Below are 288,358 nucleotides of genomic sequence, written 5' to 3'. Positions count from 1 at the left end.
AGAAGAGGTTTATAGCTTCCTGCTGTGGACTGGTTTGGAAAGCGCAAGCAGTCGCTGGCAAGGAGCTTTCTCAGCAGGCAGACATGTGCATGGCATTAGAGTAGGCTAAAGCCATCAGCACACAGGCCTTTGCCTTTGCCAGGGTCTTGGGACTTTTTGCAAGGTTTGGCTCACTCATCCATAACACATGTAAAAGTTTTGATTGTTGTTTCTCTTCTGCTTCCATCCCCTTGCTCACCCTCTGCTCCCCTTAATGCTCGCTTCCCCTTCCAAATCATAGTGATCTATGGATGCTCGGAGCCGTAGCTACAGCAATGGTGAAGACCCTGCAGCAACAAAGCTCGAGTTTGGTGGAACTTCTGCCCATTTAATTAAGAAACGCTACTCATACAGAACTGAATGCACTAACATAATTTACTGCCATGTCTGTCTGTCTGTCTAGCCTTTTGTCTCTCTCTGCATCCTATGCACTGACATTGTATCCTATTACTCGAGGTAGGTAGATTCTTGCTTGGCTGAGCTGAGATCAAAAAGTAATTTTTCTTTTTGCAACAGCTGATTAGAAATTCATTTATTTTCACATTAGACGTCTGACCAATATCTCCCTCCCCCAAGCAAACAGATCCCCCTCCAGTTCAGCAATTTAGCTCCATTTGTGTAGTCTGCATAATGGAAGACAGTGAGCCTGTTAGAAAAACGTGGCCCAGGGCAAAAATTAAATGCAGAATCGTGTATCAGAAATGAGATGTATTTACTATTGTTTTTGAAAATTAATGGTGCATTTTTAGTTTTTATAATGTAATTTAATGATGCAATTCATCTAATAAAAACCCACATTTGAACTCAGTCACACGGACCCACTGGGGCAGGACAAGATGTACCTTTCAGATGTAAGATCTTAAAAATGCTTCGGGCTCTTGTTTTGAATGCAGAGAAAGGGAGCTCTCTGCATGCTTTGGCTCACAGCTGGGCTGTCAGCGGGAGCCCAATAAAAAGGACATTTTTCTTTCTAAATATTGGTGTTTGTGCAGCATACAATAATACTATAAATGCAGCAGTGGGTTTGAAGTACAATGCTGCAGCTGATTATAGAATGCCATATGGTGCTGGCATGTTAAACTGATACAGACTGAACATGGACTGTAGCTTTAAATGCTGTGGACCAGCGACTGTGCTAAACCGGAGTAAGTGTACTATAGAGTGTCACTGTATGGAGCGGTCATGTTAGGCAGAAAAAGCAAACTGTGTCAAAATGATATGAACTCATTTAAGAAAACCCCATGAAAGACAGCCCCAAGCACGTGCTCCTTTGCGAGAGCAGCTCTCGATGGGTTGTGAGTAGGGGAAGGTCCTTACCCACCTTCTCAGAGCACTTTTTGGGATCAGTAACTGAGGAGCAAGGGCTGGGAGATGCCCCGGAGCTGTGCTTTACTGAGCCCTGACAGACTGCCCAGGTTCTGCTATGGATCTGTTGCAGGCAAATGCCCATTCCTCCAGTTTTTTGCATTTAGAGCACTAAACCCATCTTTGACCATTTTGCACCATGATTTTCATCTGCTTTTTGAGGTTCCTGTATTACAGTGCTCTTGTAAAGGGAAAATTTGTCACAGGTTTTAAAACCTTCTAAAAGTGCATCTCTGCAATAGAACAGAGCAGCTGAAAGGGTGCTCCCGTTCCCCCCACTGCCGGCCACAAGCTCCCACCAGCACTGCCAGCTCCCTTGGCATTGGTCTGATGTTGGAAGTGGGCCTGGCCAGGACACAAAAAGTGAGATTTCAGCTTAGCACTGAGCTGGAGGTGAGGGGAGTGCAGAGGCCAGAGGATGGGGCTGGAACAGCAGCAACAGGGGTTTGTGGTCTACTCCAACTGATCACAACAATTCCCACTTACTTTTCTAAAGGTGCTCCTAGGAAATAAATTCAGGTTTGGTTGCCAGCATTAAAATACACCCTCATCTGCTTTTGCAAAACCTTCTTTACAAGCAAAACTTGAAGTTGTAGCTAACATAGTATCTAGCATAAGATAACCTCCTTCCTATAGATATTAAAAGTGTACATTTGCCAGGAAGGGATGAACTTAACTACATCAAAACTACCAGTTTGACACCGACGTAGATTTTGGTACAGAGCTGCGTAAGGAGAAGTCTATTCATTTGTGGGTAACTTAAACGTCTTTTTCCTTTGTTTCCTAACTGTAGTGCATGATTTCCCAGAGGGCACAGGGAGATGGCTCCTGTGACAAGTAAGAGAGCAGCTCTCATAAACTCTGGCATGGTGCCTCTTGCAGGACACGCTTTGTGGTTTTCATGAGGTTTACTAAGGTATCCCAGGCTTTTTCCCTTCCCCTTCTGGCCCATCCACGTTCCCACATGTTATTCAGACTGAGCTTTTGGCCCAGTGGATGGAGTTTTGAATGGTTCCAACCAGCACATCCTCACCCTCAGTCCTGCTCTCCCCAACCAGCCTCAAGCAGACAATCTCTGTGTTGTTCTTATCCTTTCCAGTTTACGGGCACAAGATGCAACTTCAGAGAGAGAGCACAGCAGGAACAAGGTATCAAGCCAAAGATCAAGCCATCTAGGAGGTTTCTGCTGGCTTACTGTGTGCTGAAACTCAACCTACAGTGCAGGCAAGTGAGCAAAGATGAGGATTATGATGGCTTTTCAATACTAAGACTGTGTTTGAGCAGTGGGGGAGGTGAGAAAATCTGACCTCGTGCATGGTTTTCCTGTGCCCCATAAGTTCAAAAACACAAAGAAATATGCCCAGGTGAGAAATGTAAGGGATTTTTAAAATTATGTTTTAAATGGAGCTAGCCAGATCACTTTATGACCATCACCATGTTTATAGCTTGATGCATGGGGGCTGGATTGATCCCAGCACTGGATTTACAACTGGACAACGAGGTCACTGGCTCCTCAGCACTGGTGTCCTGTGCTGTCCGGTGGCCTTTCAGCACTTGAGTTTTACTCTGCCTCCTTGATGCTGGGTGCCAGATGCAATTGGGATCAATCCAGTCTCAGCTGGCTGGCAGCAGAGCCTTGGCTTTGAAGGCCTTTTGAGTATTGTGGATTTATTTTTTTGTTATTAGCTGCATTAGATTTAAAAGCTGGTGGGACAGAAGTGAGATTTGATGTCGCAAATGCTATATAGGTCTTGATATTGGCAAATCAGTAGTGATTGTGAACTTAATCTGGGAATAACGCTTGTGTCTTACAACTGAATGGTCCCTGACTCAAAAAGGCTGCAGATTAGACAAAGTAAAACACTCGAAGTAAGGGGTATCTTGATCTATACTATAAAGAGGTTGTTCACTGCTAGGCTCTGACATCTAGGTGTATTTTATATTGTGAAAGAAACTAAAAAGAGTTTATTGAGTGTTAGTTTTTCATTACTAAGTCTTGGTGTAGGGTTTAGCAAATAAAACTGCTCAGGATAGAGATCTGAAAGTGAGCAGGCTAGAGTCATGAGAATGATACACAGAGAGCAAATTACTTACATGGGGAGACAGAGGTAGACGATAAAATAAACACATTTCTTACAGCTGAAGGATTCCTTGACCTTTAACATGGTGTCCTGGTTTTGGCTGTTCCTAGTAGCTGGTACAGTGCTGTGTTTTGGTGTTAGGATGAGAACAATGTTGATAGCACAGGGTTGTTCCAGTTGTAGCTGAGCAGTGCTTACACCAAGGCGAGGACTTTCCAGCTCCTCATGCTCTGCCAGAGAGCAGGCGGGGGGGCACAAGGAGTCTGGGGGTCACAGTGGGGACAGCTGACCCCGACTGACCCCAGGGGATCCCGTACCATGTGGGTGCTGCTGAACAGTCAGACCAGCGAGTTGGCTGGGGACTGGCTGGGCATCACCCAGTGGATGGTGAGCGATTGCATTGTGCATCACTTGTTCTGCAGGTTCCTTTCATCATTATTATTATTATTTTCCCTTCTTTTCTGTCGTATTCAACTGTCTTTAACTTAACCTGAAAGTTTTCCTTTTTTTTTCTGATTCTATTCCCCATCCCATTGGGGTGGTGAGCAAATGGCTGCGTGGGGCTTAGCTGCCTGCCAGGTCAAACCACGACACGTGGTGAATGCAGGAATAGATACACACCTTACATGATGAAAAAATCAGAAATGAAGCTGATTTTGTGGAGGCCTCATGACTTGGTGCAGACTGCACATCCATACAGTGGCACTGGATTGGCAGAAAAGCATCACAGCATTTTTCAATGAGAAATCAGAGTGCCTGATGTTATGGTGTGAATTACACTGCAGAGCGGTTGTCAGCTGTCCCTGTCAGCACTTTCACAGATGCCATAACGCGCAGTAAATGCTGTGGCTGCAGCTATTTAGGTTTACTGTGGTGGTGGTTTTAGGGGAAGCACCACAAATTAACAGCTACAGAAAAAGATCCCTTTTTCTTGAGCTGCCCTTTCCCTAAAGCTGAAGCTGTCACTGCTGTACCTGTGGCTATTGCTTCTCACTTTTTAAAATGAAGAATGCACATCCTTTTCTATTTTTGCAGGCTTACCAGAAGAGCAGTGCTTTGGCTGACTTTCCTGTTAGTGTGCTGATAGTAGCACAAAGGATGGTGAAAATATCACCCTTCTTGAGGTTACAATTACATGCTCCGATTGCCATCTAACTGCACACAGCCTGCTCTCAGACCCCACCTGAGCTCTGGATGCTGTTACCACGAACTGCAAGAAGTAGTGTCCCTGCTGGACAAACTGCAGGTTAAATCAGCAAGGCAAAACAAAGTGTTTATTGTGTTTTTCAGGTCAGGAACTGAGATGCAGGAAGACTGAAGGACTTGACATAGGGATCTCTTGCAGGGCTGTTTTCCCAGTGACTCATATAGCAGTTTCTTGGCGTACCAAATAGCACCAATAGCAAACATCCCAGCTGGGATCCAGGATAAACTACCTGGGTTCCCTGGACACCTGACAACCGTTCAGTAAGTGACCCTGCTGTTAAAATGTTAGTTAGAGGTAGTCTCTTTTGCCAAACTACGGAAAAGCTGACAATGCTCAGTGTTCCTCCTCCTGGAAAGAAGCTTTCCTGGTCTCTTGTAGATGTTGTACACACCAGGCAGAGTGTCTGTGGCCTTAAAAAGGGGATTGCCCTGAAACCTGCCATGACCATGTGTGCACCATCAGTGAGATGTCAGTGTTGCATGTGGTTTTCTGAAGTTTACTGAGGAGTCCCGTCCTGACCTGTCAGGACCCTTGGTAAGTGGGGGAGCTGATCTTTCTGCCAACGGGTTTGGCTCTGCTTGCTTCCTGCTTCTTCTTATGTATTATGCCATGAGAGGAAATGAACCAGGTGAGCAACTGATTCATCTTTTGGGTGACCTGTGGTCACCCTGCCACAATTGAGGTTGATGAAAGTGCCTTGATGTCTTAAACAGTGCAGCTTTCAAACACATTTCATTAGTGGTTCTGAAATAGTTTATTGATGGCACAAATCTCATAGCTTGTAATGATCTATCTTATTATAGCTGTTTCAATACTACAGAGAAATTCTCTATCCAGGTTATATCATTTACCAGGAAATATGTAAATGGGTAGCAAACAAATCTAAGAGACCTTTGCCACTGGTCTGCAGTCCAGTTGCACAGTTCACAGCTATAACAGTCTTTCAATACTTAAGGGGCCTACAAGGAACCTGGAGAGGGATTTTGGGCAAGGGCCTGTAGGGACAGGCCAAGGGGAATGGCTTTAACCTGGGAGAGGGGAGACTGAGATGAGCTCTTAGGCAGAAGCTCTTCCCTGTGAGGGTGCTGAGGCGCTGGCACAGGGTGCCCAGAGAAGCTGTGGCTGCCCCATCCCTGGCAGTGTTCAAGGCCAGGTTGGACACAGGGGCTTGGAGCAAGCTGCTCCAGTGGAAGGGGTCCCTGCCCGTGGCAGGGGTTGGAACTGGGGAAACTTCAAGGTCCTTTCCAACACAAACCATTCTAGGATAATATTAAGCGAAAGCTCTCTTTTCTCACAGTCAGCAAGGGAACGAGACTCGATCCTGTGCTTGTGTCTACTTAGTCCTCCTGTTCTGAGCTCCTTCCACCGAATCCCTGCCCAGCTTTATTCTTGTCTATGTCTCCCAAGAGCACACTGGGCATCTGTGGAACTCTGGGCTGAGGTCTGCAGGTCGAGCTCTCAGCTAGTGACACCCTGCTCACCACCCTGCTGCACACGTCTGGGCCTCCCATCCTCGGGGAGCTCTAAAGACTGCTTTGTCGTTACGTTCCTTTTTAGAAGTGCTCTCATTAAGCTCTTTTCAATGAGCAAAGGCCGTTGGTGACTCAGCCGTGTGAGCTGGAGCCCACTCCGGCTTTAGTAACAGTGCTCCGGCCGCCAGGTACCTGGTGCAACGTCTCCTCTCCCCTGCAGATGGTACTGTTCGACCATCCTGCAGCCACCCGGGTCAGGGAACAGCAGGTACTGAGGTGCAGTTTATAGGCGTGTGCAGGCACATGGACAGGCCCGGCAGCAGCACCGCAGCGCTCAGCATTTGCCTGCTCCCAGGTGGGTGCAAGGGCAAAAGTCTTCACCCGAGGGATACCCAGATTCTGGATGGGTTTGGGAAGATGAGGCACTGCGTGTGGGTGGGAGCCCAGCACCCCCCTGAGACACTGACAGCGTGCTGTGCAAGAGAGATTTTGCAGGTAGAACCTTCAGCAGTGCGGTGATGCGCAGCATTAGGGTAGGCAGCCTGGGGTGGTGGGCAATAACTTGATGATGGAATTTAACAGCTTTATCTGGGCCGGAGCTTTTGTGGGCTACAAGGATGCTGGAGAGGGATTCTTTGTCAGGGACTGTAGTGATAGGACAGGGGGAAATGGGTTCAGACTGAAACAGGGGAAGTTCAGGTTAGATATAAGGCAGAAGCTCTTCCCTGTGAGGGTGCAGAGGCGCTGGCCCAGGGTGCCCAGAGGAGCTGTGGCTGCCCCGTCCCTGGCAGTGTTCAAGGCCAGGTTGGACACAGGGGCTTGGAGCAACCTGCTCTAGTGGAAGGTGACCCTGCCCATGGCAGGGGGTTGGAACTGGATGTCTTAAAGTCCTTTCCAACCCAAACCATTCTATGATATGATTCTATGATTCTGCTTAGGTTTTTGTGATAAGTAACTTGATGTTTTGCTTGTTCACGAGCCTGCATTAGAGGCCCTCTTCTAGCCCTGGAGTCACTTCCGCCTTACAAAGCTGTGGGAAGAACGTATTGTCTTTCCTGTGTTTAAATACCTGTATACCCATATCAGCAGTCTGCTGTGTCCTCTGCAGTTTCCCTCTGCTCTTGGAATGATGCTGTACAGAGTCAGCAATGCTTAGGTCTGCTGGGAGACACTCAGTTGTGTTTCCTCTTTTCTCTGCAAATACCCACGTTTCAGTCCTGAAATCACAGTGCTCCTTTAAATTCAATGATGTGGGAAGTCACAATGAAGCGGGACGGCATCAAGTACAGCTGTTTGCCCCACACCGAAGAGACAGGGCAGTGAGCGCTGGTGGAACAATGTGTGCAGTACATGTGTACAGAGTGTGCATGCTCATAAGGAGATGTCTGTGTGAAAAGGGCCAGAAACAGGCACCCCTGTACCTGGCTGAGATTTATTTGGCTTTTGATTTCCTTACAGGCTTGCCCTGTGGATGAGGTGTCAGGAGCTTTGAACTTCTCCAAGCTGGAGGCTTTGGGTCTTTGTTAGTGGCTCATCTTGTTTGGTTCAGAGGCTGTGCCATTGCGCCCCACTTCAACCGCACCACTGAGAATAGCTCCCATAAGGCTGCATGGAGCAGAGCAGCTACTTCGGGCTGGATTCTCAGAATCGTCTCCTGGTAGACCTATTGCTATTTCTGTCTTGTTGCCAGGCTCTTCATGCTTCAGCTTTCATCAGATCAATTTGCTTCTTTTGAAAGAAAAGTAGCAGGTTAACCTGTGTGCGAGGGAAACAGGAACCACTCCTCTGCCTCTCCCCAACGTGCTGTGCAGGTGTATAGGGGCTTAAAAAAGTGGTAAAAGCAATTAGTCATCTGTGGAATCGGGGGAGAAATAGCATCCAGCTCAGAGGTTCGTCTGGGTTCACTGCAAGCCTGTTACGATTGGCTCAGTCTTTGGATGGAGGCTTGTGAAGGGTGGACAGACAATGCAGTGTTGTTTTCTTGTGGGTGGATTTTACATTTCCACTCTTTTCTAGAACTTTGTGTCTTCTATATGTACTTCTATCTCCAAACCCCCTGCTTCAATGAGGTGAAGATAGGGAAGGAGGGTTAGAGAAATGAGGATAGATCTTTTTGTCTGTGGGAATTCACTGGGTCTTTGGACTCTGGAAAGGGAAACTGTTGGGCATGGCTCTGGAAGCAGGACCAAACCCAGATGGTGCGTTCCCCCCCCCAGCAGTGCTCCTGCAGCATTTGCCAGTGTGTCCATTGCTCCAAAGTCCTCCCTGCACATAGGTCTCAATTTCTCTCTTCTGACCACTCACTGCTCTGAAATCTCAATGGAATAGAGCACTTCAAAGACAATGGAGGCACCAGGTAAATGATTTCTTCCCTTCCTTTTTCCTCGTTCCCCCAACCCAAACAGCTAAAGTGTCTTTATTATTTAACACCCCCCCCACCCCCCCAAGAAAAGCCCTAGTGAGAGAGACAGACACAAAGCAAAGGAAAAGGGGAGGTTTAGGCAGCAAGCCACAAATAAGCACCATCAATCATAGTGTAGTCAAAAATGTACATGTGTTGGTACCTGCGAGTTATTGGCAGTGTTCAGGAAGTCTCCTGAGTACAATCTTCAGGGCTCCTCAGATAAATAAATAAATAAAGTTCCATGTTCCTCTGAAAAACTGCTTGTCAGCACCGCAATGGCAGGTGCATTCATTGCCTAAGAACCAGATTATGCCCTGCACGGCACAAAAATGCAAACACAGAGAAATAAGATGTCAGTCAACGCCTGTATCTTCTCAAGTTCTTCTGATGGGAAGTATTTTGAAATATACATACAGCCTGTTTTATAAATGGAGAAGGAAGATGTGAATATATGTGTGGTTTAGTTATCCTATTTGCATGTTTGTCCCAGATTTGCATGCCTGACATTGGATGTTCCCTTCTCTTCGTGCTCCACAGGGGTAGCTGAAACATTCAGCTTTCTTTAGTACCACAGCCCTCGCTGCGGTTGTTCCCTCTTTGCACTGAGGCAGTTGCCTTGAGAAGTCAGCCCAGCACTACCCAACCTCCTTGCAGCTGTGGGACACCCAACACAGGTCCCCCTACACCTCCTCTTCCTGCTGCTCCCACGCTGAGCCCCTCCTGCATGGCCTCCTCTCCCTCTGGACGTTCCCAAGCCTTGGCAGATGCCATCCTGGTGGCACCTGGCTGCCTGCTTCCCCCTGCTCCTCGGCATTGCCCCTCTGAAATGTGCCCTCTGAAAAGAAAATCGCTCTCTGAGCACTGCTGTCTTTTCCCTTAGATCCGTACTGTACTCTCCCTTCTCTTGGCTCTGCTTTAATTCTCCTTCATTGTAGACTTCAAGGTGCTGGTGATGTGGCCTTGGCTATTGGCTATTCTGCAGAGGTGCTCTCACCTCTCCGGAGCTGCACCCCATCCTTCTGCTCCTCCCTGCTCCTTTTCATACTTCATTTTCTTTCCAGTTCAGGGGAGTGACGTTATTGCCAGTGGAAGCCCTGAAGGAGCAGAGTCCTGTCCCAGGATGAGTAAAGGTTGCATGATGCGGTGCCAGAAGACAAATGGATCTGGGGAAATGGCCATTAGCCCTTCCCTGAACCTGACAATGTGTTTCCTAAGATTCCCATCACATAGAGGAAGACGCTGCTTATTTTTAGCTGTGGGTGAGCCAGTTCCTGGGCCGACCTCCAGCCCTCCCAAGGACAGCAGAGACGTCTGCCCAGCTCTGTGCAGCCCTCGGGATTGCAGCGAGTGGCGGCCGGGCTCTGCTGGGTGCAGGAGCGGAGGGAGCAAGCTCCTGCTGTGCCTGCCTGCGGGGAAGCGCTGCTCATCCCTGCGCTGCTCTGCTCCAGACCCCACAGGGTGGCTTCTTTTGCTCCAGCACCTTGATCTTGAGGGATTGCGATCTCAAACTGGAGGGAATTGAGAGTAGCCCTGAGGAGAGAGACTGGGGGTGCTGGTGGATGAAAGATGGGACGTGAGCCAGCAGTGTACGCTTGCAGCCCAGAATGTATCTTGGGCTTCATCAAAAGGTCAAGGGAGGTGATTCTGCCGCTCTGCTCTGCTCTGGTGAGACCCCCACAGCGGTCCTGCATCCAGCTCTGGAATCCTCACTACAGGAAAGAGATGGGCCTGTTGAAGAAGGTCCAGAGGAGGGCCACAGAAAAGACCAGAGGGCTGGAGCACCTCTCCTGTGGGGAAGGGCTGAGAGTGCTGGAGTTGTTCAGCCTGGAGATGAGAAGATGGTGAGAGACTTTCCAGCAGGGCCTGTTGTGATAGGATGAGGGGGGATGGTTTGAAACTGAAAGAGGGAGATTCAGGCTTGTTGTGAGGAACAAATTTTGTACAAAGAGGGTGGTAAAACACTGGCACAAGGTGCCCGGAGAGGTGGTGGATGCACCATCCCTGGAGACATTCCAGGCCAGGCTGGATGTGGTTCTGGGCAACCTGATCTAGTTGAAGATGTCCCTGTGCTCATTGCAGGGGGTTGGATAAGATGAGCTTTGAAGGTCCCTTCCAACCCAAAAGCTTCTATGATTCTGTGATCTTACTCAGCAGTCCCTCATATAAGATCTGGCTGACTGTCAGGGTGTTGGTTTCAGGATAACCAATGCAAGCAATAAAGTATTAGGGGATAGGCTTCACTGCTGACTGACTCCTTGCAGTTCATTACTACCTTTGGTCCCCTAGTTTCACTGCAGTCTGTCCCCTGTTTAGCTCAATTCAGATCAGATTCAAATCCATGCCTAACACAGTCCTGTCCTGGTGTTTGAATGAGCTGTGGCTGGAGTGGGGCTGACTTCGCACCTCTTGCCCATGACACTGACTCTCGGTGGCAATCAGGCCAGTCAAACGGGTCAACTGGAGGCAATAGACACTTTGCTTCATTGCAAATTCATAGAGCCATTTCTTTCTCCATGGGGGGGAGGTGTTTTGATAAGATGCGCAGTGCTTTACAGGCCTGATGCTGCCCATTCCGTCAAATCATGGGGATGTTTCCTAAAGAATTCACTTGTTTTTTTTCCTGGCTTGGTTTTGAATTAAAGAGGCTCAAATATTTATGAGCTTCCCCAAAATATATCTTCAGAGATGCCCTTGGTTGGACTGAACACAGTATGGAGAGCTGAATTTTGAGCATGTTTTACTGTGAGAAGCAGATCAATAGCCTCCTAAGGGGGATCCCGTTTCGGAGTGGGGCAACAGCAATTAGGTTGGGATTTATCTGTTACTGATTCAGGATTAAAAAAAACCCCATACCTGTTACAAAAGCCTACAGGACCAGACTTGTGTGCTTCATCTGTGCTTGAGTGAAGTCTGAGCAGAGTCTTGCTCCTCCAAATGCAGCAAAACTGGATGTCGCAATATTGAAACAACACCATTTTACGGCAGAGCGAGAAGCTTTTCTCTCCATCAGATAAGCAAGTTGTGCTTTCTTCATTTTTATTTGTCTTTTATCATCTCTCCTCTCCCCCATAGCACCTACAGACTCACCCTTGAGCTCCTCATGGGCAGCAGAGCATGACTGTGTGCAGGTTGCAGGTTGGAGGCAGAGGAGCGAGCAGAGCTGGAGTCATTCTTGTTGCCGGTGCAGCTCTCTTGCAAGGCAAGAAAATTGAGTTCAGAAACACTCTGGTAAATAACAAAAGCAGAACATAACTGTCAGGCCCAGCATAGAGGTATCTGTCCTAATATCTCTCTTTTTGGGCGGATTAAAGAGAGCACTTGTGGGGAGAGAAGAATTACTTCACACAACTGCAACCTGGTTTCAGCTGAGAGTTGTGTGGCTGCTCTGCTCCATGCTGTGCCCTTCTCCAGCCCTGCAACTTTCTCTTCCAGACCACAGATTTATTGAATTTAGGTCCTAATGTTGGCAATGGTTTTGCAATGGGCTGTGGATTAGGAAAAAACAGAGAATTTTTCCTTAAGCAAAAAAGGAGATGACATTGCACAGCAAAATAGGGCAAAAAATAGTTTGTTGGTTGTTTTTCTTCTCTGCCTTGCTTCTACGTGTGATGCCAGCAAAAGAAATTGCATTTTAGAGTGATTTAATAACAAAATTACTTTTCTTTTTAATTCTTCTCCTTTCCCCCAAACAGAAAAGCCACAAGATGGAGCTCTGGGGCTTTCCACCGGAGCGGGGCTTGATTCACGAGGAAAAAGCCGTTCGGAGACCTTGAAATTATGGTTTTTATTAATTTTTCAGTCAGTTTAATTTTTACATTCATTTTTAAATGGTAAATGTTACAGATGTTGTAATTATAAAGTGTGATCTATCGTTGCTAGTCGAAGGTATTTACTTTTCATTTTTAAGCTCAGAACTTTTCTTTTTACATTTACGATGGCAAAAGGGTAACATTTTCCAATCTTTTGAGGGGCTGGTGTGAGACCAGATCATTCTTCTAAATGACACCTAGCTATGTTGCAGAAGCTCTCGACCCTACCCAGGCCTATATGCAAATATTAAGCACTGGCCTTCCTGCGTGTGCAAGGGATTAAAGGATGTTTTGAAGTGCCTCTCTTCCCTTGTAATCAATGAACACTTAGCTGGTAAAATTTAAACCAGAGCAGTGAATTAGAAGTAGATTCTTCAATTAAAACAAAAGCATTTTACGTCCTAAATTATATAGAAATTATAAAGAAATTAAAGAATTCAATATTTTGCTGGGCAAAATAACAGCTTGTCTTCCCTCTTTTCTTTCTCTCCTTTTTCTCTCCATCTTTCTTTTTCTCTTCAAACGGGGTGCGCTCTCTTCTGCAAAGTGCTCTTTTCCAAGTGAGCTGGTGCTAAGGATGTCAGATCTTTTCAGCTCTGACTGCTGTTATGACAGGTCTTGAGTGTTTAATTATGATTGTATTGCATAGACAGGATGATTCTTTTGACTCGCCGGAGGTTGGATGTAATAGCTGTGCTCACACGCAGCTTCAAGTGACAAGAAATGCATTTTTTTATGTATTTATACACTCAGCTCACATGCAGAGGGGACAATGAGGTTCTGGTGGCTGAATCCAGAATATTGTGAATATTGTGAATAAGTTAGTTAAGTGACACAAGCAAATGTTTTATCAAAGGTGTATGACATTTGTTCTGGCTGGGTGCACGATCCCGGTTACTGAAAATGCACTTTCCTCCTTTATGGAAGTTAACATTGTTATTAGGAATTTGAACCACTAGACAGAGGCTTCCAGGGAAATTAGTCTCCAGTGTAATGCTCTGAGAGCGGCCGAGGAGTGCCGCAGTAAACCTCCTCTTACAAGTGCCATGAACTTTATGAGGAGTTGCATTTGCTCGCATGGAAGATAAATTCGGCCCAAAGCAGAGCTGACCACATCCTGAATAATGAATCAAGAGAATTTATTCCCGTTCTGTTCACAAATTGCCCGGGCAGTCTGGGTTTTGTATGTTCCTCTGCTTGTTACTTGCTGGATGCTTAGTGACTAGCCCTTTTTCTGTGAGTTTCTGACCTGTTCCTTCAATCTGACTGAGAGATAGATCACCCCATGTTCCTTTTCTGCCTTGACAAGACAGAAGCAATGTGGATTTTTATGTTCAAATCCATATTCCTCGAACTGGTGATTCTTATAAATATTCATGCATGGAGGCTCCTGTGCTAGAAGTTGTCACAAACAGCAAAAAGAAAGAGTGAGAGCACTGCTTGTTTCACTTCAATTTGCTAACTCAAGGAAATGATGGATTAATTTTTTTACTGGGCACTTAGTTGTGGGCAGTATTTATTTTGTAACTCAAATAGTGTCTGAAAGGACTTGGAAACACACCTTTTCTTCCTTTTGTTCTTTGAAATGTTAGAAAAAGAACAATTTGAAGGTCTGCCTGTGCTTTGGGTTGTTAATAGATAATTGCCTGAGGTGGAAAAGCCTACAGCTTCCTGAGCGGTGGTGACCAAAAGAAAAACGAGGTGACACTTTATTCAAACTTTTTCAGTTCCTTTGTAAAACATCACTTCTCCTTAGCAGAACTGAACTGCTCTTACACCCTCCTCTGCTTCCATTGCAACCTATTCATAAGAAACTTCAACGTGGCCACATACACGAAGTGCAGTAGGGGCAACTCCTGAATTGCCCAGCGCACCCTCGGTGATGCCCAGGTCCCTCTTACTTCTCTTTAAGACTGTCAGCGTAATTCTGACTCACGGCGTCTGTTCTTTGACTTCCTCCCGATGGATCAGAGCCTCTTTCTCTCTCTCCGCCATCCCTGCAGCGCCCCAGGAACCCGTTTTTCACCGTGGTGATCCCCGGCTGCTGCTGCTGCTGCCGGCAGCCGGAACTGCGCCATCCGCTGGTTCTCCTGCATCCGCCGTGGATGCTTCCCGGTGGGCGCAAGGGCTGACACCACCGACACAAATAACTCCTGAGCTCTTGAGCAGCAGGAGGAAGCGCGGTGGGACTCAGCCCAGCCCCGGGGATGGGAATAACAGACGCGTTCCAACTTTACAGAAAGTGTCAGTGCGGACAGAAAACTGATGGATGTCTTAATGCATTTATTTGTGGCATTTTGATCAAGTGCCGTGCTGATAGGAAGGGATATGCTTGCAATTAAAGCGATGAGTTAACCATAATATCTCCCCCCCATCTTTTAGAAGAATACATGAGTTTAAAAGGAATCAAAAAGAAAAAAGAACTTTGGCGTTTTCAATTATTTTGGAAAGGAAAATCTGTCAAACCAAGAGCAGCTACTTTGCAAGTTGTTGCAAGGAAATGAGGAAATTCAGAGATCCACATTCTTTTTCTTCTCTCAGTCATCAAAAAATTCGATAAAAAAAATAAATTAGAATTATTAAAACCCAGTAAAAAAAATCCTAGTAAATATAGGAATTATTGTGTAGAATTTTTCATCTGCTCTGAGGAATAGTTTTTTCTTCTTTCTACTTATTCTACTTATTTTTCTTATTCAGAAGTCTTAGTAAAGCTTTAAGTTAATATTTCCTAATAGGCATTTAATTCTGATCTAATAAGATGATTATTGTATTATAAACAAATAGCAATTGATTATTAAACACATTTATTTTGGATTAACAGCAATTCCATTAAACATCAATGAAGAGACTTTCATTAACAAACTGATTTATTTACTGTGGCATAAGTGTCCTGTTCAATCTAAATGAAATATCTATTTGGGCTCCTCAGCCTGTAGTGTTACCAAAGGCATCTTCATGTTTGAACACTGCATAAAAAGCATTTCTGGTTCAGATTTGCAAGATGCAATCTCAAAAATAATCAATCCGTGTAAAAAAGACTTTGGTTACTGCTAGATAAGTAATTATACAGAGACAGCCCTTGTGCACATCTGTATGAGAGATTCTTTGTTATTCTCTTTCTTCTGAACTTTGATGCTATGTAAAAATAAATTTAATTACTCAGTGGTTATTTACACTGCATTTATTTCTTCCATCTCGAATTCTTTTCAAATTTAAAACCTGAAGGTCACTATCACTTTCGAGCAGTTTATTATTCATGGATATTGCAACATTTCCAGGGAGAAAAATGGCTGTATTTTAAAATTGGAATGTAAGAAAAGAATTGCGAGATTGGCTGCAGCCTGCATCGTCCTGCACTGTGTTATAGCAGCTGGGTTGCTAAATAAAAACTGCAATGTTTTTCTCCATTAATAACAGTAATTTAAATGCTACCTTTTAAAAATGTGTGTAGCTATTTATGAGAAGATGACAGGGAATCTGTCTTCTTCTAAGGGTTTCCCCACAGGATTTTATGGGCCTTATCTGGTAAATTCGCATGAGTAAAATTACCCATGTGTACAAATGTTAGCAGGGATGAGCTTTGTGTCTGGTTTTCTTCGTTTGTTTTCTTAAAGGCCAGATGTTGCATGCAGCTGTAGACTCCTTAACCTAATAAAGCAATTCCTAGGAGCTTATATTTGCCACATCACTGATTTTTTTAAATAAGGTATTTTTTGAAGAAGGTTTAAAGGTTTTTGTCTATTGCAATAACCCAGTTGGATGCACAGATGACCTCAGAAAGAGCAACTAGGTTTTGCTATGCAGCAGTCCCCAGACAAGGTTGTTGAGGCCAGAACCTTGCTGCCACAATCAGTTTTAGGTGTTTAAAGAGAGATGGGAGAAACTGGTATTTGCCTGCTGTAGAGGACACTTAATTTGGCTCTGTGGGTTAGAAATCTCCTCCACAGTGAAATACAGCAGTGGAGGGATGGGGGGAAATGTTGTAAAGTGTTGAAGGGCAGCAGAGGAATGAGTTCCTCCTGGCGCAGGGCAGAGAAGTAAGGAGCATTGCTGAGCGTTAAAATGAGAACAGCAGAAGGAAATGCTCCCATGAACAAGTGCAGCTGCCTCGTAAACCCCACTGCTGGGGCTGACAGAGGGGCTGTTGGAGCTCAGCAAAGAGCAGGGAAGGTGATGGTGATGGATGATGTGGAGTCAAATAAAGGGTGATCTTGGTCCTGCTTTATAAGGGACAGATTTATCACTCTCTGGGTCAGGAAGAATGCCTGGTTCATGATTCTATGCTCAGAACCCAGCAGAGCACCCAGATGTTTTGGTATGAGTGGACATCAGAAATGATGCACTTCAGCTGTCCCTACTGCAACGGTCATCTTCAGGTTGCACAGCTTCATGTCCAGCTGCTGTCACTTCCAGAGGTGGTAGCAGAGGGCAGCCCTATCTGGGTGATGTGGAGATTTCTATCCCAGCTGGATGAAAATGCAGAAGGAGATTTTCTTTCTTTAAAGCAATAAAGGTGGCTGAGACTGGAAAGTAGCAGAGGTTAAATGAGCTGTGCTAGTATTTGTTTACTATGGCTTTTTGTTTCCTGAGGTCGCATATGGACATGGTGGTTCCTATCTCTGGTCTCCTTCCCCTACAGCACCGAAAAAAGTTACTCTGGGAAAAAGGCATGGTCAAAGGATGCTCATGTGGGGATTCTGCTGGCCTGCACTGGGGCTGAGGGGCAGGAGGTAATGAAAGAAGTGGGATATTTTCTCTGGGACAGGACAGAATTTGACAAAGATGAAATTAAACGTGTGAAGGGGGGTTGGTGGTGCATTACTCCTCTGTTCCTCACTTGTGCTAAGACTCAGCCAAGCCAGTGACCTATGTGCTCAGGAGCAGAAAGTGGAGGTGAGTTCCTGATTTAATAATTTCTCCCCCCTTCCCAGGATATTTATGTTTTTTGTGCATTAATATTTGCTGAAGGCCTTTGAATCAAACTGCAGTATTTGTAACAGTGCTTTACATGGGATTTCTTAGGGGTAATGACTTGAGACCCCAACAGCAACAAGTCTTAGGGTCTCAAGTCATTTACCCCAAGAAATCAGATCTGACCTACAGCCACAGGTTTGGCAGACTGCTGTTTGCTAGGTGAGATGTCTCCTCCTATAACTGTCCAATGATGGGCCTCCTCTGCCCTCAATAAGAGGAGATTTTAAGATGTTCTTAAAACTGAGAGAGAGGTGATGGGATTAAAATGAGAATTAATCAGGTGCAAGCTCCCTTTCTCCTTCTCCAAAGTTGCTGAAGATACATGGTACATAGAGCTCCTTGCTCTATTTGTCTCTGCTTTTAGTTAAGATTTAATTTTAAGTCAGATGATCAACTTAGAAATGAGGCCAAAAAGTAGTCAAACCTAAGTTGTGATGGGAAACACTGATTTGGAGAAGTTGCTGTGGATGGTATAATCAGGGACTGGATTTTCAGAGGTTTTCATTTGCATGGAAAAGCTGGAATTAGCCAGAAACACTTTCCTTGCAGTATGGCTCTGCAGTGTGACTCCTACACGGCCGTGAGTTGTTACTGACAGGGATTTTGTGCTGACACCACCATCTGACAGCTCTGCTTTTCGTGGGGCATCTGAATTTCTTTCCCACACATTTTCCGTGTCTATTCCCGTGTACTATTGTTTTTAAATCACTCTTCCTCTAATTGGCTCAGGAGAAAGGGCTCACTCCTCTGCCTCTAACTTTCCTTTTTCCCATGAAGTATTCAGTAAAAAGCCTTGCCGAGTGTGTGGAGCAGGGATCATTAGAGGCTGCGGGGTTTGTTGCTGCTCTGTATTTTTAATTATGTTTTAAGACTAGAATCAGCAAAATATTGTTTCCTCACAGGCTCCGGGTCTCTATTTCGATGACTTTTAGCTCTGTTTTTTATTTATATATTTATTCATTAGATAGGCGCACAGTCAAGGAGAAGGGGAACTCGGGGTTATTAATCTTCCCTGTCATCCATTCACAGATGTGAAGCTCACACCACAGCAAATGTGAAGTCAGCAGTACGCACCCACAAGGTGGAAACTTCAAGCAAAACAGGCAGGGAGGAACAGGGCTGGGAGAAGGAGAACAGAGGGGACGAGGGGGGGAAAAGGGAGATGGGAAAAAAAAGGACAAGGGAGTGATGAATGACAAAAGGAAGGGGAGAAAGATGGATGAACAGGGGAAATGGAAAGAGAAATGGAAAAAAAAGAGAAATGGAAAGAGAAATCAGATGGATGGAAAAGGCTAAAGAGGAAAGGCAGATAAGAGAGAAGAAAGTCAGAGAAAGACTAGGGAAAAAAAGAGAGATACTGAGCCAGAATATTTCACATAGGCCTGTCTGGGTGCTTGGATATCCTGAAGATGTAAAGTGTAATCACTGGCTCAGCATGTATATGCTATTGATATGTTAATATCATTTTCTTTTTCATCTGAAAGCAACGAAGTTTTCAAACTGGCTGATTAACTGGGTCTGGCTGGTGCTGGGTATGTACATGTATTCATGAACATGTAATGGATAAATATTTATACTCTACACACAATAGTGTCTGAAAATTCCCATAAAACAGCAGCCAGCATTAGAAGTCCTATTAGTATTGATGTGACATCGGACAGACATGTTTGTGCTGATGCAACCTAAAGCAATATCAATCCCAACAGAGCTTTTTGGGAACAGAAAATGTAAACAGGCAACATCTGTAGGAACATGGAGTGTATTATTAAGAACAAGCCTGTGATAATGCAATATGAGGGCTCTCAGATCACGTTTGACTACAGGTCATAGAATATGGACAGTCTCAGTCATCTTTACAAATACGTAGTTCATGTCATAGGGGTTTTAAATGTGAGTAATTTCCCTGTTGCGTTGTGAGGCTTAACTCCTAATATGTGCTTATATATTCACGTCCTGCAAATTACTTGTGAAATCATTGTTTTAGTGCATTTACAGAGACAGCCGTCGAGAAATGACTCAGTAAGGAAGTTAAATGGTCTTGTTGGTCAGCTCAGGAGTGGCAGTGACAGATGCCCCGGATCTGAACCCGAGCCGTCTCTTCCACCTCTGGTTCTTTCATGAGCTCTGCAAGTTCATCAGCAGCTTTAAACCAGTTTAGTGGGGGGCTCTGAAGCCAGCTGCAGAGTCAGGGTCTGTGCAGCTGGGGAAGAGATGAGGAGGGGCAGGAAGAAGAGCCTCAGCTTCTCTGTGAAAGTGAGCAGAAGCAGCCTGGCAATAGAGCTTTCTTTTTAGCCTTGAAAAGCTGTTAAGAGCTCCTCTTGCTTCTGCTGGACAGAGAGCTTGGGTCTGGCTGACTCTAAAGTGAAAACCTACCCCTAAAAAGTACCTTCAGAGTATTTACCCCTTAACTGCAGGTAGGGAAAAACATCTAGCGCAGTTTACAGAGATCTCACTGACGATCCCTGGAATGTTGCTGTGAAACATCACTGAAAGGGTAATTTTATTTATTATTAATTAATTAATTTTTACCTAAATAGGCTGCATCCTACACCCAGATACTCATGGCATAACTTGTACGTGGGACTTGCACTTCTGTTGATGCATTTGCTCACCTACTGCATGCGCTTGTTTACCGGACTTCCTGTGAGCTACTGTGTATCTGTTATTTTTGTACAATGTATCTGGGATCACTGGCTTCAGGACTTCAATGTATCTGCTTTGTTCTTGCATCGGTTCATACCGTTAGCGTGCTTGGGCAAACCAAGGAAATGACCGTGCAATTTATACCTTATGTTAATATTTACTGTATGGGCCCCTGCTACAAAGTGACAGAATCTTTCTGCTGCTGAGCTCACACTGGTATTTGGGCTGTGTAATCGGACTTTTCATTTGCTTTATGCACAATGGGCAAGTATGGAAGCTGTGCCTGTGGGACTGTGTGGGTTAGAGCCTGTTTTACGGTCTATTAAAAATCTATGTAGTATTAACATTGCTTATTAGGAACTGAGGAATGTCAGCTCTCTTCTGCCGGGATCCTTACAAAATGGGAATTTCATAGAATAATAGAATGGGTTCAGTTGTGTTCCAGCCCCCTGCCACAGGCAGGGACCCCTTCCACTGGAGCAGCTTGCTCCAAGCCCCTGTGTCCAACCTGGCCTTGAACACTGCCAGGGATGGGGCAGCCACAGCTTCTCTGGGCACCCTGGGCCAGCGCCTCAGCACCCTCACAGGGAAGAGCTTCTGCCTAAGAGCTCATCTCAGTCTCCCCTCTCCCAGGTTAAAGCCATTCCCCTTGGCCTGTCCCTACAGGCCCTTGTCCAAAGCCCCTCTCCAGGTTTCCTGCAGCCCCTTTAGGCACTGGAGCTGCTCTGAGGTTTCCCCTTCAGGAGCCTTCTCTTGTCCAGGCTGCCCCAGCCCAGCTCTCTCAGCCTGAATTTGTTGCTCCTACTTAAAGTTATGCACTCAGAGTGGATGTTCTCAGTGCTGCGGGTTGTGAATGGGCCAGAAATAAGCCAGGAGATTTTGGGGTAAATTAGTGAAATTAATTTGTCTTTGGTTATTTTGCTTTCATTTACAGAACCTAGGAAGTTGGCCCGTTTCACTTGAATACTGAGTTTCGGCAGATTAATTCAGAAGCCTCCACAACCCAGAACACTCATCTCCAACTCTTCATTGCCTGGTTCTCAAATTCCTGATCGAATGCCACTTTCTTGTGAATTTCTGGCTTTGGCATGTGTATGTCATGAAATTGATTTTCTTTTTTCCAAGCAGGGAGAAACACCACCCCTGCTTCCTCCCCCTTCCCTCCCCACTCCAGGATTCAAGATAGAAAAGAATAAAAAAAAAGGAAAAAAAGAATAAAAATACGGCTGTATTCTTCCCTCGCCACCCCCTCCCCTTTGGAAGGACCTCCCACTGGCTATATCATTATCCGCCTCATGTAGGATATTGGATTCTAGATCTACAGCAGCGAGCTCTCTTAGTATTGAATCTCATTTGATTTAATAAACCTCCCTTCTCCCTTGCCTGCTCAGCCTTTCCAGACTTAGCATTAGCAGCTCCCCTATAGTTTTGGCTGTATAGGGACACATAATGCATTGCTGTCTTTGTACAGCAGTGAGGGGACTTTCATCCTCTATTGGAAATGAAGATTTTGCTTTTGCAAATATAGCCCCTTTCTCTTTCCCTCCCTTCACGCATACCTGGCATGTGGCCCACAATATACGTATACTGTTCAGTTGGTTTTGTTCTCTGTAGTTGGATCCATTATCAGTGAACTTGGTCATAACGAAATATTCATATTTAGCAGACTGAAGATCTCGAATTATTTTATGTTTCTCCAGTGTATAAAGTATAGGTCTGGAGACAGAGCATTTTGAGGGAGGGAAGAGAACAAGGAACAAGATTCAATTTAAAGTGAAAAGGAACACCAAAAATGTTGTCAATGGACACTTTCAATGTATTAGAAAAAGTGGGACATATAGAGTAAAAGTTCAAATCTTACAAAGCTAACTGCGTAGCAAAATCCGTGCTTCGGGAAGAGAGAGTTTTGGAACCTGTCTTTAATTTTCAAATGGGAGTTCTTTTGCTGGATGTGATGAGGCTTGGCATTTCTTTTGGCATCTATATGGATATACAAGCTCCGTGTCTATGAGCTCTAATTTCCCTAGAAGAATTTAAGTAAACTTTTCTCAAGCCAATAGGAGTTAACTGTATAGTGAGAAATTGTTCTCTATGTCTATATTAAACTTGGAAAAAACGAAACACTGTTCTCTGCTTTAATATGTCAGGCAAAGTTGGCTTCAGAGAACGTGCAGAGGCAAGATTTCATTTTGAGAACTGGAGAAGGCTGAAGCTTGATTACAGGGAGGAAAACTGGCAATTCTTTTTAGCTTGTTTTGAGCATATACTGAGAGTCAGTCTGAAAGAGATCGTTTCAATGAGTTTCACTAAAATAAGGTGCCCACCATTAGAGGATTCTAGTTACAGAAAAAAACCTGTAGGTATGAGTACAAAACCTTACTAGACTCCAGAGAATCCACAAGAGCTAGTGCATATCAAAACCTAATTAGAGACTCATCACATCCAGCAAAAAAATCCCATTTGAAAATATTTAAATATAATATTTAAGTTAGTATTTAATATTTATATTTTAAAATTACAGGGGGAATCCAAGATGAGCTGTTAATCTGTAGGGTATGATGACGGATGGAATAACTTGCTTTCAAGATAGGATGCTGTGGCTTTGGAAGTCAAAGAAGTCCTGTATGTCCTTGCTGGATTACCAGGTGTATTTCTTGTTCCTCTTGTAGGTTACTAACTCAGAATAAGCAGTGAAACCACAGGTCCCAGTGATTTCCAACATACTTTTTTAGACCACTCAAATACTAGAAGTGATTCTTGGACAAGAGGCCCAAATCCCTGCCCTGAACACATTAGGGATGCCTTGAACAGACTCATCAGTTCTTTTGCCTCCATAATGGATGGTGTGTTTGTCAATCTCAAAAGCTTCTGCATTTCCTAAAATATCACCCAGCCATGCCAGGCAATGGGAAAGGTGAGAACTGTTGCTTTGCACTGTAATATCACCACATCCATAAAACATGAAGGGACCTGTGCCATAGCACGGTGTTTTAGTCCTCCTGCAGCTCAGGAAAATTGAACAACTTTATAGTCTTTTATGAAAATATAATGTACCTTTGCTGCCTTTTGAGTAGTAAATTATGAATTTGAAAGTGACAAATATTAGCAACCTGTCTTTATTGATAACAAAACTTGGCAAGGGAGAAAAGGAGTCTGCAGAGCCTTTGACGGAATGTTTAATAACTTTGATGATTACTGTTTCCCAGAGGTGATGTGTATAATGTGTATTTTCCTTTTTTCATTTTATCATAATACTTACACTGGAGACTGTTTTTTTTGTCCCTGCATTCCTAAACTTTTTCCTCAGTCAAAGGTTAGAGTGATTTGAGCAACCACACTCGAAGCAAATTTGTGAATCTTTCTGCTTGCTTTAGTGGCAAAATTGCACTGCTTTAGCTTGGTGCAACAGCATGAAAATGGACCATATCCATATGATAAGCAGGCAGTGAAGTATTACAAGTCTGCAGTACTGGGACAGCTGAGACTGAAACTGTGGCAGTCGTTCTGCAGGTGGATGGAGACAAAGCACAAAAAAATTAACAAATGGACAAAAGCAGACACTACCCTGGGTGCATTCTGCTAGAAGGGATTTAATTTTCGTTGTGGGTCCCTCCCTGTTCCAGAAACTTAACATTTCAGATGTCTGTGGTACCTCGGCATAGAAATGTTCACAAATTTGTATGTGAAAACTGATCACCAGGTAAAATTTCAAGAGGGAACATTCTTGTCTTCTATTGAAAATTGGTGTTTGGATGTGGCAGCTAGAGCACACTTTATGTTAGTGTGAAAGAAGAACGGAAGATGACAAAGGCGTATGTGCCCCTCAAGAGAGATACAGCCCAGGAGGGGCAGTGTCAGGGAAGTTTTCAAGGGCATGGTTCAAGAATTAGGTGCCAACAGATTGAGGTGGCAAGGTATATTGAGGAAGATTTTATGAGTAATGGGTGGCACTTCTCCTTCTGAATGAAAACACAGGAGATGCAGTGAAGGCTGAGTTCCCACTGCACTATGAGAATTGTTTCCACAGCTTCTAGACTGGGAGAGAGGATCTCATCTGTTCCTTTGCTTCTGTTATTGTAAGTGCAGAAGGGACTTCTTAGACTGGTTTAATTTCAAGTGAATCATGCTTGGATGAAAGCTGGTATCGCAACAGGGCAAGGATGTAGGCCAAACCATCAGGAGCCATCTCTTATGTAACGCCAAAGCACTGGAGAGCCAGCCATAAAGACTAGTCATGTTACAGGAAATGATGGAGAAGTTTTCATCATTTCACTGATCTATCAGCTGTAGAACACAAGGGCAATTCAATCAAGTATAAGAGTGCATGGGTGAATATCCCGTTAAAGTAGTGCATATCTGCTGCTGTTCCCTCTGTCTTTTGCTGGGTGGCTTCCAAATAGGAGTTGGATCCAAAGCTGAACTCCCCCTCTGAAATCATGGCTGGTTTCTTGTAACAAGCTCAAGCTACAGCCAGACAAATATGCTGAAATTTACTATGAGCTTTTACTGCCGCCAGTTTAGAATGGGCTGTCCTTAGCTTCACTTCACTATAGAAAACTATTCAAACTCTGACTGGTGCCTTGGGTGTGATCTTTATCATTTGTACAGTGTTCTCAAGCACACTGATATATGCTCTCTTATTGCTGTTCAACTTGCTCGCTCTTTACTCTCTTCTTAGTTTCTTTCCAGACATGGCTTTGCGGTGTACTTCATGCCACCTTCAGGTGAGAAAAAATATTCTAGATTCCATCCCCAAGTGTTTCATTTCCTTCAAACCAGACTTCAGCACCTTTCCCCCTAATCTTCTGTATCTTGTCCTTTGATATTTTTTTTGATTCCCTTAAGTGGTTACTGAGATGAGGGGAATGTGGTGTTACCACAAATGTTTTCTGGTTTCAGGTAGAGTGGGATGATACTATTTTGATGCTTAGCAATTTGCCGATAATCTTGTATTCAATATTATCAGAAAGCAAATTATTTATAAGTTTCACTGCCTAAAAAATGAGAAAAAAGTCACAGAAAGGGTGATGGTGTCTTGAACTGTATTTGTTGCTGGCTGTAAAAAGTCCAAGAAGTGTCCACGTTTGGAGGTGACCTAAGAATGGGAAGTCAGAGCACAGGATGATATTTTTGTTTGGCTGCTGCCCTGAGAAAGGAACAACCAGTGCGTAAGTGTTCTTATGTCATCGGAAGTCACTGGAACCTGGGATTCTCAGTCCTTAAATCAGCTTGAAAATAGGATTATGGACTCAAAACTGCATAGGCTCATCTGAAAAGTTTACTTTGAGGGAAATCCTTGGGATTTTCTCCCATGAAGCAGACCCCAAAACTTCTCCTAGGTTAAGGGTGAGGAATCCTCATAGTTCCCAACAGCACAGATTGGAGCTAGTTATAAGATACAAATAGCTTTTTCACTGTGAAATATTTGATATTTTAAAAATTGAGACAGGTTATTTACTCTCTTCCCCTGTCCACCCCCCCATGGCTGGTGTTGCTTATATGCTGTTGGCAGATGGGATGTGGATCATTTTAATTAGATTTTATTGGACTGTTATACAGCCCATAATTGTGATCATTACTCATTTTCACTGTGGTTCAGACAGGTCCTCTATTTAGACATGATGATATTTTGATGAGACAAGTCCCATGTAACTTGTTATGTTAGGGGCCAGTAGCCAAAGTAGTGGAATTAGGTCTTTTACAGCATAAAAACTGGAGCATATTAATAAAGGATGTAATGGTCAATTTGTGTTCCTAATGTACCCAGACTGTGGATGCTATGGGCAGAATGTCTCTTTAGGTTGCTAGGTCCTGCTGAAAGCCACAGAAAACAAAGATTCCCTTGCTGCTGAAGCCCAGGTAGCAAGACATGGCACGGAGAGGGAGCACTCCCCTATTTCACCTATGAGAAGAGGGGCAAACCCATTGTTGCTATCAAGTGACCTTTTGCCAAATGAAAGCTGTTGTGTCATTCACACCAGCAGTGTGCTCTGTCCCACATGGTTTTATGGCTGCTCTTGAAAGTCAATGCAGGAGACTGGGAGTGGAGGATGAGTCAGAACTGAGAATGGATCTGTTGTAACTCTGTACAACTGGAGGCATCTTTTCTTCTGCTGATGGTCCTCTGCTGCTTTTTGAGCAGCTGTGCTCAGGCACTCAAATGTAGCCTTTACTTCTTACACAGCATCTCTTTGGGAGGCTGCGCATCCAGTCATGTAACAGTAATGACAGCGTTCTGGCAATACCTATTCAAGGAGCTGTGTTCTGTTGTCAGACAGAGCCATCTTCTTACCTGTACCTCCTTATTTAGTGATTCAGTAACTATGCGCTTGAGAGCTCTGGGTGAGGGTCTCCGTGCTGGACCTGTGCTGAACCGTGCCCGTGAGTCCTGCAGGGACCCGTCTGTCCTGGCTCCCCGCGGAAGGGGACAGGAGGATCCCCCTGCCACTGCTGCCCCGCTGCCGGTGACTCTGCCCTGGGGCCAGCTCAGTGCCCCTTGAGGCTGGGCAGCTCTGATGTGAGGCTCAGTGGTGCCATTTCCCAGTGCCCCTCCCTGCTCCCTCCCCTCCCGCACAGGCATGGAGCGGTGCTGGAGAAATGGATTTTAATGGAAAAATAAGAAAAAAGGACTCATTAAGTCAATCAGCAGGAGCTGCACTCGCTGTGTTGCTTGGGCGAGGTTCTCAGTCCCTACTTTGTCCCCCACTGTTCTGCACCATCAGGCTGGGATGGTTCCAGGTCCATCCCCACATCAGCCCAGAAGTCATGGGGGTACATTCCCGTGTTGATGATGTCTTCAGGGCTCTGGATGACTTTGGCTATCTCATTGATATCGTAGTCACAGGTGAGCAGCTCATCTGGCAGTGAGAGTGAAGTGAAGTCGTAGAGGGGGATGCCTGCGTCTGTGCCAACAGGGTCCTCAGGCATGCAGCTGCTGCTGGGACCGTCCTGGATGACCTTCTCACTGTCCTCGTAGCAACTGAAGAACCTCAGGGCCTCCTCAAGAGGCACCTCTTTGCATTGCGCAAGGCTGTCTTTCAGGTCTCCAAAGCCTTGATGGTGGGGGTCACAAGATGGGCTTGGAGGGACATCGTTTCCTGGGGGGATGTTAACTCCCAGGGCTGTCCCCACGGAGGTGTCTGTGCTGGGGATGTTGGGCTGTGCAGACACCCCCTCGATGTTTTTGTTGCTGGTCATGGAATTCAGCAAGTCTGGAGCAGCTGGGGTCAGTGTTCTGCCCTTTCCAATGGTGTCACCACGGTCCTCAGGCATGGTGACGCTGCTGGAACCATGCTGGATGACTGCCTCCATCTCCTTGGACATACCAAAGAGCCTTAGAGCCTCTCTGAGGAGCATCTCCTCGGTGACTTCAATGTCCCCATCTGGCTCCCCAAGGCCTGGATTCTGGTGGTTAGAAGAGGGGTCGAGGAGGACGTTGCTGCCCGTGGGGATGTTGTCACCATGGGCTATCCCCATGGCGGTGTTAGTGCTGGAGATGTTGTTCCCTGCAGGCACCCCCTCGATGTGCTGGTTCCCGGCGCTGGGCTCTGGCGGCACGGGGCCCGCTGGTCCTGTCCCCTGATGGTTCTGGGAGGTGCCGGGGGCCGCCCAGAGCGGGAGGGACCCGTAGCCCCCAGGGCCCAGCAGGGCAGCACCTGGCTGAGCAGCAGCGCTGAAGCCCAGCGTGGAGGTGTCCACTGGAGGCGGGTTGGGCAGAGTCCACTGCATAGAGAAGAGGTGGGGGTTGAAGAAGCAGCCACACGGAGCCCTCTGCAGCCCTGTGAGGGAGAGAGGAGCCATGCTGAGCCGTGGGGACGTCCAGGGCCCGCCGCCGTGCCAGCCGCATTGCCTACAGCCGCCAGCTCTGCGCCGGGCCCGGGGGAGCTGGTGGCCAGGGCGCCCCCTACAGGTGAGCTGCGGTGCTGGCAGGAAGCGCTGGGAAATGGGGAGGAGGCTGGCTCCTGGGAGGTGGAACGGGAGAGATGGCCCTGAGCCTTTGGGAGCGTCCCTGCAGATGGGGTTCACTGGGCACACCGCAGCCAGGCGAGGGCAGGGGCGCTCGGCCGGGCTTGCAGAGCCCCTGTGCCGTCTCCGCCGGGGGACAGGGGGTGGGATCCCGCAGCACCCGGCCCTGGGGATGCTGCAGGTGCGGAAGGTGCTGGGGTGCCAGAGCAGACAGGGGTGCCAGACCTGCTGGTGGTGCCTGTGGGGCCGGGGGTGCCCCGGCTGTCCAGGAGATCCATGAGGCAGGGAAGGGCTGCTCCTGGCTGGGCAGTTGGCACAGGTTGGCTGAGCCTGAAAGAGAGACAGGAGCCATGGCCGCGGTCACCTCCGCTCTTGCCCCCAGCAGCGTCCGCGGCTGCAGGGTCGGTTCCCACCTTGAGTGTAGAAGCCTTTGGGGAGCACAGAGTTTGGAAGGAGCTGAAGCACCAGCGGGGCCTGGGGGCCGTGCGGTGGGAGCTGCTGTGGTGGCAGCGCCATGGTCTGTACCGACTGGTGGCTGTTGCTAAGGACTCTTTGACATCTCCCCAGTGGAATGTTGGGGCTCCCCGTGTTCCACCACTCTGAGTAAGGGTGAGGGGGCTGTAAAACCAAGTGGCTTCTGTGGGTGTCTCGGCCTGTCCTGAGGAGCTGGTCTGCATGTTAGAAGAAATCACTGGGTTGGCATCTCCTGTTTTTATGGGGGACATCAACTTCCCAGACACCAGCTGGGAACCGTACTGCTGCGAGGAGCAGGCCTGGGCAATTCCTCAAGTTGGTGGGAAAAGAACTTCTTTTCCCGAGTTTTGAGGGAGCGGTGTGTGTCCACCATCTGAATAGGCTGTGAGGTTTTTTTCTTCTTAAGTGCATTTTTTAATAGAATAGTGTGATAAATGGCAGTAAAGGTGATCAAATGTGTAATATAATTATTCACTTTGGATTCGTCAGCTATAAGAAAGAAACCTGTCTGTTGACACAGCTGTCACAGAGATGCACAAAAATTTGAGCTTCCAGGAGAAAGTGAGTAAGGAATGGCTGATCTGTGTTTCTCTTAAGAAAAAACAAGGGATGTCTAAACAGTTATCATGTCACAGATTCAATGTAAACAAAAGAATTTACTTTATCATATTATACATAGTTATAGTGTGGGATAAAGGGATATATGTGAAATTTATCTGGGTTCAGATAGCCTAATTCATGGAAAAAACCAAACCACTATATACTGCATGTATTTTTATATATTCCTCATTGCTAAGTCTACTCATGCCCATGTTTTGTTTTTCAAAGCAGGATGCTACTAGAGGAGGGTTACAGGAGCAGATAGACTTTTAACCTGCCCCTGTTCTGTGATAATGTTGTAATGATTTCAGGAGGGATGTGAAAAGGATCCCAAAGTCCTGACATCTCAATTAATTCCTCTTCAGGACATCAAAAGCGGGTCAGAGCAGCACTTAACTTGTAAGTTAACATTTTTAGGCCTCTACTGGTTGTCACCTGGATGACTTTATTTCAGCAAAACCCTCTCAGAAATACTTGCATGCAAGTAGCTGCAAAATCTGAGTCTATTTCTGTGCTGCCCTGGACAGGAATGAAATGAGTAGTGTAACATTAGGATGGCAGAAAGGGGAGGAAGGAGAAAGGGAAAATCAGCAAGAAGAAAAGACCAGTTTTAGCTACTGAGGGCGAATGAAATAAGGAAATATCTGACGATGTTCACAATAATTCAGGCATTGTCCCAGACCTTAATTACTTGCATAGGTAACTGTGGACCTGGTAGGAAGGATGCAGATCATGTCTGTGTGCTCCATCTGCTGCCTGCAGAGATGGGAATGTTCCAGACCAGGTGTTGCTGAGCATTGGTCTTGTCTAGCAGCAATAGAAGTTTAATTAAAGGGCTAATTATTCCCACTCTGGAGCAGTCCTATCATACATGCAATCACATTCTAAGTCTTTTTTCTCTGGCGTTCATGCCTTATACATTTATCCTCCATTATCATGTTACTGACTTGTTTTGCTTAAGTAAGGAGAAGTCTTTGGTGCATGTGAAAACTGGAAAAAAAGAGAATTGGCCAAGCTTGAGACTAGGTGATACTTCATTGTAATGGTGTTTGTCAGCACAAAAAGGCATTTCATGCTGGCTTTCTAACTTTCTTGTGAAATAGGTATTTTACAGCTGTGGTAACTAAGGGCTCTGATCAGTGGGGAATTGGACCCAGATGTTTGTGTTCCGCTACAACTATAAAGAGCATCAGGCAAAACTTCTCTTTCAGTTAAACCAGGAGTAACCAATTTCTGATTTTCAAAGAGCTGCTGGATTTACTTCAGAATAACAGACAATGGGATTATGTCTATTAAAGTTTTATCCTCTTCTGCATTCAGTTTGAAAGCTGTGGTGTAACCTGTGCTTTCTTTCTCTGGCTTTGTGGACTACGGACAATTCTGCATCTTCTCACTGCTAACAGCAGAGAGTCTTCAGGCTTTCAGTACTAGCAACTTGCTCTTCAAGATGTGATCTTACCTTTCTTCTGAGACTTTTTAACCTTACTTAAAAGCAACCTATTTAGGTAAAACCTTAGTTTTGAGCCAGGTTTTTTTCCTCAAGCTCCTTGAATTTACTGTCCTTTCAGAGTGTCCTGAGTTCAGCAGTAGCAGTTATTTTTCTCCTGTTTAGTAGCTGGTGCAGTGCTGTGTTTTTGACTTTCAGCCTGGGAACAGCGCTGATAACACCGATGTTTTTAGTTGTTGCTCAGTAATGTTTACTCTGACCAAGGACTTTCTGAGTCTCATGCTCTGCCAGGGAGGAGGGGAAGCTGGGAGGAAGCAGAGACAGGACACCTGACCCAAACTAACTAAAGAGGTATTCCATACCACAGCACGTCATGCCCAGTGTATAAACTGGGGGCAGTTACCCGGAAGGGCTCGATCTCTGCTCTGGTCAGGCTGGGTGTCGGTCGGCTGGTGGTGAGCAGCTGTATTCTCTTCCCTTGTTATTTGGTGGTAGCAGTATTGGTTTTGTGTTATACCTTAGTTACTGGACTGTTCTTATCTCAACCTGTGGGAGTTACATTCTCTCCATTCTCATCCCCATCCCTCTGGGAGCGGGGAGGAGTGAATGAGGGGCTGTGTGGTTCTGAGTTACTGGCTGGGCTTAAACCATGACCCATAGACCAAAGGCTGATGCCCTGTTTTCATAGGGTCCACAGAACAGACAGACATGGATCACCCCACTGTCAGGCAGTAGAGTGCTACTTGTTGAAACAAGAACACTTCAAGGAAATCCTGTCTTTAAAAAGAAACAGCTTAATTGTATTTTTTTTCTTCTGGTTTCTACCAGTGAGGACTTAGGCTCTGCATATTTCCTCGTAGAGTGGGAAGAGAGAGGGAATGCTCCTCTGCCTAGTTTTGTGCCTATCAGGTTTTAAATGCAAGTGACCATATTCTTCAGGCTAAGACCTTTATTTTATGCCATTTCAGACCTTTTGTTAGTTAAATTTGACCTGGAGATTTCCCCCTGCTACTCCTCCTCTTGTGGGCAATCTTCTAAAGACTCACCCCACTTTAGCATCTAAGGCTTGCATTAATTACCCACCAATGGCTTCATTTTTTTGCAGGAAGCACTTTATATCTTACTCATATAGCCAGGAGAACAATCACCAGGATGCACCACAACGTACACATAGTTTTTGTAACTTTAATATAATCTCTGAATATTCCATGATTCTGTAATGTCTGTCATGCTGGGCTTGAGCCCTGTTGTTGATGAACTGCCTGGGGCACTGTGTAGCAAATGCATTCTTTCACAGCCTAAAACAAAGCAGAGAAAACTATATAATGAATTCCAGTTGTGTAACATTAGGGGCTAAGTAGAAGTGCCACTCCTTTACTATGATAGTTGTCAGAAGACATTTTTGAAACCAGATAGCTTAAGTGATAGCAGCCACCAGCCAAAACCCAAACATGTGTTTGTGTATGAAACAGGCACATGTGGAACATATGCTAAAGCTTTGGAGGTGTTTTTGTAAAACACATTCGTAGAAAGGGCATGAAACCTCGGAGATAGCAGTGCAAGATACATGGTGGAAATAACCTCAGGAAAACCTAGAGAGAGATTTTTGGGTTGGGTGCTGGTCAGACAGGCGATGGTGTGCACAGCTCTGTAGAACAGTCCTTTCTCACAATTTATGCCATGGAAGGAGGAATGGGACTTTTAGTGTCCTTTGTAAACAGGATCTGCTCATTGACTCCACCTTCAGTTATTTTCCCTTATGCTAAAACAACCATGCAAGTATCAAAATTTTTTGGTGGTCAGGGTCAAAAAGTGATAATAATAATCTACAATTTCTTGAAGCCTATGCAAACTATATAGGATTTATTATATTATACTTTGATAGGGAATAATTAGGCTATGAGAACCCTTACCGAAGTTTCCAGTATAAACATGTCTAACTTGTATGCCATAAGCATGACTGAAGGACAGGAAAGCCCCTAAACCACAATCAGAAATTTTCATTCCACAGGGAGACCTGAAAATGCAAACCAGTGGCAGTGGGACTCAGACTTGCCGACGTTCATTGTTTTAACTTAAATCTTGAAAATACAGTGTTTCGGCAGGAGTATGTTGTGAAACCAAAGGTACATGATGTTCTTGTCAAAATCAACATGGGAAGGAAAAGGGCAGCCAGCAGTGAAGCAACTACTCAGGGACTTCTCAGAGAAACTGGATGTATTTGAATTTATGGGGTTAAACGGATTTCACCTGAAGGTGACAAAAAAGTCAGCCAATATGATTGCGAGGCTGCTGTCTATGGGACATAGTAGTGATCTAGGAAAGGTCCCTGATGACTGTAAAATGGCTGATGGTACTCCAGTCTGCTAGAAAGGCAATGAGCAGGACCTAGGCAGCAGTTTGCCCAGTCAGTCAGCCTACAGGTCATGGAGCATGTCTTCTTGCAACCCATTTTCAAACATGGGCTTGAAAGGACAAGATGACAGTCAGAAAGGTCAGCATGAGTTTATGAAAGGCAAATCATACTTGAGCAACATGACCACCTTTGATTAAGGAATATCTGCTTGTATAGCACAGGACATTGAGTGTTTGTGGAACCGCAGCCACGGCTGATCTGGACTAGGGCTGGCAACAGTCCCTCTCCAAGCAGGAATGTGAGGTCTGGGATATCCTAAGGGCATTTCTACCTACTGCTTCTATGGTTTTGTGGACTGCAGTAAACCAGATGCTGGACTGAAGCAAATGAGGAGCTGTCAAAACAGATGGAATACATTTGTGTAAGAAGAGGGGCTATCCCCTAACATTCAGAGCATAAGTCAACCTTCTGTAATTGACTGTGGTCAGACAGAGAGTTCACAATCAATAAAAGGTGCCTGGTCTGTAACTGGTCAGCAATGTCCAAATCTGGGGACCTGAGAAAAATTTATATTTCCAATGTCTTAAAATAATTGAAACTTCAATCAGTTTTCAAAACCTCAAACAGCCACAGCAGTGCAGACCTCAGAAAACATCCCACTGATTTTAACCTTTCTACCCTGCGTTGCCCAGTCCGGAGCCTACCTTTTGTGCTGAGCAGCTGCACCAGACTGACCATGGCTGTGTGCCGCACTGATGTGTTTTGCTTGCGGTGGATGACAGAAGCCATACGTTACTGTTCTGGCATTGTCTGATATGGGAGTCTGAAGCTGGGAAGCCCAGATCCTACACTGATGTTTTCAGACTGTAATTCAGGAAGGACTGATGCATCCAGCTGGCTACAGAGCAGACCAAATCTGCACTATGCCTGGACAACCCTCACTTTGTTTCAAACTTTTTCAGGATATCAAAGAAACTTGCAGAGTACCATGAATTTTACAGCATCCAGGAAAGCCAAGCACCTTGCACCAGCTTCAGGGACTGAGGAGCCATTTAAACCAGGCTTGTGCTACCAAAGGGTTCGTCTGTGTCATTCTTCAAATGCTTTTTGGGTTGGATAGCTTTCCTGAACTGTTAACATGTACACCTAAGTGAGTACTGCACAACAAATACAACTGCAAAGCCCTTTAAAAGCGGCCTCTGGCATTGAGTAAACACTGCCCTGATCGGTCTGTCAGATCCTGCATGTGGAAGTCTTTTGTGTTCATTATTAATGAATATAGTATGGTGTGAGGATCTGCGAGCTTTATGGACAATGAATTCTAAACTCCCAAGAGACAATATTTGCTATAGAAACCTGAGGCTAGGAGCTGAACGCACCCAGTAGGGGAAAGCACACACAGAAATAGTCTCTCATTTCTGGCTGCAGCTTATACACGCGGAGAGCTTGTTTACCTAATCTGAATATTTGACTTTTACGCTTTTTGGAAACAATTTTTTTTCCTCTTAATTATGTGGCAGAAACACTTCCTTTCAGAGCTCTGATGGACTTCTCTATAAATAGCTACTCACATCCCAGAACCTCAAACTGGAGCCTTAAGCAAAGTCAGCATCCCTAGGACTTTTTAAGCCTGAGGTAGGAACCTCCTGAAGTTTAATCATTAATCACCAGTCTTTAATTAACAGCTCTGGGCTTTGAACAAAAGGCACTTACTGCAAGGCTGCTGAGGGGCCCTGAGCTCTTCAGTGCACTTTCATTTGAGGGACCTAGTGGCCTTCCAAAGGGGGCTGGTGGAGCAACCTTCTCCTCGTGGGAAGGGTCATGCTTCCCAAGAAGAGCAGATGTTTGTAGCCTGATCTGCATTTTCACAACTGTCCTGTTGGCTGGCTGCAGGCTTGAGTGGTCTCAACACAGGGATGCTGCCAGCCTCCTGAGCTGGGCAAAGAAGCAGAGCGCCTCCAGAGCCCTGTTGCCTCCATCAGGTGAGGTGAGTTTTAACAGGAAGAAGGAGGAAAGTTGCTCCAGGCTTGGAAAATTTTATAGGGGAGTGTTCAAAATTGAGCACTCAAGAGAGAAAGAAAACATTGCTATAAAAGTTGACTCAGCCAATATTTTTTCTGCATTCCTGCTGCTGTGATTGAAGATATTTGTTTTTAATATAGGTTTCTCCCATTTGTAGTCTTGCTTTCCTGTAGTAAAAACTAAAGGGCAGATCCTCAGATGATATAAATTGGCTCCACTGAAGTTAATGGAGCCATGCTGGTTTGTACCAGCTGAGGGATCTGGCTCATGCTGCAGTGTTCAATACCCCCATTATATTGCCATGATTATGATACTAATTCAGTAAAATGGCTTCACAGCATAATAAAACCAACCCAGAGCATGGAAGATGAAAGGGCTTCCTCTCAACCGACCTGGAGTTGTTCAACAAAATGTTTTATTTTATTTTCTCTTTTGTCAGAAAATACTCTCAAACAGAACTTTTTACAGCAAATACACCCGCTCTGCCAAAACATTCCCTGGGAAAGGCTTCAGCGTCCTGCCTGTCTGGATGCAGAAAACATGTATGGCAAACTCAGTGGCTGTGGATCAGCGCTTGTCGAGGCTTGTGCAAGAAAATGAATTGGATCTTTGAAGGGCAAGAGTGTTACTGCAGAGCAGTTAAGGCCTGGAGGTAACCTTGACTTCTGAAAAATAGGAGTTATCATACTAGTAGGTAGAACATTGATCATTTTGCTCATGCTCTGCCCTGTCTGGTTTTTCTTGCGCTGTCTGCACTGGGAGAGAGAGCCAGTGGAGTTGTATAAAGCTGTATCCTTCCCTGTCGCAGGGGGAAATGTTGTGTTGGTGGTTTTCCTCCTTCTGAGTGCCTCTTCAGCAAGTGACAGAGATGCTGGGCTTGAGGTGCGGGGAGTATGATAACCTATGCTACCTTATTGCTTGGAGCTGTTGAGCACCGAAGGGAATAAAAAGACACCAAAGACCTAAGTAAAGGCAGATAGATGCATAGCTAGATCTCTAGAATGAAATATTTTGTTTGCCATAGCACTACTGAACTGCACACTGCTTTGTTCTGTGCCAGAAGGGGTTTTTACAGGGACACTGCTAAATGGAGGCAGTAAATTTAACTTTAAAGGACCATGAATTGAAGCTTTTGGCTAAAATCTGAAATGCTGTTACTCTTTACTGGGCCCTTTTAACTTCACTTGGAACAAGACAGTATATTTTACTTCTAAGGCCCTCGAAAGTTGAAGGCCCTGCCTGTGGCGGGTCTCATTCTGTTCCTTGGAAGCTGGGGCCTTGTGGAGCAGCAGTCCAACACTGCGGTGGACCTTTCAAGGTGAATATGAACGAGCCCAGCTTTTCTGGGTAAAGGTGAAATACAAACAGATCCCACCAGCGGGTTAAGGAGAGCTGTGTGTTACACTTGTACCAGCAGCGAGGAGCACTGTGCCGTTGCAAAATTAAATATCAGTACAATTTTAAGTGCCAGAAAAGCTAAGGGACACATGTGCATTCCAGAGGCAGAAAAGACATGTCCCGTGTCCTAAATTAGCATGTTTTGTTGAATCCTTCTTCTACACCTGAGCTGGTCCCCTAGCAGCAGTCATAAAAATGCTGATTCAAAGAAGTAGTTTTCCTACATACTCAACACTTTGAAACAACCTAAAACTATTCCTGGTTTTGACCCTTCTGGTGACACGATCCAATTTTATCCTACTTATACTCTCTGCTTCTTTTCAGGAAAAAACTTAGGTTTGCACTAAACTCTGTCCAGAGTAAGCAAAATTTTCCTTGCTAATATCTAGTTACAACTTACTGCAACTGCTTCTAATATGTGTCCCGGATGTTAGAATTATTCCTGAGATAATAACTGGTATATTCAGTGTGTGGATGATAGACTGTAAGTCCCAGTAAAGGTGGAATTTGGCTGCCTTTGGCATCCACTTTCTCCTCTTCCAGGTCTTGATGAAATACCAGAAACGTCTGCAACTCATCGTAGGCAGACAGTGGAAGCTATCCTGGCTGTCTGCTCAGAGGCAAGGCTCTTGGACCAAGAGAAGTCTCTCTCTCATCATGAGCATTTTATGCTGGGGTCTGAGTGCCTTGGCAGTGGGAGGCTCTGGCTACCCGAAGGGACCAGGAGTCTTGCACTAGCAGCTGGTATTTAATAGAAGAGTTTGAAAGAAGGACACAAGCTGGCAGTCTGAGGAGTCAGGAGGATGAACATGGATCTTGCTTTTGGGATAGATGTGCCCATTTTTTCCATTAGTTAGAGAAAAGGATGATTGATCTGGAAACCTTTGCGGAACCCATGTGTCTCTGCTTCCTTAGCCAGACGTTTATGGCCAAGTATCTACTTGGAGCCCAAAGAGCCTCAGTGCTCCCGCTCCTGAAGAGGAGGCATTGCCTATCACCACAGCTGGAGAGGTGAGTGAAGAAAGTTGTTGCTAGATCTAATCGGGCAAAGAAAAGCTTTGGAGCATATGGACCCCAATGTGTGGTCCAAGTACAACAGCTTGGTGAGTGTCCTGCAGGGAGACTTTTACTAGCGCTGCAACAACAATTCATCATTGCCTGAAGGTTTGATGGGTCTGGTACTCCTTGTCTTAATTGACCTCGGCTGGAGACCTGCATTTCAGTCCAGCTTGGTCACAAAGGACTTGGTCTGTGCTTGAGCCTTAAAGAGGATATTTATCAGAAAATCACAAGATTAATGGAACTGAGTGATCCCTGTTTGAGAGTGGCCAGGGACTGAATTAACAGAGCAGGGATTTTGGCAGGTGTGGAGTGCTGGCAAAGCCGAGACCTGAGTCTGGGCAGGCAACACCCCCCCGGCCTTGGTGGGTACAGCCACTGCTGCGGGGGGACGCTTTGGGGGTACAGAGAGGAAATGATCTGCTGGCAGAGATGGAGGCACAAAAGTCTGGGCTTGTGTTTGGATAAAAACACTGGTTGTGATTATTAACCCTTCCCACAGCAGCATTAGAGCCAGGACTGCCCACAGTCCTCTGGCTGAAAGGGCAAAAGTAAATAGGATGTTAACGGAAGTTGATATCCCCAAGTAAATGGTGATGGAGAGTGAGGAATAAATGAACAAATAAGCAGAAATAATCAAATGCTTTCTTTCTTGCCTGCTTTTTTCCCCCAGTCTTATTTCTTTTCCCTCCATGTCAACACCAAACAAGACAGACGAAAATTAATGGGGGAAGCAGCAATTAGCAAATTAGGTTAGCGGCGTGTTGCAGTGTGCCATGGCTGCCAGGTGTGAGGGGCTCTGGCAGTATATTTATTAATGGCTGTCAGAAAAGTGACACTTTGATGAATGAAGCTGGGTAATCAGCACCCTCCGACAGTGAGCACTGAGAGGCCTCAACATGCTAAACTGCAAAATCAAACCTTTTTTAACCCCCTTACAAAAACACAGCAACAAAGATTACTGCAGGAGGAGTGTGCTTTTCCATCAGGAATTGGAGTTCACATTCTCCTTTTAATACCCTTTTTTTTTTTTCCCCCTGTAACTTGCTGGGAAGGAGTTGTCAGGTTTTAAGGTTTTTTCATTCCTTGGAATATGGGACTCAAGAACTTATAAACGTAGGTAGCTTAAAACTGTATGGATTGCTCTGTGTTATGGGTAGATCCCATTAGCATTGTCAAAGCTACACTCACACCTTCTGGGCTTTGCCCTTTAAACATAATGGCATTAATAATCCATAAATCGTAGAATCATAGAATAGTTAGGGTTGGAAAGGATCATAAGATCCATGTTACCCACAAAAATGTTAAACAAAATCAGTCTGAACACTGACCCCTGAGGGACACCACTGGTCTCCAATTGGACATGGAGCCATTGACCACAACTCTTTGCGTGCGGCCATCCAGCGAGTTCTTTATCCACCAAGTGGGCCACCCATCAAATTGATGTCTCTCCAATTTAGAGACAAGGATGTCGTGTGGGACAGTGTCAAAGGCTTTGCACAAGTCCAGGTAGATGACGTCAACTGCTCTGCCCCTGTCCATCAGTTCCGTAGCCCCATCATAGAAGGCCACCAAATTGGTCAGGCAGGATTTCCTTTCAGTGAAGCCATGCTGGCTGTCACCAGCCACCTCCTTGTTTTTCATGTGCCTTAGCATGCCTTCCAGGAGAATCTGCTCCAAGATTTTGCCAGGCACGGAGGTGAGGCTGACTGGTCTGTAATTCCCCGGGTCATCCATTTTCCCCTTCTTGAAAATGAGGGTTATATTTCCCTTCTTCCAGTCCTTGGGAACTTCACCTGACTGCCATGATTTTTCAAATATGATGGCCAGTGGCTTAGCAACTTAATTCGCCAGCTCCTTCAGGACCCATGGATGGCTTTCATCACTCCCATGGACTTGTGTACATTCAGGTTCTTAAGATGGTCTCGAACCAGATCCTCTCCTACAGTGGGCCTAAGGTCTTCATTCTCACAGTCCCTGCGTCTGCCTTCCAAGACCTGGGCGGTGTGGTCAGAGCATTTTTCAGTGAAGACTGAGGCAAAGAAGTCATTAAGAACCTCAGCCTTCTCCAAATCCAGGGTAGCCAGTTCTCCTGATAGCTTCCTGATAGGAAAGGGAACAGGTAAACTGTAAGAATCTATCAGGTGAAACACCTCTGACACAAAGTTTTACCAGTGGTGTTGTGGCATCCTGATGTTTGCACTCTTGATAAGTTTAGCTCTGAGTCTCTCTGATGAATATGTTGTTACTGTTGGAAATCAGTTAGGTTAGGGATTGTTTAGCAGCATCACTATACAGTATTGTGACAGGCATTGGGCACATGGTGGGGTGTGGATCTGAAGTGGAATGCGAGTGCTGCAGTTGCTGTGTGAGTTCACAGGACTGAACCCCTAGCCAAGTGTTAAGGTAAGTCGTCTTCTAAATTTTTATATATATATATATTTTTTTTTCATAAAAAAGCTCTTGATGAGGTTAACCTTGCTGATGGGTAAAAGATCACTGCAAAATGCTGGGGACATGGAATATTTTCCCCAGGTTTTCGGACCTTGTGTTGCACAATTGAGGTAGAGTTTGTGCAGGATTTCAATTGCTGGACTTCAATAGCTCAGCACGGAGCTGCTCAAATCCCCCAGTTCCGAGGAGAAATTGAATACATTTTTATAAAACCCTAGTTCTGGTTTTGGCCAGCTAAACAGACTGTAAGTTTTGATTAAAAACACAAGAATAAATGTAAGTCATATTCCAGACATTCATCTGTTCTAGTTTGAAATGAAGCTGAGGGATCTTTCTGGAATTATCCGTCAGGATCTGTGGGCTTGTTAAATTTGGATTGGCACTTGAAGCAACTCTGAAATTGTTCTCTTATGCTTTAATAATTGTATTTAGTTTCCTAATTTGGCTGGTAAGTTTATCAGAAAATAACTGAACTTTAAAAGCGTAATCTGACCAGATGGTAGGAAGTACTTTAAAATAAACTTTCTGAAACATTGCTCTATTTTCACGCTCTCTCATGAAAACAGTCTGTCTGCAGAGCCCTGACCTGTAGAGGTGCACGTTCTTAAAGCAAAAACCTCCTGAACGAAACCAGGTTATTCCCTCAAAGCTGCAGAAGTCAACACATCTGTGCCAAGAAAAACTATGTGAGCCACCAAGTGCAGCTGGCCACCTGTACACCAGCCTGCTGCCCCGTGCACGCCCAGCCACACTGTGTTTGGGTGTTCTCATGGATGTGGACTCCATCAGTACCATTGCTCCTGTTTGTGCCCTCCCCAGCGCGCAGCAGCAGCTCTGTTGGCAGAAGCCCAGGTCTACCCTCCCTGTAAGGGTGATGCTTCCAGCACCCCAAGGGTTGCTGGTGGGTTGTGCTTCCAGGTAAAGGGGATCTGGTTTAAACATGGTATTGCTCTGAGCTGTTCTTAAAAAAAAAAAAAGGGAAGAAGAGCAAAAAAACTTTAAAATGATTCCAGGGAAGAGCAGAAACTGTTCCCAAGTTGCTTTTGTTTCTTAATGTAACTCTTATTCTTGTTACCAAAGGATGCGTGAAGGTCTTGCATGCAGGAGAACTGAACAGCCAGAAGCAGACTCGTTGTTGGTTGTCACTGCATTACACCAGCAGCATGCACAGCACGCTCCAGGCTCGGCAGCGGCTCTGGTAGCTGCTCCAGGCCACACTTCCTCTTTCCTCCTCTTTGCAGGCAGATGGGCAGATGTAGCCTCTGCTCGAGCAGCACCTTGCCAGCTCCATCCACTGGGTATCTCATATTCCAAGCTGGTTCACAAACAATGTTGACTCAGGGGATAGTTCCAACAAAGCGACTGCGTTTTCCCATTTCACTGAGATTTAACATGACTGCTCAAGTTCTTGTAAGTGATTCCTGAGTTTCGAGGTAAGTGCAGTTCTCCAGTTTCACTGGTGGTGTGTAGAAGTTTATGGGTACATTGCAGACCAGTAAACCCAGTCCTTCATTAGCATGTGAACTATCAAGCTGTTTTCCCACCCTGCCACTCATCCTAGCCAGTTTCTTTCCTGTTATAAGGAGTCAGCAAGGGGAAGACTCCTGACTTTACTCTTAGTCATGATGGGGAGGTCTCCCAGCTTCAATAATCAATCATGCTACACTGATGGCAGCTTAAAGAGTAAGCAAAGATAAATGACTTGGCCAGGCTGAGCTTGTCTTGCCTTTACAAGGGAAGATGCTGCTGGAAGTTCCCTCTGTGTGTCAGCTGCATGTGATGGGAGGGTGCCTTTACCTATTGCTTGCTGTGGCTCCAGTGCAGAAATGGTCTGCTAACATCACTGTTGCTCCTGCTCCTTGCTGGGCTCTGGCATCCTCCCCTGCATGAAGACAAGTATTTTTTCATGACAGTGTGTTTGGTATCCACCTGCCCAAGCTATTTTCAGTTTTCTTGTTGCTGTCTGCTAGGCAGTGCTGTCGTTTTCTAGGTACATGGTGTGTAATTAATGAGAATGTCACTTCCAGGTTGTTTTCAAAGACTAGTCTGAGAGTCTGAGAAATTATTTCAGTCAATGCCTTGGGATTTTTTTAAAATTATTTTTTTAATTAAGAAAAATATCATCTTGGGTGCTTGGCTTGGGAGTGCAACTGGAGGGAAATCACTACGCTTTTATCTTTGAGGACAGCCAGACTTGATCTCTTGGTAAAGATGCAGAACTCTGGTTCACATGCCACCTACCAGGGTGGCTGGGTGTATTGAGTGCCTGGCTCTTCATCAAATTGTGGCAGCAGTGGCACTGCCAGCCTCCTTCCTATGTGCGCTATGGAGGGTGTTCTCCTTGTGATGGTCTCAAGAGGCGGTGATTGGTTGTGTTATGGGTCAGATCCTGCCCTGAGGAGCTGGAGGCATAGAAGGAAGTGCTGTGAAGAAGATGATGCCTGTGTCCGGAGCTCCTCACTGCTCCTTGGGGCTGGCTGGGCTGGGCAGAGGTGTTGGCCAGGATATAAGTATTTTATTATACCTGTTACTTCTTTCACAGGAGTAATAAGTCTGCTTTATGGGAGACACCAAGTGACTCCATAAGGAGCACAGAGATTGGTTTTAGCCACCTTTGCTCCCCAGGACATTGCTGTTCTGAAAACTGGATCAGAGTGCCCAGGCACAAGCTTTGATGATGCACAGCGTACGTCGTAAAGCACTGACCTTTGTGCTCATTTGGGGATATCCTCTGCCGCTCTCCTCTTGAGCAACTATCCTTAAGTCTCTGCTGAGCCTTGTATTGCTGGATGATTTTAGTTTGTTATATGCAGAAGGGAGGAGGTGAAGGAGTCCCAGGTAGCAGATACTTCTCTTTACCTCCTTTCTGCCTCAGTTTTCTGAAGAGAGGTTAGCCTGTTTCTCCTCACTGCTCATTCCTCCAAGCCCTACAGCTAATTTGGAGTAAGGCTCCCTACAGAGCTCATGGCTTATGGGTTGGCCAGGGGAACGGGTGGCTTTTCTTCATGGCTGTGTCATGGTCCATGTTTCTAGGCTGCCCCTTTCATCACAGACTGTGGCACACTCTGCCTCCACACACTGGACAGGTTTACATTTTGATTCTGTTGTGTGTTGTTGTTGTTGTTTTTTAAAGGGTGCACATGTGAAAACATGAAGTTACTGTTCACCTCAGTGGATTTTCTGAGCATTGTGAATGTTTTATTCCTGATATTCTGCAGGTGTCTCTTGGTGGGTGAGAAACAAGCAAAGCTTTGCATGTGCATGTGTATATGTCTCCTCTGATGTATGGAGATCCAGTGCTGCAGCTGCCATTAGTGTTAATGGGCTAAAACCCTTCACATCAAGCAGAGAATATACTCCTGCTAATTGTGTACCAGCTACCCCCAGGGACCGTTGTGAGAATGGTTCATCTGAGAAGAGGTGCTTTCAGCAATACAATGCCTTGGGTTAAAAAAGTAAGGAGTTAAAGTTAGACGCTGATTCAGGAAGGCTGACTCAGTGCCAGCACTATAGCATTGGGAAATCAGATAACAGTGATGCCAACCTTTATCCTCTTGGTCCTGGCCTAGTCCATTGCTGCACGGTACCATGTTCAGAGCCATACATCACCACCCAGCCTCACCTTGATGATGTATGATGCCATAGATCCTTATTGCAGGAGTGCACTCTGATGTATTGCGCCAATACATCATGGACAGGGATCGCCTGGGTGATGTATTAGTGCCCTGAGAATGTATTACTCAAATGCTGGTATTGTTCAGGGATAAAGCCAAGCCAAGGAGTGGATTCAATTTAATTACAGTGCAAATGATAGCCTGGCGCCAGCAGCACTTTGGTGCTGAGATGTTGGCACCCTGTGGAAATACGAGCTGTGGCTTTGGTGCTGTTGGGTCACATCACAGCGTGCCTTGAGGAGAGGTGCCAGATTTTAAAGGAATGGTCATTTTTTCAGAGAAATGTTGGAGGACAATTCTGAGAAGTCCATGGAAAGCAGTAGTGCAGTGTGCGGGAAGCTCTGGACAGGCAGTGCTGGCACACTGGGCCCTCCTGCCCCCCAGAAGCTGGGACCTCTCAGGGTGTCCATGGTGGCTCAGCATTTTGGGAAACGGTGAAGCAAGGTGATATTTAAATGTGTTTTGGTCTCCTGTGACACTGACAAAGGCTGGGCCTCTCTGAGCAGTGTGAAGCACACGCTGTCTTCCCCCCCGGGGAGATGGGCTTTGAATCCAAACTTGTTATTGGCAGGATGCTTTGACAGCAAATTTGAGATGATTCTATAATTTTCTTGGGCTTGCTTACATAGGTGTCATCAAAAACCTGAGGAGAAAGCACTTAGATCATTAGAAGACACCCTTGACTATCATCAGTGGGAACCTGTCATGTGGTAGAGTCCAATGAAAAGCAGCTTTGTAAAGAAACCAGAAATGACATAGTAATTCCCATGACAACCTACACTGGACAGTTGTCTCTGGTTAACTCTCCCTTTCTTTTTGCTTCTCTTTTTCACAACTCTGCTGCTCAGTATTAAAACAAAATTGTAGATGAATTTTACTTTAAAATCAGTTTTACTTCCAAATAAGCCCTTGTAAGGTTGTCTCATTGCCAGGGATATTTTGTTTTTCATAAGGAAAAGACTTTCATGTATATGATCTGATTGTCAAAGGATGGCATACCTCAAACCATCTGCGTTTTGTGACATCCTTTTTTGTAATGGGAGGAGGTCCTCTGGGAACACAGACACTTGAGAATTAAGATGAAATTTCAGAAATTATTGGCATCACACCTATTATGTTCTTCTGAAGGTGAAAATACGTTATTTTAACTGCAGCAAGACATGACAATGCCTTGATTTTGGATACAAAAGATAAAATCCTGCTTCCACCGAAGTCAAGAGTGCCATGCTCTGTGTAGTCAAGACTTGACTCAGCCTCTTCTGGAAGAGTTTCTGACCATTAACTATCAGGGATATTTGGTAATTCTTTTAGAGCAATGTTGATACCGAGCAAGGCGGCAGCAATGCTTGGCTCCTGTTTGGTGTTTTATATCTAGAAATGCCGACGTTCTCCAAGCAAGGTAAATAGAGGTTTGTAGATGAGAAATTTGCAGCATAAACAAAGGGATGTGTGCAAGGTCACGTAGTGAACTGGTGGCTGGGCTTGGAAGAGCAGCCTGTTGGTCTGACTCCCTACCCCTCTGACATCCCTGCCATTATTCCACTATTATTATCTTGACTAATTTGCTCCATTGTTTTGAATCAGATCTGCTCCTACCTTCCTAGTGTTCATGTTTCTAAGGCTGCAATTTTCAGTGGTTCTATTATTATGAGAGGAAAAACTTTCTTATTCTTTTTCCCATTTATTTTTTTATTCCATCGGTTTCCCTGTTGATAACTTGGAAATTCTGCTTATTCTTTGAGTGTAGAATGAGGGGGGCTCAGCCTGATAGTCATGAACAGTGGAAGCTCCTGAGAAAATACCTTCTTTGCACAGCACTATAAAGGTTCCTTTCCTGCTCCTTGACTATCCTACCCATCACAGCCATGCCAGCAAGCAGAACAGCACAGATACACTTCTGTTCATTGCTGCTTAAAATGCAAGAAAGGCGGTGTGGCTGGGGACAGAGGGAATTTACACTGCCTCTTGTAGATCCTGGCTGTGCTGTCTTTGAAGAAGAGCATGCCATGCTCCCCAGTGTGCTCCTTCAGGTCTGGTCCTCTCCCATGCCACACAAAGCACACTGGTGCATGACCCTAGAAGCTGTTTGTCTCTCCTGTGTTGCCTCCTCCTGTGACTGGTTCATAACCATGGTACCCCTTGGTGGAGTCTGTGGTTCACAGTGATCCTTATCATCTTGTGATAACCATTGTAAAAGTTTCTATAAATAGAATTTCTTCCTGCCCAAGTCTTCTTGCTAGCTCAGCTGTTTTATTTTTAGCAGAAAGGCATGTTGACGCTAAGCAGAAATAATTATTCTTTATTTTTTTTTAAATCTCTCTATTAAACATAAAAAGATGCTGTGTCTGAGTAAAAAGGAAAGGTGCCCCTTCAGATATTTTTAAAGTTTCCAAAAATAGTCTCAAGTCTGTGAGAAAACTTACTGAGCAGGAATAGCTGTGGACAGCAATTCTACTACAGAAAGGTTCATGTCTCCTCGTGGTTCTGGCTGGGATCTGCAAGAAGGGAGCCTGATTGAACAAAGACCTCTAAAAGGAATTGAGGGCTGCTCTTTAGAAGGCCTGATAGCAGCACTGCCCAAATAGTTTTGGTGGTGATCTCATATGTGTTTTCCTTTCTGGGCTTGCAACTGCCCTTGATGTTGGGAACCCGCTTCTGCAATGGAGTCTCTGTTGGAGACCTGCAGCCCCACTGTGAGAGCCTCTGCTGTGTTCACTGCCTGGTATTTTTCAGTATAAAGAGAGGAAAAGAAGGATTGTTGATTTTTGCCTTGTATGCACAACTGATACTGGACTTGAAAAAAAGTAAGACTTGGTTATTGTTTCTGCTGCTACAGCCCTGCACCGCCCGAGTCGGAGCACAACCATATATGCAGTTGATTCAGCCTCCAGCACAACTGAAGAGGAAGAAAATCTGAGAGGGAGAGAACCAGATGGGGGTGGGACTCTCCAAGGAGATATGTTTTACAAGGTTCACAACTGTTTTTCTTGTCCCCCATAGTGGAGGCTTTTGTCTCCTTACACATGGCCAACGCCAAGTCAAGCGTTTGTGTGTTCACGCCTAGTGAACAGTCTCTAGAGAGCTTCTGAAAACTATGAGAGATAAAGTGATTATTATTAAAACTGTAAAGTAGTCGACTGGTGACTGCTGAACAGCTTATATGGAGAAGAAAAGACATAAAAGACACAGCCTTTTATGACAGAGGGAGATCTGCTATTGTTTGCAGTTAGGAAAAAGAATTATCTTGTTTCAATCCCGAAGTGACTGGTTGGATCTGCAGAACCAGCCTGCATTTGTGTTCCAGGTCACTGCTCACTGCAGGTAAATTTCTGCCCCTGTGAATAGGGGATTTTTGGAGGGATGTAGATAGATTTTCTCTCCCATGTGGCAGAGATCGAGAGGTTGGCTTCTCCTGGACTTTATCAGTTCTCTTCAAGAAAAGGGGTTGGGCAGTAGGCTAAGATTTGAGGCTTAGTTCTTTTTTCTCATGTAAATATCGTGCATCCCCTCAAGGAAACTGATTTATTGCTTTCAGCCTTGTTTCTTCACCTATAAAATTGGGGAAAATACTTCCCTTGTGTGCCACTTATTTATATGGGCATCTCTTTCACAATGGACGCTCTTCCTGTTTGAAACTGTGCTTAGCACAGTGAGGTCTCATTCCTTCCTTGGCACTCTGGAGAGCAGTTTATATTGCAGCCATCCTGATAACTATCACTAAAATAAAATTACTGCAGACAGAGCTAGCCTGCCTGAAATGCTGATGCTTTAGATAGAATTTGAACATAAAGCTCACCACGGTTTGGTGGCTGTACTCTGTCCATAGCTGTCAAAGCGTACAACCGACTGTCAGGATGAATGATGGATTAACAAACATGTAATGATTCAGTCCTTCTCCAGGAACAAGCAATACTGAGTGACACTCACTCCAGATATGTGGAGGAGAGGGATGTGTGGCATTGTCTCACTCAGTAACATGCGATCTGGCAGCTGGGGAAAGCAATGTTTTCCACCCTTTACAATGGGCATATATATGTGGACCATATATATGTGTTCGTCATATTTGAAAAATCATGGCAGTTGGGTGAAGTTCTCAATGATTGGAAAAAGGGAAATATAACCCCCATTTTCAAGAAGGGGAAAATGGAAGACCCAGAAAACTATAGACCAGCCTGCCAAAGTCTTGGAGCTGATTCTGCTGGAAAGCATGCTCCATCTCTGGCAGTGTTCAAGGCCAGGTTGGACAAAGCCTTGGGCAACATGGTCTAATGTGAAGTGTCCCTGCCCATGGCAGGGGGGGTGCAACTAGATGATCTTAAGGTTCTTTCCAACTCAAACTGTTCTACGATTCTATGACCCTAGAAAATACAGATTGAGGACATTAGGTTCTGATTTAATTTCTCTTTTTTTTTTTAATCCAAGGGTATGATTTGGCAGCAGAATACGAAACTTCCAAGCTGGGAGGCTTTGTGCTCTGGCTTTTTTTTCCAGATGATATTAGTGAGGGACTGGCTGGGTTCACTGTACTCCACAAGGTACTTTTGTTTATAGATGAAGCCATGCAGATGGGGATCAAAGGTTGTGTATAGCTGCTGTAGAGCACGCTGGGGCTGAAAGAGGTCGGGCACCAGAGATTAATTCCTTGGCTGGTTAGAGCCAAGGTTTAATAGCAGACTTGGAAAGGACAGTGATTGAGTTTACTGCTAGGAGAACCTATAGTTCAGGTCAAGTAAAAGGAAGGAGCTAAGGGGCTCTGTGTGTTGGTTGCAAGAGAAAGTCTAACGGCTTAACAATATGTGGCCTCAACAAGACATATGATAGTTGCTGCCACTGGTGAGCTCTGTGCTGGGGCAGGGGAGTGAGAAGAGATGCACCCTGAGTGTCTGGAGCATCATCTCCAAGAGAGCCAGCATTCTGAGGCTGGGCTGATGCTCACAGCCAGGCAGAGCAAACACAAAGGAGGCCTGGTAATTCTGAGAGTGAAGAAAGACAAAAGGAAAACGTTGTGTCCTTTACTGTATTCAATTGCACCTCAGTGCATGGTGACTGTTCCTTTCCCTGCTTTCAAATGCGCTCTTAGGTATCTATATTTTTTTCCTTGTAGAGCATGTGTTACAAAACCCTGTCCAGAATAACTTGCTCTGAGCACCTGAGCGGGGCTGTTTGCTGTTACCAGTTACAAGTTAAGGTGAAGTATTTTTGCAGATCATTTTGTACTGTTACCATTTTGGTGGAAGCAGGCTGGCTGCCTGCAGGACAGACTTAGTGCAGGTGGTACCCTGCCAGCTTGCTGCTACAGACCTCAGACCGCAGTCTGCAGGAAGAAAATGTGTCTTTCATTGGTGACTTGTCTTGGAGTTCCATAGGAACAGAAAATTGGGATAACATCGCAGGCAGGATGTGGCCACGATAGATGTAGTGCTATCAGGGTATATCTTGACCATGCAAAAAGCGTCAGTTTGACCTCAAGCTGAAGATTCTTCATTCCATGGCTCTGAGTCAAGTGTTCATTGGATTTCCTATTAAAACATTTCCTAACTTGTCCTCCCTTAAATTCTTTCCTGGAAGTCTCCTGGATCATGTAAAGTTTTCCTTTTTTTTTTTTTTTTTTTTTAATCTAAGCGTGCTTTTTATCTCAGGAAGGTGAAAGAAGCTGCACCAAATGTGAGCTGAATGCCAAGGGTTTGCTGATGAGGCACAGGGATTCCTCTCCCAAAGTGCTCTTATGTTATCTCCACGCAGTAAACTTGCTACAAAAGCTATTGACACAATGCTGGAGTCTCCTGTTAGAGTTCTACTCTTTTAGAAGTAAACGCTTGTTGAGTTGCAAAGAATGACCTGGTCATGTAGTGATTGGGATTCTTGCCAGAGATTTGGACCTCTGCTTCAGATCAATTGTAGAGAGGTTTTTCTTCTCTCAGGTGGTTCTTGGTTCTGGATTCATGGTGACTTGCAGACCTCTTAAGCCATTCTTCTGAAAAGTTTCTGGTTTTGCTGTCATCTAAAGTGAGAAAAACTTTAAAGTGGGTATTTTAAATTTGTCTGAATGTTGTTTTCTTTTCCAGTTCAAATTATCAACACATAAGAAGGAGCTTGGATACTTCTCCGGAAGCCTTTCAGTTTTGCCTTTCACCAAAAGAGATTTCAGGGAGGACTTGTGAATTAAAGCTTCAATCGGTCTCTAGATCTGAGCCTGATTCATAGCAGTGGAAGGGAGAGATTATACCAGGTTTGCCTGCTGCAGGCCTTGTTCCTTCTCCTGCAGAGCATCCTGTAGTAGCTGCTATCAAAGGCAGCACAGAAGAGTCAATGGAACCATGTCTGCTCTGTGCAAGCTCTGATTTTGGTGGTTTTCAATATGATGTCATCTTTTTTTCTTTTCCTCTAGAACCTGTGTTTCAGATGGGTTTCTCCAACAGAGATGCCAACATGCTTTTGCACCAGAATTGCGTGAAACACCTGAGCTCGTAGGAACTAAAGGAAAACTGTCACAAAGAGGTACATAACTCCTCTGGCCTTGCTGACTGTATGCCAGATTCACAATCTGTGGTAAGTTACTCTTCCTTGTTCACCTTGTTTAGCCATTACTAAATCATTTCTGCTTTATCTTCTGCATTTTCTTTCATATTTGGTGGTCGTTTCTTTTTCCCTATGGGGGAAAAAATACCCAAGGCAGATGAAAGCATCTCCATTCCAGACACTGAAAGTCCCTGACCTGACCCGCCCAAACCCAACCCACACCCTGTGCCCTTTAGCTGCTCTTCAAACACTCTGTCTCTCTGTAGGGTAATGCAGTTATGATGGTATTAAAGAAAGTCAGATCATACCATATTAGAAAAGGAATTCAGTATATCCATAATTTTACCATGCAAAGAATGGCACTGCTGTGGAAAGTCAGAGCCCTGCCTGAGGGTGGGTCTGATTTTGCTGCTACACTGCCTCTTCTCAAACGAAAATCAGCCCTGTTTCATCAGCCTTTTAGTCCCATCTCAGGTTTCTATTTAATCAGAAATCTGTACCAAACCATGTGTAACCAAAGCAAGACAGCATTGTATGTGGTAGAAATGGTGCTTTTAAAAAGACAACTTGCTCTCATTGCCCTTCTGGTTGCCCTGCATGTTCTCCCTCTGCTTGTATCACCCAGTTCCATGAGCAGGACTCAAAGTTTGGGATTCAGACCCTCAGTTGAAGTTTTTGGCCATGTGAGCAGATGCAGGAAGATGCTCTCCTGAAAATTCTCCTCTAATTGCTCCAAGTGCCGTGGCCATCAAGCAGAAATCCAGTTGGTAAACTCTGCAGCTTGTGGACAACTTTTCTTGCCAACCATGCATTACGAAGGGCTAATTGTAAAAGTGGTGCACCTGCTGGCTCCCTTGGTGGCTGGAGCCAACAGGAAAAAGTAGCAATTTATTAATGATTGAGTCACAAATAGTAATGAAAACAATAGGAGCATCTGAAGGAAGCTCTGCCGGGGGCAGAGGTGCAGGTGCTCTGTGCCCTGAACAGGCTTGTCGGCATTTTTATAAAGCTACTTTACAGCCCTTATCAATTTCCTACTGCTTTCTGTGTACCCCCTGCCCCTTTGCAAATGTTTTGCCTGCAAAACAGGCTCAGCATTTCTTGTTGTAGGTGATAAAATAGCTGTCACCCTGCGGAGGGAGGAAAAGAGGCGAAAAATAAAAATGTTAGGTCCAGAGAAACAAAGCAGAGGAATGCATTTCAGAGCAAACAAACGAGTGCTAATGGAGCCGCTGAGTCGGCACAGGGAGAGCAATGGTGTGATCTTAGCTGAGGAATGCGAAAAGATTTGGGGTAACAAATGCTGGGGGCAAGAGGGACTCATTCTTTAAAGTGGGGCAGTGCTTTGTGTGTAGCCTTGGATTTCAAAGGTGACTGGCAAAGGTACACACCTCAGCCAACAGCATCCATAAGGAGTTTTGGATCTAGTGTGTGTCTGAAAATCTCAGCCATAATTTAAATAACTACATTGCACTGGGAGAACCAAGACTTTATTTTTTTTTTCTTAAGAAGGCAAAGCAGAAAGCACTGATTGCTGATTTTGGCAACCTCCTTGTACCATTTGAAAGCTGAAGTGGTCATAAGACATAAACACGTTGTCTGTCCACATGAGAGCTGATGGCAAGTTGCAGAAGGACCAAAAAGACAATCAGGTCATGGTAGGCTCTCTTTTGTCATGGCCAGGAACAAGGCCAGAGATAACGTGATGTGTGTAACCTTAACATTTACCTTTCCACTGTTTTGACAGTCACACGTGGCTTTAACATGTTACTTTCCCCTGATAGAAAGCATTCACACAGACCTCTGCTTGACATGCTTCGTCCTGTGAGCAGTGGGTAATGTCTGCAGAGCTCTTCAGGGCTACATCTGTTAATATTGCAACCTAATTCACCTTGCAATGAAGGAAAGCTGCAGTTAGTGGAAAATTCTTGCACTGTCACGGTTTAAGTGCTCATACGTGGCCTTATGTGGGATTTGGAAGCTTCTTAGACTGTGGGAACTTGCTGGCGTGTCTGAGCCCATAAACTGCTAACCCACGTCTGCTGGTCTAAAAATCATCATTTCTCATGATGTTGAGGTATAGATGCCTCAGCAGAAAGGAGTCAAAATGAGAAGTCAGCCTGGGCCTGTACAAACCCCACAAGGGTCCCATGTCCTGCATTTACCAATATTCCAGGGTTTATAAGGTAGTGAGCATACCACAGTCATCATGGAGCAGCTGCAACTGCCTAATCAGTTGCACGATGGGCAGTGCTTCCTAATTTTTCACTGCCTATCCACTCAAGGAGCCGAAGAGATGCTCTGCCTTTAACTTAGTGGAGAGAGGGAAAAGACCCAAAATATCTGTTCAGAGAGAGACCAATGCGTCTCCCCTTCAGTAGGCAGATGCAGTTCTTCCTATAGGTGAGTCGCTATCCCTGCTATTAAATCAAAGGTCCAAAAGCACCATTGGTGCTCTGCATCAGATGGGGCATTCTTTTGTCTGCTTTTTATTGTTAGTATTTGTTCTTAGTACTGTTGCTCTTCCTTTGTTCAGGAGCTATTACTTCTTTCAAGTACTAAAATATACTCCTTTTATTTGTTTTATCTTCTCTCCTTCCCTCCTTCCCCCTTTGCTCAACAAAACCCCAAACCCTCGGACAAATGCCAGGGATTTTCAGGACTACTTTAAAGCACCCAGGTATTTGCCTTAGGGTTGAAGCTTCACCTTTTCAAGTTGTGGGTTTGTTTTGTTGTTGGTTTTTTTTTTCTTGTAAAGATAGCTGAAATCCTTGTGAATTACGCTTGTGAAACACCGAATATCTAGTAACTTACAGTCACCATTTGCTGTGTGCAAAAATAACCCCTTGTCTCCTCCAGCCTGTAGATTGGGTGCATAGTAGAGGATTTTCAGCTTCTCTATTGAAAAATAGCCCTGCAAAGCTGTCCACCAGAGCTCTTGCTGATTTCTGGAGACTATTATTAATAAAGTTCTCCATAGAAGAAATGGGACCCTTTTAGAGCTCGGAGAAGGTATTTTCCCTGTTAACCAGCTGGGCTGTTCGGCTGTGGACAAATGCAGTGATGAATGACGGGTCAAGGATGGAGCAAGCTGATTTCTCTCCAAGCTTGACCTTGTTTCTGGTCTGACATCCAAAATGACAGACGCATTACAAAGTTATTTATTTCAGGGAGCTGCAGCGCATCGTGCCCTTAACAAGGTAGCACCTAGTTCTGTGAGCATGTTAGAATAGAGGCTGCCTGAGCCATCCCCTTGGTGTCCTTCCTATGAGCAGCTGGTGTAGTAGTGAGCAGGGGATCCTGTGCCTATGTGGTACTCTGTGAACTGAAGGGCAAAAAGAGGAGCTGGGGCCCTCCATAGTGGCAGGCTGCTCCCAAGGAGAGAACTGTGCATCTTCAAATCAATCTCAATCTGCAGCACAACCATGGAAATGCACCTGAAGGTTTCTGGGCTGTTAAAGGCCCAATGTTCTGGATAAAATGCAGCGCTGAGAATTAAACTTCTGCTGTTCAGCTGCTTCTGGCCTCAGTGCGCTTGGGAGACTTCCTTTTTTGTGACTTCGGGATTCTTTGTAACCTGTTGCAGCATGGCCCAGTTCAGCCTTCGCTGTAGTTGAAACTAAAGGAACAGTTTTGCTTTTTACCTTCACACTGTGGGGGACACGGGTGGAGGGGTAGCCGAGCTGCATCCCACGAGCATCACACTTCAGTTTTGGGAAACTGATTATTGCTGAAAGGTGGGGGAACTCAGCCTAAACCTACAGCAGAACGCATGAATAACCCATCATGCTTCTACATTTGTCTGGCTAATCTTTTACTGTAAGTTGTTTGCTGTTCTTTCAAACTAAACCTTCATTTAAGAAACATAAGCTGGCCTACAAGTCCAGAGAAGGGCCACGAGGATGATCAGGGGCTGGAGCACCTCCTGTATGGAGACAGGCTGAGAAAGTTGGGGCTGTTCAGCCTGGAGAAGAGAAGCTGCGTGGAGACCTCAGAACAGCTTCCAGTGTCTGAAGGGGGCCTACAAGGATGCTGGGGATGGACTCTTCATGAGGGACTGCAGTGACAGGACAAGGGGTAACGGGTTCAAACTGAAACAGGGGAAGTTTAGATTGGATCTAAGGAAGAAATTCTTTACTGAGAGGGTGGTGAGGCACTGGAATGGGTTCCCAGGGAGGTTGTGAATGCTCCATCCTTGGCGGTGTTCAAGGCCAGGTTGGATGAGGCCTTGGGTGCCATGGTTTAGTGTGAGGTGTCCATGCCCATGGCAGGGGGGTTGGAACTGGATGATCTTAAGGTCCTTTCCAACCCTAACTATTCTATGATTCTATGAGTCTATACAGAACTGCTGGGCATGTTATATCCTCCTGACAAGAGCTATGGTATGGACTGATTAATAGAGCAAAACTCAGGAAAGAGGCCCTGTGCTGTGGTTCTGCATCCTTCTGGAGTACTGGTAGACCTTAGGTTAGGAAACACCATAGAAAACCAAAGAGCTGTCACTGAGAAACTTTGTAAGTCTGTTGACCTCAATAGAATACAGCAGTTGATACCAGCTCTGAGTATTGCACTTTGCTCTTTGTCATCTCCTGGCCTCCTCCCTTCCCCCAGATAAAACCCCATTTGAAACAACATGCAAAAGCCCTTTTTTTTTTTTGGCATTTTTTGCAATTTGAAACAGTTGCAGCAGGAATCGTGCAAAAAACCACTTTGCACGACAGGACTGCTTGAAGAGCTGGGTGTTGGTTTGCCTCCCCCTCACACTCACTCAGGTATTGGACTATAGCCATACCCGGGTGACTTCACAAGTCCTTTCTGTGATTGCCCAGCTCAAATTGACATGAGCAGTACATCTGCATTACCTTTGCAGTATTTCATATGCCTGTTCCTTTCAGAATTCTAATGGCTGGGCCTAGTATGTGGATTAAGTTTGTCTGAAGGCAGCATCTGCAAGGTTTTTCCAGAAGAAAAATTAAGTTCTGGTATGAAGAATTATTTTGTGTAATACCAAAGGAAGAGAGTATCAGCTGAGCATTTCATATACAGTGCTGATCACAAGTACACTTGTTAATTTGCAAGATACAGGAAATTCCAGTTAAGGTTAGGAGGGCTTGAGTACACTGGTCCCTAATGTCACTGTGACTCCTGTTGCCTTCAGAAAGGTTTGGATCAAGTTGAAAATAGCCAAAATTCAAACCTGCATTCCCTACCTATGGAAGCGTGCTGTCCCAGACTCTCCTTCTTTCCCTGGTGTAATACGGGTGTGTTGAACAACAGAAAAGTTGCGACCACATCAGTATTTCTGCACTTACCCGGAGTGGCCTCAGGGGTGAGGGCTCACGAGCAGTTCAGAAAGGAAAGATGGAGATGTCCTGTTCCTGTTTTGCTTCTGTTTAAAGGTCTGATCTTTAGAGTTCTGGGTGGTCTGGGGGAATGCAGGGTGCACGCTAGGCCTGGGCACCACTCTCAGCTTAGCACAACAAAGAACAGAGTTGAGGCAAGGGGAGGGGAAGGATAAGGTATGTTTTCCACAATGGCCTGTTTAAAACATTGCAAGCAACCTCTTTTCCATCATGAGTCTTGGTTTAAAACTACTGCCCTGGGGCATAAAAATCAACTCCTAACAACTTCCAGTGAGACCACTATTCCATCAGTGTTCCCATCAAACATTGACTCAATGATTAATATTCACCCTCTTCCTTCGTTAATCATCAGTCTTCATTCATTTTTTTGTAACTTCCCGCTGACAGGGGTAGTGTTCCTCGAGCAGCTGGCAGGGAAAACAGAATGAGCTGAAGCGCTGTACACAAGCTGCAAAGGGAAAAAGCCACCTCGGTGCAGTGTGTCAGCTCAAAAGGAATCCTAAACATGCAATTTTTTGCCTACTCCTAGCAGCAGTGGGGCTGTGTTTTCAATAGTCTTTGTGAGATGGGACCTTAGAGCGACCTGTGATTACTAATGTACTGTTTTACCTGGAGTGTCGTAGCACCCAGTAATTTACAGCAGGAGCTACAGTAATGCAGAACAAACTGTGAGAATCTGGCTCATCAGATTAAATCTGTGCATGATCTTGGAATGGAGTTTTGCAATTAACACTTGCACTGTAATTTGTGAATTGAAAGTCTCACTTCCACCTTTGCCACAGGCTTCCTGAATGATGTTGCACATGAGACTGAATCTCTTCCTCACTGTCCAGCCTATGATTTGAGAATAGCTATGGCTTTTTCCCTTGCTCTGTCTCTCTGGACACTTGAAACTGTCCATCCTGCAGAGGAAGGACTCCCTGACTCTTGTCCAAGACACTGTGTAAGCATATGAGTGCAGTAAGCACAGAGGTAGATGTGCACTCCTAAAATAGATGTTGCATGTTAATCTGCATTTAGAAAGCATTACAGCACTTGCTGTGATTGCTCTCAACTCTGGTAACTTCATACAGAGGTCTGCAGGTTGCATTCCCCAGACTTAGAATTTATCGTTTGAGATGCTTTGCAATGTGCTTTGATTTGTTTGGTAAAAATAAGAAAAAGCTGCCTTACCATTGTGATCGTGATAATATAAGCAATAAAGAAGCATCAGAAAAAGAAATATTTGAGTGATGAAATCAAGAGTTCGGTTTGCTCTTTGCAGACACATCAGAAATTCTGTACATTTAGGGCAATGAATTGGACATTGAGTAAACAAAGGAAAAATGTGCAGGACAATCTTGCCAGTCATTTGCGTGTTCTGCCTTTTTTAACCAGTGAGCTGGTGGCAGGTGCGTAAACAGCTCCATCCATGTAGGTTGGCCGGATGCACAACTGATGGCCAGCTCCCATCAGCAGGATGGTGATGGCTGGCAGGACTTTGCTGGAGTCTGTCTTCCCCTTCTCCATGACGGAAGGACCACCTTCAATCTCAGCTTTGCTTTATTGTTTCCTTGCAGGGATAATTTTATTGCACTGGTGTTTTCTGACTTTTCCCATATATAGCACACTTCTCACAAGGGTATCATGCGCAGGCTCAGGAGCTATGCTGGAGGACCCTGCCTTATTAGAGCATGTTTCGCTTCTACTTCAGGCAATCATGGACTTACGGTTTGAGTAATACATTTATTCAGCCTCCACACTAAAACCAATCTTGCCCTGCGTAGCTGTAGTATTCACTGACTAGCGGTAATAGTGGTTATTGTTTCCTTGTCAAGAACAATATTGCCTTGAGTGCAGGGCTTGTACTTGTTTGCTTGTTTTCTGGCATTTTTTTTAGGATGAATCTTTATTATTAAAGATTATGAGAAATAAAAACTTGCTCAGTGTAAGCACCACAGATAAAGGGATGATTGAACATGGTAGTGATCTGGTATCATTTGTGGCAGCATGACAGATCTGAGAAAGGTCAATAGATAGACAGCAAAATGACACTGTTGCAGTGCAGGGCTGAATAAGTGCCCACTATAGCTTTTGCCGCTTCAGTCAAACTGAAACAAACTTTGCGGCAGAAATAATTTGAAAATGCAGATCCTAACAAATTTTAGATTTAAAACATTTTAAGTTAATGCTTTTTTAAGTTGTTATAAAAATGTTTGCATTTCTATAAGCCAGAATTATGCTATGCCTCCACTGATATTTTCCCCCTGCTTTTCTAGGGAGAATGCTGCAAAACAGCTGAAGTCACCACTGTGTTTAGAAGCTTTCTCTCCTCATATTCCCAATATTTTCCCCTACGACTTAAGTAATATTGTGCAGGTATTGCTTTTTCCTCTCTCCTTTTGTTTCCCAATTTGTTGCTTCACCAATATCTTTTCAAAACTTTTTCTTCATTTTGAAACCTCATTTGCCATTAAGAGAAATGGAGCATTAAAAAAAGAATAGAAACATTTGGATATGATTCTGCCTGGGAAAGAAAGCAGCAGGAGCTGTGACACCCTTCACTGCAGAGCGCTGATGAAGTGAACAAAAGGATACAAGCCACATTCAGTGTTCACAGAAAGGATTTAAAATTGGTGGCAGAATATTTATTGAAAGCATTGCACAGTTTGGAGTTTGGGGTTTGGAAATTTTTTGCTTATGAAAATAGGGGGAGGTTAATAGGGGGAAAATAGGTTTTTCCCTCCTTTTTAACCAATTCCAGCTTAAATGTCAGTATGGGAAGGTTTTTCCCTGACAGCCTTTGCTTTGCTATCAGTTTTGTGTCTTGATAGTTCCCGTTTTCGGATCTCAGACAATTTATCTGATATCAGACAGACACTAGTCTTTTACTTCTTTTTATTTACTGATTGTGGAGATGGAGTATCAGGATATACTGCTGCTGTAGCTGCACGCACAGATTGATTACACACCAGCTTGGTACCTAATTTATATATTCCTTTCTGGCTAAATTAGTGTGAACAACTGCAGAAGCCTGCTAGGAATGTACAAGTGGCTCCATGTAAGTATTCTCTTTTTTTACACAAACTTCAACCCATGTTTTAAAAATGTTTTCCAAAATGTAGATTCTCAGGGGGTGGAGGTTCAATAGCTCCGATGATTGTCATACGTCGAACACTGATGTAAAGGAGACACAAGGTTCGTCCCATTGGTTTAGAAGAAGAAAAATAATCACCAGAAAATCTGTACAATCCAGCATCAATGTCCTTGTTACCAGCTGAGTTTTGCTTTTTATTCCTTAAGCGATGTTTTGGGTGAGAATGATCTTCTTTTCTCTTCTTTTCAGCCTAACAATAGAAAGCTGCTTGGGCATCAGCTTCCTAAATCTGCTTCTATCCTTGTTCGAGGGGTTCCTTCTGTCCTGGCATGTAACCATTCCAGTGTGTGATCCTGACAAAACCCCTTTGCTTTCTCTTATCTTTGCCTCAGTTTCCCCATGTAGAAAACCATCAGGGCTTTATCTCCACTATGCAAAGTGACTAAGGCCTAAATGAGAAAAAAGTTGAAGGTGTTGATGCCTCCTCATCTGGGCAATGATACACTCCTTTCCTATAGGAATAGTGTAGCGGCATTTTAAAGGCCTTGAGCTCTTTTGTCTTTCAAAGATATTTATGACAGGGTTTTTTTACACTCAGAAAGATCAACAGGTAAATAACTCCACTTATTTGTGTGAGGGGTCCAATATTGTATAAAATACCACATTATCCCTTTAATTATTGCAGTTGTAGATAATATTTAATATTATTTTTGCACAGGAAATAATAGTGGGAGCCTGGAGGGAAATTTTGTTTGATTGCCTTCCTCCATTACCCCACAGATTGCTTGCTGTACCGTTAACGGTGTGAGCAGGAAAGGTCTCCAAAGCACAGTTCATCGGCTCGCTCGATACCCGACTGCAGCAGCCGCTGCAAAAATAAGGCAAACATCAGCCGTTCTTAGCCGTGCAAGGGGAAGAGCTGCATCAGCTGAAGTGAAGTTACACTCTGGTATAACACAAGTGTCTGGACCTTGGAGACTGCCCTTGGCTGGGTCTATCCACTGACCTTTCCTTGAAGGAACTGCAGTAGAGCACAGGAATCCATTCGTCACACATGGCAGTGCAGTAGCGGATGATCCCAGGGGTTTGGGGTCCCCAGCACCGTGTGTGTTCCCGAGAAGGCAGGGCACCAGCTACAGCGTTACCAGGGAGGAAACATGTTCAAGTGAATAAGAGAATAAAGGAATTAGTAATGATTTGGGATTTTTTTTGCAGGGTGTTTATTTTTTAAGCACTGGCTGTTCCCCTCTAGGCATCTTAAGGAGGAAAATGAAATCACCCTGTAAATACTTCCCTATCATCAAGAACTGTGAATACAGAAAACAGCACATCAATGCTCATCAGCAAGGGCAAGACCTTTGTGTCAATGTTCATTTGTGAACAAATGTGCCAGTATCCTCCCTGGGTTTGTAAACAGCTCCATTGTGCTCCTGCAGGAAGGGCCCTTGCCCGAGGTGGCTGGGGTTCTGGATCCATGTAAATACAGCCAACCCATTCCTTCCTCCTCACCAATCCTACTTGTCCAGAAAACCCGAATACTGCCTAAGCATCACCACGGCAGAGGTAGGGAGGTTCCTGGCTCTTTCTATGGTGTTGCTTTTCTCTGTGTGGGGCAGCAGGACTGGAGCTCTTACACTGCCACACATCCAGAAGCCAAAGGGCGGCAATCAGACCAGAGCCCACCTCTGCAACTGCAGGGCCTGGGCACAGCAGCAGGCACTGTGCAGCTAGCCCGGGTATGAGCCCACAGCACATCAGCGATGTGTGTGCTGCTGCTCAGCGGCTTACCAAAGGAGTGATAGACCCCTTAGTAAATGCCACACAGCCTGAAGCAACTTGCAGTCACTGTGGCAAACCAGTGCTTCTCCATCTCTCTGTGGGCAGGTCATAAAGTTCCTATTTTATTTTCCTTCTAAGCTGCTTTTTAACCCAGGTTGCTGTGGGAATGCAGAGCTCTTGCATTTATCAGCATTAAATAAGAAGTTGCAATGTGAAGAGCTTTCCTTTTCCAGGTAGTAAATCTGCAGTAACTCTCTCTTCCAGTTTTATTGAGGGTTATCAAGTGTTTATTCAAAAGGCATTTCCATGCATTCAATGTTCTTCTAATTGGGCAATGAGGGGTGATGTTCTCTCTGGACAGACTGTTACTGCTGGTAAGATTTGCTCTGTTTAGTCAATAGACTGACCGTATTGCTAATTTACTGTGTAGAGACATCTGGCAACCTGGAATGGGGGCTGGGAGGAAGTGTGTGTTGGGTGGGTGAGGTTGGAGGTTGGCTTGGTTAATTCAGAGAAAGTAGTTTAATTTTGCATTTGCTCTGCTTCTTCTTTTAGTTACTGGTTATTGGGATGAAGAAACCAGAAATGAGGCGGTCAGATTAAGTGGACTGAAAAGGAGTCACCCAAACTTGCCATGGAGCAGTAAGTTTATTTAGACAGTAAAAGCAGGCTCAGATTTGGGTGAGGTGTGGCCTACATGTGGCTGTGCCCCTGCCCATGTCTGTTGGGCTCTTGTGTCTCTACAGCCATCAAAGCCTTCTTCCTGCAAAGGATGAGCTCCGACTCCTTCCTCAGAGAGAGGAGATGGAGGAGGAGGGGTGGTTCACCATGCTTATCCAGTGTGCACCTGGACAGCTGGTATTATTTGCAGTGCCTTCATGTTAAAGCTATCCATCATGCTCAGGGGATCACATCCAGGCGCTGAATTGCAGAACTGGCACCTTGGGAAGTGTTCAGCTGTGAAAACTGACTTGGCAGGACAGCTTTGCCATAGGAAACAAAAATGCTTTGACATTCTCACTTCAAAAGGCAAGGTGAGTGGAAGCGGCTGAACTGACTCACCAGCACTTTCAGCGGACACATGGTTCTCCTTATGCCCTGCTGTTGGATAGGTAAGAGCAAGTCTGACCCAGGTGAATAGACTTGATACAGTCAGGAATGGGCAGACTTGCATCTGCAAACTGTCACGTCTTTAGAGTTGGCCACTGGTGTCGTGTTGAACTTCTGACTCCAGCAACGTGTGCGTCTCTGCTGCAGAATGGAGCAGTGAAAAGAAATGCAGGCTCTTAGGTCAGAGCTGCAAATGTCAGGGCTGATGTTTTGATCGTGATGGGATGCCACAATGCTCTTTGGTGAGAAGTTTGGGCTGTTGTGATATTGGACACAATGGGTCTGACTTCAGAGTTATCTGAGGGTTGCGATTTGGGATCTGTACTGCCATTCAGGTGAGGACAGGTACCAGCTGACCTCACCCTGATGATCTGGAAGTGAAACGAAGTTATAACAATGAACAGCTGATGAATTTTCATTGCTTTTATTCCTGGTATTGTAGGTTGGTTTAGTAATTTTCAGGAGGGGTGGATTGCACAGGTAAATTGGAGGCTTAATTAGTGTGCAAAGTGCTTTGAGATATTCAGTGGATCTCAAATTTAGCCTCAGTTCAGAAGCTGAATTTCAGTAATGGATGAAGTGACCCCTAAAATATAATATTAGGTTTGCAAAGCACTTGGGAGTTCTTCTGAATCAAAGGTGCTGTGCAAATAAGTATTCTCACTTTCCTTTACCAGTCCCTTTGAGCAGCCAGTCCACCATTAGTGGTGATTCTTATTTAATCAGAATTCAGCCTTCACATTTTCTGCAAGTCCATAGATAAATAAAGCAGCAGCCATCGTTGATCATTTATTTATAAATCTATTTATAATCTATGTTTTGCATATTAATCAGAACCACTCCATGTGGCAATTCCTTATTAAGAACCATTTTTTTTGTCTCGTATCTCTTCCCCCTATATAATATGCAAAGAATTAGATTAGAAATAGTTTGCATAAATAAATTATGATAAAGTCTTGCTTTATTTATATACTCAGACAATGGTGCCACTCTTCCAAACACTGGATTTCTCCCTCCTCCTCCTATTTTTATCTTCCTGCCATGTTGCAAGCTGTGTCAGTTGTGGCACTTGGAGTGCTCCTTTAAATGGGAAATAATTGATTTTTAGGTGGAAAACTGCTGCTTCCCAACTCCGGCGAGGCAGCCTGAGGTCTACCCAAAGCAGCATTGTCAGAAGAAGTTGAGGAGTTCGAGTTACTTCTTGTGCACACAAAAACTAAAGGGGGAAAGTGTATGAATTCAGAAAGCATCTTGCAAAGTCTGGGGCTGCAGAGTGTGACCTGAGGGGTGGTTAGGAGACAGCAGGAGAAGCATGAGAAACAAGGGAACAGGGAAAAGCACTTCTGAGAAAGCAGGAGCTCTCTGCATCTTCACCTGTAGGAAAGAACAAAGTGCAAACTGGTTTTGTTCAGGTTAGTTGGATGAAGACGATAGCTGTAGAAAGCAGGTAGCTCAGGTCTCGATGATGGGAAACCCTTCCCACCATTTCCCATGGTGAGAATACTCAAATGTTTAAATAGTCTTAATTTAATCTAGGGGTTTTGATTATGTGCATATTACCTGTTGTATAAGCATTTTAGATCATTATGGAGTACACGTGTAGGATCTTGCACTTGTTAACCTTGTTTAACTGTTTAACCTTGTTAACTGTTTAACCTTGCATGGTTAAACTTCATCAGGTTGGCATCAGCCCACCTCACAAGCGTGTCGAGGTCCCTCTGGATGGCATCCCTTCCCTCCGGCGTATCAACCGAAGCACACAGCTTGGTGTCATCGGCAAACTTGCTGAGGGCGCACTCAATCCCACTGTCCGTGTCACCAACAAAGATGTTGAACAAGACCGGTCCCAACACCGATCCCTGAGGGACACCACTCGTTACCGGTCTCCAGCTGGACATTGAGCCATTGATCACAACTCTGCATGCAGCCATCCAGCCTGTCCTTTATCCACCCAGTGGTCCATCCATCAAATTGATGTCTCTCCAATTTAGAGACAAGGATGTCGTATGGGACAGTGTCGAACGCTTTGCACAAGTCCAGGTAGATGACATCAACTGCTCTGCCCCTGTCCATCAGTTCCGTAGCCCCATCATAGAAGGCCACCACATTGGTCAGGCAGGATTTCCCCTTAGTGAAGCCATGCTGGCTGTCACCAACCACCTCCTTGTTTTTCATGTGCCTTAGCATGCCTTCCAGGAGAATCTGCCCCAAGATTTTGCCAGGCACAGAGGAGAGACTGACTGGTCTGTAATTCCCCGGGGTATCCATTTTCCCCTTCTTGAAAATGAGGGTTATATTGCCCTTTTTCCAGTCCTCGGGAACTTCACCTGACTGCCATGATTTTTCAAATATTATGGACAGTGTCAAATCATGTTGAGGAGCAAGTTTAGGCTAAGAATGTTGGGACTCATTTGTTCAGTCCACTGCAGAGCTTTAAACAAGGGCTGATTTGGAGCAGCAGTGAGATACTGCAGCTTGGGCTTTCCACTCACTAGTACTTCGTTCCCTCAGCTCCCAGTCTGCAGCCTTACGCTACAGTGTTAGCCCTTCAGTACCTGATGTTGCTTAAGACACAGGGCAACACAGGGCTGGGAATGCATGCCCTGCTGTGCTTTATCTTGCTTAATGAATACTATTCTTTCAATAACTTTATTGCCCTCTGTGTGTTCCAAGTTCCTTAATTACTTTCTGCTTCACAAACAGGATCTTTTTATTTTCTTTTAGTTTTGCTAAGTATTACCAGATTCCCCGACCATCACTATCTGTAGGGGGAATGTCACAGTGATTGAACCACAAACAGGCTATATGAAAAAAAAAAAAAGACAAAAGAGACATATTTAAAGTCAGCCATCAAATTATTTCAAAAATTCTTTCACCATCAAAAAAAAGCAAAGTTGAACTGGAGGCTCCACTATATTTTTCTGTTACCTTCTGAAGAGAAACATGAGACATTTCCGCATGTGCCAACTATGTACACAAAGCCTGTAGACAGAGAAAAAAGGCCAAACCTGGAGGCCAAATCAAGACCTGGTCAACAATTAAAGTGCTTGGTTATAATTATGCCCTTTGGCAGCAAGATTTCTACTAAATCATCCTCTCTTTGTGAGATCTATCTCTTTGTATATTGTATCTAACACTGACTAAATACAGCCAGGTTCAGTGAACTGAAGTAAGGTTTGTGGGTAGAAGGTAAAGAACTTAGAGACTGACAGAGTTTCAATACTTGCATGATGTTAGTAAACAACCCTGGTGCTGTGGCTCTGTCACTCCTAGGCTTTTATCCACCAACCTGTCTGCCTGCGTAAACTTGTCTTTTCTATTCTTAACTTTTGGGGAGGAATAAGAGAGTTTTGGAACTGATGTGTGTGAGTCAATATAACAGTCCTGCTTAGGTACTTCCTCAAGGGTGTTGAGTGTTAAAAAGTCCAAAACAAGTGAAAAAAATCAGTAGTGATTGCCACAGAGATGTGATCTCAAGATACTGCAGAACAGGCAAGAACATCAGAAGTAGTGGGAAACAGAAGGAAAGAGATCAAGATGTGCCCTTGTGTGAGCATGCAGGGATTTGACTCTGGAACGTGCGCGCTTTCCTCTGACAGAGGATGTTGTGATTGCAGGGGGACTTGCCTCTGAGGTGCTGATGATTTATTGCTATGCTTCACTTGATAATTGGCAAATGGAGAAAACCAGGTGCAGGGCCAGGGGGGGAGGAAAACTCCTGTTCATCAGGACACCTCTGACTTCACAGTTAACCAGAAGAGGCCTCATCCTGTGCTACCTTCTGCAGAAGTCATGTGCTGGCTTTGGGCGACTCTCCCGAGGCTGTGGAGACCTGTGGAGAGACAGCCTTCCCTCGGCAGCCTGGGGAGCCCAAGGTCCTTGGCTTGTCCTCTGGTGTCCTGGAGTGACCTGTCCTGCAGGAAAGCTGTTCTTCAGGTGTAGAGGTGCTATTGCCTGTCTGCATGGGAACAAAACGCTGGAAACAGCCATAGTCTTTCTGACAGATCTTGGGTGCAATACTGCAGGGACACAAATCTGGCCTTGGTGAACTGACCTGACAATTTGGGTGCTCAGACAGGACTTCTCAAGGTGTTGCGTGGTCAGATCTTCAATGCGAAGGCCGGTTCGTGTGCCCTCAGGCAGCAACCACTTTTTTCCTACTAGCAACGATGCACTGTTTGGGACACAGAAGTGGAGAGGATGCATTTCCCTTTGGGTCAGCCTTGTAGCTAAACCCACTGCTAGGTGAAATCATAAGTGATTCTGGGTTGAAGCAAACACAAGTTTTGCAAATGATGGCTGAAATTTCAGCTACTTGTGGTGGTTTCCAAGGATCCCTGTCATTTTGTTGTGTGCTCGCACACGGCTGAGAAATGCAGTGGAAATTCCTGCAGATGCTACATTTTGTGTGTAAAGGGATAATCAGAAGATTGCTGCCTGGTAACACAGCTGTAGGAAATAGAGGAGATGACCCTAAGAAGTGAGTATCTCCTGGATCTTTGCAGAAGATCCATGCTTTTCTGGCACATCATAACCAGCAAGGATCCAGTTCTCAGAACCATCACCTGAATCAAGCCAAAATGAGCCCCTTTCAGATAGAGATGACACTAATTTCTGATCCTCCCATGCCATTACAGAGATCTGAGAAAATGGAAGACAGCAAAACATGTTTTCATGAAAAATTCCAAACATTTAAGTTTTTTCTTACAGTGTCAAAGTTTCAGCATTTCTGATGGAAGCAAGAAGAGGTAGGACCTGTTCTGCCTAGAACTAAGCCAGCCTGGGCGGAACTCAATGCCGCTCGCTGTGCTTCTCTCTGTGGCTAAGAAGGTGCTGGGAAAGTGTTGCAGAAGGCCCAGGAACCTTGATTTTTGCATCAGTTTTGGTAGGCTGCCCCTCGCACACAGGTAAGACGGAAACTCAACTGAAAGCTATTGCAGGTGTGGGGTTTTTTAAGCTATGACCAGAGATTCTTGCAGTGAAAGAGAAAGGCAATCCAACAGGCTGCCTGCTGCTTACTTCCAACAGCTCCTGATTACTTCAGCTAATTTCAGGGCCTGGAAGCGTTGACAATGTGACTTCTGAAACATGGGAAGTGTTATTCGGTCGTGCAATCTGTACCATATCTGTGTCAGGAGTTTTACTGCTGTCACTTGCAGCAACTTTCACCGCTCTATCATCCTCTCCCAGAACTAATTACCTTAAACTGATGAAGGCAGTTTTTTAACAGTATAATGCTCTCAGTTACTTGCTTCTCAGGTTGTTTATGAAGTTGCTTTATCATGCTCTGTTGAGCTATATGCTTACCTACATCAGAAAGAGGAACAGAGCTGTAGTAAGGCATTTTGGAGTCTGGTGCCAGCTGAGGGAAAGATTAAATAGGCAGCAAAATGTGTGGCCCTGCCTTGCTCTGTTTCATACAGCTCTCTGCTGCCTTTGCATCTCCCTTCCATCTGCTCCCTGTGACCTGCTGCGAGCCACATCCCCTCTGCTCCCTGCTCCCCCTGCCTGGCCACAGCACCCCTTGCTGATCCTCTTTAATATACGTATATATATATATATGTGGTGGGGTTTCCCCTTGATGGGAAACATGTGAGTCTGCATCTATGCTTGTCTTTCATATCCAAATGGAATGATGCTACAGAGCATCTCTGTTCTTAAGGCAAAACCATAAATAGGCTCTGGTCTTACTTTAACATCTCCTACTTCTACATTTCCATTACTGTAGTGAGTGCTGTAGCTTATAAGTCCTGATGCAGGACTGAGAACTTGGAGGATGCCTGTATTACTAGTGGGTGAACAAATTCCTTAAATTCTAGAGCATTACACACAATGAACTGCAGCTCGCCTCCAATTTCAGAAGAAAAGAATTCATAAGTGCAATTTTGGTAAGAGGCTCACTAGTAAGTATGAATGCCATTTTGCATCAGTACTTGGCATGTGCCGCTTGCTGGGACAAACCTTAGGGTGAGCTGACAGTGCCGCTCACTAAAGCAGCTTCTGTAGAACCTGGAGCTTCGTTGCTGCAGAACTTGTGTGTTTGGGTTGCTTGTATCTCAACTTCTGAAGTTACAGAATATAAAGTGAAGAAGCTTGTGCCCCATGATCACATTTGTTTCAGTGATTTATTTCTTGGTAAAATGATTCACAAGGTTCACTGTTCTTTGCTTTCGCTTGAATTTGAATACCGTGGGAAAGCATCCTTTCTTCCTCCTCTAGTTTTCAACTAGGGTTGAAAATATTACATTCTATTATCAGCCTTAAAACTATTCTGATTTAGTACTGAAATATTTCTAATGATAGTTTTATGAAAGATGCAACTAAACCATAGATAGGCTCAGTGTGTTTATTACTATCTCAGGTGACCAGTGATAATAGTACTTACAGTAAAAACTAGTTTAACTCATATAAAACCTTCTTCTAAGTAGTCACTGACAAAATACTAATGTTTGCTACCCATTCAGAACTTCTGGCCTAACAGTGGCCACATCATCTCTGTTTTCTGGGATCAGGCGATAATTTCCTGCTGTCCTGGGCTTGTCTCCTTTGCCCTGGGTCTTCAGTGCAAATTCTCACCCTTTCCTCCCCTCTTTTGCATCAGGTTCTTGCACTTTGATACCTGCAATATCCATCCACCCAGCCAGTGCTTTAAAAGCCACCCTTGGTACCAAAACGAACTTTACATGTGGAGAACAGATCTCTGAGTTATCTTACAATAGGAATCTTCTGGCTGGCTTTTGTCCTCCTTTTTGTGTGTGTGTGTTAATGTATCACTTAGAAAATAAGTGGCACTTTTAGTGTCAATTAACTCTCATTTAACTAATGCTAAATTGCACTTGAGCACCTATGGACACACTTGGGAGAGGCATGTTAATACCGGATGAATTCATTGGAAGTGGGACTATTACTTCCAATGTAAAAAGAATTCATAATCATGGGAAATCTGAAATAAAGGCTTACCAAAAAGTACTTGGTAGCATGTTAAGTATCCATTAACGCCAAGGAACGACACTCAGAATTTTACAAATACAAATGAAATCCCCGTGAAGGAGGGTGGCACAAGGGAGTTTCTAACATAAAACATGGAAATTTGTCCCCTACCTGTGACCTTCAGTGTGTTTAGGAGGGAAGAAATTAATACAACACTTCCCTGATAACAGGCTTTTATAAATAGTATAATTCACATTAGAAGTTTCTTCTGAATTTCAGGATTTCCCTTTCTCCATTAAGAGAAGAAGGCTTCTTTTTGTTTCTGCCTTTTTCAAACAGTACAATTACAAAGAACCAGGATCTGAGTGGAGCAGGGTTCAGAAGTGACTCTGGCTTTGTTAGTGCCTGTCCCCTGCTGTTCTCACTCCCTCCTGGGTCCCACTTGAAGCGGGTGGTCTTTGCACAGCATCACTGCAGTCACTGCAAGGAACTCTGCTTGGCAGCTCTGCTTTTCAAGAGCCACAGACCTGTATGCAGCCAAACCTTTTGCTGGCTTGACAGGACACTTGTCCCCATTATGTCAGCCTGCCACTAACTGAAGAGAAATGTTCAAAACACCCAGAATAGCAAAATGCAACAAGTAGTGCTAAAGGAGTTCTGCAGACATGGTCACTCCTGCTGGTTGCAGCAGGAAGGTGATTATTTTATTCCTGTTTCTATACTGCTATTTGGTCCAGCTGAGAACTTACATGTAAATACAGAGTGTCCCTGCCCTGCAGGGCTTGCAAACTATCAGAAACCGGTAAAACAGATGTTCCAAGAGATGAAGAACTTATTCAGTGGTGTAGGGTGCAATGCGAGCACTCCTCATCTCTTGAATACTCCAGCATATGGAGGCAAACCCGTCCTGTGGTTCTGTGCTGCGTCTTTTCTCTGTCAGACCTTCTGCTGACCCTGAACAGCTTCTGTTCTTTGAGGGCTCTTTTTAGTTTTTTTTTTCCTTTTTCTGTTGTTGCTCATATTTTCCCCTCACATTAATTATAGAGATGTACTGGGGGCCATGTGCTTTGCCACATCACAAAGGAAACCACAGGACTTCAGATCAGAAGAGCTGCCAGATGTCCTTGCCTGGCAGAATATCACACAAGGGTCACAGCTCAGGCTGCCAGACTGGGCTGGCTGCCTCTGCAAAACAGGATGGGGACATTACCTGCTCCCAGAAAAAGGGACCACAGAAAAGATAAGCTCCCTGCAGACACCCAGCCACTCTGGGGATTGATTTTGTGGTTGGATATTACTTCTTTCTTTTTCCCTTTAGCAGATGCACTAACTAAGCCACAAACTACCATGATTCTTTCAGGTCAGAGCTCCCTGTCTACACTTAGGGTGGTCAGTATCTTATTTTCTACAAGCCCTTTGCCTTGGTGCCTTTGCAATTTCAAGCCCACGCGACCTCCAGGACTGTGCCTGCTTGGGAAGAAGGGTCTTGTTTGTATACGGCTCACATTGTTCTTATCTATATATTTCATTTTTGGTATGCCAGTGAAAGTCATTAAAGACAACGGCTTTGAAGTGATGGTTTTCTTCAAGTAGCAACTCAGGACACGGTTGTACTTCGTCTCTTTAGGCAAACTTGCAGCTACATCTCTCCCAGCAGTGCCAGGGATGCTTTTTCTTTTGAGCTTGTAGAAATGGCAGGCAGAAATGCGCAGTTTCACCCCTGTGCCTCTGCAGAATTCTCTTCTTCTTTGGAAATGGGACTTACAGTTCCACTGCCTTCCCTCAGCATGCGGGATACCCTGTTCTTAGATGTCATGTCTAACATACTCCATTCCACATACCTGGAGGGACAGGGAGAGAGATGAAAACTACTATAGTATTTCTATTTCTCTCAAGAGAAATTCCAAAGGGAAAGGCACCATTACAGACATCCAGCTGTCAGCTCTGAATCCTGCTCCCAAGTGTCTATTTTCTTTCATGAAATAGGGGTTTGTGACTGGGAGACACATGACCACCTATGACTGGTCTATGAATCTGGCTTTCTGCTATGGCAAAATCTCTCACTTGAAATAACCTCTGAAGCAAAATCTTCAGAACCACGTAAGTGACTCCAGAACTTAAGCCCAGGGGTTTGGTTTGTTTGTTTTCAAGAGTGAGCTATACATGTTTGGTACCTGAACTTGCTCATTGCAGAGCCTGTTTAGACTCCTGGGATACTGCTGAGTGGGCTGGAACACAGAATATATCAGTGGCACTACAGAGGTATCAGCTCTCAGGAATGTGCATAGGTGAAGTGCTGTACCTTATCAGCGTGGCTGTAGCTTAGTGCTGGCCTTTCCTCTGGCTCAGGACCCAGCTTGTCCAGCCCTGTATGTAAATGTCGCTGGCAGATGCTGAGTGTGTAGGAAGCCTTTGGAATGGAACTAAAGGCTCCACGGTACTTTAGGCATCCTAGAAAATTGAACTGCTCCTCCTCTTATACCTGGTGACTTTGTCTTTCATTATTATCAACTGAGGTTTCCATTAAACAGGTTATAATTCCAAATTTTCCAGTCGAAAAGTAAATGGAAACTCCTGGTAGCAAATCTATTTGCCAATCTATCTGATGCATGTAAATACAGGATATCAATTTCAATTATTTGGTAAATGCAGTCCATCCAAAACAAGCAATAATCAATGTAATATTTCTCTAGTCAGAAAAGTGAGGACCAAATACATGACTTTAATATAGTTTACAAGTCTTTCATATTTTAAGGTAAGTGAAATATTGGCAGTTGGGGATTGGGTTTGTATCTTGCCTGTTCTAGGAAAATTCCACTGGTGTCTGTTCTACAGGACATGGGATAAATAAAGATCAATTCTCTGTTGCCCCTCACAGTCATGTAATCTGTGATCCACGGAGTTTTCCTCACTTAAAAGGAGAAGGAAGGCAAGAGAGAGAATCCTCTGCAAGACACAGTAAGGAAAAATTATTTCCCTCTCTTGCTGAAAATGGTGCCTGTGGGAATTCTATGGCTTGTGTTGTATCTTTGTGTGATTTCACTTGAGCCTTTGTATGAAGCAAGGATGAAGCATTTTGTCTTTCATTCAGAGCCCGTAACTTTGTGTAGTCTTAAAGAATAAACTCCTCTTCACTCTCTCTTCCATGCGTATGCCTTGAAGAATGCTGCAACCTCACTGTGGAGGAGCACACCTCACCCCTTCCTGCTGATTGCATCAGTCCTATACGTGTTCTCATGCAAAATGTTGTTGTAAACCTGTGGTCTCCTTGGGCCTCTCTGGCCACCTCCTGCCAGTGTAGGTGTAGCTGTGTGTGCCAGCCTCAGAACCAGGAGGACATCTTGGTGCTTTGTCTTCAGGTGCTGCTGGTGCAAAAGGACTGAACAAAACAGCCATGTTAGTGGTGTCAAAAAGTTTAAATACATTGAAAACCAAGAAATAATCCAGTCTGGCAATACCTAAAGAGGCTGACAAGCTCTCTGGAAAGGGGCTTTGGACAAGGACCTGTAGGGACAGAACAAGGGGAATGGCTTTAACCTGGGAGAGGGGAGACTGAGATGAGCTCTTAGGCAGAAGCTCTTCCCTGTGAGGGTGCTGAGGCGCTGGCCCAGGGTGCCCAGAGAAGCTGTGGCTGCCCCATCCCTGGCAGTGTTCAAGGCCAGGTTGGATACAGGGGCTTGGAGCAAGCTGCTCCAGTGGAAGGTTGGAATTGGATGGGCTTTAAGGTCCCTTCCAAAAAGGGTCCCTATGCACAAACCAGTCTGGAGTTCTGTGATTCTCTTTGCCTTTTTAACTCCTTCTTTTCTTCTGTGAATGCACAGCTAGCAGGAAGCTGTATGGCAACTCTGTCCTGATCCACATGGCACATGGGCTTGGACCTGGTTGCAAGAGGTAATTGTGAGCTGAATGTAAACTTTTTTCAGTTATTTCTCTTTCAAATGCTTCTGGCTGAATTTCATTTGTTTGCCAGTACAATTTGTCTGCAAAGAAGCATTCGTTTGTGAACTCACTCAGCCTCTCCCCTGGTAGGAGAAAAGGCTGGGGTTGTCACTCGTTTGGGGTTTCCTTTGAGAGTTTTGGCATGTAGGAGATTTAATTACTTAGTTAAGAGAGTTTCTTGAGTTCGCCAATGCAGCCTAGAAACTGTAAATGATAGAGAAAGTGAGACAAGGGGTGTGAGAGAGTGAATAAAGAGGAATGAAACTGTTATCTCTCCCAGATGTTAAAGAAATTTCTGTGCAGCTGAACAAAGGTGCTGTCTGTCCAATATCATTTTTATTCCAAACCTTCAATATTGCATCTGACGGCAGAAAATGTGCAGTAAAACATGGGGAGGCCACTGGGTAATATCCACTGTAAAGTGTTAATTGCCTATTGAGGCTGTAAACTATGTCAATATGCCTGGATCTGAGTTATTGACAGTCTCCCATTTATTCCAGCCTCACAAAGCTGGGCTCTTTAGAACTGGGCTCTAATCAGTCATGCTTTACTGAACCCACCATGAAGCACCAGTCAATAAATGCGCTTGCTGTCTTAACCCTTTGAAGTTTGCAAAATTACAAGCGGGATTGATACCATCGATTTGGGGAGAACTCCTGACAGAGGAAACCCTTTGGAAATGAAAGCTGCCTGCTGTAAATGACACCTACTTTAGCCTGATGGTTGTTCTGGGTTTGTGGGTCTGAATCTTGCCTCAGTTCTATCAGGACTCGAGGTCTTAGTTAGACGGAGGGGTTACTTCTCAGTTTTAAGTATTTGTAATGATAGAGCATAGGCAGTGAATGCTGTCTGTATTGCATTTATCACTGTCAGAATTTCTGAGATGGGTGGCATATCGCTTCTGATCACTTAGCTGGCAAAAAAGCATGGGACTAAAGCATCCCAAGCATCCCATAGGATTATTTGCAAGAGATGGAGTGCTGTCTATGCCATTTATCCACCAACTAAAACAACCCCAAACCGTTCTACCTTTCCAGTATCTATGAGAACCTGTATTTGAACACCCTTGTCTTGAGCTGTTATTGAATGTTGATGCACAGCAGTTGAGGCAGGGTTTGAGGTGTGAACAAAGCATCAAAACAAAAGGCCAAATCCTGCTCTCTGAAGGCTAAGGGACAGGAATGCCTTTACCTGCAAAGGGAAGGTTTTGAATGCTTCCGAGACGTGGTCTGGCTTGTGGAATGCTTGGAGATGAAAGACTTGTGACATGAGGGTAAGAATTTATTCGTGGACTTGGTGGGATTCACCTTACTTGGTTACTCAAGAGTAATGGAGCTAATACAGTTGTATTGATTTACTTCATGTGGGTTGTTTTGCTTCATTTTGTTTTGTTTTTAAATGAAGTGACTCAAGCCTGGGGATCAAAATCCAAATAAATACAGAGGAATATTATCTGTGAAAGAGAAACAAGACCAAGATGCTGCTACTGCTTGACATAATCTGTAACCGATAAAGGTCTCAGAAACATTGTAAAGAATTGGAACTGGGGCAGAAACCCCTTCCTGTTGCATTTGCTTATAAAAATACCTATTTGCCCTGTCAAAGAATCTTAGTTAAGTGTTTTTTCCTCAATTTTTTTCTAACCAGATATAAAGAATATTTATTTCTGCTTTCTTTTTCCAGACTGATGAGGTTTTCTACCTAAGTACATTTGGTTCATGTTTAGACCTCAGCACTACCTGGAAAAAGAGGTGGGTTTTGCAAACTCTTAACATGTAGATCCAGCAAAGACATAAAGTGTTAGCTGATCCAGGCCGTGTGAGACATGGTGATTATGATGACCAGCTAATGTGCATTTTAAATACTAGCAGTCTGCCTGTACTTGGTGCTAAGTGGTATTTTAATAATACTAATTAATTTGTACTGGCTAAATTAAGTGCATCTAGGTTTCAAGCAGGGAGGTTAGACTCAGGTTAACTATTTATTCTGCTCTTTTCCATGTAACAGTGCAAATCTTCTTCCTGTCAGAATAAAGCCAGACATCTTGCCATTTATTAAGGGGTATATGCAACTAAAATCCATACTTTGAGCCTGAAAACATACACGTGCTGGGCAGCTTTTGTATCTTTTCTGTAAATGATACTGACTGGCTATTTCTTACAGCACCGGCAGCTTTCTATGCTGCAGTCTCTGCGGTAAGTAGGTGCACTGCAAATGCTGATATTAGCTATATAATCTGAAAGAACTTGTGACTTTTAAGCAGATCGGAGTTGGGTGTAGTTTATTGTTTGTGTGAAAGGAGCAGCTGTTTTAAATACATACATTTTGCTTTTGCACTCTTCAGACTAATGTTTGAAATAACCACTCCCAAGCTGCAAAAGGAAATAAAGATTTTTTTCCTTCATTTTTTTCCAGCCTCTTTTTCTTTTAGTTAATGAATTTATTTATTTATAATCCATCTGTACAGATTTTAATGTAACTTCAACTTTTTCAGCCTGGGTGAAAATAAGGTGGATTTCAGAGGACTTTAGCTGGATAATTCTGCTAAGATCTAGGTACTCAAACTTGGGACTGGAAGAACCGCAGTTCCTGGATTTGGGATGAAGCGAGTTATTGCTGTGCAGCAGCATCTGTCGATAGAAGTGTTAACTGTTTTGTGGGAGAACCTGCTCGGCTCTTGCACAGCCCTGGCGCAGTGAACATGTGCTGTTCTGGGGAGGGAATGGGAACAGAACAGGTTCTTTTCAGGAAGTTGTGAAACAGCAATGCTGCTTGATTGAGAGATTGCTGACTGATAAAAGGCTTCTGTTTCAGCATTGCTTTGGTGAATCTTCTTTACTTTAAGAGGGTGGGAGCAATATTGCTGGAATACGGAGTTTCTTTATCCTGCTCGTATTGTAATTCAAAATCGTGTGACCGCCTTCATTGCCAGAGAGAAAGGTGCAGGTTCAACTCAGCTAAATAAAAAGCTTTACATGTAATGGGAGCAAAATGCACAGAACTTCGCAGGCTTACCAGCAACTGGCTGCAGCTCAAAATACTCCTGGACAATGCCTTGGGCAGAAGGTAGTCATTTGTGGTTCGCGGTTATGGGCAGCAGGGTGTAGAGGGTGTATGTATGTCCTCCATCACTCAGAACCGGTCACGCTGGTAGGAGCAAAGTGTGTTTGATTTTAAATAGTTGCAGTTCATGGCACTATCTTCTTGTGCCAAAACTGAAAGCACCAATAAAAGTACACAGCGTTCTGGTATGGGGGAAGAAAACAAAGCACAGGAAAACAAGGGGAAAGAAATGCTGAAAGCAGAGGTAAGCCTGATGTATATTGCATATATTTTTCTCATATATGATGGAGAACTCATCTGCAGTTTACGGTACCATTTTCCGCACTCTTTTTGTATGTGACCACTAGAGAGCAGGCTTAACCTAGTAACAAAAGCTAATTAGCTCTTGGCCTCTTCATTTCCTCCTTTTCCCCAACCCCCTTCCACCTTTATATCCAGACAGAGGGGACTTCGATGGTTCTTAGCTTTGCCTCCAACGCTGTGCAATCTTCGGGCTAATTAAAACACCACAGACGGCCTGAACCCCACATTAAAATTTGATGAGGAATTGATCAGCCAAGCAAACAGGAAATTTAGCTGTGTGAGTGAAGGTAATGTTTGCTCAAATGTGTAATGAGGTCCATGGGGAATATTTATGGGGACCTTAGTGACGGTTTCAGCAGTTCCTTCTCCTTGAAGTCATCTGACCTACCCACCCTCTCCTGCATAAGAGCGCAGGCACAAGGAAATCCAAAGCTGCACCAGTCAAAAGGGAACATGTTCTGTAAAATGAGGTATGTTTGGCTAAACTGGTGCTGTGAAAAGCTCTGCAGGAGCAGTCATGGGGCTGCCCATTGACTCTGCTGCAGGTTTGCCTTTGCACTGGAAAAAGAAATAAAAAATTCCCATAATCCAGAGAACTCTGTAGTAAAATTGCTATGGAACTCCTTGCGCTATGTTAGCAAACTAAATAGCTTGCTCAAAAAGGATCAGGCACGGTCTTACAGCAGATGTTAACCTTATCTGCACAGACTTTAGGATAAGCTATAAAAGCTGTCAACACACAGGTATTTGGAGGAAAGGCAGTGTGCTGTCAGAAAGAGCTCTCCTCAGCACATTTTATCTATTTCTAATAATTGCCCAATATAAAGTATAAATGCTTTCCATGTGCAGCAAACAGATTTTACCCACTTCTTATTTATCTCTACTCTGTATAAGATAAATCAGCACCTGTAAGTCTGAAATTTTAGAGTGGGCTTTTCTTGATAGATATCACCTTCAAACCTGTATCTGCAAACCACTTCCACTGAAAGCTCCCCTCAGCCTCTGGCTGCAGTTCAGTCTGACCCTGGAAGCATTTCCTTTTGCAAACCATTGCCACCCAGGCTTGGGCCTCAAGCAAAGCACCTCTACTGGCTCCAGCAACCGTTTCCTTCCAGTGCCCCTCAGGGCTACTTCCGATTCTGACTGCCTATAATTAGAGGTGAGGCTGACGCCTAGAAAGATGGATGACTGGTCCAAGCCACGTGGCATAAAACAGGCAAGGACATTCAATCCAGGCTGGATGTGGTTCTGAACAACCTGATACAGTGAAGGTGTTCCTGCCCTTGGTAGGGGATTGGACTAGATGAGCTTTGAACTTCCCAACCTAAACCAGACTATGATTCTGTGATAAGGAGAGGCAGCCCACTTGGTGCCAGTGGGGCAAGGGCAGCTCCCAGCATGAGCTGAGTAGGCATTAGTGGAAACCCATGACTGCAGACCCACTGGTGTGCACACCATTGCTTTGTTATACTATGGGAATACAAGACCAAAACCTGCTGTGAATTGTTGTGACTGAATATAACATGAGAGATTAGCACAGCAGTAGTGTTTCCTACTTGCAGTAAAATGCAGGGAAGTTTAGTCAGTTTAACGTATGTGTAGAATAGCACTGAATTTGGGCAATGTTATGTCTTTCAAGTGTTATAGCAAGAGTAGTGATAAGATTTGTCTAAAAGGAAGCCAATTATTCTTACTTTCTAGAGGGAAATATTGAGAGGAGACATTTGGAAATACTAAGTTATATTCTTACTGATCACAGAAAGCTGTGGTGGTGTAATTATCTAATTATTTTTTACTTCTGTTTTTAATATGCCACGGAAACTAGATTCCTGCTCTTGTGCTCAGTGCATTGGAATAGAAAGTTGATCTTTTACGTCTAGGTTACAGTTTGCAGTAGCATCTCAGTCCATTTTCTAGGATGAGGAGGAGCAGCAGTATAAAAGCAGTGTCAGCACACTCCTAACTGATCTGGCTGTCTTGCTGCCAGGGGCTAGTGTCTGCATGCTGCTACACAAAGCCATGGGGACACGTAACTTGGTATATCTTAAATACGGTACTCCATTAGACCATTTAAACATTCATTTACGAGTCTAAGACTCACCAGAAGAGCAGCTGTATTTAATTCCTGTCTGCACTGGATCAGAAAATGTTTAACTGAAGGACCTGGCAGGACACACCAAGCAGCATGCAGCCTGCTCCCCGCGGAGACTCGGGCCACTCAGCCTGGTTTGGTTGCATAGGAAAAGTGTTGTGCAAAACCCCTAAAATGTGAACTTGAAGCAGAATCTGATTACCCATATTGTTGTCGTCAGCTTCTTGTTTACATCCAGCTTTATGTCTATTACTAAACATGCTGCTTTCAGCCTCGCTGACACTTCATTCAACTTGTGAGATGTGATTTGAACCAAATATTAAAACTCAGGGACTCTCAATAAATCTCACTTTGCATTACTTCTATCTTGCTAATTAAGAATGCTATTCAGAGAATGTGGGAGAGGACATAGGATTGTACAAGAATACATTAAATGAGCAAGCAGTGAATGCGTTAGTCCTCAAAACCAGGATAACTCATAGGGTTGTCTGCTGGGGTGCTTTTCTTTGGTGTTAACTCATTTTGCCCTTGTTCGCTGGGAGTACTGCTGGAAAGTGCCAGCAGTTCTGCCTTGGCTGGAGAGATACTCGCAACCCAAAACCAAGAAGTGTAAGATCTACATGCAGCAATATCTGGGTGCAGGCTGAATGGCTGCATGGGAGGTGAGCCTGGATGAGGAATAATATTCTTTAGAAGTGTTTTGCCCTGAATAACTCAAACTTTGTTTTAATGATAACTGTCTTATCACCACTGATAGCCTTTAAAGAAACAGAACTTTCCAGTACTCTAGCCTTTGTCATCTGTTAACCTTTCTGACAACAAGTTTCATTACGATCCTGATCTAGTACAAAATACTAAACAGGTTTGGACCTAAAACCAGCTTCAGTACAATTGCTGTACTCCCCGGTAGCTCTCCATTTAAAGCTATAGTCTGAGGTCAGTCAGTGAATCACTTATTTAATTCATTTGGTGACTAGAATATGGGGCTTTAAGTATGAATTTCGGTACGATTGAGTCAGAAATCTTGGAGAAGCCCAAGTTCACTTTATTATCACTGCTGCCTCTATCAATCAGAGTTGTAATACTGCCAAAAAAAGATAAGTGTGCTTTGTCTAAACCAGTTTTCCATGAACCATTGCAATTGTAGCTCCAGTCTGCAATTCTCTGCTGATAGTTCACAAATAAATCTTTTGTTATTTTTCCAACTAGTAAGACTAGATTAGCTGGTCCACAGCTCTCTGGTGTCATCCCTAACTCTCTTCAAATGGGAAGGATATTGGCAATCCTGCAGCTTTTGGCATTTACGAGCTTTTTTGCCATGATGTATTTAAAAAGTGAAAAGTCCACACATTCCTTTTGAACTCTTTGGTCCCTGTTCTCTTGACCTGTTGGTTTAATTTTTTATTATTTGTTTTACCTTTGGCAGACAACCGAAGATCAGACCAGACAACTTAGTTGCTTGATGGTAAGTCATCAGATCAAACCAAGTAAAGCCATGACTGTTGAACTCTCTAGTCTAGCTATAGCATATAAGAGATATTTATATACACTGGTGTCTTTTGTTTCCACTTTCGACACAATATTCCTGCATTTTCAGTGTCTTTGTGTGTAGCTTCCCTGTCTGTGTTTAGCAGTGAACGTATGCTTGCATATAGGGGGTTTGGTGTTGACCTTTTTTTTTAATACATTGCTTAGTCATTGTCGGTTGATGTTCTGTTCATTCTGTTGTGGCCTCTTGTTAGTTTTTTTAACTTTTTAACTATGTTTAAAAATCTTTAAAGCAGGAATATTTCTTGGCCATTGCATCATTCTTTTAAATTATTGCTTGTGGACTTACAGCTTTTTCAGCATCCCCTGAAAGTCCCTAAACAATTTACAATTGTAAAGGATGCTTTCATCGTTAAACTTGATGCTCCAGGTCAGTTATTAGCCTGAGCCTTTAAGGCATAGAGAATTGGACTTTCTAAAGACCGTAGCATTAGAGGTGTGGAAAAAATACTAAATATATTTGTTATACTAATGACTGAGTTCTCCTGGCTTTAATCTTGCAGTCCTCTGTGTGATGCAGACCTCTTAACATCGGTAACTTCTTCTTCTCGAAAAGTTCCTGTTGGTTTTAAGATACTTCTGGCTATGCAAGTATATTTGAAGGATCTGCCTCTAAGAAAGAACCTGTGTCAAAGAGAAGGTGTAAAAGGAAAATAATGTGATCAAGCTCTAAGTTGTCTTCTGCAGCAATTAAGTGTAACAGCACCTAATAGCAGGCTAGGAAGGATCAGCCTGAAGGCAATTTCTACCGCTGCTTCTCTGCGGCATCGCTGTCTAACTTAATAAACTTTTCATGCACAAAGTTTCAATTAAGGGAATGTGCTTTGGAGTTCAAATCAAAGCAGGCGTGTGTTCTCGACAGTCATGTGGGAGCGGAGATGCCATGGAAAGCACTCTGCCTCTGTTGAGGCCCATTAGAAAGGACCAGTGCCATGATACTGGTCAAAACCATGCCTAATGCAGCAAAACGTCCAGGGTGGGTTTGAATGGCACCGAGCAAGGTTGAGTGACACCTGCCTCACAGTGCCTGAGACAAGGTGTTTCTGCCTGAAGCCCCGGTGTTTCTGTCAGAGTGAGAGGGAAAAGGGAGCGTGTTAATTACGGAACGTTCTGGAAACTCAGAAAATGACAGCCCTCGGTTTTACTGTCATTCCCAGGGCTAATATTGAGGCACCTACTGTTATCGTAAAGGTGAGGGGTTTTTTGTTCCCTGTAAGGGCAGAGAGCTACCTTGCTTTCCATGCTGTATTTTTTCCCTTCAGAAGCATTCTCTCATTGCCTCCCTCCCACTGCTCAGGTCTGAGTCCCCTGTGGGTGTTGCTCTGCTTCAGCTGCTCCGGGGCACAGTGGAAATACATCCATTTGAGATGTCTCTTTGTTTTCTCATTGTAGCCTCTCACCCAAACTGTAATTGCTCTAGGAACACTAACGAGCATGTCATCAGACCTCCCTGTGATAGAAGCAAATGTTACATTCATTGTCTAGACAGGGAATAGATCTGAGTGGCCTCACATGGATCTCATCAGTGGAACCAGGAACAGCTTTCATTTTTGCTATTTTGTTTTTTAAACAGGGTCTTTCTTACAAGGTCCTACTTGGCTTATTTTTATAACAAACCCATTTTCAAGAAAAGGGGGTCCTGTGCAGCAAGCACAGCTCCAACTGTGCGTGTTCCAACAAGATCAGTGATAGGCAAATCTGGCACTAGGGATGGTGTCTGTCCGGCTCCCTGGGAGCCACAAGAGCCCAATCACAGTTTAATAAAAAATGTAATAAAAATCTTAGTAAAGCAAAAAATCCTCAAGTGACTTTTGGAGACAACAGACTGAGAGGTGAATAGCAGTTAATGTCACTGGGTAGGTTGGAGCTGGCTAATCTGAGCCAAAGCCTCTGCAAGGATAAATTCTCTGTCTGCTGTTGCCAGGTGCTCTGTTCCAACACCCAGACCGAGGGCAAAGTGAATGCTTTTCATACTTTTTCATGCTTTTGTACTTTTTGATTTGACAATGTTTCCACCTGTGACCATATTTCTGGTAAACTGGAATTTCAGGCTCTTTTTATGTACTAAGTTGGTAGCAAAGTTCTTTTACAGACACATTACAGATGCTTACCAGCACTTTGGGGCAGTGTGACCCGAGCCTGCAGACTGGCCAGTCACCCACCCTGTATGCTTCTCTCCTGTAACTCTGGGATATGCAGGAGTTCAAACCGAGCAGTTCATCACTTTCAGTATGTCTGAGGGTGTCTGTCTCTGTTGCTCCTTACCAAAAACCTTCAGCATTTTTTGGAAGGACTCCTCTTGACTGAAGGCCTCAGGAGCCCAATCTTCAAGATGATTCCTTATGGAAGTCCTTCAGCATCTCAGGAAAGGCTTCTTACAAATGTCCTGTCATCACTTCAGATTCAGTTCTGACAAGAAGCCACAAGGGTCTCATTCATAAAAGCCTTGCACATCATATTATATGTCCACAGTTACTGTAGACATTTCTGGGCTGCAATAAACTTCTGTGACAGAAACCATTCTTTCTTTTTACAGGTGACATCCTCAAATTGCTGGGTGCTGTTCTCCATTGCTTTGCACCTTATCTGATCTTATCCAGTTATGCGAACTCCTACCAGATTGGAACAGAAGCATTTAATCCTGCTCGGGAGAGTTAATGTTGGCAGAAATGAAAGGCAGTGGATAATTGAGCTTTCCTCTTCTGCCCAAGTGAGCATTTCAAAGTTGTTCATTGCAGACATAAATGAAGGTGTGGGTTATGCAGATGGCTTGGATAAATGCTTTACATTGTGTATGACCTCTAAAAGTGAAGGGACACACTTGGTGCACTGTCACAAGTTGCAGAACAGTAATTAGCAGGGGAAGGGTCAACCTGTTTGTCAAAAGCACAAAATTAGATTAGAGAAGGCATTTTGGCCATGGGGCCTTCCTTAGGCTAAAGAAGAACAGGATGTTGTTTAGTTCTGCTGTGTCCTAGTTTCACCATGCCCCGCGGAAGATCCCCAAGGCTGAAATCTTATTTCTAATTGTTCTATAAATGACTTTTTCTTCCCTTTTTGGCATTCAAGATGACACCAATTTTGAACAGGAGAGTTTCTGTTAGACAGACTTCCTGAACAAAGGAAGAATTTTATTCAATATCTAAATAGTCACTAATTTGTTGACACTTCCTTAGTTTTTCTCTGTATTCTCTTTTCTTGCTAGGCTAAGTGCATAGCTTATCTCACATCTTAAGAGGTTTGTATGGATATGTCACCCAGAAAGATTAAAAATTCCAAAGAAATATAAGAATAAATATTAAACATCTTTCAGGATGTGATTTGTTCAGATATCTCACTCCAGAAACTTACAGGGAAATGTTTAAGTCTCAATCAATGCTGTGCAGGAGGTGAGCCCTTTTATCCTTATTCCAGAAATATGATGATCAAGGCAAACCTAACTACGGCCAGAGTCTTAGCTTTGGATGCTCTATCTAATACTCTAGTGGTTGGCTCATTAGCAGTCTTCCCATCAGAAAGCACGAGCACCCTTTGTGCCTGCTGGGTAAATTAATTATTTGGAAAACTAATCTTGTTACTAGCATCTATGTGACTTTTGGTGATTTTTTAAGATGCCTACACAATAGGCACTGACTATATGAGGCTGACTAGACTGATAGGTAAGGTGAGATTTACTTCTAGCTATTATCATTAAACCATGACTGGAAAGTGTTGTTGTGCAGTAAATTGATTTTGTAGTAGAGTCTGAGTCACATGAGGAACTGAGTAGCTTGAGAAGCTGAAACATCCAGGATTTCAAAATTTCTAAACCTCTGAAATAAAAACCACTATCTCCAGAATCTGGTGATAGGCAAAAAATCACAGAATCACAGAATTGTTAGGGTTGGAAGGGACCTCTGGAGATCATCCAGTCCAAGTCCCAGTCCCAGACTGAGGTCTCTAGATCCCAAGATTTAGAAATTCTGAATATGGGGGGGACAATTGTGTTGTTTCTTGTGATGAAGTTGAGAATAAATGCAACCTTGTGAGTGGGAAAAGACAGAGGTGTAGCTGCATGGATAACTCTTTATCAAAACCAAACTTTATTTGCGCTTCAAGTGAGATAATTGTTGAGTGTTGTGGAGCCTCCTTCCCTGGAGATAGTCAAGACACATTCCTTGAGTATTTTGCTCTAGGTGACCTTGCTTGAGCAGGGTGGTTGAACTAGATGGCCTCCAGTCATCCCCTCCAACCTCAACCATTCTGTGTTTCTGTAACGTGGATTAACACTCCTAACACACTTTGACATACATTTATGAAATTTTTGTTCGTAGTATGAAACATGGAGCACACAAATGTACAGGAAAGCTGGTTTTATTTGACACCTTCCTAAGATGAGAAAAATGGATAATTTAGAAACATCACTGTTGATGACTGGAAAAAAAAAAAAAAAGAAGAGTTAGATTGCAACTGTAAGGTTTTTAAGTTGTCCATAGAAAGACCTGGTTTTGCTATCATTATAAAACCTGTAGTTTCAACATATGTAATAAAAGGAGTAATCTAAACCATCTAAATTAATTCCATAGAATGATAGAATCGTAGAACAGTTAGGGTTGGAAAGGACCTTAAGATCATCCATTTCCAACCCCCCTGCCATGGGCAGGGACGCCTCACACTAAACCATGGCACCCAAGGCTCTGTCCAACCTGGCCTTGAACACTGCCAGGGATGGAGCATTCACAACTTCCCTGGGCAACCCATTCCAGTGCCTCACCACCCTTACAGTAAAGAACTTCTTCCTTATATCCAATCTGAACTTCCCCTGTTTAAGTTTTCTAACAAACTGTTAGGCAGTAGCTTAGTATTTTAAATAGTATGTGTTTTTGAAAGATCTAGAACTCCTGAGTGTGAATTTTGTGTTTTTCATACACTTTGATCTTTTTCCTGAAAGGAAAAATAGCTTCTAAATAGTTAAGGCCTCAGTAACTCTCATGATTTGAATTGTCACCTGATTAATGGTTACTAAAATGTCTTACTTTTTTTCATCCAGCCTTTACAAACTGCTTTGTGGGAATTTGACAGTTTTATTAGTTCTTAGCTGTATTTTCTAACTCACCTGTGCTGCTGCTTGACCTACAGCTAATGTCAGGTCACTATGATATTCTCTGTGTGCCTGACATCTGTGACATGGGCTGTGTGAGGTAGCCCACCAATACAACACCACCAGTATAACACCCAGGAAAGTGAAATTTTGGGGGGGAACGTTTACCATGACCACCTTTTTCTTCTTGCCCTGTAACTGGCCATATGGAAAGGAAACTCCTTTTCTCAAGCTGGAACTTTTATAGCTGGATGTCGCATGGCCATAGCAATGTAAAATCTTTGTAAGCAGCTACTGGCTTTAGGCGACTATTTCTGACTACCAGATGATAATCCTTTTAGAGATTAAGGTAAGCACCTTTCCAAAAGCACAGATCACTGGTTTTGGGTAGGCACAACTTCAGTGGGGCAGCATGAACAGACCCCTTTGTGAAAGCTATTAAGCAACATGCAAAAATTGCTGCCACGATTACAAGCCGAAATCCAAAATAAGGCGAAGTAAAAGCCAAACCCAACATGAAGTGATGATAAATCAAATAAAAATGTCTTGTGCATTGCCCAGAATGTCAGGCTGTCCTTTGCGAAGAATGACTTCCACAGAGGCAAGAGGCCTGCGGGTGGAAGCTGTCCTGCCAGCCCTCTGTATACTTACAGCAGATATTTATAGAATGCTTAGAAATGTAAATAGAGGGCATATGAAAACGCTGAGTATAAAACATTACTGAAGATGACATGGATCCTGGTGCTTAATGAATCTAAGCAACCAGCTTTGCAGCTCTTTTCCAAAGAGTATTTTATCATATGCACAGCTCCCTAATAACTGGGAAGAAACTCAAAATGTTGCCTCAAGCTATCGTGGCAGATCTGGACTGATGCAGACCAGAAGCACAAGAGGGTTTGGAGGTGAGGGATAGGGTTTTTCATGGGTTTTGCATTTTATTTAGAAACATACCCAAAGGCATCCCTGACTTTCAGACTCGGAGGGGTCATTAAACTGTATTATCTGATTCCTGTGTAACTAGGAGAATATAAAAGCATCTAATTCCTTCATTTTGAAGAGATAGAGAGGTTTGAAAGTTAGATGTCAGGATCACCCAGCCCTTCGCTACATGGCTCAGAGGGATGGGGGTCTGGCTTTGTCCCAGCATGCAAAATGTCAAGTACAATTATACAATTTATTATTAGGTTTCTCTTCTGGCTCTTACTGGTTAGGGATGACTTGGAAAGGTTTTATTCAAAGTGATAGCAAAAGGTGATAACACAAATAATAGATTTAAATCAGAGGGAAAACCTAGTCAGTGAAGCTGCTGGCACTGCGCCTTACTAGCTGGGCAAAGAGTCTCCACGAGGATGACACAGTCCCCATTTCGTGAGATACTGATAAGCAGAGTAGACAAGCCGAGCCAAACTGAGAGAGGTGGGCTGGGTCAGCCTGAAGAAGAGAAGGCTCCTTAAAGGGTGACCTTAGAGCAGCTCCAGTGCCTAAAGGGGCTGCAGGAAACCTGGAGAGGGGCTTGGGACAAGGGCCTGTAGGGACAGGCCAAGGGAATGGCTTGAACCTGCCAGAGGGGAGACTGAGATGAGCTCTTAGGCAGAAGCTCTTCCCTGTGAGGGTGCTGAGGCGCTGGCACAGGGTGCCCAGAGAAGCTTGGGCTTGCCAGTGCTAACCTGCCCCTGGGGAGCAGTAGGGAGATGGGGATGTGGAGACCGGGTGTACTGGGGACTTCTCTTGGGAGGAAGGAGCTGTCAGTTGGTGTGGCACCAGGAGCTGGCAGCTCCCCAAGAGGAAGGATCCATCCACCTCCCTGTGTGCTTGCCTTGACTGCAGCACCTGTGGTTTGCACCCATGTTCATCCCAAAATGTTTTATATCTTTGAAAATACAGTACTTGGTGATATTTGTGATTAACTGAGCAATGTCAGCACAGCTCAGAGGTGAGTGCTGCTGCGGTCAAGCAGATTGTCACTAACACACACTAACACCAGATTTGAGCCCAACACTTGTTCGCATCAAGTGTGAGAAATCAAGACTAAGCTGTGCACCAAACTGTCCATAGCCCATGCATAGGGTCTGTGTGTGCTACAGGTGTGTAGAGGGAAATAATAACTTTCTAACTTTTGAGATAAGATTGAATCTTATGGGGGGAAAAGAAAGCCAGTTCAGTAATTCTAAGGCACACATAAATTGTGCCTAGTGGAGAAAGGCACTGCAACGCATGGTGGGAAAAGTAGTTTCATTGAGGACTGAAGACTTTAGGGGAAAAAAGTGGGGATTTGGGCACCTGAGCTACTGTTCTTGGGAAGCCACGTAGCATTGGAGGAGGTGTAGTTCAGTAATGAACTGACTCCATAGCAATTGACTCTGCTTCACTAGAACCTACTGAAATGTTTAAACTTGCATCAAACTGAGGGGGAAACAAAATGCCTCCTCTGCCCTCCATGCACAGGGAAATCTTCAATTTGGCTGAAATTGCTGGAAGGGATGTAGAAAAAATGCTTTTTAATGCAAGATTCCTAAGGTCTAAATTGTTCTAGCCAAATATGCCAACTATGGCAAAGGAAATAGAGGCTAGATCTGCGTATCTGCTTGGCTAATCTCAGTAAGAAGAGCAGGTTTTGTTTTGAAGGCTGAAGGGAAGATGTTTGGGCCACTGGCCAAAAATAGTAGAAAAGTTTGTATTTTACAGATTTGTGAAAAATGAAAAATTTTATGCTTCTGCCTCAATGTATTTTTGTTGCTATTCATCACTAAAGCAAAATGTGCTATTTATTGCCTAAGAGTGGTTTTCCCACCAAAATGGCAAAATGTCTTTACCAAAAAACTTTAGCATCTGTGAGTTAAAAATGCATATGAGGATTTACTTTTGTTGCTTCAGTGAATGCTACTGCTGTTCTTATCTGAAAAACTGCTTTTTGCATTGACAGAAATGATGAAAAATGACCCAATTTCAGATTATTTACATAAACCAGCTTTAGTTCCACAGTTCACTTACAAACATAGATCATAGACCCGCAGTATTTGAGCTCGGGCTTAACTTTACACTTGTGAATAGCTTTACTGACTTCAGTGGAGCTATTCATGTATGTCATTACATGTTTAGCAGATTGGGTTACGGAAAGGGAGAGTGGTCTTGCCTAGAAAGCCCTGGACTAGCTGCAAAGTCACAGTCTGGATCTGCAACAGGCTTCCTTTATAATCTAATTTAAGATTAAATATTTAAGATTATAATCTAAATTAATTTGTGACTTTGTTCCATTTCCACCTTGGTCCTCAGTTTCTTCTTGCCCATTTCTGGTCTTTCAGCTATTGTCATCATAAATTCTTTGATATGGGAATTTTCTTGGTGACTATTATTTGGCACTTCAGGTATTGAGTGTATGTAGATGCACCAGTATGAGAAGTGGTCCATCTCTGTGTATCCCGGTTTTATTTAATTCCTTTTCCATGTGGAATGTGTGTGTCTCTGCTTTGAAGACCTGGTGAGGCTTGATGGGCTTGTTCTCTCTTTCAGATATAACTATGATGCACTGCCTGGTGCAATGGAACCCTACGTCCCTCTGGAACACAGATACGCATTTAATTTCCCCCCTGTGAACGTCATTAATGGAACTCTGTTTTTATTTTTATTAATTACCAAATTTTGAATATTAAAGATTTAATAAAATCATAAATCTAGGTCAAATTGGGCTTGAAATACTGAAGTGCCTCTAATGCATTCATCCACATGATCTTTTCTATTAATCCAGCAAATGTCTTCCCTTCAGTAAGCAATTCTGTTTCCTGTTTTTCACTCTCGTCCACAATAAGCACCTACATTTGTTTCTTCTGTTTCTTCTAGCCTAAAGATAATTCATTAAAGTAGCTCTTTCCTCTCTCCCCCTTTTTTTGATCCACCTCTCCACCTCTGAACACCCCCCTAAAAAACACCATCAATATTTCATAAACTTACAGTGACAAATGTATTTTAATGTGGTCCACAGAGAACCCGAGATTGATTGGCCTCTCAGAAATATGACACGTTTCAAAGCAGGATATTCATGGAGTGTTTTAGTGCCTACATTAGTCAGAGAGAAGCAGCGCCTAAATTTATCATAGTTATGGCTTTCTCGGTATCCATTTTCTTTTAGCCGCTGACAGCAAGTATCTGAATGGTCCCTATTGATTGGCTTTGTGGTTCTGCCTTTAGAAATCATTGGCTGTGGGGGTTTTCAGATCAAATTAAGTCTTGGCTTCCTGGAGTTTGTGCGTATCTACCGCGCAAGTGCGGACAAAGCTGGCTTCATTCACGCTGATTTTCATTCACAAGGGCACACATGTACAGGAAGGGAAAATTCACATCTCCACTGATACTGTGGGTGAACTGAGCCCTCTTCTTTGAAAGCAAACATTTCATAATCCCAGAAGGAAGCAGTGAGGAATGATGGAAGATAGGAAGCACCTATTGCTGCTGCTTGGGTGTGAATGAACCAGGCACTGATGGTTTGTGGCCTGGGGAACAAGAGCTGGGGCTTGGAGAAAACTGAGACATCTTCATATCTTCAGCACTGCTCAGAGTCCCTAATCACATGGAGCACTATCTGATGGGCTGTGCAAATAGTCTAAGCTGTTCTTGTCATGCTCTGAACAGGAGACTTGTGTGCCATTTGATATCCTGTCTGCAGTGTTACATCCTTGGTGTGGACAATCTCAGTACCACATAGAGGTGTGAGTGAGTTTTCAGTGTGGCTGCCAAACGTTAAGATGACAAACAAGACGGTTTAATGACAAAGTAGGTTATTACAGTATTTTAAATGCTGAGCCAAAGAAAATACTTGGTATATGCAGTTTTAATTTAACTATGTAAATTTCAATTTAGTTCAAGTGTGTTATTTCTGTTGTGTAATGTATCTAAAAAGTTTTAAAAGTTATGCCCTATATCTCCTCTCCCCATTGTATTGAACATATGAAAAGTGTTGAATATTTCAGAGAGGAGTTCTATGAATCTACTCTGGTAAATGCACAGTTCCTCACTAGTACACATTTTTTGGGACTGAACAAAGGTGTATGATGAAGTGCATTTTTTTATTTACAGAACAGTCCTTCAGGCATCTTGTTGGATGAGGCGCTTTGTGTGCTTGAACCATTTTAAAGTCCTACTTTCAAAAGTCGTACCCCCCTGCCTTCTCTACTGTTTATGAGTGCTATCAATTGAATACTGCTCATAAGTGCAAACTGCATTTTTAAAAAGCAAGAAAAATAAATTAACTCCTATATTATGGTTCAGCTTGGCTTCAGATTTTACTCTAATCCTTTGTACATTCCTGTTATAAAATATGGGAGTTTGACCAGTGACTAATGTAGGTAGAAAAACAGAATGATTGAGTTTATTAGGAGGGCAGAGAGATGGCTTTTTCAGGAGTTCGTAGACTCATGGAGTTTGAGGCTAAGAGGAATGCCTAGACTGTCCCTCTGGCTTATTGTGTATCATAGGCCATTGCATTTCACCTGGCTACCACAGTATTGACTCCAGTAACTTTTGTGCGTAACTACAGTTTAACTTGTGTCCATCTAAAACATGTATTCCAGAAGCGTCCATTTCTTGATTTAAACATATCAAAAGCTGGAGAATACCTCACAATGTAAAAAAACAACCAAACAAAACACACCACACACCAAAAGAAAAAAAGTGCCTGGGTTTTAATTGAAATCTCTCTGGCTTCAGTTTCCAGCCATTAGTTTTTTTATGCCTTTCTCTGATAGATTAATGAGCCATTTAATACCCTTTGTTTTCTCCCCATGAAGGTACTTACACACTAATAAAGTTACCTCTCAGTCTTTGTTGATAGGCTAAATAGATCGAGCTCTTTCAGCTCTCATTGAGACCTCAGCTATTCTTCCCCCAGTTGCTCAGATCTTCGTTTTTTCTCAACACCCTTTAAAAAGTTGCCACACTGCAGCTGAGTTTTTTACGCCTCTTACTGGTCTCACCAGTGTCATAAATTAAATAATCACTTCATCAATCCTGCTTACTACCCCTCTCGTTTAATCCTCTAAACCCAACATTAGCCATTTCTGTCACAACATTGTGCTAAGCTTATGTTGAGTTGCTTATTGAGTAAATCTTTCTCAAAGTAATTTATTTGCAGGGTAGAGGTCCTCTGTTAGCATGGAAGAATGGCATTTCTTTCTTTTTCATTTTACAAAGTTTCCACTTCTGGGTTGTATTAGGAGTGTATGAGGCTCTACATACCCATATACAAAGTTTACACCATCCTGACCTGTCTACCACCATCTTCGACTCAGAACAGAAGAAACCAAAAGCCTTCGGACAGGTACACAGACGTGCTCTCGCTGGACTTGACAGATAGAACATGTTCCCTGGAGTTCTCAGAACTCCTAGCAGTTGGTAGAGGACAGTACTCTCACCTATTCTGTGCTATAATCCAGCCTTTTTGGTTTAAAAACAAAACAAAACGCTACCACAACAAACCATCAAAGCAAAACAAACCAAACAAACCCCCAAACAACCCCAAAAGCCAGAGACATGAGGGTAGAGCAGCTGTAACCAGCAACCCGTTATGGGGCCATATGGACCGCTCTTTGTCCAGTTGACTTTGACTTGACTTGATGACAATTCAGTGGGGAGAGCTGCATTTTGTGTAGTCAAATTATTTATATACACTACACTTAGTATTTAAAGAGAGAAAATGAAAGAGTAGGCCTGAGTTACAGTAATGCTGAATGTGATAATTATGCTTCCCTCCTAACGTAATCCACGCCGAGACTAACATATGCTTTCATCCTCCAGGACAGACTCTTCTGTTAGTCTCTTTTTAAATAAATGATTAGAGCTGGCTGAGAGGATCTGCAAGAAGAATTCTGCAGACAGTCTCGCAGGCTCCAGGAGACTGTGCAGTTGGACTGTGATTTGTTGCTCTGTATTTATTCTTTACAAATTAATTTTATTTGTATTGGGGATTCACCCAGAAGTCTTAATTAGGATGAAAATTATTGTGTGAAGACAGATCCAACCACACACACCAAATCACGACCAAATAGTTGACGAGTGATATTTAACATCTAATTTTTTAAGCTTTGAGGATGACCGAAGGTGGGGGTTTTGATGGACAGAAGATGCATGGTGGTGTCTGATAGCTGGACTCTGGAGAAAATCTGAGGTTGGACATTCCCATATCTTCCTCTTCCCCCTCCTTCCCTTTCCCCCAGAAAAGAAGCATCCAAAATGCAAAACTGCTTCTTTTAATGCCATTTAATCTTCTGGTAAAAATTAAAATAGAATTTTGTTGATGCTGCTTCTTAGGTGGCTCTGTAACACACAAATACTTGTTCATGCGTGCCACCAGTGGCTACTGATGTACAAATAAATCAATTTGTGTTGTGTGTGTTTTTGCTCAACAGACGCTAGTTGTAATTGCCCGGCTGACCAGGTTCCAGTTGAGGCAGGGAGGATGGAAGCTGCGTGACATGTGTAACACTAGGAACAGATAACAAAAACTGTTCCCAAACAAGAAATGACCTGACAAAGATTGCTCCGGATACCTGTGAATTGTGAAATGAGAGCTGAGGAGCAGGGGGAGATGTCTGCAGGTTACTTGTCAGCAGAAGGTAGGTCCACATTTGGATTCGTGCCCCTTCAGTTATTCAAGTTCATCCACAAACTACTACAAATACTTCCTTTTCCTGGAAATTACATCAAAGTAATACTTTCTGATGGTACAGTACTTGCTGCAGAATTCAAACCAGTGAAATACCATAGACCACTGCAAATATCAACCAAACTAAAACTGGACTGCTTAGTAGCTAGATAAATAACACAGTAATGCACAACATCACATGCGGGTGGTTTTATGCAAATAAAGGGGGGGATCTGGGGAAGCAGCAGGCATGCCACATTGTTGTGGTGTTTTCTTTCCTTTTCTTTTTTTTGCTATTGTGCTCCCATGAATGAACCTTTGGTGTATTCTGTTTCAGAGACTGTTCATTTTTTCCCTCCCCATTGAAGGCAATAGCCTTGGGAAGATTTTGCTGTGTTTTAGAAGAGAAACTGTGGCAGGGAATTGGTCTGTAATGAAAACACTTTACTTGAGCTGGCTGGGAAAAATAACACACTCTGTCTGCTGAAGCATTCTGGGTTTGTGAGCTCTGTCTAGCGTTTATGAGAGGTGATAGAAGATGGCTGGAGGAGAGACAGGCATCAGACCCCACTCCTCTGTTGGTGAATTCTTTTCCAGGTATTGCCTGCTGTGTCTGATGGAATTGCTTGTGTCCTTACAGGCAGAATGGTGCCAGTTTGCTTTTCACCCTGTGTCCAGGTTTTTGCAAGTAGCTTGTGCATTCTCATGTATGAGTTCTCTTCAAGAGAAGACAAAAAGCACAGTAAATGACACGGCACCTCATCTCAGATGAGGACCTGCCCTGTCACCACACTGTTCCATGCTGACAATTTGCATGAGATGGCCAGGGTATGGTTACACAAGAAACTGATTTTAGCCAAACTCAACTGGCTGACATTGGCACCGGGATGCTTATTTTTTGTTACATGCTTTAAGCGTGTAAATTGATGTGCCTAACTTTTGGTGAGATTTAGGTCATTACAGAAGGCCTGTATGTGACCTACTACCCTGTTTTTAAGGAAGTTCAGATCATTTCTCAGTTATTTAATCCATTTACTTGTAACTGCTCTTTGCTTTCCAAGCTATATCATTTGAGGTAAACAGAAAATAATTTGCTTACACTAATAATTCAGAATACTTTAGGTTTTCTTTCCCTTTCTGCATCTGAATGAGCAGTTAGATTGGAAAAGATGGTTTTGTTTAGGTTTAGTTTATTTTTGAAAGAAGTTCAATCAACTGATCAGGTCAGCTTGTGTTTGATAAAGTTGAAAGATGTAACTCTATGTGCACTTCAGAATTAAAGCCCCTGCTTTTATAAAGTGACATCCACTTTAAGCTATAATGCAGTGCTTTGGTTGGTTTGTTTTCAGCTTCTTCTGTTCTTTTATAAGTGGGAATTATAAAAGAACTCATCAGGGAGTTGTTGACATTCAGTAGTAACAAAGTGGCTACTCTGAAAATAATTGTTATTGTAAATACAGTTGGTTCTTCCAGATTTTGCTTTGTGATGGAAAAAATTGGGATTGAAAATTCTTGATCGACGATATCAATTTACAGGCTATGTTGGATAAGAAAAAACATCCATCTCTTCTGCACCTCTCTTCTGGAACTACTGAAAATGTACCTGATTCATTTGGGGGTCTGTGCTGCTTCCAGAAATATATTTTGCCCAGATTGTAAAGTTAAGGAGGATTAAATAGTTCTTCCTTCTTGCTGGCCTGGCCAAGCTTTACTTACATGTTTGGCAGCTGCTTTGTCTCTCATTTGTATGCTCTTTACAATTCGTAGAGCACAGCAGAGTAGATTTAAAGAGGTAGCTTATTAATAAACATAGGAAAATAAAAGCTTTCTGTCAGCAGTTTAAACTTGCATAAGAATAGTGGCAGATGTTGTTGTCTGAAAAACAATGCTCTTAATAAGGGGTAAAATGAACCAAATTAAAAGAACACTTAAATGTAATATTTTTGGGGGACACTGGAAAGACATTCACATAGGAATACCTGGTAATCTCAAATACGAAGCCCATCTTTTTCATACAAACATGTTCTCTGTTAAACCTCTCTTGTGAACAATTAAAAAGTTGCATTTAAGCAATGAACATATACACATATGTTCACACATACACGTTTTCATTAAAACCATGGCAGACTTTTTCCTGTTTGTTATTTGCAATGTGTACGTGTTTTATTCTAGTGTTGTTTGCCACAGATAATTTGGTGATAAAGTGTGTTTGCGTACAGAAATGGATTTGTTGATGAAGGGATGGGGCAGCCACAGCTTCTCTGGGCACCCTGGGCCAGCGCCTCAGCATCCTCACAGGGAAGAGCTTCTGCCTAAGAGCTCCTCTCAGTCTCCCCTCTGGCAGGTTCAAGCCATTCCCCTTGGCCTGTCCCTACAGGCCCTTGTCCAAAGCCCCTCTCCAGGTTTCCTGCAGCCCCTTCAGGCACTGGAGCTGCTCTCAGGTCTCCCCTTCAGGAGCCTTCTCTTCTCCAGGCTGACCCAGCCCAGCTCTCTCAGCCTGGCTCCAGAGCAGAGCTGCTCCAGCCCTCGCAGCAGCTCCGTGGCCTCCTCTGCACTTGCTAGATGTCTCCAGTGACTTTTACAGGCTCTGGTGGCAACCTGTGCACTAGGAAGCAGTCACACTGCGTGTGCACACTGGGTGTATGGTGAAATGGTTGACATGAAGGTTTATCAGCTTCGCATCACTGGCACATTAACTGGGGATGTGCTAATGTACAAGAGTAGTCCAATGTTGTCCAGCTTTCTGCAGATTATTTTTTGTTGCTTGTAACTCCTCAATGTCTCAAATACTCTGAATTAGTTTCAAAATCTTAAACCTATTAAATCACTTTTTTGGAAAATTATATTGTTGCTAGAAGTGCTGCTGTTGTGGGTTTCTTATCTTCTGTTCTGTGCCATTTAGAGCAAGCAAGCTCCATTGGGGAAGGTGATATCTTATTCCTAGAGTGTCTGATGTAGTGGGTGTTGAGCATAAAGAGCTGTAGTTTTGAATAGAATGTCTCAAACTTGACTGATTTCCATTTTTGCTTACATCAGTTGCTCCACCTGGAACCATGTGTAGTGTTTATGCTCAAACCATTATTGCTATAATAATGCTGCTGGTAGTGAATTGGTTCAAAATTCTACATATGAGGGTGGTTAATTCTCGGCTAGATCTTTGTTGTTCTTTCCTGGGAAAATATGAAATAGGTTTTAAATTGCAGCTGATGTTGTAAATGTCCAGGTAATAATGGAGTAGCAGACCCTGACAGCCTGTGCTCTGTGGGGATCACTTAGTTTGTGAGCTAAAGACTAGTATGTGATGTGATGCTCAGATAGTTCCAGGTTGCATATCTATAAAGTTTTATTCTTAAATATATCCCCCTGCATCTTTTTTTTTCTCAAAAATAAAATAGTATCATGAGTGAAAGCACGTTGCTTTACCACCAAAGCCTATACAAAACATAGATACTACTTAAAAAAAAACACCAAAACTTTGTTAATTCCTAATATCTGTTAGTTACAAGGTGTGAAATGGTTCTTATTCACATAACAGATGAAGAGATGATATTGGGACACTCTTCCAGATGGCAATGTTTCTCTCTCCTCTTTGCAAGAAACTCGGTTCAAGGAATGTGATAGGTGAGGGAAAATGAAATTGGTTAGAGCATTTGTAATCTGCATATGCTTCTGTGTACGTATGGGTTTTCTTTCTCCCCACGTCAGGCATTCAGTGGGTAAGGAAGCATGACAGAGGTGTGTTAAATGTCAGTCATTCCCAGAGCCTCCAACAATGAACTAGGATTAAACAAGAAGCTGTGGAAGAGGAAAAGAAATCTTTGTGCAGGTTTTAATAATTCATAAATGTTGCATCTATTTTACTATTCTCTGCATTTAAAAACAAGGCCCAAACTATGCCTGCAAGCATAACTTTCCCTATACAGTAAAAGGAATTGAATTCATTATGGTGGATTCTGGTTTTATCAGTTATTTACTTGTTTGTGCTCTTTTTGGGGTGATGGCTATCTTCCATTTATCAATGGACCAAACAGAGAGTGTTATGTCCAAATCAGTCTAAACTTAAAGGCTTTCATAAAATTGAAGTTTAGAAAACATCTGCCTTTAACCTAAAATGATGACAATTTGAAAGTCTTCAGTATTCTGTAGCTTTGCCAATCTTTGTTTTAATATGTGGAACGAACTATAATTACATATCAGCCAAATTGTATAGAACAGTGTCTCCTTCTCTGGCTTCCAGAAATGGGACTGTATCATAGAATCCCAGACTGGTTTGGATTGGAAGGAACCTTAAAGCGCCTCCAACCCCTACCTTCCACTGGAGCAGCTTGCTCCAAGCCCCTGTGTCCAACCTGGCCTTGAGCACTGCCAGGGATGGGGCAGCCACAGCTTCTCTGGGCACCCTGGGCCAGTGCCTCAGCACCCTCACAGGGAAGAGCTTCTGCCTAAGAGCTCATCTCAGTCTCCCCTCTCTCAGCTCAAAGCCATCACCTTGAAGTAGGACTTGAGCTGTCACTGCTTTGACTTTTCTTCCATGGCTTTTCACTGTGACTCCTCCATTGTGGTATTTGTGCCCAGTGTGCCCTGAGCCACCCATTGCCAGGAAGGTCTTTTGAAGAAGACAGATCTGAGCATGCAAGCTGATAGCTATGCCTGCTAACTGCTCTCTCGTTTAGGTAAGAGCAGCTTTCCACATAGGGTTCAACACTAGGAAGTGGTGCGGTTTGGATCTCCAAATATTCCTGTACTGGAAAACCATTTGCAAAAAAGAAAAAGTGGATAACTGAATAGGAGTGGGAATTTCTCAACCAGCTTCTCCTCTCTCTGTCCGCAATGTATGGATCCCTTACCCCTGCACTGCTCACCCCCACCCCAACGCCTTCGGACCCCCAAGCAGTACATCTCTAACCTGGTGTGACCCTTCTTGGTGGAAGGAGAGAAGGTGGGTGTGAAGTTCATCAAGTTTTCAGCCCATCCTTCTCCTTCCCCTACAAAAGTAGCAGAGCTATGTGGATGAAACTGCTCAGGCACTGGGAAGATGAACGAGCTTCAGGCTGGGAGGTGTGGAGCAGGGCTGGGTTGGACCACCCAGGCCAGCATGGAGCAGGGCACAATGGCACTATTCTGGCTGGCTGGTAGCAAGGGTATTGTTTAGAATCATGCTGCTGCTGTGGTGTTGGTAAGTCACCCCATCAGTCATGTTCAGCACCTCATCAGATCAGCCTTGTGAAAGGTAACATTTCTGGTTGCACACTGGTACAGGTGGTGTTCTCATGCTGCAGAGTTCATTATGGGAATTTCATGGTTCCCAAATATGCTTCAGTGCAGAAATAGGTGCTTGGCAGGGATCACAGTGCTGGGATTTATGCATATACAAGGATTTAATATATAACTTTGTGAATCTGATCCTTAAAGTGAGGGATTGATGGCATTGGTTATAACTAGGCCTGGTAAAAGCTTTGTTTCTCCATTCTTACTTTTCTTTAAGTCTACTTAATACCTTGCTGTAGTAGCTCCTATGTTATACCTCTGCAAAAAGGGGTTTGACAGGCTGAATTGCATGACTGCCAAGTGAACGTGGCTTTGGCCAAACATCCACTAAACATTAGGGCAAAATTGCTAATCTTGGTCTTGCTTTTATGACCTGTACAAGTTTGTGGGTCTAACTCAAAACTCAGCAGTAGAAAATAGTGTGGCAGATCATGGAGCCACTCATTTTTCTCTTTAGAAAGCTTTTATTGGTTAAGAAGTGTCTGCGCCGAATGACCAGCTTGAGATGGTCTTTGTGCTGTTTGATACTTGGGTCAACTTCCACTTACTTTTGCTACCTGCATGTTGATCTTTAACTAAATTATTTCTTTTCCTTGAAGTCTGTCAAATCAGTTTTTCTATCTAGTATTGCATGCCAGTTCTGGTATCAAGGGGAACTATTCTGCTGGAATGGGAGAAGGAAATTCAGAATCTGTATGTTAGGTTAAACAAAGGACTTTTAGCAAATATGAAACTGCAGATGGAAGGAATTGACAAGATTACTGCCTGAGTTAAGAACAAGGCAGGTTCTTAAGAATAAGGAGAGCACTGGGGTGCCTTTCTTCTGAGGATATCCAGTCTTGTGCTTTCAGGTGAGTCTTTCCTGGGATCTTAATGCTTAGTGCAGGGTTCTATTTTGTAACTTGCAACATGTCTTATTAAAATATATATTCTGCTTTTATAAATATTTAAAAACAAGCGCCTAGTAAAGATTTCATAATAGCACGTAGTAAGCTTTTATGAACCATTAACAATGGTATGATGAACTAATTTGTGTGGTTTCTATGCAGAGCCAAAAATGGAAGATGGGAGGGTGCAGAATCCTTGTGAGATAAGAAAACAATTAATCAATTATTAATTGCCAGCAGAATTGTCTTCTTCAGCTCTGCTTGATTTAGCCAGCATGTAAACTGGGGAGGGAGGACTCACACGGCAAACCCTTGCTGCTTAACCCATGGGAAGACAATTGGACCTTTGGGTATTTTTAGGGCAAAGCTTAGTGTTATTAGTTGGCTGTGAAGGCAGGCCCATGGAGTGTGCTGACTCGTGCACAGACAGACAGGTCCTCCTTGCCTGGCTAGAGTCCTGCTTTTGTACAGTGAGGTACAGAATAAGAAATAAGGTGGCAAAAAGTGACTTTAACACCTTCTGCAGAGAGGCAAAAAAGACTTTCAGGGTAATATAGGCCCCAAAATTGAAGGCATTATTTTGTTGCTTAACAAATAGATTCTTTGTAAAAGCTTGGGGTCAGGAAGGGATAAGCTTGAACTGAAGCAGCTATCCACATTTTGCACTCTGCGTGTAATGTGTAGCCTATTTTCTGTATTAAAAGAGAATAAGGTTTTGGCAATTATTTTGAAGCAATTTATATACAAATATTTGCAAAAGAGCAAATCTGTTTCTGAAAGTGCTGTGGATGACAAAGAAGACCAATCTGACCTGCAGAATATTTGGCAACATGGTTTGTATCTTTAAACAAAATTGTTAACAATTCCTAAGAGCATTTAAAGAAATCTCTACCGCTTTTCTTTCTTCCAAAGAATTTTCTGGTAAAGCCTTTTTGGGTTGGTTGGTTTGTCTCTTCCTTGAAGAAATCCAGTTGAGTGTATCTAGGGATCATCTGCAGAAGGTGGAACTCTCCTTTGAAAGCAAATCAAGTGGGATAGACTTGTAAGTCTTCCAGAGAGTCCATCTGCATCATTTTTACAGTGTAAGAAAAAGCCAAGATGTGCAACATTGGATACCTACATCAGATCATGCTTTGACAAGCCAATGGGAATTTCAGACTATTTAATATGCATTCTTATAAAAGCTAATGTAAGTACTTGTGGGTTTTTGGGTGTGTTTCAGACACACACATGTACACCCCCCCCCCCCCAGCTCCATTCTTGCTTTCTTCAGATTTCTGGAGCAAGGTGTCCAGCACCAAAGCTGTGAAGAAATGGCTGTAAGCAGGATTATCCCTACCTCCTTCTGAAAAACCTGCTGTGTGCATTTACTGCCCCTTTCCACCACATCAGCCACTTCAGATGGTCACAAACCAGTGACTGATAGGTGAGCATAGAAGAAAATGTTCCAGGCATCAGTTTTTCTTTAAGTGGTTATTGCAGGGGAGTTCTTAGCTCCTCACTGACATGCAGCTGGTGAGTAGCAACGTGGAGGGAGGGAGAGTGGAAAGAGGTAACGGAGGGAAAAGAAATCTTACCTTGGCTTCACCAGTGGCAACATGAGCATATGCAATTATAAGATAGCTGGCAGATGACAGAGTTAGTTAATGTAACAAGCCCTGTAAAACATTTAGCCACATTCTAGTGTTTAATCAGCTGTGTAAAGTGCAATATCTATCTTTCAATTTTATGCCATTAAGGGAGACAAGATTTTGATTAGGTACTTAATCTGGGCAAGAGGAAAACAGGCCCAGAGCAAGCCCACAATAGGCAGCAGAAGGGACATTCGACGAAGGATTCGATAAAGGAGAAGGACAGAAATTTAACATAAAAGAGAATTAGTGCAGCTCCTTTCAATTTAGTGCACAGATTTTTATGGACTAATCAATTAGAGGCTGTGGCGGTGCTGCTGGGAAGTGGTGCCGTGTTAGAGGCTTTGCCATATTAATTCTATTCATTACCCTGAGGTCAGATGGAGTGCTTCGGAGAAGCCCCTGCTGCTGAGCAGGTCACGTCGTGTGTGTCATCCCTTTGTTCAAAGGGGTGAATGCGTAAAGCAAGCACCGAAGTTGTGGGGCAGTTGTTCGTACAGCATCTTGCTCTGTGTGAGTGCATGCAGGTTCATAGAATCACAGAATGGTTTGGGTTGGAAAGGACCTTAAGATCATCCAGTTCCAACCCCCCTGCCATGGGCAGGGACACCACACACTAGACCATGTCTCCCAAGACTGTCCAACCTGGCCTTGGACACTGCCAGGGATATGTGTTCTTCTGCTTTTCTTCATTCTCTCTTGCTTTCTGAGGGTCTCTCCTTTGAAAGCCGTTTTCCTGATATTTTCCTCTATTGAGGAAACAGTCTTCCTGGAGAGAAAGAGGTCCAGAGGTACAATGCTAGATAGAGCACTGGGAGGTCTGGGTGCAGCTTGCAGATCTACTTGAGACTTCCTTCTGACCTTCAACAAATTGTCCCATTTCAACATTACTTCACATGAGAGCAATGAAGTTAGCTACCTTACCCTGTGGAGATGAGCAGTGAAAGCACTTGTGAGTTACAGGTAACCTAGAGCTGTGTACCCATTCTCCCATGCAAATAAGATTCATTCAGGTGTGCCAGAGGCATTGTTATATATTACAGTCTGTATCTTATGTAGTGTCTAGGGCTGGGCATCTATAGACATCACAATATATGAAAGAGTTTGAAGTATTTGAGGGATCTGCCATGCTTGTGCTTGGGTCAGGAGGGTAGCAGTATGGGCTTCCTTTAAAAGAATGGGATCTTGAATGGGAAAAGACTTTACTTTTCTCTGAGAAAGATTCTGTGCAGGGTAGGGACAGCAGAGATTTGTTGTTCATGGAGTGGAAAGAGTGTAAGGTCACAAAACCCTGGTACAAAGGAAGTGAAGAGAAACCTTCAGAAGATGAACTGAAGAGGATGAAGATCTGGACAGGGAAAAGGATAGCTTTCAGCTTCTCTGAAGTAGGTGTCCAAAGGCCTGACTGTTCTTAACTGCAGTGAGGGACATCACCAGGAACTTAACTGGGAAGGGTGCTTGGGCAAGAACCATAAAGAAGGATATATATTTGGGCTTCTTGGATCTCTTGAGGGCCTGGAATATCTGTAGTGATTTGAGACTTGAACTTGAACCAAGCTCTCAAGCTTGGAACACATCCTGAGAAGGGGTATTTGTCTCGTAGAAGCATGGGAAGAGCAAAATGAGTCAATTGGGCAATGAGAAGATCTGGCAGCTATGACTTTCTGGGGGTTTCCCAATAAAGACCTTCTTTCTATATGGGAGAACTTTTCGTAGTGTAGTATAGTGGAGAAACTACGGAGGAGTATTTTTGGACTGAGAGTATGTAACATGCCTCCTGCCACCATTTAGAGGGGCTTCAGTGTTTTCTTCTTAGCCTGTCCTTTACCAGGCAAGAGTGGCCGATTCATAATCCAGCTTGTGTCCCTGACAGAGCTTATGTTTTGGTTCTGACCCATGAGCAGTTCAGAGAACAAGTAGTTCTCTTCTTTCTTTTCCATTGGGGTGGATTGCAGTATTTAGGATTGTATCTACTCACAGTATATGTATGGTCCTGAAGAGGCTGGAGGGCAGAGAATATCTTTGGAAAAACATCTATTTTTTCATCTGTGTCTTGTTTGTGGAGTAGCTTCTAGGACCTGCACCACAGTGTGCTTCGTGCATTGATTTTAGACCTGAGTAAACCTGTAAAGATCAAGGGAGAAGAGACTGCAGATGTAAAGGTTAGAAGAAAATCTTGCTTGTTTGTCGTGGAATGGACTCAGAGATCAATGTGATCAGACAAAGCCATTTATTCTAGAAAACTAACTCTTTATATACTATTTCTTAAAGTTGCTTACAATAACTTGGCCCATTGTGATTGGATACATATCTTTGAGGCCCTTAACAACTAACATGTAATTGGTTAAGCACAGGTGTGAGAACCTGACCTTCAAAGTTTTCCAACAGTCCTCAATTTAGCAACTCAGTAAATTCCAGCTCCTTCTTATCTTGCTGGGATTCTCACTCCCAGTGCCTCGCTCCCATCCTCCTTCACCTTTTGCTCTTCCTTGGTTCATGTCGAACTCCACATAGGCACTTGCTGAGCTGGGTACATGGCCGTTCTTTGCCAGAAAATCATCCACACTTGTTCTTTTCAATGCTGATTTAAAAGTAGTTAATTTCTTCCTCGATTGTTTTGCTTTTTCTTAGCACTGTTATTCTAGCTTTCAGAAAGTACTTTGTGCTCTGGGGCAGTACTTTGTGCTCTGGTCTACAGCAGCCACTGAGGCTGACCCACTGCATTGTAAGACTCACAGTAGAATGCTCTCTGTTTTAAGTGGCAATTTGTCGGTCATTCTGGGTTTATGTATGTAAGGCAGTGGAATTCTTGTATAATATGAACTGATAAGTCCATAGTCTCTAGAAAAGCTTAAAATAGAATTGCCACTTAACTCCTCTGTCTTTGGTGTGGGGTGCGGGCCGGGATTTTTGTCACCTTCCATATATAGTCTCCATTTTGCACTGGGTTGTGTTGGGCTTCTTATAGTCCCCTCTAATTCTATTAAACCACAGAATCACTTTTATTTGTCCTAAATACAGTGGCTCCTTCAAATCCTTGTCTCCTGAGGATGATATGACGAAGCAGATTAGTTTATGGTAAGCTGCAGAAAACTTGAACTCCCTGACTGTTCAATTCATGCAGAGTTATGACAGGTTATGCCTGGAGGCTACAAGTTAGGGAAATTATTTTCTGTTCAAACATTTCATTTCCCTGCAACTCAATAATTCTCCTTCTCTTCTTATCTTTTTTGTCTCCTTGCAAGGGAAATGCTGTGATATAAAATACTTTGGGTCTGGTTGCTCCTTCTCTGCATCTATACATGGGACTAGGAAAATGAGATGCATTTTTTTCTTTAATCATCTAGCCATCTTGTTTGCTAACCAAAATAATCTTATGGAAGTCACAGCTGAAAGCATCTAAAGCAAAGGGAAAAGAGCATGTTTTTTTAATCTCATTAAGTCTGTAAAAATGTGACATTTGGAAAACACTGCTAAAGGCTGATGTGAAATGGGATAACCAAGGGTGAATTCCAAATTGCTAGGAGCCTCCAGTTAAGATTTGGTCCTGTACAATTGGAGACAATAATTGTGTTTTCAGGGAGTACACTTTACTTGAAAAAAGGGGGAAGGAAGGAGTCTTTCTGGGCTGTGCCTTTAGAATAGAAGTGGAGAGACCAGGTGTACCTACCTGCTTAAATTTGTTCTTATGCAGACAAATTTTTGGCTCTTCTAAAACTGTGTGTGAGGACTTTGAGTGATGTTTAAAAGTCTGCTTTTGGACCAGCAGCCCAAATAGTGTGGCCATGCACTGGGATTGGTTCCCTGATAGGGGAACCCTTAGCTGAAAGACAAAGCTGTCCTGGGAGTAAGGGACAAGTCAAACAAAGGCACAGCTACCTGCAGTGAGGCTCTGAGCATCCCATCACGATTATAACTTTTTTTGTCCTTGGAGCTGCAGGTTTCCTGGCTTAACCTTTTTGTGTCCGTGAACTAAGCCAGGATCTGATTTGAAGAGGGATATAAATGTACTTCAGGCACAAAAATCCCTGTTGGCAGTTCCCATGAAACAATAAAATCATGTCAAATTTGACTAATTCTTGGGATGCATTGCCAGCAGAAAGCTGACAGTCTGAATTTGTCATCACTGGAGGGAAAAATGTGTGTATTTCTCTGTGTCTGTGCACGGGAGTGGGGAATGGACTGGAGGAGAATAAAACAACTATTAACAAAATGGAGACGGCATGGCACTCCATTAATGTTATTAATAACCCTATCAGACTTTATTGAAAAGATGCTCTCTGTATCTGAATTTGCCCCTATTTCAGCCCATTTATTAAAGCTGAAATAGCTGGAGTCACTTCAGACCATATTTATTATTATTATTTGCTGAAAGAATGCTGTGATTATGGATCCCATTGGAATTAGAAGAGACAAAGTGTCATCTTTCAGTCTCTTCTCACCTTCCCCAGGGAGCAGTGCAGAGAATGTCTTCCTCTCTGTCTTTTTCTATTAGACTTCATTCTAATTTCTATTAATAGGGTTCTGAGACCTTCTGTAACACTTGAAAATTTATCTCTTAGGTTTGGAATGGTGATATTAACAATAACGGTATGCAGAGGGGAGTATTTTTTTTAATGCTTCCTCCTCTGCCTTCCTGAGTGGCCATTGATTCCTGGCACTTTACTGACAGTCCAGGGATGTCTCCAAAATATCCTGTGGGCTCATTCTAACCTAGTTTTAATGGGACATGAAAAGCTGTTTCTGTTTTTAGCTGTAAAGCTGTGTTACATATGGGGGGGGGGGGGGGGGGGGAGGTGGCCGGGTGGGAAGAGGGGGGAAAGGCCCCAAATCAATATAGGCTACCAGTCATATGAATTACCTTGTGGTCTTAGGCTTGAGGTTACTCATGCTCAAACCTGACTCTGACCATATGGCATTAGGTATGGAAATTGTATCACCGCGGAAAACAGAACTGGTCTAAGATGAGGTCATCCTTTGTAAGAGCAAAGAATATAGATGATACTGAGTGAAATGACTGTGTTGGGGTGTGCTGGTCCTATGAGGAGAACCCCAGGTGTACCATTAATGCAACTGGGACATCAAGCAGTTCCGTGAAAGGGGCAAGGGGAGGTGATGAATGACGCCAACTCTCTCCTTGAGGGGAAACTGGGAGAGTAAAGGCCTCTTGTCCTTCTCTGTGAAGAAATTAAGTGCATTTGCTTGAAGGATGAAGCTTCAAGCCTTACACTGGAAAGGGGTGATGTGGGAGGCAACCATTTGTGAGGAGTAAAAGGCTTTAGATTATTTATTCTATTCCCATTTTTATGTGCATCCAAACTTTCTTGTTTGCTTAAAAAAAAGAAAGAAGAGGGAAAGACTTCTCCCAGGTTATCCAGAAAAGCTGATTTGTTCTGTGTCTTGCTGGCTGGAAGCTGCAAAATTCTTTTATTTGTTCATATACCTCATCCAAACTCATGTTACTTAGCATACCCCTCTTCTCAGACTCTTCATACCTTGGCTTATGCAAATATCCCCCAGCATTTGCATATAGAGATTATTGTGTCAACAAGTAAATACTTGAAATGTGGGAAAAAAGACGGCTGAGTATATACAGACATACAAATACGTACACAAGCAGCTATTTTCACGCACAGATAAGTCTATCCCTTGCAAACAGCTGCTTTCAACAACCTGCAGGAATTCATTTTTTAAGTAATTTTGACTCTTAGAGGGTGGTGAATTAGGAATTCCCTGATTCTTCTCAGGTTTGAGGTGCACATTTGAGCTAGGCCTGAGCAGCAGTCACGTGAAACCAACTGAACGACTCCTGAACAAAGCTATTCTGATGGTGATTTAATGACTGACTCCTCTGAACCACATCTGTTCTCTCATTCGCTACTATAAAAATAGTATAAAACCAAAACATTTGGTTGTAGTCCAAAAGTGCACGTTACACCTACAACTTGTTTGGACATCTTGGGGTCAAGGTTGACTCTGCAAGAAAACATCACTGGAAACCAAGTCTGTGTTTTGCTTCATTACTCTGTCTGACCTTGTATTTTCCACTCCATGCAATCTTTCTCCTTCTATTAGAAGAGAGTTTAAATTTCATCATCAAAGATGAAGAAAAACAACCACTGTGTAAACAGACTGAACAACAATAAGGGAAAACAAACATATATTAGGAGCCTGGAAACATATTTTCCTGCCTTCCTGTGCAGGAACAATACCAAAAGGAATAAGAACAGCAACCTTATGCCAAAGCAGGGTTGAAAAACAAGCGTACAGTCAACTGGATGTCCTGAGAAGATATCAGCTACTTAACCTAGCAGAGAAAACTGAACTGAAACAAGAGACAGCATGGAGAAACACTGGAGCAACACCTTGTTTTATCTTGCAAAAAGGGAAAGGTTGTCTCCTTCTCAATCTGAAGTTTCTAATCCTTAGCAGCTTTGCTGTTTGCAGCAGTGTATTTCATGCCTGCAAAGTAGAGAATGTCCTCTGAAGACGCTAATGATGTTGAACACTTAGCTGGTAGATCTTCGTGAGGCCTGCTTTTCCCAAAGTCATCCAGTGAGACAGGGTGAGGAAAAGCACTTTAAATGTACTTTTCTTTTCCTTCTTAAAAACCTTGGTTTGATTAACTTTTGGCATTACATTTGTTTCATGAGAGACAGGAACTCCTCTGATTATTTGGATCGTAGAGTCAGGTAAATCAAAGGAACAGATCAAAAGAAGAGGAAATATTAATGAAAATCTATATTCTTTGGTCAGCATTTTTAATAGCTCTTGTAGAAAATCAAAAAGGAGAATCAGCTGTACCTCGGAAACTTGTCTGATAAGGATGATATAATGCAGTGCATTAACTCAAACTTCAGTACTACATACAGCTGGAAACAAAACCAAAAAATGATGTTCTAAATAATAAAGCAATATTTGACTGTTTAAAAGCCTCACAGTATGAAATTTGTCAAAAGTTGACTCTTACAGTTGGCCTGGGGTGGCAGAGCATAGTAATAAAGGCCAAATCTGAGAGGCTGGTACTCCTGCATCAGAAATGTAAGTGGAAGAATTAATCGCTCCCCTTGCATTTCCTTTATGACAGCTGCTGGGTGGAATATGGGGTAAGTGGTTTTTAATTTTTTGGATTCTTTTGGCTTCTTTGCTTTAAGCTATGTCTAATATTGCATAGCTAAGTGGAGAACTGGGATCAACAGTGCTGGCTAGATTTGACTGCAAAGGTTTATCTGGAAACGGCTGTTGAGCATAAACCAAGTTCCTTTGTGCAAATTGACGTGGAGCTTTTTGAGCCAGGTGGAGCTCTCATCTTGAGGATGATCACGAGCGGAGTGACCACACAAACGGAGTCTGAGGGTGAAAACTGAATTATTGTCAGGTCTCACGTCTTGGGAGAAGTCAGCGTCAGCTCTGCATCCTTCTTCCGAAACTGTAAGTGGAAATGGCGCTGATTGTTCATGCCAAGCTTAAGGAATTACTTGTGTGGAAATGTAAACCAAGTATCGTGGCACTGACAGAAGTGTAATGCAATCTGAGCATCATTCACTCTGTTTGGAACTCAGACTAACCAGTCCCAGCTCATTGCCCCATTCTAGTCCTCAGGCTTTTTATTTTTTTTCCTTTTACCTTCTTCAACTGCAAGAATTGGAAAACTCGAAGCGGGAACGCTGAGCTCTGTGGCTGTCAGCAGCGCGGTCCCAGGCGCGGGCCTGTTTTGCTTTTATGAGGCAAAGCTGGAATGAAGGAACAACAAAAACAAAGTGCAAGAATGCTTTTATTTCCCCCCGAGGCCCTGGCTTGTGTAGGCTGGATTAGGCAGTGGTGTTACTTGTTACCTTCTACACCAGCTCTCTGCTCATTGTGGAGAGCAGTTTCTAACCTACTGGAACTGACTGATATTTTTGCAAACAAATTTGATTGTCCACCCAACCTCCGGCTAACCCTGACTGCTCTCTAGTAGCAATGCATGAGCAAGTTCTATCTCCATTCCTCAGCTGCCACTATATACAACTTCCTATGTTGATGTAAATGAAAGATGGCTCTGGTTCATACCTCACACTCACACTGAAACTGTATGGGACAAGGGGCAGGTAAAATCCTGGTTACAGGCATCTCTCTGCAAAGTTGGTACCTTCTGTCTGAAGGGCAGGGTGTTTGACCGGTGGTAGCAAAAACTGCTTTTGCCCTTGTTAGTGCTCTGACTTGGGATTACGATCAGATTTGTTTGCTTAAAAATTGCTGCTGTAGCCTTTAATGCAGCAATGGAAAGATGTTTGCAGCAATAGTATTTTCTACTGGATCTATGCAAGTGCTGCATTTACCACAGGAATAGAAAATGAGTGTGTTAAAAGATTGAGCTCTCTGTGGGGCTGTAGGCTCCACCCTTCTGCAAGAGCCAATATAAACACTTTTATAGGGTAGAGAGTATTTCTCCAATTTTGGTTTATAACAGTGATCAGACGTGGAGGTGCCAGAAATCTCTGAGTATTTCCGTGCCAGCTCTGCAGCTGTTAAAGGACACAGACGTGGGATAAGGCTCAAATAAACATCCTAGGGTTTCTTCTGTTGAATGTTTAAATGAATGAAAGTTGAGCTTCTACCCTTCTGAGATTTCCACATTCTTATTAACCTGAGGAAATGCAATAGAGCTCACCACTCAATGTTTTTCAGTGTTTTGTGTCCCAAACTTCCCTGAATTATCACGATCCTTTCCAAGCCGTGATGTGTGATCCTGCCTGACTAATACCATTGGAGACAAACTGGAGAAAGAAACTTACTTCATAAGTGAGCCCAATATTAAACATATAAATAATGTATCCTTCAGCATTATTTATAATGCAGCAGCATCCTTGTGCTATATCATATGCAATTTCACATTGCCTGTTTTAACTGCTTTCCTGCCAGGCGCACCCTTTGGTGAGTTCTGAAGTAACATTAGCTGCATCTCTGATTTTTCCCCCTTCTGGTATAACTACTAGTTATGCTGAGAATTTTTCATACACAAAGCATAGACAAGGTTTAAATTACAATACTAGTATCATACTACATATAATACAATACAAATTACAACACCAATTGGATCTGAAAGTGGACAATTTTCTGTCTGAGAAAAATTACCACTATGTTTGTAGAAGGAGGAGATAAATAACCATTTTAGGCTTGCTTTTTGGTGTTAATGCAGTGCTCAAACTGTGACTTTTAAGTTGTTCCAGAGTAACCACAGCAGAATATACTGTTCCCCTTATCAATTGCCCCATGTAAACCAGTCTGGGTTGTTTTTGTGTCCTTCACACACCAAATCTGGAATAACAATACAAAGGCTTATCTGTGTAAGATCAAATGAAAGCCGTAGCTGAATGTTCCATTTGTTTCTTAATGAGTAGTGTCAGGCTGTGCCCTATGCTTAACAAAAGCATATGTGCAGATATTGTTCCGTTATGATTACAGTACAATTATATCATGTCTGTAACAGATTACTGTATCTGGCCTTTTCTTGGTTTAGGAAATCGAGACGGAGATTAGTTGATAACTTCTGAGAATGCACCTAAACAATAAAAACCAATCCTTTCTGTTAGCCAAATTCCCTCCAATCAGGTTTGGAAGAGCAGTTCTTTTGAGTTCTGGGTGGAAAATTGTGGTATTTTTTTGTTTGTTTGTGTTTCTAACTCAAGAGAACACTCTTAATTACTCCTCTCCCTAACCCAGGTTTTATTTTAAAACAAAACCCAACAACTAGAAAAAGGTGAAATGGAAATTTAAAAAAGTTTCAGCTGGGAAACGAAGTCCTTCAATTCCTATGTTCCAGTTCGCTATGTTACAATGATTTGATGTTTCACTGTTACCTCTGTGCATGCCACCTTCTTGTTCCATTCTACCCCTGGTTATGGACAGCAGTGCATGGTTGAGAGATGTAGTGTAATGCAGGAGCTTTCTTTTGAGAGGAAAATGGGCATGTGAAGTACAACAGTGGCTTTTCAGATTTAAATTTGCCTTTATTTAATATTGCAAAGCCTCAAAGGCTCATGCAGGTAGGAGCAATCAACTTTATTTGTCGACCAGCTCACTTCACAACATACTTCTGTTTTACATAATTGCTGCCTGTTCCACTAGGAACCATCCATTTTGCAAGTGATAGCGTAGTAAGAATCAAAATGATGATTAAGAATGAATGGGTGCTCCCAGTCTGTGCTGGGTGAGTGCTGGGGTCTGGGGGACTTGCAGGTGTTTGAACTGAAAAGGTGGAAGGAATTTATCTGGTATACTAATCACTAATCTCCATCTAGACAGAGTCTGAGTGTTAATTTTCTGTTTCACGTTCATTTAATACCAGAAGCTGATATTTGTTTATCCCTGGTGTTTAACTTTGGCAGGAGATAATAATCTTGAGAGTATGCTGGATCTTGGATTTGCTGTGTAGGGTCTGTTATGGGTGAAGGTGCAGTTCTCAACACATCTATGCCTCAGTTTCTCAGAGCAAGGGAATAGTGTTGGTATAACTTTTAATGAAACATGTAAAGCTTGGGCCAGTTTAACAAACACGACTGAAGAACTTCCCTACCTATCTTGAAATTATTTTTAAATATCATAAATCAAAGGAAGGAACCTGGAAAGGATCTTCCAAGAGTTCTCTTGATCCATAACTTGCCTCAAACTGTACCTGACTGCTCAGTGTTGTCTTCATGGCCTCTTTTCTACAATAGTTGCCCTCTTTGTTCCACAGCTCCTCCTCGGGTTTGGTTTCCAATATGCTGAACACTTGAGGGGTGGTGCCAGTCTTCACCCAACCTCTCTTAAATCATTTCCTCCCCTGGGATGTGTACAGGTAATTTCATGGTGGGGGACACGCTGTGTCTGCTGCCTGTCCTGCTGATTGAAGCTGCCACCGTGCTTCCCACACTGTTGCACTCCTTTATTTCCGTGCAGTTTCTTGCCCTTTTATTTTTTTCTCTCCCCCTGAATTTTGACTTTGGGCAGCCCATGTTCTGGCAGTGTTTGCTGAACGATGCCTTGATGTGTGATTAATGCCCTTAGGTGCTATGGTAATACAAATAATTAATGAAGGGCTCTTTAATTCTCCTTCATAATAAATGTTATGTGGCATGTTTGAAATACAGCTAAGATGGAGCCATGTGCACCAAAATAGGCATATCTACTCACAGTAACTCTGGTATATTAAAATGCACAGTTTTATTATCAGTAACGTTCTATGCCCTGCAGGCATTTAAAATCCTACTATCCTGAGCAGGAATGAGAAAATAAGACTTGTCAAACAGGAGCCTCCTTCATGCCAAAAGCCTGAGTTGTAATATCGGGAGGCCTCTTCACTGTACCTCTCTGTTCTTACGCTCGCTGGTCTTCAGTTAACATGCTTGTTTTTCCAACTTCTTCAAAAGTTAAGGATGTACCTATGTTCATTTGCCTGTGCTGAAAGCAGCACGTAGGGATTCTGTTAATTGCTCTGGTTTCGAGTTGTTTCAGCAGCCTCATTACTGAAGCAGCAAAGCACCTGAGGTCATAACGGAATGCAGAGCAAGTAAGTTGAGGTGATATTTTCTTTGTGCATTCAAGCTCTCATGATAAAAGCAGATGTAGGTACAGTTCCAAGGCAGGGCTTAGAGGGAAGGCTGTGGAGTGCCAAACCTAGTAAGGATACTTGATTTATTTATTTTGAGGGGGAAGGCTTTTACAGTTACAGGTTTCTGGAGTCTCCCTCCTCTGCCTGTGAGCAGGCAATGCCAAACTGTTACAGAGTGCATAGATAAGGGATATTATTTCCCTCCCTCCATTAAATAACATTGCAATTACAGCATTGCCACTAAGGTGTGGTACCCTGCATTTTTCACGCAAGCTCATGTTCAACGTGAACATGTGGCTATTTCAGTGTGTGTTAGAGCAGGGTAAGTGCTGGGGTATAATTTGAGGCAATAATTGGAGTGAGGAAGTGTACGTAGGATCACATCGCAAGATCGTATTACCTTTGTGAGAGAGGTTGGACTGAGAGTGGTGGCTGAAGGGTACCCTCAGAGACAGGGACAAAAAGCAAGAGTTGTCCTTTGAACAACCCGCTCCAGTGGAAGGCCTCCCTGCCCGTGGCAGGGGGTTGGAACTGAAAGAGCTTTAAGGTCCTTTCCAACCCAAACCATTCTATGGTTTTTGACTCACTTGTGAGTTGTCTCAGGCCCTGTTTCTCCTTCAATGTTCCCCATGTTTTTGTTGCTTTTGTCTGTTATCTTTTAAAAAAAGCAGACACATCAGAGTGCTGTAGCTCTTGGCTCGTGTATCCCACAACTGCCCCGTGCTGTACTGGGGAGTGGGACTGGCCTTGTTCCTGAGGAGTGCAAAGACATCACCCTGGGTAAGCAGCACTAGTTGCAGCAGGTTTCTTCTGAGCCCTTTCTTCCCTTGTCCACCAGCTGAGGTATATAGCATGCATGTATTTTTCTTTGGCTCCTGGAGAAAACAAACAGTGGCGTCCAAGAAAGACAGGATTTTCTAATCTCCCATAAAAAGGCTATGGAAATTTGAAAGGAAAGGAAGATGATAGTATCGCCTGCACTGAGATGGCAATTATGAGTCCTGGGAGGAAGTGTATAAAGCCTTATTGAGTGGAGATAGCAGGGATAGCTGCGGGGGCCTGCATGGTGCGAGGAAAAGGCTGGAGGAAACCCTTATCAGACCTGTTATCCTGTCTCTGTCATTCCCATACAGATTAATGAGCTCCAGGATGCCCTCAGCCATGTTCAGACCAGGGTCTGTTTATCCCAAAATAGAAGGTGCTGTCTTGTGCCAGAGTGTCATATTCCCAGGCCAGCAGCACCATTGTGTTTTATTACCCCATTGTATTCACTGTTAAGTTCAAACTTTTCCTCTTAGCTCCTTAATCACTGTTTTGATGGATGAGCTGCATGAGAAAAGCTGCTTTGGCCAGTGCTGTGGAGGACTCAGTATAGATCAAAATGGTTGCTTGGCACTTGCTAGGGCCTGGTTTCCTAATTGTTCTTGCACCAGCTCTAGGCAAAGCAAGGATGGGTGGTGTCTTACCCTTCCCTGCGCTAAATATGGAGGAAGGAGTAGGAAAGAGTGGGATGGAGGGAGGGGAGCAGCTGCGTTTGTTCTGCTCTTGTGAGCAGTGTGAGGCTGCTCTACCCTGTGAGACTGTCCCGAAGGACATCTGCGGGATGGCACTGAGGAGGGTGAAAGCCAGATTTAAGTCGTGTGTTGCGAACATCCCCTGCACTCTGGAACCCCCCCATAGCTGGCTGTCCTTTCCACCCTGGTGCGATGCTGCTCCGAGCCTGACAGCAGCACCATGAATCTGCCGTCATTACTGCTGCAGGACGTGCGGTTCCCTCTGAAGGCTCCTGACTGTTCTGCCATTTCCCTGGTGCAATTCGGGGGAATTATCCATATCTCTGACAAGAGAATAGGCTACTAATGCACCAACACAGCTGTTTTGACACTTTTGATGAATAACATTCAATACTATTAATTGGAACAATTGCTTTTCATTTAACTAAATCACTAGAATTGCTAAACTAAATTGAAATGGAATGTAATTTTGCCTCGCTCTCCTTTAATATGGGCCTCTAAATGTCTTCTCCCCGAAGAATTAGTAACTTAATCACCTAACAGTGATAACTGTTTCATAGCCCTCAGCTGGAAGGCTTTCCTGCTAAGCAGTATTGCATGGGAGTAGAGTGTTATAACAGGGAACAAATCCCATCTCTTTCCTTTCTCCCCCTCTCTGCTGCAGTATTAATCATATTAAAAATGATTCTCTTCCTCTTTCTCTGTTCCAGCAAGATCTTTATAGATCATCATAATTTCACCCCACTCCTTTTTGCATTGTATCAATCACTTGGTGTGTCTAACAGGGTGCACAACAATTATATCTGTCCATTACGTTAAAGATGGATTTTTGCTGTCGGTGACTGGGAGATGGGCTCTTGTTCATTTTCCAATGAACTCATCACCCAGTGCAAACACCACAGCATAACATGGTCACCACATTGACCAGAAAGCTTTAGAGATTTGACTGTATGGCAAATGTTTGGCTGCCTTCATTTATTCATCAAAAAAAGATAGGATGGCACAACTAAAAAAAAGCCTCCAATGTATTTGCATTGCATTACCTTAAATTTATGTGGCTTTGTAATTCAGCTAAAGAGCATGTCCTCTGGTCAGGAATTTTTGCAATTTCAAGACAAAACTTATTAGACACAAGAGAGTAGGAATTCAGAAGTTCTGCTAACAGGTAGCACTTTTATGGTTCTTATTTTACTGCATTAATAGATTGAGCCTCCTGTCCATTTTACAGCTGGGAAAATGGAAATCCAGAAATTAAATGCTTACCTGAGTTATGTAGAAAAAATTTGGCAAAGATTTGTTTGCTGATGACTTGTTTGTGCTCTTCCCTCTCCAATTGCACTTGCTGGTTTTCCCTGTCAGTGATTATTTTAAGTTTTACAGACCAACTTCTTGAGTTTGCTCAGAGACAGGAAAAAATACGAAGCTGAATGTGACTGTTATTTAAATTTACTGAGCTCTCATTAGTAATAATGTTTTTCCTTTGAAATAGTTCTAAGTAAGTTTGTAACTGCTACAAAAAAGCCCAGAGCCTGGAGGCTTCCGTTTATGTACAAGGCAGGTAGATGCCAAGCTGCGTTGCGTTGTCTTATGCTGCTGAGCTGTGTTCCATAGGTCTGGAATATCCTCTCTCAACATAAGCAGACTGACTGCTGACCTTTGGTTACTACCAGTGCGAGTCCTCTGAGCCTTTTGTCACAGAGCCTCCTTCCTGGGCCCAACACTACATCCTCCATAGATCCATCATTTTGCAGCCCTTTTGGTTAGCTTAGTATATACAGGATTTATTTGTTTTAATCTTTCTGAGCCCAGGGGAAAGCTAACGCAAGTTCAGTAAAATTCAAACAGATATAATTTGGAGTGTGCTAGATCCTCATTTAGACTTTGCTTTTTTGGATGGAAAGAAGTGGTCTTCATTGCAGATTAATATGGCCACCTGTTTTCTGGGCTACAATTAATTAATTCAAGTCTGCTGCTGGGATTTTGCCAACTCTTCCCTGCCACACTTTGAACTGTTGACTGAAAACTCTCCAGAAGGTGAGGGTACAATGAGCAGAAGAGAGATCTCTTTATGAACTGTTTTACTTCTGGCCCGTCTCACCCAGTCACTTCAAGTCTTCTTTATTTATGAAGTTAAGTGAGGGACTTGGGTTAACAGTTGGACTTGATGATCTTAAATGACTTTTCCAATCTAAACGCTAAACGATTCTGTGGTTCTATTGATGACAAAAGGCCTTTCCTAAAAGGCAGGACTCAAGGCTGTTTATGTCTAAGGATGAGATTCTGTGTGCTACCACTGCAACTGAACCTGTACCGATGTATATCCCAGTCACATTCTACTGAATCCAGGAGCTGATTTTAGTTAATAGGTCCAGCAAGTTTATCTCTCTTTAATGAATGATGCACAAAACTGGGAAGTTTCTGAAGTGTTTGAACACTCTGTTTCTCTCTCAATAACTTCAGGGTATTATAGCCAAATGGCTTGGTGTAAGTAGTTGTTATTAATTCATATTTTTCCATTTACATATCTGAAAATAATCTGAATTTGTAGTGTGTCAGTTTTATGTCATGTATGTGGTTGATTTACTTCACTAGGTACTGGTTCCATTCCCAATCTGAATCACTTCCTATTAAATTGACTAACATGGGTTCATCAATTAACTCTGTTCACAAATAGCTGGTGAATATATTGCTGTATTATCACTGAATAATTAAAAAGGGTGCTTCAAAGTGGATTTCATGTAAATACTAATTGATGTTAAAGAATGAATCATAGAATAGTTAGATTAAGTATCCTAACTGAGAAAAATGTGGAGACACAGCTACAATATCAGGTGCTTACATTAATCAAATTGTTGGGACTTTCTGCTGCTGCTGCTGTTTTCCTCTTAGTGGAGTTGGACGGACAGATCATTGCTGCTGTGGAGTAGAGACTGTTACACTGCTTTACCGTTTCTGGGACAAAACTGGGCACCCAATTCATCTAAAATAGTGGTTTTGTTCAGTTTTTATCATTCTGTTTCTTATGCCCCACTTTGTAATCTCGTTATACATGTGCTGCGCAATCCTACCATGCTATACAATATGCCATAGTCCTAACCATTATTTTAGAGAGGGAATCATAGTTAGAGATGGCGTAAAGAGAAAGCTCTGTAAACCCTGAAATTCTTCTGCATATGGCAGTGATTTACAGAGATTCATTGACTCACAGTCTGGCTACTCATAAGGTGTTTCTAAACATAACTTAGTTTAGACCGGTATCTGGGAAGGGAAGGGGAAGTGTGATAAAGCACATGATGGAAACTTGCAGCTAGAAGTGTTTTGGCAGCTGAGGCCTGGAGTGGTGCTGCTTGAAAGATGAGCACTCTGTGAATTGAGGGCATCTCAGGAGAAGTAAATCTGCCTTTTCCAACACAGTCTGAGCACTGGCCCAAAGACCCCGGGTAAATAAGAATCAAACTTCACTACAGGACATTTATGTGGTCGTGATTTATTGGTGCTCTCAACGCCTTTGAACCTTTACAGCCCTTTGGGGGAAATGGTGTGTTACAGGGGCTTAAATAAATAAATAAAAAATAAGAAGAAATACATGCCTATAGCTACAGGAAGAACCTCTCGTGCCATTTGTTCCAAAAGCCTTGACACACTCAGGGCTTTTTCCCGAATTTGACTTCTTTTTTTTGATAGGATTTTGGTCAGTCAGCCAGTGCTGTAGGAAATAAAACAACTCTCTGACAGATTCTTGTTTCTCAGTCCCATTCCTAGCAACTTCCCTCTCTGGTAAAGCGAACTGAGCTGCAGGGTTCTGATGGAAAAATCAAACAAACCTGCCGAGCGTGGCTGAGAAGTAATAGAAAACTACTTGGATCTCAACGCCCTGCCTGTGTAAGTTTAACACAGTGTTGTTCCTTTACCAGATGTCAAATATCCCTTTCCATTTTCTGCCATGCATTGTGTCCTTGGTTCATCCTCCTGTGAACAGTCTTTGGTGCTGGTTGCTTGGGATGCAGCAGCTAGCTCTTTGCGAAGGCTTCCTAACCCTCTGTACAATCCACTGTGCTGCCCAGCATGCATTTTTATGGCATATCTTATAATACAAATGACACAAACATAGCCTGTGCTCAAACTACAATTTCTCAGTTATAGTGAAGGAAAACAGTAACAAAAGAAAAGAAATAACCATGGTTTCTTCTATGGAAACCTTGGCTGTACTGTGGTTGATTGGGATTTGACATTAGTTTGTTTTACTGGAAGGCAGTTTGCATCTCCCTTGTAATATATTGCAGCCAGTTGTACTACACTCACTGTGAGGGGCTGCTGTATTTGGGGCTTTCCATGCGGAAAGCCATAATGCAGGGAAAATAAAAGGTAAGTTACGTGTGCCATCAGCAGGTGATTTGCGTTATGGCTTGTAGGGACCAGAACGGAACACGCGTGTTCTGGTGTGTGTGACAAATATCTGGTTGGAAATGGTTACTTGTGGATCATTGTTAAGAAAAACTAACTTCTACGTTATGAAGTGTTGGGATTCTTGATGGATTTTGGCAATGATTTCTATGTCATGTAATATTGAGAAGAAGCATAATTTTCTCTCATTCTATCCCTCTCCCTTCTTACATTGAAAAAGTATGAGAGAATAAGATTTGAATTTGGTGGAAAGAAATTAAATGGAAAACACAGAGACCCTTTGGAAATAGTTACTTGTTCCTTGGTGGTCTTCCTTTCACCTATCAGAGGGAATTTAAGCTGTACCAGAACAAATCCACTATTTCAGGATATCATGTGGGTATAAAGCTTGTATTAAGACGAAGCTGTGAGGGAGCTAAGTTGTTCTGAGTAAAAAAAGTTGTCCATTGCAACTACATCTCTCCTCTGGAACTGTTAGTCTGAGGTCTCTAAAAGCCTGAGCATGCCTGAGAATAGTTTTCTGCCTGAAGTCTAGAGGAAATGAAGGATGAGCCAAGGCTCATAGTATTTTATAATAGTAAGGCTGTGTGCCTTACAGATGGGATGCAGTTGACTTGCAGGATGGGAAGTAGTGGTGGTGAGGCTGGCCAGGCACGGCTGTAAGCTCTGTTATTAGCCTTCAATGTCTGAGCCTGTGAGTCCCTCTCCAGCGCATTGTCCCGGAGCACATCCCCTGCCTCAGAGGAGGGATGTGTGATGGCAGTTAATGAGAAACGCTGGAAGCTGGGTCCCAAGAGATGGTTAAACCCCACGAGCCAATTAAAAGCAGTGTAATTACACAGCAGGGACGAGTTGTTAAACAAGCTAGAGGTTATTGTCCTTCAAGTCAACGTACTGGAACAGAGAAAAGCCTAGGCAGTTTTCCTTGGCCTAAGGCTTCTTTCAGAGATGCTCAGGAGTGGGCTGATGTGGCATTTTGCCTTTTGTCTGTGTTAATATGTGTTAAGTGCTTAGAGCTGAGAGATCTGGAAAGCAACTGCCAGGTCAGTAAGCTGAGCTGCCTCTAGATTGGTGTATGGGAAGTGTAAGCTGAAGTTCTTTCCTAGGCATTCCTTCCCTGTGTTGGGAGAGGGATATGAACGCATCACCCACTCTTGGAAGTCCAGTATGTGGCTGGCACAAGCAGGTATGTGTCTGAGGGTATCATGTTGGGCTCAGCCAAGCTTGGAGAGGAATTCCATCCACAAAGCAGACACAGGGATAATTTACAGTGACTGATGAATTCTATGCTTTTATTATCTGCTGTTGGGTGCCTGCAGACTTGCAACATGATGATACCACTGTTGTTGAAAAGGCTTGATGTAGCTTTTTTGGCTTGACTTGAGCACAGGGAATAAGGAGTTTGGTATTAGCATTCTTAGTCTCCGGTGTTGGAGGAAATGAATTGCATCCCACTGTTTGTTCCTTGTGTATTCCATTACAGGTGTGTGTGTAAACCTAAATCCGTCTCATCCTAATTGTAGTGGTCTTAATTTGATACAGATCCCGGGAAGCTTTAGCACGCACCTTCAGCTCGTGGAGGAATTAGCTGAAACAGGAATGACTGTCAGTCCCGTGTGTCCTGACCACTAGGTGCCATCACACGCTCAGCCTATCCTGTGAGGACTTCCAGGGGAATGTTCTACACCCGACCTGCAAACCTGATTTGCTCATGCAGTGCACAAGTCCATTCTTCAGCCATGTTTGTGCTTGAACTCCATGCGATGATGAAAGAACTAAAGAATGTGGATTTTAGCACAGAACAAATGAATTTTCTGAAAATGAGAAGGTTTTGCTCTGGCAGAAGCTGAATCAGTTCTGTTCCAGTATCAGTCAGACTGTTCATTTGGTGCAAAAACTCAGAAATGCTGCATGGATTTGGCAATGTTCTGTTTCCAGATGCTCTCCTGTGTAACTCGTGACAACTAAAATCCTCTCTTTGTCAGGATGGCTGTAAGCATTTCCAATGCCCATTGGAGGGCAAGTGTGAGGCCAAGCCTTGCAGCTCTTTTTACGAACTCATTGCTATGGGATTTCGGAATGATTTTTCACTGTGCCACCCAGCCCACCTGCTTGCCTGAGTGTGTTCAGGATTCAGTCTCGAGTTAGGAAAATGAACGCAAAAATGCAAACTTACCTTTAAAGAAACTGTCTCTGGAGGGCAGAGGATTACTCATCTGTGAAAAGTGACAGCTCAGGGCCCAAATTCAGCCTGGGAAAGCACATGTCACACCCAGGCATAGACGGGGGCCAGTGGATTTGTTATCTTTTTCCCCCCAGAATCCTGGGTGAATAAATAGCTCCCCTGTTGGAAAATCCCCATGGATCAGCTCAGCCAAGGTCAAATCCCCATCTTTTGTACTTTTCTTGGCCATTACTTCAGGTGATAGATGCGCTATTGACTGGCAGCAATGACAGAGCTTGGAATGATGGGGGAACTGAGGCATATTCAACACACTGGCACACAGCTAACTCATGCTAATGTTCAATAATCCTATCCTGCTGCTACACTCTAATGGCTGTGGGCTTGATAGAGCCCCCTCATTGAACTGGTGTATTTCTTATGGGCCTGCCCGCCCATCCTTCATGAATTTTTATTAAACAAAACTGTAAGCGGATTGATTTTGTACTCCTTTATTGCATTTTTATTTAATTCCTTTCAATGGTGGAGGCTCCATCATGTTATCTCGACGTAAATCATGCTGGGGCAGCATGCCAAAAAAATAAAAAGACTACAGGATCATACTTGCATCCAGCGTAAATTTTACTCCTATAACCTTTATTAGCGTAGATTCATTGATTTTTCTCAAGTCCCCCCTTCCCCTCCCCATCCCTCCTGTTGGTTAGACTTAGGTCAGAACCTGACAGCTCTCCTGTTCAATAGAGGAGGACAGACTCTTATTTTTCTTATTTTTCCTGTTTAATAATAAAAAAATAAAAGTAGTTTTGGTTGATTAAACAAGACCTTCCCCCCCCCCCATAATGCACAGCCGAGAAAACACTGGCATTGCCAGTGGCATTGTGGACAGTGATCACTGCACTGGGATTGCAGTGGGAGCAATGTTCTGCAGAGCAGTGAGCAGAGGTTTGCTTTCACGCCATCTCTCAGTGTGTGTATGTGGGGTTGTTTGGTTTCCCTTCCCTTCCCTTCCCACAGGAAATCTGCATTAGCACTGGGCAACATTTTCTGTCCTGAATACCTTTGTGTTGCTTCGCGCCATCTTGGTGAGGTCTTGGGTAATGACTGAAGTTGTCAGCAGTAATAGTTAATCACCTTTTAAGGCACCTGAACAGGGACCTCCTGTCTCTTGAACTGACCCTCATGCCTTCCCATTAGAGTCCATTAAAAACTGAGTTTGAACATTATTCATAAAGGCACCACGTCTGTGTCTTTCTATGAAATACAGTTGGTAGATAAACAAGGCACCAGTAGGTGGCATGTGAGAATATACAGAGTAGTTCAGTTGTACTCTAGGTGCTAACTTTTAATTTTTAAACAGACGACAATGTCTTCCATAATGCCTTCTTAAATCACTGGCACTCCAGCGCACTGCAGGATGTGGCTTTACCATCCATTGACTTCATCCTGTGGTGTGACTACGGATAACAAAGCACAGGGTTTAGAGCTGGTCCCAAAGCAGCTTGTGCTGCAGTGTAACATCTTGTGATGTCCCTTGTTTCCGGTTGGTTGTCGTAATGCATGTTCCTAATCTAAAAGCAGTATTAGGCAGGATTCATATTGCTTCTTTAAGTTGTATGTGTTTGGCACAGTTGCACAACATAAAATAGGGTAAAAACAAGAGTAAAAAGCAGCAAAAATATTTTTCTCCCAACTGATGTATGTCCTGACCCTGCCCTGGATGTGCTCTGGACATGTTAAAAGCAAAGTCTTGTGCTCTTTCAAATTGCCTTTGCTGTTGATGGAGATCTGGGAGTTAGGATTGTCTTGCAGAACTGGAGGTCTTGATTTCCAGAGTGGCTACTTTGTGTGGCAAAAGGGCAGCATCTCCACTGAACCACGGAGCTCTAATACAACTCCTGAATTTCTGTGTTTGTGCAGAGAGCAGGGCCAGGCTCTGTTCTGGCAAATGCTGCTCTGTGAGGCTGTTAGAGCAGAGCTGCAGCATCCCCAGTGAGGAATCCTGGCCTTAGCAAGCAGGTGCCAGTGTCCTGTGGGAGAGGGAAAGATGCTGATGTGACAACTGAGGCGGTCCCTCTCCTGTGCTCTTCATGCAGGACAAGACCCTCACCTCCTTGTTCAGCCCTGATCTCCCTGCCTGTTACTGCAGCCCCGCTGACCCGCCAGTGAGCAGCAAGGGTAAGGGATGCTCTTCAGTGCTCATGGTTTTCTGTTCACTAACTGAATATGATGGCTGGCCAAAGTGGACTTTAATGCCTAAGAATGAAACCTGGGTGAAGTAAGCCAGTGAGGAATTTTTAATTGAAGATAAGACGTGGCAGTGTTACAGCAAACGCAGATAACTGTTTTTAACTGCAGATGATAACAGAAACATTCTGATTTCTGTGCTTTTACGGAACTGGTTTTCTCTCTCTTCCTCAAGAAATTATGTTTTGTTTCAAAATTCGTAATGAGTTTGTTTTTTTAAATCACTGTCGTAATGCACTGACGCTGAGGGTAGGACAGTGAAGAGCTGCCACTGATGGCTTACAGCAAGAAGCATTTTGACATGTATTTCTGGATTACTTACGATGATCTCCCAGAGAAAAAGCAATTCAAATGGAAGCAGCAGGGCCTTGGCTTACCAGTGTTAACATCGCTTGGCTGTTTTGAGTTAAGGTTAGTTAACATAGAGATGGGCTTCTGGCCCAAACTATATTGTAGCTAACAGGGTTTGTCTGTGAAAACAAAGTACAATCAACAGAGAAGCATTTTATTGCTTAATTTCTTCCCCCTGAGATTAAACTAAGAAATGAAATATTTGAAAACTAGTAATTTGTATGTCTTAGTTCTTCTCTAGTGCTTCTTAGTTTACTTTATCAGTCTGCTGGTAGTTGCTAGACATGGTTCCTGCTGGGCTTGTTCAGAAACAAAAGAAGAAGTCCGTCCTGCTTCAAATACAAGCAGTGTAAGTGTAGGGTAAGAAGAAGGAGGTGATTCACTGGGGAAGAAATTGTGAATAAGAACAATTCAGTGATGTTATGTTGAGACACCTGATTTTCAGAATTTGCTAAACATTTGCTGAACAGGCAGCTCTGTAACATAGCTGAAACAGAATCTAAAGGTGTAACCACTTTCTTAATTCAGTTAGATAGTAGTCCCTTGCTGTTTAGCTCTTGGTGCTACCAATTTATTTCTTCATATGAAGTGGATATGAGCATTTCGGTTAAAGGGATGTGAAATGGATTAGCAGGGCAGCTTACTCTGTATAAGGGATGTATAAACGAAAAATACTCAGAAGCAAGCAAGGGGTTCTTCCGTTGCTGCTGGTTTGTCTTGTCATATCTCATCTTTGCAACATTACATTCTGGATCCTTGTGCAAACAGATCAATTCGTGGCTGAATTCTGTAGGGGGCTCTTCATTTTAAAATATAAAATGACCAATAGTTTTCAGATGTTTCTGGGTCAATTTATTGATGGGAAGAAACAGGTAAAAAGCTTTTTGAGAGGGAGAAATGGTGAGGCTTATCCTTTGGCTAGTAATTGGTCCAAGGGCAAATATAGTCCATCTGAGTGGGGTTAATGTACTACTTGTTTATCGGGGCTAAGAAAAGAGTGTTTCTTACAGGAACTACAGTATTAATCAGAAAACAAAAATGGCAATCTCAGAAGCTAATGACATTCCAGTTGATTTGATTAGAACATAATGATTGTTTAAAACTGTCATTTCTAATTTTGTTAAAAGAAATAACATGAATTAGATCCATAGCTTAGTGATCGAGAAAGAATATTTGAAACGTCAAGGAGAAAACTCCTGGGCCATTAGATATGTTCTGCGCTTAGTGGATGTTTGGGAAGGGGAAATGGATTGCCTCCTTCATGCTAAAGTAGCATAGAGGGACTCAGAGTGTCTTGACCTTTCCTTAACCTTGTATGCTCAAGTTCTAGAATGAATTTGCTGGTTTTACCCTGTGCAGGGGAACAATAAATGGCTGGCTTAGGAGGGGAAAGGGAATATTTATGATAGCCAAAGTGGTGGCTGGAGAATGAGGTGTGATGTGGCTGTCTGCTGCTGATGGCTTGGTTCACCTTTGCTAAGTCACATCACGTGTTCAAACACTATTTCATTAAAAAGCCCACAAATGGAACTGTTTTGTCCCTCAGTCTTGTGAGATTTAGGTATGTTTTCTAGCACTGAAGATATTATGTGAAAACAAAGCTACTGCTATCCAAAATGTTAAGGTTTAACATTTTTTGGTCTAAATGGCTTGTTTAATGATGCTACGTTTTCACTTTCCTTTGTCTCTTTTCCAAGCCAGCAGAAGTACCTACAGCGACTACTGTTCGTCTAATCTGAGCCATCTAATTGGCATTGAAGTCTGTGACTACTCTGGGATGCAGACCCACGCAGGCATGCTGATAGGAGTTTGCAACTCTGGAAAAGTTTGTGGGCACGTCACATCCTTCTGTGGAGGTGGAACTGTCACCTTGGCAGCAGGTTGGAAAGAGGCAGGAAGGTGAAGGTACAGCTGTTTTAGCTGTAAAGGAAAAGCAGTACTTTGCAATACCCAAGGTGGCACACATCTCCCAGCCTTTGTGAGCGTTCCTGCTATGTGTGAGGTTCAGCCCTCCCAGACCCCAGTCCCTCATTGTAATAAGGAAATCTCAGTGAATTGGCATGAATTTGGAAGCTCTTTGCCTGTATATCTTGTGTCTCTCTTCGTCCTAGAGTCTTACTTGCCATATAATCCAAGTCTGGCAAGCTCCATAATAAGTGCAGATAGATGAGCGTGTGTACATCTCCATTAACATGACTGTGCAGGCTAATGACGGGACCTCCTGCTGCTCTCCGCTTGTTTTCTGTTGATTGTTATGTAATGTTCGGCAGCAGGAGGTAAATTCCTCTCCAATTTTGAGGCCCGTTGCAGCATGCAAACCCCACTGTGAGGAGTCACGGTGATTGAGCTTTCGAATCAAGTCCCATGCTGATAACTATAAATCAGGCCTATTATACACTCCGACCGACAGCCGGAAACCTTCCGTACAGCATGTGGCACAGCAGAGTCTTGGAGCTGCACCGGAGTTTGTTTTGTAACTGTGAACACTTGTGTCTTTGAAAGGCTGTGATTTAAATTTGGTGGGATGTTTGTGTTCTTTCAGATAAAGGCCCGAGGCTGCTCTGGAAGAAGAAGGTCAAGCTGATGCTCAGGGTATGCCTTTGAAGACTTGCTCTTGCTCCGCATGCTGTGCTGCGGGATCAGAGGGGCTGAAGTGAAGGAGCTGTTTCAGTGATGGAGCTTGTTCTGGCTACTCTTCGGTTACCTTCTTCAGGCAGGACTCTGGCTTGTGGCTTAGGAAGATGCCCTGAATAAACTCTGTTCTGCATTTTGACAAGGCCTTTGAAAAGGGCCCATAGGGATAGGGCAAGAGGAATGGCTTTAACCTGCCAGAGGGAAGATTGAGATGAGCTTTTAGGAAAATATTCTTCTCTATGAGGGTGGTGATACCTGGCTGCCCAGAGAAGCTGTGGCTGCCCCATCCCTGGCAGTCGAGGGGACTCCCCTCCCTTAGGAGTTTAAGAGGAGTTTCATCTGAGGAAGGACAAAACATACATTTAAAAAGAAAAGCAGTCAGGATATTTGTCCTTTGGGAAGTAGCATTTCCTGTGTGCCATTGGCTTGGAGTTCTTGCGCTTTTCCCACTGCTGTGCTGCTAAACCTTGCAAGGTTGCTATAAAGCTTAATTAATTTATAGAGTACCTTGAAAATGTATGGCCAGTTCCTCAGCTGGTGTAATGTGGCATGACTCCATTGAACTAAGCAGACCCACACTGATGGTAATAACCTGGAAACTTGGCTTGTGAATGCTCTTGCATGTTATGGGCACAGGACAAGTCCTACATGAAGGTTATACTCAGCTCTCTTACAGAAGGAGCTGGCCAAAAAGTAGATCCAAGTAGTTGAGCGACAGGCTCCCCAGTATAAAATCTGTGGTTTATCCGTTTAATAGTCAAAGATTAGCAAGCATTCAGGTAGAGATATATGGTCTAGACAGCATCTGATGGGCTAATGATGAATGGGAGCCTCAGAGAGGCTTCACATTAGCCTCACATGCATAAATAACATATGTGGGTGACAAGGACACTGGAGGTGAGTGGATTGTATTTGTGCTCACTCATGGCCTTTATAAGTTCTGTACTACTTGAGCATGTTCCCTCTGGGATAAAACAAAGCATGGCCAGATGTCTTTATAGTCAGAAACCTTTTCCTCATGACATTTGTTTTGTAAACCTGGTGTAATATGTGTTATTTCTGTGGAGTACATGGTATACGAATAGGAATTTAAAACATTTATGTGTTCCCATTATTCCTTTTTCTTTTCTCTTTTCATGTTCCTTTCAACTCTTTCCCTACCTCACACCATCTTTAGTAAATTCTCACTTCTGGAAGTTCAGAGGAAAAAGTTCTCAGATAATTTTGACTTCCTCTTTACAAATGCTAATAAACTCACTTTATAGCGCATTTTCTGGTCTACTTGAGGGTTACACACCCAAGCCTTACTTAAGAAGACTTGTAAAATGAAGCTTGAGTGTATTTTAACTTCCAGTAGTATCAGCTAATGAAAACAACAGACAAGCAATGACAGAAGCTATTAGAAAGCCCAAACCTGCAAAATGAAGGCATCTCAGATATGGTAAACAGATTTATCTTAAGTGAATCTCTTTAGTTTCTAATGTTCGCTGTAAAGGCTGGGATGATGTTATAATTGTTAGTGATAATTAACTTCGGGGTATTGGGAGAGAATCTCGTAGATAGGCCCAGGGTATACTTACTCCTAGCCTTGACCTTAGCTTCGGAAGGGTGGATAATTAAAACCTTTCCACTCTGATCTCGAGCTCTGTTCACTTGGCTGCCATATTGTAAGCTGTTGTCAATTAAGCATTATTTCTTTCCATGCTGTTTATTTCAGAAGCATAAGAATAACAACATAAGCAAGTGCTGGCCTGTGAAGCATTTGAAAGTGTTTGAAACAGCCCCAGCTGTCCTATTCTGTTTTTCTTTGATGTTAAAAGAAATAGAGAGCATGCACATTTACTGTTGTTCCAGACAGAGCAGACTGAGTTTGTGCTGCTTCTGCCCTAGTCCCCAGAAACTGGGCATTGCGTGTTTTATCTTAGGGGGTTTGGAGCCTTGGCACTGACAGGTTGTGTGATGGAGCCCACAGCCTCTGTGTGAGCCAACGAAGGGTCCAAAAGCTTCTGGAAAATTAATCAACCCTGTCCCCAACAAATGGGGCAATGTCAAACCTTGGGGAAGAACTCCAACAGGAGACCTCCATTGAGTTGAGGATGATTGAGATGGGAAGGGGACCTTCAGTTCCCTCTGTGGGAATGTGGCCTGGGAAGGGGCCAGTAAAAGGAGTAAGCTGCTGCCTGTTCTCTGAGTAGGGAGGCTGGGTTGGCAAAAAGCAGCTGCCCAATCTGGCTGACCTCAACCAACCTCGGCTTGCCTGAGGCCATCTGTGACCGAAATACTCGCTTTGTCAGCACTCCTATGGAACTGCAGAAGGGCAAAGGATTAGGTAAGGAGACACTGAAGATGTAGAACTTGTGAAATGGTGAATTTTTGTGTTCCTAGCCAGCAGTTATTTGGAATTTCTGATAACTTGTAAGTGGAGGCAATATTGACTAGGCTTTGGTCAAATAAGTAATGAGGAATTGGAGGCTGAAAGGAGCTGATGCAGCACTGGGTGAGCAAGGAGGCTCTGACAGACATAGCACTGAGGGGGAGATGCCATCCCCTCTGTGATGCAGGGTGAGCAAAGCTCGGCGCTAGTGGAACCCATCGCAGTGCTGGGATCATCCCTCCTCCTCCTCCTGGAGGTGCAAATCTGGAGGTCTGGGTGGTGCAAATCTTTCCCAGTATGGTTGCTCTGTCTCAGCCCCTCAGGCTTCAGCAAGTCTGTCTGAATCTAATAGATTACCACAGTACAAATTGCATTGGCATTAGGCCTAGTTAGTGTTGGGTGCAATGTGTGTGCTGAAAAGGCTTGTACAGTGCATGTTGAATTGCTCTAATAAACCCATTGCATATTTCTATGGAAATAGGCATACACTGTTGTTCTTCAAGGAGAGAAATCTGTTAATATTTTACTGCATTGACATCTTGTAAATATTACAAGCATTTCTCATGGGTTTTTTGAGCACGATTTGCAGCAGTAGGAAGAAAATATTTCAATGAAAATACACTTTTGGAAATGGTTGTGTATTAAAACCCAGGCTTTTCTGATATCTTGGGGGAAGGCAGGTTGGGGTGGGCATGTGCGTATGTTTTTCCTTGCATCAATTTGTGGTTTACTATCTCTCTTGCAAAATTGTTTGCAGTGCCAACAGTGGTCTGCAAAGAAGCAATGCTTATTAACTGAGCAGGATTACAATATCAATGGAAAGCTATCATGCAATAACCTTTTATTGATCTGTTTATCATTGGTAATGAAATAAACAAACATATTATTTATTAAATATTGATTAGTGTAAGGGGGGATAAGACCCAACTTTTTCAATAAAAGAATGGTGTTTTCAGTAGTACCTGGAAATCTTTTGGGGTTTTTTTATTTTCTTTCTACTTTGTCCAGGATCAGACACCTGAAGCTCTTCATGCTAAGACATATGAAAGCTGAAAAGGAGATACTATGAATATACATAGTCTAATTCTGGCTGTATCAACATGGTTACACCCACAGATTGGGGAAAGAGAGGCTGGGGAGCAGCTCCACAGAAAGAGATCTGTGGGTTTGGTTTGATGGCAGGTTGAATAGGAGGGTTTTATGTAGACTGCATTGCAGGAAGTAACAAAATAGCTTATTCTGAAAATGGGAACCCCTTTCCCTAATTCTGCCTGGTAGACAGGGCAATCAAAAAGGCAAATCTTCCATCAAATAAGTTAAACATCATCCAGTTACTGCTGCGGGTTAGCAGACTCTTAATCATGAACGTGCCTTAGTTTGGAAAGGTACCTTGATGTTACACAGATAAGCATCTTAGAAGGAACTTGATAGACATTTTACCTTAATTCAGTGGGTGTTAATACAGAAAAAATGCCGGATTGCAATTGCCTGTGCAGAGTTATGTGTCTCCTTAACACCGCTAATGCAGTGTGAGTGTACAAACAGTGTCTTCATTTCAAATGCACATGTGAATTAAGAGCACTTGAATAGCATCAGGCCATTTTAAAGGCTGGAATGCTTTTTCACAATATATAGTAATCACTTAAAAGCTAAAAAACCAGTAAGACCAGTAGCAAATATCTAATACTTGCCTGCAGATTATTCAGTGTTCGTAGAAACAAATATATCTGGATATTGATATCTCTGTATAAGATCAAAGTAATGGGACTTTATGACTTTATTGTGACTCCTCAGACAAGGCAAAGGAATTATTGAGATGATACTACAGCAGACTGGCAAGCTTCTAAATTCAGAGGCATTTTTATTGGGCAGAATAAGGAGATGCATGGCTTGATTCCTATCTTAACTGTAACTGCTGAGAACAACTCCTGTGGTTTTCAGTGGTTTAAAGATCTGGACGATGCTTTAAAGCTCAAAATAAAATACACGCTTGTTGCAAACTTTGGTAGATCTCCATCTGAATTCAGTTCTCTGAAATCAGGATAAATTGCTAAACTTCTTTATTCTGATGATATCTCAGTTTGAAAGAAGAGCACTAAAGACTTGTTTGTGATTTTGATTTTGAGTGAAACTATTTTGATTTTTCTTTGGAAATTTCATCCTTGTTTTACCTTCACTATTTTCTTTAACTATTAAAATCGAATGCATTGAGATCACAACCAACTGAGGCTTGGGTTTGTTTTAAATACACAGATAACTGACAGCCATTGTATTTATCTATTTTAGCTATTCTCTAACTGAAGCAAAGCCAGGATTGGGCATTTTGAAATTGAGCTTCATTTTGTTTGATACAATTGTTGAGTTGATCAGTTCCATGATAGTTTAAATATTGGTGTAATGCATTTTCTACACCATCTAACATACAGAATAATGCTATTATGTTATGGGCTCAAGGCCATTAATGCTGCTGAACTTGAGGTATAACAGTTTCCTTCAGCAGCTGAAATGAACTTGGCATCAAACCAGATCCTGCGGAAATTATAAGAATGTGCAGGACCATTCTGCTCCAGACCTTTGGATCAGAACATAAGGTCATCACTCATTCACATTGTGGGTGAAAAGGCATTTCAGGAAGCATGAAACCTGTCAGAAGTAGCCATCTCCACCCTTCTAGCTGAAAAAACCCCACCTTTTTTGAAAGGTCTCCATGCTGAATGTTCTCTGGCCATATTTCAAATGCAGGAAAGCAGTCCTGTTCCTAAGGGAAACCCCCAAATAATACAGATTTTGTCAGCAAACTGATACAAGCCAGAGGGAAGCTAAAGGTGAATCAAAAGTGAAAAATATCATGACTCATACAGGGGAAAGAGTATGTTTTTATATCCATAAAAGAGATTATATTTGGTTCCTTAAACTATAATTAACCCAGAATATGGCTTATGCTTCTAATTGCTAGACTTAGTCTTAGTATCCGTGTGCAGAATGATCTTTGATAAAAACTTTTTGAGTTCAGATCTTTTTCTCAGCTCTAACTATTAGGACTCAAATTGTGCACGTGTACATTGCAGGATCAGTTCCTAATTATCCACAACAGACCTCTAAGCCTAGATAAATAAGGAAATTCCCTTTATGGTAGTAAAAATAAATAGCAGGAAGATGCAAATCCATTGCCCCAGCAGGGCAATGCTGTTAACATTCTACATATCTTCATGGTCAGTCAACACCTGAGATGGTTGTTTGAAACCCAGTATTGTCTCAAAACTGTTCAGGTACATTAAACAGGGTGCAACCAAGCCAAATCCTCCCTGTCCTGGCTTCAGAGCAGGATGGGTTTGCATGTCATTAGCTTGGAGCCCAGACAGCTACAGCTACAGCTGGCTGTGTCTCGCTATTATATGTATGTGAGACTAAGCCGAAGTTTGGCACTCGCTTATAACTGGACCTGTGTCTAAATCTCTGGCCCACACACGTGTACTGAGCAGCTGTAGGAATGTGCCTGCTCAATTCAAAGCTGGGTTTATCTTTGTTATTTTGGGAGCATCGGTTTTCTCTTGCTCTAACAAGTGAGGGGTTTTGATTTTTTTTCCCCAAGTGAAACAGGCATAGATAAGTTCTGTCTCATTTATCTGAATAGTTCTGTCTCATTTATCTGAATTCAAACTATGCATTCTCTAATGAAAATATGTTGCATTTCCCAAAGTTACTCCAAACAGTTATAACAGAGTCGTCGTAATACCTGAGGAGGTAAGAGGTGACAGTAGGAGCGAACTCTAGAAAAGCAAAACATAGCAGGTTCTGTTCTGTACTGATGTGAGATGGGAGCAACGTCTTTTAAAGTCAGCCTGGCTCAGAGCTTCCCAAGCCTGCAGCATGGAACTGGCCTCCTGACTCTGAACTGCCTTGGCAGGGGGAATCATTAAACTGCTAAAAGCAATTGAAAATAAGCCGAAAGCCAAACCAACACCAAAACTGCAAAACAAACATCAATACCCCCAGGTTACCAGGTATGCTGGATGCCTGTTTTGGTGCCTACTGAAATGAATGTGAATTTCCAACTTGCCCTCATTAGGCCCAGCCCAACGCTGCAGGAGTGGGATTCATCTAAATGCATGTGCTTTGGAGCTCTTGTCTGACTCCCATGAGCAATCCATGTGAAGCACTGTGAAATAGGCACTCCTGGAACAGGATTTGTTATTACTTGTCCCCTTTAGAAGGAAATAACTGCTCTGGAAACACCAATTTTCCCTGCTGATCATGGGAATCTCAATGATGCACTTGCCTGTAGATGTCCCTATTTTATTTGTCTCAGGTAAGATGAATCCTACTCTCAGCAACTGGTCCAAGATTTTGATAGCAAGTAGGAATAGGACATAGCAAAGAGCCTAGAGATCCTTGTGGGCTGGGCACCAGGTTGTATGTGCATCTCCTGTCTTCTTTCATGCATTTTATGTGTATACTGTTTATAAGGAGTAATATAGAATAAAGCCTACGGTAGCCTATGTGCTGCCATAAAGCACATGGTAGCCATATACGGAATGCCTAAATGCATTTGACCTGTGACTTGTACCTAAGACTGCTCACTTATTTGAGCTGTATGTGCATAAACTGTGGTTTAGGACTTGCCCCCGGTGCAGAGGCAGGGATCAGTATTTCAGGTTGAAGCTTCCTTTGAAATCCCTGCAGGAAGGACGCATGCAATCAAGGGAAAGAGCAGCCAAGCCAAGAGAGATCACAAACCTGTGCACTAACTTTGAATTACCTTTGTTTTATCCAACTCCTCCAGGCAGTGCAACCAAAGCCTTTCAAAATATCAGCAGACAACTCTTTAAATAGCCTGATTTTGCAACCCCCCAACAAAAGGAAAAGCGATAACTTTGAAATGCGGAGTTTGAGATTCGTGTCTTCCCTTCTTCTTTCAAAGGACAAAAGGGGGGAGCAGTCAGCCTTTTCCCAGTTGCCCCTTGTTGTTCACTCATTGCCATTTTATAGGGCACATGAAAGTACAGTCCAACCAATTCTGCAGATAGAGACACTGTGCTCAAAGTATTAACAGTTTAAATACAAGGGTTAATCTCTTCCTGGTTACAAACTAGAGATGGTGCTCAATTACTTGCTAAGAGGGGAAAACTGCTTGAAAGGAAATAATATCAAGCAAGTATCTTTCTAGGAAGTTTGAGCTTCATTCTGAAGATGTTCATTAGTGCCTCCCTCATTTCACTGATGCTGGTGCAGGTTCTCTTGTGAGCCAGTGTTGCAGGATCATGTTGCTCTTGGGTGTCATAAAGCTGAAAGGAAGATAGACATCTTCTCTTGTGTGTATCTCTGGCAAGGTGATGGTCAATGTAGGCACAGATCTGGGAGTAATGCCTGCACTAGAGGAAGGCTATTTATTGCCATCGCTGGAACTAGAACCAAGCCTTTCTAGAGGTGACTAATCTCTTTTTTTAATACGTGATACTTTGATTGTAATGTTCAGTGTGTGCTTTGCTGAACTGGGACCTTGACTCTGCAGAGGGAACTATTCTTGAGCTCTTGGTACGTGAAGAACATTTCCCATTAGATCATAAATTATTTACATTCAGGTCTAGTGAAATCCCTCCTGAGTTAGTGATGTATGGGAAAGTCAGACCTATAAACTTACTTAGTTTGAATAATTCTTCTGGTAGATCTGGAAATATTTAAGCTCATTCATTTTTCATAGTACTGTAAATTTAAAGAATTAATTTTCTAAAAACTTGTTTCTTCTGCTCTGTCATATAAATTGACTGTCACAGAATGAACTCATAAGCACCATTGTAACATTTCTAACATAGGTAAGTGTTTGCACAGCATTTGTCACCATCTGAAATACTTCAGATTGGTGTGGATCCTATGTCTGCATCAACCCACAGAGAAATTGCAGGAGGACAGAGGCAAGTGATGGCTTTCATTTGGCTCCATCCAGCTCCAAGGGCTGGAGCAGCTCTGCTCTGGAGCCAGGCTGAGAGAGCTGGGCTGGGGCAGCCTGGAGAAGAGAAGGCTCCTGAAGGGGAGACCTGAGAGCAGCTCCAGTGCCTAAAGGGGCTGCAGGAAACCTGGAGAGGGGCTTTGGACAAGGGCCTGTAGGGACAGGCCAAGGGGAATGGCTTGAACCTGCCAGAGGGGAGACTGAGATGAGCTCTTAGGCAGAAGCTCTTCCCTGTGAGGGTGCTGAGGCGCTGGCCCAGGGTGCCCAGAGAAGCTGTGGCTGCCCCATCCCTGGCAGTGTTCAAGGCCAGGTTGGACACAGGGGCTTGGAGCAAGCTGCTCCAGTGGAAGGTGTCCCTGCCTGTGGCAGGGGGCTGGAGCTGGATGGGCCTTAAGGTCCCTCCCAACACAAACCTGTCTGTAATGCCAGAAAACAGCCCTGTCTCTCCATGCTATTGGATTCCTGTGCCAGCAGCAGCAGCTCAGTGCATCTGCTCTGTGCAACCCTGCTGTGCCTGTGGCCCCAGGCAGGGAGCAGCTTGGTGCTGTGCATAGTGGAGACCCATGCTCTGCACTCACAGATGCCTGACTGGTATGGACGTTTCCCCTGTAGGAGCATGCAGCTGTGCCTGTTCTCTCCTTGTATGAACCACAGAGCAGACATAGAGGATGGGAGGCGTCAGGTTGGAAGAACATGAAAAGAAGTGGAAATGAGAGGTATTGTGGTTTGCTCCAGCATGTGTATATACGTGGATCAGTCTCGGTATGTCTCTTGGATTTTGAGGACATGAAGTGCTCCATAGCTTACAGATTATTAGTGGTGAAGGGCTTTGCCAAGAGTTGAAATGCATTTTTCTGCTTGTAAAACATCCCAACATGTGGCAATACCATCATAAGGAGAGGAACAATATAGTAATTCTTTATCTTGAAGGCTTAAAGGGAATTGTAAATGAAGACCAAAATGGGAATTCATAAAGACATACCAAATCTAACTCACTGGCGTGTCAGTATCTCAACTGTAGAACAAGGTGGTGACTTTGTTGGTGACATGGACAGTGGGATTGAGTGCGCCCTCAGCAAGTTTGCCGATGACACCAAGCTGTGTGGTTCGGTTGATACGCCAGAGGGAAGGGATGCCATCCAGAGGGACCTCGACACGCTTGTGAGGTGGGCTGATGCCAACCTGATGAAGTTTAACCATGCCAAGTGCAAGGTCCTACACCTGGGTCGGAGCAATCCCAGGCACAGCTACAGGTTGGGCAGAGAAGAGATTCAGAGCAGCCCTGCAGAGAAGGACTTGGGGGTCTTGGTCAATGAGAAACTGAACATGAGCCGGCTGCAGTGTGCGCTCGCAGCCCAGAAAGCAACCGTATCCTGGGCTGCATCAAGAGGAGCGTGACCAGCAGGTCGAAGGAGGTGATCCTGCCCCTCTGCTCTGCTCTTGTGAGACCTCACTTGGAGCATTGTGTGCAGTTCTGGTGTCCTCAACATAAAAAGGACATGGAACTGTTGGAACAAGTCCAGAGGAGGCCACGAGGATGATCAGGGGACTGGAGCACCTCCTGTATGGAGATAGGCTGAGAAAGTTGGGGCTGTTCAGCCTGGAGAAGAGAAGGCTGCGTGGAGACCTCATAGCAGCCTTCCAGTATCTGAAGGGGGCCTACAAGGATGCTGGGGAGGGACTCTTCATTAGGGACTGTAGTGACAGGACAAGGGGTAACGGGTTCAAACTGAAACAGGGGAAGTTTAGATTGGATCTAAGGAAGAAATTCTTTACTGAGAGGGTGGTGAGGCACTGGAATGGGTTGCCCAAGGAAGTTGTGAATGCTCCATCCCTGGCGGTGTTCAAGGCCAGGTTGGACAGAGCCTTGGGTGCCATGGTTTAGTGTGGGGTGTCCCTGCCCATGGCAGGGGGGTTGGAACTAGGTGATCTTAAGGTCCTTTCCAACCCTAACTATTCTATGATGATTCTATGAAACAAAGACGTTCTTTACAGACAGTAGGTTTCTTTAATCAATGACTATTACAGCAGAAGTTAAGGAACGAAAGGGGTTTTTTAAATGTTAAAAAGAATTGTTTTGTGCATCTGTCTATTTAATTCAAAAGCAGCAGATAAGCAAACCCTGACTGAATTGTGAACACTGGCAAGTGACCTTCGATGTGATTTGGATGTTTTGACACAGTGACTTAGCTTGTAGATCACTCAAATGGCTTTGAAATCTGCTCCTTCTCTGTAGAGCTAAATGAGACATCACCTGCACAGTCCTCTTCTTCTGGGGACTTCAGAGGCTTTTTGCATCTTACAACATTTACTGTGGCATCATGAAGAAAGACAGAAGGGCTGCAGGAGCTTCAGAAGAGCCAGGTAATTTGCAGTCGCTTGTTTGGAAGCAGGGTTTTGCTAGGATCTATCACCAGGTTTTGTATAGCTGATCAATAAATGGCATTCCCTGTTTGCCTCAGGAGGAAAGCTCCCTTCCCCAGTCCCTGGCAAACTGCTCTCCATCCTGGCCCTTCTTGCTCCAATGGCAGCAGGAAGGCAGGTGCACTGGACTTGTTCAGTGAAGAACCAGAGGATGCTGCAGCATAACGTTTCCCCTTGACCCACCTTTCAGATGCCCAAGTTCGGACCTATGCTACTTCACATCCTCCAAATGACACAGATGGCAGGATAGAGCCAATCGGAAGCACTTGATAACAAAATGGCAATTCATTTTGCAATTCCTTCAGCATTCATGCTAACAATACCGGTCCTGATGGGCTCCTTGGGTATGAATGTAGCTTTCAATATGCAATTCCATAGGAATTACACCACTGCTCAGCTCTCATTAAGTCTGCTTTATTGTAAAGTGTTGCTGAGAAATCCTCCTATTACTGATACAGGACAACTGCTTTGCTTCAAAGAACTGCCTGATTTCCAAAAGCCCCTGCGTGTGTATCTGCAGGGTTTTTTTAAATGCTCTCTTTACAGCACATTATCTCACTTTGTTTATATTTTGGACACTAATGTGATGTGTTTAAGTATGTAAATTGCCATAATGTGAGGAAATTAGATGTTAAAAATAGCTGTGGAGTACTGAAGAGAGAGTGGAATGGGATAAGGTGGCCAGGGTGGGAGGAGGTGCTCTTAGAGCCACAATTTCTCTATCTTTTTAGGGAGATAAATCCCTCCCTAAAGTCAAGCCCCCAAAGAAATATGATTACAAGGCACTGCCTTCTACAGGTGAACCAGTAAGCAGGTAAACCCCTCACGTTTATACAAACACCTCTTGTCTGCAGGTCTGGACATGGGAATTCAAGGCTACCCCCAGCAGAACTGAATCCACTTTCTAGAGAAGCAACTGGCATCCATTAAATTTAACCTCATGATCTAAGTATGAAGTTAGCAATCCCAATCTGAGCCATGCAGGAGGTGATGATTTAGCTGCCAGGTACCTACATTTTGCCCACTATTAGCAGTGTCAGGTCTTGAGAGCCCTGGGACTACCACTGGCACCATGGCTGAACTGCATGCAGTGTAGCTTGGAGGGGGGCTGGAGTACAAAGTCAGCTCCAAACTACATTAACCCCTGATCTTAGGGTTTATTTACACTCTTTCTATTTACTCTTTACAAAAGCTCTGGGCAAAAGGAGTGATGAAGTGGTCCTTGTAGAAGAAATTCTGTGGAGGTTCTGGAGGTTTTCAGTTGTGAATTCAGCTTCAGCTTCTCCTCAAAGGCCTAAAGTTCATTCACCTGTGTTTGGGTGGATGGGCCAGCCATTCCATAAACAGCTTGAAAAAGTGTGAAAACAAAGTAGTGAAAACAAATATCGGTTCCCCAGCTCATGTTTTTTGGCAATCTGTCCCTGATACTGTACTTTTTATGTCCATCCAGCCATCATTTCCACTGCCTAAAATCCCAGGTCTGTTAACTTGAATCTCTCATTAATAAGTTTCCTGCAGTTGCCTGTGAAGGTCCAAAATTTACTGTCTTCTGTCATGTGCTGAAAGCCATCTTCACTTGCGCAATCTCAAACACCGGTGCAGTAAGGGCCAACACCTGCACCCCCACAGCTCCTTTCCTTCTTTTCTGCAGCAGCATCATCAGGAACATAAAGTGCTCAACAGGAGGGTCGGTCATTGCTACCAGATGCTTGTACAGAGGCAGCCCTTTCCAGGCCCTAAGATCACGCAATCCCAGGCTGGTTTGGGTTGGAAGGGACCTTAAAGCTCCTCCAGCTCCAACCCCTGCCACGGGCAGGGACCCCTTCCACTGGAGCAGCTTGCTCCAAGCCCCTGTGTCCAACCTGGCCTTGAACACTGCCAGGGATGGGGCAGCCACAGCTTCTCTGGGCACCCTGTGCCAACCTAACATCACCTTCACCAATAGAGAAGTGCTGGTGGTGGCTGCAGGACTGGGTATCCCTTAGTGCTTCCTAGCTGTGGTGTTCCTCTCTCTGCTGTAACCTCCCATTATTTCACACATGAGGAGTGAAGATGTTCCCATAAGAAACAGTCTCAAAGTTACAGCCCTTGTGGGATGATGTTAGGGTGATTGATGGATATTCAAGCCATTCGTACACTTGTTTGTATAGTGCTGAGAAGAATCTGTACCTGGCCTCCAGTCCCAGAGCATCTGTGTGAAAGCCTTGATAATCAAAACATGTTGCATACTGGCAGTGTGGCATTAAAATCAGTTCTAATGAAGGGTTCTCTGTCGTCTCTAGTGATTTGCCTGTCATACCAAACCCTCCTTCCCCTAGCTGGGAAGAAGCCTGGGGATGAATGTGGCAGAGACAATGAAGCCCCATGACCTGCTGCTGTGTTGCTGATTTCCATATTAATGTGCAGCGTCCCAACTGAATGCTGGGCAAAGGACAGTACATCTTTAATTGGAAATATAAAGGACTGCTCATGGCCTGGCTTGAACTGGGGGGATTTATGTCTCTCCCTCTAGATGGGATTGAAGGGAATGGTATGATTCACTGCGCAGCGTGCATGTCGTCTGATTTACTGCCCATCATTTACATTCCACTAAAGTCAATCAGTGCAGAAGGTCACTCCCAACCTGAATTTTTTCATGTTAAAGCTTTTCTGTCCCAGACTCAGTCAGGCCGGGCGAGACGCTTGGCAACCCATGCAGGGTTTGGGGTTGTTAATTTTATCTCCATTTAGGAGCAAGGAGACTGTAAAAAACAAGGAAAACCAGAAAATACTTGCGCGTCCATTGACAGAGCCAATACACCGCCTAAGTTCAGCAGACTCAACAAATGGCTGCTTCCCTTCTATTAAATCTGTACTTGCATACTTGTCATGAGGCTGATGAATTCCTTATGCTCTGGGTCAGCAAGGGTAGTTCTGCCAACCCTGCCCAAATAATGTATTTGTTTGTTTGCCTAAAATTTTGGCCTGTACCTATCAACATTTGCTGGGCAAAGACTTGAAAGATGACATGGTTTAGATACTTTTTTTCCTCCTGAATGATGCTTTTGAACACAAGTAACACATTGAAACTATTTTAACATTTTTATAATGAATCTTCCAATAAGTTAAGACTCGCCTTGCAGTATACTGGCAATTCATAATAGAAAATTAGGACCAGATTTCTGTAGTAGATGTGTGGTCTGATTCCCTAATCACATGTGCAATTCAACCTGCAACCTTGGAAATGGCTTTCCAATGGTCTGACACAACTAAATATGAAGCCTGTTGATTCACCTGTGCAATTTTGTGATGTTACATAGGACCACGTGCTTTGACAAGCTTATGTTTAACCCTGAATTGGTACTTAATTTATTATTGAATGATGATAATAGAGGGTGTTTGGTTTTCACAGTATCACAGTATCACAGTATGTTAGAGATTGGAAGGGACCTCAAAAGATCATCCAGTCCAATCCCCCTGCCAGAGCAGGAACACCTAGATAAGGTTACACAGGAATGTGTCCAGGCGGGTTTTGAATGTCTCCAGAGAAGGAGACTCCACAACCTCCCTGGGCAGCCTGTTCCAGTGTTCTGTCACCCTCACTGAGAAGAAGTTTCTTCTCAAGTTTAAGTGGAACCTCTTGTGTTCCAGTTTATACCCATTACCCCTTGTCTTATCATTGTTTGCCATTGAGAAGAGCCTGGCTCCATCCTCATGACACTCCCCCTTTATATATTTATATACACTAATAAGGTCCCCCCACAGTCTCCTCTTCTCCAAACTATAGAGACCCAGCTCCCTCAGCCTTTCCTCATAAGGGAGATGCTCCACTCCCTTCATCATCTTAGTTGCCCTGCGCTGGACTCTCTCCAGCAAGATTTTGCTTGGTTTTGCAAGATTTTAAGTAAGTAGCAGCTGAATTCATAGAGTCAGAGATTCATCTAGGTTGGAAAAATCTCTATGTTCATCAAGTCCAACTGTTAACCCAGCATTGCCAAGTCCACCACTAAGACATGTCCCAAAGCACCATATCTGCATGTCTTTTAAATAACTCCAGGGATGGTGACTCCCACCACTGCCATGGGCAGCCTGTTACAGTGCTTGAATTGTGATCTATTGGCTTGACTTTTCTTGTTGTCTGACTGAACAAATAACAGAAAGTAAATATGAACATCATTCTGAATGAAAAAGTGAAATTTCAAATGTAATTTTGAACAATATATACTTAATAGGACTCTTGTGGTGTCAGTAATGACTCTTAAGACCACTGTGTTTGTTAGAGTAGAAGAGCAAGTAATTTGAAATGTCTATTTTATTGGGTATTTTTCTATATGTAAAGAGAGTAGCTTCAGAAAATAAGGGAGCTCAGCTGCTTCAGGTGCTCTTTGCTCTTTTCTCTCTTCACATTTTAAAGTTTTGAGGAAATGTTGAAAACTCTTTTGCTGGTGATTTTTTCATAAGAGGAAACACTCAGGCCGGGCACCCCTCAGCACGTAACTGGCCAGGGTGGTGGTGCAGAAAGTGTGTTCTGCAAAACATAGCTGATGAAGTCATGCAACCACCACACAAAATAAGATCAATACTTGCATGTAAAACACAGAGCTAGGAACAGTTAAACACGAGCTACATCAGATTTGTGCCGGTTTGTGTATGTGTGTGTTTTATTTAGGGAATGCTTAAACAAGTTGTTTGACTTTCAGGGGATCACAGGTATGTAACTTCTAAGAGTATAATTGGCTTTATTCATTGGGATGTACTGGTGAATAGCTTGTTGTCCTAATTAGCTAGCCTACTGATTAACTCACAAGAGCCGCTTATTGGTGGCCTAAGCCACTTAAAAACTTCAGGAGATTATCGCATCTTAACTGGTTCAGGGGCATCTTAAAGTGTTTACAGACACTGCTAAACTGGTCAGAGCTACAGGGCTCACTTGCTTGTTACAACTGTAAGAGGGGCAATAAATAGTTATCAGTAGATGGAGCAATGTGAGCACATCAAGTAGTGTGCTGTCACCTACGACAATACCTGTTTCTTCTCCATACATGCTTTACTAAGGACCATCCTGATAGAGCTTTCTTCAGTTTCTTTGCAGAAGACATAAATATTGTTCTGTAATTACATACAGCTGTGATGGCAAAGTTGTTGGTGTGTTGGATAATGACTGTAATCTGTGCCAAACTACCCTTCAGATGATTTTCAGCATCTTTGTCTGTGAAAGGTGACAGTAATATAAAATAAATATTATAGAAAATCAAACCTGGAAGGTGAAACAGTAAAGGGAATCTCAAACTTTTATCTCAGTGAAACTTACGCTTATTCGTTTTTCAACCTGTTTTATTAAGCTTATACAAAGAACCAGAAGGCAATAGAAGATTGGCAGAGTAGCTCTCTGTAATTTACCTAAACTCAGGTATGCAGAGTCTATAAATCCTGTAGCGGCTTTGAAAGCAGTAACATTATTTAAAAGTATGCTAGTTTTTCCTGTCAAAATGAAGTAATTCTGTGTTGCAGTTTCTATTTTTACTCCTGTGCTGTGCTGCTTCTTGAATCTGTGCCAATGGGCTTCCAAAAATCTGGAAGTGTTGTAGTGATCTTTATTATTTGGTATTTTCTCCTGCATAAATACACTCTCATCTTTCACCCCTATTAAATTAATACAGCTGGAGGACTGAAAAGACAAATTAGGGAAGAGATTTTCAACAGGATGAATGTCAAGGTGCTGATGGAATTTATAAGCTAATTTCTTTTCATGGGTATGATACTGGGAGGATTGCATGGCCACTTTGCTAAGGTATTGGAGAAGCTGAAGGTGCCTGATGTCAAATAGGAGTGGCCACATCAGGCACCAGAGGACTGTGCCCGAATGCTCTTGACTTCTTGGCTCTGAGCGTGCGATGACCAGCTTCACACACCCTTCAGGGCAAATGCCATCCCTTGGATGTGATCCTAAGATCAGCCCATTAATGTTAAGGGATTTATCATAGGTTGTTCTAGAAACTTGTTTTGCCCATGATTTGAGTTTAGAGTGCAAGTTAAATAGGAAAAGTCTCTAAAACATGCATTCACATGAGAACTGTTTTTGTGTTTTGAGCCTGAATTTTTGCAAAAGAGGAAAGTGCAATCCTTAAGAATCAGTGTTAATTCACAGTTATTAATATGTTTCCCCTTTAAAGGTGATTCTTTAATTAAGCACCTCCTTTTCTCCTCATCAGAAGTATGACGTCTATATGAAGTGAGCTATTTTGGGGTTGGCTATGGATTAAAATTCAGGTGGTTATTAGCTTTTGCTATTTTCTTGGAAGTTGATGCTCTTCTTCCCCATTCCCCTTCCCTGAAGGTTGCAGAGAATGCTGTGCTTAGCAGAATAATAAAAATAAAACAAACACCTGCCCTCAGATTGGTTCTGTGATAGGTGCCACAGAAAACGAGGGAAAAAACCTATCAAAATGCTCTTTGTGTCAGATGTGCATGTTTAAGACGAAAAGCAGAAATGTGTCTGTATGGTCATCTTTGACAGGGTTCTGTTATGAAACTTGAGTTCTTTTTGGAAAGCACTGGAAGACCATGACTTCTCAAAGCATTTGGCAGCTTTTCATCTGGATGCAAACTTGCAGAGGGCATTCTGTGGAGTTGTCAGACATATGAAAATACAGACCTGCAACCCTGCGGACCTGTAGATATTGTCTTCAATTCTGTGAAGTGGGAACAATGACATATTCCTGTTCCACATCCTGGTAGTTATTTTTGAGACCCTTATAAGTATGTAAGGACACACAAATTCTCACTACATGGAGCAAAACAAAGTCAAAATAATCTTAAAATTTAATGAGACCAAATGTATAACACTTTAAAAGTATTAACTAAGAAAGTGCAAATATTTTGCTATGGAGTGGTTGGGCCCTGGAATTACTGTGTAAAAGAGTATTTGCTGTGCCTTTCATTTATGGCTCAAGACCACCCAGTCAGCTATTAAATGGGGAATGAGTTGCAGAAGTTTAATTTCTAAAGGCTGTATTATATCTTGCCTTGTCTCTGTGTGGTCACCTATACTTGTGTAAATAGAGCAATGAACTGCATCACCTTTGCAGAGAAAAAATCGGACAGGAGGCACGCACTAAAGAATTGGTCCCTCTATGTCCTGTTCCAGGAATATTCCAGTGTCTTTCTGGCCATGTTCACTAAACAAGGGCAATGTTTTCCTTTGTTTGCATTTCCTTATGTCAGTCTCTTGTGTTTCTCCCTTTTCTTCATACTGCAGTAGACCAGTGTGAGCAGCTGTAACCGCAGGAGAGTATAAAGCCAGCTCTTATGGGTCAGCTGAAAACTCAGATCTTACCACATCACTTCACAGGTATGTGAGGAAATCAAGCTTAAGCTTAAATGGAGATTTAGGGTCAGCATGAAGATGTTGCTCAAGGCATGGAAATTGTGTGAGAAGAGCACATGCTGCATTGAATGCAGTAGACAATGCCAAAAAAAAGGCAATTAGACCACCTTACTGGCACAGAAAGTAATTGCAGTTTGAGTAATGGTTTCTCTTATTGACTTTGAAAGACACTATTATGGATGCATCTAATCAGGGGTAAAAACAAAGGCAAATTATCTTAAACCCATGTATTTATTTCTTTCTTTGGAATCTGTTTCATTTCTGTTTAGATACAAGATTGCTTGAGATTATCTTAATCCTTTGCTTGTGTATCATGCACCTATCAAGTTATATAGAAAAAAAAGAGTCACATTTCCTCCCTTAAGTAGGCTCGTATCTCTCCCCATTTACAGGTTTCTGAGCAGTCTTTCTCAATGCAGGCTCCACTCTAACAGTAAGGGAGTTTACTAGTCTATTCCTTTTTTTTTGTCTAACAACTTAGCATCATAGAATCACAGAATACTTTGGGTTGGAAAGGATCTTAAGATCATCTAGTTCCAACTCCCCTGCCATAGGCAGGGATGCCTCACACTAGACTGTGTTGCTCAAGGCTTTGTCCAAGCTGGTCTTGAACACTGCCAGGGATGGAGCATTTACCATTCCTCTGGGCAGCCTGTTCCAGCACCTTACCACCTTCACAGTGCTTCTCCCAGTGTTATATCCATTCTCTCTACTGCTCCTCATTTTTACATCCTCACTAAACTTGACTTCTTATATTTGGCTATGCCAAAGGGTAAGTTTCATTTGTGCTGTGCTCCTGTGTGTGCCAATTAGTGATCAAACTCCAAAAGCAGAGTTGTGCTAACAATATGTTTCAACTAAGCATTCAGATAAAGTCACATGCTCATGAATAAGCAGCACTGACTCTGCATTACAGCCTTGTTCCTGTTTTCCTCTCTCTTTTTTTTGCTTCTTTTTTTCTATGATGCAGAGTTGTGGTGCAGACACACAGAAATAGTTCACTAATCCTCTGATTTGTGGGCTGTTTTCCTGTGCTCCATCTTGATTCTTTATATTCTTAGTGCAAACATGTCAGGTGGAAGTCCTTTCAGTCCTTAACACTGAAAAATCACTGTTCTGATTGGACCTGAATCATATAGATCAGCTGTCAGTATTCAATGAGGATGAGGTGTTGCAGTTCAATAAGCAGTGGAGGTACGAATGACCCTGGTATGGGATGTCTGTCTATCACAGGGTGGTTGATACTAGATCCAGAGGTGCAATGTAGAGTAAAAGACCCCCAAGTAAAAAGGTTTGAATTCTTTAGTGGATAGTTTGAAAGGTAAGGGTTGTCTCTGCTCTCTGCACACAGTATTATATTCTGGTATTGACATACGATAGAAGAACAAGCCAGGCAGGAGGAATCTCTGTACAAGCCTTCTTAGACAGCAGCTTTAAGCCATGTATTTCTCAACCTTTATTTTAATTTGTCTTTGACTAATGAGAATTTGGTAAAATACACAAATCATGAAAGTCCAAAAGCAGCACAATGTTTTCTTGGTATGAGGAAAGCAGAAACTGGTGTGATTCGTTATGAAGAAACTAACTGAAATCCAGTAAGAACATGAGAGATGAATCGCCTTTACAGGAGTGCATGTCTCAGCCTAGCATTTCTCCTCTTGGCCAGACGGACAGGCATTTTCTCTACAAAACACACATAATAATTCATTTCTTTAGACTTTATCCCTTCCTGGATTGCAGATTTTAACACAATCAGATTCTTTGGGAGGCAATATTTGAGCAGCTCTGCTATCTTTCCAATGTGATTTGAGTCAAAATTGCATTGTTTTGCTTCATGTTGCATTGTATCTCTAACTACAATTATACAGTAACTACGAAATTCCAGGACCTAGAAGAGGCATATGTACCCCAATGTCTCTTGACCATTCCAAGACCTCTTCTTGATCTTGTAATTTTCTTCTTGGAATTGTTTGGCCAATGTAATGGTTTTGCCAAATATTCCATGTCCTGTGTTACCAAAGCTGTGGGCGGCCCAAGTGGTTTACTGTGAACCTCAGAGAGGTGCATTGCCAGAAGAGACATCATGGGAGGTTACTAGGTGTGGTAGTTAAGGCACATTTCAGCAGCTGGGGTCAGAGGGCTGACTTCAAGGTCTTGTCTTGTTCTGTTGGCCACAATATCATGGCTTTGGGCACTCTCCTTGGAGATAATAACTAGCAATTATAAACCTTTAAACATTGTGGTCATGAGACATTTGTCTTCTTTCTCCTTTCCTTTATAATTTACCTACCCAGAAAAGCTTAGCTCAAATCTTACTGACCATCTGGAATCTGTGTGGTCCATCTCTTCATTGCATTATTGTATCCAAGAATGCATATGGTAAAAATATAAGTTCCTTGTGAATGGTATAGACAACACGCAGGCAGGGTTACAGTCTGCTGGTACCCATATAAAATGATTTGCAAAATTTTGTTTGGGTGATGTGGCAACATCTCTGTGGTCCTACCTCAAGGAAATTTATTTTCTTTCTCTTGACAGTTCAGAGAATTCTAAATTGTAAAATGATAGAATAATTTTGTAAGGATTTTGATGCTGCGAGGGCTGGAGCAGCTCTGCTCTGGAGCCAGGCTGAGAGAGCTGGGCTGGGGCAGCCTGGAGAAGAGAAGGCTCCTGAAGGGGAGACCTGAGAGCAGCTCCAGTGCCTAAAGGGGCTGCAGGAAACCTGGAGAGGGGCTTTGGACAAGGGCCTGTAGGGACAGGCCAAGGGGAATGGCTTGAACCTGCCAGAGGGGAGACTGAGATGAGCTCTTAGGCAGAAGCTCTTCCCTGTGAGGGTGCTGAGGCGCTGGCCCAGGGTGCCCAGAGAAGCTGTGGCTGCCCCATCCCTGGCAGTGCTCAAGGCCAGGTTGGACACAGGGGCTTGGAGCAAGCTGCTCCAGTGGAAGGGGTCCCTGCCCGTGGCAGGGGTTGGAGCTGGATGAACTTTAAGGTCCCTTCCAACACAAACCAGGCTGGGATTCTGTGTTTCTGTGAAGAAATAAGTATGAACTTCATGACTCTAGTCTGAACTTCAAGACTTCTCACAACCTGTCCTTTTCTGTCCCCTGGGGGCAACAAAACATGCTGGAAACCATTGCTTTCCTGGGGAAAAACTGGAGTTCAATGTCCTGCCTGCTCTTGTGAAACTCCACAGGTTGCACAGTGAGGGGAGGAAGGGAGTTGCAGTGAGACTGGCTCTATTTCTCTGCACATGTGCCCATATTGATGAGTGGCCAGGTCAGCCTGGGTGTGAAGTTCATCCTGCTACTTGGTGTAACAGGATTTACCTTCTAGACAGATTTACCTTCTAGACTCTTCCAGTTTTCTTGGTAAAATTGGGGATAAATTTGGCCGATGTTTTTCCCCTCTGTCATCATGGCCTTGTACATCGCTGGAAGCTGGAGAAGTTAAAAAGCGTGAGTTGATATTTTATTTATTTGCTTAGTCTTAAAAAGTCAGACCAGGAGAGAGGATGTCCTTCTGCAGCTTTGAAAAAACCCTAGTGATTAGCAACCCTGACCCGTGTTGACTGTGGATGGGAAATTCACCTGTCAGCCAAGTATGAAGACTGCTTTAGGAACCAATACACTTGCAGAATACAAAGGAAAAACCTCAGCTTTTTATCATGCTGCTGGGATGAAGGCTGAACTGTAACAGTCCTTCTGCTCCCTTCTCCCCTCAGTTTGTCACCCTTCACAACCACAGAGTTCATTGCTTAAAAAAAGCCCAAGACAAACTCTTCTGTGTGCTGCGTGTGGAGTAATGCTTTAGTGACAGAGAGCTATGGAGCTGCTTCTGGGTAAAGATCCATCACCAGCTGACTGATATGTGACCCACAGGTACCACATCTGTTACCTAATGACCAGTCACTTAATTATAGACTAGGTGACATGTTTATAAGGGTGAACTTTAGAATGCTATTAGGAAATGGACAGATGAACTATACTGGTGCCTTCCAGGTAGATTTCACCCAGGCTCTTCTGCCTCTGTGGACCCATTACACAGTAATTAGGGTGATTTTTAAGAAGGATGCAAGGAGTTAAATGACTAACCTTATTATTGCTTCATTTGTCACTGTGGTAAGTGCTGCTTTGGGGGAGGTGGCTTGGAAGAAAGTGAGAGAAAGAAAGAAAAGAGACTATGAGGTGTAAAAGTCTCTTCTTCCCTAAGACCATATGTGAAGAGTGAGAAGATGAAGAAAAGTGAGTGGTGTGGGATCTGGGGGCACAAGGGCTGTTCAGTAGGTTTCTGTGGCATGGGAGGGATCTCACCTGCCAGCCCCGTAGTGAATCCTTGGATGCCTCTGTAGCAGTGGAGTAAGGTAAATCCAAAACCCAATCCCCAAAGTCATTTGATTTCCCTCAGTTCACACCTGTGTAGGGTTTCCAGGCTTCAGAGGTTCCCTTTAAGCTATGTATGGGATGGAGTGCTCTGCTCTCCTCTGGCAGGTGGGAATCAGCTCTCATGAGATTTCTGATAAATACCCTGCCACATGAAATGATTGATTTCAACTGTCTGCGATGAGATGACTCTTGAGAGTTTTTATGTAAGAGGTGCTTCAGGCTTAGGTGTACGACAGCCCCTTGTTTAAGGGCTATAGTGTAACCGTGGAACCAAAGTACTCCACGAGCAGATCATAGTAATTTACTCACAGGGAATACTGAAGTTGCAATAATTGAGAAGTTCATGGGAAATCTCCACTTTCTGGTTACAAACATAAAAACTGTTTTCAGTCACCGCAAAATACCAGGAAATAAAATTTTAAATATTGGTCTGATCTTGCAAAACCTTTCTATTCCCTCACTTCGAAATAACAGTTCGTTCTCCATCAATTTATAGGTGGAAAGTTTTCCAAAGCTCTTACAAGCTTTTGAGGGAAACTGTATCACTGAGCCTTTTTTCCCAAAAAGCCAATTACAGCATTTTTGGAAGAGCATCCATCTGCAAATGAGAAACACGTTCAAGTTAATGTCACAATTCATTTAACATGAACAAATAATTTTAAGAAAAGATGATTTTGCCTGAAAAAAAAATTGGACCATTGAAACAAGCTATAACCTCTCTTACAGTTGAAACTTGTTTTGATACACTTAACAAAACAACAAGGGAATTCCAAATTTCTCCCATCAGATTGGACTCTTTACAGACACACAAAATAAAATTCAAGGTTTTTTGCAGCAGAAGGATTTAATTTTACATTTGAAACCTTTGAAACAATTTTCATTTTTCCCACAGCACTGATGTTAGAGATGGTACCCAAAGCCCAGGTGAAGTCATAGAATCCCAGCCTGGTTTGGGTTGGAAGGGACCTTAAAGCTCCTCCAGCTCCGACCCCTGCCATGGGCAGGGACCCCTTCCACTGGAGCAGCTTGCTCCAAGCCCCTGTGTCCAACCTGGCCTTGAACACTGCCAGGGATGGGGCAGCCACAGCTTCTCTGGGCACCCTGGGCCAGCGCCTCAGCACCCTCACAGGGAAGAGCTTCTGCCTAAGAGCTCATCTCAGTCTCCCCTCTGGCAGGTTCAAGCCATTCCCCTTGGCCTGTCCCTACAGGCCCTTGTCCAAAGCCCCTTTTCAGTCACCAGGTGTAACTCATATTGCTAAAAAATATGTTTCTGTACATAAAGGGCAGCTATTGTCAGTTACTGTACTTGGCATAATAATTAATAACAACTTTCCAGGCTGAGTTTTTTGTGAAGTGCTGTGCTCCCTTCAGCTATTGAGAACACCTCCCCACCCCAGGACGTGCTCTGACGTTAAGAGTGACACAGTCTGCTTTATTACTAATGCCTACAAATTAATTAAGGTAGGTTTGATTTTTCTGTTGAAAAGGTCAGTCAGGAGTAACAGAAGCAAGAGGCAGTGGTGGGGCGGCCCACTGGAGGTGCGGAGAAACCTGAGCCACGCAGCACCACCAGGAAATTCCATGGCTGGATTGGAAGCTGGTACCCAGGAACTTCGGGTTTGGGAAATTAATTTCAGATGACTGTGAAATTTGCCTCCTAGATAAATAGTCTGCATATTCTGAGCCGAGGATGTAATTTAAAACAGTGTGGGGTATTCAGAGCATTAGAAGCCAAAAGGAAAAAAGAGGGATGGGGGTGGAGTAAAGAGAGTCATTTGAAACTGTGATTTAATTAAGACAATCAGGAATCAGAGTGTTGACAGGAAAATTCAGGCAGTTATCAAGTCCAAGGGTGTCAGTGAAATAATTAAAAGCACACAGTATGAAATGGCTCTGGCTGCTGCGACAGACAGGGTTGCCCTACATACTCTGTGGTATTTTCATATAATAACATCAACATTAGGGTTTGGACCGAGCCAGGACTCACAGGAACTCTACACTGGCCCTTGTTTTGTTATTTTAGCCAGAGCACTTCATTTAGTGAGACCTGGGAAGGAAAGCAGTGTGGAACTTGCTGCTGCTGCCACCTCCTAATCAGAGGAGAGATGCCGTGGAAAAAGGAGATGAGGGTGGGTGGGAAGGTGCAATTGTAAAGGGACAAGCCCATTGATCACAGGGAGGTCTGTTACTGCCTGTAGTCTTTTCCATTGGTTTTCATGAGACCTTCTCTTCCACTCGGCCAGACTGGCAGTAGTGCACATCCCTAACCCTATGTGAAGTTGATGGCTACTGTTTTCCTTGTTATTTTTGTATACTTCATGGTTGGTGAGACCCTCCCTGCAGACCTGCGTCCAGCTCTGGAGTCCTCACTGAGAGAAAGACATGGACCTGTTGGAGAGGGACCAGAGGAGGGCAACAAAAACAATCAGAGGGATGGAATACCTCTCCTGTGAGGAAGGGCTGAGAGTGTTGGGCTTGTTCAGCTTGGAGAACAGAAAACCCCAGGGAGACTTTATTGCAGCCTTTCAGGACTTAAAAAGGGCCCATAAGAAAGACGAGTAGAGACTTTTTAGCAGGGCTTGTTCTGATAGGACGAGGGGTGATGGGCTTAAACTAAAAGAGGGAGATTCAGGCTGGATGTGAGGGAGAAATTTTGTACAATGAGGGTGGTAAAACACTGGCCCAGGGTGCCCAGAGAAGCTGTGGCTGCCCCATCCCTGGCAGTGTTCAAGGCCAGGTTGGACACAGGGGCTTGGAGCAAGCTGCTCCAGTGGAAGGGGTCCCTGCCTGTGGCAGGGGTTGGAGCTGGGTGAGCTTTAAGGTCCCTTCCACCACAAACCAATGTGAGTGCCAGTGCATGATGGTGCCAGCCAGCAATAAGTGGAATAGGACAGGTTGGTGCTGATAGATGCGAGCCCTCAGCAGACTTGATTTCTACTCTATGATTTCTAAGAAAGAAAATGAATTTGTTTTAAAATTTAAAGAAAAAAAAAAGTCTGGAAACATCTGGAAACCCCTTGCTTTTGAGAGAAGCAGAATGCACAGCTTTAACCTTTGCTGTAAATCATCTAACCCCGCTGGGGTTTGAACTTTTATCAATTTCTGAAAATGAGCTTCCAGTCTGTTCTGTATTGATCATTTACCCCATGTCAATAATAGCTGTTGTGAAGGTGAGCCCTGCTTGAAATTCACGTTAATACTATTCATGGAGGAAGGAGCGGGGGAATGTGTGAAAGTAGTTAGAGATTTATTTCAAATTCTGAAACTGAAATCTCTACAGAATAAGTAGGTTGAACAGTCCGGGCATGGAGCAAGCAGCGCAGCTCCCTCCCTGCCCCCGGCATCCTTCAGATTACCGATAGCCCCCGCAGCTCAGCCCTGCCGCAGGACCTCCACCAGCTCGCACCGAGTGCAGCCCCTGCCCATCGTGCACCCTCGCCTCAAGGGACGAGCCCAGGCGCTCTCTACACCCCGAGCTCTGCGCTGCAGCCTCCCCTCTCATCTGCTCGGTCTGGTGCCGCCGCTGAGCACCGCCGGGGAACGCGCTCACCATGCCCCTACCCGCACGCTCAGCCCCGCAGGCACCAACTGCCCCGGTGTGCCCCGGTCCCTGCGATCCCTGTGTTTTACCCGCCCAGGGCGGTGCCGTCCCTCCTGACACCGCCCCTATAAGTCAGCGGCTCCTGGGCAAGTCCCGTCGAGCACTCGAGGCTCCCGCGGTGGCTGTCCCCGTTCAGGGCTGAGGCTCATGGGCGCTTCTTTTCCCCTCGCTCAGGTGCTGAAGCATCCTCTCCAGAGCTGCTCACCGCAGCAGGTGACCGTCCTTGCAGTAGCATTTAACTTCCTGCGATGGAGGGGCTGCGATACTGGGTTGAGGTGCTCCTGGGCCCAGGAGAGGTGAGAATAAACCCACGTGGTAATGGGAGGTGTAAGGGTCCATGCGCCTCTGCCATAGGGTGCACGTGTATAGTGGGACTGTGTGTGCCTATTGTTCTTTTGAACAACTTTGCAGTTGCTTTTCCCCCTATCTTCTGGAAACCCCAAATGCTTCTTGTTTCACATGTGGTTTAGGTCTCCATTCCCATAGAAGAGGAACTGCTACTATTCTAATGGGGAGACAAGAGTGCCATTCTCCTTCCTGCGCCTGAGAATACCCACTGAAGTGGTGGTCAGGTGACAAATGCTAGGGTACTGGTTTATATTAACTTCTGGTGAGGAGCAGATGGGTGGGTTAGGGTTTGTCCTCAAGTGTTGAGAGTTTGCTGAGTTCTCCCATGGAAGCACTGAGCTGATGACAGAAAACTGTGTGTACTTACAGCAGTGCAATTATGTGGCTATGAACACATACATTATATATTGTTTATTTATGTATTATATATAATGCATTCTATGTTTGCATGTGTATACATGCATAGAAAAGTTTGGAATGAATGTTTTTATACATACATGATGTTTGTTTATATATACACATATATATTGATGGGTCTGTATATTACAAACAAAATGAACATTACCAGGAAGGGGGGTTGAGCCCGAGTTAGATTTCAGATAATCTGTGGAAGGAGTTAATTAATTGTGAATCGTTGCTCCTGGAAGTCCAAGGAGGAGAGCCCTGTGGTAACAGACGTCACCCCAGCAGATCAATGTTTCATTAGCATGTCTGTGGGAGATGTCTGTTCTGTTTTGCACATAAAATGAAACAGGAGCTTTCATCTCCCTCTGTATCACTCTGCCTTTGAGAGGGAATAAGTGTCTTTGTTCATTAGACTCCAAACTTCCACTGGTGTACATCCTCCTGTGTTTTGGTTTTGGTTTTTTTTTTTAACTTTTACTCTAAAGCTCTCAGCCAGTTTAAAAAGAGAGAACCTCCTTTAAGGACAGCTGCCAAGTAAATGTTGGTTTTCATAATGCATTTATTAAGGTGTAAAGGAGAGGGAAACACTGCTGCAAGGACTGGAATGTACTTTCCATATCTGTGTCCGTGAACTTCTGCATTGAAGCTTTTGCAGAAAAGTCAGATTATTTGCAGCACTGGTTTTCATCATCAAGCAGGCTACTGAAGGCACAATTATTTGCATCTTTTAGTCTGAAGCCTGAATTTTGGCAGTGCTGTTTCCTACGCTTTCCAAGTTTGATCATTGAATCATAGCCTGGTTTGTGTTGGAAAGGACCTTAAAGCTCCTCCAGTCCCAACCTCCTGCCATGGCCAGGGACCCCTTCCACTGGAGCAGCTTGCTCCAAGCCCCTGTGTCCAACCTGGCCTTGAACACTGCCAGGGATGGGGCAGCCACAGCTTCTCTGGGCACCCTGGGCCAGCGCCTCAGCACCCTCACAGGGAAGAGCTTCTTTACAGGGAGGAGCTTCTTCATAGAATCAGTGAGGTTGGAAAAGCCCTTTAAGCTCATCCAGTCCAACCATTCCCCAGCACTGCCAAGGCCACCACTAATCCATGTCACCTACGGCCTTGTCTACATGGTGTGTGAACACTTGCAGGAACAGTGGCTCCAGCACTGCCCTGGGCAGCCCCTTCCAATGCCTGAGCACCCTCTGGGGTAGGAATTGTCCCCAGTCTCCAGTCTAAACCTCCCCTGGTGCAGCCGGAGCTCTAACACCACTAAGATCTTGTATGTGATGAAACCATAATTATCAGTAGCATTATTTAGAATCATCCTAATAAACAGTTAAAGGTGTTAAGGTTTACAATCTTAAGGCCAAATCATATTTTCCTTATCTACAGAACTATTCTGTTCGGGCTCATTTTTCCCTGGTTATATAGATGCAAATCAATGTATATCACCAAGCATTTGCCTACTTTAGAGGAACTGCTTGTGACATTAGAATTAGTTGCAGTCTACCATCACTTAAGGAAGCAATGTAATTCTGGGTAACTTGGTATAATTCTTAGAAGCCATGTTATAAAAAAAACATTTCTTCTGATCTCTTTTTTTCCATTATTGTTGTCTGCTTCAGCTCATTAACCAGTAATCATTCTGGGTCCATTAGCTAGATGTTGATATTGTATGCCCTGTTGCAAGTTGTCATGACTTTAAATTTAGCATTACCTGTATATTTCCTTTAAAACCCAGTTCCTGCATTCATGTTATTAATGAGATTCTTAGCTGCATCTTAAATAAATAAATTCCTAGCCCGCAGGCTCTCAAATGTAGAAATATAACTCAAAATCACCCTGGAAGATTAAAATATAGAAAGCAAAGAGAGGGAGTCCCAAACCTCTTGATTTCCAAGGCATAACTCTGTTATTCTTGAAGCCGTTGATTTGGCAATATTTTTCTTCTAACTGAACAAACTTTAAATACCTGGTTTTGTGTCTTGCATTGCTTGCTTTGTGCAGCACGTGTTCTCTGTGCTGATAAGGAAGATGAGTGCTGTGAAAAGCTAAGAAACTTCGTTTGTTTGTTTTTCTCCCTTTCCTTTATTTTGTTTTTGGGAAATAACCAAAACTCTCAGCCCGAGCTGGAAATCTGGCCAATAAACCAGGTTTTTTATAACTAGTTTTCAGAATCGTATGCTTCCAAAAACAATTGCAAAAGGGCTTTACTCTTCCAAGGCTCCTTCAGCCTTTCCATAGAAGTTTTATTTTAGGTTCTCTCAGCTGGGCCCAGGTAAACCTTAGGGGCAGCATGGAAAGGTGATGTTAATGGGTGCAGAGGCACATTTTATAAGCAGCCAGTTGAAATGACCTGGCTTTGTTTCTTCAGATGGTGAGGAACCTCAGACCCTTTTATGTCTCCTTTGCCTTGAAATTTTTGCAGCAACAAACAGGGAAAATACCCTGTTACAATGCTGTCTTTGGAAATGCCCTCTTCTTCTCCTCTTAGAGCATGTCTATTAAAAGAATATGGACCAGATACTCACTAAATCTGGATATCCATCTAGGTTTAAATTGAGAAATAGGAATCTCAATTCACTTGGTGGTATTTGTCTTCTATTTGCATGTAGGAATTTCATAGACTGGTTTCTTGACTGCCTTTTATCACTGGTTTTATATTAGTGTGACCGTGGTTTTGAGTAGTTGGTCCTGATTTTGCACGTATGAATTGACTCCAAGGACTTCTTGAAGTTGAGCCTGTTTGTGATCTAGGAGCAATTTTTCCAGGGGATTTTCCAGGCTGGGAAATTATAATAAGTTTCTTCCCATCCCCAACGGGCACCAGGGACCTGATGATGAGATGGAGAATTGAAGATCTTTGACAAGGCTGCTAATCAAAACCTCAGTGCCAGGTTCTCCTCTGCCAAAAAAAGGACATGTGCTTATTGACTCAGCTTGATCATAACCATGTAAGTTCAGAAACAAGTGCTATAATTAACTATGACTGTATTATTTGATCTGTGCATGTGTAATTAACAAAGCAGGTATTTTTGTGTTTGTGGCTTTACTTACTTGTTCAGGAAAACCCCCCACCATTTCCATCAGCATATTAAGGTTAATTAAAATTAATTCTGTTTGTATTGACTGCCTTTTCACGTATGCAGAGTTTGTGCAAATCAAGTGTGTGGCCAGGGCCTTCTTCCCTATAAAATCCATAATGTTTGCTTTCAGAGCTGGGGGAAAAAGGAATCAAAATTGCAGGCTGTTTGAAATTTAAATCAGAGCAATGCTGGTCAATAGTATCAAGGTTACGGTGCCCTGGAAAGTTCTGATTGGGTGCTACCAGGCCCATTCTGGGTGACAATGATATTGAAGGTCAGTTGAACGAAAGTTTAGGATTTCTTTTTGGTTAATGCTGGGATTCCTGGCTGAAAAAATCATGGAAAGCCATGATCTCTTTTCATGCAATAGAACTGTACAGGTTTGGGGATGATGTTCAGCCTGTGCAGAAGGAGAGCACAAGACCAGTGTTTGCATTCTGCTAAGGTAAGCATCACCCGGCTAAGAGCTGTCTTGTGCTAAGCCCTGAGCAAATACATAACAAGACACAAATGTTGTCCTGGAGAGTTTGAAACTGTAATGAATGGGACTGACACATATGTGAGGAAGGAGCGTTGGGGGAACCCCCTTGCAGGCTGCCCAGCCCCAGCCGTGTCAGAGGAACATCAGGTAGAGCCAGCTGTACACAAACAACACTAACACTGTCCATCACGTTGACATTTAGCTTGTCAGGTTTTAAGCGTCATGGTTAGCCCATGGAGAGGCTGTGGCTAATCACAGTTCTTGCGGCTATTGTTACAGACTATCTGCAGGCTTAGAATATACTTCTGTATGGCCTTACTCTGGATTTATGCTCCTCTGGTTTATTTCCCAAGGAGGGGAATCTCTACAGGATGTTAATCCATTTTTTTTTTCCCCTTCCTTTTTTTTTCTTTCAGAGACTGGCTCATGATTCTTTCAAATGTAAATCGGCACATAATTCTGCAACGACAATAGATTCTATGGCTAATCATGTGGCTTCGGGCTCAGGCTTTATATCTCTGTAAAGCTTCAGGCTATTTCTGTTGAAATACACAGAACATCTTCCAAAGAATAAAATAGTGATGTCCTATACTATCCAATTGCTTTTCCATAAGCCCTTGTAAAGGTGAACGTGTTCTGCTTTGTTTGTAGACCAGTTCTATCATCTAAAAAGTAGCAAAGCAAAATGTGGGGAGAATTTTTTCCCATTAAAGCTGCCTTTTAATCTGCTTCCTTGACAAATGTACTTGATGCTGATGGTATTTTTCCATTCCTATCTACTCCCAGTAAGACTGACGGTTTGCTTCTGTCTCTCTCTTGGCTCTGATAATGTTTTTGTACTAACATAACATAATGCCATACAATTAGAAATTATATGTTAGCTGTTAGTCATAGCCCAGTGAGTTTACATTAGACAAAAGAAATTAAATGGGAACCAGAGGAGACCTAGTAAGCGCAGTTTATGGGTTTTTTATATTCAGAAATATCACATTTCTATTGATGAGCATCATTTATGCCTGTATGGGGGAAACTAACTGTGCTACAGGCAAAAGAATTCCTGGTCATTTCTTCACATTCAAATTATGCATAGTTTGTAAATGCAAAGTTAAGAGAGTTTTTCCTCTGTCTTGGAATTGATGGGTTGCTTTGAGATTTTTATCCACTCCCTGAAAGCAAATAGAATTATTTTTAGTCTTGATTCTCTGTAGCACCAAATGATGCCTTGTAAATGGTTTTCTTGTAAGGCATGAGAATTCAGACCCTCCTGAGGCACTCGAGTCCTCGTATGGTTGTCCCTGTAGGTGCCTCTCTTTAACAGGCTTTGCTCAGCTGGACCATTGCTGGACCACTGCTTGTCTGCATGGTGTGTAGACACTGTGTGTCTGGTGGTGATGGTACCTTGTACTTCAGAGGAGTTTGAGGGAACCTGTCTTCTGGAAAGTTTCCCTCTATCTCATCACAGACTGTCTTAGGCCCTCACAATCCCAGGTGGGGACATTTGCAGTTCTTCTGGTACCTTTCTTGTTCCTGCCTTTAATGTTTGCTTCTAAAATCTTCCTTCATCCATCTGATGCTCTGACATGAAAACACTTGTAATCTACAGAGCTGCTTGTGCTACTGTTTTGCTTCGTGTTTCAGTAACAGTTCTAGGTTACACTTCTTGATGCTTTCTTTTGCAGCTTCCCAGCTATTCCAGGCTGGGCCTATCTTACGGCTCATTCACTTCAGCCTCTTTGAAACAGAAAGCAGTAACTCAAGTGTGTCAAAGGCCATCTTACAGCTTTTGTACTCGTCTCAGCCACAGCACCTGGTAGGAGCAGTGCTGCTGTTCCACTGCTGAGACGAAGGAGTCAAACTGGGCTGGTTCCCTGTGGGAGTGAATCTGAAGCCACTGAACTCACTTCAAAGCCGTGTCCCTCAGGTTCAAGTGTGAGCAGTAACACTTTGGCTATCCTCTCTGCTTTTGCTGCTTCATGCTGCAGGTTGGTTCAAACCAGCCCTATTGTGATATGCTTCTCCTTCTGTATTTCTGTGCAGAATAGAGAAATGAGACATTTTAGGTAAAAAGGGTGCAGCAACTTATTGTAGGATATTCTACTAATTCTGGCAGAATTTGACCAGGTGTCACAAGTGGTATTGACTAACATGAGTCAGGCCTCCTGCTCTATTTTTTCCGTAACTTTCAAGCCAGTTTCTCCCAGTGAATCCACAAGACTGCAGGATCTCTCTGTTATGCCTGGTACTCAGTCCTCATCATGAACTGGAGGGTATTCTCACTTTCAGAGGTGGCACGAGAATCTGTCTCACTGCTATGAGAATTATAAGCTCAGCCCCTTTATGGTGTGACTCTTTGTCCCGTAGTTAGTTGAATTACTCTGTTTTATAAATGTATAAATTTCTGCCTTCCTTCTACCTGGATGTCTTCATTATATACTTGTCTCTATAAGGCCTGGAAGATTAGATTTCATTGATCATTAAATGTATTCATGATGGCTTAAAGTAAAATAAATTGTGCTGTCTTTCTGGCTGAGGTTTGCAAAGTTACCACGAAGCCTTAGATTGGATTCACCTGTTACAACAGGGCACAAGAACTGTCTGAGTGGTTTGGAGACTCTTTGCCCTGGTGTTTATCTTGTGTTTCATCCCTCAGTGATATTTGTGTAATACTAATTTGGATTCCTAGTAATTGCTGATGGAGCTTTCTTAGACTGAGATTGCAAAAGGAAGTGAGAAATCTGCCTTTTTCCTTCTCTTGACTTATGCCTACCTTTATTTTTTTCTGGTGTGCTTGCAATTTGGATTGAACTGATTTCTGAGTGGGTTTTCTGCAGGTGTATGTGGTCATTTACATCTGTGATTGTCTAAGTGCATATATGGGCTTTTGTGCAGGAATCATTTTCTTTGAAGAAATGGAGCAAGGAAGATGTTCTGTTATTGATTGGTAGTTGCCTACTTCTGTTTCTCATTCTTGTATATGTGCAGCAGTGTGTGCCTAAAATGCAGAAAATCCTCACAAGAAAAAGCCACTGATCTAGGAAAGGAGGGATGGAAGGAACTGGGAAAAAGTAAAAAGTTTTAGGGCAAAGAATGAACTTTTTCCAGGTCCTCTGGAGGACTCCAGAGATGGAGTTAGCTACAGAAACTGATGGGTTTGACCTAGAAAAGGTTCACCTTGAGGAAGAAAGCCTGAGAAAGAGGAAGCAGGAGGAACTCCAGACCTGGGTGTAAGGGGAAGAAATGTTTCACATTTAGACCTCACATACAGGAATGTATTAGTCATTTCCATTTTCTTTCCTCATAATGTCTTTCAAAGATAAACATTTTTGGATGCTGTAAATAAATATCTGTAAACACTACATATCTTTATCCTAATGTGGCTTTAGTTCAGGATGTTTTTGAGATGAAGTGAACAGCAAATCAATTCTCACTCAACAGAATGGCAGATCTATAAAATGGGATGTTGGGACCCTTTAACAATGCTCCAGGTGACTGGATATACTTTAAAAATATCCCAAGAGGATAGGGATGTGCCTCTGCAGCAGTAGCCACAGGGATGAGTGCTCATCTTTCAGGAGCCAGAAAAAGAATCAGGTTTTTTCTGGGGCAGGTGATAACGGAGTCTTTTCCGTATGGGGCACACGAGGATCTATAGGTCTCGAGCCACACACTGCCAGAAATCTGGGCTGAAATCCTGGAAAGGATTTTCAACCTGTCTGATGGTGAGATTCTTTATTCTGATAGAAGGAGAGTGCAGTAAATAGATGGACTAAGTGACCTGAACATTTTCCCTAAGAGATGTCTCGAGAACTTCTCATCATGAAGAGAAAATCAGTAGGGCTTCAGAGCTAATGAATGGCAGCTCTGCTGCATGGTCTTCAGGTGGCTGATACTAATGAATGATCCCTGTGACATCCAGTGAAAGGATTTGAGCCAGGGAATGGCTTCAGAAGTTACTATTTGAATCCAGCAAAGAATATAGACCAAAGAGAATGGATCCTCTCGACCATAATTGTTCTTCTTAGGCTCTGAAGCTTATAGTCTGACTCGCAAACACTTGCTCTCTGTGTCTCAGTCCTCTGAGCTTACAAGTCAGCAAACAGCACCAGTTGGACAGTGAAGACCAATTAGCTCCAAAGCAAAATCACAGAACAGCCATTCAGAAACATCAGGAGCATTACAGAGATGTAGTTTGAAAACCACTGTCAAGAGTATCAAATATAACTTGTTCTTGTAATAATTTAATGGGGTGTTAGGTTGTTATTTTTAGGTGTATAAAACTCCTCCATTTAAATACTGGCTTAGGTTTTTTTCATAATCTGAAAAAAGGAATATCAGATGACAGAGAAAATGGGGATTAAGTGTAAAATTGGGGTCATTAATAACATTAATTTACTTATTGTAAACTCCTTTTGGAAACCCTTTGAAAGGTTGCCTAGAAAACATGATTTTTTTTTTCTCTAAGAATTTGATTAAGATTGTTTTAATTTTGCCCGTAAGTAAGTTTATTCACAAAATAGGCTTCACCAGATCTACCTGTGCATGTTTCTCATCTCCCTCTGATGTAGTACAAAAGATTGTGTGACTGAGTTGGTGAAAAGCTCATGCTTTGATCTTGCCTTGCAGTGTGCTCTGATGAGGCTCGCTCTTTTTGTGTCATGCTTACTGAAGGCAGTAGTCACTGCTGGGCGTTGGGTTGCTACTTCCCAACTTTCTTTAGTCACTTTGGTTCTCAAGTTCCATGCAGGCAGGGGGGAAACTTGAAATACCTTCAGAGGGTGGGGGTTTATGGTAGGTGAATTTTGAATGGCTCAAATATTCTTATCTTGTGCTTCTCTGATGTTCAGCCACTGGCCTTTTGCAAAACTTCTGTTCCTGGATGGGTGTGATAGATCAGCACTCAGTTCCTTCTGTTAGTGCGTAAGTAGAGGTTTAAAATGCAAAGAAAAGGGGTGGGTGGGAACCCTACATTTGCTGCCCTAGATTTTGGAGCATGTGTCAGTGCTCTGAACACTGAAGCTGCTCCATGGTGTTGGTGCAGACTCCACTGAGCTCCATGGAACACAAAGCAGCTTCATCTTAGAAAACAATTTTACCTTAGGAAGAAAGCCAACACAACAAGCAACCAACTTCCGTTTTCAGGGGTTAATGGTGTTACTCACACAGCCTTAGTCCATTACGCATTAAGGCTGCCACCTGTAGCCTCTGAGTGCAAGGTGAAGAGACTTTGTCCGCTCTGATCTTTTCCCGAAGTTGTTTTCTGTTTGCAGCTTTCAGGTTGGTAGCTGAGGAAGAGTGTGGTGGTGTCATTTAAAATCGATTTTTATATGGATCTTTTATCAAAAGATATGGATTTTTCTTAGCTATAAAAATAATATTTGAGAGTTGATTCCTCCAGAGATTCTGCTTGCTTACTTGTTTCACTGGCCAGGTAAATGGAGGTGGCAGCTGCAGCCAGAGGTATAGAAAAGCATAGGTGCTACCTGGAGCTGCAAAAGGGTAGGCAGACAATAACCAAATCTCTCTAATAGTAAGTTCACTATGGCTTCTTGCTTCTGATATTCGATGGTACATGGATTGAATACCTCTAATTTCTAAGCTTCATTAAAGATTGATTCCAGGTTTGATTTCAGCTCTGGGTGAGGATTCAGATTTGTTGTTTTCATCCAAAAATATGTTGTGGTCCATGTTTTAGAGTAAAAGTTTCCTCTTAAATCTGAACTCCAGTTTGACTCCTGACCTGAAGGAAATCCTTTGGGATCCGCCACATCTTCCTTGCTTTTGTTTTCCATTTGTAAAACTCTTCCTCACTTTTTGCATAGATTTCAGCATGGTGGGGTAGGAACAGGCTGTTCCATCATGCACTTGGAATGCCAAAAAGGTGCATGAAATTTTCTCTTGCAGAGGAATGCTTACCCGGAACATTTCTCCTACATTTGCTCCAGAATCCTGCTATGCCCAATGTCTCTTGCAGTTTGCATCCGTGAATGTTATAAATTTACAGGCATAACAGTACTATCTTATTCTTTCAGATGACTCATATTTGATTTGGTATTGCAGCAAGTATTGTTTTCTAGATATCTAAGGCTTTTATAGCTATCTAAGAGGGAATCTAAGCCCTGAAACTTTCCTTGTCCTTGCATCCTAATCCCGTCAGTGTTCAGTGTAATTCTGGGGTAGCCGTTGAACTGAAGTGGGGGTTCTTGCAGTGTTCAAAGTTGCATTGCTGCACTGCTGTTTGGACACAACTTCTATGTTGTGCAAATGCAAACCTTGTGGCAAGGTGGTTGAGACACACCTTTATTGATCTGTTTTTTGCAAGTCTGAATCTTGGTCTGAGCTTCAGTTAAAGGCTTTGTTCACTTGACAGCAGTTATGGTGGCTTAGAAGTGCCATTGGTACCACGCTTTTTGGGCTACAGAAGCTGTTGTTGCAGGCAAGGCTGATGTCCTCTTGGTGTTCCTTACCAATATGCCGCGCATGGCAGCCTTGGAAGAAAAGATCTTGCACCAATTTGTGCAACATGAATAGGATGAAATCCAATGATTGGCAAGTTGTGACTGGGACGAGTGTTCCGGTATTGTGTCTGTCTGAGGTCTATAAGAAATAGCACCTGAAGATTTTGTATTTTCTTTTAAATATCCCTATCCCTAAGTTTTTGTGCCTTTCAAATGACTCCCTTCTATTTCCCTGTATGGCTCCCTCATGGTTCCCAATCATCAGCACGTTTCACTGTTGTTTGAAGTTTTTCTTTTGTAATATGTATTTATCAGTTTTTCAGCTACCTCCAGGGTCAGAAACCTTAGGAATAAGATCATTTGCATTCTTATTTCTATCATGTGTAAATGCGTGTCCTTATTTTGATGGGTTGATGAGATACTAAAATGTCAAGGTTGTAAATTTTGCACCAGTGTTCTGCTCCTGTACCAGCCACAGTTCTAGCACCCAGATTGCCTAATGGCAAGCCTTTAGTGGGTGGTGATTGCAGACTCACTTGCCTTCACACCTATGCATGTATTCTTTGACCCCAAATGCTCTCTGGTTCCTGGTGAAGCACTGGGCCATTAGGTACTGCTTTGCAAGTTTTGTGTATTTGCTAGAATATCAAGCTGAATTCTAAGCTTTCTAGCTGGCAAATCAAAGCACGAACAGAACAACCCCTTCCCACACTTTCATGATGAATGGAAGGCTGCTGTGGATGTGCTTTTAAGAGGACTTAGGAAAACAGGCTCCTGATCTGAGTTTTTAAGAAGGGCTTTATGCTTGAAGTGGCAAATGACACTCTGACAAAGCATTAGTCAAACTTTGAAGGTCAAAGTGCTGTCTGAAGCTCCTTTTTCAATCTTGAAAAAGGGGCTTTCAAAGGCAAATTTCAATACTTGGCATGTGGCTTTCCCCCCCTCTGTTCCAGCCTTGCAAACAACAAAACAACCCATGACAACAGAGTGAAGGAAGGAAAGCAAAGCATGTAAACCAGCTTGCAGTCCTTCCATCCAGTGCTCAGCTCCTCCTCAGGGGTGGGGCTTTCTTCTGTTTATTGTTGTTTTATTTCTTTTGCATAGTTTTTTGTTTTCTGCCAGTTAAATACTGGTGTTTTCTACAGAGAGAAGCTTGAAAGGGGGAAATCTGATACAGGAGCCTCACAAACCTGTGTATGTTAACAACTGAGAGCCAGGTTTTGGAAATGCTTTGCACTGAGCAGTCTGAATTCCCTCCCTACCCACCCAGGTGCCACACAGAAATAACTGAACCAGGCTGGTGTAGTTTCTCTTTCTGTAAGAGCAACATGAGAAGGAACCAGGAACGGGTGGAGTGAAATTGCCAAATTATTTAGAAGTCTTTTCTGGCTCTGATCTCTTTGCAGGTTGAGTATTTCTGGACACGCGGCCAACGCTGCTCTGCTGCTGGCCAAGAACATGTCAGATTTCACTAGCTAAGCAATGTGGGGTATGGTCAGTGCTGGGTTGGGAGACTTCCAAGGAAAACTCAGGTGCTGTAGGATGTGGTAATTACTAATTCAGTAAATAGACTTCTCAGAGTCAGTGCAGCATCTGTGTCCGATCTAGGAGGATGTTGGAGCACTGCTAGCAAAAAGCACTGGGTAGAGGTTGGCAGGACAAGTTATGACCCCATAAAACATTATGGAATTATAAAGAAATATATATTCATAGAATCCTAGAACTGTTTGGGTTGGAAGGGACCTTAAAGCTCATCCAGCTCCAACCCCTGCCACAGGCAGGGACCCCTTCCACTGGAGCAGCTTGCTCCAAGCCCCTGTGTCCAACCTGGCCTTGAACACTGCCAGGGATGGGGCAGCCACAGCTTCTCTGGGCACCCTGTGCCAGCGCCTCAGCACCCTCACAGGGAAGAGCTTCTGCCTAAGAGCTCATCTCAGTCTCCCCTCTGGCAGGTTAAAGCCATTCCCCTTGTCCTGTCCCTACAGGCCCTTGTCCAAAGCCCTTCTCCAGGTTTCCTGCAGCCCCTTTAGGCACTGGAGCTGCTCTCAGGTCTCCCCTTCAGGAGCCTTCTCCTCTCCAGGCTGAACAAGTGTATTATATGTGGTATCAATATGTGTATTGTGGTATCAAGGCCTTGTAGTGATGAGGTACGCTTCTTGCCTTTGAGAGATCCAAATTCACATAGCTCCCCTGGCATTATTCCCTGTCCAAAGTACGTGTTCTGCCTGCCACAGTGCATGCCACTGTGGCACCGGGCTGTTTCTTTCTTTCTTTGACCAGTGATTTTGAGACAAGCCTTGGCACATAGGAATGGCAAAGCCATTTTACCAGCATTGTCAGCTATAGCTGAACCATTCTGGGACCTTTGTGGGTTTTAATTTTCAGAGTTCCTTGGCTTTCAGTATGCAAAACATTAACTTCTGACAAGGTAACGCTTCCTGTCCTGCCTTTAACCATGCAGGGTTTCCCTGTAAAATATGTGAGCTTTGTCTGTCCCAGGCCTTCCCAGCTCCTGTGGATAGTTGGTGAAGTAGATCAGGCTTCTTGAGGATGAAAGTTCTGTCTGGTAGATAGTAAATAGTATTTTCCTGTGCAGTGGTAAAGAATTGTCTCTTTACCTGGGGGAAATTGTTTCTGATGTGTCTGAACACCTGCTTAAACAGTTCTGTAATCAAGAGGGCCTTAATAAGAGATATGACATCATTTAAACTTCAGAATAATCAACTTTGCACAGGTACTGTGATGTAAAATCTAATGGTTTCAACAGGAGAGGGTTTTACTTGAATTAAATTGTGGGAAGGTCAAGACTTAATGCTCACCTTGTTGAGCTAAATCAGGATAAACTTGATCTGCAGCTGGATATTCCCCCTTCCCTGCAAGCCAGCTTATACATTTGTAAAATGTACTTTTTTTTTGCAGTAAAGATATAGACAAAGTGATGACGAGTCCTGAAAAAGAGAGAAGTTAAATGTCTGCATTAACTTAATCCATCTGTGTAAGTTTCTTATACTCTTAGTACTGCAGCTTGGGCTAAAAAACCAAAACCAAACCCAAACCCAACAAAGCAGAATTTCTTAACAGATAATCTTTGCTGGATGTAGCCTTCAATATCACTCCCTGAATCAAAGCCATAGGCTGAAATAACCCCCTCTTCTGACCAGCTTTTGACAGGTTTTCAGCTGCTTTGTGTCTGAAGAAAAAGCAGAGCTTTCCTCATTATGAATGGGAGAAATCCTTGAATTGCTTATAGATGTTTAAGTCCTGACTTAACAGTGGTCTGTATAAGGAGGAGAAATTTCCTTAAATATTCTTAAGGAAAATGTAAATTTTCCTGCTGATTTCCAAACCATGTAGTATCTCAACAACCTGTTGAGTCCAAGTAGGTGGGAATTACCTTTCTTGTCACAGGTTTTATTTTTTTTCTTTCATTGAAGGTGCTCAGGAAGTTATGCAAATTGGAAATAGGCTGCTGGGATATCATGGCAGTCAGGTGAAGTTCCCGATGACTGGAAGAAGGGAAATATAACCCCCATTTTCAAGAAGGGGAAAATGGATACCCCGGGGAATTACAGACCAGTCAGTCTCGCCTCTGTGCCTGGCAAACTCTTGGAGCAGATTCTCCTGGAAGGCATGCTAAGGCACATGAAAAACAAGGAGGTGGTTGGTGACAGCCAGCATGGCTTCACTAAGGGGAAATCCTGCCTGACCAATTTGGTGGCCTTCTAGGATGGGGCTACGGAACTGATGGACAGGGGCAGAGCAGTTGACGTCATCTACCTGGACTTGTGCAAAGTGTTCGACACTGTCCCATACGACATCCTTGTTTCTAAATTGGAGAGACATCAATTTGATGGGTGGACCACTCGGTGGATAAAGGACAGGCTGGATGGCCGCACACAAATAGTTGTGGTCAATGGCTCGATGTCCGGCTGGAGACCGGTAATGAGTGGTGTCCCTCAGGGATGGGTGTTGGGACCGGTCTTGTTCAACATCTTTGTTGGTGACACGGACAGTGGGATTGAGTGCGCCCTCAGCAAGTTTGCCGATGACACCAAGCTGTGTGCTTCGGTTGATACGCCAGAGGGAAGGGATGCCATCCAGAGGGACCTCGACACGCTTGTGAGGTGGGCTGATGCCAACCTGATGAAGTTTAACCATGCCAAGTGCAAGGTCCTACACCTGGGTCGGAGCAATCCCAGGCACAGCTACAGGTTGGGCAGAGAAGAGATTCGGAGCAGCCCTGCAGAGAAGGACTTGGGGGTGTTGGTTGATGAGAAAATGAACATGAGCCGGCTGCAGTGTGCGCTCGCAGCCCAGAAAGCAACCGTATCCTGGGCTGCATCAAGAGGAGCGTGACCAGCAGGTCGAAGGAGGTGATCCTGCCCCTCTACTCTGCTCTCGTGAGACCTCACTTGGAGCATTGTGTGCAGTTCTGGTGTCCTCAACATAAAAAGGACATGAAACTGTTGGAACAAGTCCAGAGGAGGCCACGAGGATGATCAGGGGCTGGAGCACCTCCTGTATGGAGACAGGCTGAGAAAGTTGGGGCTGTTCAGCCTGGAGAAGAGAAGCTGCGTGAAGACCTCAGAGCAGCCTTCCAGTATCTGAAGGGGGCCTACAAGGATGCTGGCGATGGACTATTCATCAGGGACTGCAGTGACAGGACAAGGGGTAACGGGTTCAGACTGAAACAGGGGAAGTTTAGATTGGATCTAAGGAAGAAATTCTTTACTGAGAGGTTGGTGAGGCACTGGAATGGGTTGCCCAGGGAGGTTGTGAATGCTCCATCCCTGGCGGTGTTCAAGGCCAGGTTGGATGAGGCCTTGGGTGCCATGGTTTAGTGTGGGGTGTCCCTGCCCATGGCAGGGGGGTTGGAACTAGGTGATCTTAAGGTCCTTTCCAACCCTAACTATTCTATGATTCTATATGCTGAAATGAATTTCTGGCCATGACCATTTACCTGTTTCATCCTTGAACTTTGTGCATCCAAGACTGTTTTTATTTTAAACCAAAAGCATGTAAGAATAGAGTTTCTGTGGGTATGAAAGTTCATATTCAGAGTAAAGTAAAGCAATCCCTTCCTTTTTGGAATGTATGTATTGCCACGTAGGCTGAGAGAACATCTGGGTTTCTGCTGTATAAGATGGTCTTCAGTAGATTCCTGTTCTTTCCACAAAAGTAGTTGCCTCTTGGAGTATGTGAAAGAGCATGGAAGAGCTTGATCTGTGTTCCCTTTGCAACCCAAAACTGCGCTTTCAGATAGGTTTAGGGAGGGAGTCACAGTAAAATCTTTGGTACTTCCTTCCTCATCTGTGTATTTAGGCTAAGTCCCCATCCCCTTCCTTTGGGTAGTATCTAGCTGAGGGAGGCAGAGGGAGTTGGGTGGGAGTAGGATGAGGAAAAGGGATGAGGTTCAGGAAGGAAAGAGGAGTAAAAGTATCGGAAGCTTTTTGGAAATCTCATTCATTCAGGGGGACTCTATAGCGGCATTAATTTATTGATGAGGGATGAGTGAGTGAGAGGATGATGGTTTTTTATTCAGGCTGCTTAAAGTAACGCTTGTGTCCAACTCAAAGATGGAGTGAGCAGTTACATATGCGTGACTGAGCTGATGCCACTCATGTCCATTTTCAGGTTCATAAACCACTACTGATTCTAATGAAAAATCTTTGTTCAGGATTTTCAGACTTTTGGCTTTTCCACCCAATGTCTCTTATGTATTTAGTTCTGGTGTTTGGCTTTTCTTTGGATGTGGTACAGCAATGGCTGCATAAGTTGCATGTTACTGTTTCAGCTCTCCACTAAGATGTTTGACGTGTATATTTTCCTTTCTGTCTTGAAATACCCCTTCTCTTTTCTATAAATGTGTGATAGTTTGGCTTCTAGGGACATTGTGTTGGAGGCTTTGTGCTTTGCATGGCTCACACAAAGAAGAAAAAGTACTATGAATGCTTGCAAAATCTTTTTGGGAAGTAGTTGAAATGAAGTTATGTTTGTAGCTAAAAGCCACTTTTATTTCTTCCAAGGCCTGTTCTTGGAGATTCCTAGCACTAAGATTGAAGGATTTTAGTAGTGGAACTGGTTTGCATGAGAAAGTTTAAGAATCATTTCTATATTTTATATATTCTACCAGTGAAATGGGCAAAACCCCTCAGTTTCTAAAGCCCTCTGTGGTATTCCAGCATGTTGTGCCTCCAGGATGTGTTTCTGCAGTCTTCCCTTGGTCCCTTATATATCTTCTGTGCATTAATAAAATAAATCCCTAATGTTATAGGTTGCCTTTTTGGCTCAGTTCTTCAGGAGCTTTGACTGGGATTTCAATCCCTGTAGTCACTTCATAGAAACACAGCAGGATCTTTCTGGGATGGCCTCCAAGATGTTCCTTTGAAAGATGAAATATAGCCACTAATAAGCCATACCATTTCTTTCTGCCTCTTGCATTGGGCAGGATGCTCTTTGCTGTCATATTTGCACTCCTATAAAACAGAGATGTACTGGCTCTTTTATTAGAAATTAATAAATAAAACCATGTAATGGAAAGGACTTGACCTGTGAAGATCCTTCCTTCCTTCCCTTTTCCTTGGCTCTGTTGGGCATGCTCATGTAACTTCAGGCTCTAAAAATGGTGACCAGAAAAGAGGAAGAAGATGGGTGGGGGATGTTTTTGGTGATTTCTTTTTTTTCTTCCTTGCCTAACACCTGGACCTCCCGGGGGATTTCCCATCAGCTGCAGCCTTTGAGGTTGACCTTGGTTGTTGGCTGGGTTTGCTTTGCCTTGGATCAGAGCTGCACCATTTGGACATGTAGCTCACGTGTCCCAGGAGCAATTCACCTTCACCCCTCCCTCCTTCCCTCTTCCCAATGTCTTGATGTCTGCTAAAACAAATCTTTGTGCAGCCCAGCTGGGGAGACGTTGGAGGTGGGGAACCATAAGTCTTCCTGTGTGAAGGGATGGGAATGCCAGGCATTCCTCTCTGGGCTTCCATGTGAGCTCTGAGCTGGCCCTAAGCGGAGCCCAGAGAGACTGTCTCTAGCTCAGTCCTGTCCCTGCATCGCTCCCATCACTGAGCCCCTGCTGCTGCCTCTGCTGGAAGTGCAACAACAAAGCTCATAAGAATACCCGGGCGGCCAAAAATAACAGCAATAAAAATAAAGGCGTTATTAAAGCCAGATATGACTGATCTGAAGTCACAGCGAGTGTAACATGACTCAGTCAAATCCCCAGGACAGTTGGAGACAGAATGGGAAGGAGAGGGGAAAATCTCTATCTGCTTCAAGTTCTGGGCCCCAAACTCCTTACAAGTCGGCTTTGATAATTCATCAGACGACCACAAAAAAGAATGCCTCCCCCGCTCCAGATGCACCCGTGTCTTCTCCCAGCCTCTTTTTCCACAGCCTGTGAATCTCACCACATCAAGGGGGAGAGAAAATACAGTTAAAAGTTCTCCTTACTTAGGTTGGGTAGGTTTGAAATATTCTCTGAAGACAAACGTGTGTGTGTGACTGAAGGCAAACATGCGTGAGTGTATACACATGTAGAGCTGTACTTGGGAAAAAGGGAAAATTACTGGAAAAGCAGCATTTGCTGTTCATGCCCAATGCAATTAGAGAAAAAGGCAGCTGTAAGGCTCTTTGGTGTGGCATGGTTAAGCTAAACAGAGAAAAAAATATCCCTAAAAGCCTACATGAAAGAATAGAGAGTGGCCCAGTGCCTGACTCCAGCCTGGGGTGGGTAACTACACCCTCACTCCATCAGCTCCAAGAGGGGGATAACTCTGAGCACAGGCAGTGCTGCACAGAGCAGTCGGCTCTCACAGTGCATTCATTTGGCTGCTGGTGGGACGCTTGCTAGAGAAGCAGATTGATGTACCGGGGTGCAACAGGAAGGGAAGAGAAACGTAGGCATGAGCACTGCTTGTGATGCTTCTCTGCTGTCAAGATGAGAGATGAATTTTAAAGGCCTGTTGTCATTTTAGAGATCTGAAGCAGTTGCCCTGCAAGAGGATCTCCCCCCATCACCTATGGAGAGGGGCTTTGACTAATGGACCCAAAGCAAATGGTAGAGAAGGGGCCAACCAAGAAGACTTGGATCTGTTTTCAGTATCACACAGTGTGTGTGTTTTGTTCTCAGGTTTTAGCTGAGGCCAACTCTGGTATAAACAGATGGACTTCAAAGTAGTTGGTCTGAATAAAAGCTTACATGATATTTTAATGATTCAAGTCTTCTGGGACTGTAAAGCTAGATTGGAAATCTCAGAGGGTATTTATTTTTGCTTTTTGGGCCAGGCTGAAATACAAGAAATAGATGTGGTTCCATTTTTTTGTTGATTTTTGTTTTTGTTTTTCAGCACTCTGTGACTCTGAGATGCTTTTGCACATCTTATAAGGGAAAATAACCTGCTTTTGACTGCAGTTGTTACCCAATGTTTCTTCAATTTTTGATAGTTTTTTTCACAATGTGAAACTTTTCAGTCTTTCAGGGCTTGAGCTTCAGTGGCTCAATGTCCAGCTGGAGATGGGTAACAAGAGTGGTGTCCCTCAGGGCTCAGTGTTGGGACCGATCCTGTACAACTTCTGTGTTGGCGACATGGACAGTGGGATTGAGCACCCTTGGCAAGGTTGCTGATGACACCAAGCTGTGTGGTTCGATTCATACACTGGAAGGAAGGGATGAGATGCAGAGGGACCTTGACACACTTGAGAGGTGGCCAATGCCAACCTCATGAAGATCAGCCAAAACAAGTGCAAGGCTTTATGCCTGGGTCAGGGCAATCCCAGGCACAACTACAGATTGGGTAGAGCAGCCTGAGAAGGACTTTGGGGTGTTCATTGATGAGAAACTGAACATGAGCTGGCTTCAGTGTGCGCTCGCAGCCCAGAAAGCCAACTGTGTGCTTTTTTAGGACAAGTTAATGAGACTTGCCCTAGGCCAGTTCTGAGCGCAAGACATTAACTTGTGGTAACCCTGCAGCTCTGCTTCTGGCTGGAATCAGGCAGTGCCAAATGTGAATGGGGCATGGAGATTTCATTGCTCTTCTCCCAAGCCTGAAAAGCCTTGAATGATCTTTTGAGGGATCTGCCACTGAATATTTAGACCTCAATTTTGGTTATTTCATGTCATCTTAGTCCTCCAGCTTTGTAGAAAACCTGTTCCTACTGTGCAAATCCCAAGGGATTTCAGTCCCGGCACAGATGGAACAGTTCAACATTGTCCTGGGTTTTCAAGAGTGAACTGCAAAGTCAGAGTTTGCAATCCGTGTTCGGATAAACAGCAAACTGTGTGATTTGCCCAAGTTCTGCCCTCGAGACAGAAGCTGGGGCCTAGTCTGAAGGATTTCCTCTGTTTGGGAATCTAACCCGGGAAGACTCGACTGCAAGATGTGGCACAACTGAAGCACTTTATTTCCTAGTGCTTGTTACACAAGTTCCAGACAGGCAATATGTTACTTGACTAATACCACAAACACTATAACCACAGTCTTTCAAAATGTATTTGATGTCCCTAACAGAGCCCTGTAAGCTCTGCACTGTATGCCCAAGCTATATGCAGAAGTTTTAATTTAGAAATGCTACTACTTGCACTTGTGTCAATATTGCGTTCAAGTGGAGGTGACTGGGAGATGAGAGAGCAGTTTTGGACCAGATTTCTGGGAGCCAGTATGTCAATACATAAAGTAAAATTTTGTATGGAGGATTATATACAAAATGGAAAATGAATTGGTCTGAAGATATTTTTTGTGTGAAATATTACCTGGCACAGAAATTCCCTGTTTTCTGTGGCCCTCATTGCTGTCAGAGCTGAACACTGATAACTGACATGACTTGCATCTGTACCACACATTTAATAGAATCATAGAATAGTTTGGGCTGGAAGGGACCTTCAAAGCTCATCTAGTCTGACCCCCTGCAATGAGCAGGGACAGCTTCAGCTAGATCAGGTCATCCGGAACACATCCAGCCTGGCCTGGAATGTCTCCAGGGATGGAGCATCCATCATTTCTCTTTTCTATTCCTCCAGTGGAGCACTATGTTGATTTTTAAATACATGCATTCTGCTGGTGCCTATAGTAGCAGAAGTCAGGCCATGTTGGTCTGCTGTTGGTGTGGAAGGCAGGCAGGCTGCAACGGTCCATAACTGTTGCATTTATTCCCCGGATGCTGGGAAAGGTGAGTCCAGGACTAAACCTCTTGAGAAGAGGAATAGTCATCAGCAACTCTTCCTGTATTCGAGGTAATCTGGATCTAGGTGGCTGTATTTAAAAAACGAATAGTCTTAAATGCTTTTGTTTAAGACTTGTTTTTTGTTTGTTTTAAGTTAGAGCTGGGATTCTTATAGGGAGTGAAAGGAGTTACACACCCAGTTTCTATGTTATGCAGCATATATGGATGTGCAACTGCCTCAGGTTATTCTGGTCATTCCCACCTATCTGTTAATTACTGCTAAAAAAAAAAAAACCCAACCCAAAAAGCGTTGATTAAAATACTTAAAGCATTTCCAGAATGTGGTGTTTTGTTGCAGTGCTTCTGTGCCCAGTGAGCTATTGAAATAGCTCACACTTAGAATCTGCAGAGGGGCAGTTTGGTGCATGTGCATGCCTGGTCCCTGCTTTGGTCTCCATCTGAGATAAATTGATTCACAGTCTCAGATGAGCCTGGAACTTAGGATTGATTTCCACGAGGTGTCTCACTTCTATAAAGCTGTTTATAGCTCAGGATTTAACATTGAACTGAACTTCCTGATTTCTAAAATATGTTAATGAATCTGATAATAATGGGTGTCTTGTCCATGTGCTCTGTAATTTAAGTGCGTATTTGGAACTGTATCCAAACATAGAGCCATACCTCTGACCTTGGAGCTACTTTTTGTGCTATTTTTCCTTTCTCAAAGGTCATTTTCAGCTGTGATCTCTTAGGTACAACTGGCCACTGTGCCTGGACGTGGATGTTCACAGGATAAGAGGCTCTCAGGATGTGTTTCAGTGGCTTTCTTGGACACCTGGATTACTCTGAGAGATGTTTGTCCTCCTGTATTTTTCATAAGCGCAGTTCTGGCTGTGTCCTCCCCATCCTTCAAATGGCAACAGACACCAGCAGTGAAGCCTCATTTTTGTTTTGCTCTCAGTGCGAGGGCATTTTCAGGGCACTGAGTTTGAGCGTGAGCCTGTAACCAAACAGGAGACACATGAGGGCAAAAAAAATGGTGTTTGACTGAACCTACCAAAGTTTAAGATTTAATTGGAAGGATATTGTTGGATTGTTGCAACATATTGCTTTGCCATATTTCCATATGTGATCCTAGCTTGAGGTCATTTGAGAGCAGTCCAAGTGATGACTTCAGCAAGTATCTTAAATAAATTAGGATCAGGCAGTGACGGAAGAATTCTGGTTGTGGTTGCTCTGTCTTTTGGAAACTAGAGCGTATTAGCAGAAACCAACAACAAATTTAGTAGCATGAATCTACTGGGAAAGGAGAAAAACTTCCACGTTGCAGCATCTCCTACCTCAAAGTCAAGGATGTGAAATATCTCAGTCGGCCACCACATCATGAAGGGCAATTTATTGTGTCTGTTTAACAACAGTTCTGTATTCTCTGGGGGCTCTGTGCTTCACCAGCAGTGTTTCAGACTCAGTGATCTAATAGATCTTTTTCCATCCGTAACTTTTGTGGCTTGCCATATGTAGAGATAAACATCTTTCTTTCCGATCAGCATTGACGGACAGACTTTCAGGCATGGAAACAGTATTGTGTGTGTGGGATAGGGGGAGGGGAGGTAAGGCCATTTGCTGAGTGTTATTGTCTCCAGGGCATAGGATTATTGGAAAATGATAAATAGCTGGGCAGGCAAAGGAAATATGAAAACCCTGTTGCGGAACAGAGCTGCCCAAGATTTCTGTTCATATTGCAGTGACCAAAAGAAATTTACATTGGAAAAACCCTCTTGCCTTCAGGGCTGAATGTTATGAACCTTCAAAGTGATTCTTGAGAAGAAAAGGGGCTGGGAATGAAAGGAGTGGGAGGGATTGCCATGCTGTGTCTGTGGAGCAGGGGGTCACTGCAGAATAACATTCATCATCTTGTTGGTGCCGTTCCGAGAATGGGAACAAGGTGGGAGAGATAAAAGCAACGTTGAGCCGCAATCTGGCTTTTGCTGCTTGTTCTCTAGTCCCATGGGAGCTGTGAATGGACTAAATCCAAACTTTTTTCTCCTGGATTTCATTCAAGGGTTGTTCAGCTGGCCTGTGGACTGGGTGCCTGTACAGTAATAACTTGTTTTTCCCTCAGCTTGCTTGGACTTCAGCAGTCTGTTCAAGTGTATTAGTCACAGGCATGTATATAATGGACAAATCTTCTGCCAGTGTAAGTCAGCATGGACCTGTGAGTTTATAGCAGTTGAAGATAAAACACTGGCCATAATTTCTGCCTCAAGAAAGTAAGGACAGAGATGAGTCCATCACTGACAGAGAATTATTTCAATTTGGGGAATATCCTATTCTAAAAACATCACCAGATTTATTTTTGTTTATTTCGATTCCTCCTCCAGCTTCTCCACCCAACCTAAAACCAAACTCCCGTCAATCAACAGAACACCTATGACTGGGTAGGACAAAGTGTTAATGAGGCCAAACTGAGACTCCCTCTGCTTCTTCTGAAACTGGCCATGGTGGATGATTCTCTGTGTTCTTTATACATGCCATAGGGCAAAAGGGGTAAGTAACGGGGTGCTTCATATGCAAAATGGCCATCAGAGGAACCTGAAAAACATGGTATTTTTCAACAACAGTTGATGTAAAATCAAAGTAACTTTTTTTGATTGGCAAGCTTAATTTGCAGTTGGAAAACAGGAAACTGCATCTTTGGTTTAGTTATTGACAAAGTAATTGAATGCAAACCGGGGGCCTAATTTTCAGAGTAATCAAGCACCCTGTCATTGCATGTGAGGTTTCCAAATGGGGGAAAAGAGGTATTACATTTCATCATGTCCTCTGCCTTCACTGTCCCTGAGAACTGCTGCCATGAATTGCATTGTGTTTTGCATAGGGGTGATGGGAACGGTGCGTCAAGACTAGCAGCACAGATTAAGCTGCTGTATTTAAGTGTGTGATGTTTGCTTTTAGTGTATGTATAGACTCAGGAGCCATCTGAGGCATTGGCTTAGCATCTCTGTGGCTCTTTGGCCAGGCTGGAAGGCCATTGCTGCTGTGCAGCACTTACCAGGTTTTTGTGCTTGGCAAAACACTGATTTAAATTATCCCATTTGGTAGATCTGTCAAGGAGAGATGAGCACACTCCTCTTATATCTTCTAATCCCTTTTCAGCTGTTTTATGTTGCTTTCTACCCAAGTGACATGACACTTTGGTAGTATAGGCTGAAGGATAGCTGTAATGAGGTTGAGGTTCATATGAGAAGTGGGCTTGTTTGCAGGTTCCCATTAGAATGATGGAGAGATGGATTGTCACTTGAGAGGCTGAGGCTCAGTGGTTGTGCTGGGTGATCTCAATGGCTGGTTTGAACTTAACGTACGCTACTATGCCCCTACATGGTGCATTCCCTTCTCCTTTCTTGTGGTCCAGCCTGGCTTCAGACTGTCTTTAAAGAGTATTCAATGCCACTGCTGTCTTAGGGAAAGCCCTGACCACGTTATCCACCCAGTGCTTGTTTTGTAGCAACATCTCAAAGGCTGATGAGAGATCAGTTTTGCTGCACTAGGCACACACCTCCAACACCAGTTGCTATGGCAGGACTTCATAGACTTGAGTGTGCTGAAAGCATGAGCGAAGTTTGGCTGTTTAAAGGGCTGTGTAGATGCTTCCAGAGAATGCAGTGGCAGTGTAAAGTATGTAGCTGGGCAGTGAACTGGATTGGGAGCCTGGTTCTGAAGCAGGTCAGACACTGCAGAATTGACTCATCTCTGGAGACATTCCAGGCCAGGCTGGATGTGGTTCTGGGCAACCTGATCTAGGTGAAGATGCTCATTGCAGGAGGATTGGGTTAGATGAGCTTCGAAGGTCCCTTCCAACCCAAGCTGTTCTATGATTATCAACAAAGCCTTTTTCCGAAAGATGCTGAAGTATTTTAAAAGCTGTGGAAAGAGCATTTGTGTCTTTAAAATAATTCTGAAATACAGTTCTAAATGAGAAAAAGAAACAAGGTGGATGGCTATTGTGTGTACTTGCTGGCCAGGCCATTATTCAAAAATCTCAGTGGCATGCTGCATGATTTTTTGAAGTTGATTTTTCATTCCCTACATATGGCTTGCACTTGAATGGGGAAGTGCCTTGCTCCAACTGATATTTCTGCTGGGCACTCGCCAGAGCCATAGGAATTGGTGTCACCAGCACAGGATGCTGGTTCATTCAGCCCAGTGTCTTGTTCGAGCCAGTAGCCAGAACCAGATGCTACTTCAGCAGGAAGTGTAAGTGTTCTTGGAAAGGACAGTTACCAGATAACTTGGTGTTAAGGGAGACTTCTTTGTTTTCCAGTGCAGACTGGCTTATGCCTTGCAGCGCTATATCCTAATGCTGGGATTTGCATATCATACAAAGCAGTTTTTCTAGGATCTGTAGGGAATCTGTTTAAACCTGTCCAGATAAACCCTTAAAGGAGATTGGGGACCTGTGGATTTTGTACTGTGGTACAGAGGGCTTATCTCTTGGGACTGTTTTCCTTCCTTGGTACTTCTCAACCTATGTTTTCCATCTGACAACTGATCTGTGCGCTGGCTGCGTGTTCAAACCAAATAAACAAACAAACCCCACAGTTTCTTCTTTCCCTATAATTTCTGACCTGAGATGACATGAGCTTTCCCTGGATCTGGTTACACAGCATCCTGCTGCATATAATGCCATAGTTTTCCCAAAGATGCTGTTATGCCAGCAGACTGAGCTTATGTAACTGTGCTGGCTGTGGGCTCTGGCACACTGGCATGCTCTAGGATGCATCATAGAATCATCATCATAGAATAGTTTGGGTTGGAAGGGACCTTCAAAGCTCATCTAGTCCAACTCCCTGCAAGGAGCAGGGGGCAATGAGCAATCTTCAACTAGACCAGGTTGCTCAGTCCTGTCCAATCTGGCATTGAAATTAGAATTGCCCAGAACCACATCCAGCCTGGCCTGGAATGTCTCCAGGGATGGGGCATCCACCACCTCTTTGAACAACCTGTGCCAGGGTTTTACCACCCTCATTGTAATATTTTTTCATAAGATCCAGCCTGAATCTCCCTCTATTAGCTTAAAACCATCACCCCTCATCCTATCACAACAGGCCCTGCTAAAGTCTCTCCCCACCTCTCTTAAAGGTCCCTTGTAAGAACTGGAAGGCCACAATAATATCTCTCTGGAGTTGTCTCTTCTCCAGGCTGAGCAACCCCAACCCTCTCAGCCTTTCCTCATAGGAGAGTGTTCCATTCCCCTGATCATCGTTGATGATGGTTTTGATCATGGCTCTGGCAGTGTGGCAGCAGTGGTACCTCTGCACCACTGAGGCCAGAGGCTTAGCAGGACAAGCCATTCCTTTTTCCTTTGTATGCCCTGGTTATTCTGTCATGAGAGCCCTCCCAGTAATTGCACCTCTCCGGACAGTCTGCTTGAACTTGCAAAGTGTATTTCTGATCGCCTGCTAGCAAAAAACACAGGGGTCCGATGAAAAGGGTAGGGCATGTTGAAATGATAGAGGCTGGACCAGTCAGGTCACAGTCTAACTGTTGCCAACTCATCTGCTTCGGATGTTGCATAAACACATGTTGCATAAACACACGCTTCTCACACAACTAGAATGATTTACAGTGTTTTGCTTACCTTTATTTCCCCCCCTTATCCATAATCCCTTAATACATTTCTCCCCAGTTGAACTGTCTCTCAGCCCCTGAATCCTGGTTGTCCCAGACATGGAGGCACGCAGGCATTGTCATATCAGATTCAAACCTCACTGACCACAAAAAGCTTGGAAACTGTACCTCCTGGTTCTCTCTTCTTTTTTAGATCATGTAGAAACTTCATCAGCATTTCAGTTATTAATGAATTATTTTGCCTTTCTCAATATTTAAGGCCTTGTATGACCCTACTAATAATTTACAAGAATTTTTGTATGTCTGTGTTTTAATTCCACTGCTTTCTGTGTCAGCTGATGTGCTTTGGTTGGTTAGGTTTACCTAATATATACCCAAACAGAGACAGTAACTGCATGTGGTTTACTCAGATATGTAGTTTCTTTCTAGGCATATGATTCATCGTCTGAGAGAGGGACTGCAGCTGGACAGCAGGAACTGCAGGAATGGGGATGAAGGGCTCTCTCTTTTTATATATTCTCCTTGATACTTCTCCCTAACTTTAGCCTTTTCAAGTGTGTTCATAAAATTCAGAATATCAAGCTTGCCAGGATCACAAACCCCTACAAAAACCTCTATGATCTATAAGAAAACCAAGAAAAATTCCTGTTGGCTGAAGAGTCTCTAATCAGGACATGTCACAGCCTATATGTAAACTTGTACATAAGCATACATTTAAATGTTATAAGCAGTGGCCAGCCTTCTAATAGTTATAATGTAAAATATGCAGCAATAACGGATGAATCACACATATATATGTAATTCTGTGCCTAAAAATGTAGAGAATATATTCACCTTTTGTAACTCCTCATTTTCTAATGGAAATCCTAGTGTTGGCTGTCAGTTTGCTTTTGTTTAAATGTCCCCTGCCTTAAGAAGCCTGACTGAGTATTGAACTGGAATCTTTTGTCATGCAGCTAGATATCAGTCTAGCAGCAGTTCCACATTAAAATCCAGTGTCTGGTAATGATATACTGTTGCATCTCTAGAAAACGAACCCATCTTTAGGAATTAAAGTGGGATTATTTTAAACAAGTATGCGTGTGGGTGCACACACACAAACACATGCATATAGATACTCGCTGTAGAAAAGATATTATGAGGCCTTCAGCAGTTATTTTTAAACTGGAAATGAGACGTGACTTAAATAGTAAGGATAATTAACTATAGGACTGGTTTACCCAGGGAAGTGATAAATCCATCATCACTTGGGTTCTAACTTGAGATTCGGTCTTTTTAGAAAAAGGCTGTAGGTCAGCCTCAAGGTAAAAAAATCGTATTAGTTGTGTAGGAGGGACGCAGAACCTTCCTGCACTGGGGGTGGATTCTGTAGCCTATTTTATATGGTGGTTGTAATAGGTGTTCCTAGTGCTCCTTTGGTTTTGAAACTTATTTCCCCCCCACTTCCAGTTTTAAAGAGTTCACTTTGTTAGCAAAATGGAGAAAGGAGAGAAATACTCTGTGTGAGAGGGCTGATTTCTGTGTATGTGCTGCGCTAGGCACCTACATGGTTTTGCCTTTAGACTCACTACAGCAATCAGGTGTGCATGCTGATGTTAGCACTGACCAATATTTGATGTTTCAGAGGGAAGTGAAAGCTTTCTGTATGGGAAGTTTCCTCAAGGTGATTTCCCATAACAGTAAACGTGGTAGAGGAGCCCTCCAGTGATTACTTTGTGTATGGTGAAATCCAGTCAGCTTTAACTTCTATAGATACACCTCCTATTACTGCTCACAGCATTAGGTTGATTTTCTGGCAGTTCAGCTACAATATTTAACTCAAAATTTGTACAGCCATGAACAGAAGAGCTTAGCTGCACATGGGGTGAAGACAGTTCTTCCTTGTGTTTTATTTCCTCATAGTGATCTTTTGGTCTGGACCATTGAGAGACATTTCTGACACCATTTGATAAATTTCAGTCACTATTCTGCACCATTTTCTCAGTCCCAGTTGAACTGAGCATGGACTTTGGTGTTTCCTGTACAATTTCAACCATTCTTGCAAAAATCCATTGCTATTTCTGATCTTCTGTATTGGGCTGCAAAACTAAATACCTGGTAAGTCTATTTGGTACCATTGAAGTGATAGTGAAGGACCAACTTAAAGAGAGGTTTCAGATTCCTTAGGCAAGGCTGGGAGCTGGAATTAATACTTAAGCTTAATGACATCTGAGTATCTTCTTGTGTGAGCCTGAATTTGGTGATCTTTGGTGAAATAGACTGTGCCTGTTGTTTGTGCTGAGGACAGTGTGGGGTTGGAACCTTTCCTTGGTCCATAGGGGAGGTAAGGTGCTTTGCTTCCCTCCCTTTACTCTTGCCCTATCCTACAAAAGGCAGGCTTAGACTTTTATTTCAAAGCCTGATGGTTTCAAAGCATGGGTCAGGAATATGAGATAGTAATTTATAAAGTAGGATTATATTGTTTGCTTTCAGGATTTCTAAGAAAGATCTAAAGTTGGTCATTCCCTTCATCATGCTGAATATTTTCCCTTCTCTGCCTCCTTGTTTTGGTAAGAATAGAGCTTTACACCCCTTTTAAGGTAAAATAATGTTAATAAGTCGTTGTGCCAAGTAAAGCTTTCTGGAATGCTTTTGCTGACAGATGCTATTGTATCACAACTGAATCATTTTTGAGAAGTCTGTTTCTGCAAATCTCTAGTTTTGTGAGATGATTTTACAACAAAGCATTCATTTTGTCTCTAGAACTACAAGACAGTCAGTCAGGACAGCTCCTGCAGTCAAACCCAGCCTGAAAGATGAACCACTTTACATTTTTTCAGTGAAAGGGAAGCATATATAAGGAAGAAGATAAGTTTTCTCACCTGGGAAGTAGTAGCCACTCTTTAGGACCACTAATTATAGTCACATATGTTTGGTCTCTGGAGAAAGCGTGTGTTTGTTTCACATCAAAGTTCTTTGTTTGCAATGATAATAGAAACTTACAGAAGTAATAGGTTGCCCAGAGAAGCTGTGGCTGCCCCATCCCTGGCCAGATTGGACAGGGCTTGGAGCAACCTGCTCTAGTGGAAGGTGTCCCTGCCCATGGCAGGGGGTTTGGAACTGGATGAGCTTTCCCAACCTAAACCGTCCTACGATTCATTCTATAATGTACTGTAGGAGTAAAGAGCTTTCTTCAGCATGGAAGAATGGTTATATGTCTTATCCTTCTGGCCTGAGACCTTCAGAGAAGTGTTGTCATGCTTAAGCACCTTGGTCTTGGGTTTCTCAAATTAATGCTTTCAAGTAATCAGATTTCCAGAGAGCAGGAGCACTGTAATTTCAGAGACTAGTGTTCCTTCAAGTCCAGTTAGGAGCAGGGAATTGGACTCCATGATCCTTATGGGTCTCTTCCAGCTTGAGATATTCTGTCATTCTAAAATGTCTCAAGTCAGGTTCCCCAAATAACTTGAAAGAGAGATCCCTGTGTATTTGGCAGTGACATGTCTCTCCATTGTGTTTTACTGAAGGAAAAAGCATTTACTTAGTGAGGAAGATACAGGCTGTTTTGTGCTTGGGAAAGGGCAAGCATGTGGAATACTGCTGGCTTCAATATTTTATGCTTCTATTGAAGAGCTTGGTCTGTTTTGCTTTTACTGCATTTTCAGCTTTGCAAGTATGTGATTGGGGAGGGTATTTTTTTATTTTTATTTTTTGGCTTTGAATTAATAAAATTAATTTGAATTAGTAAAACTTGATACGTGGGAATGCATTGGCCCTTTTAAAAGGCAACAGGACAAATGTTGGTGCCCTTGAGTCAACCTCCTCCTTGCGTTCATCATCCCCTCCAGTACCTTGACACTTCTGCTTAATACAGCTCAATTCCTGGGCTTGGATTGCTCCTCCATTTGGGCTAGGAGCATGCTTTAGGCCTGATCATTTACTGCAAGTCTGTAATTAAGGTCTTGTATATGTTCAAGTAGATCACAGGCAACAGGGGCAGGAGATGTCACCATCATCATTTCCATAACCTAAAGATTTTCTTTTTTTTTTTGGTTATACCATAAATTCTTTTTCTTATTATTTTGTGACTTGGCAGAAATAGCCTTTTAAAGGTAGGCCACCATGTCCTTTCCTGTGGTCATCATAAGTGGGCTGCTAGGAAAGCCCCAGGCTGCCAAGGCCTCTATTTTTGGTTTCCTTTTGCAGTATGAGGACAAAGTTTCCTTCAGACACAGCTCTAGCCAGGGAAGTAATCTGATGGACAGCACCATATAATTTTACTTAAAAAGAGGGGAAAAAAGATCATCTGTAATCTATAGTGCCCCTCTTCGCTATGTATATTGCTGAAGGTCCGTGTAATAGAGCAGGCACCAGGAGCAACCACTCTGCAGTTAAGGTTGCAAACATCTTCCATTATGACACTGTTCAGTGCTTGGGGCCTTTGGGGAGGAATTACCTGTTAGGCTGAAAGGTTTGTTTCTTGGTGACTGTCAAAAATTATGCTCTCTTCAAAACAGTGAGCGAAGTCGATCCAGTCATTTATTTTGTGTTACTGAGGAGAAAAAAACCTCTGAACCCCCAGCTGTAGAATGAAAACCCCACACACGGACAATCCGGTGTTTTCCAAGTGGCAAGAAAACGTTTCTAGCATTTCAAACATTAATGATTTCAAAGCTAGACTCTGAAATTCTGCCCGGCTCAGGTTCACACAGCACTGCAGCTTCTGCTTGGGAAAAGAGGCTGGCTAATTTTTCCTGACTTCTTTAAAGATATGAATGCATTGATGATACTTGAGATGGGATCTGTATTGAAGTTATGCCCCATTTATGCCCTTAATGATATCTCATTGCACAGTTTGTGCTACTTAGGGGATTACTTCTTCCGAGTTGATGCTGGAAGATATTTCCAAAGGAGCTGCTAATTGCAGACCTGTGTTTCCCATGTTTTTTGGTATATTTTTTGGTATATTTGCTATGTTTTGCCTTATGTTCTAAGTATGAAGCTTTACTTTTGACAGGAAAAAAAGTATTGCTTTTGTGAAGATAGGTACCAGAATACAAGCAGATATACTCTTGTGCTGCCAGTCCAGTTTTGCAGGATGCTGTGTTCAGGCTCAAAATTGCACCTGCTCTAAAGGAAGGTGTCCCTGCCTGTGGGAACTATATGTAATATTACAGAATCCCAGACTGGTTTGTGTTGAAGGGACCTTAAAGCTCACCCAGTTCCAACCCCTGCCACGGGCAGGGACCCCTTCCACTGGAGCAGCTTGCTCCAAGCCCCTGTGTCCAACCTGGCCTTGAACACTGCCAGGGATGGGGCAGCCACAGCTTCTCTGGGCACCCTGGGCCAGCGCCTCAGCACCCTCACAGGGAAGAGCTTCTGCCTAAGAGCTCATCTCAGTCTCCCCTCTGGCAGGTTAAAGCCATTCCCCTTGGCCTGTCCCTGCAGGCCCAGTCTGTGAAGAGCAGACTGACAATGCTTGGTGTCAGCTCTGATCCCTGTTGGAGCTTCAGGAAAACCTGGGATATTCTCTGAGGTGCTTCAGCAGTGGGGTGAGTTATGAGCCATCCGTGGACAAGCAGGCATTGAGCGATGCCCTGATGCCATCTCCTCTCATGTGAATTAGGTTCATGGCTCCAATGGGTGCAAATCAGCCTTCAAAATAGGGTAGTGGCTCTCCTTTTCTCCCCTCAGTCCCTAATGATGTGTTTTGAATTTAGAGCCGAGCAGAGCTGCTATTGCACGGGTTGGTTGCATAAATACAAATGCAACCTTAGGGCCGCAATGCACCTTGACTTCATACCCTGATGGACTTCATAGCCCTTGTGTCAGGCTCACTCTGCTGTGAGAGAGCTCACTGACTGGCTGTCTTTGCCTGCTTCCCACGTACTATGGCTTGTGTTGAGGCTTTTTCATGGCTTTGTTACAATTCAAATGTTTTTGTACCAGCAAAAGGTATTATTACACAGCATCTTTGATAATGTCCCAAATTGAGGTAATAGCTGGGTTTCCATACAGACCACACGTGATGTGGTGATCTGGAAGCCTGATTTGGCTCTTGAAGGACATTGGTTTCCTCACTTTGTCAGTGTAGTAACTGGAGCCTAAATGTTGGAGAGTCTACTGCCTGTGCTAGAGTGAACAGTTCTCTTGTGATCACAAGAAATGAGTCTGTTCCTAGTTCCAAATATTTTTAAAAATTTGATTCTTTTAGTGGCCTGATTGGTACACGATGGAGCAGAAAAGCCCATTATGTTATTGATTCGTTCAGTTTTCAGTGCATATTTTCAGCAGTTTTGCAACTGTAGGTGATTCACTGGCATCTGGTTGTGCTGCCATCATTTGTGTTTGCACAATTTAATGTATTTATCTCTTCAACAACAGGATACTTGAAATTGTATGTTAGACTTGCGTTTGACGATTCCTCTATAAAATCTGAACGCCACGTGTAATTGCCTGTGTTCTGAATTCACCAGGGAGACTACTGGTGTCATAGACATTGGGAAAGAAGCTCTTCTCTGTGAGGGTGTTGAGGCACTGGCCCAGGGTGCCCAGAGAAGCTGTGGCTGCCCCATCCCTGGCAGTGTTCAAGGCCAGGTTGGACACAGGGGCTTGGAGCAAGCTGCTCCAGTGGAAGGGGTCCCTGCCCATGGCAGGGGTTGGAGCTGGAGGAGCTTTAAGGTCTCTTCCAACCCAAACCATTCCATGATTCTGTGATTATAGTCCTGTAATTCACACAAGTTGCACGTGCCCACACTAGGTGGGTAGTTTATAAGGGGGGTAAATTTGATTACAATTACCTGCTAAACCAGTAATTTCTTTTGCTTTCATCTGAGAGACAGAAAGCTCTGGGTAGCAGAGCTCGGTCCCTAACGGCAACCCACCAGGCAGGCAGCACACACTGCACGTAACTCAAAGAGTAGTGACCTTGGGGTGCCACATAAAGAGGATTATCTTTTTCTACCATAATGAATATACAGTTTTGGGGGCTGATGAGCATCACACCATGCTTATCCGAGTGAGGATGTGTTTGAAAATGGCTTTCCACTGGTTTACAAGTGAGGACTGGGGAGTAGGGGAGCAGAGATTGTGATCCCACCTTTCTTCCCTGTGCACATTTCTCCCAGTGTCTTGCAGCAATACAAGGACTTGTGTTGAAGCTGGCGGGGAGTCCAGGCTCCATCCACACGTCAGGCACATTCCATGGTGAGCCTGGATACCTCTGGAGTTACTCAGCTGGGGTTGTCCCAGGCAGGGGAAGGAGCAGTGGGGGGGGGCGAGAGGTGTCTTGGGTAGCTGAAAGGGGATCATTGAACAGCAGCTCACTCAGGAGTTGTCAGTTCAGTGCTCAGCAAGCAGCAGGGCAGGGGTGTGTACAGGTTCTGGCACTGGTGGTGGCTCTATAAATTAATGCAGGTTATAAGTAGGGCCATCTTGTTTGTAGAGAAGCAGTAGCCAACCCACAGAAGAGCTGCCTTTGGATTTTGGACAGTGAACAAAGTTTTAATCTCCAGCAGGGCTCGTAGTTTTCCTTTTAAACACCTTCCTTTATTCATTTCTTTTTTTCTTTTAATTTGCTTCTGTCTCATTCTTAGATCTCTAATAGCTCAAAAATGGCTGAGCTTTGGTCCAGGCTTCTGGCATGTGATGCCAGGCTTCACCAGCCTCGAAGTGACTGCAGCAGGCCATGGTTGCTGTTCTGACCAGCCTATAGTGAGGAGAGCCACGTCTTTCTCCCATTCAGAGGGTGATGTATCCCCATGCAGGAGCTTCACGTAAGAGGCCCTTTGGGTTTAAAAAAAGATGACCAAAAAATGGTGGGTTTTTTTCACTAAGCAGTCTGGCAACCTATTCTGTATGAACAAGTATGTTAATAAAACAGGTTGCAGTAACAAATTATAATAATAAATGGAGAAATTGACTTGGGATTGTCACTGATATCTAAGCCTGTTTGCTGAAAAAAACATAGTCAAAACTCTGCATTTCATCAGTGTTTTGACAGAGGGTGTCTTGTCTGTGATGCGCAGTGTGACAGCCCCAGGGAGCTTCCGTTCCATCCGTAAAATAGAAAAAAGGTATTTTGGATGGAGAGATGCAGGAATGGGAAAGAAAAGTAATCGCCATTCTGCTGCTTAACGAACTGATGAGCAAATTAGCTGGTCTGGCACCATCTGGGAGGTCTGTGGCAAACTGAAAATAGAAAACATTCCGATTCCCAGTAAAGCCCTTCAGCCGTTAAACCTTCTTTCTTTTCAGTCCTGTTCCTTATATATCCCTCATTAGTGTAGTTCAGTGTCTTACTATAGTGCAGTGAGAGATGTGACTAATGGGTAGTGGGTTTATTAATTTTCTCCTTTGTTTGGCAGGGGCTGGTGTCTCGCTGCAGTCTCTGCCGCTCAAAAGCCTCTTTTGCTTACGTTTGAGAAGGAAGGTGGGAAGATGCTATGCATGTGGGACTGAAGGCAGTAAGGATTGTGGTGTGCTTGATTCCTGGTGGGATTTGTAGCCTTCATTTCAAATAGTTAGATTTGTCGGGATCCAGGCATTGAGTGTCTTTAAGATGAGGACAGAGAGAGAGATTGATTAGATCTTATACAGGGAACGTGTTTGATGTGCTTGTTTGTACCGATGAGGTACCCTCTCTGGCATCCTTCTATCCACACACATATGCTAGTAAAAGTGCCCCTGCAGATGCAAGTACACAAAGTCCTTTTTGGCAGAATTTAGGGGAATGGAGAAGAAAAGGCACATACAAACCATCCTGGCTTAACTCTGGTGCTGTGAGGTCCTGTGGTGGCAGGCAGGTCTGTGCTCCCATGGAAATGACAGCACAGAGGATTTCAGGATGGCCTTGGAAACATGTAGCCTAATTAGTAAAAAGTAAACCTCCAAATGCTACAGAATCACACCCCAGAAGGAGGGGCTTGCTGTGTGCTGGGAGGAAAGGTTTGGGAATTGCTGCGGAGGATGCCTGTGGTGGGACCCAGGAGGCCATCAGGGGATGCTCCTTGAGTTACCATCCATGTGATGCTTAAATGTGTTCCAATAAATAGCCATAAAAGTAGGCTGGCTTGCCTTTTCATGGGTTTTCCGGAAGAAATGGTTGGCTTAACTTTCAAACTTTTTCCTTTTTGATGTTTCTGTGCACTGCAAAAATGCATTTCGTCTTTGCCAAACACTGGCCATGTTAGCCTTTTCCCAAACTCCCAAATTGCTCAGTCTATCCAAGCCTGAGTTCCCTGCCCTTCTCTCTCCTTCCTTTAAGATTATCAGGCAGAAAGTGTCTTATTATGTTTATATAGATCTGTTGAAGCCTTCAGCTGCTATTGTGATAGCAACATGAAGAGTTGATGCTGTAAGTACTGTAAGGGTGGCTGAGGTTAGAGTTTGGATCACTGCTTGTGATCCTGTTAAGCCTAAGTGCACATCAGTGCTATCCATGCAAGTGAGCCAGCAGGGTTAACGCACCAGGAAGACAGACTTTCTACTGATACAGCTTTATGTGCTGCCTGTAACATGGCACCCTCCGCTATAGCCAATTCACCTTCTGTACGACATCTCACACAATCAGGACTTAGGCAGGGCAATTAAATGGGATTTCTTAAATGGCAGCGAAAGAATGTTAATTGAGGTGTGAAATATAATTATCCTCCTGGGCTCCTTGGCTTGCTTTTGTTCGTGACAGCTTTTGATTAAACAGCTCTTACTTTCTGGGCCTATTATAGACATTCACCCACTCTTTTCTTCCTACAAGCAGGCAACGTCTAAAAAAGGTTGCCTGCTTGTGCATCCCAAATATTTCCCAAGGCAGGAAAAAAAGGGGAGGGGAAGTGCAGGCAAAATCAGTCATCCTCCTTGGTATGTGGGTTCTTTCTGAATGCTGTTTTTGGGTTGGAGCCCTGCATCTGGACTCCAGCTCGTGCCAACTGAAAAGGAAACTTCTATTTTGTTTGCTTAAAAGGCAACAAGTCAACGTTTAAAAAGGCAACCTGAGGGGATTTTTCAGGGACTTGACCTGATTGATCCGGAAAATAAGTTAAATGAGGTGTGGCCAAGAACTTCTTAAAGCAATCAAGCAAATGCTTTCTTACCAGGATGGTCAGGAAGCAAGAGGGTGGGATAGTGTATGTGCTGCTCAGCATTGCCTTTAAATAATTCTTCTTATTTTTGTCCTGGTGGGCTCTGATAATGCCCTCCATATGGACTGTTGTAGCCATCGGGATATGCAAGAAGTCGATTATTTGGGGAGAATTGTTTCTTCTGTGTGAACAAATGGCATCATGAGAGAGGGAAGAAACGAGAACTAAACCTTTGTGATTGTTTTCTTCATCCCGGGTCCTTCAATTATTGGAGTTTAATATAAACTTTACAAGGTATTAAGGTAATAATGAAATACCTGTCCTTTTTCTTTCCAAGTACCAACAAAATTGGGTTCGTGTCAGAGTCAGGGTAGACATTTTAAAGATTTATACTGTATTTTCATTTCTGAAATAGCAAATTTGGATAGATTTATATAAAAGCTTCTGTTAAAAGTCTACTATGGTGGTGGTGTTGGTTCGCAGTTTGGCTTTTGAGGTACCATGTCATACGTGTCCAAGAAATATACAGCTCCAGAAAGTCTTTATGCTGAGTGAGGGAAGGCTCTGGCATTCCCAGATGAAGGTGGAAGTGCGGGAAGTTACAGGCTAAAACCTGTGAGCAGCTCCAGCTTGGGTGTCCTACAGTTGACTGACTTCCCCCTGCACATCCCAGGGTGCCTGCCTGCGTTCAGGAAGGCAAATGGGGAGTTTGTGGTCTGTTTGGTTACTTTGGCCCTGCTATTACACCAAACTTTGCTGCAAAAGCGTGAGACATCCAAGATACGTGCTCCCTGTCCAGCAGCAAGACCACCATTGCACATGTTGATGTAACCCCGGCTCCCAGCAAATACTTGCTGTTGTCCATGTCAGCCAACCTCTCTCCTCATGAAACTCTCTGATTTTTCTTTTAGTGCTCATATTTTTTGTACTTCAAAACATCCCTTGGCAACAACTGCCAGTTTAAATATGTATAGCATGAAAAGATCCTTTCTTTTGTAGCTTGAGGCCTTGTTTCATTGAGTAATCCGTAGTTCTTGCTTGATTAGAACCAGTGAATGTGTTTCCTAATAACTGTTCTCATATGGTTGGTGGTCTTGTAGTTGTTCTCTGTACTGATGTCCGTTTTTGCAGACCTCTATTGTAATCCCTCCTTAGTCATCCCTCCTTTTCAGAAGCCTGTTTAGTCTGTATAGTCCTTCCTATACATCTCTGTTCAACCTTGTTGCTTTTTCTGTTGTACTTTTAGTAATGTTAGTGTTAGATTTCTCAGAGGTAACTAGAACCACACGTGATGATCAAGATCTTGGAGTCAGTGGTGGTAAAATGAAGCTTATTTTTCAGCATTCTCAATTGCTAACTTCCTATTGCTCTTCATCTATAGCTAAGCACTGGTTAGATCTTGACAAAACCACAATGAATTCTCTGAGTTAATACTGAGCTGATCATTCTGTAGGTCTAGTTCAGATTGTGTTTCTTTATTGCATGTGGTTTTGTCAGTGCCTCTGTTTCCTAATGCAGACAACAGTGTGATTGTTAAAGTGACGTTTTCATAAAACTGATCAGAATTCAGCAGCTATCAGACCCCGTCATGGACTGCCCTGAAAACCAAAGGTTGAAGTTGCATCTTTAGTTTCCAAAAGGAACTTTTATCCACATTTAATACATTTAAAATGTACCATCTTCTGGTTTTTATTCTAAAATTCCATCTCATTTCTTCTTCCCATTGAAACATTTTGATTTTTTGCCCCAGTGTGACACAAAAACATGGTTTGAAATGTTCGAATGTCTGGCAAATGATTAGGGTTTGGATTTTTGCCCACCTGTATTCCTGCATGGCCCACGTGCCTGTGCTAAACTGGCTCTTCATCTTCTACAGCATGAAAATGGTACAGCGGTGGCCTGGACTGGGGCTGTGGCTGTTAAAGGTGATACAACATGAAAATAAATCTATTTAAAATACTGAAAAGTCAAGAGGCAACTGAAGGACAATGAGGGAGAGATGGGATGGAAGTTGGTTCCAGAAGCGGCTGAGAATGCTGGGGGGCAGCAGCAGCTCTTAGGGTTACAATGCAGCCCATGTGTTGAAAGGATGCATGCAGGTATTTCTGCTTTTTCAAGGAAAGCTGCCATGTGGCCTGTTCATCCAGAAATATTTGGTATGGAACATTTGGTATGGAATTGCAGATGTTCTGCTTCCCTGCAAAGGAGAGGCTAACACAGTAAGAGAGAAGTGACAAAACTGCATGTTAGTGGCGACTAAGTGATGCCTTTCCCAGAGCCTGGAATGCAGAATCCAGAACCAGAAACTTGGGGTATGCATAAATCACTTGCAGGAGTTGGGGTGTGTGTATGAGTGTTTGACTCCTTTCCTGGCACAATCCTAAGCAAGGAAGAGGGAAACAGAGAAATCCTCAGTTAGTGGAGCTGCTTGGTGGAGACAGTCACTCGATCCCCTGGTACTGCAGCTCTTGTTCTAGCTCATTTAGCACCACAACCCTCCATAAACCAAAGGGAGTACAACATGCCTAATGTAGCGTGAGAAGCAAGGCAGGGTGCGCCCGACAGTGGAGATTTACTGCTACCTGATGGGCCTCGGTGAGCAGCAGCATCCCTCATCCCCTCGAGAGCCATCCCTGCCTTCTCCCCTCTTACACACACACTCACATGCACACGTCAGCTCTTGAGGATGCACTTGGAGTCTTTTGTTTTCCCTCATTAAAAGTGCCAAGATGCATGTCAAATGCCTGGAGCAGTCTCCTGCTTTAGAGTTTTATTATAGTACTATTATGAGTTATCTAATTTATTTTTTCCTCTTTGTGTGTGTGTCTTACTACTTCCACTGAATGTTGATGTCAAGCGGAGATAATCTCTTTGTGTTTCTGTCTACATACATATCTTTATTTGTGGAGGGGCTCTTAAAGGGACATGAATATTTCCTTTTCTCCTCTTTTTCAGGTATGTAATAGGATTATTAAAAGGGCAGAACCAGCTCCCATTTTGCATACCATGCTGCTACTTTAATAATTATGGGTCTGTAGGATCACAGCAGCATCACTGCTTGCTCTCCAGTTTACACAGCTGTATATTGCAGGTACAAATTAGTTTAATATATATTGACGTGTTTTAATGTCATTGAAGTTAGGACCATTCTTTAGAAAGAAATATTTACTGAGATAGTAAATAGTAGTAGAGATGATCCATTTTAAAATAATATCCATTGGGGGTTTTCTCACATAACTAGAATCATAAATCCTCTACAGTAGTGTGTATATAGACTAGGTTGCAGTTGGTAGAGTGTTGTAGGACAATCTGTTATGCAATGGCAGCAAGGATTCAGTAGACATGAACTGTTTGCAGAAGATTGCTCTACATGGTGAGCTGTAACACATTGTACTGTATTTCCTCCCGTACAGCAACGCCAAATTGGTCTGGTAGCTTGCACTTCCTTTGTAGCAGCTCTCACTGCTTTGCACTAATTGTCAGCGCCAGACTGAAAACTGTAGCAAGGAAATCTAGAGTGAACATTGCTGTGGGGCCAGGACCTTGGTTTCATGACTCATCCCTTTGGCGAAACACAGCCCTAAGAGGATTCATTCTGAGATGGTTCCATGTAAATGACTCTTAGCCAAAATACAAATCCTGTTTCCACTTGTTGTAGGAACAGGGGAAGTGGATCTGCCCCCAGGCAGACCGTGAAACTGGGGCAGGACGTTGCAGTATCCTTTTTCCTCTACGTTTGCCTCTGCTCCTACACTTGCCCTTCCTTTAGGACCCTTCTAACCTTTCAAATGGTAAAGGCAAGTGGCTTCCTGTCCTGTATGTTTATGGAGTGAACTGGTACAGGCTGGGTTTGAGGGGGGCTGTAGATTTCCTGGCACTCCTTCAGCCCTTGGTGTCCTGGACTTCTGTGCAAACAATCCAAGTGTTTGCTGTGTCTCTTGTAACCCACCAGTGTCCATTTACCGTGCAATGATTTCATATATTTTCTTCAAATCTTAGAGAACTGAATTTCTATCTTCTTAACAGGTGATGTCTTAGATGCTGAGACATAAAACAAGTTATACCTCAGGATCAGAGGTTATTTGTGGTCACAAAGAATAAATTGGGACCCTCTTACCATTTTGGCTGTTGGGGGTAAGTTTATGGCCTAATTTTGCTCCCTCTAGATAAGTACAAATACTTTGCAGTGGAAAAGCAGTGAGACCTGCCTTGCTGACACTGTTACTAACCTGACAGTGTGTTATGGGTTTTGTTATGGGATTGAAATCTTGTGGGAACAGCCCTATGTCTCACAGTAGAGCTGACACACTACCCAGTGCAGCTGATTTGCCATGGACAGTCTTCAGATGTTGAAATCTCAGACTTTCTAAGCACAGGGCTGCTATGCATGGGCACACTTCCTGCTAATCCTGAGGCATAAACACTCAGTGGCTCCAGACGCTTGAAGAAATAAACACACTGACTTGGTATTAATATTTCATCACAACACACTAAAGTTAAACCTCACTGATCCACAGTGACCTGCAACCACTCAAGAAAATGGTTCTTTTTTTTAAATAATTTAACTTTTTATGGGGGGAAAATAAGAGGAAATGGTCTCCTGCATGGCAGGCTTAGCATGGATAAACAGAGCTGTCTCAGCTGGGGCAAAGCTCCTCATGTGCACAGAAGTTGCTTTGGAAAAGTTTGTAAGTTCAAGGAGGACAATTGAACAGCTTTGCTTGTTGTCTGCCATGTCAGGTGAACCAGACATACTTCTAGTGCTCTGGAGTAAGAGAGTTCACAATCCCTGCGCATTTAGAGCAGCAGCTCCTGTAAATATTACCTGATGGTCACTGTTGGAATGTAGTGTAGCAATGAAAAGACGCATGCTTCACACTGCTGCCACCAGAAAACCCTGCAATCTACTCTGTGTGCGGCAGCCTTATCTCTGAAGTCTCCTGTAAGCTAAGGCAGTTGTAACCAGAAGAAAGCTTTTCCCAACTGATTCCCAGGTAGTTTCCAAGCAGCATTATTTGAACTGCATGTTAATGACCTGATCTTAAACACACTGCATGTGGTAGGTGATTGTGGAACGCTGATGATGGTCAAGTCAGGATTTACCACGAGGCCAGCAGGAAATCCATCCTGAGCAATTTCTGCAGAAGAGGCTCACAGCCTGTGCAGAGAAGTATAGTCCATAGCCAGGGTTAGGAGGTTGGTAGCTGATCTTAGGCGCTCGCTTCAGAGTTTCTAGGCAGTTGTTAACATGGTTCCTAAAGCTCAGGACTAAAACTTGTCATCTTGTCCGCAAATGAAGCTGGAGGCTTATGACTTGAAACTATTCCACGTGACTCAGTGTGTTACTTTATCTGCTCTCTAGCTAGGCTGGGCTTCACCCCCTTTTTCTTTATTTCTTTGGTAATATAAAGCAGTTTAATTAACAGTGGCCTCCCCCGCCCCCTTGTTTTGGGTTGCTGGGTGTGTTTAAGTCAAGTCTTTTTAATTACTTAATTTGCCTTCCTTTGCAATATCTGTTCTCTTATTTGATTTGAATTAGTGCTAAGCACTCTGGGATCAAGTGACGGGTGTTACCTGTGGTGCTGTCTGTTCCTTTGAAACGTGGAAAAAACCAAGATAAATGATTCCTTTGCGGCTGAGTTGGAGGCAGTCAACCCCAATGACCACACGAGGCAGTGGAGAGCATCAATAAAAGGATGTGAAGGGGAACATTAGCAACACTTTAGCAGCTATAGCTGCTCCAGTGTTTTATCAGGTTTACAAGGGCGCCTATAAAATATACTAGGGGAAAATGTAAAGACTCAAGTGCAATTTAGACAGTAGCATTCTGATATACTCGGGATCAGCTGGTTTTGATCACAGCACAGTTTGGTGCAGGAGCACCACTTGCGCATTGTGAGCAAGGATTGGAGGAAGCGTAAAGCAGCTGTGCTTCTATATTTGCTCACTCTCCATATTCAAACCTTGGCTTGAGAGCTCAAAGGAAATGAAATATGTTTTGCATACCCCAGTTGCAATTAATGGAAGCACCTACTAATCTGCTGGTACTACTGCTGACCTTTACAGGATCCGATTCTTTCATCAGAAAATGAAAACATTTTTAAAAGAGGCATGGATTTGTTTATTGTGTGTGTGTTGTGAAAATTCAAAAGGCATCAGTGAAAAGGCAGATTTACACAAAAATTCGCATGAGAATTCTGTTCTCCTGGCCCGAAGAACCTGATGTTATCCATAAAGTGCCTTTTACAAACTGATCTCTGAGATTATTTTGTAGACTTATTTGCTTTCAATATTTTTGGAAATGCCTATAACAGCACATATCCTGATGGCTTTCAAAGTAAAAGGCATTCCATTGTATCAGTAGTGATAGGTTTGTTAAAGTGTGGTTCTTTGTCTGAGAATTGAAATGTAAAACTATGTCAATGGTCCTGAATAACAGAGGAAGGGGAAGACTTTGAAATGTGAGGTTTTGGTGTTGAGAACTTGGAATAAATCAGGGTCATTCATGGAAATCACTACTAAATCCCAAACTATCCCGCCTCTTCTGATCCAAATGTTTGTTTAGTAAGGCTGCAGTACAAGAAATAAATCCTGAATTGCACTGACTTAGTCTGTATGCCCCCTCCTCCCTCCCAGTTTTAGCATCCATCTGGGAATCAGATCTTCATTTTCCTCTCTCATTTTCTGGCTGCTTATTTCAGGGCTTAAATAATCAGGCAGATCCGCAGAAATCAGAGTTCAGTATATGCCGATTAATAATTTGATGTGAAAAATGGGCATCAAATGTTAAGCAAAAAATCTGCAGGGGATTTGCAAGCCTGTTCTGTGTTAGGGAAGCAGGTGCTGAATGCTTCCTGAGATCTTCTGGAAGAGCCTGGTCCTTTCCACACCACCCAAGAGCTCAGAAACATTTGGCCTTCTCTCATCTACCAGAATGGGGAGCACTGCTTTGTGCTGTTGAGCTGAATGCAGTTCAAGTGGCTGTGAGGAGAGCTTTTCTCTCTTCATCCTGGGCCACACGCTCCTTCCATCACGGCTAAACAGAAGGTTTGCTCACATATGCTCACTCTCCTTTGTAAACACAAACCCCCTTACATAAATAGTGGACAGGTCTTTTTTTCACCCTTCTCTTTATTAGAAGGGCTTGGCTAATCCCTGTGTTTACCAGTAGTGGGGTGTGTCAGCCTACAAGCCAAGGGAGTTAATGAAACTCATCTGTTCTCTGTTTTCCAGCAGGATTGAAGGGAGGGGGAAAGCCCAACCACCCATCAGTGTGACCCAGAAATATGACTAAGAGTGGTGTTTGCAGGCAGAGGCTCAGAAAGGAGCAGCGGGTGGGAGGAGGTGAAGTGGCTAAATGGGAGAAATGAAGGGAAATATTCCCCCTTCAATTAGAGTAATTAAAAAGTAGTAAAAATAAACCACCCAAAAGAGAGTCTGGCCAAAACAAAGTTTTAATGTACACTTATGGTTTAAAGAGTCTGCCGGAGGCCACCACCATGTGTTGCCACAGCTCTCTTTTGTCTACCTCTGACATGAACTGAATACCAGGCCAGAGATGAGGATGGGGGCATGCCAGCAGGCTGAGCATGGCGCTCACCAGAGCAGGCCTGCCAAACACCAGCACTGTGGCTTTCAGGGGTCCAGCCTTCTGTGTGCAGCCGAAGTTTAGCACAGCGAGAAGCTGCTGTAGCACCGAGTTGGTCCATGAAGGGAATTAAAACCCGTCTGAGAAAGTGATAAATGTGGACTTGTTGGGGAGGGTTCAGAGAAGGGCCACAAAAATGATTGGATGGATCGAGCACCTTTCTCTGGGGAAGGGCTGAGAGAGCTGGGCTGGTTCAGCCTGGAGAAGAGAAGTCTTCAGGGAGACCTTATTGCAGCCTTTCAGTTCTTACAAGGGGTCCATAAAAAAGATGGGCAGAGACTTTTCAACAGGGCCTGTTGTGATAGGACAGAGAAGTGATGGGTTTAAACTAAAAGAAGGAGATTCAGGCTGGATGTAAGGAAGAAATTTTATGCAATGAGGGTGGTAAAACACTGGCACAGGCTGCCCAGAGAGGTGGTGGATGCTGCATCCCTGGAGATATTCCAGGCCAGGCTGGATGCGGTTCTGAGCAACCTGGTCTAGTTGGAGATGTCCCTGCTCATTGCAGGGGGTTGAGCTAGATGAGTTTTGAAGGTCCCTTCCAATCTAAACTATTCCATGATTCTCTGACAAAGTGTCTGCCACTGTCTGTTTTACTACCACATGCTTGTATTCTCTGGCTTCGTTATCTGTACTTGTTCTTGTTTGGGGTTTTGCAGTTTAGTGTTTTCTGTTTATCTTCTTGGTCTTTAACTCCCTGCAAGGGAAGAATTGGCAGGGTGAAATGCCTGTTTCATTGGTGATTTCTCCCTAGTAATTTGTTTGTCAGTACAGATGTATTTTGTCCCATGAACTTCATTGAAGGGCAGTAGGAGCCAGTGTGTTGAACTTCTTATTGTGGTACATTTCCTAGAAGCCTTGGTCCTGACCCTGCATGCATCTTGATTAAATGTGGACAAGTACTTCTGTCAGATTGCATTGTGTTTTAATGATGTGGAAGGAGAAAGCGGCTGAAGAATGAGTTAAGTGTCTTCAAATCTGTAACTGGAGATTTAAAATCATGCGGGGAAATATGGCAATTTGAACTTCTGGAGATGCACCAATCCCATCTGCAACCCTGAGACTCCATGGAAAACTGGCTTAGTGGCAGGAATTGTTGGCATTTCCAGTACTGGGGTCAGTAGTTGTAGTTCTTGGTTATAATCTCCAAAACACGTAATAATAAGCATGTCTTTTTGACAGCTTCTGAACAAAAGAGAACAAAACTGTGGCATTTGACCTTTGCAATTTCTAAGGACTAAGATCTAGAATTTTAGAGATATTAAAAGCTTTTTGCACTATAAACCGTTGTAAACTCAGATGATCAAATCTTTAGCGCTTGGCGCAGTGATTGGTTTCAGTGTGTGGATTGGCGTAGTGCTGGTTTTGCATCTTGTACCATCCCTTTACTTTGATTTTTGGTGATTACCTCTGAATCTGTAGTCCTCTGTAATAGGAAAACTCAGATGCTGGGGGAAAAACTGTCTTGGGGGTTATAGAGCTGGCAGGATCTCTGCTGTGTACAGTGAATGCTACATCGCTGTTCAGAGTTTGGCTTCAGTGTGCCAGAGAGGTATTGTTGCTCTGCACATGCCAGGATAATAACTCCAAGATAATAACTCCCAAGTTTGGGACTGATACTAATAGGAAACCCAAATCAGCTTAAGTGTTAAATAAACTCACAGTAATTGTCAGATTCATATTTCCTTGTTTCTTCTTTTTCTCCTTTTGTCTATTCGCTGTCCTGCTTAGCCTGTGTATTCATCAGGGCAGGAGCTGCTTGTTTGCAACCCACTGTATAATTCATTTGTAACATGGCTGCATCTGCAGCCACACAGATTCATGGCAGCTGCGTTGTGGTAACTGAACCAAAATACAAGTGAGTAATGAGAAATAAATCTGTTCTACACTGGCTGCTTGAGAATCACTGCTTTAGATTTAGATGTGTGTGTTTTACAAATAATTAATAAGACACAGCATGCACATACTCCCCTTTCAGGCCAAGTGTTCTGCTCTCAAGTGTGTGAAGTGAGGAAGCAGAATGTGCCAGGAAATAAAATATCTAGATACACCACTGTTTCCAGAAGCAGTATCAGAGATGGACCTTGAGTCTGCCTTTCCTTAGCTGAGATTAGACAAGTGTTACAAGTCCTGATCTTCACAAAGCTCTGCTGTATCATCCCTTAGTAAGACGAGTCAGTGGGGAACTGCAGTGTCAGGTTTTGATTAAACCTAAATCAGTCCCAGTTGCTGTTCCTGTTTGCCGGGTGAGCTTGTGCTGTCTCCTGCTGCAACCAGAGCTTGAAAACAGCAGCTTTCATTTCTGTGTTGTGTATGAATATGAATAAACTTCTGTAGGACTTCACACAGAAGCATCCAGGTGATCTGCCATACAACCAAACCATCCGTTTTCTGTAGCTCTAGCTGAGAGCCATTTCAGCAGCGAAGGCCAGTGTTGTGTGGGGCAGAACTAGGTTCTTCATGCCCATTATGAAGGAGCTGAAGCCCTTTTGTTTATGTTCTGAGAAAGCAGGTCACATTTCACACTGCGGGATGGACTGAGAAGGCAATACCATGGCAGAGTCCATGATGTTCTGTGCTGAGCCAGCTGCAAAAGGTAAAATGTGAGCATGAGATCCATCTCAGTTCTGAAAAATGCAGATTGAGGCTCTCAAGGAAAACTTTTCTAAAGGTTGTCAGTTTAATACAGTGTCAGTGATAGCCTAATTGCTGGTCATTTAAGTAGGAATACAAGTTACTGCAAGATATATTGTTAGTATGATAGCGGTAGGTAAACTGGTGAAATCCACAGAATGAATAAACTTGTGCTGGCTTTTGCTTTCTATTCAGAGGTGACATCTTGCAGCAGGGATGAAGTTGTGTTCAGCTTATAACATCAGTGTTGGGTTTTGAGCTATCTTTCAAGCCTGTGAGTAGTCTGGTACATTCCCTGGCATAGAATAGAGGCAAGGATCGGTTACTGTGAGGGAAGAGTGGTGCTAGTGCAGATGATAAGGAATCTAAATTAAACCATAAGAGAAGAGAGAAGAGGACGCTATAATATTTAAAAATGGCAAACTAAATAATATATAATTTACAGAAAATGACAGGGTACTGCTGGGACTATTTTTAAATCAACAGCAAATTAGAATTCAGACCTCTGATAGGTTTAACAGATGGTCTGGATCTCAGAATCCAAAACCCACACACTTCATTTCCCAGTATGTTAAGAACAAAATAATGTTGTGCAGCCTTTGTGGAATGTTTCTTGCGCTTCAGCTATGTTGAAGATAACTTTTGACCAAGGAGGACTGAACTGGGAGTGGAAAAATGGGGTAAGCTGGTTCAGTAAGAAAAAACACTACTCTGTAGTGGTGACTATACAGGCAGTTCTGTTACAGGTTCTGGGCGAGGAAGCCAAGAGAATTTGGGAAGTCAAAAGAGTGTGGTTTCTGACTGGTTCCGTGTAGTCTAGTTCACTGTTGTGTAGTGAAAACAAGTGGATGCATCCCTGCCCCTCGTCCTTCATAGACTGTAGAAAATGTTCTCTCATGTCAGCAGTAAACGAAAGTGTTCTAATGTCAACGCAGTCATCCTGGAAACATTGCTGAGGACACCCTCACCACTTCTCATAGAGGTGGAGAGAAGGAAGGTTGGGGCCTCCTGAGGAACATCTCTAATTACAAGAGAGATATTGAGGTACTGGAGTGAGTCCAGAGAGGGGCAACAGAGCTAGTGAAGGGCCTGGAGCACAAGTGTGATGAGGAATGGCTGAGGGACCTGGGGGGCAACCTGGTCTAGTGGAAGGTGTCCCTGCCCATGGGACACCCAACCAACCACTCTGTGATTCTATGATTCTACACTGTGAGGTGCCTCCATAACTAGAAAACTAGAAAGGACTTCTGTCATTTCATAAATACAAATCTGCAAATGAGTTCTGTGAGGTGTTTTTGGTGGTGCTTGCACTGGCTACTTAGTTCTGTTGTTGTTGATCATGTCCTATAGCCCATAGTAATCTGGACAGCGCACCATTGAAGATGAATAACCTATTAAGCTAAGTGAAGGTTGTCACACTGAAGAGTCAGGGTGTTCTGGTGAATCTGGATTTGGTTTCAGAGCTTTTGTCCTTGCTGAAGCTGTGTGTCTGAAGGAAAGCCTTGCAACTGAAATAACGTTCTTGAGTTTCAAACTTTTCCCAAGGGCTGAACAGTTTTGATGACATTTTTTTTTCTCAGGAAAGATTTCTAGGGAAAGGTGGGATATTTAACTGGGATGAGAGCCTAGCTGATCAGATATTGAATCAGGAAGAACACAGACGTGACCCTAAGTTTCTGGATCTATGGAAAATGGTGTGACCACCAAGCTGTACATTTTGAGGAAATATGTGAAGCGTCCTTTTCTACACTGTATAACTAGCTTTAAAATAATGTATATGTGTGTGTATATGTATATGTGTATATGTATACACACACATATACATGTGTGTATATATATATATGCATGTATATATACATGTATATATATGCACACATGCATGTATTTCTTTTAATCTGAGTTTTCTGTAGGACAGGGAGACCTTGCAGCCCATCTCTTCATTTTTCCTTCTTCTGGCAGCCTGACACCATTTTTCTGGACATGAAATTGGGAAGCAGATACATACATTTGCTATGGAGGAGCGGGGGGTTTGTGTGTTTAGACTTTATGCACTCAGTAGTTGAACAGCTGTAAATTCTCTTTGAATTCTAGTGTACACAAGAGGTGCAGGAAGCAGAGGTGCTGTGTTGGTCTGGGTGCTGCACACAGTGTAAGCAGCAGCAGCAGCACAGCACACACTTTTCTCAGCTTCCTCCGTTACATGACTTTTTTCTTCATCAAAAAACAATGTTTTATTCTCAGGTCTCTCATCCTTATCCACTGACATCTCTGCTCAAAATGCTCCTCGTACCCACTGCAGTAACTCCGTTTATGGCACCTCCACAGTACTTTACCTATTGCCCTGTGAAGCACTAAGAAATTATGAGTTCCTCAGCAAATTGTATCCATAAGCCTTCTCGTCCAATATCCCGCCTCCATCAGTAGCCAGCCAAGACACTTCAGAAGAAACCCTACATGATACCCTGTAACTGTGGAATCGCATCTTGCACGAGGTATTTTTATCTTTTTTATCCTTTCCAACCCTACCTTAACTATTCTATGATTCTATTCCCTGCCCATGGCAGGGGGGTTGGAACTAGATGATCTTAAGGTCCTTTCCAACCCTAATTATTCTATGATTCTATCTTGAGCAGTTAGTACCTGACACGTTCCCAACCATATTTTTATCTCTTTGTTGTAACTTATTGTTTTTATTATCAATGCCAATGACTATTGCTCTTTGGATCTTTATAAATACTTAATGCTATTAAGTATTTATAGTATTAAGTATTAATAAATACTATTTTGTATGAAACACCAGCTCCATAACTTGGTTGTTGGCTGCGTAAAGAAAAGGAAATTCTGTTTTCTAAATTGGTTTTGAATTTGTTTTCATTCATCTTTACCTGATGTTCCCTTGTTTCTGTGTTATAAGGATAAACCAGAACACATGTGCCATGCTCTCTGCTGCTCACTCTTCCTGATTTTCTCACTAAATCAAGTCTTCTCACCAATATCATATGGAAGTCTTACCCTGAATCTAAAACCTTTCCTTGTCCATTCTTGGGCTGTTTATTTCTGCTGCATCTGGTTTTGAAATGAAGTGAGGAGCAAAAACAGGCATCCAAGGAAGGGTGTGCCATCAATTTACTGAATGTTATTAATATCACTGTTTGCAGATTGTTCCAAAAATGGATTTATTTTCAGAATTCTGCTGCAGTGGGTGTGTGGGGACAGAATGTGAGTTTGAAATATTCTGAAATTAATTACAGACATGTTTCATTTCTATATTAACCACCTCTGCTTTGATTGGCACCTTCTCCTGATATCACCAGAGACTTTAATCTACTTTTTCCCAGGGGTGTGCTGGATGCAGAGGTGGAATGGTAGGAATTAGTCAGAAAATAATTGCAGAGACAAAATAATCCCATCTCTGCCTGTTATGATGCAAAACCCCATGGACTGGATCCTTAGCTGGTATGTCACGATTGGCATGAAGCCACTCTACACTAGTGAGTACCTCAGTAATCCTCACTGGCCTGTCACACGAGGGCTGGTGGCTTGGGTTAGTGACAGAAACCTGGCTGCTTTTCCAGCTGGAGGCAATGTGGGATTCGTGAAACTCGAGGAGGGTTGTGGCAAGAGTTGCCCTGAGATTGCTGAGTCCATTCCTGCTCTTTGTTGTGTTTTCATTGGCGTGCTGGGATTGTTTTCCCTCTTTGCCAGGTGCAGAGTTGAATGACGGGTCACGCTCAAAAGCTCTTCTTTCCCAAATCCACCCACGCTATAGATTTCTGTGTTCCTCACATTCAGTGACATGTAGCTCTTGGAAATGTGCAACTTGGAAATCATATCTTTGAATCTGAGTGCTTGGACTCGTCAAAGATAGATTTTAAACTGGCCAGAAAGAGCAGGAAGAGAAAACTATAGAAAAATAACTGGAACCTTAGATTCCCTTAGAGTAGGACTGAACTAGAATAGTTGATCCAAACCCTACCAATTATGAAGATACAGACCCAAACAGGAGAGACCATGCTCATGTGGAAAATAAAGATGGGCCATAGTGCCAAATGAAGATATCTGCTGGGACTTCAATAAGATTTTGAATTCCCTACAACTATGCATCTTGGTCCTGGCATCCAGTTGTGTGTGCTTGCTCTTGTCTAGCTGCCTTATCCTCCCACATTTAAGGTTTCTTATACAGAATCATAGAATTGTTAAAGTTGGATGTATCTGCTGCAAGTGATGCTTTTTTGTCTGCAGTCCACAATCAAACCCAGTTCATCATATCCAGTGAAGTTCCCATCTGAATGCAGCAAACATGTACACAGTGAGCTGAAGCATGAAGATTCGATTCTCTACCAATAAATACTTTGGGAATAGAGGAAACAAAAGAAGAGCTGAATGTGTTCTATTTGGATTATTAAAAATCTGACTTGACTATCCAAATGTGGGATAGTTCTTTGGTCCCCTACGGGAGCTGATCTTCTCTTTGTAGTGACTTTATACCAGATTGAGTTTGCTGATTTTTCAGTATCTTGCCTAGAGTTTGCATTGAAAATATGTTAGAGAAGAAAAGGAGCAACAATTTCCAAGCTAATGTGGAGAAAATAAAGACAAAATCCAGAAAATTATGGGGGTAAAAGGAAGACTGGTAGTTTGGGGAATTTCTTAATGTTTGGAACAAGGTTCAGGGCTGTGATGATTGTAAATTACTACCACATAGTTGCTACTACCATTAGTACTGAAGAGGAGAAAAATCAGCAGACATGTAACTGAAAACTGGATCAAATCCAGTGTGTCCTTATCAAAAAATAAAATGAAATGCAGAAACCACAATTTAAATGATCCTCCCTGTGTTGATGTTTTGGCACATGTACTGGTGCCTCCTTTACTTCTGCTTTATCTTCATGGTGACTATCTCTAAATACCAGAAGATGGGAGACAGACTAGGCAGGCTATACTTTATTCAGCAGCATTTATTTATAGCATTAACTATATATCTTAAACTGCTTGAGATTGTCCTATTTCAGCCTTTTTTCTTATAATCTAGTAGAAATTAGTCTAGTGGGAGTCATTTAATATTACCCTTTTGCCTGTAGCTCTCTGATTTTGATTATGCATTGCATTGCGGGTGAAATTTGGGTTAAAGATAATTGTAAATATGGTATTGATATTAAATGATGTTTTCCCAACATTGCAATAATGCTTGTTTTGTTTGCTGGAGAGTTTATTACTTTTTGATCAATAGCATGTGAGATTTGTGAGGGAAATTAGCATAGTGAATAACAATTAGGAGAAAAATCAATGGCATTCAGACAAATAAGTGACTTGAAAAAATCCCATAGGCACACATGCACACTCACACAGATTCTTTAAAGTGTAATACATCTCATTTTGAATTCCAGAAGAGGAGAGAGCTATTTGGACCAGAACTGAAACTGATGGCAGTATAATTGAAGTACTATGGGGCTATTTGTTGCTATTTAGTGTTTCTAATCGCTTCAGTGTATGACTGCTTCATTCACTGGCTCTATGAACTTCCTTTGAGTTCTGACAGGGTTTTTTCTGTAGTCCCTACAGTCCTACTTTCTTGATGTTACCCACACCGTGTATATGTTGTGTCACTTTACCATGTGGAAGAGAAAAGCAAATGTATTATGTTACAACTGCCTTACAAGAGCCAGGAGGGCTTCAAGTGAGATAAGCCATTGGGAAAGTTCAAAATAAATACAAGTTGTTCTTCCAAACCTGAAGATTTAAGCTCTGCAGCTCTGCCACAGCCTGTCACACATCCTGAAATGTTCACATGGGCTTCTGGGTTGTTTTGTGGAAGAAAAATCTAGATAGGGCTGTTAAACAGAGCAAAATCCTTCTGGCTCAGGAAGCCTGTGTTCTGGACACACTCAGGAGTTTAGAGAGTACTTTGGTTCTCTGTATGCCTTCTCCTACTTGTCATGCTCTTCCCTGAACCTCTTCCTGACAGACCCATGGCCCAGTGAGTGTTTTTATGTCTTTATTTTGAACATATAGCTAGACTCTTCCTCTTCTGTTCTAGGACTGGTTACAGCAAGACTGATGTGAGAAGGGAAATTCATTCTGTTTGGTGCTGTGAGTTAGTGTGTCTCACTCTTCTGTCTTCTTCTACCTTATGCCAACCATACCATTAGTTGCTTGAATGTTCTCTTTGAAAGAGTTTAGTGTGTAGCTGTGGGAGATGTCTGGGTATCTCTCCAGTAAGAAGGTAGGTCTTTTCTGGTTGTCAGGGCCCTGGGACCTTTCAGAGTACAACTTGCATGCCAAATCTTGGTGAGGCCCCTAGAGAAGCCAGTGGGAATTACAACCCAGTTGGACTGGACTTTCTTGTGGGGAACTGGGGGATAGGTGGAAGGTTCTCAGAGGTGAAGCATAGCCCTGAGAAGGAAAAGTTGTTTCTATCCTGTCTATAATGGGAAGAATCCTTGAGCTCAGAAAGAAGCAGGATGGCAGGAGCCTCAAGGCAGCATCTGTGGGAAGCAGAAGTGCTTGTGACCACATGATGATCACCTTGTGGTCATCACCACATGATGGTGACGTGTGGCATGAAATCCTGCAGAAAGCAGCTGAGAAATGAGGCTGAAGGCAGTATGAGGGATCTGACAGGCATTTTTGGATCACAAAAGAAGCTGGAAGAATGCGTGCAAAAGAATAAGGGGCAAGCCTGTGAACAGTAATCCTGGTGTTTAGTTGGGTGTTCTAAGAGGCCAAGTGTCTTTGTGTTTGGATGTGCTGAAGTGGACTAACTGAGGCTCTTGGAGAGATGCAGCTGTGCTGGATGTGTTCATTACTAGAAGAGTCAGACATGAGAAATAGGTGAAGCTCCCCTTTTCTAAGGGGAAACTGATTCTGAGATTGGGAGCCTCCACTTTTTTTGGATTGAGATTTGTTTGCATGCATGCTACATCTGTCTGAGCACACTCCTGTCCTGCAGTCCTGTTCAGGAATCAATGTTTAGAATAATGGCTCTGCTTTCCTCTGAATTGAGCTGGTTAATAACTATTGCTGGGGAAATCAATCAGCTCTATGATATCTTATTACTTACGCTAATTTAATCACAAGGAATGGGTCATTGCTTCAGTTCAGAGGGCAAAACGAGTTTGTGTGGCTATGAGAGTGTATAGAGAAAGAAGCAGAGGAGGGGAACGTTCATGAGCTGGCACACAAGTGGTAAAAATGGCATGGACTCTCTCAAGGCTGTACGATGGATGATAGAAAACTCCCATCCACTCTCTATAGTTCCTGATAACCAACAGGTTATAAATCCATTTTTAATGTTGTTTTCATGTTCTGAATAATCTGATAGGTGGAGATAAATGAGAGTTTGTCCTTTTTCACCCTTGTCCCTTTTTCTCTGTGCCTACCCAGCCTAAAAGAGGAGGATCATCAAGAGGGACGGACAGACAGAAAAGATGGGTGACTTCCATCAAGGACCTCTGAGCCCATTTCAAGTTCTTGCACACCCAAGAAAAAGGTAAGTGCAAAGGAACCATCAGTGCATTGACTGTGTAATAATTGAAAAGAAGGAAACAGCATGCAATTTAGAAATAAATTAATTAAAAACCTTAAATAAATAAACTTAATTTATAAAATGTGCAAATTCAGCCTCGCAAAGATTGCCATAACATTTTAAAGCTCTTGTCTAAATTCTGTTTCCTTTCCTATATACCTGATGATGATATGTAGAGCCTTTCCTATATTCTCTGGTTCCTAGTGGAGAGTACTAGTTTTGTCATTACAGAAAGTAGATACAAATCAATTTCCACACCCTGAGCTATCTCCCTGCTGTAAAAATGGTTCTCAAAATAAACTTTTAATTTAGAAACAACAACAACAAAAAGGCAGTATGTGTTCTGTAGTATAACCAAATGCTGAGTTCCAGAAGCTAGGCAAAAGACCAGTATACTAAGAGTAGCTGCGTAGAAATCCATGCATCCCTGTGGTTTTTTGTTTAGGTACTACCTTGGGTAACCCAAGTTACTAAAACATTAGATTTTACTCAGATCCTGCTGGTTTTGCATGGTTTTCCCCTCCAGTATGGGAGTGTAGGTAAGACCATTTACAAACTCGCAGAAAGATAACACATGTTCTGGCTCAAAACCTTTGCAATGTTTGTATATAGCGTAGTCCAGCAGGGCCAGGGCAGTGACTGTCCACCTGCACTGGGCACTGGTGAGGCCGCACTCACTACAAGAGAGACATTGAGGTGCTGGAGCGGGGCCAGAGAAGGGCAACAGAGCTGGTGCAGGACCTGGAGCACAGTGTGATGGGGAAGGGCTGATGGACCTGGGGGGTTCAGTCTGGAGAAGAGAAGGCTCAAGGAGGACCTCATCGCTCTGTAAATGATTCTGTGATTCTGTATTGTAAAAAACAGTCCATGTTGGAAGAAAGGCATTTAGCAAAGTCTTAGATAGAATATTATTTTCTGTAGACAAAACCATTTAAAAGTACTGGCTGTTCATGGTTATTCCTGAAGGAATTACTTTGAAATGCTGGGATTGCTTTTAGAATTGGTCGCTTTCTAGGGTGTGGAAGAAAAGAATCAAGAATTGACCTGTCGCATTATAAACATATATCAGACTGTTACTGAGTCTCTCCATGCAAACAGCACCGCTTTCCTGACAAATAGATCTTGGACACTCAACAAAATAGAAAGCACTCGTGCTAACTCCTGCTCTAACATTAGGTACTTCACTTTATTAACTAGGTAATGGGCTAAAGCTATCATGGTCTAATTGAAGTAAATAAAGCCATTAAAACTGTGAATTAAATTGAAGGCATTTTGATGGTTTGGGTTATTCATATTGCTTCAAAATGTTATTTTTAATCCGAACACGGCTGAACACATCTCCTTGTGCCCCAGGGATAGTACAAAGTAGGTTATTGGCCTTTATTTTTGTACCCCATTTACTTCTCATTCATACCGCTTCCAGTTGATTTTTCCTAGCACGATCTTATACTTTAAAAGAAAAATTAATAAAAGAATGAGGGAAGTGTCAAATGACTTTACAATGAGAACCAAGATGTAGATATCTAGTGTTAGGTATCTCTTAAAATCCTTTGATGAATGTCAAAGGGTTTTCAGAACTGCTCACGTTCAACCAAACTCAGGTTCTAAGGAATTTGATGGGGATTCTGCCACAGACTTAGAAACATCTGGCTGATGCAAAGCTATTTTGAAATGTCTGCCCTAAGCTTATTTTTCATCAGCTGCATCATTGGATGCAATAATACTGAATGCATTTTAATGAAGGTTTATTCTTATCGTGCAAGACTCTTCAATAGAACAGTTGCCTTGTTTTGTCCATCCAACAAGCTGGTTGTCTTTCTGCGCTCCGTTACTGTTGTGGTTCTGCATCCTCTTGCATCCTGTGGCTTGGGGGTTCCACGCTGACTCCAGGTTTGTTCTGGTCATTGCATTGTGTTAGACAGCTGAGAAATACGCTCACTTTGATCTTCCAGGGGGTCGATCACTACGGTTTCTAGAGATACTTTTTCATCAGCAAGAGGGAGGTTATAAGTGGAAGGAGAGTGCTTTCGAAACTCTCTTTGTGAAGCTGTATGATGAACTGTGACATGGAACTTTCCCTGTGATGTTTCTTTTTGTCTCCTGAGAAGATTTTGTGGCTTTACTTCATCCCCTTCTTATTCAGTTAGTGATCATCTGGGCAGGTAGAAATAATCTCTCTTCTTTTACACTCTTTTTCATCTAAATGTGCGATTTTACTTACAGCAAGATGTGCAAGCACTCATAGTCTGGATTTGTTTTCATTGGCATAGATAAAAAGCTAGAGAAACTTTAACTGTTCTGGGTCTGCACCCGTTGAAACAGGGATATAACTTACCCCTCTACATAGTTATGCCTACAAAGGTAAATGGCTGTCTGCTGGCTTTAACCCATGGCCTCCTGCTTTTTGTGGAAGGAGCAGTTTCAGGGCACAAGTCAAGATTTCTCCCCAAGCCCCAAGGATGCTTGGACTGTAAGGTGTAATCAACTACACAAATTAATTAATACTGGGTTTAATTTCTCTTTTTCTCTTTTGGCTGATAAAGTGGGCAGCCATGTGTTTATTAGTTTGCAGATATCACTAAATTGAGTGCTTAAACCATCCAAGCCAAACAAAAAGACAAAGACCCTGGAATAAATAGATTATTTTTGTGTGAAGCAAGAATATAAAATTACACCCAAAGGAAAGCCCTTAGTCTGTAACCTATTACAGTCCTGAAGTACTCCAATGCCGCTAGTCAAGTTTATTGATGAGAGCTGTGAGATCTTAAAAGAAATGCTAGCACTGCCATTTTGTTTTGTTGCTTTACAGTTGTGTGGGAAATTACTACTAGAGATGATGCATTGTGGGGCAGGGGTCCATGGAAGTTTACGGGCAGAGAAAGAGTTTGGTTTTTTTTTCGGTTTATAATTCTAATTAGTTCTCTACCAACTGTTATACGATAGACTTCTGATACCAGCAGCGTCAGAAATCAGGGCCTGATTCCACTTCCCTCTGAAATCAATGGCAGTTTTGTCGTTGATGGAGCAGCTAAGCAGTAACTTGCAAGAATTCATTTATTCAACAAATCTGGCTGCTGCTTCTGCTTATCTCTCTATTGATTGTACTTGTGTCCAATCAGGTTTGCAGCATTAGCTGCATTACCTTCCAATAACAGGATAATTCACTTGGGGCATGTTCTTACCAAGTCCTAGAATCCACACAAAGATAAAAGAAAGGTTTATTCTATGCAAAGATCCCTTCAGGGTTTTTTTTTTTTCAGGGGCAGTTGCCTCTTTAGTTAGTCATGTATCTCAAGGAACTGTATTTATTTCTTGGATCTGACAGACTGAGAACAGGAAAATGAGTGGGGCCAGAAAGAAAGCTGGAGAGGGGCTTTGGACAAGGGCCTGTAGGGACAGGCCAAGGGCAATGTCTTTAACCTGCCAGAGGGGAGACTGAGATGAGCTCTTAGGCAGAAGCTCTTCCCTGTGAGGGTGCTGAGGCGCTGGCCCAGGGTGCCCAGAGAAGCTGTGGCTGCCCCATCCCTGGCAGTGTTCAAGGCCAGGTTGGACACAGGGGCTTGGAGCAAGCTGCTCCAGTGGAAGGGGTCCCTGCCCGTGGCAGGGGGTTGGAATTGAGTGTGCTTTAAAATCCCTTCCAATCTAATCTGGGATTCCTGTCTGGGGTTCTGTTTACCCAAGTGACTTGCCCCTCTGCATGTTTGCATGCAGAATAATTGGTATGTCTATGAAACCCTCTCTAGAAATGAAGTCTACTGTCATATAGCATTTACTGCACAGAAAAACCCGTTGCTGAAAAATCTGGTCACCTGAATTCAAGTTTCAAAAGCTTTTGGACTTCTAGTGAAGCTATCAATTGAACATTTAAATGGCATTTGGAATGACAGTGTAAGCTGAGTCTGTTTGCCTGTCAGCTGGGTCCTTGGGCCACTTCTGTGTTATCAGCAGAACTGTGTGAAAGACATCCTGTGAATGGGAGCCATTCCTTTCTGCTTGAATTGCCATGTTGTGCTGTTGAACCTGTTGAGTTCCAGGTGTCAATGACTTCACAAGGCAGCACAGATGGAAACAAATGACGGCCTCCCTTCCTGCCTTTTGCTCTTGTAGGAGCTTGTTAGATAAGCAATAGGTGATGGGAACACAGTGGCGAGCAGGGAATAATCGTTTATTAGAGGTTAATTTTGCTCTCAAATAACAGCCAGTACCTGGGGGGATGTGTGACTCTTTAACTCCTCAAGTTGTCACTTAGGATATTTTTTGCATATTTTGCATGAATTGGGGCAGAAGAGTCTTCAGAATTGAGCTACAAATGTAGCGTGTGGACAAAAAGATGAATATGTGTTAGTGGTGGCTTTGGCAGTCCTGGGATATCGGTTTGACTTGATGATCTTAAAGGTCTTTTCCAACCTAGTTGATTCTATGATTATGTATGTCTCGGTATTCTTGGACAAAGGGACTTGGGTCAGGATAATGGGGAAAGGATGGGCTGGGCTCTACCACACCGCTGACAATGCGCAAGGTAGACTCAAGGAATTCTGAATTTCTTTTGACTTCGAGTAGAAACTGAATCTCCAGCAAATTTAGGCTACTCTTCAGAACACTCCATGAAATCACAAATAAGGTGCATGAGCAGGAGGAGCGCTTTCTCCTTTATTTCACATATACTTAAAAAATTTAAAAATGATGCTGTCTTCATTGCTCCCCCCCCCAATAAATTTTGTTTCAGAGGAACTGGACTAATGAAATGAATGTCATTGGGGAGGGATTGTGAGTATTGCCCTTAAATTTTATGCGCCTGTTACAAGTATATCTACAATATGAAGGGAGGAGAGAGAGCTAGTAGACTGGAAGAGCAGAACTGCTTTCAGATCAATAGATGAGCTGACATTGAGGCTGGAGGACTGATAGAAGTAGTGGAAAGGATAGACGTATTTGGCAGATTTCTGAAGACATTCAATAGCGACACAGAGATGGAGCTGATAAATCAATAGCTCTTTGGGCAGATTAGATTGATATTTTAAATGTATATGGAACTGTCCTAGCCAGGAAGACTGAACAGCCACTGAAGGAATAGATAAGCAGAAAAACATTAGTTCATATTTCTGTACCAGTTTAGTGTGGTTCTGAAAGGAAGTATGTAGAACGCCAAGCTGTTGTCTTGTTTGCAGCTGGGAGGTTGGGTCAGATGTTAGGAGGAGTTGCGTTTCTACCCTGGAATTTCTCAGGCTGGTGGGGATGAAGTTTGCAATAATGAGTAAATTACTCTTGTAGATAAAAAAGGTTTAACAGAGAGGTTGGCAGTTAACAGCAGGACACGACTATGCTGCTGGGGGTGGAGTGGGAGTTGCCCCAGTCCCATCATGTATATGATGTATATGGTCTGCGTGTGGGTGTTTTCAGGAGCATGAGGATGTAAAAGAAGGCATTCTGGAAACCAGGCCATCAGCGAGACTTAGGATCTAAATTATGCCTTGCTGAAGACAAGTGGAGTTTTGTCGGTGATTTTAGTGGGAGCAAAACTGGCCCTTTATACCCGAGGCTTTGTATTGCTTTTGACCAATCAGGCTGTTCCCTCATGCTCCCAATTATATCGGCTGTCATAAATTAGAGACAAAAAGTTATAAAGTGGTTTTAATCATCCTGGCATTCCTGGGGGGATTTGCAGCTTTTGCTCTGTGGAGCAGTGCTCCCCTCTCCCATGACGTCCCACTGCCGCCTCTCAAAGCCTCCTACAAGTTCAACTTGAAAGGTTTCTTGCAAGTGATACTGTTGTTGTGTTCACCAGATGTTGTGAAGCTAAATTAAAGGAGAGCTTGTACTAATGGAATTTCCTAGAAGTTTACAAGTGAATTATTATGGTTGGAAAACTTAGGCTATTTAATATATATTTCCACAGAGGCATGAAGGGACGGCTGTGCTGAATAAAGTAAATGTCTAATGATGAGAGGGGAAGGATGTCCTTGGTTTGCCTTCCCTTATTCTGAACTTGATGGAAAATAGATCAGCCTCAAGATAGATCAGCCATTCATCTGTCCAGATTACATTAGCCAAAGTGGCTTGTCAGGTACCTTTCGCTTTCTGGGGACTGGCCTGTTCAACAAGGACCTGTTAACTGCTAAAACATTTCAAGAGTAATTTTATTTGTTCTTATTTAAATAATTCTATTAGAATTTTGTTCAAATGTTATTTATTTATTTATTTATTTGTGCTAGGAGGAAACCAATTCCATGACAGCTAGGTTGGCATAATTTTGCCTTTAACTGCAAATACCACTTTATTGTATTTGCATGTAAATAGATGCCTGATACCTGTGTCAGATGAAGAGAATAGTTCAAAGTCATTTGCTTTCTGGAAAACAGAATAGCTCAGCAGGACTTGGAAGGCCTCTAACTTGAGCTATGTTTTATTCAGGGCTGATAAAATTGGTCTTTGCAAGTTTAGAACCTCAAAGTTATCCTGAAGGATGGCTGCCTCTCTGAGCCTCTTGGTGATTATTGTTTAATTGTGGTAAGGTGTAATAAACAGGAATGGGGAAAGAAGACCTGGCAACAATGTAGGGCTACAAAAAGTGCTTATGGGGCTGACAGAATGGATTTCTTCACTTGAGAAATCAATGCTTTAGTAAAAAAAAAACATGGAGTATCATTTTCTCCACTAGATATTGGTGATTGGACACTTAATCTTCCTCCTCCTGACACACATGCTTCTACTTACATATACTGTGATTGCTCAAGTCAGGAGCATCTACTATTATAAGGCAGGGCTTAGGGCTCATTGATTACATGCTTAAGTTATTCTCCAGGCACCCTCAGAAATGGGGAGGCCAGCCAGGCTCTGCCGGCTCTGGTGGTGTTGGGTTATTGCAGTTGGCAGAGGGTCTGATCTTGTCCTTGTAGAGATCGGGTGGAGGCCCAAATGGCTCTTACCTGTGAACGAGGTGACTTCCAGTGCTATGTAATGTGTGTTCTTTGGTTTCATTTGGTGTTTGGTTACATTTGGTAATGTGAATTCTTTGGGCTCCCAATGGCTTGAGCAATGGAGCAATCACTGCAATAGCTCACACCCAGAACAAAGGGCTCTGAGAGCTGGATTAGACCAGAATGTGTCCAGGAAAGAATATGAGTCTGTGCGAGGTAGCTGTTTTCCTGGTGATCCTGTCATTCCCAACTGTGAAATACGAACTAACAACTGACTTCAGTCCTCTAGAAAACTGCAAAAAGTACCTGTAAGTTTGTGGCTGATGTGACCCCAGTTCAGCGAGTGTGAACCAGACCAGGCAAATTCAGAAAACTGGAAAAGAACCAAAGCCCCAGATGTATGGTGCCACTAAAATGTTGGTGACCCTGGGACGAGACCACTAAAATGCCTTAATCAAAGCAATTTGCATCACTCCAGGGTGGAGGTGAACTCAGGAGGATAATTGAAATGTAATTTGCCTGGATTTCATTTTATCTGAAGCTAACTATTGAATTTTCCTGAGACTGATTTCTGAAATGATTTCAGTATGTCAATAATTACCCAATTTTAATCCAAATTTCTTTTTAATTTAACTTTTGTCTAGGAATACGTGTCTATGTACCTGCAGGGTATGTGCAGTCCTGCTTGTGCGTTTATATGAGGTGACTGCATGGGTGTGTGACATCAGACTTGGAAGACCTGGGCATTGTTCTTGATTATCTTCCCACAGTGTGGCTTGTTCTTGCCTTCTGCATCCCCACTTGCACTTCTGTCTTGCTCATGGATGCCATAGCTTTTGTTGTGCTTTGCTTTTCCAGGTTAGTTTTATGGTGTTTATGCACTGTTGATAGAGATGGTGACTTCTGGCACCACTAGAATTCAGAGAAGGGAAGAAACCTTAGGGAGTATTCTACTGCAGGCTTATGCTAATGATTAGCAAAGAAAATACTACTTGTAAGCACTGGAGTTTAAAATAACATTGTCTGGTTTAAACTCTTATCTAAGCCCAGGCAGATATGCATTCTGTGTAATATTCCCTGGGCCTTGCATTTGATCATCTCTTTTGCAATTTCATAGAATTACAGACTGGTTTGGGTTGGAAGGGACCTCAAAGCTCATCCAGTTTCAATCCCCTCCTCATGGACAGGGACATCTTCCACTCCAGCCACTGCACCCTCTTGGTTCCCTTCTCGTCGCATCAGTCATGCAGGGCAGCCCAGCAGACATGGTTCTCTGTCATGAGGTCTAACAATGACAGGCCACTGTCTGCCTGCCTTGTGCCACCTCAGCTCTGTTGATGTGTCAGGCAAGAGATGGTCACATCTGTCAAAATTCCATGCAAATATGTATTGATTGGAAATAGCGCTTCTTGCTCTGGAGTCCTTATGGCTGCTGGTGTTGGCTCACCATGCTGCTGTTCCCCAGGGAAACTATAGCCAAGACGAAAAGGAAAAGCTTCCAAAGAGCTCAGCATCTGCTCCCTGTCAGCCTGGTGCAAAACATTTTCCCTTAACAATGGCCTAAAACATGAGTGCTACTGTACAGACATCACAGGCTCACCCTCGCTGAGCCCTGTGTTTGTGTATCTCGTGGCTGCCACATTCAGGACCTTGCCCATTCATCAATATCATTACTTCTAAGTGGGGAAGGAAAAAAAAGAAAAGCAACAGAGATGTTCCAAATGGTTTCCAACTAAAAGGAAGCGGCACACGTTGTGGTGTGTGCATGCCTCAGGTTCCCACGCCGGGCAGCACCTCTCCTGCAATGGGCAGGGTGACCTCATGACAGAGTCTCCCACTGGCTCCAAGGCAGCTTGGTGACATGGGGCTGTTTGTGACAGTGCAGGAGCCTGTTCCACATCCAGCCTGTTCCAGTGAAGCCTCGCCAAAAGTAGTTGTCCCAGTAACACTTCCAGTAAAATACTCTTGTCCGGGAACCTTTCCATTTCTGAAATTAAAATAGATTAAGAAAAATCAAAGGTTTTTCTTTGTTGATTAAACCACAGTTTATGTGACAAATACCTTCTTGTTTACAGAAAATGCTGGCTTCTGCTTAGCCACACTAACCAGCTGCAGGCACAGGCTGTGCTGGAGCCCTTGAGATCAGGCTGAAGTGTCCCCAGGACAACCTCACATTCCCTCCCCTACCTGCCTGCCTCTAGGCACAGTTTAGGCAGCCTTAGCTGCAAAGTCGGGTCTTACTGGAAATGTGAAATAGATATCTAAACCAGGACAATTTACCAGAGCAGTTCCGAGTGGCTGAAATCAGATTGGTATCAGCACATTGATTTGCTGCTGGAGATCTGCAGCATCTTGTATTTCTGATGGGCCCCTGGCCAGAAGTGATGGTATTACTCCTGCTGGGTTTTACACCAATGTTTCTTTATTGCTCACGTTTCCTTTCCAAGCAAATCTATAGGTAACCAGCATTCAAGGGCTGTGGCCTGGCTCATCTGAAGTCTCTGGCATTTGAGACATGTTATCCAGGAAATTCAGACTCAAGGAGGGTGTCTTGAGGTACTGGGTAAAGCAAGGAGTGGAAATGCAACACTACAGGTTCTGTTGAATAGGCTTTGCTATATATATGTGCATATTGAAGTCTGAGGGCAAAACTGTTGCCTTCCCTTACTGTTAAAGCCGAACACCATATTTTTCAAGATCCTAAGGCTCTTAAGCTTGATGTAGGTGCAGACACCTGAACTTCCTGTAAGAGTGACATGCAGGACTGTGTGCTGGGTTAAATCACATGGCAGGAATGACTGTCTGGCTCACTGGGCTTTGTGGTAGGCTTGGGCTTCATCTCTGTGTTGCAGCTGGGCAAGTACCTTCAAGCAGTGTCCTTTGAGCATCACCACTCCTGCTGTGCAGCACCATTGCCTTTCCCTCCCTGACTCAGCTGCTCAGCAGATCACAGCTCATCTGCGTCTGACATGTGGGGTGATAGAGCAGGAAAACATTCTAATGTGGCTCTGTGAATTCCTGAGCTGGTACCTCTGTGCAGGGCCATGGTCTCCAGATGTCACGGGTGGCTTTGAAAATCACAACCTCTGCGATGCTACAGTTCAGATCATAAAGTATTTTTCATTCAGGTCCCCTTCTCCACCCCCATGCGTATGTGCTGAAACGTTGGACCAAGCTGGATGGAGATTGTCACTCTGTGTTTCAGATGCCTAATTTAATGGGATCCTTCATTCCCAGTGGTATGGCTGGGGATAAGAAATAATTATAGTAAGTAACCTGCACTCTCTAATATGATGGCTTTGAGTTTGGATTGTAGTTAACTTGTTCTTTGTCTTTCTCATCAATACTCTGAATGTTTCAGATTAATAATCCATGACTCAGCTGCTGGGTAAAACTTGGATAGGAAAGAAACAAAGACCTGAAAGTTGACACTGGATTTTTACCGTGAACTTCTTCAACCTTTGAAAAAGATTCATAACTTTTCTAAAAACTCTTTTCCATTTTTATCCAACTCACTTCCTTATTGTGCCTGGGAACAAGAAGCAGGAAGCACCATCAATCTTGTGGAAAAGCCTGTTGTGGCATGCTTCCTATCCCAGCTTTGCTGATCACTGGGTTTTGGATCTTTTGAATAAAGTCCATGTAAGTAGCCGAACTCTGTGCTTCTCCAAGCCATTTGCAAACTCCAAATCCCATGAAGCCAATTCATTGCTTAGTCTAGGCAGCCTGAACTCTGCCCCTTCCTGCCCAGTTTTCTTTCATGTATAAAGCACACTTTTAGGGCCACTTTGTTTTTTTGGATGAACTTGGTGCTAATGTGACTTTCAGTTTTACAGGCAAGTATAACATAAGTAGGCATCATGCAACTTTCCTTCCCTCTGCTTTGCTAATACAGCCTAATCCTGTCTGGTGATACCTTGTGCTGTTCAGAGGCTGAATTAATCCTGAGCAGAGTTTACCAGTTATGCGAAACCACTGCATAGCTTTCCCAGGCTTAGCTTGAAGTGATCAAGTTGTTCCCATGCAACAGAGAAAAGCAGCTTTGGACCCCAAAGAGGGAAGCAGTTTATCAAAAATGAATTTGGAATAGATTGTCAGACTCATTCCCTTGTCATCTTATGGTGGTGCAAGGCTCTGTGATAGGCACAGTAAGGTGGGTTTGGCATGGCAAGCAGGCAGGAACAGGCGTCGCTCAGGGCTGTGCACGAAGGTACGTGTATAGTTGATATTCCCAGATGTCTGCCCAGCAATAGGGTGCTGGTACTCTCTTGGGCATTAGGTCCATTTTAGTCCAGGAGCAAGATGGTATTTGTTGCGGGCAGTACAGCAGTGGCTGACAAAGGGGTCTGCTGCCTGTCACACCTTGACTTGTTGAGCACTAACACAGCCCCGGGGATCACAAAGCTGTCATTACAAAGCATTAGCATGAGAAAAGGAGCACTCCTTATGTTTTGGCATGTCACACCCAAGTGACAGGAAGCACAAATACAGTCAGGCACACAGAACAGTGCAAGTCAATGTCGGCTTTGACAATGTTGGGCACCAAGGCTGTCACTCCTTTGACACAGCCCCTCCTTCCCCCTACCCATGCTGCCATTCGTAACAGCAGCTCGCCCACTGCTTTTATTTCTGCACAATGTGTCAATAATTACTTGTCAGGGCTCTGCTTATAGACCTGGGATGGGGAATAAACGCTTATTATGCCTGAAAAATGTTGCAAGCTTTACCATAAATCTTGTGTTACAAATGCACACAATAGGGGCTATTGACACAGAGGCAAACACTCACATTATCATGTAAAGTCATGCTGCTGAAAACAGAGTTTGACAAACTAACTTGCAGCAAAGGAGTTTGTTGACCTTTTCTTTGCCTTCCTGGTAACTGGACTGGGCTTGTGTATATTAAAACCCCAATGAATAGGCGATGAGAAGAGATACTAAACATCTTTCTGTTAGGTTAGGGCTGCTGGAGTGAGGATGCTCTACACTACATTTTAGAATCATAGAATAGTCAGGGTTAGAAAGGACCTTAAGATCATCTAGTTCCAACCCCCCTGCCATGGGCAGGGACCTCACCCTAAACCATGGTACCCAAGGCCTCATCCAACCTGGCCTTGAACACCGCCAGGGATGGAGCATTCATAACCTCCCTGGGCAACCCATTCCAGTGCCTCACCACCCTCTCAGTAAAGAACTTCTTGCTTAAAGAACTTCTACCTCTGAGAGCACTTCAGAAATGACATTATCAGATATTGTCTTTCAAAGACACAGGAGCTAAGCAAGCATTCAAAAGCTAAAGTTGGCAATATTTGAATTCAACAACCCATAGACTTTTGCTTGTGCCTCTTTACTCAGTAGAGGCCCTAACTGAAACATTATTTAGGACTGGCAGCTATTAATGTCTTACCCCTGCAAATTGCATCTCTTTAACTGCTTTTCTTCTTTGGGTTTCAGATGGCTTCTTGCAGTGGGTTGGAGGTTTGATTTTGATGTACTGGAATGAATTGGACAGAAGGTATTTGTGTAAATGTGCAGGTGTCATAAACTGAGCTTGGAGTAAGAATGTTTGAAAGAAACTTACAGAAGTAATAGATTGCCCAGAGAAGCTGTGGCTGCCTCATCCCTGGCAGTGTTCAAGGCCAGGTTGGACACAGGGGCTTGGAGCAAGCTGCTCCAGTGGAAGGGGTCCCTGCCTGTGGCAGGGGTTGGAGCTGGAGGAGCTTTAAGGTGCCTTCAACACAAACCAGGCTGGGATTCTATGATGATAGTGTGGGATTGCTTTTAAATACTGAACTGAGGACTTGGAACTGACTTTTTTTTAAAGAACCCAGGGATTTACCCTCTTTACAGGTAAACCTCTCGGCTGCATGGTTCTGCCTGTAGGCAATCTGAACTACTCCCTCTAACACTTCCACTGGTTGTTTTCCATTGGTTTATTTTTTGTTGTGTGGTTTCTGATGGTTTTCTTTATTTATCTATTTAGTCTTTGAAATATTCTTGTTTAGTCTGTACCTACTTTTTCCTGTATTGAAGTTGCCTCGTACTTGTTTAACCCTTTCATTTTTTTCTGGATTCTGCCCCCCAAAGCTCTTTTCCATCTTTCATTATCTCTTCCTACTTACTTTTTACATTATTTTGGCTATAAAAGTTCGATTTACTTTTTCCTGGCCCATTTCCCATAAGCTTCCAGTCCTGGGGATCCTGTTGGGATCTCATGATCCTGAATTTGTGTTTTCAAATACTCCAAAAGAATATTTTTAAAGAAATGCTGCTTAACCCACAAGAAAATGGCGCCAAATTTCTTTTGGCTGCAGCCTTTCCAAAAGACAACTTCTTTTAGGAAAACAAGCTTTTGTTTAGCTTTTAATAAAACCCGATGTGTGGAATATATTTTACCTAAACTCTTCCAGTGACTTAAAGTCTCTTTGGTAAATAAAGTTTACATTGTATATGTAAACTAGTGATTTACAGGCATGTTGTGGTACATAGAAAGCTCTGTGTACCAACCACAGTCAAAATGGCACACAGGTATCTATAGAGCATTAAGTTTACCTGGTAAAGTCAGTCCGATGTTAGGATAATCTCTGGAAGAAGCTCATGGCCTGGATTCACCCCACCTGATTGAGGTCCCTTCCTCTCTTACATCATGTCAAGTGCTTGGTGAGTATCTCCAGGGAGTGAAGCTGGCACAAAACTCTTCTGTACAGTTAATTTTCTTTTGGTTGAGCTCCCTGAGCTGGTTCACTGCAAATTCAGACCAGCACAAGGGAAGGGTCCTAAACACAGCAGGAGAGAAGGCAGGCAATGATGAGAGGGTTATCCTTGTGCAGAACCACACCTTCAGGCTCTAAATAATTCAGCTCATTATTGTTGTCCTCCAGTCAGTAAAGGCGAAAAGCCACTGCCAGAAGGCTTTTCACATCCCAGGTGTTTCTGAGATCCCTCTGCTGATGGTCCTTCGTTCTGGTGGTATTTGACACAATGAATTTTCATCACTATTGTCTTAACTAGACCATGTTGGCTTTGTTTTAAGTTATGCTGGTCTCACTGTGGGATAAATGCATTGATAGCGAATGTTTTATCAGTGTAAATGAAGTTACTGGAATCCCCTGTTGCTGCTTAGCAATGAACGAGGAAACTCCCCTCTTCTTGATGTGAGGAGGAGGGATTTTTTTGCTTTTAATTCTCTGGTTTCCTCTGTCTTGTGAGAGCACCTAAAAGTCTCCATAGCATGTCCTGGGGCCATGCTGAGCTGACCTGAATTCTACCTTGTAGCTCTGAATTTGATGTTTTTAATGGATAGGTTTCTCTTACAGCCTGGGGCAAAAGCACACAGAGGGGCGTAGGAAGACCAGCATGTAGTCTTGATAAAATGACTTCTGTAAATCTGTTTATATAGGAAAGTACTTGAGGTAGAGCTTGTTGTGTTACCTCTTCTGTATCTCTTTGGTGGCCTCCTCTTCTGGGAAAAGATCTAAAAAACCGAATTCCCTGTGAAATAAATTAGGTGTTTTCTTTCTCAGCTGTGCAGAAACTCAGAAGGATGAAGGCTGTAATGGGAACAGAGATGTTGGCTGTGTTTGAGAAGCCCCTTCTTGCTTCGGAAAGAATAGACTTAGAAAGTCTATTCTATTTGCTGGGGAGAACATCTTCCTAAAACACTTATGAAGAATACTGCATATGCTTTGTAGTTAATGTTTATGCCTTTTTCCTTTAATCCAGTGCACACGAGTCACTAGCCTTCAAATCAGTGAATGAAGTAAAAAAGCTAATAAATCCAGTCATGCTACTTCATAACCTTGTTTATTGTGCATTATGCTAAATGAAAGTATGTCTGTGTGCCTTGAATCTGCATAATGATGGGCATCTCACCCTCCTATCTGTTAGTGAATGTTTCAAACTGCTTACCTACATTCCTGTAAGTCTCTTTGTTCTAAACATGGTCTAGAGTGAGGTGTCCCTGCCCATGGCACGGGGTTGGAACTAGATGATCTTAAGGTCCTTTCCAACCCGAACTATTCTATGATTCTGTGATTCTTTTTGTTCCCATTGTGCCCAGTCTCAAACTCTATGAAAAACTGAGAAAATATTAATAGCTGAATTCTTTACTGTCCAATAGATGGACATTGCATCCTTTCCCTTCATTGCAGGAGTGGAGCCCTGAAGCAGTTTGAGTTTTGCTTTCAGCATTAAGAACAGGGAGGGAACAGGGCTTGATTCAACTGTAATTGGAGGAGAAACTTTGAGAGGCAGAACTTAATGAGGAGCACTGGTACTTGGTCTGGAAGATAAAACTAGACCCATCTCTTAAACAAATAAACAGTCACAGTTTTTTCTCAAATACAAGTGGGCAGGAATTTAGTCTTACATGCAACATTTTCCAACTGAATGGCCTCCAATTCTTGGGCCCTGCAAATGTTATATCCCTGCCAAAGGTACCAAGATGTTGACAGTTTAAACTGGGAGGCTTTCATTCTCTACCTTTTTTCCATGTAGCTATTTCCAAAGTTAAACTGGGACCATTAGAGAAATTAGAAAAAACAAAGAGCTTGTCACTTTGGGTTTTATTTTTACTCTTTTTATTCTCCAGTTTTGGAGTTCTGAGTTGATTGCAGGTTTGTTTCAGGGCTGTGTTCTGTAACAGAAAACCTATGCTTATAGTTCTGGAAACAGCCTGTGCTTCAGGACTGACATCTGCTAACAGAGACGTGATGGGCAGAGTTGGCTGGTTTGTGATTTTTGGCCAACTTAACTACTCCAGCAAGAGTCATTGGTGTAAGAGTAGTTGTACTGACAAAGCTTCCAGATTGTAATTTTGTCACTGCTTATATGACATGACCTTTTCCACCCAAAATAAACACAGTACAAAAGCTAAACAGTTGCCTAATAGCCACTGTCTCCTATGAGGGCTCCTGCGAATCTGTGGGTGGAAAACAGACAGGGGACTAGTGCTGATGAGTCTCTGTAGATAGTGGCGTGCTTTGTTTATGGCCCCATTAAAAGTCTTTTGAAACTGTTATACTTCTGAGTCGGATCTTGGCATTCTCTGTACATCCAAGTCTCCTGAAGGCCTTGGTATGCAGTTTGTAAGGGTCTCTGGGGAACCCCCAGATTAACAAAAGAAGGATAGCATCAGGGAAAATCTGTTTCTGGAGATAATATGATCTAAGGCCTATATGCAGCTCCTCAGAAAGATCTTCTGCTGGTATTGGTGTTCAAAATCTTCTTTTAAAATAGATCTTGAACATGTAGTCATTTGTCTTGGTGTGGCTTCAGCTTTTAAATCTCTGAAAAGTGCAGTTTTTAAGAAGTGCCTAATTTTTGTCTTAAAAATGTCATCTACTGAAGTCAAGGTTTACATGTATAAACCATTAAAAGATGCTTTTTTTTCTAGGGAATCTCAGCCTGGCTATTCAGTGTTACTTTGCCATTAAACCTGACCTTCCAGATCTGAGGCTAATACTCCTTGATGGAAGATACTGAGGTGGAGCAAAATCAAGTTTACTGATAGAATCCCAATAACAAATATTATCTGTGGCAAGACTGGCACTTCATTTTTGAAATACTGAAGTTAAATGCTTTATCAGGATACTGAATGTATGGAAGCATTTTTCCTCTAAAACTGTTAGTTGAGGGTTCTGGGCATCAAAGACACAGGGAGGTACTTTGATTGAGGGCAGTGATGTGGGAGTAGCTGGATTATCTAGTGTTTGTCATGCAATCTGGTTTCATTCACTCCAGAATTGTGATTTGCAGTGATTTGTTGATCTCTTCTGCTCCTCCAATCACATGGTGACAGGGTGCCCATTTTAAAATGTCAGATCTATGTCTAGGTTGGAGATTTTGTGTGCCACCAAGATGAGGGATTTGTTTGTGATAATTCAGAAAGTGCTCATGGACAATAGTAATCTCTTGTGATACGCTAATCTTGCTTATGATACTTCATTGCCCATGGACAAAGCTAAACTCATGCCAAAGTGTGCAAATATCTCCCTATAAATTCAGGAAAAGTCTTCAAGATGTGAGGGTCAACATCTGTTGTGTAGACCAATAAAGTCCAGGCTTAGCCTTATATGCTCCCACCAACTGCTCAGGAGTTTCTGTATGACTTAAAGCAGATGATTGATAAAGTGCAAGATGCAGAGGACAAATACCCCTCTGCTTGTTTTTCATAAGCATTGTCATGAGTCAGCGGCACATGACTGTGCCTTTTCAAGGTTACATCTGCAGGAGAGGACAAGAAGTCGGTCTTGAATGTAAGAGCACACGTTCAGCAAATTCTCTGCCCTTATCTGGGGTTGTTTATGGCTCCTTTGGGAGACTCTGACCTTGTATCTCCTTTCCACAGAGGGTGGATTTTGTTTTGAAAACATTTTTTTTCTAGAGAAGTGTCATAGGCAGTTGGAGTCAATTGTATAAACCTCACTTCTCAAACTGGAGTACCAGCAGACTTCTGTTTTTTACTTAAATAGTGACAAATCCAATAAGATGGAGTGCATTAACCCCTCTGCTACTGCAATATTATGTATTTTGCTCTTTGTTTTCTGCATTTATTTGGCTGAACCTCATCTAACCACTGAAGAACTGAAAACCTCAAGTTTAAGTGCAGACTACTATAAACTCCTGTTTTCCAGACTGTTGTACTGACATACCATCGCTCCAGGGCAAATGTATGTGTGGTTGCTCCAGATTATAGTTCTGTCCTTCTAAATGTTGAGGGCAAAATATATAGTTTTAACTGTCTTGTGCCTACCAAACCCCATTCCTATGATTTCTATTAGGAGTGGAAGCTGTATTCTTTGTTAGAGAAAGTTGTCTAGCACAGCTTTCTCTCTGAAAAATAGTCTTTCCAACAGAATGCATTTATCCCAGCCTCTTCACATACTGAGCTTCCAGATCTCTTTCAGGAGTGGACATTAAATTTTATTACAGCTTCTTAGGCATTTTGATACTGAAATGGGACACAGAAGCACCTCACTATAACACAGTTTCTTTCCTCCTCTTCCTTTCCTTGCTCTCTTCCTTTCTCCTATAAGACTAGTCTTCTGACGCCTCTGACCTTTGAAATGCAGCTTCCATCCTTTGCTTTGGCACTTGGCTTGCGTAGCCCATGGTTTTCCTGCTGCAGGTGATTATTTTAAATAGGTAGTCCTTGGCCACTGAGTTTATAATCATTTGATGAAAAAGGGGTCTTCAGTCTATGTTTCCTGACTCTGGGGGAAGTGCTTTTGCCTCTAGACAGTTACACAGAAATATATTATTGCTTTTACCAGTGTATTCTTCCCACGCCATGGTTTTTATTGAACAGAGCTGCAGTTGTTGTTTTGCACTAAACACGATGTTATTCATACCTGGCTCGGAATGCTGAGGGTTTCTGGTGCTTTGGTACTGAGGAGCAGGTCCTGAACTACTCAGGTAAGACCAGTCAGTTGAAAAGTGTAAATGCAGAGATAGAACTTGTCTGGGTTCCTCTTTCAGCTCAATGCCAAATTTTCTACAGGTGAAATAGTAATGACCGAAATTTTTTGTTCTTTCTTGGATAACCAGTTCTGTGATAGGTCCTGATTCTAGTGAGGCTTTGACAGTGTGTCTTGGAGGTGGAGGAAGGAGGGTAATGTGGTCAAGATTAAGTGGCCATAAAACAGGTTCATGGTTCATAGGTTCAGAGGGAATGGGGACGAACATTAATTTAATGATTAAAAAGGTGTGATGTTAGACTTGGGGGGTATATCAAAGGAGTAGTTTTGTAGCTGCCTGTGCTTGGCGCACATACAGTCAACATTGTTATTGCTATCTTTGATTATGTATTTGAAAGATGAAATATGAGATTTGCAAAGAGTGAACTGTGAAGGGCTGCCGATGTCCTTTAGCATGGTGCTCGGATTCCAAACTTCCTGATGAATAGAAGAAACATTTTAAACTATATTTAAGATACTGAAATTCAGTAAAGGCAAATGCCAGGTGTGACACTGAGGAAATGCACGATTGCTGCACGTCAGTGGAAGTGCAGAAAAGGGTGTGGAATATGTAAAACTTTTCGGGCTGAAGATGAGTATACTTTGTGGTTGCAAAAAAGACATCTTATTCTTATATATATTTGTGAGGGTGCCATATATGGAGCTCAGGAGGTGGTTTGGTTACTTTTGCTGTATGTAGGAAGTTCTTATCAAGAAAACACTGAGATTATTCTCTGTGTCAGATGGAATAAGTAAAAAAGTAATTGGATTAAATGACTGTGAAGTTGCAAGTTGATTTATGTAAGATATTAGAAAATATTAGATTATGAAAGTTATGAAGCACTATGAGATGTATCCAAGGAGGCTTTGAATTTCCTTCACTGTGCATTTTTAGCAACAAATCAGATTGAAATAAGTCAGGAGCAGTCTTGAAATATTTATCCAACTGTTGTGCAAGGGGAAGAACTTGCTGACCTTTTGAGTCTTCCTTTTCTATGATAATCTGTCTCAAAAATAAATTCCTGCTATTTTGCCTACCAGAAATTCAGCTTCTATAGTTCTCCTGTGCGTAAAGCTGGTTTTGTGACTGTTTTCCAATTTGGTTTTTCTCTTATATGTTATGTTTGATTTTGCCTCACACTTGTGGATGTATGTTGGCTTTAAGACCTGCATGGGGCTAGATGGAGAATGATGGTTTTCTACATGGAAAATACAGAGATCTCTAGAGTATTGTTACCTAATTGTGAAGAAAGAAAAGTATTTTTTTTCCAAACGAACTCCATAAAATTTGGGAAAGATCAACGCAAAATATTCATTATGATATGTTTGGTATGTTTTGGTGCCTTTCAGTGTAACTCATAGGGAGATAGATGTGGAATTACGAAGAGAGAGGAGAAAAATACTCATTTATTTGGCCAATCTAGAACATGAGATTCCTGCCATTGGAGAGCTAATGAGTGCTTGGACAAGAGAAGTAAGTGTGAGTGTTGGGATCTGAGCACACAGTTGGCATGTAGCAGCACAGGAGCCCACTTCAGGCCATGCTGCTTCTCATGCCAGTGCCCATGCTTTTCATGTGGCTGCCACATATGCATGGCCTTGCCAGGACCAAAGGAGGCAAACATTTCATTAGAAAGAAAATTGTCAACCGCTGCTTTTACACGATTCCAAGAATGAGTCCTTCACCCCACCCCCACTCCCAGTGCTGTTATTTGCAGGGAGGAAAGCTTTCAGGAAGGAAATCGAATTTCTTGATCATGTCGGTAACTGGAGCTGGCCGGATACAGAATTTGCTGCCTTGATGATAGCAGTGCCTCTCCTGAAAGGCTAGAACTTACTTTGACTTGTAGAATCCCAGCCTGGTTTGTGTTGGAAGGGACTTTAAAGCTCATCCAGTTCCAACCCCTGCCACGGGCAGGGACACCTTCCACTGGAGCAGCTTGCTCCAAGCCCCTGTGTCCAACCTGGCCTTGAACACTGCCAGGGATGGGGCAGCCACAGCTTCTCTGGGCACCCTGTGCCAGCGCCTCAGCACCCTCACAGGGAAGAGCTTCTGCCTAAGAGCTCATCTCAGTCTTCCCTCGGGCAGGTTAAAGCCATTCCCCTTGTCCTGTCCCTACAGGCCCTTGTCCCAAGCCCCTCTCCAGGTTTCCTGCAGCCCCTTTAGGCACTGGAGCTGCTCTCAGGTCTCCCCTTCAGGAGCCTTCTCTTCTCCAGGCTGACCCAGCCCAGCTCTCTCAGCCTGGCTCCAGAGCAGAGCTGCTCCAGCCCTCGTATCATCTCCGTGGACTTCTCTGGACTTGCTCCAACAGGTCCATGTCCATTTGGATGGATCATTGTCTAGGATGATGGACAGGTCTTGGTGTCTTGATTAACATTGTCAGAGCTCAGGTTAGTGGTAGAGATGACAGCAGAAAGAGAAAATACATCAGTTAATGAATCTGTGTGAGTCATTGCTGGGTATCCATGTTAGAATAATGCTTTCTGACCCTTCTAGCAGAATATGTGACCTCATATGCCCACAGGAGACTATCTGTTGGATTTGTTCCATTTTGTGTAATTTTGAAATTCATGAAGTTCTTTGGAAGGATTAATTATGTATAAGGCATGTGTCTGCATGTTCTTTTCATCTATGAGTGTTACCCTGCATGCAGTTATTAGGGATTTGATTGCACTGAACACTTTGACAAGAATTCAGTGACAAAAGGGGCCCATTAGTCTTTGAAGTCATGGGCCAAGGAAGAGGAATACAAGTAACATCAGTAATGACCTCATTTAACTTGTGACAGAGTACAAGATAATCCTGAAAGGTCATTGTAATGTAGCTGCGTTTTAGTCTATACACCACACTGCTTGTGCTTCAGCCAGTTTGTATTGCAGTTGTGATGAATGCTGCAATCCTCTTGTGTTCAATACAGGAAGGATGGACAGAACATGACAGCAAAACACAGAAAGATCCTTCCCTCTCTCATATGCTTAAAAGTGAATTAGCAAAGAGCTGGAAACAATGAAAGGCTTTTCATCTACTGTGAGGTTTTCATGGAAAATTGAATTTTATTTTATTTTTTACTGAAGGAATGATCTTGTTAAACAAAATGTAGTTTCGGTAGAAAATACACTCTTTTCATCAGAGCTATGGGGTAAAAAGATTTTTCTTTTCAGTCAAAACTGAAAAGCTGTAAGGACAAATGGTCTGTTCAGAATTGCCAGGGAAAGCAAAATATAGTCTGCATTAATAGAACATTTCTGTGAACTCTTAATGCAATTGTCCAGCTGTTTTTTTGAGTAGCAGGCAAAGAGTATTCAGTGGCCAGGTCTAGAAATCCATCCACTTTCTCCAGAACAGTTACACCATTAAGTAACAAAACTTTTGGGAAAGATAGAGGCAAATCAGAATGAACTCTACTGTCTATTTCATGCTTTATCCTTATCTTTGTCCCTGTTATGACCCTGTGCACTTCTAGATTTTTGGAATAGATTTATATAAAAGTACAAAAATACCCTAAACCAGACAATTCTCCCAGTGCTTTTGTCCTAGTGGGAGACAGGAATTACTGGAAGTCTCTTTAAAAAGCCCTGCACTCAGAGGAAGGAAGTCTCCATGCAGTCCTCAGAGATCTGAGTATTTTACAAGCGGCTTGGGTCAACATAAAACTTTTATGTTACTAATGTGGATCAGCTTTTGTGTATTGACACTGTGGGCAGTTTACATTAGATTTTCATAGGCTGTTGTTCTCTCTTCTCTTCTGCTTCTTAGCTGTGTCTTTTCAACAGTTAACTTCTATGGTCCTAGCAGTTTCCACTTGAGGTTTGCAGACATTTCATAGAATCCCAGCCTGGTTTGTGTTGAAAGGGACCTTAAAGCTCATCCAGTTTGAACCACCTGCCATGGGCAGGGACACCTTCCACTAGAGCAGGTTGCTCTAAGCCCTGTCTAACCTGGCCTTGAACATCTCCAGGTAGGATGAATTGTCATCCACAGGGACAGACTTCTGTTTCATCAGATTTTTGGAGTAAAGAATATTTTGCCATCAGCATAAGAAAGGATGATATGTTCTTTATTTAGCCCTTGTTGGGAATGTTTTGAGCAGAGGCAGCCCACAAGGGCCCGATGTCCAAAAATAGTTCTAGACTGTGCCATCAGCTTATTTCCCCCCTGTGCAAAACTGGCTTTGTGTTTGCAGCAAGCCATCCAATAGCCAAGGTTGCATGCACAGTCAATTACTATGTGGATCTGGTTGCAGAAGATGGCAAATCTATATCTGTGTTGACCTTGGGTTCATCAGAATTGAGATATCTCCATGTTGTGTCTCAGAACTAACGTGACCCTGTAAGAAATATGCACCCCTCCCGTTCTGCACAACGTATGCCATGTTTAAGAGTGAATTCAGCAGCAGGTACATGTGATGTAAGGTCTTGTCTATGCCTTATGCATAGTAGACAAAATTGTTTGGAAATCTGCATGCTTTTCTGATTTCTTCATAGTATTTGGTGTTGTGTAAGTACCAGTGGCAGTAACCACCATGGGCTCAATGTTCTTCATCAATCCCATGAACACTGGATGAGCTTCCACACAGCAGTTACTAAGTGTTGTGGATCCTGTCTGGGAATGCGTTCTTTGCAGGGTAAAACACTGTATGGATTTTCCAAGCTAATTCCTTCTGCTGGTACTTCACAGTCCTCATCGAGAGTTTTTGAAGGGACATTTCTTATCCCCATTCCTAAAATATTGAGCAATGCTGCAAATTTCAATTCCACATTTTTCCTTGAACATCCAGTTGACTCTTGTTTCACAATAGCTGGATGTTTGAAAACATTCAAGTGTGTAGAAATACTGTTATACTCATTTAAATCTTCACAGTCGAGCCTTGCAGTTGTTTTCTTGCAACACGTGTCTCTTACTGGAAGCAGAACAAGTGGGGCTAGTGGAAAACATGTGACACTCTCCATTATTTACATCCCCTTCCCACCCCCGCCAGCCAACACAGTTTGAACATGAAAGTCACTGGAGAGCAGGAGCCTATAAATATTCAGAGAAATCCAGGCAGGGCAAAAGCATTGCAAAAACCTTTGCCTAACAGTTCCCAGAGCCTGGGAGCTCGGGGTAACCACTGCTGGCCTGGGACACGGGCTGGACTCAAACAAAGACCGATTGTAATTTTGTGGTTGGACATGAATGTTTTGCTCAATGCTGATTGAGGCCACTTTGAAAACTGGGCCAGGGTTGTAAAATAACCTATTTACTGCAGTGTGCATTGTATTTGAAAACACAATGAAGCCTTGTAGATTCTAACTGGGCTTGGTAGAGACCTTGCGGCTGAAAAAAAGCTCTTCTGGCTATGAGGAGCCTTGGGGGACCTTCAGTATTTTATTTGTTGCCTTTGATTAGGTGAGCTAAAGTGAAAACACAAAGCAAGGAATTGGGTATTTTTAAAGTTCTAATTCCAGTCTTACCATTGATTTTTCTTTTTGAGCTTTCCAAGTCACTTAACCCTTTGGCTCTTTGATTTCTTACTCAAAGAACTGGCATAAGACTGCTACTCGGACAGCTTGTTGTGAAGACTAAGGAGTTAATGCTAATGAATTAATAATTGTAAAGCCTGTGGTACATGAAAAGCTTTATGTTAGTGGTAGATGGTACAGGAGTCTTGTGAGCCTGTATAGCATCGTCTGTGTATGATGAAGTCACCTCCCATTGATTTACTTTGGAGCCTCAGTTGAACCCAAGCTTGAGCTTGTGTATAGAACTTGTGGCACATGGCATTAGCAGTGTGATGACCTTCTGCCTGAGGCAGAATGCCGGCAACTGGAGTCTTCAAAGTAAATAGGTGTTGAAAGATGCAGATTGGCTCTTTCTGAGCTTTTCGTATCTGAAGGGGGCCTACAAGGATGCTGGAGAGGGACTTTTCATCAGGGACTATAGTGATAGGACAAAGGGCAAACTTAAACCGGGGAGATTTAGGTTAGAAATAAGAAATTCTTTACTGTGAGGGTGGTGAGGCGCTGGCACAGGGTGCCCAAGGAAGTTGTGAATGCTCCATCCATGACAGTGTTCAAGGCTGGATTGGACAGGCCTTGAGTAACCTGGTCTAGCGAAATGTGTTTCTGCCCATGTCAGGGGGTTGAAACTGGATAATCTTTAAGGTCCTTTCCAACCCAAACCAGTCTGTGATTCTATAATAAGGGCCTGAAGTCCGTTGATCATTATGGAGCTCCCTCAGAGCCTGTTTATAAGCAGCATGGAAAGACAGGCAACTGCACTTCAAACAAGATTAAACCCTTGTTCTCCTGTGTGGTGTAATCTGAGGAAATGCATGCACCCCAGACACAGGCCCTTGTCTAGCTAAGGGAGTGGGGGAGCAAACGCATATACTTGCTTCTTACACTTCTTGGCTCCGTCCAGTGCAGCAAGGAGTAAGCAGGTTTGCTTGACTACCTGAAGCTATTGATCAGGCTTTTCATTAGATAGTTTAGTATGTTATTTCCATCCTGTCTGTGTTTCACACAGCGGATCTGATATCTGCGTGCCCTGGAAAAACAAGCGGTTTGAGATCTGGAAGTGTTGTCTGAAGAGATTGAGCCTCAGCTGAGGTACTGAGCAAACCATGGCTTTTGGTAGTTAGCATGTCATAAGCTCACTTATCCCTTTTCCAGTCATCTTGGGGTTTGAGAGAGACCCTAATTAAAATACTTGCTCTGGTAAAAACAAACAAACCAACCAAACCGACAGATCTTGACTAAATTCCAAAGGTAAAGACAAAAAGGGGGAATAGACATGTATTGTAGATAATTTACTATAGTGAATTTGCTTTCAGATGTAGCTTCAGCTTCTTTCTCACATGTTTAGGGGCTAACTGCTTCAAATCTACTCTGCATGATCTTCCTCCATATATTTATATGTCGTCTGTGTGACTTCCACACAGAACAAGCCATGATAGAAATCTTTCATTTAATTAAAATTGATTTTAAAATTCCCTTGATCAATAATGAGTTAAAATTCATCCCAGCAGTGATGGGAACAGCAAACCTTCTGAGAAAAGCTTTCAGGCCAGTGGTTTTGGCTTTAGAGACTGGGTCTTGCCTGAAATTATCCCTTTCTTGGCTCCAGACTCCGTGGTCGTTGGCACATTATGGTTTACCCTATAGCCCAGCTGTCAACCACCCATATGAAAAGCTGAGACATCCAGACTAAAGGTCTCTTTCTTTTTCTCTCTTTTTCAGTATAGATGCTTTAAACATTGAACTCTTTATAACATCCCTTGGCGTCAGGTTGGTCGTGCCTCCTGAGCTTCCAAATGAAATTAGTATTCTGTGGAAAATGACCTGATATTTCTTCTTTGATTCCTACTCTACAGCCTACATCAGCCTTTGAAGTGCTCACTCAGGTGGCAAAATTGGTGAAGTTATTGGTAAAGTCATGTTTAACAGTTGAGTTTAAAAGATTGCAAAAGGGCCCCTCTGCCTTTAAGTTTTATTAGCCTGCAGAAGAAAGACCCAAAGCAAATACGTGTAATATAATAGAATACGTTTTATGTAACCATTCCTAACAGAAATTTGAGTGATTAATAAAAATCAGCTTCAGATGATGATAATTCTCTGTTGTTTACACTTGAGGGTACTTCTTAATTAATTGTCTCAAACCTCCATTGAGAGATACTTTACCACAAGTGCTGTGATCAAGGAAAACTAAGACTGGGATACTCATTTTGATGCTGCTGCTGTCCTGAGAGCTACTCATTTGGTCCCATACCAGCACATGATAAGAACTTTGCTCCTGATGAGGCAACTGGGTCACTTCGTTTGAAGCCACATTGGCCTGAAATAACAAACGAAGACAGAGGATCTGGCAGCAGTATAGGGGCTCTCAATAACTTTGGACTAGAATAAATGCAGAAGATAAAACACCAGAGTGGTTTAAATTAAGGAAAAAAAAAAAAAAAAAGAAAGAAAAAGTCAACTCTATAACTAATGTGTAAGTGGCAGCAGTTTACATAGTTTTATACAGGGGTGCTATAAATAGTATACTGAAAAGGAATTACAGATCATGGGTCCAAGCAGATAGGTCTTGTGTCAAACAGGAAGGAAAGGAAATGTCAGCTGTGGTAGAAAGGTCTGGGATGATCTTGGTTCGGGTGGGTATGTGTTTCCTTTTCTTCATTCCTTTTCTTCATTCTCCCTTCTTCCTTGCTCTGCTCCCAGACAATTAAAGAATATTGCAGGTAGTGTGTTCTGAATACTGATGTCTTTTACTTGTCTTCCTTAGCCCTGAAAGTAGGAAAAAGAGGCTCTGGAACAGCCAGTAGTATGAAACACAAATGTCTTTCTTAAATTTGCTTATTTATATCTATTTAGAAACAAATCATTAACTGTCTGAGTTTTTGTTTTTTGTCGGATGGATCCTTCTGTGGGGGCATATTCAGATTGGGCAGTGGCAGCGCTGGTTTGTATTTCCTGAGGGAGGACTACTGTCAGAAGGATTGAAAAGTGTTTACTATGGTTTTTTTTTCTCTCTCCACTCTCCTAATACACTGTTCCACAATGGAGCAGAAGGCTGTTAGATCCTTGCTAATAATGCAGTTCCAGTGACTGTGCAAAGAAATGTCAGAATGTTAATACAGTCATCAGGAGCTCCCAGGCTGTCTCAGCTATTTGAATCGATTTCAGACAGAGAGTTCTGACCAGAGGAGCAGTTCCTTGCTCTGAGTTTAAATGTGCTTTATTCTCCATGAAGGCATTTTGGAGCTTCTACCTTCCTTCCTAAAGATGTAGTCACCAACCAAAACAACCCCCATTTTCCCTCCTCACCCACACACCTGCTATTGGTTTCTCTGCTGCTCCATCCTTGTCATTGTGCCATTACAGTTGCTGCTCCTTGCCACGAGGGAACTGGGTGCACAAACCCAAGGTAATCTAAGGGAAATGGCAGACAGACAAATGTAATTGCTTGAATGTTCCTTTTGGCCAGTGTGGATATGCTAATGTACAGGCATTGAAACAAAAGCTTTCATATATTTCAGGATGAAGAATGGGCAGTGCCTGGATTTCCAAATGGATGTGAAGAGCAGGACCTCTGAGCAGCCTCATGCCACCTCCTTCTGCCAGAGCGGGAAGCTCAGCAAGTCCCATTTCAGAGGAGAGAGATGTGTTAGCAGCCACCAGCACCTCCTGGGTGAGCAATTTGGTCTGTTTACTGCATCATCATTTTATTACCCAACATAATTTAAAGTTTCCTGGGCAAGTTCATTAAAAGATACGGGGTTTGCGATAATGAAAAGAAGAATATGTATCATCTTAGCTATGGAGAAATGGTGGTGATTTCCTACATCTAATTGTATTTTTGATTGGAAATGTAAATGGACAGTGATTCCCAGAAGAAAGCTTGACCCTACACAAGACTATATTGGAAGCAATTTTGGGATTGTAGTTTGTGTTTTATGAAATGAAATGACTGTCTGTTACATGAAAAATTCAGTTTTGAGAAAGTCCATAAAATTGGCCAGAAAGAGATGCATTCTACTACTTTCAGTTTCAATTTCTGTTGGTTTAGATGAAAGGCCTTTTCTTTGTCTTACGACTGCTGCATCAACCTTATTGCTTGTAAGCCATGTATGTATAGTCTATACATCTGAAAACAACACCAAAGTCTTGGCAAAGTATTTTGTTTGGTGTTTCTGATGTGTATTTGGTGTGTTGGAAAATGTCTTAGAGAGCTTATTTGCTTCAAGAGCCAAAAGGCTGGACAATGGTTTGAGAATGCTGAGAAAGGAAAAGCATCAAAAGCTGCTGGTGCTGTATCTGATTTTCCAGTGCATCCCTTTCAGTGGTATTATTGGGTCCCTGGGACACACCATGAGTTCTGTTACCCTCTGGAGTTCCTTTCTGGTTGCTTTTTGTCTCTTCCTCTCAGGACACTTTTGACCATCTGTGGCTTGGGGAGAATATGAAAGCTCCTTCCTGTGTCCAAGATCAATAGCTTGAAAAGCAGAGCATGAGAAGACACTAATCATGTTTCCCACCAGGCGTCATTAATTCCTGACGTGCTTCAGCTGCTTCCCTTTGAAGTTCCCTTCCCAGTTTTGTATTTTAATATTATTTTGTTCAGCAAGTGTCCAAGATTCGGGCTGCCTCCCCCCGGCCATGTGTCCTGCAATAGTCTGGGGCTGGCAATGGCTCCTCTGGAGCCTGTGCTCTTTGGATGAGGGTGGTCCAGAGCACTTCTTGAAAACCTCTCCCAGATCCTGAAAATCAGAAGCCAGTGGAGATGTTTCCCAAAGCAGCCCAGCAGCGCTGGGAAGTGCTGCTGTTTTCTGCCTGAGTCTTGGGTTAAGAAAAGAAGGAAAAGGGAGGGGGAGGAAAAAACCCAACCAACCAGTCACTTAACTGAACGTGATTCGGTTCCTCAGCTCTACTCCAACTGAATAAGAGAGTGACTGAGACAAGCTCCATCCCCACAACCACCTCCTTTTGACGTGACAACTCAGACATTCCAGCAGTGCTGAATTTAAGAGTATTATTTCTAAAGGTACCAGATCACCCGTAAATCCACCTTCTCTCTCTTCCTGCTCCTGCTGCACTCCACACCAACACGGAGGGCTGCTGTTGTCAGCAGTAGTCATAGGAGAGATTACATGATAGGTGTGTGAATGGGCTCCCCGAAATTCTGAAACTGCACAAATTCAACCCTGTTGCCTTTGCAAGTACCAACATAGTGTTTGTAATGAGAAATAGGTGTTGTGGTATTGGCTCGCTTGGAAATGGACGTGCCAGCAGATCAGTGTGGATATGTACATGAGCCTCAGCATTGCTTCCAGTTGTATTTCACTAGAATTGTCTACTACATCTTTGTCACTCGAAGATGTGCGCTGTGTACAGGCCATTGATGGCTGACTTGTAACTGATTGTTGCTCGATTTGCAGGTACTAATGAACACATGCATGCATTTACTCCTTTGCACAGACACAGTTGTAATGATCAGACGTTGAAAGTGTGTTATATTGCATGTGAGGATCAAAAATGCAGGCTACTCTTGTAAGATCCCCACTGAATGCTGCGTAAGGAAAGCATCCATAATCTGTTGCCAGGAGATTCCTGTTTGAAAACAGGACCTGGCCATTATTTATTTTTAATATACTGGATTTGCATTTTTTTTGACCATAGCAACTCCTGGCTGCTACAGAAGTGCTGAGGCTCTGTGAGGAGGTCTGTTTGCTTCATTTCTGCAGCATTAGGATGGAATTGAGATGTAATGAGGAAGCTTGAGCTGGCAAGGTTTCTTACCCAAATGTATCGGCTTATGGATTTCTGGGCATCTGTGCTCAAAGTGAAGCACCTGCTCATGGAAAGTATGTGCTGTAGAGGCTGGATGATGGCCCAGTTGGAAAGGAAGAATTCTCACATTTAAGAAAAAATACCTGTTGAAGGCACAGCAGTGAGCAGTGCAGCACACGGCTGTTCCATGCACAGGAAGAACACGGGTGGGAAGGAAGTCTTTCCAGCAGGAAAGGGGAAATGTACACAAGGAATTAGAATATTCTGTCATGATTGCAGAAAACTGCTCATGTGCAGAACAGAGGAAAGTGGTTCCCTCTGTGGTTCTGGAAGTGTGAAATGCATTTTGTGCTGTCTCTTGAGGGTGACGCACTTACAAAGCAGTTGAATGATAACAGTAGACTTCAGTGAGGCTAAAACTGTGTAGATACAGCTGTAGACACTTTCATAAAAGAGAATCTCCCAGGAAATAAGTCTGTTGGGAATCCAGGCCTTGTTTTTAGTTACTACTGGATGCAGTTTCTCCTGATCTTGCTGGAGATATCTGTTTGTCAAACTGAGTATAAAAATTACGCTCTGTTTAATCCATTCTCCCTTGATTCTCTCTCATCCATCACATGTAAGGAGGCTGTTCCTGTTGTTTCTTCTCAGCCCTTCCTCACAGCAGAGGTGCTCCATCCCTCTGATCATTTCTGTGGCCTCCTCTGGCCCCTCTCCAACAGGTCCATGTCTTTCCTGTGCTGAGGACTCCAGAGCTTGACACAGGACTGCAGGAGGGTGCTCCCAGAGCAAACCAAAGGCAGAATCACGTCCCTTGACCTGCTGGCCACGCTCCTCTGACTGCAGCCCAAGACGCAAGTGCACATTGATGGGGCATGGCCAATCGTTTACCCACTAGTACCCCCAAGTCCTTCTCCTGAAGGCTGCTCTCTGTCTCTCCATCCCCAGCCTGTGCTGATACAGGGGGTTGCCCCGACTGATGTGCAGGATCCTGCACTTGGCCTTGTTGCACCTGATGAGGTTCACATGGGCCCCTCTTGAGCCTGTCCAAGTCCCTCTGGATTAGGTCCAGCCCTGGCTGCTTGGGTGAGATTTGTTTAAGATACTGAATAATTTTAAGCTGCCTTTTTTTTTTTTTTCTTTTTTTTTTTTTTTTTTCTGCTGTCTACTTTTCTCTCCCATCACAGCTTTTATGTTCCTGTGTTTGTGGGGTTTATGGGTGAAGCTGTAGCCTCAGTGAAGTCAGTAAGAGTAGAGTTTCATCACACCCACAGAAAGGATGGTTTGTGGTCCACTCTTCCTGTATAAATGTTTTGCTGAATCTGTAGCCATGAATCTGTAGCTGCATTTTCTCCCTGAATGGTTTTAAAATGGTTGGCAAGAGACAATTTGGGGCCCTTCAAATCTCACCCAACCCCCCAAATAAAATGAATGTTGTTATTGAACCTTTTGTATGGAAAAATAATGCTAAAAAATGGCTTTGAAAAACTATGAATGTAGAAATGTATGAGGTTTTCCATATGGTTGTTTAGTGCCTTTATCTTGTGCCTGGGAATGCTATTTTGGATGCATGTGTGAAATGGTGGGGGCTCCCCCCATCTATTTCCTTCTTTTGGAGAAAGAAGCTTTGCAAAAAGAAAGGAGATAAAGGGAGGGTTGCATCAGTGTAAGGGACAGGTGATGGAGTGCTAATGCTGGCACAGGGACAGATCTGTCTTTTATTTGTGGCTGGCTGAAGTGCACTGCGGGTATCCCTCTGTAAGGCAGTGTCTGCTTGGCACAAGAGCTCCCCAACGCTCATGAAAGCACATGAAGATACATTTCTTTCTCTTCCCCACCTTTCCCCCTTCTTTTGAGACCTGAAGGTGTTGACTGGGAGCTCACTATACATAGTATGTTACCACCCATCCACACCTCTACTTGTCTTCTGTCCCCACCTCCTCTCACACTTCTCTTGCTGTAATGATGTGTTGCAGGAATAAATTGTGTTGCACAATGAATACGAAGAAAGAACAAGGGGTATTGTATAGAACAAGGTATTTAAATGCTGAGAAATAGGAGAACTAGTGTGGAAAGAGAGAGGAAAGTGCTTTTGGCACATTATGCTGGTAGTGGATTATAACTCAGACTAGATGACTGCTGCACCAGAGTGGTAGTAACATCCATTTAAACGCTGGGAGTTGAATTTAACAGGGAGGTGTTGGGAAGCCCAGGGATTGGGGTGCTGCCTGTGAGTTTGGGAGATCAGAGTTTTGCTTCTCTGTTTTGCTGAAGGAGCAGTATGAAAAAGGAAAGCTTTTCTGTCTGTCTAGTTTGGTGTGTTTTCCTCCGCTGAGGTCTGTACCCAAAGCAGGTCTGGGGCAGGTGCTGCTCAAATGTGGATCCTTAAAAATCCCACTCAGATCTTGGGGATTTTATTTTCCTTAGTGTGAGTGAAGAGACTTTCCAAGGGAGAAAGATGAGTTGGAATAAACACTGAGCGTTTCAGCCATGCCATTGTAAAATTTGCTTTTAATTCCACGTCTCTTTGGGAAGATGATGCCTGTTGGTCACCCTTTGCATGAGAGCCGAGGCTGTGCTTTGCATTCAACAACACAACCAGACACAGGCAAGTTTTGCATTCCATGTGCAAACCTCCTTTGCTTGCGCCTTGGAAGCTGGTGCTGTAAGAGATGGCACAGAACTTCATTGTTTTCTTTCCAATTTGGTTAAATTTCAGTGAGCTCACAATCTGAAATGATGGCTCACCCTTAAAGAGCTGCTTGTACTTGACAAGTGTGTGGCAGTACTTCATTAATTACCCACAGCCCTCCCTAGCCCAACCTCACTTAGGTAGAAGATTTGTTCAGTGCACATAATTATCTCTCTGTCGTTCCCTCTCTCGTATTGATTCATGTGGAAAATATGATTAAAACATGAACATCTACAAATGATTCTGAATAACAAGAGAGGAAAGGCCATTGTTTTTTTGCACTGACTATACTAGATTACTATAATTACAGCTGAATGGTTCTGCGTTTCTCTGGTCCCTCACAAGTCTGAATGCTCATTCACAGCCTCAATGTACCGTTTAAAAGTAGAGATGCTTAAAAGCAATATCCTCTTAAGGATGTTTCTTTGACCCATTAAGAACCTTTACCTTGGCACTTGGGCATGTAATCTCTGGCAGCAGGTCATGTGAAGAGGGGGTAGGGATAGGGAAAGAAACACCAGCCCTGCAGACATCTGTTGTGTTGCCTGGGCCAAGCGTAGAGGGGAGGCTGTGCCAGCTGGGCAGCCGCTCCTGCAGCTTGCAGTCGGCTTGCTTCTGGTGCCAGCGGTAATGATGTGGCCTTCCCGTGGAGCGGGTAACGCTGCCAGATTCCTAATGAGAACCCACGAGCAGCAGCAAAAGGGGAAGGGGTCATTTCTTGCCACCCCCCATGTCTTCATCTCTGCTCCTGGTGGGTTTGTGAAGCCTTGGTTTTACTTCGCCCAACGGAGAGCAGTGGGGCAGGGCCCTGCCTGCTCTTGCCTTGATGTCAAGTTAAACAACTGGAAATTCTGCTCAGCTGAACCCCTCAGGAAGGCTGGTTCATCCTGGTGGGGGTGTGGAGATGACAGAACAAATTTCACACCTCATCCATTGTGCGCAGTGGGTTCACTTGGTTGCTCTTGCAGCTGGTACAGACTCCTAAGACAGGGCATCATTTTCCTCTTCTGGTTTGGACTACATTGGAAGAGCCTTGTTCAGAGGGCAAGAACACGGCATGGATTTTTCCACTGCCAGCTCTTGCTTCCTCTTAATATGCTATAAATACTACTCAAGAGGTCCTGTTTCCTCCTGAATACCTTCAGGTCACTTTCTAGTCAGTTCTGGATCAATTGGCTGATTTGGAGACCCTTGAAAAGGTTCTGGCAGCTGAGGGTGAGAACTAATTGCATTGTAGTATTGTTGGGATGGAGTGTTGCTGGTGTGGGTGAATTGTGCCCGTGTCCTCTGAGCAAACAAGCCTGGCAGCAGGCAGGACACAGAGGCACAGCTTGGGAAAACCAGAGCAAAGTCACACAAGCACTAAGGGTGCTGTGGCCACCCCTCTCAGAGGGTGGCACTTCCCAGGAGCTCTGTTGTAAAGGAAGGGATTGCAGGTGGGACGGAAGCTGGAGTAGCAGTTTTCCAGATGAGGTTTTGTGTAATTCACCTCTGCCCTCCTCTCCTCCCTTTGTTTTTCTTAAGAAGGCGCCTTGTAGAAACTCATTATAGATCTGTTTCTCTCTGCTTACTTGAAGGAGGAATGGGATTAGATGAAGCAGGCAAATGCAACCTGCAGACCTCGGCCTGAAGAATTCAGCAGGAGTTGCAGCCCTGAGCCTGAAGTGACTGTTGCTCACAAGGGATGTGCGGCACTTTTTTGCTGACATGAAACAGGGCATTCAGCCCTCTCTTGTCAGGGTTTGAGTTGCAGACCTGGAACTCAGGCTGTACAAACTTGCTTATGAATCAAAACTGAAGAAGAGAGCCCCGTGACCCTTTGCCAGCTGCAATTTCTGACTTTTCTTTGGCTTTACCTTTAATTTGCTGTTAGAAAACCTGTGATCAAGTTCTAGCCTGTGAGCCAGAAGTAGCCAACTAATCAGCAGCTTCTCTCATCACCTGATTAAATGAGATCCTTCATCCCATCCTGCCTTTTGATCAGCAATGCAATCTGATGCATATTCCAGTAATTGTGAATGTAGAACAACGAGTCTTTTGCCAGAAGTATTTTAACACAGCTGCACTGCCACTGCAAATAGCAGTAGATGAGCTGACCTTCATGATGGGAGGGAAAGTCTCTTCTTGATGTTTCTCTTACTGTGTAAATACGTTCTAGGTAGCATGCTATGTTTGTTCTTTTTATTTGCATTCTGTAAAACAAAACATTGCCAACTCTCTTTTTGGGAATCTACTGACAAGGATGTAGTATTTAGAATAATTTGCTGTCAAAATCCCAGGGATGCATGGATATAAGTGAGGAGGAGCTGGAAAGCTGGAAAAAAGTCCAGGTTTGGGAGACGAGTGAAAAAACCTGCAGATTTTCTGAAAGACAGGAGTATGTATCCTCTGTTTGGTAATACAGTATCCATGTAATGGCTCTGAAATGGCCACAGTTAAAGTTTATGCTACATTAGGAAAGCAAAGTGGTTTACATTGAAACTTAATAGAAGTCAATTGTGTTTGAAACATCTGATGCAGAAATAAAACACCTTATGTTTTATGGGAGTGAGAAGCTGCATATTTGGCACTCGTTCTTCTCTCTAAACACGTGTGCGCTCTCTCTATCAGTTTGAGATAAGCCAGGTCTGGCTCCTGCCCAGTCCTTCTTCCTAACCAGAATTACGCGAGACGTGCTGAGCTCCCCTCACACACACAGATTAGTGTGTGAGAATTAGTTGGCATCTTTGACAAATCTTCCACAAGAACATTATTAACAATGGATATCTTTTCCTTCATCAGCGTGATCATTTAGGAAAAGCTTGTCTGTTCCCCCCCCCCCCCCCCCCCCCATATATTTGCTGTTACTTAATAATTTCTTCATGCAAGCTTCAAACTTTGGAAATCCACATCAGAATAGGAGCTCTAGGACTGCTGTTGCTGTGATCTGCTCACCTACACAGCCAGGAACTGTAGTTTCACTGACAAACCTACTGTATTTAGTAGATAGGTATGGTTGTGAATTGATCCTCCAATTGAACGTTGTTTCCTTGTGGACATCTTCCAATGCTTGCTGCTGCTTCCACTCAACTAGATGCTTATTTTCCTATGCCTCTACTTTACAGGCATGTTTTTTTATGTTTTTGCATTCAACCTGACATGTGAACCTCTGTTCTTTGCTGCATTAGGTGCATGTGAGTGCTCTCACCTCCAGAGTGCAGGAGCATCCAAGTGCAAGCTAGTGGTTACCAATACTAATGCATTTCTGCTCCCTTTTCCTGCTCAGGATTTGAAAGTCAATTCAATTAGGTATTGAAGTAGCCTGTTTGGCAGACAAGTTAGGATTTGGATTGTATGACAAGATGAATGTTTTGTGCCTACAAGGTTATACAACAAGCCTACAAGAGAACTGAAAATAACGACGAGAACTCCAGATCTCTCACTATTTCTTCATACCTCCTTCCTTTAAATTTGACAGTGTCTTCACTGGGAGCAAGTAGCAAAGTTTATCCAATCACATGTGGATTTTAGGTCTAAACCAAGTTACTTTATAACTTTAGGTAAATGACATGTTTTTATTTTCTTGTCTAAATGTAGGTAAGATAGTAAGTGAAAAATTATAACTGTTAACAGTCAAAAAAGACAAAAAAGAATAAGCTTGTCAGTCACAGTTAAGATTATATGTATTTAGCCAAATCTTTAATTTTAAAATGTATTAGATATATTAAAACATATTATTTTAAAATATCAGTTAACTTTTGGTGGAAAATTGATCTGAAATATTTTGTTTAATAAATGCTTATTTTGTGTACTAACAGAAGGTGAACACCTTTCAAACACCTTTCAAGGGTGTAAGTTCTGTAGAGCTGACAGATATTAGACTTAGCATCGTTTCCTATGCTTTCAATATATTTTAGGTAGACGCTAAGGTAAAACTTTGAAACTTTGAGCAGCTGTTAGTTTTGGGTTTGGGGTTTTTTGGTAACACAAGAATGATTCATTTTGCAACTTTCAGCTTTTCCACTTCTGTCCTTACTCGTCCATCTCTTTCTGTCTTTTTTTTTAATAAGAACAACTCCAAAATGAACGAGGAAATGAAATGAAAATAACTATGTTAATGCACATTTAAATTTGAACACGCAGCGTAAGGCAGGAAATGCAAGTTTTCTCACAATGGCATTAGTGTTGTCATAAAAATGAGACAGTGGTGTAGTTAAACATCACTTCTACATGGCTTTTCTCAGTATTCTTCCTAAAGCTTCAGTTCTTGTCACTTCTAGAATTAGGTGAATGTCTGATCTGCACAGGTGGAAAAGAAATTTTAGGAACTTGAGCAATAATAATGATTTAAAACTGGAAGACATGTGACTGTTAGTTTAAACTTGATATTTCTGTTTATTTATTTATTTTAGAATAGCTTTGTGACCTTTAAGTCCAGAGCTGTGATTTTTGAAAGCACAGATTTGACAGTCCAGCAGTAACCTGAAGTGGGAGGCCATTCCTGGTAGGGAAGACTGACCCAAACACCCCAGTTGTGCCGCGGTGTGTAAAAGTGAAACTTAATACTGCCTTGTGCAAAAAGAGAGAGGCAGACAGCCACTGGACAGGCTGTGCTCTCAGAGTCCTCCCTTCCCCTGCTCTCCTTGGACATATGGTCAGCTCCTGTGTCAGTCTTGCCCTAGGGCTGCTGGCTGGGGGTGCTGGGATGCGGTGGTCCCGCAGCTGGCTATCACCAGTGCTGCTGTCAGCAGCAGCCACTAGCCCGGAGCACACACTGCTCCTGTGTGCAGGAAAAGCCAAGTCCCAGCGTGGTTCCCCGGCCCAATCTGTTGAAGACAGTGAGTCTCCCTGAGCAGGGAGCTTTTGTCTTTGCTCCCCTTGATCATACTGACACACTGATAATTATAAATACATTTCATGTATGATGTCTGTGGAATTCATACAGCACTGCAGACTTTAGTGTTTCCTGGTACTTTTAAGTTCCCAGCGTTAGCTTTGCATATCTCTTCCCTTCATCACTGCAGTTGCAGTATGGTAGGAAATCCTCTCTTTTGGGTCCAGTCATCACTGTCTCCTTCTTCCTCTTCTAGCCCCACACTTGAGCAATCCTGTTCCTTGATTGCTATCTAAATTGTCCTTATCATATGCCAGACACTGAAAGAGCTGCAAGGCATCATTTCCTGCAGGGCAATGCCAGGCTCATAACATATGCTAGACATCTACAGGCAGATGGGGTGGGCTAGGGCCAGTGAAGCATGAAAAAACAGGGGCTTCGGTAGGAAGAGGCTAAAGAACTCCACAAACTGGTTGAATGCCATATCCCAAGCAATGTTAACAGCTCATTAACATTCCCTGCAGGCTGGCAGGTCAGCACAGGAGGTCAGAAAAATTAAGATCTATTTTCTTAAGGAAACAGGAGGTAAAGAGGGTTAGATACATACAGCTGGTGTAGGACACAGTGTAAGGATTGGTCTGAGGGAAGGCAAAGGGGAATGCTGCATCTCAGTCTCTGCCTGCTTAACTAGGACCAGCCATCTGTCCATTTCCTACCTGGGATTCTTCCCATGCTGAGTTGAAACTTGCTTCATTATTCAAAAGCAAACTTGCCCAATGGCACAAGATGTTGGGAGGCAGCTGATTCGTGACCTAGCCAAAGGCATCAGGAGGAGGGAGTGAGGTTTTCCTTTGAACTAGCCTCTGTAAGCATATGGTAGGCCTTGTACTTCAGGACGTGATCCATATGCTGCTCTTCAGTGCCCATATGCTTTCTATATTTTCTGTATTTATTTATTTTAATCAGGATTGAGCCTGTGATCTTGATTTTCCTTTTGCTGCTGGCTGTAATTACATTTGGTTGTGCTACTGGAGGTAAGGCAATGAGGTTAAAAATGAACACCAGAGTGTTCAGTTGTGTCCTTTTAACATTGTCTTGTCTTGGGCGTTTTGAGAAGAGAATTGTATTCCAGGTTAAGGATCTGTAATGCTTTTAGTTCGCATTTCTTCTTGCAGCTTAGAAGTGGAGTTTCCTTGACTCTGGGTCGGAGGAGAGATGAGCTCCAACGATACGGTTCTACAAGCAGTAAGTGGTATTTGCTGTTTCTTGTGGGGTTAGATGCTATAAATCAGTGTATTCTGATTTCACTGGGAAAAGCAATGGGATTAAAAAAGCAATTCCAGCCTCCACCTCCAACCAAGGTGGCAGAATTTGACCTCAGATAGATAGGATTTATGGGTACACGGAAGCTCTACCAGCCACTTTCTTTAGCTTCCTTACTAACATGGGGTTATTTTGGCTGCACTAGAACAGTGTTTCCCAGTCTCTTTAGCTGAAACCTTCCTGTAAGATAAGCTACATGGTGGTGACAGACACAGCTCCACAGATCCCAAATTGAGCAAGATCCCTTCTATTGAGAGCCCATCTCTGCCCTGAAGACCTACACTCTTGCCAGCGAGTGTTAGCCTGGCCCAAACCAAGAGGAGCACCACCTACTGAACACAACAGTGGGGCTGTCCTGGCCTACTGTAGCTGTGTATGGGGTCCAGCCACACTGTAACTCCATTTAGAGCCTGTTCCCTTCTCCCACACTCCAGCACAGATGCCCCTTGCATTCCTTGTGCAACCCTACAGTAGATAGAGAGTGGGAATAAGAGTAGCAAGACCTCTAACTCATTCAGCCCATACCCATCTGCAGAAAATCCACCATATGCTAAGCCAAAGTATTTGTGGGAACAGCAGATACTCAAAAAGAATGAAACCATAGCTTAAAAAGTAGAGCTACACCTTCACATATTTAGGTCTTCAGCCTGCAAGAAGGTGCCTGCTGGAGTGCCAGGCCTGGAAACAGAAAGTCATTTGATAGAATCACAGAATCATAGAATCCCAGACTGGTTTGGGTTGAAGGGAACTTAAAGTTCATCCAGTTCCAATCCCTGCCATGGGCAGGGACCCCTTCCACTGGAGCAGCTTGCTCCAAGCCCCTGTGTCCAACCTGGCCTTGAGCACTGCCAGGGATGGGACAGCCACAGCTTCTCTGGGCACCCTGGGCCAGCGCCTCAGCACCCTCACAGGGAAGAGCTTCTGCCTAAGAGCTCATCTCAGTCTCCCCTCTGGCAGGTTAAAGCCATTCCCCTTGTCCTGTCCCTACAGGCCCTTGTCCAAAGCCCCTCTCCAGCTTTCCTGCAGCCCCTTCAGGCACTGGAGCTGCTCTGAGGTCTCCCCTTCAGGAGCCTTCTCTTGTCCAGGCTGACCCAGCCCAGCTCTCTCAGCCTGGCTCCAGAGCAGAGCTGCTCCAGCCCTCGCAGCATCTCCATGGCCTCCTCTGGACTCGCTCCAACAGCTCCACGTCCCTCTTGTGCTGGGGACCCCAGAGCTGAATGCAGTACTCCGGGTGCAGTCTCCCCAGCGTACAATTGCAGGGCAGAATCTCCTCCCTCGACCTGCCACAGAGACAGCCCACAGCTTTACTTTAACCATGTGCTTGTTGTTGTGTCTTGAACCCGCTAAAGAAGTAATAATGAAGTCTGATTTCTTTTTTTTTCTGTATTTTTTTCTTTATAAAAAAATAATCCCTGACAAAATAATTCAAATATATATATATATAACACAAAAAATTATTAATTTGGTGAGGTGTGTGTGTGAATGGGCTTTCTTGATGTATTTTTTTTATGTGGAAGAGAATGCCCTATACAGTGAATCTAGCATCAATCCTCTTTTGAGGATTCACACCAGTAATTAAATGCATATTCTTCACTTTTCTTTGCATACAAATAGCAAATGAGTAGCTCGGGTATTTCCTGCATGAAGTGATAACATCTGTGTATTTTTCGGGAATACTGAAGTCCTTTATCACTGCGTAGTAACTCACATAAAGATTATTTGGAATCAGTGACAGTTTTGTATCAGCAAAAACTATGTCCTGGTTTCTTAAAGGCTTTATCATTGATGTGTTTTACCACCACAAAATTCTTAGACGCTGAGAAGGTCCTGTGATGTCAAGGGCTCGGGACAAAACAAGGGATTTCTTGCTGGAAGAACTGTCTCCAATCTTCATTTTGATTTTGTGCTGAAAAGTTTTCAGTAAGAAAAAGTTACCAATATTGATCCATAAATACTTTACAATTTCATATATTTGTTCTTACTGGAGTATTGGAAGTGTCAAAATACTGTGTGGAAATCTGTTGCTTCTGATCTCAAAAAGAAGCAGGAGGTATTCTAAACTTTGCAGGAGGGCCTGCTTTGGTGAAGTTTTGGGGATGCTTTTCCAGAATGAAGCTTCAGAAAGAGAAGTGTTCAGGAGATTTGTGCTGAAGGCAAGGGAGGTACAACATGGTCCTTACAGGAGAATAGAGTCCATGTGGCATTGAACTGCAACTCCTGGGAGGCGTCACAATGTTTGAAGAAGATGCACTGCGGTGTTGAACGGAATATAAATGGGCTGTAACTGGTGATACTAAAATGCTTTGTGTTAACAACAAAAAGTATTTCTACTTTCTCTTGTAAAAACTGTATTGGAACTTTCTGCTTTACCCTTTCCCCTTGACAAATTTTGCTTTCATCTTGATGGGGAAGGAAAATGAAGTGAAGAAATACTAGAATTTCCATAGCACCTCCATTCCAGTATTTCAGAAAAATAGCCTTTGAAATGAAAATGTAGGAAAGGATCCAAATTTCAGACTTTCCAAGGTTCAGTAATTTTTCCACTTTAGAACTTATATTATCACATTAATATAGGGTCTCATTTAGTCATTTTAATGTTGTTCTGAGTCATAGAATAGAAATCAAATCTTGTAGATTATCACAAGGTAATTCTCTGGGCAGTCTTTCCTTTCTGTCATAAGCAGCTGGGGAATGTGACAACCTCACTCTGCTTTTCCAGCACAGGGAGTTAGGCTCTGCTTTCCTAACCTATGCAAGCCTCAGGCTGCTGTCAAATCAATTGCTGATAATGATAGTAATCATTGCTCTACTGAGGCCTAAATGACAGTCTTCCTTACAGTTCTGGAAAGAACATCGTTATCATACAACGTAGTCTGAAAAATGTCACATTTTAATTCTTCTGGAGAATCCATGGAAAGTGTCCAACTGTTTAATGGCAAGCCTTGGATGGGATTTTCCAAGCATAAGTAGACAATACAACGTAGACAATCCAGGTTGGACTAGATGATCTCCCGAGGTCCCTTCCAACCCTAATTCTGTGAATAGAGGGCAGATCCAGGCTTGACTGTATTTTAAGACTCCACAGGAGGCAGGGTATGTCCTTGGTACAAACAAGATGCAAGCAAGACCATGAATGTTTGCTTGAATGTGTTGCTCACATGCTGAGCAGATGTTCGGTTGGCTAGGACTAGTTTAGCACTCTGGACTCCAGGTAAGTGGAGACCAGAGTAACATCTGCCTTGTACAGCTTCAGGGAAATCCATCTTCCTTGTTTATGCTGAAGAGCTGGAAATGGGTAAAAAGAAGGAAAATCTGATTGCTAGACACCATCTCTCTGAATGCGAAACACTATCATTTTCTGTTTGTTCTCATAGTGAAATTTCAGTGCATCTGTCATTATCTCTTCTTTCACCATTTAAATGATGAGAACCAAACAGATCTGAAAATGTCTCCTGCATCTTACAGCAGTGAGATTTGATTCACACTTCTTTTAATTCACTGCCGTGAAAAATGCATTGGCATCCTACTGTGAATTTAAATACTTCCAACCCAGGAATAAATGGATCCCATGGCTCATTTATCTTTCAGCTATTAATTAATAGTGGTTAATTGTAGTTATGAACTGCAGCATTCCAGTCTCCAGCATCCATACATTTTATTTAATATATTCTGAGTAAGGTGGAGTCAGCGAGTAGGAGAATAATTAAACCAGCTCGTTGCCATCAGCTTCTCACACGATTTCAGCTTCTTCATGAATTCGTAAGATACCTGCATCTGCCTCTTTAGAGAGAGGCATTTTGGGACTGAAAGAAAATCCATTTGAACATGGTATTCATTTGCCTGTCCTGGTGGACCAGACCTCTTACTACGTTTCGCAGCATTGCACTTATGGAGTAACATTGCACATCTGCAGTCTTTGTTCAGATCAGAGGATGAGAACAGCCTCAACTCTTATTCCTCTATTATGCAAAGAAATAGTTGATGAATAGGGCAATCTGTGGCTGCGGGGTTACAGTTTGAGGTAATTCCATGAATAGCTGCTTTTGTATTAACTTTCTGAAACCTGTTGCTACTCCAGAAAGGATGGGTGATAGAACAGGGCTATGGGAGAAGGTTGCTTAGATTGACAGCATTTTCTTAATTCACAATTCACATTTCCTTTTTCTGGAGACGTGTAAATATACTTTTTTTTTTCTGTGCTTTATTAAGATTTCATTTGTTGGTCTCATAATAAATAGATTTTAAGCTGATGGAAATAGAAAATGTCTTTTATTTGAATGTGCATTAGTGATCTTCAGTTTCAAAGCTGACACCACCGCACCCCCCCCAAGTACTGAGAGTAGACCTACATTTGAGTCACTTTACAGAGCTCTAGGCAAGGTGGAGTCCATGCAGACTGGCAGGTGTTGGGCACAATACATTGCAAACTTTAAGGGCTGTTTCCTGAGAGACTTCCTCTTGAAGGCAGCTATTGTTTGTTGAAGAGAAAGCCACATCCACTCTGCTCCCAGTGGCATCTTGAAACATACTTTAAACGCTGAAAAAAATGACTTGAAAATGGATTTGATGATAAAACTTGCCCCCTACCCCTCATAAATGCTTGTGGCTGAGCTCTGGCACAGAGATGTCCTGTTGGAAATTGAACTTGGTTCATCTGTGCTCTGGTGGGAACCCTGTGTTTAAGATAAACATGCTGGTGCTCTTTGAAGTTGTTTGCTCATCAAAGGCACAGTTACTTTGTTTGTATTATGCTTGATACTCCCGTGAGATGTAGTTCAAATTAAGGGATAAAATTTTGGCAACAGGAAAGCAGTTTAAAGAAAAATTCCCCCCAAAACTAAACAAAACCCGCTTTACACTGCTGGGAAGGTGGGAATATTGTCCTCAGAGTCCATCACATATTTCTTTTCATAGCATTAACAGATTTTCCTTGTACTGTTCTTTAGTTCATATTAAAAATGTTCCTCATGCCTCCAACACTTTTCAAAGTCTTCTGGGGTAAGTTACATGTAAAATGTCTTGAGATTTTAAGGCCAGAGAATTTAGTCAGTTACTGAGATGGCAGTTATTTCTTTTATGATCTTTGACTACAGTTGCTGTAGGAGTAAAAATCCCTCTGTTGCAACAGTCATTCAGCCCTTCTTTCTCTTCATCCCACAGGCTGGATATTACTGATGTACCTTTGATGGTAGATGGTTTTTTTTTTTTTTTAGATTATTTCATTTCTAGATTTGAAAATATCTTTATATACAAATTCTGAGCTGGGTGAAGTACATGTTGCAATTTCCTGACATCAGGAGGTGTCATGGAAAGACGGCAGTATGGGAATAAGTACCCCTTCTAGTGAAGGCATCATCCATCCTCATGTGTGCTAGGATACATGCACAAGTATGAATGACTGAAGGTGTTTTGAAGGTATCTTCATCAAGCTCATATGGTTTGTTGCAAGTTTGTACAAAGAGCAGAGTATGCTCCGTTCCACTGACCACCAGCCTTTGGACCTGAACTTTACCTTGGAAGACAATGTCTGTCCCTTACCTATCTTCATCTATCTCATGGATCCAATATGTGTCCCACTAAGCCTGGGTTTTGAAAGCACAGGGAACTTCACCAGCAGCATGCTTGTTCTCACAACTGGGGGTTCACTCCACTGGCTCATAACTGCTCTTTAGAAATAATCCATAGTAATGATGCTCATTCTGAAAGGTAAATGTGTAAGTTTTGTGCAGGTACAATCACATAATCTCCAAGTGTGGCAAGTCTGGCAGTGCCAGCAATCTATAGCAGGAAATGTATCATAAACATAAACATGTGCATTTATACATATTCTTTAACAAGCGGGTACAGGTGCATTCTGAGCACTCATGGCTGAACTGGGGGAAGCTTCTCATGACTTGGAACATCAACAGAAAAGGAATATGACTTATTTTTCTTACTATGTGCTCCCTTTGAGAGAAGTGTTTTATCCCCCGTCTGTCTCTCCAGTCTACATCAATGAGAATTGGTACATCTGAAGTAGTACTGGTAAATTAAATATAATTTTAAGCTTCTGCATCACCTCCTGAGAATCTCAAAGTAATTTGCTTTTAGTAAAGAATTAAAGAAGGATGCCACTGCTATGAAAATGTCCATCATTGTAATGATGATAACTTTTTAAAAGGTGAGACATCTAAATCATGGAAAAGCTAAGCTCAGGATTTTCAGAGCACTTTAAGTACATAATTTCTGTGGTTGCTTTCTTTCAGATTGCTTAATGTAGTCATCTAAAATTCAAGGCTCCTAAAAATCACTCCATGGAACCACTTCATCATTACATGGATTTTGCCCAAGATCACAGTGGGAGTCTGTAATAATGCGGGGTCCAGAACCTCCATGCTGATTCTGACCTTGCTTCAGCTAGTCTTAAATCTTACATAGTTACTGATGGCAGTAGATTTAATTTTGATGCAATGATACTGTCACTAATGTTAAGATTCAGATTTCCAGACTTTTCATCCTATGCTTTAGCTCAGCAGAAAATAATTCTTTCATTATATGCTATTTTTTGGATAAGCCTTAAAATCAGATGCTTATCTCAGTCTCTTCTTTTGGCAAAAGGGAACTGGAAAGCCCAGCTGGAGCTTTCTATTCTGGTTGTGTCAAAAATGTCTCCGGAGCAGTTTTTGTGCAGTGTTTCAGTGCTGCTCATTCTGTATTCGGTGTACTCCTTTCACCATATCAGGAAGTACAAACCAAAGTTTGCAGTCTGGTGTTTTACACTCCAGAAAAAATACTCTGCTTGGTTGGTTTAGTGGTGGCTGAAAACATCCATAGTTACAAATAGTGCTGCATGGCTGGAGACGAGATCACAGATGATTTTTGTGTTTTCTCTATGTTTACCACTTCTACAATACCAAAGGTAGGATTTTAATTGGTAATATCCAATACAGCTCATAAGTTCACACTCGTTTGGCAGTCAGTACAGGGTGTTATAGAATCCCAGCCTGGTTTGTGTTGGAAGGGGACTTATCATCCAGCTCCAACCCCTGCCACAGGCAGGGACCCCTTCCACTGGAGCAGCTTGCTCCAAGCCCCTGTGTCCAACCTGGCCTTGAGCACTGCCAGGGATGGGGCAGCCACAGCTTCTCTGGGCACCCTGTGCCAACACCTTCACAGTCAAAAACTTCTTCCTTATATGTAACCTGAACTTTCCCTGTTTCAGTTTGAACCCATCACCCCTTTTCCTGTCACTACAGTTCCTGATGAAGAGTCCCTCTTTGGCATAAAACTGTTTTGTCTTTCTCATTCTGTCAGGTTTGACTTACTGCTCTCCACACCATGAGTTTCTCAGTTACTGTTATGGTCTTAATTGTTATATGAAATATCTTTTAATCTCTCAAGGATGCTTCCTCTTTCTTACATAAGAGAAATGCCCAGATTTTTCTCTGTCTTGTAGCTATGGTTCAGCACAAAGGAGCTGAGAGAACATTCTTTTGCAGGCAAGCCTTACCAATTACTTAGGTGAAGGTAATATGTTAGGGTTTTTCAGAGGCAAGTCTTTGCATCTTCAGCAAGGACCTCCTGAATCTTGATTTATCCTCTGGTATTTATAGTGACGTATAATTGGCTGTGAGAACAATAGCATGTATTCTGCTCATGGGAGACAGTGTTAGGTAGCCTGGCTCACTCACCAAATCATGTGTATGGTTTGGTTTGTGCTAGAATCTCAAATTGGTTTAGTTTGTCTGTTATCTTGGAGGGAGCTGGCTCTGAAAAGAAGAGTTGGTGGGGAAAAATTCACTGAAAAGAACAAATGAATGTTTCCTGTCCTTTGTCCATATAGATATTTTTGGACACTGCATCTGCTGAGGTATGTTCCATGTGTATGTACTCTTTAAAACTGGTTATTCTCTAATGTTATAACCTTGAGAACAAATACAGTGTTGTTGAGTGGATGAGCTACAGGATTTTTCCTTGTTCTTTGTTCAGTACCATGGGTTTCCTGATACAAGTGGTGTTGGCAGAACATGCTACAGGGTGCTTCCTGGTTCATGACAACCATTGCTATAGCTCACAGCCATTGCTGTAGCTCACAACCATTGCTATAGCTCACAGCTATTGCTATAGCTCTCAACCTTCTAGGGAATGGTTGAGGCTTCTGGCAAAACAGTGTTTAAAAAATAAATATTTTTGTTTTAGAAGCTGGTTGAGATTCTGACCCATTTGCTCGACTGTGGAAATCAGGGGTGTACTTTTGTTGCAAATACCTGAATTGGTTGTCCTGGAACTTCAGCTTTTGAAATAGCTTCTCATATGACCAAAAGGCATCCTCGTTTGGTGTCCTCCAGCGCCTGCCATGAGGCCCATCCACTCCTGCCTGCAGTGAGAGGTTTCACGACTGTTGGGGGTTTGATGCTGTGTTCATGTAGTAAAAAGCTGGGGGGGAGAGGGGCAGGCGATGCTCACAGGTTTCCATTGTCACTGGCTGACCTGCTCTGCTTCCTTCCTACTTGTCAGTTCACTTAGCTAATTCCTTCCCTCTTGAGTTACTCCTTTCTGCTTAACAGCTTTCACAACTTGTTTGCAACCTCCTGCAGTTACTGGGGTTGGGTATTCTTTTCTGGGGGATATATTAGACTGTTTATTTAGGCTGAAAGCTGCTAAGGGAAGGTTTGCAACTGTGTTTTCATGCTGTCTAGCACAAACAGAGCCTGACCATTGTTCATTTCAGAATGCACTGCAATAAAAACAATTGATGTTGCATGCATTAATCAAAAGAGGCTGTAATGCAGTTGTAACTAAATCTCTTTATTTATTAAGTTGTAGCACCCCAAGCCTCTGTGAACAGAACAGAGAAAGGCAAATGTGGCCCACAGCAACTTCAGCACATGGTGCAGTAATTGCTGCTTTGAAGAAGCCACTTCACCTGCTCTTTCCTCCTGGCTTGTTCCTGTCAGTGTCTCCACTTACAGCTTGTTCTCAAGGCTCCAATCAAGCGAGCACCCACATTCCTAGAGGTACCATTTGCAGCAATATGAGCCTAATTGTTTCTAGATTGAAGATTTTCATGGGATATCGGTCTCGGTGTCCCTGGAATTATCATGCTCACTGAAGGATTGAAGATGCTTATCGGGGCCGACAGCTTTAGTGTCAGTGGGATCATCTGTAGCTCTGTGGAACTGGGCTGGGCTGGCGACGGTCTTTATTTGTGCAGAATGGAGACATATGGCCAGAATCATCCACTCCGTTTCCTCAGTAATTAAAACATCTGGGAGCACAAAAGGGCTGTAACAAGGAAAAAAACCAGCCCTCTCTCTGCTAAATAAAACAGGAGTGTGGTGCCTCCACGTAATTGCAAAGGCTTGCTTCTGCTGCCATGGTGGGGTCTCTGGAGGACCAACCTTCTCTAATGTTCTTCTGGATGTGTGACGGTCAATAGGAACACAACTGAACTGAGCACAGTGCTCCAACTTTTTATTAATACTGTATCCTCCTTTATTTTCCAAAGGATGGATTTTAATGCTCCAGAGAGTAATTGGAGGTTATTTAAAGAGTAGCAGAAGCATACTGAAGTCATCAGCTGTTTTACAGACCGTGATTACATAGTGATAGCTTTCTCTGTCTGGAGTATTCTGTAGACGTATCTTTGAAAAACACTAATTCAGTGCAAGCTTTGAGGTTCAAATTCAGACCAGGGCAGTCTGGTGACAGCTGTTATCATTTGATGGATATTCAGTGCAGTGTGTGAAGTCTGTTTAATACAGTTTTATGTAATTTCCAGAGATTAGGTGTCCCAAACACAAAGCCATCACAAAATGAAGTCATTTTCTAACTTGGCTGTTGCGAAATCTCCAGCTGAGCTCCCTGCTCTTAGCCTTGCGGGGTTAGACTTGAGAGGAGGGATCTGATTTTTGATATATGACACTTCTAAACTCTAAAATCTGTCCTCTGCAGAGCTGGGTAGCCATTCTGAGAAGTACTGTTGGTTAATTATACACAGGCCTGCCTCACACTGTACTGCTTTGTAGAGACTTTACTTATGTATTATTCTATTTTTTTTTTTCTTTAAAGAGGAGTAATATCATGATTTCAGTGGTGGTCTTCTGCCTAAGAGCTCATCTCAGTCTCCCCTCTGGCAGGTTAAAGCCATTCCCCTTGGCCTGTCCCTACAGGCCCTTGTCCCAAGCCCCTCTCCGGGTTTCCTGCAGCCCCTTTAGGCACTGGAGCTGCTCTGAGGTCTCCCCTTCAGGAGCCTTCTCTTGTCCAGGCTGCCCCAGCCCAGCTCTCTCAGCCTGGCTCCAGAGCAGAGCTGCTCCAGCCCTCGCAGCATCTCCATGGCCTCCTCTGCCCTAGATCCAACAGCTCCACGTCCCTCTTGTGCTGTTGCCCCAGAGCTGGATCCGGACTGCAGGGAGGAGAGTACCCTCCCTGACCAGCCTACAGATTGGTCGTTATGCTTTAGCTTTATGTTCAAGTGCTGAAGCTACCATGGCTTCACTGAAGGCAAATCACGCTTGACAAATTTGGTGGCTTTCTACATTGTGGCCAGGGCATTGGTGGATAAGGAAAGAGCAACTGAAATCATCTACTTGGACTTGTGCAAGGCATTTGACAGTGTCCCGCATGACATCCTTGTCTCTAAACTGCAGAGGCATGGAGTTGATGGATGGACTACTCAGTGGATAAGGAATTGGCTGGATGGTGGCATTTAAGTATTGTGGTCAACAGCTTGATGTCAAGGTGGAGATCAGTGGTGGGTAGTGTTACATAGTCTGGAGACTATGCTTTTTATCAGCTGCTGCAAGGTAAGAACTCTGCAGTTTGTTGCTGTGTGAAGTTTCATCTGCTGCCTCTGGTCTCTCCTTTTAACCCATGTCTGGCAGTGCCTAAAGTGGCTTTAGCTGGCCAGGACTTGTTCTTGTGGGGCAGGATGAGCCCCACATATGGCCCAGGGTTTGTGAAATGGGGCATGCTGTGCATAGGAGATATCTTGATGGCTCCTGTTTTAAGAAGGGCTGTAAGGAAAGACATGGGATGAAATGCTAATTTAGAGAGGTGGGTAAAATAGCAAAGAGGGGTGGTGAAGAGAAGAGGACTAAGTTCCTTACTGGGAATTTAGCTGGGTGCTGCTACTTTTTATTTTGCTCTTGACACTCACTTCCAGCGGTACCCAAGTAAACTAAATTCAAAGTAATTGGCAGTAATATCCCGACCAGCTTTAGTCCAGCAGTGGAAGCCTCTGTAGTGCAGCACACCTGCACTAATTTAGCTTTCTGTCAATCAAATGAGCTCTTGTGGAATGCTGTGACATTTCCGATGACTGAACTGGCTTCTTGACCTGGCTGGGTCATGCCGTGCTGTGCTGTGCTTTGGGTAGAGCAGCTTGACCCAGGAGTGAGGCACGTAGGGAGGGCAACACTTCACTGTCCATCTTCTTCTTTTGTTACTCCTTCTCCAGGTACTTCCTGGGTTCTCCTAGCTGCAGGTAGGTAGTCCTGCTGTGTTAGCAACTTTTGCATTCAGTAGAATACCCCAAATAATGACAAGAGATTATTTTTGCTACAGAAAACTTATCCCAGTAGAGGTCCAGTCCGATATATTTATACGACAAACAGTTGAATTTTGGAAATGTCTGGCTAGCTCCAAGATTCAATTAATCGCAGCCCAGTTCTAGGTGTGTTTCCTAATTAAGGTATTTGACATCCACACGGACATAAATATTTATGCTTGGTAGAACCTATCCTAAACAACAAAATAAATTACTCTGACCACATGTGAAACATGACTGCTTTCCATGCGATGGATCTATTATCTGCACTAATAGCTGAAGTTTCAGCAGGTGTCACTTTACAAACTGTGGAAGAAGCTGTCGGATGAGTTTGGAAGGAGGCTGGCTGTGGTGGAAGGTGCTGGGTCTAGTGGGAATGGAACAAGAATCCCAAGCAGCACTGTGGGACCAGTTCTGCCCTTGCCTCCTTGGGCTCAAAAATCTGGGCCATGTTCTCAAAGACACTGATGTCCTTTGGCCCTGCCTGTGTGTCTGAGCAGCCTGATCTAGTTGAAGATGTCTCTGCTCAATGCAGGGGAGTTGGACGAGATGAGCTTTGAAGGTCCCTTCCAACCCAAACTGTTCTATGATTCTATTCTTTGATTCTAAGGTGTCCCTGCCTGTGGCAGAGGGGTCAGAACTAGATGATTTTTAAGGTTCCTTCCAACCCAAACCATTCTGTGTGTGATTCTGTGTGCCACAAGGACCCTCACAGTGCATGGAAATGTGGCAACAGATTGTTTTTACCTTGGGAATTGTATGTGAGTGTTTGTTTGGTGGCTCCATGTTGCTGCCTCTCATGCCCTGGCCAACATCCCAGCCAGATGTGTGTTCTGCTTCCATGTTTCCTGGCTTCCCAACAAACACAGAAACCATCCACTCCCAAATAAATTCCAGTGTTATCAACCCAGAATTCCTGCAACTCCGTAGTCTAGTACAGACAAGCATTTAGCATAATCTTTAGGGGTTGTTTTGCTGCTTGCTTTGAAAGATAGAGTTGCTGGCATGAGTGGAGTTCTTAATTTATAGCAGTAGTTAATTTTCTCCAGAGACTCAGGATTCTGGACTGTCCTAATTCTGTGGTTTAGGCTCTATCAAATGGCATAATGGGGGTGATCATGATCTAGCAATCTTCTGGCTGGTGTAAACAAGGGAGCTTGGATTCATAAAGACCCCAGTGTTCAAAAAAAACCACATCTCAAGGAGGATTTGGAACCAAGATGTATACAAGATGAGGTGTTTCTGCTTTGTTTATCACCCTCAATTTTACTCCTAATCTTCATTTTTCTCTGTGCTTTACTGTTAGAAATGGGATTAAAAAAACCCCAACCAACCAAACAAGCCCAGAGCTGGAGACATCTCATGGAGCAGAAAACACTTGCCCTTATTTTGTTTATTTAGCAACAGCCATCTATTTTTAAAGGAGTCAATAATCACTCATGTCCCTGCTTCCAAGCAGGAAGAGCACTGGTCATAAATTGTGCAATAGATTTGGTGCCAGGTGAGCATCTACATATTTTTTCCATTTTCCTCCCTTTGTGATGGTGACTTTCCTGGGTCCCAGAAAAGCAGCTCTCTTTCTGTCCTCTCCTCTTCTTCTGCTGTCACTTATGGAGCTGCTGGCCCTTTATACCACCTACTTTGGCTGTTCCCTACATGAATATGTCAGCCTCTGGTCCATGCAGGAGAAGACCAGCAGGAGGGCCAGGGAGAGGTGTGAGAAAGGGATGCTGTTCAGGGAAACTCTAGTTGTGTGCCTTGCCGCTCAGCACATCTCCATTTGAAAGAACACAGTATATAGACCCCTGTGGAGATGTTTATCAGAGTGGGAATGGTAGGATGGAGCAACCCGCACAGGCTTACCACAGGCAGCATTTATAGGACTTGTTACTTGAGAGCAGCCCATAGTTACACGCCATGGCTGTGTAGCTGGTTAGTGTTAACACTGCTTCTGTGAGCAAAGGGGGAATTGTAGTAAATCTTCCAAGAGTGGAGAGCTGGTTTCATCTTGTCTGACACGTTGTTTCCTGATAAGAGCTGCTGGGAAAATACTTCAGTTTTCTTGTCAGACTGAGCTGGCTGAGTTGCCAGGAGAGACTGAATCCACAGGGTCCCAGAAAAGAAATGTAAACAGCCAGGCCGTGGAGGGATTGAACAGTGAGCTGTGAATGGCTGGACACCAGCAGCAGCTTCCTGAATACAGGCAAATGTAATCAAATATGTGGAAATGGTTCTCTGGCTCTTCCTGACAAAGAAAGGTGAAGCTTTTCCTTTTCTCCATGACTTCTGGTCTGTGCCTATGGCTCGTTCCTCCGGCTGTGCCCTTCCTGAGTCACAGGATGCAGATGGAGCTGGGTGATGGAGCTGGTTGATGCCACTGAAATGTGCAGTAGCCAAAGACTACATACATGGTACTTGTTCACATGAGGAAGCTTTGCAGAGTCAACTGGGACTCGAATCATACTGTACAAATGATGTAAGGGCAAAAAGAAACAGACACAAAACCACTATAGAGATGTTCTGTATTTTTGGCTGAAGGGGTTTTTTGCAGCTTAGTCCTGCTGCAAATCTATTCCTTATGTTGTAATTGCAGTTGGTGTTCCCATGCATCCCAGAGTCTCTGGTAATCCTACTCATGTTTCTTGGAGTCACATTCTGCATTGCAAATATCATTGTTTTGAAAGTGTGTGTGTGTGCCAGCAAATGTGGAGGCTTCTGTGCTGAAACCCCAAAGCCTGGAGAATGCCTGAGCTCTTTTTGTGTGCATGAAGTCAAACCTCAGCCTCAGTTTTTGGTGGAAAACCCGCATTAAAATTTTATGTCAACCTACGTTGCAGACCACAGACTGCGCATGGGTTCGATATGACTTGATTGCTAGTTTGTGCCTCAAGTTCTTTCAGACTTTGAAATTCAAGGGTTGCAAACTCAGATAAAATAAACCAGACCTGTCATAAACCACAGCGAACCCGAGCCACTCATTTTCAGCAAAACTCTCGGCCCTGAACTTCACTGACTCCAGCAGAGGCAGAACATTCGCTGTGGAACTATTGTGGATGTTTAGCTTTCGTACCTCTGACAATCCACCCCTGTGCATGAGTGTATGGGGAGGGTTTATTTGCTACCTGAACTGAAGAGTATTTTCTGTGTATCCAGCGTGAAAAAAGGAGTCAAAACATGAATGTGAAGATGGGTATGTTGGTATCATCTGATCTGTGTGAAGTAGGAAATGTACCTACATACCCTGCTCATGGCAGGGTGAATCTACATGATCTTTAAGGTCCCTTCTAATGCAAACCATTCCATGAGTCTGTACCTTTCAGTCTGAATCTCTTCTTGCAAGCAAGGATGCGCACTTGTGAAAGAGCCCACTTGTGACAGACACACAGTGACAAACCTTTAAAAAATACATGTCCCTCATTTTGTGAGCAGCTGTTTCAAACTAGATACATGTCAAAGCTTACCCAGCAATGGCAGCTCAGCCTTTTGCATTTTTCAGTACCTGTCCCTGGGCAAATTCTGATCCCTCGCCCTGCACAATGAGAGACACGTTCCTTCGACAAATTAAAGCGGTGAACAAAATGGAAGCTTGACTAAAAGAAGGCTCTAAATTAGCCATGAAGTTCTGTAAACGTGTTTGGTGCTTTGTTTTTAACTTTTTTTAGATCTAATTGCAGCTCTGAATGTTTAATTTGGAGACAGAGCTGAGGGTTCTGGGGAGGCTGCTGCAGCACAGCCTCCTGTCTGTCAAATGGACAGTGCTCCCAGAAAGAGCAGACCAGATCCCCCAATAGACATCTATGTCAAATTGATGATGAGCTCAGCTGGCATCTTAGAAAGATCTTGATATGACAAGATTAACCCTCCAATGCCCTGGGAGGCAAAGGACATGCCGTTTGAAAAGAGGGGTGCACACATGACTGGGCGAAGGGGAAAAGCTGCCAGGCTCAGATAGATCCACGTCTTCTATCCCAAATGGCAGTTTTGGGGGGATGGGGGTACATACCATGAGTTTTGTTGGCTCTCAGTGATTTTTCTTTGGAGGGTATTTCTTCTTTGAGTGTATCTGCTATGAAAACAACCACCCCGGGGTGCGTCTTGCATCAGAGGCTGTGTAACATTGTTCAGGATGTGTGCTGGGAGGTCCTGGGCATCTCCCAGCTTCTCTCCCTAACTGGAGACATCACCAATAGCTGGCACTTGGTGCTGCTGTGGGGCTGTCAGGTACTAATGAGCCAGCTGAAAAATTAAACAGGTCCTTGATATTTTCCTGGAGAAAAAAGCAAAGAGATGTGAAAGAAAGACAATTGCCCTGATAGGGAAGGAGAGCAGTTGGCTGTATTTGAATCTGTGTGCTAGTTGAGGTTACTATATTGTCAGCAATGTGCCTCCTGGAATAGAAAGAACCCGTTCCTCTGCTGGTTTATACTGGTGTGTCTCTGCTGCAGTCAGCAGAGCAAGATTTATTCACACCAGAAGAGCTAACTGTGAAGAGTCCTTGACGAAAGACGTACCTATGGCCTTGTCAGCTCTCTAAGGTTGTGTCAGTGTTGGGCTACTGGTGAACTATTGGCAAACTTCCTCTATCAAAGCCAGCAAAATCTTGTCCTTCCTGGCTTCATGTTCCAGCATCTCCTGTTGCCGTAAGAAATAGTGAATTTTGCTGTTCTGATCACATCCATGCATAGTTGTGCTGGTTAGAAATTTCATGTCACTGTGTATCTGAGTGACTGCATTCATAGCAAACTTGGCTATGTGCGTAATAACACCACCACTGAAGGTAATTGACTGTCTGGGTGAATTTAGTTTTATTCCCAAGGCATGCAAATGTTTCTAGAGTCATGAAAAACATTACATTCTGGCTGTAAATAGCTCATCTCGCTCTCTTTTAAACATATCTTTATATCTGATGAGGACATAAACTGAGGCAAATATTGCAGATTTTCTCTCATGATATTCATAGGCCTCAGTTTGAAAATAGTCTTTTGAACCCAAAAGTAGATTGTGCAAGTCTTATGTTGCTACTGGTGTATGAGAACATGAGACCCCCCCCAGTGCTTTCTCCTGTTTCTTGGGGATTAATCAAAACATGCCCAAAAGTTTATAAGGGCTCAAAATAGATATTTAATGGTGGATAAATGCTGAGAGCATTTTATTCCTAAAAATGAACAATAAATTGTCTAGAAATAGCCACTGAAAATGTAAAAGGTATTTAATGTCTATTAGGCAGAAGCTGATGGACCTCAAGGCACTTTATTAACTATTAAGGAATATGGCTCCCACATACAGTTGTGATTGATATGAGTGTCTCCATGGTCAGACGTGAAATAGCAATGGAGGCTTCAGTAGAAGAATTAGGTCTCTCCTGGGGACTTAGCATGTTACTTTAGGCTGGTGAGAAGCAAAAGTTAGCAGCAAGTTGTGAGGGCTGTTGCATTGTCTCATCTATAGTATATTCTTACTTAAGGAGCAATAGTTTAATTGGAGAGAATGAAGGAGAAATGGGCTCTGAACATACAAGCTTTTGTAAGAAAAGCATTAGGAAACATGTGAGTACAGCTGATTGCCAGGTGGGAGCTTCTAAAAGTAGAAACCCACCAAGTTTGCAAGTGTCTTTTGGGCTGAGATCAGGCTGTGACAGAAATTAGAGCTGGAAGTTGGGATGCTAAATGCAGCTCTACAGCTGAGAAGGGCTCTCTGCTGCCTTTGGAGAGTCCTTCCTACAGTGTGGATGATGCCTGGGAGAATTGTGGCCATGATTGAAATCCAGGGGATGAATACCAGCCGTTGGAGATAAATGCTTCCTATCGGTCTGTTCACCAGGATCATAAATACAGGTGCCAGCATATTAGCCTTTGATCTAGCTCTGTGTGAGGACACCCACCACCTTTGGGTTTGTCTGTCGTTAATACCTCAAAGTTCTAAACTGGCACAGACCACAGTGGTTTACAGCAAGTGAATTAGATCAATTAATTTCCAAAGCAAACCTAATGGGCATTTTAGAAGAGGATTTAATGTCTCATTTACTCTCTATAGCTATCTTGTTAAATGCCAATTAAGTATCTAAATATTTCTTACAACCTTAATGAATTACAGTATAATAGTAATAAATGATCACTAGTTTTTGCTAACGTGCTGGATTCTGCTGTTAACTTTAGAAAGTGAACATGAAATTTTTCTAGCATGCTTGTTTGTGCCACCAAAAGAATTACTTCTAATAACTGGATAATATTTAAGTGACAGTAACTTGCAGAATACAGACTTTTTCCAGTAGGATAACGACAACAAGGAAAAGTGACGATTACCAGTGAGTCTCATATATTTGAATAAGTTTTAAAACTCATTATTGCTCCTAAATTGTGCAAACAGTTCTGTTTCTTCCAAGTAGTTGCTGATAGAACTAACTCTATTTTCACATGCAGTTGCACAGCGGAACTGAAAATTTGGACCCACGTTTGTTCAAACTGACGAAAACAGTGGAATTTGAGAGTGCAGTAGCACAGAGAATCCCTTTCCAAGTGCATGTGGTGTCCTCCAAAAACATGTTTTTCTTTTTTATTTGCTGTGAACCATAGCAAAATCTATATAAGCATGCAGGCATAAATAAAATGCAGGTGATTTCCTGCTTCCCTCCTCGTATTTGGGCTCCATCCTTTCCTTTCTATTATTTGTGAGCCATACGCAAACATCAAGGAGCTGATTTTTAATCATCCCATTATCTTCAAAGAGAAAGAAATCTTACTTCTTGTTCTGGACAACCTGGTTTATGTCAAGAAGTGCAGAAAACTGCAAAATCCTGCAAACAGTGTCAGGTGGGGTGATGCAAAGGACAGGACTTCCATATGTCTGTGAGTAACCCATGGAATAATGTTTCAACTGCATGGTTTCCATAATAACACACTGCTGTTGTGTTTCAGAACTACTGTGAACGGGCATCTAGGGGGAGTTGGAACTAGATGATCTTTAACGTCCCTTCCAACACAAACCACTCTGTGAGTCTGTGATCTCAGCAGTAAAAGATGTTTCAGTCTTTTGATGCCAGCCCAGGACTTGGTTCCTCTGATGAGATGAACATGAATAAACTAAATCTTCACAATGTTCTCCCTAAAGTTAGAGGAGACATTCCTCCTGCCATTATTTAGCATCCCATTGCTACTATCCAGGAACCATCTCAGTTTTCCAGCAGGATGAAACATCATCCCTGGAGACATTCCAGGCCAGGCTGGATGTGGTTCTGAGCAATCTGGTCAGTTGAAGATGTCGCTGCTCATTGCAGGGGGTTGGACTGGATGAGCTTTGAAGGTCCCTTCCAACCCAAGCCATTCTGTGATTTATGATTCTGTGGTTGGCGCTGGGTTTTTAAGAAGTGCTCCAGCACCTGATCTCGGTACTGAGCTGCCAGGTCAATGAGAGCCATGCTGGGCACTAAGCTTCCTTACAGGCATGCCTGCAGTTTTATGTTCCTGTATGAGTGCTGGTACAAAAAGTGGCTTGTGGGGTTTTTCATGCGTTGTTCCCAGACTGGGGGTTCTTACACTTGCTCTTCAGGTATCATTTGTAAGCAGTGTCTCTGCACACTGTATTAAAGAGAATGCAAAAGTATTTCATCTCCTGTGCTGTATGAAAGAGAATACAAAGGTATTTTAAGATTTATTTATTTTTTTTAAGCAACGTCCTCCCTATTTCAGTCAGCAGTTGGTCTATTCTGCAAAGAAAGGAGGAAAACAGAGACAGCAGCACAGGAGCACTCAAACCGTGCAGCTCCCTAAGTGCTTTTTTTCCTCGTTTATGAAACAAACAAAACAAAAATACCCTCCAAGTTAAACTAATCTGGAACAGCCCCTGCATTTGAACTTGTCGCACGAAGCTGGTTTAAATTTTAATGCAAGCTCTGGAGTAGATTTGTGTAAGGCAAGGTAAAGCAAGTGCCATGAAATATTGATTCTGTACATTTCCTTATGAATTTTTATACTCCAATTTAGTAAATTTTTCATCTCGCCTGCACTTAGAGGTTGCCTATAAAGTCGTTACTACCAATTGTATTAACTGTTGTAAATAAATCATCTTGGTTTGGGCTATTTGTATGAACATGGGCCGACAGGATCCGGTTTTGTTTGAGCTGTGGCATGTTATGGCCTTAGACTGAAAGGGCTAAAGAGGGATTATCAAAATGTAAGATGTGTCATGGCACAGTTGCAGAGATGCAAAGCCCATGAGCATTTGTCAGGGTCAGGCATCTTCCTCTTACATTTCCCACCTGGGGCAGATAAAGCTGCATGGAGGCCTCTCCAATAGAAAGGTTCTTTTCTGTTTCATGTCAGAAGCAGAGGGGGGTGGCATTACACCCTGCAGTCCTTACACCTGCAGATCAATCCATTGAAGCTATGAATAAAAACCTAGAAGGGTTTGTATTGCTTTGGGTATGTCCTGACCCTGCAAAACAGTGTTTTCTTTAAAAGGCCTCCTGAAAGAGGATATTGGCACCCCTGATTTGAGGGACATCTGTAAGGAAAGATTTTTCATTTGGCAGTTTCAAGCATCTAAATCCCAGCTCACTCTATACCTGCAGCTTTATCATGAGCTCAAATTAATATCCTCCATCAGACCTAGCTTAGATGTTCACGCTGCCTCCTCATCTCTAATTATAACATATTAAGTGGGCAGGTAGGCAAGGTTCTATTGTGCTGCTTTGGGTCTCTGTATCAAGCACAGTGAAACCCAGGTTTTCTGATGCTTTTAGTTTTAAAAGTATTTCAAATCAACTTTTAAAAGGTTACACAGCATTCAGCTGAGTAGCTTAATGATTTCTTTCCTATGAGGTATAGCACAGGTAAGTTAGACCACTTTTAATAGAAACACAGCACAAGAGAGACTCCAGGTGTTTGGATGGTTTCCTTTAGTTTTCTTTATTAATCTCGACCATTCCAAGGAATGCTTTGGTGTTTTTTAATTGTTTCTTATTTGTGTTTTTAACCCACTTTTCTGTTTAACTCTTGGCTCAGCAAGTTTCAGCAATGTACTTTTCTAGGTTAGGTCGGTCAAGTCTGAACTCTGTGTGGACACAAATGAAGGTTGTGCACTTGATACCGTATAGCTCTTTGGGTCATGAACAACAGCAATCATGTGATGAGGAAGTGATTTAAAGAAAGTTCATGCATGTGCTTATACCCTGTACCCTTGAGTAGTGCTTAATAAGTCCTTAAAGATAGCATATTTGCTTCAGTGTTGTTGTGAAGATGGATGACATGAGCGTGGCTTACTGTGGTTGATGCCTAAACAAGAACAGATGAGTTTTCCAGATTCCAGTTAATGACAATTAAACTCTAATTTATTATTTTATTCTGAATAAATCTCCATTAAATTTCTGTTTTTGTAAATATTCTGAACCAAAGCTTTGTGAGACCCTGTTATGAATATTTGGGCTATTTTGAAATCAGCCTTATGGGAACGTGACAGCTGAGCACACCGGGTGCCCTTTTTGTGTTTCTCTGGTGTCTGTGTATAATTTTCTAATAGTTTTTCTTTAGTTCACCTGCCTGTAACTGAAGATGAGAAGCTGATTTTCACAAAACCCCTGAGCATAGCTTATTTCAGAAAATGATGCTGTTAATAAAGTAAGTTCTTTAGGTGTTTGGAGATAACAGCAAGGTAATTGATAACTGATGGAAATTCACTCCAAATGCGCAAATAATCCTCTGACTTTCCCTCTCCTACCCCAGTTTAGTGCTGCTCAGAAACCAGCCACGCTCTGTTCTTCTGTGTTTGATTGTAGGTTGGTTTGTTAAATACACTTAAAGCTCTTTAATAAACCAAATGAATTTGGACTGGCAGCAGTATTCAAAGAAAAGCTCTTACGTTTTTCAAGAGGAGCAGCACCTCGTTACCTAAATCCTCTCTGCACTAACCGCCTCGTGTTCACTTTGGTTTGCCCAGCGTAGCTGGATCTGACCTTTCCGCTGTCTGTAGATTCGAAGTGTTTATGTAAACAGCAAAGGATCCCTTTAATTACAGAGCCTTCCTCCCATTCAGCCGGGCGATGTCCGGCCTCCTCTGATTGCCAGCGCGATAGGAGAAGCCGCTGGGAGACAGGAAGGAGCTTGCAGAAAGGGAAAACCGAGTGAAGGAGGGAGGGAAAGTGAAATGGAGCCGGGTGTGCGAGCAGCGTCTCTCACCGGGATCTCAGGAAGTTGTGAAAGGGATACGTGTAGTCACAGAGCTCAATTCCCTGCCCGTGCGGGGGTTGTCGCGGTTGTATCACCAAGAGGCATCACCCTAAGAATTCTCACCAGCGTCAGGGTTTGTTTTTACGCTGTGAAACGCGTGTGGGGCAGACTGATGTGTGAGGACTGAGCCAAAGCTCGTATCCCGGCTCACAGCCCCTCCTGAAGCTCAGTGGAGTTAAAAGCCAAACTCCCCCTCATGTTGCTGCCGCTCCTGGGCAGCCCTGGCTGACCTGCAGAGAGGTTTGTCCCCTCAGCCACAGGCCTCGCTGCTTTGCCATCTGCTGCTCCGGTCCCCTGGCACAGCACAGCTTTTGGTCGACTTCGTGAGCCTACAAACAGAGCAGGGCTCAGCCTGAGGTGCCTTGTCTCAAGGGACACTGGTGTTTCGTGTGATGAGAGAAGGAGTATCACTGCAACCTTCATGAAAGGGTCAGCATCTGCATTTCCGTAGCGTACAGTGTGAAGACTGGAAAGGAAAATTAATAGTAGAAAGGAAAATTAATCGTAGAAGAATAACAAAAAACTTGCATAGTATTTCCGTTGTGGATTTATTTTTACAACCCTGATTAGTGTTTGTTGTTCTGAATTTCCATGCTAGTCAGCTTCATCGTAGATACAGTGTTCAAATGGCTGTGAGGATGTTTTCCTGGCTAGGGATAGAAGGCAGCCCTATCTGAGGTTATTGGATTTGGAGAATCTCAGATGTGACTTTCCCACTATTAACCTATATATAATTGATTCAGTTTTATTCAGAGATACAAGTAAAATCCTGCTCTTGGATTGGAACGGACAAAGTGTAACTCAGTTACACATGAAAGCCTTTTGAGGGCAGCTAGAAACCAATATTGCATGAAGTTTGGATATTTAGACTTTAACATATATGGCGAAAGTCACATATTTAAGTTTTTAAAAGCCATTTGCTGAGAATATTCTCAAGCATTTATCAGTTATTACAAAAAAATTTTAGCATCATTTTCAAGTACTGTATGTGCAAACAACCAGGTTGTAAGCACCAATAATTAATCTGCAAATGAAGTATCAGAGAAGGGAGGACAGTTGAATGCAGGAGGAAAGCTTTGCATATATGCAACCGATTTTTTAACAAATTGGGTAGAAAGGGTTGTCCTTTTGGCTGGGATGTCGCCTGGTGTCAGAATACAAAATTGCTCTCATTAGAATGAGAGAGCAAAAGCTCTGTGGCCACACCGACATCAGCTTGCTAGGCCTTCCGATAGTTATATGTGGTTAAGTACTGTTAATATTAGTATTTTACATTTTTTTAATCAGCTGGGAATTAAAAGCTCATAAAACTACATATTTGGTAGAAAAAGGCCTAATTTTCAAACGTGATTTCCTTCATTTTGCATTTGAGGTGCAATGGAATCACAGGTATTGCTTCGTGTGTTTAAAAGTGAAATAATGAACATACCTAGATATAAACTCCTAATGTAGGCATCAGCTTTGACATGTATCTGCTTATTTGCTGAGTTTCCTTTACTCCTCATAACTCACTCTGAACAGACGTGGATGTCAGGTGCTGGAAGGTTCAGCACAGCAAGGTCAGAGCCAAGGGCCCGGCTTTTTCAAAGAGAGAAGCAAATGAAGTTCACCCTTCAACCCTCCGCGCTGAGAACCTGCTATTTCAGTAACCCTGCTTTCACTGGAGTCCCCAGAAGTCTGCCAAAGAGAAAGCAGAAACATCTCAGTATATATTTCTCCTGGAAGCAGGCGGTGTCACGAAATGCAATTTTGTTAGATGACTGCATTAGCCTTGAACTTTTCAGACAAATCCAAATGAAGAGAAGGGTTTTTTTCTGGCTTCTAGAGGCTGATGGGAGCCCTGTGGGGCGTAGGTTCAGATTTTTAAATGTTCACATCAAATCAGATAATGGTATCCACCCCCTCAAAAGCTCAACGGGTGGAGAAGGAAAGAACATACCAATAAGCACATGCAATCCTTCAGAGTTCATTATACAGCAAGTGTGTTTCAAAGGACCTTGAGAGCATGTTTCCAAGGGAGGGGTAAGGTCGATGCTTGGATGGGAGAAGCCAATTGAAATCAATGGGAATTGATTTAGAGTCTGGGGGCACTGTGTTAAAATCTCCAGTCTTACTATACAGCTTCATGAATATTAACAGAAGTGGGATCAATACGCAGCTGATTTTCAGATGTACAGCTGGCTCCTTTTCGTCTGTAGATTAAAGAAACGGCAATCTTTCTTTCTTTAGATAAGATTGAGAATCCCCAAAAAAATGGCTTGTGACTTCAGATCCTGTTCTCCAGGACTGTTTGAGAAGGTTGATGATATTTTCCTACTTTTTTAGGGTGCATTTTACTATTTTCATCCACCTCCAGTGTCTATTTCAAGGATTTCATCTAAAGTAATAAAGCGGAGTGGGTTGCTCTGGGGCACTGAATTGCCTCTTTTACACAGTTACAAACCCACGTTTTGGGGAAGCCGTGGGCCTCTCTTATGGAAGTGAGTGTTAATCTCCTGCTTCACAGGAGGTCAGAGTGCTGCAAACCTCCCTGTGTGTCTATAATCTGTGACAGGCCTGCCTCCAGATGTCTAATCTGCCATGATGAAAGCCCAAATCACAGAATCATTAGTGTTGGAAGGGACCTCTGGAGATCATCCAGTCCAACCTGCTGCCACGCTTCTCCTGATGCACCCCAGGACACTGTTCTCCCTCCCGGCCACAAGGACTGCCTCATAGTCAACTTGTCACCCGCCAACACTCCCAAGTCCTTCTCAGCTGAAGTGCTCTCCATTAGGTCAGCCCTGACCAGTGCTGGTACTTGGGGTTCATCCTCTCCAGCTGCAGTACCCTACTCTTGTTGAACCTGCTTGGAAGAGCTCTTCAAGGTTCAAGGTTCAAACTGTGCTGTGGCTCTACTTGCGATAGATCATCTGAACCTCAGATACTGCCTGAGCTGTGAAAGTGAAATCAGGCTTGAGAAAGGGGCTGCATTAACAAAGGATGCACACTGCTTGAAACATCCTGAACATTTCTGTGTGTTTGTTTTGGAAGTGCAGGTCATGATCCAGACTTGACAGCTTGTCCTGACTTCCTCAAGGAGCTGAACAAACAACGTCCAACCCACCTGCTGAAATTCAGGGAACATTTTGGGCTCCTCTCTAACATCAGACAAAGATTTCCATGTTCAGTCTACTTAATAACAAAGAATCATGGCTTTTATTAAAAATCATGCCTTTATATTAAAAGAAAAAAAAAAAAAGCCAAACCAAGCAACAACAAAAAAATGTTCAGACCCAAAGAGCTTCCTCTGTTTAGAGGATGATTTTGATTTAGCTCTGATGATAAACTTGGTTTTGCTGTGTTTTCTCTGTTATCAGGAGTGTCACCCCTGAGAGAGCTGGCCTCAGCTGAGCTGCGTCATCATCAGCAGCAGCATAAGCATCACCATCAGCTGCTGCTGCTCTTCTTGCTTCTCCTGCACTGCCGAGTCTCTGTACCTTCAGCAGCAGATTCAGGGGTATTTCCATGGGTTTCCTTTAGTTTTTGACATATGGTGTGAAGCCACATTTTGGGTGCTGGGAATTGTGAGGCAGGACGTGAGACACCCTTTAGTCCAAAGTAAGCTGGGGCAATTCCAGTGTTTTATGGGCAGTTCCCCACTCAGGCAATCCTGTGCTCAAAGTCAGAGGTAGTCACTGTCGGATCTGTTGTGTGGCCTGAAGTGTTTCATAAGCACTGGTCGTTTGTCTTCTTGTGGCACCCAAAACCATGCTCTGGACATGCTGCTGTCTGCGCCAGCACTAGATGAACACAAGCCATGATGTGTAGCCTTTACAGAATAAAAAAAACCCTAAATCCAGAATGCCCTCGATCTCGCTTTGCCAAGGGACTATGGTGTTGGCACATGGTATTCTAATTGTATTTAAAGCACTGATAATTAAATTGCATGTCTGCTGAAGGGGTTTTGAAAATATTTCTGTGATGAAGATATTTTACACACATGTTGCTCAAATAGTGCTTCTGAGGTTGTCAGGTCTCAGGTGGACCTTCATGATGGAGCTGAAGCACTGGACTTTCAGATTTAGTGCTGTTCTATGTGGCTAGTTCAGGTGGTATCTGTCAAACTGCGTATCAGAAGATCGTTGAAAGTGTGTTTGGTTTATTCCAGTTTTAGCACTGTGGCTAGCGATAAAGATGTATACAATGGAAGATACGCACTTTGTGTCTGGCATCAGATACTGGAGTGAGTTCCTGGGGTTTAGCAGTTCATCACAGAGCCTGTGCATGCCAAGGGTATGAACAGGAACGTTTGCTTGCTGTATCTTCTTGCTGCTGAGCTGTTCCTGGTTCCTCTAAACCACTGTTTCTTCCAAAAGTAACGACGTTGTCCTTGTACCTTTAACACCATCGTTACCTTTGGCTGTTGTGTTTGTTTTGCGGTTCAGGGAGTGCAGGTTTGGGGACAGTTTGGAGGCAAAGCTGACGCTTGTGACAGAAAATGAAAAAGCTTGAAAAATTAGGACCGCTAAAAAATGGTTCCTGTGAGTTGTGTCAAGGCCCACACAGTGCTGCGGTGGGTTTCGGAACAGCTTTTGAGAGATGAAAATGGTGCAGGAAGCAATGTGAGCAGTGTCGAAACGCAGCAAACTTGGGGACTTTGTCTTTCTATACATTATTCATGGCGGTTACTGAAAGGCAACTTGGCTTCTCCTCTGGTTCTGGCGGCCAGTTGGAAATGGTGGAAATGTTTGTAACTTCTATTGTGTGTTTTTCTTAGTAGACAAGGCAAATAGTTTATGAAGAGCAGGGACAGAATTAATCATGGGCTCTTGCTCCTCACAGCTGTGCTCTGAATGCCTGACAGAGCCACTTCATGGCATATAATTCAACATATAGAATACATGTACTACAAAGGACAGAGTTTTGAAAGCATTTTCAGTGGTGATCATGTTGTTTTGCAGAGTCCTGAGCACAACTGATTACAATTGAACTGAGTGGGAGCTGGGAGATGCTTTGGAAAGTGAAATCCTTGCTGGCATTTTCAAAGATCTGAATCTGGATTACAGCTTTTTATGCAATTTGGATATAATTTTCATTTCTAATTTGGTGGCTGTGTAAGCATATTGAGTGTTTTCTGCGGTTGGTTACCTAAGCATCCAGCTATCTCTTTGGCTTTAAAAGCATAGAAATCAGGAGGTTCTGAATGTGCTTTCAAGCCATTTCATTAGTCTTCCCTCTATGCCAATCTTAAAACTAGAAGCTGTATTTATATTCTGATCTGATGAATGATCTGATGCCAGTAGCAATCATACTTCACATTTCTTACTAACTTCAAAATGTGTATTACTATTAGCTTTTTACATAAACATTAACTAGTTTGTTTATTGCTCTTCAACTGCTTTTTTCTCGTCCTTAACCAGATCTGAAATACTTCTGCTGCACTACTTTCAGTTTAAAAGCTGTCACCAGCTTTTGCTTTAGTGAGCGTCCACATTTGTGAATAACATTATGCTTTGAATTGAACATTAATTTGGGTTTGTGGAGTGCAGCTGAAAGTGGCTTCTCACACTTTTACCTGAACCATGCTTCAAAAACGATTCATGATAGTTTTCACTTGTGAATGGATGTTTGTCCGCCTCATACTTATCTATACTGTGTAACTGAACAAGTGCAAATCTTATCTAGTTGTGCAAATGCCATTCATGCAAGTTTAACTAGTTCTGTACATACTTTAAAGGTCTGTTTTAAAGCACTTTAAGCATGCTATTGACAGACATAACCATGAATATAAATGTTAGTTCATAAAATGTCTAGCAAAAAAGGAAGGTTATTAGGCTTGAAAGCAGCCCTGAGGAGGACTTGGGGTGTTGGCTGATGAGAAGCTCCCCATGACCAGTCAGTGTGTGCTTGAGCCCAGAGCCCCACCGTGAACAGCAGGTCGAGGGAGGGGATTCTCCCTCTCTGCTGTGGAGCGGAATGGCATTCTTGACTTGATTATTTGTATTACAAATTACAGTGGATGGTCTGTTATTAGCAGATAGATTTCAAAAGTAGTTTCGGTGCCTGACATTGTGCACGGTGTTGTTCAGAAGAGTTTAGGAAAGTTCAGATCCTCATAATAATAGATCATGGAAAATAAAATCTCTATTTCTTACCGTTATTTGATACTTCTTTCAGTATAGCAAATCAAAGTTTTACTGGTTCAGAAATGCCAAAGCAGCACATTTTGAACTCCTTAAAAAAATACCAGCTTCTGGAAGTGAAGAACATCTGCATCTAAAGCATGCCAATTAGCAAGAAGACACGAGTGATGCTAATGCTCTCCATCTATTTTTGGTCACCGTCTACGTGATCAAGAAAAAAAGAAGAGAATGCTATGGCTTTGATTAACTCTTCTCATTCCTTTTTAAAAGCATTTCTTCTTGTTTTCTGTTGCAAAATGTAGATGAGCAAAGCATGTCCATGAAGAAGCAGAAGTATGGCTAAAAGAACTGAACAGATACATGGTCATGGGTAATGATACGCTGTACCTCCCATACAGAAGGCCAAGAAAAGATACGTCGTATCTGTATAGCTAAAGCTTGAATTTTCACATCTGCAGTTTCTATTTAGTTTTGACTTCTGTCATCTTACTTGAGATTATCTAAAACTGCCATGACAGGAAGCCAAAAGAAAATGGAAATTTAAATTTCAAAATCATTTGGAATCATCTTCGATGGAAAAAAATAGCTTTGAGGTCGGTTTTCTAATGCAGTTCTCTCCTTTGGGAGCAATCATGTACGTGTGGATTACTTGATGCTTGTCTACATATATCTCAATGACTTCTTGATTCAGAAGTGACTTCTACAGGCAGTGAAAATCACTGATTTCACTTAGCATTTATCTGTGAGATACTGTGCCATCATAAGTGAAATATAGATAAATTTTGGGGTGTGGTTATTTTTCAGTCTGTTGTTGTGAAAATGGGATGAGATTCATAACCGTTGGAGTGTGTGAGTTTAATATTCATATCTCATGAGCATTCTTGGAAGTCATACTCACCTGCTCAAATACTCAGTGAAGGTGATCTCTAGAGCAAGGTAAATGGTGAAACAAATTCACTGGGAAGTTTGTTTGGAGTTGCGAATGTTCTTCATGTTGTTGAGGTGACCTCCTTATAGTTTGACGAATTGTTTCCAAGAATGTTCTGAGTTAGTGGTTAGGTTTAGTACAAGGAACCAGAATGGTCCTGGTACCTTCTAGCAATATTCTGTTTTTTATTATCCCCTTTTTCAAATATCATTGCTCTCATATTCCATTAATTTAAAACAAAAAATACTGTTGAGGTATTGATCTGAAAATAAAGGGGGCTCCTTTCCATAACTTCCCTTTTTTCACAAGAAAGTGAGTATTTGCTATTTATATGCATGAATTGTAATGTCAAACGCGCTTGTCTTTCGAGTGAAAGAGTTATTCAGAATCACGTAGTGATATTTTATAAATAAGAGAGAGAGAGACAGCAAAGCTGTTTACCTGGATTAGAAATGAATCCAAGGGATGATATTTAGTTGTCCTTATCCTCCCCGAAGGCTTCAGGAGACCTGTCATCATATGAAACAGGCAGGATCTGTTCTATTTTGCTGGCAAAAGATGAAGAGCAATCCTCTGGTGCAATCTGGTGTAGCTGTGTTGCTCGAAGTGCTTTACAAAATGTAACCCAAAGCCTGAATTTGAAGTAGTTGAGGCTTGGCCTTGATCTCTTCTGAAATCGTTGACCTTTTACTCTCTGAGAAGCTTTAGGCTTTGTTTTGCTAATTTATTGCCATCTTACTTCATATTGTTTCTTATTCCAGCCCTGGTCTGTTTGGAACTCTGCATGGTGAGATTTCAGAACTGGTGATTTGTACTGAACTGTGTTGGCAGAAGAAATCCAAGTAGGACCTGTCAAACTTTCTTTAGATTCGGTTGACATTCAGAGACCAGAGGTGTAGTCAGCATGGCTGCCTTGACTAATGAGGGTTTCTTTATTTTTAGTACCTTTGTTATAACTGTCTTTTTCCAAAATCACTTGTTGAAGAGTCTTTTGAGAATATCCTTCAGACTGTGGGAAAGCATAAATTTACAATAGGTTGTAATCCTTTAGTTCTTCAGTCTCTGTGTCTAAATACTTCACTACCCTGCCCCATCCCTGGAAGTGTTCAAGGACAGGGCTTGGAGCAACCTCTTGAGTTGCAGCTTGAAGCCATGGCTTCAAGCCATGAATGACTTTGAAGCTGATTTACAAATACTTCAGTGTTGTTTTATCTCAAATGTTTAGCAATTTCCCTAGTTCTGTCAGGTAAAACCAACTCAGGTGTTAATTATTGTTATTTGAAGTGTAGCATACGGGGAAATTAAAAATGTACATAAGCAATAAAGTGAAATCCTAATTAGTCATTGGGTAGAACTGACAACAAAAGAGGGCACCAGTTCTCTACAGATCCCAGGTTTAGTATGTTCATGGGTTTCCTTCTCTGTACATGTAGAGCACTGATAATGGAACAATTATCTTTTTGGGGTGGAGTGAAATCTGTGTTTACTCATATTTGTAATTTCAGTGGAATCCTTCCAATGCTATTTATGAGACCTTGAATTGACTCTGAGATAACAAGCAGGAAAGCTCATTGCAGAACAGCAGCAGCCTTTATTTTAATCGTCCAGACCAGATGTGTTGAAGACATGTTCTTGTTGCTGCAACTGTGTAACATATGTGACCTCTTACAGGGACCACTTGAGTTAAGCAAAACTGCACAGAATAGGGCAACACACACCACCAAGCTGCTCCTCCTGCACTAAAAGTGGGGTGCGTTTGTACGTTGTTGGAGTTGGAGCAATCTCCATGTTGCTTTCCCAAGCTCTGTTCCAGAGTCCACTTAAATGAATGAGGAGATGCTTTCAGAGCTCAATTGGGGTGACTTGGCTGGTTTTCATGCCTTGTTCAGGAAGCTCACATCTTTTTCTCATATTACCTCAAAATGTTACCTTTTTGGTCAATAGGAGTTACAGGTGATTACTAATCCCAGTCCGTGGAAGAAATAAAGAATTAGAAAAGTCCACCTTTTTTCTTGCGGATTGTTCAAGGTCCATGGATATTCTGGGTTTTGTATGTAGTGTGTGTAGCTGTGTATCTTCCCTTGGGAAATCAGATGGATAAGTTCACGCAGCACTGGAAAATGTGATTATAGCATGAGGTACGTAGTTTAAACCTGATTCAGCTAAAATATAGAGAGCCAATACCTCTGGCATCAATCTCCAAAGGGCTCAAATACAGCTGTTATGGTCACGCTGCTGTTGCTGCCCCATAGGCAGGCTGAAACCCTGAAGCATCTGAACCCTGGTGTGAACTGAATGTCCTTAAAACCAAGCAGTGGATGTGTGGGTTGTGTCACTGCTCCAATGGCTGTTAAATCGAGTTTGTCATTTGTATGTCTGTAATCTTGTTCCAGCTATTTCCTTAGTTCTTTCATTTGAGCTTTGACTTGAATGGTAGTATAGAATTGTAAAATTTTGAGTTGGAAGGGACCTTAAAGCTCATCCAGCTCCAACCCCTGCCACGGGCAGGGACCCCTTCCACTGGAGCAGCTTGCTCCAAGCCCCTGTGTCCAACCTGGCCTTGAGCACTGCCAGGGATGGGGCAGCCACAGCTTCTCTGGGCACCCTGGGCCAGCGCCTCAGCACCCTCACAGGGAAGAGCTTCTGCCTAAGAGCTCAGCTCAGTCTCCCCTCTGGCAGGTTCAAGCCATTCCCCTTGGCCTGTCCCTACAGGCCCTTGTCCAAAGCCTCTCTCCAGGTTTCTTGTAGCCCCTTTAGGTGCTGGAGCTGCTCTAAGGTCTCCCTGCAGCTGGTACAGTGCTGTGTTTTGGTGTTAGGATGAGAACAATGTTGATAGCACAGGGTTGTTCCAGTTGTAGCTGAGCAGTGCTTACACCAAGGCGAGGACTTTCCAGCTCCTCATGCTCTGCCAGAGAGCAGGCGGGGGGGCACAAGGAGTCTGGGGGTCACAGTGGGGACAGCTGACCCCGACTGACCCCAGGGGGTCCCATACCGTGTGGGTGCTGCTGAACAGTCAGACCAGCGAGTTGGCTGGGGACTGGCTGGGCATCACCCAGTGGATGGTGAGCGATTGCATTGCGCATCACTTGTTCTGCAGGTTCCTTTGTCATTGTTTTCCTTTTCTGTCCTATAAAAGAGTCCTTGTATCAACCCACAAGTTCTACCTTTTTTCTGAGTCCTTCCCATCCCGCTCTGGAGTGAGCAAATGGCTGTGTGGGGTTTAGCTGCCTGCCAGGTCAAACCTCAACAGTTGCTTCAGCTTCAGTGGGAACATTGCAACCCCCTGTCTTAAAGTCTGAATTTAGGTCTGGCATAACGAGGTAATGAATAGGCATCAAATGGTTCCAATACCTTTACACTATAATTGAGCTATTTTACACACCTATCAAAATTTCTTTCAAAATTTTAAACAGCCTGAGGCTTTCCCCATGTAAAAAGTGGATCCTGCCTTTCCCAGATATGAAGAGTTGATTCCAGAGAGGTTTGCCAGTGTTTGGTTCCTCTTAAATACTTGCTATTTCTGTACAATTCCCTGAAGAGTATGATGGTTTATTCGATTTCATTAACATTTGGAAAGGATTTGAGGAATTGCATGGTTTGGTCACTACAGTAAAAAGATAATAATGCTCTTGGGAGAAGCTGGATGTGGAAATTGCATGTGAGAATCTGCGTGTCCATCCTTGGAGGCTGTAACAGCCTTTCTCTGTGGTGTGCTATAAAGTTTTAACTGTTCTAATCAGCAAGGATCATCACTACCACTCATGTCAGAGAGTGGCCCTGTTACATGATAACATCTGAAGGCTGTTTTTATTGATGGCCATGCCTATATATAATTTTCTAAGCACGAGACCATGCTCAACTCCAAACTGTTGAACATAATTGAAAAACATATTGAAAAAAACTATATTGAAATAATTCTGAGGGGAGGCCACCATGAAAAGCACAGAGGACTTACTGAGATCTGGCACTGGATGGAGGAAGCTTGAATTCACATTACCTCTTTCAATGTGCTCGAGCATGGCTATATTACAGCCACAGTTGTAAAACCATTTTCTTTACCTAGCTATCTCTTTTACCAGGTACATAATGCCAGCAGTAGTGTCACACTGCTAGAGCAGACTAGATATCTCTTTTCTTTCCTTAGAAAGAATGTCATTAGTAGGAAGGCAGCAGGGAGTTGGAGGCAGCTGAGCTACACGAAGCCTCTTGCTGGCAATAACAGCCGCAGCATGCTCTGGGCTGCTCTTCTAGCAGAGCTTTAAGGCACAGTCCACATGGACTAGCCGGTGAATATTGATAGGAGTCCTCTGTTTCAGCAGCATGTTACAAAGGTGTTTGTGGAGTCTTACAAGTTGTTCCAGTGAATTTGGCAGGGATGTGAAAGCTACTTGTGGGATATGGCACAGTTAAACCAAATGCTTATCACTTAGTAGATAGTTTTTTGTAAGACTTCAGAAGAGGTTGCAGTGATTCCAGTGTCTTAAGTTGCTGGCAGTGGTTTGGCCCGGAGACCTTCCAGCATTGCTTGCAGCCATGGGAAATGACAGTTAAAAGAGGTTGTTATCACAGCAGCCCAGGCTGACAGCAGGAGTAAAGTAACGTGTGACCTGCAGCATGTTCCTTGCTCAGTATTGCTGCCTGTAAACCAGCAAAAGTGCAGGAATGCTGTTGTGGGAATATTGGAGTAGTATCTATTTTTGAACTTGGACTTGGGGGTCCTTATTTGTTAACACAGTTGTGTATGAGTTACGCAGCATTTTGGGGTGATAATACAGGAGTTTATCTTGAACCTTTGGAAACTATGTACTCTGAGGTCTGAGATGCTGTGTAGCGCGTGCCATTCCTTGGGAGTAGGGTTGTCTTGCTCTAAATTTAAAATACATAAAAAGCTTGATTTTATTCTTCTTTTCTTTTGGGAGCAGACCAGTTTTGAATGAGGCACAGAAAAACTTACCAGCACACTGCCGCTGTAGCCTCTTGTGCTAGAATTCAGGCTGCAGTTTACATCTTTCCCTCTTCTCTCAGCCCTTCCCTCTCCACCTCGTTCCCTGCATCATACATGTGTTTAATCTTAGGCATGATGTAAACCTGTCTATCTCTTATTTTGCATCCTTTGAGTATTATTATAATCAGGCCAGTTTATTAAGAATTAATGCCCCTTTGTGAACTGAGGATAATGGAATGGCCACATTGCCTTTTGTGCTGGACTGTGATTTACTAATAGCATCTTCTAGGGAAAGTATCATAAAAGAATAAGGCCCCTACCTCTGGATTAATATTTAATCAGGTGTTAAGAGAGCCTTGTGTTGGATCCTGGAGTTGCTAGCAGAAACCTGCAGGGGAAATAAGAGGGTCCTGCATCTTAAAGGGGCAATGCAATTATATTTAAAGGCTTGATCCAAAGCCCATAGACATAAATTAAAAGCTCCTGTTGATCTGAAGACCTTTGGATCTAGCCCAAAGGGAACCAAAAATAATGAATGTTTTTGCATGCAAGACAGAGAAAGACAGAAATACTTTTATTATTATTATTATTATTATTATTTCAAAGGTATCAAAAAAGGTTAACACGGGTGGTATAAATGTGAATTGAATGGGATGGAAAAGGTCTACTGCTAAAGACTGTTCCTGACTTATAAAATATGTGAATATTAATTCAGATGCTTATTTCTTGTATTTTATGCTTAAATAAGCTACACCGAGAAGTGCAGCAGTTGAGTTGTTCGAAGTATCACACTATTAATTACAAAATACAAAGCCAAGGTGAATTTTGTCATCCTAAGCGTGCAGCGTCTTGGCCTTAACCGGACTTCACTTTCTTTTCATTTAAAAGGAGCATTTAAAACCAAACATAGCCTTTTTTTTTTTTTTTTTTTTTTTTTTAACACTGTGCACTTTTGAGGAATTCTTGAAAGAAGGAGCTGGGATCATAGAATCCCAGACTGGTTTGTGTTGGAAGGGACCTCAAAGCTCATCCAGCTCCAACCCCTGCCATGGGCAGGGACCCCTTCCACTGGAGCAGCTTGCTCCAAGCCCCTGTGTCCAACCTGGCCTTGAACACTGCCAGGGATGGGGCAGCCACTCTCCAGATTTCTTGTCGGCCTCTTTAGGCACTGCATTCCCCCTTTAGGTGCTACACACAGCACAGAGGTGCAAGTGTAAGGAGGGCACATGCAAAGCAACAAGAGCAGGAAGCAGAGATGGATGAGGAGCCTGAATCTGCTAGATGTTTGCTGGGCTCCTGAACCACAAAGCTAAATAGCCACCTCTCTTGTAATGATTGCTCCCAGAGAAAGACTTTCCCTGCAAATCTCTTTCCAACACCATCTAATAGGCAAGGTTCATTTCAGAATTCTATTCCAGCTCATTTAAGTTTAGAGATCTTCCCCACTGCTCATTAATCTCAGGGAAAAATGCAGATGAGAGAAGTTGAGTTGCTGTGCAGCCACTGTAGATGAATCAGGGCAAGGTCTTTCCTTTTCTCCTGCTGGCAGAAGGTCAGGAGCCATGGTTGTATTAAACACCTCAACAGAACTGTACCCAATTACACAGTCTCTTGTAAGGGCTAGAGCTTGCAAGACCATTATTATTGGATGTGAAGAGCTGGGTCTCCCCATAATTTGGTGGGAGATGAGAAATGATCAAAGAAAACTGACTGGTGCTTGAAATGGAGTAGGAAAGGGACTTTGCTTTTAATGAAACAGAAGCAGCTGCTTTGGGATTCAGGCTGTGCCCTCTCTTGAAAATAGCGCAGAATCGTCCATTAGTGGCACACAGCACTGCAGTAAAACTTATGAAAATTATTTATTGCTACATCAAGCTGTATAGTTCCATCTTATAAAGAAAGATACAGGAGAAATGGGGTAAAGGCCAAACATTTAGTATTTAGTTCCTATATAGTAAGGTCTTACCTAATGGGAAACTTATCCTTTGCAATTAAAAGTAGAAGGTAATGAAGTTTATGGCAGTCCTTATTTTTTCCTAGGGAAAGTTTGGCAGTTTGGGGCTGGCCAAGAAGCAAGAAATCTCCACTGCGTGCAAACCTTGGCTTTGCTGAGAAAAGCTTCATTCTTTGCTTAGAACTGAACTATTAACCTTGCTTGCCTTTGTTTTCTGAGAGAGAGAAGTCCTTTCTTGCTGCTTGATGGGAGTTTGCTCTTTGTGCAGTCTCAGAGTGTCTGTCACTCACCTGCTCCTTTTCCTCCCAGTGTCTGAGAGCTTCAGTAGGTAATGGCAGGTACCTGCTCTGATCAGGCAAAAGCCTCCTTTTCTTGTGGTCAGTGGGAATTTTGCCACTGACTTGTTAGGATTTCAGCGCTGATGTTCTCAAAGACATATTGATTATACATGGTGGGAAACACAACAAGGTATTTTATCAGAAAAAGCAAGCACAGATGTGCAAATAAACCCACAGAGATAATAAAGGTCAAAGCTGTTTAATGGCCCTTCACAAAGTTACGTACCACTTAAATCCTAATTAACTCCTATTTTGGACATTTTGGTGGGATTTAATAGACAGGTTTGTGGAGAACCTCTGCACAGGGTTGAATTTCAACCTTTGCAAAGGAAATGGGAGGAGGTTAGTTTACATCAGGCATCTGTTCCTAAAGTAGCATTTAGGAATCTGCCACAACCAGCACCTGCTGTGTTATAACCAGCAATTTAATCTGCAGGCACAAACAAATGAATTCCATGATCGGATGAGTTTTTGCATTGCTGTGAGTGTTGTAGAATGGAAGTACTCACAAAAGCCAGAAGGCTGAGCAACAAGTGGCATTTCAAACCTCGGAGTTGACCACAGCCTCACATATTTTGCATGATGGATATTTATTCTTAGGTTTCTTGTGTTTCAAGTGCTTTACTTATTGTGGAAACACCGGGGCTGCATTGGCACGGGTGAAGCTGAGCAGTGTTAATACAATGCAAAGAAAAAGCCCCATTTATTCTGTGGCTTACAATTTATTTCATGGTTGGTGAAATGTCAGTTTAAGTGATGATTATGTTACCCAAGTACATGGTATAGTGTCTCTGTGTCTAATATAAACAATTACTGTATATGGGTTGCATGTGTGGTTAGAATGTGGTGGTGTGGTGCTGAGATTTTGTCAGGTTTGGGCTGGTCACATTACTCACCAGTTCAGACTTTCCCTTTGGTCAAAATCTTAATATCTATGCAGGCCATCCTAAATGAATGTGAGCAAAAGCTTTACACCACAAGTCTATCATCATATGTTCCACTGTTGGCAGATACAGGATAAACATGTTCAGTGTTTGTTGAGTCCTTAAAAGTGCTTATGGAAGCACCTGGAAGGGTTGACCTTATCTAGGTGTTCCTGTAACCTTATCTAGGTGTTCCTGCTCTGGCAGGGGGATTGGACTAGATGATCTTTTGAGGTCCCTTCCAATCTCTAACATACTGTGATACTGTGATACTTCTTCATTGTCAAAGGTACGATGGGAGAACATGTTGAGAGAAAAAGAAAAGGAAGATGATTTCTGTAAGACTTTCCAGACAGTATTTCTTTATAATGTAATAGCTTGGGGAATCTCTGTGTCATCTCAAGACTTTTTGCCAATGCACCAGAAGTGGTTTGAGCTCCTTGAAAGTGAACAGGGAATTTGCTCTGTTCAGTAGCACATTTAGGTCACAAGACACTGGTCTCTAAACCCGCCACTTTCTGAGCTGCTCCTGCAGCCTTGTCACCTGGTTTCTGCATCTATACCACAGAAAAAATAGTTCCAGAATTACAGAAAGTGGAAAATAAAAGAGTTCTGCTCATTTCAACCTCCTTCAGCAATCCTAGTGACGCATTTGGAGTTGCAGGGTCACAGATCAGGGGTGGGATGCCTCCATGCCTAGTCTGTAAAGGCGGGTGGAAGTGCTGCCAAACACGGTGGTTTTATGAGCTCCCAAAGCCTCTCCCCTGCCCTGGTACAGTGTTTGGCAGGGTAAGAGGCAGCTGGGCTGACCCCAAAGGCAGAGCTGGGTTGGGTATGGAAAGTGGCCTCATCACAAAGTCTCTGAAAACAGTCAAAACTCTGCTTTTGGTTAGTCTGGGGAGGAAGGAGAGAGGAAGGGATAGGACAGTTTTCTCTTCCTAGCAGGCAGAGAAGTGTTACTATCTTCACATGGCATTTCAGCCTTGCCTCCTGCTCAAGTTCTCCCTTCCCCCATCCTTCCTTCAGCTTTAATATCTAGGTTTGTCTGATTTTAAACTGGGTTATTTGAATGTCAAACTTTCAATAACACTTTAATAGAAGTGTCCATTAACCCATGCTAAATTACAGCAGAACATCTCTGGAAATACATGTGACATCCACATGAATACCAAATGAATTCATTAGGATCAGTGCTATTACAATGAATACCAAATGAAACCCACAAGGATGGGGACATCATCTTGCTGTGAATAATCCAAGCGTTTCTTTGGCACTGGTCAAACACATCAGCTGTTTGTTCCCACTGATGAGAGGTGGCAGCCTAGGTTTTGGTTAGATAAACAAACGATGACACCAATAATCACTTAGTTGGTGGCTGTAATGCTTAATAATCACATCCTGACACCATGCATACTAGAAGCACTGCTGCACTTTTTATGCATAATGAATCCCAAACACTTCATAAAAGGTGATAACTTTCTTTGACCACTGAATATATTATTTATAAAAGTGCTCCTTTCCCTTCCCCCTCCCACCCTTGAAGATCCTTTTGTTTTGTTATCGTGTACCATACACTGGTAGCACATTTCAGACTATGAGGGCTCTTCTTATACATAATTTATAAAACAATTTACAAGTGATTTATTTTTAGCAATAAGATAAAACATGGTGTGAAGGGTTCTGCCAACAGAGATAGAGATGGTTTGGGAGTAACACTCGTGGAGGAGCCTGGGGTCAAGTGAATATTATTTTTGTGGTTTCCCCTGAGGTGCACCTTAAGGAGACAGCTTTTGCACTAAATACACACACCTAGAACTGCATGAGGTTGTGTGGAACCATGTTTTAGATGACCTTAAAAAATATCCTTTAATGGAACATATTGGTAGTTAGATCTTGTTGATAGGCACAGTAAAAGTGCTCTTTCCCGATGCTGTCTAGATTAATGACTGGCTCTTTCTGGCTGAAGCCCCTACTGAGTGGTGGAGGTGCTGATGTCTACAGAGATGATGACAAGTTCATACTGTACAACTCCTTGATGAAAGGGCTGTGTTATCTCCTCTCTCCCAGGAGATGGCAGTGTTTAAGAGCATTAGCAGAGCATCTTGCACGTCCTTAACCTCATGTCCTAGCACCAGCTCTGGTTCTCAACAATCAGTAATTCTTTAATAACATGGTAGTAGTCTAATGGAAGAAGAAACATGGGTTGACCCAAGGATGGAGAGCGGGTTGTGTTGCAGCAGAGCCTCTTTTTGTCAGCTGTGGTGGTCTCTGATTTGAATTAGTTACTGGTTTGCTGCTTGTGTGAAGCAGAATGTTCAAAGATGTTGACCTTGTAGCTTTGCTGTTGTCCCAGCCTGTGGCACAGCGTCCTGCGGTTGGAAAGCCCATCTAACTGGCTTTCTCTAGATCTCCTTCCACATCAACCGTGGCTTTTTGCAGAAACAGTAAGTCCATTTTTAGAGGGACCTTGCCTGGAGCACTGGTAACCAGCATAGCACCAAACAGAATGAGCATCAGTGAGAACACGTGTTTATCCAGTAACCATGAATGAAGTTCTAGCTTTCACTTTTCCAGCTTCTTCAAAAAGATGTCACGAAAAATGGCCGGTTCTCACTGTCTGTGTAGAAGCACTGGCCACAAGTGATCCCTTCATGCTGGGATCACCATCATGCTGGGTGGCTTTGAAAGCTGAAGCTATAGACTGAGCAGGTTACATACCAGCATTGCAGGTTACAGACATTTGTAGCCATGTGAAGTGACACCTAACCAGTGTGCTGGGACTCTGCTGGAGTGCTCAGGGAGCTTTTTAACTCCTGTTTTGTACAGGACTGCATAAAACAATGGAGAACAAGACTCCAGATCTCTGCTCTGTGTTCAGGTAACAGACTGATCTGGTTCTGACTTCTGGCATTTATACAGCAGAGCTGAGGAAACGTGTAGCTACTGCAGGCTTCCAGGTAGGATCAAGGCACAGGCACTTGTGTGCTTAATGGGAACACCCTCCTGGAAGGTCTTTGAAAGGCTAAATGTGTCACTGTTTAACCAGAAACTTAACCAGAGCAGTGCCCATAGTCGTGCTATGTCCAGGCACTGAAATAACTGTGGTGTAAGAGGAGAGTTCAACAATTGCCAAAGACAGCGATTCAGGCATTTTTGGGGGCCACATTGAAATGAGCTAAAGGAAGAAGCTTTAAGCACAGTCTGAGCTGTTCTGGGCTTGCCCAGTGTCAGAATTCCTTTCACCCTTGGCTCCTCAGCATGTCTCACTGCTTGGCTATCACCGAGGTCTCCGTTGTGCAATCCTGGCCTTGGAACGGTTCAGCCTTCCAGCTCCAGGGGAGCTAACTCCCTACTAATCTGTTTGTTTAAAATTAGTATCTACAAAGTTATTCCTTGGACAGCCTGGACTTTGATTTGGGGAAACTGGGGACATACACCCTGGAAAACTGTGATTGCAGGCACTGCTTTCCACTGCATCCAGAATTCAACAGAGCTGTCAGATAACACATGAGAGATGGTTAATAATAAATTAAAAACATTGCAGCCACAGGGAAACTGCATCTTTCCCCTCCCGCCACACTCCCCCTTTTGGTTTTTTTCTACCCCATGGGCTTAATCAGCATCAAAGAGTAACAAATCCAATAAAATGTTTCCCTGAGCCGGGAACCAGCCTGAGCTGGATGCACACACACACCAGCCTCTCCTCTCCCCTCGCTGCCAGCCCCTTTGCAAAGCAGCCCACAGTCGAGGTGAGGATAGAACAAAGGGAGAGATGGGGAATGGTAAATCACAGAGACACCCTCTACCTCTCAGCTGGTGTTGCAGAGCTCTGATGGTTCTCCTGTGCTTTTAGGCTACTGGTTCAGAAAGAGCTTTTCTGGCTCCTGACTTGGTTTTTATCCCAGTAAGGTCAGAGACTCAGGGCAGGAATGAGAAGGGATAAGCATATATTAATTTCTATCACTTTGCCCCTTTTGAAACTGAACTCAAACAAAAGCATTTCTGACAGGTTGCACTGGGCTGTGTGCGCACCTTTGATGGCTTCATGGCCGTGGTGCTCCGTGAGCCCTGCCTGCACTTTGCTCGGCAGACAGTGAAAGATGTCATTCTGTGAGCACTGCCCGGACCCGGTGAGGGTCCATGCAGTGACCCCCTCCCTTCCCCACCCTGCCCCTGCAGGCTCCTCCTGTGCAGCAGCATCTCTTTCCAGAGCTGGAGCGGTGCAGGTCACTCCTGAGCAGAACAGCGCATGGTGCTGGGCTGGATCTTCGGGTGAATGCTGAGTATAGAATCACGGAACAGTTTAGGTTGGAAGGGACCTTCAAAGCTCGTCTTGTCCAGCCCCTGCAATGAGCAGGGACATCTTCAACTAGATCAGAGTGCCCAGAACCACATCCAGCCTGGCCTGGAATGTCTCCACCACCTCTATGGGCACCCTGTGCCAGTGTTTTACCACCCTCATTGTACAAAACTTTTTCCTCACATCCAGCCCGAATCTCCCTTTTTTAGTTTAAAAACCCTCATCCTATCACAACTGGCCCTGCTGAAAAGTCTCTCCTCATCTTTCTTACAGGCCCTATTAAGAACTGAAAGGCCACAGTAAGGTCTCCCTGGAGCCTTCTCTTCTCCAGGCTGAATGATCTCAACTCTTCTCAGCCTTTCACCCATTGATGTGGTGTGTTTGAAGTGAATGGGCTGACACTGCTTTTCCATAGCTGAAGATTGAGCCTAAGGTACCCCTCTGTCTAACAGCACACTGTGAGTGTGCCAGTAGTGCTTATGGCACCAGGAGACTACAAAAAAAATCATTTAAAAAGGGGTTAGCAGGAAGGAGGAAGGAGGATGTAGCCTCAGCAAGTTCTTCATTCTCTGCTGCTCTTTGTGGATCACTGCTCTGGGTATGTCTATGTCCCCTGAAGCTGTAATATCTAAGCACTTCCTAGTTATTAATATTGTGAGCGCATCTTCTCTATAGCCTTGGAGAGAGTTGCCATCATTTCTCTCTTAGAGATGAAAACTAGAGCAGAGAGGAAGGAAGTTTTTGCTCATGGCCGTGCGGAAAAGCCTATGGCAAAGTTAAGAAATGAATCCCCGTAACTCAAACGCTGCTGTATCAGATCGTAGCCTTGCCTTTGGCCTGTCTGTGTGAGCTGTTACACTTGCATGTGAGTTCAGGCATCAAGTCTGCTCTGTTCTGAGTCCAACTTTCTAAACCTGCTGTTCTATGCTAGAGCGTAACTGTGCTGGAGGTTTCAAGATGCTGACAGGCAGCTCTGTCTGCCAGGGAACGGACATCTGGACAATAAGCACTTTGTAACTCAAAAAGCTTGACTCAGCCTTCCAGGTGAGACAAACTGCCTGTGCATTTTGCCTGTTCATACGTCTTTCAAATGAGATCTCACAAACCTTGTCTTGTTTGATGTACATCACAAGAAAGATCCCTTGGCATTTGTCATCAGAATAGATATTTCTCTGTTCTGTAATAACTCTTCCTGTGTGTCACTGTGCTGTGGGTGCTGTCACCCTACTTAATACCTGTCTCCCAAAACATAGCTACTTTCTGAGTGAAAATTGTTCCATTTGGGCCAGCTCTGTGTAGGATAAGAGAAGCCTGGGGGCTCCTGTGCTGACCCGCTGTGCAGGGCTGGATCACATCTAGAGCATGAACTGTATTAGTCATGAGAGGCTCTTTGGGGGGTTGAGGATGTGCAGCTGATGAAGTAATTCTACCATAGCACTAGAAAATACTATCTTTCTTTGCATAGTCCCTCAGCTACACTTCCTCTGTAAGGAGCACAAGTCTCCACCATGGGAAGCTGTAGCAGAGCTGGTGCTGTGAGCTAGGCAGGCTTTAATGAATGAATTTAGAAACTGCCAAAGAATTCCTATGGAAATACAAATGACATTCGCATTATGACCATAATTAATTAACCAATCAATTATCATGATGAATGCTATTTTAATGTATCAGTTGCAAATCATTTTCAGTTCCTATGGTTTTCATTGGGAGCACATTAATCACTGCTGACTCTTTGGGTTTCAGAGGAATGCAGGATGTAAATCCAAGACCTGAGTGCATCTTCAGTAGAGGTGAGACAGGTTCCCAGCAATCAGATCCAGATGCAGGTATGGAAAGCAATCCTGAAGGTCAGAGGCCCTTCAAATTTGGAAGAAATAGTTCTGGTACATTATAGTGATTGGCCCAGAGCATGAAAGCAGCAGATCTGAAATGACTCAGAGCTGGGGTGGGATTTCAAATGCTTTCAGATATGGACTTTTCTGCTAATTCTGTTTATACTGGGACAAAGGTAAAATGATGCGTAGTGGCTGTTTGTGAAACGGTGGATCAGCCATTTCAATGGCTTGGTCAACTGGTTTGGGTGTTCTGTGTTTTTTTTTGTTTTCTTCTTCCCAATGTTAGGTTTTAATTCCTGTAGACATTGATGAATGCAGTTGACTTTGGTGGTACTACACAGAAGTGAGTGGCTGAATGGAATCATTTGAGGGACTGCAGTTAAATCTGTAAAGTCCATTCTTGAATGTGTGCTTGTATGTTGCACTTTCAGTTTAGTGTTCATTTACTCCTGTGGAGTGCTTGTATGGTTCTACCATCTCTGAATGCTTCCGAGTAGTGTGATCAACAGACACACCAATATGAGTTAATGATCAGACTTAAACCTTTGGATGTAACATCTTTATTTAACTGCTGTGTTGCCAAAGCTCACTGACTGCTCCCGGAATTATCCAGATGCACGCTGACTGGGTTTGAGTGGCTTGTACAGCTCTGCCTACAGCTCCTTGGAGTTGGAGCTGATACAGGGAGGTGTAATAGGTACATGACAACACTTTTGGCATTGGTGTGGAACAACACAGGGAGCATGGGTTTTTCTGCCGCTGGAAACAGTGGTTTTGTGATGAAGATGGGGAGTTATGTATTATTTTAATGAAGAGATAGCTTAAAAAAAATAAGAACATGGTAGGGAGGGTTGATGCGAAGTCTTCGGGAAAAATAAATTCGGTAGTCCATGGTGTCAGTCTTAAGCCTGAGGTAGTTTTATAGTCCATGTAAGCATATACCAGCATGAATTTAGGAACTGATTTTTGTAACGTACCTGTTAGAAATGGCTTATTTCATCTGCAGCTAAGAAGTATGTAGATATCTGTCTTGTACAGCTGAGGAAACCTACTCATCATGGGATGGTGTCTGTGTATTTTATTTCACTTCTGCTCACCCTGTTAGTGCAGCAGGTTGGAATGCTGCAAGAAGAGGTACCTTTAATGAGTTTAATGGCATGGGTAGATAGAGATCACTGGGAAGTGTTTGTAAACACAGATATTATAGTTCAGATGACACGTTTGGTTTTAGTGTTCATGATACTTTGCAGTCTAACAAGAACAGTTTTGGCAAATGTGAGCCTAATATTTGTTTCCTAAAGCTATGCAAAACTATCCATTGACTTTTGGAAGCTCTTAGAAACCCCTGTCTTCTGGTGGGATGTGGGCACCCAATTCGTGTAACAAACACAAGCTTGCGAGTCGTTCTGACAGGGCTATACTAAAAAATGTGGGGAAATATTTGTGGGATATTTTTGGAGTCTTTATACTGCTTTACTGGCAATCCCATGGATTTTATATCTGTCATGAAATCTCCTGACATTTCCACCAATATGTTGCAAGGAGGTCATTAGAACAATTACGGAGGTGTGGGAAAAGAAGTAGCGTTCCATAGCATCAATTGCCAGCGCTGCCATCTCTAAGCAATTAAAAACCATGAGAACAAAAATGTGTCGTTTTTCTGGGCTGGGTATCCATAGGGTGCACTTGCATTTGGTTTTGAGGTTTTCCGCA

This window comes from Psittacula echo (assembly GCF_963264785.1).
Source record: "Psittacula echo genome assembly, chromosome: 12".
NCBI classification, from domain to species: domain Eukaryota; kingdom Metazoa; phylum Chordata; class Aves; order Psittaciformes; family Psittacidae; genus Psittacula; species Psittacula echo.
This window is presented reverse-complemented; position numbering follows the sequence as displayed.